The sequence below is a fragment of the Lagenorhynchus albirostris genome, chromosome 2, assembly GCF_949774975.1.
Source record: "Lagenorhynchus albirostris chromosome 2, mLagAlb1.1, whole genome shotgun sequence".
NCBI classification, from domain to species: domain Eukaryota; kingdom Metazoa; phylum Chordata; class Mammalia; order Artiodactyla; family Delphinidae; genus Lagenorhynchus; species Lagenorhynchus albirostris.
The window spans coordinates 163548468-163836825 of NC_083096.1; the positions used below are offsets into that span (position 1 = coordinate 163548468).

The window sequence follows — 288358 nt, forward strand, 5'->3', positions numbered from 1 at the left end:
ACAGAAAATTATATCCAATATCTTATAATAACCTATAATGGGATATAATTTGAAAAAAAAAGAATCACTATGCTGTACATCTGAAACTAACACAGTATTGTAAATCAACTATACTTCAATTTTTTTTTAACTATACTTCAATTTAAAAAAAAAAGAAAGAAATGAAAGGGGCCATTACTGCTGATCCCATGAGCATTAGAAGGATAATAAAGGAATATTATAAATAAATCTGTCCCCACAAATGTGATAATCTACATGAAATGGAACAATTTCTTGAAAAACACAATCTACCAAAACTAACAGAAATAGATAATCAAACAGGCCTATATCTATTAAAGAAACTGAATGTGGGAATTCCCTTGTGGTCCAGCGGTTAGGACTCGGCACTCTCACTGCTGGTGCCCGGGTTGGATCCCTGGTCGGGGAACTAAGATCCCGCAAGCCTCGTGGTGTGGCCAAAAAATAAAATAAAAATAAAACACTTGCTTAAATAAAACAAAAAATGTAGTGATAGAAAAAAATTATTAAGAAATTGAATCAATAATAACTTTTCAAAAAAGGAAGCTTCAGGACCAGATGGTTCACTGGTGAATTACACCAAACATTTAAGAAGAAATTATACCACTTCTCAAAAATAGAAGCAGAGGGAATACTTCCTAACTTATTTTATGAAATCAGCACTGCCCCAATACCAAAACCAGACAAAGATATTACAAGGAAGGAAAACTACAGACCAGTATTCATGAACACGGATACAAATATCCTCAAGAAAATATTAGCAAATAGAATCCAATAATGTATTGAGTTGACCAAAAAGTCCACTCAGGTTTTTCCATAACAACTTACGAAAAACCTGAACGAACTTTTTGGCCAACCCAATATAAAAAGAATTATAGGGCTTCCCTGGTGGCGCAGTGGTTGAGAGTCCGCCTGCCGATGCGGCGGACACGGGTTCGTGCCCTGGTCTGGGAAGATCCCACATGCCGCGGAGCGGCTGGGCCCGTGAGCCACGGCCACTGAGCCTGCATGTCCGGAGCCTGTGCTCCACAACGGGAGAGGCCACAACAGTGAGAGGCCCGCGTAACGCAAAAAAAAAAGAATTATACACCACGACCAGGTGGAATTTATTCTAGCTATGCAAGACTATTTCAACATTCAAAAAATCAATTAATGTAATTCATCACATGAACAGGCTAAAGAAAAAATGACATGAACACATCAATAGATGCAGAAAAAGCATTTAACAAAATCCAATACTCAAGATAAAAAAACTCTCAGCAAACTAGGAATAGAGAGGAACTTCCTCAACTTGATAAAGAAACCTACAAAAGGCCTACAGCTAACATCATCCTTAACGGTGAGAAACTAAATGCTTTCCCCCTAAGATCAGCAACAAGGCAAGGATATCCCCCCTCAGCATTCCTATTCAACATCATACTAGAAGTCCCAGCTAATGCACTAAGAGAAGAATAAAAGGTACACAGATAGGGAAGGAAAAAAATTTTAATGGTCTTTATTTGCAAAAAACATGATCAACTTTGTAGAAAATCTCAAGAATGACAGAAAAACTCCTGAAACTAATAAGCAATTATAGCAAGTTTTCAGGATACAAGATCAATATACAAAAGTCAATTGCTTTCCTGTGTACAGCAATGAAAAATTTGAATTTGAAATTAAAAACAATACCATTTACCTTAGCACCCCCCCAAAATGAAATGAAACTAACAAAATGTGTACTTTCTCAGGTGAAAGAAATCAAAGAACAAAATAAATGGAGAGATATTCCATGCTCCTGGGTAGGAAGGCTCACTACTGTTAAAATGTCTGTTCTTTCCCACTTGAGCCATAGATTCAGCACAATCCCAGAAAGTTATTTGTGGCTATTGTTACCAAACCAGGTTCGTTTTGCCGAACACACAGCAAGCCAAAACGCTGACAAGCCGAGGTTTACCTGCAAGGCAGCCACGCGAGGAGATCGGAGGACAAATCTCCAATCCGCCTCCCCGAAGGTACTTATGAGATAAAGAAATAAAAGCAGGGCACGGGGGGCGTGGGGAAAAGTGATTGGGAAAAGGTGCAGTAATTATCATTCTGCACAGGTGTAACTAGGCTATGGGCCTCAGCAAGTTTGGAGGGTGGAGTTTTCGGCCCTATGATGGCAAAAGGAGCCGCTCACGCATGCCCAGTTAAAGGGTTGGGGAGTCCTATCCAGTCTTAACCAACTCAGCTGGAACTAGAAGCAGCTGACTCCAAGTTCCTAGACAATAACTCAGGCAAACATCTTACTGTGTAGGCTGTGTGCCACTTGGAGGACAGGCACGTCTTAAAACCACCTTGATTAGTGAAGGGAGGTGAAATGGATTAAACCCAGGAACGGCTTCAGTATCAACAAACTGATTTTAAAGTTTACATAGGAAAGCAGAAAACCCCGAGTAGCCAACGCAGTATTGTAGAAGAACAAAGTCAGAGGACTGACACTACCCACCTTCAAGACTTACCATATTCAAGACAGAGTTGTAGTGGCGACAGAATAGACAGAATAGATCAATGGAACATAATGGAGAGCCCGGAAATAGACCCACTGATCCCTGGCAAGGGGGCAAAGGCAATTGCACACAGAAAGGCTAGTCTGTTCAAAACACGGTGCCGGAATACTGGACATCTACATGGAGGAAAATGAATCTAGACACAGATCTTACACTTCTCACAAAAAAAATCAACTCAAAATAGATCTAGACCAAAATGTAAAACACAAAACTGCTACAAGATAACAGAGGAGAAAATCTAGGTGACTTTGGGTTTGGCATTGACTTTTTGGATAAAATGCTGATAGCACAATCCACAAAAGAAAAATTGATCAGCTGTACTTTATTAAAATTAAAAACTTCTCTGTGAAGGGCACTGTTAAAAGAGTGAAAGGCAAAGGCTTCCCTGGTGGCGCAATGGTTGAGAGTCCGCCTGCCGATGCAGGGGACACGGGTTCTTGCTCCAGTCCGGGAAGATCCCACATGCCGCAGAGCGGCTGGGCCCGTGAGCCATGGCCGCTGAGCCTGTGCGTCCGGAGCCTGTGCTCTGCAACGGGAGAGGCCACAACAGTGAGAGGCCCGCGTACCGCCAAAAAAAAAAAAAAAAAAGATTGAAAGGCAAGTGACAGACTGAGAGAAAATATTTGCAAAACACATAGCCAATACAGGACTTAAACCCAAAATAAACAAGGAACTTAAGTCTCAATGATAAAAAAAAAAACAGACAACCCAATTTAAAATAGGCAAAAAATCTGAACAGGCACTTCAACAAAGAAGATATACAGATGGCAAATAAGCAGATGAAAAGATGCTTAATACCATATGTCATCAGAGAATTGCAAATTAAGAAAACAATGAGATATCACTATACAGTTATTATTATAGAATGGCCAAAATCCAAAACCCTGACAGCACCAAATGCTGGCGAGAATGTGAAACAACGGGAATTCATTCATTGGTGGTGGGAATGCAAAATGGTGCAGCCTCTTTGGAAGATGGTTTGGCAGTTTCTTACAAAGCGAAACATACTTTTACCATCCAGCAATCATGCTCCTTGGCACTTATCCGAATGAGCTAAAAAATTATGTCCACACCGGGCTTCCCTGGTAGTGCAGTGGTTGAGAGTCTGCCTGCCAATGCAGGAGACACGGGTTCATGCCCGGGACTGGGAAGATCCCACATGCCGTGGAGTGGCTGGGCCCGTGAGCCATGGCCACTGAGCCTGCGCATCTGGAGGCTGTGCTCCGCAACGGGAGAGGCCACAACAGTGAGAGGCCCACATACCGCAAAAAAAGTAAAATTAAAAAAAAGATAAGGGAGGAGGAGGAGGAGGTGGGGAGGGGGAGGGGGAGGAGGGGGAGGGGAGGGGAGGGGAGGGGGAGGAGGGGGAGGGGAGGGGAGGGGAGGGGGAGGGGGGAGGGGGAGGAGGGGGGAGGGGAGGAGGGGGAGGGGAGGAGGGGGAGGGGAGGAGGGGGAGGGGGAGGAGGGGGAGGGGAGGAGGGGGAGGGGGAGGAGGGGGAGGAGGGGAGGGGAGGAGGAGGAGAGGAGGGGAGGGGAGGAGGAGGGGAGGAGGGGAGGAGGGGAGGAGGGGGAGGGGGAGGAGGGGGGAGGGGAGGAGGAGGGGGAGGAGGGGGAGGGGAGGGGGGAGGGGGAGGAGGGGAGGAGGGGGAGGGGGAGGAGGGGGAGGAGGGGAGGGGGAGGAGGGGGAGGAGGGGGAGGGGGAGGAGGGGGAGGAGGGGAGGGGGAGGAGGGGGAGGAGGGGAGGAGGGGGAGGGGGAGGAGGGGGAGGAGGGGAGGGGGAGGAGGGGGAGGAGGGGAGGGGGAGGAGGGGGAGGAGGGGGGAGGAGGGGGAGGGGAAGGAGGGGGAGGGGAGGGAGGGGAAGGAGAGGGAGGGGGAGGGGAGGGGGAGGGGGAGGCGGGGGGAGGCGGGGGGTGGAGGGGTTGTGGAGGGGGGGTGTGTGGGGGGTGTTGGGTCGGGTGGAGGGGTGTATGGGAACTCTGTAATTTCCACTCAACTTTTCTGTAAACCTATATAGTCTATTAATTTTTCTTTTAAGTAAGAGGGAGTCAACCTAATGTCTCCCGAGTATACAAAATCCCTCAGGTATTTCCCACTCTTCTAGGTCTTTTAGTAATCCCTTCTTGATATTCTGCAATCTATATTCTAAATTAGGGGTCAGCAAATACAGCCTGTGGGTCAAATCTGGCCTACCGCCTATCTATATGGCCCTTGGGCTAAGAATAATTTTTACATTTTTAAATGGCTGAAAAAAATCAAAAGATGTACTTCCTCGGCTGTCCAGTAGTTAAGACTCCATGCTTCCACTGCAGGGTGCATGGGTTCGATCCCTGGTCTGGGATCTAAGATCCCACATGTTGCAAAGCATGGCAAAAAAAGTCAAAAGAATATTTCATGAAAGTTACACAAATTCACATTTTAGGGCCCACTCTTGGCACCCAGACATGATCGCTCATTCGTTTATGAACTGTCTGTGGCAGCAGAGTTGAGTCACTGCAACAAAAATCGAGTCGTTCTCAAATCCTAAAATACTCGCTATGTGGCTCTTTTGGGGGGGGACGTTGAAGAGTTTTTATAGTTTTGTGTGGCTCTTTACAGAAAAAGTTTGCCGACTCCTGTACTAAATGACAAATTTAACCACAGCCGATATAAAATAATGAGGGGAAAGGAAAGAAAAGAAAATTATTTAAAATATAGAAATGGATGCACGACATATCCAAAAAGTAAACACAGGTAGAGGCTGCGGTCCTATTTTATTATAACCAGTCAAAAGGCCTCGGTTGACTTTATTCTTCCCTCCTATGTATGGCATCTATTTTAATGCCATGCATAAGTAATACCTCAGTGAAGCTCATTTTTATTGTTGTTTTTGGTTTTTTTTGTTTTTGTTTTTGTTTTTTGCGGTGCGCGGGCCTCTTACTGTTGTGGCCTCTCCCATTGCGGAGCACAGGCTCCGGATGCGCAGGCTCAGTGGCCATGGCTCACGGGCCCAGCCGCATGTGGGATCTTCCCGGACCGGGGCACGAACCCGTGTCCCCTGCATCGGCAGGCAGACTCTCAACCACTGCGCCACCAGGGAAGCCCGAAGCTGATTTTTAAAAGGAAGTTTCTGCAGGCCACCTGTTATCAAGCTACAAAACAATCATTATGTTCCTAGTGCATGAGGACGCCAGCAGGAGCTGGGGGACCTGCTTGGACGATGGGCGAGCATCCAGGCAATTCAGGACAGCCGGCAGCAGATTCCAACCTGCTGGTGGAGGGGGAATCTAGTTCCCTCAGGTTCGGTGAAAGGAGCACGGCAGTGCCTCCCCAAGATGCTCTAAGATGGGGGACTCCCCCAAAGTAGAAGTGGGAGGCTGGGAGAAGGGCAGTCAAACAACCACAAATTTCTGCTACACATTTTCAAAATGCGGTGTCATGACCTGAGGAGGATTCAAAGATAAACCAGAGGTGAACCAGACACAGGACTTGTCTTCAAGAAGCTTCACAACCTAAGTGTCCATAAACAGATGAATGGATAAAGATGTGGCATATATATACACACACACACACACAATATATATATATACATATATGTACAATGGAATACTACTCAGCCATAAAAAAGAATGAAATTTTGCCATTTGCAAGAACATGGGTGGACTTGGAGGGCATTATGCTAAGTGAAATAAGTCAGACAGAGAAAGACAAATACTGTATGATATCACTTATATGTGGAATCTAAAAAATACAAAAAACTAGTGAATATAACAAAAAAGAAGCAGATTCACAGATAGAGAATAAACTAGTGGCTACCAGTGGGGACAGGGAAGGGGGAGGGGCAAAATGGGAGTAGAGGATTAAGAGGTATAAACTATTATGTATAAAATAAGCTACAAGAATGTATTGAAGAGCACAGAGAATATAGCCAATATTTTATAGTAACTATAAATGAAGTATAACCTTTAAAAATTGTGAATCACTATATTGTACACCTGTAACTTATACATCAACTACAGTTCAATAAAAAAAATTTTTTTAAAAAGCTGCTTAAAGAGTTACAGAAAGCCTCATTTTTAATGCTAAAATCCAAATTTAAATTAATCCAGCTTTGTTGCAGGAGTACCAGCTGTATGAGGCAAAAATCCCAGGACTTGAAATGTAGGACGTTTCATTTCACCTCTAACATGCCAGGCAAATCAAAGCAAAGCAAAGCCACACAAGAAAAAAAAAGAAAAGAAAAAAGAAGCAAAGCACCTGCACCTCTTGGTGTGGACCTGCCGGGAGTGTGCATGTACAGGACTGCCCTTAGCAGCTTTTAATTGTAAGGGCCAAAAACTGTAAACAGCCCAAAAGTCTTTTCAATAGGAAAAATCAACAAGCCATGGCGTGTTTCTGTAACAGAGAACCGCGTGAATGAAAATGAACAAACTACAAACGCAGATGAATTTCAAAAACTAGAAAAGCCAGACACACGAGCACGACTTTAACTCCATGTATACAAACCTCTACAACAGGCCCAACTACACTGTAGCTCTTTTAAAAAAAACTAAACTATAGCATTAGGGGTCAGAAGAGTGTGTACTTTGGGGCGGAGGGAAGAGGGGGCAATTGTAAAGGGCCTTCTGGGGGCATCCCTGGTGGGGATCAGATGGGAGTTTGCTTTAGGAAAGTTTACAGAGCTGGACCTTCAGGTTTTATGCACATCCCTAGAGATGTGTTATATTCACAATGAAAGAGTTTTACCAAAAGGCAAGTGGAGACAATCGGGTCCTATGGGAATCAAAATTCCTAAGATAGAATACTGATCCTTAATTCACACTTTCCAGGAAACCAGAACCTGGGGATATTCCTAAGAAATGCAAATTAGAACAACCAGCAGGTACTGCATCCCATCTGGTATCTATTATGAACCCCAGGGCGGCTGGGCTGTGATTCTGAATGGGCGCAGCCCGGATGTGGGGAATCACCGGGAACTGGGAGTGAACCTGGGATCCCCACTCCAGGGCATTCATCCTGAGGTGACAACTCAAAGAAAAGAGCTCCAAGTGCAAAGGTGTTTATACTGGTGTCATTTATAACAGGAAGACCGGTGGGAAGCATTCAAGCCCAACCACAGGGGACTCACCACACCCAGGGTCCTAAGTCCCCTCTGGGGCCATTCTGCAGCCCCCCAATCGATGAGCAATTCCCTCCCCCAGTCCTGAGTTTACTTCTATGAAAAATCTTACACAGGCTTGGATATCAAATATCATTCAGTGAATCACCTTTATTGGTAAGGCTCGAATTACTTGAAAAGAAATGAACAATTCATGACCACACACATCGGTGGCTGCAATGTGATGCTACCTTTGTCATTTAGCCGCCATTAAAGTTGACTGTGGGGTCTTTCAATGACCTTTTAGTCATCTTAATGTTTTTCCTCAAGCATCTCTTGGCAAGAAATCTGAAAAGTCTCTCAGAGGATCATCAGTGGTTCTTCCAAACCAGAAACTTGTGTCAGAGCCAACAATGTCACCGTCGCCTGGCGAGTGCTCCAGGCAGGGGCATCTTAGCCTGATGGCTGGAGGTGCTGGTGCCCCAGTGAAGAAACTCTGCCGGGACCTGTGACTATCTGAGGACATTTTCTTCTCCTCCTCTTGGCTCTCTCTTCTTTACTAGAATATGATTTGGGACATAAGGCTCCTGGGAGATATCAGTAGGAGACCAAGTGAATGATTTAATGCTGCCTCTGTGCCAGCCACAGGCCAGGCTCAGTGAAGGGGGTTACACATGTCAGGCCACCAGCCCTGTAAGGTCAGTATGTTGTCTGAATTTTACAGATAAGAACATGAGAGATTCTAGGAAGGGTGTGACTCTCACTACCTTCTTGCTGTGTGACCTTGGACAAGTGATTTAACCTCTCTGGGCCATAGTGTCCTCATCTGTAAAATGGAGGTAATAATTCATACCCCTATCTCCCAGCTCAGTGTGGAGGACTCTGAAGTCAGACAGATGTGGCCTGGCGTTGTGCCATATGTTGTGACTGGGGGGCGGGGGGGGTCATTTCACCCCAGAACCTGGAAATAGGAAATAGTGCAGTACCTGCTACACTGTAAGGGATGAGGTCAGTGGCCTCACGCCGGCCTGGTTTAGTGCTCAGTGACTGAGTGGTTCCCTCCACCTCAAGTGCCTTTCCTTCCCCTTCGAAGCTCACCTTACACCAGCTCCTCCATTGGGGCTGCCTCCTCCGGTCCCCACCTCCCTGCTTGGAGCCTTGAGGCTGGGGAGGGAGGTGCGGGCACTGGGGAAGGGCACTGCAGCCAGCTACGTCCTCCTCTCCTCATCTGTAAAATGCGCGGTGAAGCTGCGCTGATGCGGATGCCCCTGGGGCGAGCTGCTCTCTGCACCCCCTGTGCAAGTGAGGTGAAGAGAGGCGGACAGGGCACTTGTAAGGGAGGGAGCGCCCTGGGCCTTCTGTCTCCTCTGCAGTGGGGAAATAGTCACCATAAACGTCAAAGGATGTGCGACCTCTCTGATGAAAAAGCCAACTTCTGCAGGCCTGGGCTGCATGCCCGAGCTAGGGACCCGGCTAGGCAAGCGAGGGGCTGGGCAGGAGCACAGCCAAGCCCCGGGCAAGTAGTCCAGGGCCAGAGTTTGGGCTGAGACCAGGCAGTCCTGGGGTCCTGCCCAGCTCTGTCGGTACCATTTCGTGTCTCCGAGCCGATTGTAGGGCGGGGACGGGCTAGTGATGCCCTCACTGGGCCGTTAGGACATCGCAGAGGCTCCCACGCCGGGTGAGTCTGACTCCACCCTCCGCCCCACGCCCTCACCCGGCTTCGTCCCCAACGGTCCAGCCACGCCCTTTCGTGTCCTCCCCCTCCCCTGACCCCCCCGGGCGGAATCCTTTATGTCGTAGGCAGCCTGCGGTTTGCAGGGAGCTCATCCGTGAGGACCGAAGCCCGGCGACCCCAGGTTCCCGATGAGGGCCCGAGGTGGACACCTGCGCGCCCAGGATCACCGCGTGGGGAGTCAGCGGAGAGGCGGGATTGGGCCCCCACTTCTCTGCTCCACGTGTGGCAGCGCCGGGACCCGCAGGGGTAGCCGTGGCCTGGGTGCAGTGCCGGGACCTCGCCGCCAGGAGGCGCCCACACAGGCCCGCCGCATCCAGGCTTCCCGGAGCAGCCGGTCCAGCGGCTCCCCGGCTCCACTGCGGCGTCTCCTACATGTTTCTCATCTCCCCCCTGCCTCGGGCCTAGGTACCAAGCCTTCCGCACGGCTCGGAGGCAGAGGATCGCCCCCTAGAACTGGAGTCCTGCCTCACTGAGATGGTGGAGGGTGAACTGGGGTGCCTAGACTCATCATTAGGCTGTGTAACCTTGGACATGTCACTCACCCTCTCTGAGCCTGTTACTTTATTTTGACAATTTACAAAGCATTGCATTCGAGATCTCTGGATTCTGGCACTTGACCCCATGTTGCAGACAGAACTGGCACCAGTCCAGGGTTGCAGTGCAGGGGTGGGAGAAACTGGACCATATGATCTGAGAGCCTGAAGAGCCGCTGTCTGCAGGACTGGGGTGACTGATACGTAGATGGACAGACAGAGTCCCCACTGGTCCCTGGCTCTTCTTGGCACAAAGGGTGGGAGGATGGCTGGCTGGGCGTGCTGCCATCCCCAAGGCTCCCCTGACCAAGGGGCCTGCCCTGCAGGAGTCTCGCCTTGAATCCCAGGCTCCAGAGGGGCCAGCCTCTGCTCCCTACCCCCACTACCGGTGGTGTGGAGCCACTGCCTCATCTGTAGTGTGATCTGTCACCAAATGGAGGTGCCACGTCCCTGCTGCTCCTGTGGCAAGAACTCCTAGCTGTCTCCCAATATCCACTTCCCAGCCTCCCTTAGAGCTGAGTGTGGCCATTTGCCCTGGGTCTGGGCTCTGCTCTAAATCACTTCCTTCTCTATCTTCCTTCACTCCTGTCTCTGAAAGAGGTGAGGAGGGCCCCAGGGGACTACGCAGGGATAAAGCAAGGGAACTGGGAGGGGTCAGGGTGGGAGGCGGCCAAAGCAGCTGGCTTCGGAGACTGAGCCATAGGACCTGGGAGGTAGGGGACTGCTGTTTAGAGATCCTTTTTCCCATGGCTGCCACGGGCCTCATCTCCCTCTGTAGGTGGTAAGTTTCCCAACCCTACTCTTGGGTCAGCCTCGAGCTCCACATCATGCCACTGCTCTTCCGTGCTCTCGGAGAAACAATTCAAGGTCCCATACTGACAGTTTGTAAAGTCCTTCCCAGGTAAATACAGGTCAAGCCACTCCTCTGCTTTAAAACCTCCCATGGCTCGCAGTGCCAGGGGCTTGAGCCCTACATCCTGAGTCTTGTGTTTGAGATGCTCTGCAGTCTGGCCCTGACCCCCTTTCATCCCATCCCCCGCTCCCCCTCTAGCGCCTGACCCCCTGTCCACTCCTCCAGGTTGGCTGCATGCTGCCTGGAATATCTTCCCGCTCTGCAGCCTGGAAAACTACCCTGACCCTGAGACCCAGCGGGAATACTCCCTTGTCCAATACTCCCTGCTGCCTGCCCCCCACCCCACATGGAATCAGCTGCTGCTTCCTCAGCTTTTGGTGGATGGTCTGTTTACCCCAACCCCTGAAGCACCTGGATGAGGCCAGGGCTGAGTCCTCTCTGGTCCCCAACAGCCAGCCCAGAGGAGGTGGCTAAAGAGATACAATCGCTAGCCTCAGCTTCACATTTTATAGGTGCAAGAACCAGCTAAAGGCCAGAAAAACCCTAGCATGGGGCTCCATCCTCATTACAGCCCTTTGGAGCTGTTGCTACCATTGTCCCCATTTTGTAGAGGAGGAAACAAGAGCCATAAAGAGGTGAACTGACTTGGCTGCAGTCACAGGGCTAGTGGGAGGTTGTGTAGCATTGTGGTTAAAACCCGGTTCCATCCCCGGCTCTGCCATTGACCAGCTGTGTGACCAGAGGCAAGCCTGGACCTCACTGAACCTGTCTCTGTACGTGTGACATGGGGTGATAGTGGCGCCTCACTCTCGCAGCTGCCTTGCACACTTATGAAGGTAACGGGTATAAAGGGCCTGGTAGCCAGGGGGAGCTCGGCGTGATGGTGACATTCCTGCCGTTATCCCTCTGCCTAGGGGCTCAGGTGGGAGGCTGGCTTCGCTCTGTCCCCAGGAGGGTCTCAGCTCCCTGCCCTCCAAGTGTCACCCAGACTCTTCTCTGGGCTGCAGAGGGCAGTGGAGACGGGGAGCTCATTCTCCCTTAGTGGCCCAGAGACACACAGTGAGAAGCCCAGTTGCCCAGCTGAGAGCTTCCATGGGTTAGAGGAGATGGACTTGGGGTTTGTATCCCAGAATCCTCTGAGGGCCTGAGCCCCAGTGGGACCTGTGACTGTGGGGCTCGAAGCCCAGCTCTGCCATTTACCAGCTGGGTCACCCTGGTCGAGGTACCGCCCCTCTCGGGCCATTGGTTTCCATCCGTGTAAAATGGGGCATCAACACCGGGCTTCTGGATTCTACCTGCCCATCGGTTCTCGCTGAACCGGCACACCAACCCTTCCTGAGAAGGACATGTTACAGAGGCAGGGGCTGTGCAGGAGTGCTGTGATGTGGCCAAGGGCACCCAGCAAAGGACTGAGCAGCATAGTCAAACCCGGGGCCCAGAGCCAGGCTCTCGCCTCTGAGCCCGGGTTCTGAATTCTTACTGAGGTCCTGCTGCAGGGGAGCCACGCTGGCATAGGGCTATGATGGTTTTAGAAACCCCTGGGGCTTGGGCAGGAAATCCAGGGCAGCCCAGCCCTAGCCAGCTTGGCTGTTCCTAAAGTGAAGATGAGAGAAGACGGATTCCCAGGTCCTGCTGATCTATGGCCCCAGGGTGGGGCTGTGACATGCCGAAGGTGACAGCTGCTCCCTCCCTGTAGTGGCTTCTGGAAAGGACATGGAGCCTCAGTTAGGTAGGGACCTCAGGGTCACTGTGTCTGGTTCCCTGCCTTCACAGAGAAGCCTCCGGGCAGCATGCTGACCACCCTGGTCCCTAGGGGACAGCTCGTCCAGGCCCCTCCTGGTTCAGAAGTGAAGGGGTCCAGGTCACACAGAGGCCAGAGCACATTCAGGAAGGGATCAGTGTCCCAATATTGAGACACTGGCTGTCTACACACCTGCACATCCACAGGGCCAAACCACCAGAGGACGTCCCTCCGTGGAGGATCAGGGGGCACTAATCAGTCTGGCTGTGTGTCGGTGTTCAGGTCTCTTTACCTCTCTGAGCCTCATCTGTAAACTGGGCATAACATTGACCTCCCAGAGCCCTCAAGAGAATTAAAAGGGGTTATGACTAGGAAGGGGGACCCTTCTCTCCCTGATCACCCCAAATGACCAGGGAAGGTTTCTACAGCCCCCAAACACTGCCCTGTGGGCCTGATACCCATGGTCAGAGGAGGGAGTGGCTGTTCAGTGGACATCCACTTTGTGCCGGATGCTGACCATGGGTACTCTAAGCTTGAAAACAACACTGGGAGTATCACTCCCTACTCTTTCACAGATGGGAAAAGTCCTCTTTACCTCCTGCTGCCAGAGCCGGGGCTCCAGGCGGTTGTGGGCCAGTTGTGGGCAGGCACTGAGCTGGGCAAAGGGCTCCAAGGGTGAGCAAGACATGCCGAGTCCTGCCCTTCAGAGTTCATGGCCATAGGGAACACAGGCAGGAAACAGACTCAGATCCCAAACACTGAGTTCAGTTCACCTGTGCGCAGTGCTACTGCGGGGGGGCTCGTGTGCGGGGAGGCTGTGTGTGTGTGTGTGTGTGTGTGTGTGTGTGTGTGTGTGTGTGTGTGTGTGTGTGTGTGTGTGTGTGTGTGTGTGTGTGTGTGTGTGTGTGTGTGTGTGTGTGTGTGTGTGTGTGTGTGTGTGTGTGTGTGTGTGTAATGGAAAGCTAGAGGAGGGGCTGGTCTAGAGAAAGCCCAGGGCTGAAGGGTGAGTAGGAGCCAAGGGGATGAGCAGGGGAGTAGGTACTCGTTACAGGAGGCAAGGCAGGTGCCAAGGGCAGAGGCCAGAACACAGAGGATTGGAGGATGGAAAGAAGCTCAGCTACCCAGGAGGCAGGAGTGTGAGAGACACTTGGACAACACTGGGGAGCCACTGAGGGATTGAAGCAGGGAGTGAGTGATGGGTTCAGATTCCGTGTAGAAGGATGCTTGGTGCCTCCCTGTGGAACGGCGAGGAGGGCCTGCAGAGGGACAGGGGCCCTGGGGCGGGAGAAAGCGGCTAATGCGAGATTCCAAGAGCAGGGTCCACCGGACTCGATGGATTAGACAGAACGAGGAGAGGAAGGAGCCTAAGGTGACCCCCGGTGTAGTTGGCCTTAGGGTGGGGGTGGGGCCGTTCACAAAGTGGGGGGAACGGAAGGCGCAGCAATGGGGCTGATCACGGGGCCCAGGGATATGGCTGGTTGCTGGAAGCGCGCCGCGCCTCGTGGCCCAGGATGGAAGAAACCCCAGCACTGGGGAGGGCAGAGCGCTGAGAACGGGGAAAGCCGGGAGGGGCAGGCGGGAGCAGCAAGTGGTAAATGCCAGGGCAGGTGGAGTAGGGGGACAAGGACCGGGAGACCGTCGGGCTTTGGCCTCTAGCGTTGGTGTTTCCCAGGAAGAGCAGTGAGCGGGGAGGGGCAGCGGTGTCGGGTGGGGTGCTGGGGAAATGCTGAGAGGGCGGAGGTGGGGTCAGTGTGTGAGGAGTAGACCAAGTGCAGAGCGAGGAAGGAAGGGGTCTCCAGAAAAGGAAACAGCGGAGGCAAGAAGTGGGAGGAGGCAGAAAGGAAGCCGCTGCCTCAGTGGAGCCCAGGCAACAGCCCGGACGCGAGCTCAGGCCGCAGGAGCCCTGCGTGCCGCGCGGGCGGCAGGAAGGCGACCGCGGCCTCGCTCTCGGACCCGCAGGGATGACGCCCCGGGCGCCGAGGCTCGACCCCACCCACTGTGGCCTCCTCGGGGACCCTGGCATCCTCGCGGTCGGCCCACCGGAGGCCCCGCCCCCAGCGTTGGCCTCGGTCGCTCCGGAGGATGTCCGGTCGCCGGGAGCTGGCAGAGGGGCTCGCGGGGTCGCTGATGCCACCCCTGGTCTCCTCCGCCGAGCCACAGGGCCGGAGCCTGGGTTCGAGGCCCAACTGTGCAGTGTGGCTCCGGGACCTGACTCTGCCACGCGCAGCGGGGTTGGGTGGCCCAGGCCGGCGACTTCCTCGAGTTCCCCCTCCCCGCCCCGGGCGCACAGCAGGGTCTCATTACCGCCCATCCCCCTCCGCTAGCGCCCCGCGTGCCGGGGGGTCTCCGCGGCCGGGGGGAGGGGCGGGTTATAATGAATCCCAGGCCGGAAATTCCTCCCGAGGGGCCCGGCTGGGCTGCGGGAGTGAGGGGGGGCCGGCGCTGAGGCTGGCAATCTGCCCGCACCACCCCTCCTCCTCCTCCTCCGCCCCCCGCATCATGGAAACTGGGCCGCCGGCCGACCCCCCTGGCTCCGCTCCACATTCCTGCCTCTGGGGGCGGGCGGGGCACGAAAGCTGCGCTACCCCCTTCGGGCCGGTCCGCAGGGGGAGCCGCGGACCTCCGAACCCTCCTTATGATTTGGGACGAGCACCGCCTCCCCATTCCAGCTTGGGCAGATCTTCGGGGAGGTTAGGGAGACCGGGAGGACCCGCGACACTCCATTCGATTCAATCAACTCTGAGAACCTGGTTCATCTCTAGTTACCCTCCCCCCCACGTGATTACTCTTCATTAAGCGCTCGTGGGCTTACCCCGGGCTGCGCCCGTATTGTGCGCCCAGCCCTCAACGCCGGATTTTCACCTCTCAGCATCTGGCGAGGCAGACACCATTATGCCCATTTTACAGGTGAAGGCAGTGAGGTTCAGACAGAGGAAGGTTCAGATAGTAGGGTCGGGCGGAGCAGGAACTCCGGCCACCTCCTCCCGGAAGCTCCCCGGACGGCGCTGGGCATCTGTAGGCTCTCAGATGCCCCCAGATTCCTCTCAGATGCCCCCACATTCCTCTCCGGGGCGACTGGAAGGAGGGACTCTGCGAGACGGGGGAGGGCGTGCGGGCTTCGAATCCTGTCTGCTCGCTCAGGCTGTGGGGCTGGGTCTCAGTTTCCGCACGTGGGAAGAGGGCGCCCTCCCAGGCCTTCTGAACGACGTTAGCGGGGGACTCGAGCCCCCGGATCCTCCGAGTCACCCGGGCGCGCACACAGCGCTTACCTGCGAGCCTCAGACTCGAGTCGCTGTCTCCTTCCAGCCGTGGGGCCTGGCCGGGCCCCGGCCAGACTGTCCCTGGGGCTCCAGGAGGGCGGGGCCAGGGCAGCGCTAGGCGGGGCCGGGCCAGGGGGCGGGGCCGGGGGCCGGGATTCCTAGGAGACCGCGGCACTGCCGCGAGCCGCGGCGCGCGGACTCGGACCCGGACCCAGCCGGGTGCGGAGGCGGCAGGTGAGCAAAACTAGGAGCCTGGGGTTCGTCCCCCACTTTCCCGAACTTTTTGTTTAGCCTCTCCCTCCAGATGGGCGCTGAGTGGGGGGTCGGGAGCCCGGTTCCCCCTTTCCCCGGAGTGTGGACGCGCGGGGAGGCGGGACCCCGGAGTGTCCGGGATCCAGCCCCGAGCAACTTCCCGAGACATGGGACCTTCGGACTGTGTCTCCAAGTTTCTGCCTCTCAGGGGTCCCCAGCGTCGACCCACGCCCTCCAGAGTCTCAGGGTCTCTGAGCATGTCCCCATCTCTCTGCAAGCCTCCGCTTCCCTTCCCGCCAGGACCCGCGGTGGCTCAGGGGTGACCTTTCCGGAGCTGGGGCCGGAGCGCCAGCTCTGGCCTGGGGCGGGGTGGTCATTTCTCCAGTTTGGGGCTGGGGAAAGGGCTCCACACTCAGAGACCGGGGTGGGGAACGGGGCTCGCCTCCTCCCAGGACGCTCCCGGGTCTGAGCAGAGAAGTGACCAGCGTTGGGTCCTAGTAGAGCCCCCGTCCTGTGTGGCCTATGACCCTGGCAGGCCCCTCCGCCTCTCCGGGCCGCAGTTTCCCTCTGTGAACACCAGGCTTTGGATGCGGAAGACGCCGGGGCTCTATGCTAGGCCCTGGGCCTTCAGCGCTCCTGTCGGAGGCAGGGATGGGGTGTCCTGCTTTGAGCTTCGGGGATGCGAATGGGGAGTGAGTAGGGTAACAAGGCCTCCTTCCTGGGGCCTCGACTATGGGTTCCAACGTTGCAGCTGTGGAGAAACCAGACTGGGGCAGTGAGGATGAACCACTGGACAGCGAGGTGCTAACCCTCCTCTCCTAAGGCCGGAGCGCCCCAGCCGGGGCACGGTTTCCTCCCACATCCTCCCTTCCGTGGGGGCCACACCACACGCAGCCCCGCGACTCCTGCCCGGCCCGGATTCACTCCTCAGGTCGCAGGCCAGGCCGCACCAGCAGCCGGGAGGGGCTTAAGCCGGGCGGCCCAGACCCTGCGGCAGCCAGAGGTGCAAGGGCGGTGCTGCTCCGGCCGGGACGCGGGCCACTGAGGCCTCGGGCGGTGGAGGCCGGAAAGGAGGCCAGGCGGCTGGAAAGGGGGATGTTTCATCCCGAGGAGCCCGAATTGGAAACGCTGCAACCTGGGGGAACAGCGTTGCCCGGGCTGACAGGAGAGACAGGAGGGGAGCTCACTTGGCAAGGTCCGGCGCCCGGCACCCGCAGCCCCCTGCTTCCTGCCCTGGCGTTAGCCCGGCCGCTGGAGGAGGGGGCGGCCTCTTCTTCGCGGAGTTTAAAGAAATCCTGGGCCAAATCTGCCACTTGTTTTGGTCAGAGCGGTCTTCTCGGAGTCTAGCTCAAGTCTCTCTTGCTGCATGCAGCTTCAGTGCTGACTGAGGAGGTCTGGAAGGAGGAGGCGGGCAGGAAGAGGCTGGAGGCCGCGACACCCACTCCTTCCTTCCCTGCGGTACTTGAAGCGCAGCAGAGGGGAGGTGGGGCCCGCGAGCGACCCCAGCGGACCCGGGCGGCTGAGTGCCCCCTCCCTCCTTTACTACGGTGCAGCCACCTGCGGGGGTGAGCTCGAGCTCGGGCGGCACTTACCCTGGAGACTCCGCTGCCGGGGGCCCCACACCTCCCGAGGCCCGGGACCCGCAAGCTGGCCAAGAGGGCGCAGGCGGCCGGAGCCCCGCAGCCAAGGATGCGCCAAGGAGCAGCCCGCGACCCCCTCCCTGGTCTCCGCCCGCAGGCCCGGCCAACTCTGGCTTCTGCCGCGCGTCCCTGGCTCGGAGCTCCGCTGCGGAAAACCCGAGCGGGGGCGGCTCCCCGCCTCGCAGCCCGGGAAAATCCGGGGGTGGCCGCCAGGGATCTCCAAGCGTCCTGGGCCAGGCAGCCCCATCTTCCCTCCCGGATGTGGGCCCCCGACCTGGCGCTCCGACCGTAGGCCCGTCGGTTCAGTCCCTGCCTCCCACCTTCTCTCCGCAGAGCGCCAAGACGACTGAGAGATGACGGCTGGGAGCCCCGGAGACTGCGGGGAGGTGCGGAGGAGCCCCGAGGGCCGCGTCTCCCGCCTGGGCCGCCGCCTGGGCCGCCGCCGGCGCCCGCGCTCCCCGCCCGAGCCCCTGCGGGTGCGGGCGCGGCTGCGGCTGCGATCGCCGTCGGGGGCGTTCGCGGCGCTGGGGGCGCTCGTGGTCCTGGTGGGCATGGGCATCGCAGTGGCCGGCTACTGGCCGCACCGCGCCGGGGTCCCGGGACCCCGGGCTGCAAACGCCAGCGCGCCCCCCCTGAGCGAGCTGCGGCGCGAGGGTCGGGGCGCCGGCCGGGCCCACGGCCCGCACGAGCGGCTGCGACTCCTTGGGCCCGTGGTCATGGGCGTAGGCCTGTTCGTGTTCATCTGCGCCAACACGCTGCTCTACGAGAACCGAGACTTGGAGACTCGACGGCTTCGTCAGGGGGTGCTGCGGGCTCAGGCGCTCCGACCCCCGGACGGCCCGGGCTGGGACTGCGCTCTCCTCCCCAGCCCCGGCCCCAGGACTCCCCGAGCCATAGGCTGCGTGGAGCCAGAAAGCTGGGACCTGTCCCCGTGTCGGGGTACCTCACCAGTCCCATCAGTGCGGAGTCTGCGTTCAGAGCCTGCTAATCCTCGCTTGGGGTTACCTGCCCTGCTCAACAGTTACCCGCTGAAAGGCCCAGGGCTGCACCCACCCTGGGGTCCACGGACCCAGACTGGCCATGTGATTATCACCGTGCAGCCCTCTGGTTCCTGCATTGAACATTCCAAGTCTCTGGATCTGGGCCTTGGGGAGCTCCTGCTTAGGGCCCCAGCAGCTCGGGACTGTGCTCACCGAAGCTGGCCACGGCTGGACCGCCTTAGTCTGGGGGGTTACGCCAAGTTGGGAGGAGGAGGGGACTTGGGGGCCCGGGTCTGAGGAGCAGGGGACAGCCTGCTATGAGGCTGCAGCATGGACCATGGTACCGGACTAGGATGGGAGTCCCAACGTCTAGTAGATGCTTCAGTCACATCCCAGACTGGGGACGGATGCTCTGGCCCCAGCAGCTGCTAAGGCATCCTGACTTGCATGTCAGCAGAGAAATGCCAGCTGCACAAGGGTTCAAAAAGCCGGAGAGAATGTGTTTTAACGTGGAATCTGGAGACCAGCATGACTCAGCCTTAGGAATTCCTTCAGCCTCCAAAAGTGGCCTTAGCCCTGGACAGGTACCTGAGGGGGCTGGAGGTCCAGGCCAGGGTGATTGGGAGATGTATCTGGTGTCTTGGCAAACCCAAAGTGGTGGGCAAGGACCCTAAGACTTGGAAGGTAGGTTGTGATGTTACAGGCTGGGACAGGCTCCCTCCAAGGTGGCACTAGTGATAGGGTTTGCGCCTCTGGGAAGACGGGCAATGGGGTGGAGCTGAGATGTTCCACCGCCATCTGGGATGGAGACTGAGCCTTTAATTCCTACCACGTCAAGCCCTCCCCCCCTCAGCCATGCAGGGTATATCCCATGAGGGCTACAGTACTGCCAATGCCTTCATACTGAGGGTCCGGCCCCTCCCTTAAAGAGGTCTGAGAAGCCCCCTTTCTCTCCTTTGTCGTGGCCTGTGCCACAAAATTTCCCTCCAGTTGGCAAAAAGCATATGCCAGTTCCCAGAAATCCTTTTATATGTTGAAACTGCATTTTGGTCAATGTGGACACCTTTAGAAAATGGCTTGGATTTGGGTCTTCCTGTCGCACGTTTAATTTTTCCCGAGTTGCCGGTAAGAGAAGAGAACTTTAAAAGTTGATCAATCTTCACAGAGTCCTTTTTTTTTTTTAAGTTTATTGAAAAATGCAATACAAGAAGAAGCAAGACCAAACAGTATCTAAACACTACCACCACTTCTCTAACTACAAAAGGCCAAAACGGCAGACCTAATTATTGCCTATTTAATCTAAGGATTTTGCCAATTTGATTCGGCTGGCATAGTTCCTATTTTGTCAAGAAATGTAAACAACTACTTGATATGATTCATAATTTTTTTTTTTTAATTTACAAAGCTCCTTCATTTTTGTCACCAAAATAAAACATTTGAGAGAGATCTGTAAAACCAACCAGCCTGGGGCTAAGATCCTGGACAGGTATTTCCCACGAGCCTTCCTTGGTGTTGGTCAGGCCATAGCCCTGGCTCCATTTCCCGAGGTGGACTGTTGCTCCCTCACCCTCAGCTGCCCCGCAACACACGGTGGGGGGCTGGGGGCGGGCAGAGGCCCTGACAGGTCCCTGCAGCCAGGCTCTGTGGGCCCTCAGCGGATAAATTCAGGTCCTGCTTTGTGGGTGGGTTGGGTAGGTGGGTGGCAGAGACCTCACGTGGCTTGGAAGAAATCTTTGTTGCTGAAGTGAGATAAAAATAAAATTGCAGTGAGAGTTGTTCCTGTGCTGTGTCTGAGTCACTTTAGGAAAACTGCCAAGTTGTTGACACTGGAAATGAACTCTTCTCCCCTCTTCACCATTTCCACTTGGACAGTCTGTTTTTCTTCACACACACGCACACACACAGTGGCAGAAAGAAAAAAAAAGATCCAAACAATTGCCAAACTCCAAGTTCTGTAACCAGAGAGGGAGGAAAAGGAAAGAGGCTTGGAAGGACACCCCTCGTGTTGGCTTGTCCAAATCATGGCTTCTCAGCGCCAGAAGGGCATTGGAGATCTTCTGGTCCGACTTATAGACAAGGAAGCAGGGTGAAGTGAGTTGGTGACAGATTGAGGGGAAGTTCAGGCCCCTGATTTGTGGTCCTAGGCAGTGAAAGTGGCCACACTGACCTGCATGGCACGGAATACTCAGTGTGCCAGGTTCCTGACATGCATGCTGTGCCCTCTTCCTTTCCCCATCTTCATTCCACAGGTTGCAGCTCTGCAAGCTCCGGCAGCTCTTCCAGCAGGACAGCTGGCCATTGGCAAGTGAGCTCACATCGCATGCCTATATGATGTGAGCTGGATTTCCAACCTCACCACCGCTCTGGGCAACAAAGCTCGGGCTTGGGCACGGCCTGGAAAAGCCCCATCGCTCCAGACCGTATGCCCCAGGCTGTCTGTCCCTGAGACAGGGCACTCTCCTTCCCCCCGAAGCCTGTCACATATCCCACCTGAGCTCTTCCTGTCCCTGCCCAGAGAGAGCTACCTGTTGGTTAATAACAGTCTCAAGTAAGTACTAAGAGAAAAACGCACACTCGTGAAAACAGTTCAAACCAACTGAGTTTGTCTAAACAAAGGTCAGCCAGCAGAGACTCCGGAGACGTGCTGCGGGCTGGGAGCAGAGGCTGTAGACTTCTCTCCTGCTCACCGCCCTGGAGCCCCCAGCCACTGCTGACTGGGACCCACTGTCCACCTCAGGAAGCTCACTTTCTGTCCTAGAATCAGGATTCTAAGAACTTGTAGGTAGATCTGTTTGTGGGAAGCAAGCTGGAAGATCAGAGAGGCCCTACTGAATAAAAATGTCCCCTAATCTTTACCAGGAATAGTGGGATTGGGGACATCAGTCCTCATTTTCAAAATCAAAAACAAAAAATTAAACCCAAACCCACCACAAACATCAAGCCACAAAACCTGACAGACCTCAGATGGCAAGTGGGGATGAGTGGAGCTGGTGTTTGTACCCCTTGTCAAGTGGGGTTTTGTGGGGAGCGTGGCCCCTAAAAGCCAATTCCCACGCTCCAGAAGGGTCTCTGCAGGCAGGGGCCGGTCTGGACCACGATCGCCTCCTCTCTCAGTCACATCCTCTCTCACCCCAGGATTAAAGAGAGAGGCTCAGGGATGTTCTCCTGGAAATACTTCTTAGCAGGATCCAACTGAGGTAAACTCCACCACTCCCCTGTGTGAAGTGCACATTCCCAGAACTAGAAAACCTTTAAAAAAATCTCGTCAACTTTCTTTGTCCAAATCACCACTAAAAATGTGCGGTCAGTGCTTTTGGCCCAAAGTGCCTATTTTTCTGTGAGTTTTGGTCTCTCCTGAGATGGGAGGTGGGGGGAGCACTTAGCAGAGCCACTGCTTCTGATGAGGTAAAAGGGGAGGGAGGGCAGGAAGGTGAAGGCCACGGATATGTTCAAACATTCACAGTATCAGATATATCTGAAGCAACTTCTTATGTCTTTGATCTAAAGAAGCTCCAAAAAGAAAGAACAGGAGAGAGGAAGGAAAACAATACTACATTCTTAGCAGAGGCCTCTGCCTCCCCATACCACCCTCAGCAAAGGGACAGGGACATCTTCCTGGGGTCTCTGGATCAGGGCAGCCGCCCTGCCTGACATTCTGATAAAGTTACATCACTGGCTCTGAGAAAGGGCTGGTTTATGAAGTTTCTTCTGCCATCTAAAGGGTATAAACTAGGGGAGGAGCAGGGAAGCCCCATTAAGCTGGCTTTGTCTCCCAGCACAGCTGACAGAGTCATTGGAGGATTTCCCGAAGAATGCTGGGGACCCTGCCAGTATAAATGGGGAGAGGCTGGGCTGAAGGGGTTACAAACCACCCCATAAAAAAACAAAAGGCTCTTTAAAAACAGTCCAAAGAGTGAAAAGTTGAACAATTTCTGGTATCACAATATAGAAAAATGTATTCAAAAGGATCAGTGATATCTAGAAGACTTTCTTGGTATAAACTCCAAATAGAAAATGAAATTGCTTTTCTGGTGGTTTAGAATCAATCATTTTAAAAGTCTGAAGTCTGACTATTGCAGGTTAGCTTCTTTATCATTCTGCTGGTTTTCTCTGGGACGGGAGATGGGCAGGGAGTCGGGGGAGGGGGGAGGGTAGGACAGTTCCTAGAGGAAAGAAAGAAGCAAAGTTTTAAAATCCCGCAAAGGAGACTGCTACCCAGTCCCGGTGCCAAGTTCTTGTGGCCACAAGTGACAGTCAGGGCCTGAGCGGTTTTACAGGGCCCCGTCCTACCTGGTGATTGATGGCTTCTTCAAGTTATTTGTAAACTACTTGTAGGCATGACTTTACCTGGAACCCTGGCTCCCAAAAAGCAGCTGTCCTGCTTCCAACTCTCTAGTCTGGCCCCAGAGCTTCAGCCCTTTCTTTCCTATCCCCCAAACCCTCATTTCCAGACAGCTAGCACTGCTTTTCTTGGTTTTTTTGTTCTCCTCTGGCCCTCCCAGGTCTAGGCTCAGAGAGACTTGTGACAGCAGAGAGTAGAGCAGTAGGGAGAAGTGGGGGGAGGTGAGGTGGAGAAGCTGGAGGATGCGTGAAGATTCAAAAGGTGGGTGGGATTTACATCCACGCTTGGTGTATCTCTTCCACCCCATCACTGCCAGCACCGCTGAGGGCAGGAGGAGACCTAGCTGCTTTAGTTGGAGCCAGACACTTAATGACCTCCCACATCCTCCTCCTCAGCCTTCCTCTGCCTTCGGTTTATCAAGTCCCAGCGTGGACTCCTCTGGGGGGATGGCTCCACTCCACAAGCACGGCCCATACCTGAGCTCACTCCTCAGAGATCTCGGTTTCCTGATGGACGACCACCTTGGTCACTGACATGTCTGGGTGCTGCTCCTTTGCCTCCTTGATGGCCTGTACGAGGACCTGAGAAAGACAGAAACAACGTCCATCAGGCAGAAAGCAGCCTGGCTGGTGAAAAAGGCAGGGGTCATAGGACACCATTTCTCTGGCAAGTTCAATCTTTCTGTCTGCAGAGCCAGAGCAGCATGTAGGCTTAGCCAAGCTGACGATGGCCGTACCCACCCTATCCTGCTTAGGGAGGCTCCTGGACTGAAAACACAGACACAGGGAAAGCTTAGAGCTGTCTCCAAGGAATCAGGGAGGGCCTTGAGGGCTGACAGCCCGGGTGGCTCTGGGAAGATTCACTCAAGAAAGGGAGTCTGAAGAACAAAGTGAAATCTGTGTTCAGCGTAGGGTAACCGGGAAGCTCAGGACAGGAGAGGAAACTAGCGAAGCGTGCTACAAGAAGGAAGAGATGTCTCTGGCTGAAGTAGAGACAAGAAAGGAAGAAAGAGTGGGAGGGCCCATGACATGCCACATACTGGCCTAAGTACATTACTTATTATGATTTACTTGATCTTTACAACAACTCCATGAATTAAGGCAGTATCCTTAATTTCATATTTTAGACGTGGAAACCGAGGTTCAGTGGTTAAAGTGCTTAACGTTTCACAGCTAGCAAGTAACACAATGGGGATTTTCACTTAAGTCTATCAGACTTTCCTCTTTGCCACACTGTTTTTTAGTTTCAGAGGGAGGTGGAGGGGATGACGACCCTATTTTAGTATCTGGAGGAGTTTTGATCATTTTAGAAAAGCTGAAGGGAGCAGAGGGAAAGTCAAAGAAGAACAATGACACGACTACTCCCCTTGGGCTGCAAGTCGCTGAGCCTCAAGCTCAGAGCACCCCAAGGTGGAAGAGCCCAACACAGACTTTGGGGGATGGTGGCACGGGATTCTCAGTGCCAGGCCTCCATCAAAAAGGACTCTAGCTAGATTTGACCAGCTGACTGTTAACCCTGGCTGTTAAGACTACTTCTAGGAGGGACGGGAAGAAGGGAGATCCCTCTTTTGGTCTCTTGACTCCATGAAAGCCGTTCTTGGCACCGCTACCTCTACAGGCCCCTGCTCATCCTCTCAGCTTGTTTGCTCAACCAGTCTGCTCACGCTTCAAGGCCCAGCCCAAGCCCCCTCTCTGGTTACTCTGGCCTACACCCCTCTCTCTCTGACAGACTGCACCTTCTTAAAGTGCCCACTCCCGATCCAGAGTGCACCACATCTTATCCCTTCCACATGTCCCTCATGTCTCAGAGACTGAAGGACACTGGAGCACCTCTCTGAGCTATCAAGTGTGCTTGTCCTTTTGTCCCAATAACCCTGAAAGAAACCTATGATAATCTTTATTTTACAGAGGGCAAAACCACAGCTCAGAGAAGTAAAATAACTTGCTCAAGGACACACAACCAGTAAGTTGCAGAGTCAGGATTCAACCCAGGTCTGTCTCACTCCAAAGCCAAAACACCTTCCTATGCCATCTAGCACAGATGAAGCACGTGGCAGGGGCTCAGATCACATCAGGCCGCGTAGGTGTGTGCAGGCTGGTAATACAGCAGCATCCCTTGCGCTGGGGCAAACAGACTGCAAGGCCTCCCACTTGGGCTTTTTGCAGCCTTGTTGCTGGGACCCTCAGCCCGGTGTTCTCAGCTGTAAGTCTCAACCCTGCTACCAAGGGAACTGTCAGCACTGCCGCTCAGTCTATTTCTTCTTTTTAAGGCACTCAGCATATCAGCATAAAGGCCACAGAACTATTGCTCCAGCACTCCTGTCAATGATTCCAGAAGCATTTACATGCAGTCTCTTCCACCCCCGCTTCTCTGTAGCTTTACTGTTCTAACCTCACCCAGCAGAGAATTGGGAACATTAATCCTGACCTTATTATTTGCTAATTGCTCGAAGCACACAATTAGCACCTAATTAACATAAAAGCATAGAATTTTAGCACTCAGAGGGCCCAGAAATTAGCTAGATCAACCTACTCTCTTTTAGGAGAGAACAAAAAAAAAATATATGGGAGGTAAAGTGATTTGCCCAGGGTCATACAACAAGTTAGTGATAGATCTAGGACAGAAATTAAGTTCCAGGTCTCCTGAGTTCCAGCCCCATGACACTGTGTCCCTTCTAGCTCGCCCCTCTGAGGGTAGAGACTACATGTTGGTTTGATATCATCTACTGTCTCCAGCACAGGTTTGGGTACATGATATCCCCTGAACAGCAACAGCTCTATTTACTTGGAGCCCACCACATGCCCCACAATGTACATCTGTATCTCACTTGATTCTCACAACCTTGAAGGAAGATGCTATCTTATAGATGAGGAAACAGAGGCCTAGGGAGTTAGGGCTAGAACATGGTAAGAACTAGGATTTGAGTGTAAAGCCCATGTTCTTTGCATTACACTTCCCTGCTTCTCCAATCTACGGCCCCCATCCCACAGGCCTCAGTGATCCGACTCCCTTTGTCCTTCTTCTCGATTAAGAGCTAGCTAAGGAGCCCCCTTGGAGATAGAGCTGTTATCTTTTTTTTTTTTTTTTTTTGGCGGTACGTGGGCCTCTCACTGTTGTGGCCTCTCCCGTTGTGGAGCACAGGCTCCGGACGCGCAGGCTCAGCGGCCATGGCTCACAGGCCCAGCCGCTCTGCGGCATGTGGGATCTTCCCGGACCGGGGCATGAACCCGTGTCCCCTGCATCGGCAGGTGGACACTCAACAACTGCGCCACCAGGGAAGCCCCGTAAGCTGTTATCTTTTGCAAGCCAATTTCGGTGTCCATCAGTGATCCTTCCCCAGAACCTCTCCCATGCCCAGGATCTCAGCATTCCCACCTGATCATGGTCAATATCGGCATCTCCTGTGATCACAATTCGCTTTTCAATCCGGGTCTCTGAAATCCCACCTTTTACAGTCTGAAACAAAAGGGAGGTGACCATATGAGAAAGAAAGAAAGAAAAACCCAAACAGCAAAACAAAACAACAGCAAGAAATTAGTCTGAAAACTATACTCCAAATTTTAATCTGCTGCTGGGTACTGAATAGGATAGCTTTCTCACACACTTGTTCAAAATCTTGGCTGGACCTGCTAAAATGAGCACACGCCTGTTCCCTAGTATTGCTAAAACCTTTAATAAGCTAAACAGAAAGTCATAATTCTCTATTATTTATTTTTACCTTTTTCTTCCTCCCAAACACCAAAGAATTTCTGTGAGTAAACAAAACAGGTGTTCCTGTTCGCTCTTTTCCTATATATTCTGATTGTTTTCAAGAGGCAAACAAATCAGAAGACTATGAACAAAAAATGTCATGAAGCTTGAAATTAGGCTCTTTATTTTAAGACATTTTCATATTACTGATGTCAAAAGACCCTCAAATAATCCCCCCAGGGTAGGTAGGTTTCCCTACTTCACAGATGAGGAAACCATGGTCTAGACATATTAAGTAACTGGCTTCCAGCCATCTGTGTGTTGATGATGGAGCTTGGTCAGCAATCTAGATTTCTTATTTACAAGAAAATGCTTTTTCATCTAGTGCTACCGCCAACATGGATTGTCTCTGATTTTCTGGGAGTAGTCCCAATTTTAGATACTTTGTCCCTCTTGCCCCCATAAACAATATTCTAATAATTTCAATATTTCAGCATCCAAACTACAGTTCCCATGGCCTTGATCCTGGACATGACATAAAAATTCTTCGTGAGACCCTGAGTTCTGATATTTGGCTTGGAAAATATGGTTGCTTAATAATACCAACAACACCTGCCCTTAAACCGACTTTTTTCTTAATAGATCTTTATTGGAGTATAATTGCTTCACAATACTGTGTTAGTTTCTGTTGTACAACAAAGTGAATTAGCCATATGCATACATATATGCCCATATCCCTCCCCCACTCCCTATCCCACCCCTCTAGGTCATCGCAAAGCACCGAGCTGATCTCCCTGTGCTATGCTGCTGCTTTCCACTAGCTAACTAGTTTACATTCGGTAGTGTATATATGTTGATGTTACTCTCACTTCACCCCAGCTTCCCCTCCCCCACCGTGTCCTCAAGCCCATTCTCTATGTCTATGTCTTTATTCCTGCCCTGCCACTAGGTTCATCAGTACCATTTTTTTGTTTTAGATTCCACATATATGTGTTAGCATACAGTATTTGTTTTTCACTTTCTGACTTACTTCACTCTGTATGACAGACTCTAGGTCCATCCACCTCACTACAAATAACTCAGTTTCATTTCGTTTTATGGCTAACATTCCATTGTATATATGTGCCATATCTTCTTTATCCATTCATCTGTCGACGGACATTTAGGTTGGTTCCATGCTCTGGCTATTATAAATAGTGCTTCAGTGAACACTGTGGCACATGTCTCTTTTTGGTTTTTTGGTTTTTTATTTATTTATTTATTTATGGCTGCATTGGGTCTTCATTGCTGCGCACAGGCTTTCTCTAGTTGCAGCGAGTGGGGCTACTCTTCGTTGAGATGCGTGGGCTTCTCATTGCAGTGGCTTCTTTTGCTGTGGAGCACGGGCTCTAGGCACATGGGCTTCAGTAGTTGTGGCACATGGGTTCAGTAATTGTGGCTCAGGGACTCTAAAGCGCAGGCTTGGGCTTAGTTGCTCCGTGACATGTGGGATCTTCCCGGACCAGGGCTCGAACCCATGTCCTCTGCATTGGCAGGCGGATTCTTAACCACTGCGCCACCAGGGAAGTCCCCGTGTCTCTTTTTGAATTATGGTTTTCTCAGGGTATATGCCCAGTAGTGGGATTGATGGATCATAGGGTAGTTCTTTTTTTTAGTTTATTAAGGAACCTCCATACTGTTCTCCATAGTGGTTGTATCAATTTACATTCTGACCAACAGTGGAGGAGGGTTCCCTTTTCACCACACCCGTTCCAGCATTTATTGTTTCTAGATTTTTTGATAATGGCCATTCTGACCAGTGTGAGGTAATACCTCATTGTAGTTTTGATTTGCATTTCTCTAATAGTAAGTGATGTTGAGCATCTTTTCATGTGCCTCTTGGCCATCTGTATGTCTTCTCTGGTGAAATGTCTATTTAGGTCTTCCACCTATTTTTTTAATTGAATTGTTTGGTTTTTTTTGTATTGAGCTCCATGAGCTGGTTGTATATTTTGGAGATTAATCCTTTGTCCATTGTTTCATTTGCAAATATTTTCTCCTATTCTGAGGGTTGTCTTTTCATTTTGTTTATGGTTTCCTTTGCTGTGCAAAAGCTTTTAAGTTTCATTAGGTCCCATTTGTTTATTTTTGTTTTTATTTCCATTTCTCTAGGAGGTGGGTCAAAAAAGATCTTGCTGTGGTTTATGTCAAAGAGTGTTTTTCCTATGTTTTCCTCTGAGTTTTATAGTGTCTGGTCTTACATTTAGGTCTTTAATCCATTTGGAGTTTGTTTGTTTGTTTGTTTTTTGAGTTTATTTTTGTGTATTGTATTAGGGAGTGTTCTAATTTCACTCTTTTACATGTAGCTATCCAGTTTTCCCAGCACCACTTATTGAAGAGACTGTCTTTTCTCTGTTGTATGTTCTTACCTCCTTTGTCAAAGATCCGGTGACCATATGTGCGTGGGTTTATCTCTGGGCTTTCTATCCTACACCATTGATCTATATTTCTGTTTTTGTGCCAGTACCATACTGTCTTGATTACTGTAGCTTTGTAGTTTAGTTTGAAGTTGGGGAGCCTGATTCCTCCAGCTCTGTTTTTCTTTCTCAAGATTGCTTTGGCTATTTGGGGTCTTTGTGTCTCCACACGAACTGTAAAGTTTTTTGTTCTAATTTTGTGAAGAATGCCGTGGTAGTTTGACAGGGATTGCACTGAATCTGTAGATTGCTTTGGGTAGTATAGTCATTTTCACAATATTGATTCTTCCAATCCAAGAACATGGTATATTTCTCCATCTGTTTATGTCATCTTTGATTTCTTTTATCAGTGTTTTATAGTTTTCTGAGTACAAGTCTTTCGCCTCCTTAGGTAGGTTTATTCCTAGGCATTTTATTCATTTTGTTGCGATGGTAAATGGGATTGTTCCTTATTTTCTCCTTCTGATTTTTCCTTGTTAATGTATAGGAATGCGAGACATTTCTGATTTTTTTTTTACATCTTTATTGGAGTATAATTGCTTTACAATGGTGTGTTTCTGCTTTACAACAAAGTGAATCAGTTATACATATACGTATGTTCCCATATCTCTTCCCTCTTGCGTCTCCCTCCCTCCCACCCTCCCTAACCCCTGATTTTTTTTTTTTATGTTCCTGATCTTAGTAGAAATGCTTTCAGTTTTTCACCATTGAGTATGATGTTTGCTGTGGGTTTGTCATATATGGCCTTTATTATGTTGAGGTAGTTTCCCTCTATGCCCATTTTTTGGAGAGTTTCTATCATAAATGGATGTTGAATTTTGTCAAAAGTTTTTTCTGCATCTATTGAGATGATCATATGGTTTTTATTCCTTAATTTGCTAATATGGTGTACCACATTGATGGATTTGCATATACTGAAGAATTCCTGCATCCCTGGGATAAATCCCACTTGATGATGGTGTCTGATCCTTTCAATATGTTGTTGGATTCTGTTTGCTAGTATTTTGTTCAGGATTTTTGCATCTATGTTCATCAGTGATATTGGTCTGTAATTTTTTTTGTGATATCTTTTTCTGGTTTTGGTTTCAGGGTGGTGGTGGCTTCGTAAAATGAATTTGGGAGCATTCCTTCCTCTGCAATATTTTTGGAGAGTTTGAGAAGGATCAGTGTTAGCTCTTCTCTAAATGTTTGATAGAATTCGGCTGTGAAGCCATCTGGTCCTGGACTTTCGTTTGTTGGAGGATTTTTAATTACAGTTTCAATTTCATTACTTGTGATAGGTCTGTTTATATTTTCTAATCCTTCCTGGTTCAGTCTTGGAAAATTGTACCTTTCTAAGAATTTGTCCATTTCTTTGTGGTTGTCAATTTTATTGGCATATAGTTGTTTGTAGTAGTCTCTTATAATCCTTTGTATTTCTGTGGTGTCAGCTATGATTTCTCCTTTTTTCATTTCTTATTTTATTGATTTGCATCCTTTCCCTTTTTTTCTTGGTGAGTCTGGCTAAGGGTTTATCTATTTTGTTTATCTTCTCAAAGAAACAGCTTTCAGTTTTATTGATCCTTCCTACTGTTTTCTTCATTTCTATTTCATTTACTTCTGCTCTGATCTTTATGATTTCTTTCCTTCTACTGACTTTGGGTTTTCTTTGTTCTTCTTTCTCTCATTGATTTAGGTGTAGGGTTAGGTTGTTTATTTGAGATTTTTCTATTTCTTGAGGTGAGACTGAATTGCTATAAACTTCCCTCTTAGAACTGCTTTTGCTGCATCTCATAGGTTTTGGGTCACTGTGTTTTCATTGTCATTTGTTTCTATGTATTTTTTTATTTCTTCTTTGATTTCTTCAGTGATGTCTTGGTTATTTAGTAACACATTTTTTAGCCTCCAAGTATTTGTGGTTTTTACAGGTTTTTTTCCTGTAGTTTATTTCCAATTTCATAGCATTGTGGTCAGAAACGATGCTTGATATGATTTCAATTTTCTTAAATTTTCCAAGGCTTGATTTGTGACCCAATGTGATCTATCCTGGAGAATGTTCCATGTGCACTTGAGAAGAAAGTGTACTCTTCCACTTCTGGGTGGAATGTTCTATAAATATCAATTAAATCTACCTGGTCTATTGTATCATTTAAAGCTTGTGTTTCCTTAGTTATTTTCTGTTTGGATGATATGTCCATTGGTGTAAGTGGGGTGTTAAAGTCCCATACTATTATTGTGTTACTGTCTATTTCCACTTTCCTGGTTGTTAGCATTTGCCTTATGTATTGAGGTGCTCCTATGTTGGGTGCATAAACATTTATAATTGTTATATCATCTTCTTGGATTGATCCCTTGATCATTATGCAGTGTCCTTCCTTATCTCTTTCAACAGTCTTTAAAGTCTATTTTATCTGATACGAGTATTGATACTCCGGCTTTCTTTTGATTTCCATTTGCATGGAATATCTTTTTCCATCCCCTCATTTTCAGTCTGTACGTGTCCCTAGGTCTGAAGTGGGTCTCTTGTAGACAGCATATATATGGGTCTTGTTTCTGTATCCATTCAGTCTGTGTCTTTTGGATGGGGCATTTAATCCATTTACATTTAAGGTTATTATCAATATGTATGTTCCTATTACCATTTTCTCTTTTTTAAAATTTATTTATTTTATATATTTATTTTTGGCTGCGTTGGGTCTTCATTGCTGCGCACAGGCTTTCTCTAATTGTGTCAACAGGCTTCTCATTGTGGTGGCTTCTCTTGTTGCACAGCAATGGGCCCTAGGTGTGTAGCCTTCAGTAGTTGTGGTGTGTGGGCTCAGTAGCTGTGTCTCGAAGGCCCTAGAACACAGGCTCAGTAGTTGTGGTGCACGGGCTTAGTTGCTCTGTGGCATGTGGGATCTTCCCGGACCAGGGCTAGAACCCGTGTTCCCTGCATTGGCAGGTGGATTCTTTACCACTGCACCACCAGGGAAGCCCCCTATTACCATTTTCTTAATTGTTTGGGGTTTGTTTTTGTGGGTCTTTTTCTTCTCTTGTGTTTCCCGCCTAGAGAAGTTTCTTTCGCATTTGTTGTAAAGCTGGTTTGGTGGTGCTGAACTCTCTTAGCTTTTGCTTATCTGAAAAGCTTTTGATTTCTCCCTCGAATCTGAATGAGATACTTGCTGTGTAGAGTAATCTTGGTTGTAGGTTTTTCTCTTTCATCACTTTAAGTATATCCTGCCACTCCCTTCTGGCCTGCAGAGTTTCTGCTGAAAAATCAGCTGATAACCTAATGGGGATTCCTTTGTGGGTTATTTTTGGGTTTTCCCTTGCTGTTTTTAATATTTTTTCTTTGAATTTAATTTTTGTTAGTTTGATTAATATGTGTCTTGGTGTGTTTCTCCTAGGGTTTATCCTGTATGGGACTCTCTGTGCTTCCTGGATTTGGGTGACAATTTCCTTTCCTATGTTAGGGAAGTTTTCCACTATAATCTCTTGAAATATTTTCTCAGACCCTTTCTATTTCTCTTCTTCTTCTGGGACTCCTATAATTCGAATGTTGGTGCATTTGGTGTTGTCCCAGAGGTCTCTGAGACTGTCTTCAATTCTTTTCATTCTTTTTTCTTTATTCTGCTCCTCGGCAGTTATTTCCACCATTCTGTCTTCCAGCTCACTTATTGATTCTTCTGCCTCAGTTATTCTGTTATTGATACCCTCTAGTGTATTTTTCATCGTAGTTATTGTGTTGTTCATCTCCGTTTGTTTTTTCTTTAGTTCTTCTAGATCTTTGCTTAACATTTCTTGTATTTTCTCAATCCGTGCCTCCATTCTATTTCCGACATTCTGGATCATCTTTACTATCATTACTCTGATTTCTTTTTCAGGTAGATTGCCTCTTTTCTTTTCATTTATTTGGTCTTGTAGGTTTTTACCTTGCTTCTTCATCTGTGACATATTTTTTTGCTGTCTCTTTTTTTTGCGGTATGCGGGCCTCTCACTGTTGTGGCCTCTCCCGTTGCGGAGCACAAGCTCCAGACGCGCAGGCTCAGCGGCCACGGCTCACGGGCCCAGCCACTCCACAGCATGCGGGATCCTCCCAGACTGGGGCATGAACCCACGTCCCCTGCATTGGCAGGTGGACTCTCAACCACTGTGCCACCAGGGAAGCCCTGCTGTCTTATTTTTTATTTTCTTTTTTTTATGAGTGGGATTGTGTTCCTGTCTTACTGGTTGTTTGGACTGAGGCTTCCAACACTGGAGTTTGTAGGCTGTTGGGTAGAGCTGGGTCTTGGTGCTGAGGTGAGGACCTCAGGGAGACCTCATTCTGATGAATGTTCCCTGGGGTCTGAGGCTCTCTGTTAGTCCAGTAGTTTGGACTCAGAGCTCCCACCACAGGCACTTCAGCCCGACCCCTGGCTCATGAACCAAGATCCCGCAAGCCCATGCCAGGCGGCAAAAAAAAAAAAAAGGAGAACAATAACAAAGTAAAAAATAAAATTAGACGAGGTAACTAACAGATATGTTAGAAAAAATATAAAAATAAAAATATAGATGAAACAACAACTGGAAGGTAAAACAGAACCATAATAGTAAAAAAGAGGAGAAAAAAAAGTGGAAAAAGGCTTTGGCTGTGGAGGGCGGGCCTAAGCAGGGGCGAGGTTTGGGTGGTGGGCGGGGCCTATGCTTAGGACCTACAGGGCTGGAAAAGGCCCTGGGAAGGAAGGAGGCGTGGTGGGGCCTAGGCTCAACAGAACAGAAGGGGCCCAGTGCCCCCTGCCTCCTGCCTCTGGTCTCAGAGGGCAGTGAACCCCCTTGGCTTCCTGGGCTCGAGTGGGCGGGGCAAACACCCTTTGCTCCTTTCCTGCTCCTCCGGTCCTGGAGGGTCCCTCCCACCTGCCTCTCCTGTTCTCTCCTGGCCTCCCTCCTATGACCCCAGGACCAACCCAGCCCAGAGGGGACCTCTGAGGGTGTAGGACCCGCCCAAGAGCCAGGCAGACTTCCCCGGCCCATTGGGCAGGGGAAACGCTGGGCATGCTCCCCCCTGACCCGAGACCCTGAGGGTCCCTCCAGGCATTGGAACCCTTCCCCCTTCTCAGCCACCCCTCAGGGGCGCTGGTCCTGTCCAGCCTCCACTTCTCCTCCCCACTCAGTCTCCCCACATCCTACCGGTTCGCTTGGGGGTTCTTCCCATCTCCTTGGGCATCAGGGTCCCACACCAGCATTCGGCAGGCACCCTAGTTGTGGGGAGACGCGAAATGTGCGTCTGACTTTTTAAACTGAATTTTTAGGCTGACCTCCACAGTCAGACAGGGGACTCACTGACCAGGGAGACAGACGAATGTGTAAAGAGAACAACCACATGTGACTTTAATGAGACCATGAAGTAGACAGGGATGCTCAGGGTCTCCCTGGGTTTATTGCTGGGGAAAGCAACAGGGCATTTTCACCCTGGACACTGGGAAAAATTTGGCTCAGTAGGGAAGAAGCTGAAAACCCTTGCTTATGGATCAGGGTTCTTGCAGAGAGACAGCAAGCTTGGCATGCCACTGGATTTCAGAAGGAATTTCTAGCTGTCTGTTACCTTGGTAATTTGAGTTGTGGTGGTGCTGCTGGTGGTCTCAGATGTGATGGTCTGAGCTGTCAGCAAGACTCCTGGGTCCAAGTCCCCGTTGCTGTCGTCAGTCTGCAGAAGGAGACACAACTCATCACCATGTCTCTTAGGAAACCTCATGGGCAAATGCTGTAGATGCAGCTTTGCTCTGCAGTTGCACGTTCTAAAGCAAAAACCCAATTCCCTTACAGTGATCTCTTAATTAATAAAATGAATCCCCTGGGAACAAAGCTCCTTCTAAAATAGTTGGACAAGTCCAGTTTCCCCAGCATTGGGTCAGTGACAGGAGTGGATGAGAAAAAGGAGGCAGGAGTGTAACCACAGGTTCAACAAGAGTGACAATAGCTATGCACATGTATACAGCATTTTACAGCTCATAAATGGCTTTCAAAACTTTCTTTTTTGATGCTTACACAAGCCCTATGAATATAAATAGAAAAGGCAGAAACTTATTAGCACTCCCAGGTAAGACTCAGGCTCAGAGAAAGCGAGTGATTTGCCCAAGGACTCAAAACTACTGGTATTGTCCACTGACTCAGAGGGGCATTTAGAGAATTGTGATTATTTTCATAAAGAATTCTGCAGCAAGCAATGTGCTAGGTGACCATCCTTCTCCACCTCTTTATATAAGTCATTTGCATTATAAGCAGAGGCCTCCAACTTTTTTATGAGCAGGGCCACATTTCATTGAGGCAAAACTTTGAGATACTGTGGGGAGGGCAGAAGGAGGAGAAGAGAATTAGAAAAGAGAAGAGTCCCTAGCTGGATTCACTTCCAGCTAGGAGTATGGACAAAACAAAGAGAGGGAACATGATTGTGTAACCTAAGTCTTTCATACACGTCACCCTCATACCAGGCATATTATTGGCTAGTTTACTTTCTTCAGCCCAGACATATTTATCTACCTTAGATTCAGACTCAGCTAACATTTATTGCACTTGTACTATATGCCAAGCACATAATGCAACTATTACCTCAATCACACCTCTCAGTATCTGAAGTAGGTACTATTATTATACTCACTGTATAGTTCAGAAAAGTGAGGTCCAGAGAGGTTAAATAATTTTCCAAAGGGATTTCCCTGGTGGCCCAGTGGTAAAGAATCCACCTTCTAATTCAGGGGATGCGGGTTCAATCCCTGGTCAGGGAACTAAGATCCCACATGCCACAGGGCAACTAAGCCCGTGCGCCACAACTACTGAGCTCATGCATCTCAACTAGAGAGCCCACGTGCAACAAACTACAGAGCCCATGTGCCCTGGAGCCTGCACACCACAACTAGAGAGAAGCCCATGTGCTGCAACAAAAGATCCAGTGTGCCACAACTAAGACCCAATGCAGCCAAAAAAAAAAAAGTAAATAAATTAATTAAATAAAAAGAAACCTTAAAAAAATAATAATTTGCCAAGGTTCTATGCTAATAAGTGCTTGAACTAGGACTGATGGCAAAGACTTCCTGTCTGAAGATTCCGGTTCAGGTCCCAGCTCAGACGTGGCTGGCTATGGAACCTTGGGCAAGTCATTCTGACTTTTCTGAGCTTTAGTTTTCTCATTTTTATAACAGGCTACCCTGTAAGATGTGCTCTGCCTCCACTGTAGCACTGCTGTGAAGATCAAAAGAGATTTTAGAAATAGAAGTACATTATAAGTTGTTATTAAGAATTTGTGTGCCAATATATACACAATGGACTATTACTCAACCATTAAAAAGAATGAAATAATGCCATTTGTAGCAACATGGATGGACGTAGAGATTATCAAGTGAAGCAAGTCAGACAGAGAAAGACAAATACCATATGATATCGCTTATACGTGGAATCTAAAAAAATGATACAAATGAACTTATTTATAAAACAGAAATAGGCTCACAGACATAGAAAACAAACTTATGGTTACCAAAGGGGAAAGGGTTGGGGGGAAGGATAAATTAGGAGTTTGGGATTAAAATATACACACTATTATATATAAAATAACCAACAAGGACTTACTGTAGGGCATAGGGAACTATACTCAATATCTTGTAATAACATATAATGGAAAAGAATCTAAAGAACAGATATATACATGTATGTATAACTGAATCACTTTGCTGTACACTGAAACACAACATTGTAAATCAACTATACGTCAATAACAATTTTTTTAATCCAAAAAAAAAAGAATTTGCGTGCCAAGAGGGCTAAACCTTTTGGAAAAGCTCCTCCTCTACTAAACCTAAGAATCTATTTTTTTCTACCTCCCTCCCACCCCCTTCCTCCTCCTTTTCTGTCTCTGAAGAAGGTGGAAGAGGGAGGAGACATTGTTATGATTTCCAACTTAACACTCTTTCCACATGGGGCCTCTTTTCTTACCAGTGTTTTCTCAAAATGGTACTGTAGCTTTCAGTTGCTTATAAAGTTAACCATCCCTTTATCCTATGACACAGCAGTTCCACTCTTAGGTGTTTACCCAAGATAAGTGAAAACATATGTCCACAGAAAGACTCGCACATGAATGTTTAAAGCAGCTTTACCCATATTTGCCCCCAACTGGAATCAACTCAACTGTCCATCAACAAATCAAAGGATAAACAAATTGCGGTATATGCATACAATGGAATACTACTCAACAATAAAAAGCAGTGAACTATGGATTCATATAACATGGATGAATCTGAAAAACATGTTCAGACACAAAAGGGTATGACTGTATACTTCCATTTATATGAAGTCCAAGAACAGGTAAAACTAAGCTATGATAACAGAAATCAGAGCAGTGGCTGCCTAGAGGGATAGGGATGGACTGGCAAAGGCTATGAAGAAAGTTTCAGGAGTGATGAAAATGTTCTGAACCCAAATGTGTCTTGGTTACACAGGTAGATACATTCGTCAAAACCAATAAAAAATTGAACTCTTGGGCTTCCCTGGTGGCGCAGTGGTTGAGAGTCCACCTGCCGATGCAGGGGACACGGGTTCGTGCCCCGGTCCGGGAGGATCCCACATGCCGCGGAGCGGCTGGGCCTGTGAGCCATGGCCGCTGAGCCTGCGCGTCCGGAGCCTGTGCTCCACAACGGGAGAGGCCACAACAGTGAGAGGCCCGCGTACCGCAAAAAAACAAACAAACAAACAAACAAAAAAACTGAACTCTTAACGTCTGTGCATATCACTGTATGTAAATGTTACCTCAGGTACACATACATGCACATATATGCAAACAGTAAAACCCTATTCTGGCTCCCCACCTCCTCTCGCCATGTCCCAAAATGTAGGAATTATGGATGGATTAAAAAAAGATTCTCAGTCCGCCTGCCGATGCAGCGACACGGGTTCATTCCCCGGTCCGGGAAGATCCCACATGCCGCGGAGTGGCTGGGCCCGTGAGCCATGGCCGCTGAGCCTGCGCGTCCGGAGCCTGTGCTCCGCAACGGGAGAGGCCACAACAGTGAGAGGCCTGCGTACCACAAAAAAAAAAAAAAAAAAAGGTTCTCAGGTTTACTTGTCTGGAAAGATAATAAAAACACAAGCAGAAATAATTATAGTAAATAAACAATAACAATAGCAAATAATTATCTGGTGCTTATTATGTGCCAGGCACTTTTTCTACAAATTATTTACAGCATACTGCAGTGAGCTTTTTCATTTACCAGTTTATCACGTAGATATTCCCAGCAGAAGCTTTTAAAAATAACTGTAAAGCATTACCTTAATGGGATGTACTATAATTTATTTAACCTGCTCCCTATTGAAGGACATTTAGATTGTTTCCATGGTAGTGACAACTTAATTTGAAATGCACATTGTGAAACTCACATTTTATGTACATTAACTCATTTATTCCTCTCAACAACCCTATGAGGTACAACTATTATTAGCCTCATTTTACAAATGAGGAAACTGAGGCACACAGTGATTCAGTAACTTGACTGCACACTAGTAAGTGATGGAGCAGGTTCAAACCCAGGAAATCTAATTCCAAAGTCAATACTTTTCCTCACTATACTCCACTGTCTAGTCAATAAGAAGTAATTTGTATCTTGGCTGACTGTCTTAGATGTATAACAATATAATATCTACCATTTTGGAATAGCCACTATGTGCCAGGCAAATATTATCTTTATCTCAGTGACCTTAAAAAGGTATTTTTCAGAAGAGAAGGCTAAGGCTCAGAGGTTAAGTGACTTGCTGAAGGTCATGAAACTTGCAAGTGTTGGAATGAAGATCCAGGTCTCTCTAACTCCAAAGCCCACATGCTTTATCTTGTACTTCATAATGCCTCTGTATTTCTCTTACATGCTAGGATATTTTAAAATGACTGCTTCCTTTCCCTTTTTTGTAGGGGCTATACTCAAACCAAACATGGGCTTCTGTGGTCAGGATGGCCCTAACAACTTTTTTAATAATTTACTTTGAACGATTAAAAACATTTTTTTTTGATATGCACATGCTACAAAATTTTAAATCTTTAAAATGGAGATCAATGAATTGTTGGTCTCCCTCCCACTCCTAACCACAGCCTGCATCCCAGGCCTCTTCATCCCAGGCCACCACTGGTGGTTTTTTGTTTTTGTTTTTCTAAGTACCCATTCAGAGTTAGTATATTCACATATAAGCCTATTCATACATAGCTGTACATACAACCCTTTTCCCTCCCATAAACAGTAGCATATTATTTATACCATATTGCACTGCATTTTTTCATTTACCGATTTATCACGTAGATTATTCCCATCAGAAGCTTTTTTTAATGGCTGCACAGAATTGCCTTAATTGGATGTACCATAATTTACAAACATGTTCCCTACTGATAGACAGTTAGGTTGTTTCCATGGTAGTGACAACTTAAAGGGTTCCCTCCCATCTGCAAGTACTTCTTTTCTAAACATCCTTGGCTCATTGTGTGCACAATCTTAAAGGAATGTCCCCAGACTTCCTTTGTAGTCCGCTTCACAGCCAAGTCCTTTTCATCCATCAGTGTCTCTCCTGACGCAGCTCTTTCTTCTTGTTTCCTCAGGCTACACCTCAGTTCTTCACAAGTAACCCCCCAGACTTCCCGTAGCCGTATTCCTGTCTCTAGGCAGCCTCTCCTTTAATAGGTGCAGCATACAGCTTTAGGAACCATCTTCCAAAACCATTGCTTTAATTAGGCCACTTTATCACCACTGCCAGAAAACTTGAAGCAATTTCTCATTATTTACCAAACTCAAATTCTACACTCTGGACCACAAGAGAGAGACACGGGAAGTATACTAATGTTAACTGAATGTCTATGAATGCACCAAGCGCTTTACTGACATCATTTCACTCCATCCTCCCTCAAATCTTGCAGTGGTATGTCGTATTATCCCCATTTTACACACAGGAAACAGAGGCTTACAGAGATGAGCGATTTGTTTAAAGTTATCCAGCTAGTACATGGTCGAGCTAGGATACAAATTCTACTTGTCTAATTGCAAAGCAAGTGCTTTTAATTGGCAAGTTACACGGCTTCCTAAAGGTGGATATCATCATCCAGTTTATGGTGATGTGAGGATTAACTGAAAGGATTCATGTGAAAACACCCAGCCAGAGCTCCATGTAGCTGTCTCCTTCCCATTATGCAGGCTTCAGCTAAAATGTCACTTTCTCAGAGGGGATTTTCATGACTATTCTAGCCCCAAAATAGCAACTTTTCATGTTATTCCACATTGTCTAACTCTTGATCCTATTTAATTTCTTTATAGCACTTATCACTGTCTGAAATTCATACATTTATGTGTTTTATTGCCTGTCTCTCCTGACTAGAATGTCAGTTCCAGAGCATAGGGCCTGTGTCCACCCTGTACACTGCTTTGGCCTAACATATAAATGCTCAACAAATACTGGTTGCAGTAATGAATTAACAGCTCAGTTTATAGAAGGAAAATTTTCTCTCAATTTTGGCATCTGTGAATAAGAAAGACAAGAAAAACAACTCAGAGGGCAGGCAGCAGAAGCAAGAAGAACAACAATCCTGCAGCCTGTGGGACAAAAGCCACATTCACAGAAAGATAGACAAGATGAAAAGACAGAGGGCTATGTGCCAGATGAAGGAACAAGATAAAACCCCAGAAGAACAACTAAATGAAGTGGAGATAGGCAACATTCCAGAAAAAGAATTCAGAATAATGATAGTGAAGATGATCCAGGACCTTGGAAAAAGAATGGAGGCAAAGATCGAGAAGATGCAAGAAATGTTTAACAAAGATCTAGAAGAACTAAAGAACAAACAAACAGAGATGAACAATACAATAATTGAAATGAACACTACACTAGAAGGAATCAATAGCAGAATAACTAAGGCAGAAGAATGGATAAGTGACCTGGAAGACAGAATGGTGGAATTCACTGCTGCGGAACAGAATAAAGAAAAAAGAATGAAAAGAAATGAAGACAGCCTAAGAGACCTCTGGGACAACATTAAATGCAACAATATTCGCATTATAGGGGTCCCAGAAGGAGAAGAGAGAGAGAAAGGACCCGAGAAAATGTTTCAAGAGATTATAGTTGAAAACTTCCTTAACATGGGAAAGGAAATAGCTACCCAAGTCCAGGAAGTGCAGAGAGTCCCACACAGGATAAACCCAAGGAGAAACACGCCGAGACACACAGTAATCAAATTGGCAAAAATTAAAGACAAAGAAAAATTATTGAAAGCAGCAAGGGAAAAACGATAAATAACATACAAGTGAACTCCCATAACGTTAACAGCTGATTTCTCAGCAGAAACTCTACAAGCCAGAAGGGAGTGGCATGATATACTTAAAGTGATGAAAGGGAAGAACCTACAACCAAGATTACTTAGCAAGGATCTCATTCAGATTCTATGGAGAAATCAAAACCTTTACACACAAGCAAAAGCTAAGAGAATTCAGCACCACCAAACCAGCTCTACAACAAATGCTAAAGGAACTTCTCTAAGTGGGAAACAAAAGAGAAGAAAAGGATCTACAGAAAAAGCCTCCAAACAATTAAGAAAATGGTAATAGTAACATACATATCGATAATTACCTTAAACATGAATGGATTAAATGCTCCAACCAAAAGACATAGGCTTGCTGAATGGATACAAAAACAAGACCCATATATATACTGTCTACAAGAGACACACTTCAGACCTAGGGACACATACAGACTGTAAGGGGATGGAAAAAGATATTCCATGCAAACGGAAATCAAAAGAAAGCTGGAGTAGCAATACTCATATCAGATAAAATAGACTTTAAAATAAAGAATGTTACAAGAGACAAGGAAGGACACTACATAATGATCAAGGGATCAATCCAAGAAGAAGATATAACAATTATAAATATATATGCACCCAACATAGGAGCACCTCAATACATAAGGCAACCACACACAGTTATAAAAGAGGAAATCGACAGTAACACAATAATACTGGGGGACTTACCTCACTTACACCAATGGACGGATCATCCAAAATGAAAATTAATAAGGAAACACAAGCTTTATATGAAACAATAGACAAGATAGATTTACTTGATATTTATAGGACATTCCATCCAAAAACAGCAGATTACACTTTCTTCTCAAGTGCACACAGAACATTCTCCAGGACAGGTCATATCCTGGGTCACAAATCAAGCCTCAGTAAATTTAAGAAAACTGAAATCATATCAAGCATCTTTTCCAACCACAATGCTATGAGATTAGAAATCAATTACAGGGAAAAAAAACATAAAATCACAAACACATGGAGGCTAAAAAATACGTTACTACATAACCAAGAGATCACTGAAGAAATCAAAGAGGAAATCAAAAAATTCCTAGACAAATGACAAGGAAAACACGATGATCCAAAACCTATGGCATGCAGCAAATGCAGTTCTAAGAAGGAAGTTTATAGCTATACAAGCCTACCTCAAGAAACAAGAAAAATCTCAAATAAACAATCTAATGTTACACCTAAAGGAACTAGAGAAAGAAGAACAAACAAAACCCAAAGTTAGCAGAAGGAAAGAAATCATAAAGAACAGAGCAGAAATAAATGAAATAGAAACAACAGCAAAGATCAGTAAAACTAAAAGCTGCTTCTTTGAGAAGATAAACAAAATTGATAAACCATTAGCCATATTCATCAAGAAAAAGAGGGAGAAGACGCAAAACAATAAAATTAGAAATGAAAAAGGAGAAGTTACAACAGACACCGCAGAAATACAAAGCATCCTAAGAGACTACTACAAGCAACTCTATGCCAATAGAATGGACAACCTGGAAGAAATGGACAAATTCTTAGAAAGGTATAACTTTCCAAGACTGAATCAGGAAGAAACAGAAAATACGAACAGACCAATCACAAGTAATGAAATTGAAACTGTGATTAAAAATCTTCCAACAAACAAAAGTCCAGGACCAGATGGCTTCACAGGTGAATTCTATCAAACATTTAGAGAAGAGCTAACACCCATCCTTCTCAAACTCTTCCAAAACATTGCAGAGGAAGGAAAACTCACAAAAACTCATTCTATGAGGCCACCATCACCCTGATACCAAAACCAGACAAAGATACTAAAAAAAAAGAAAATTATAGACCAATATCACTCATGAATATAGATGCAAAAATCCTCAACAAAATACTAGCAAACAGAATCCAACAACACATTAAAAGGATCATACACGATGATCAAGTGGGATTTATCCCAGGGATGCAAGGATTCTTCAATATACACAAATCAATCAATGTAATACACCATAGTAACAAACTGAAGAATAAAAACCATAAGATCATATCAATAGATGCAGTAAAACCTTTTGACAAAATTCAACACCCATTTAAACTCTCCAGAAAGTGGACATAGGGGGAACCTACTTCAACATAATAAAGGCCATATATGACAAACCCACAGCAAACAGCATTCTCAATGGTGAAAAACTGAAAGCATTTCCTTTAAGATGAGGAACAAGACAAGGATGTCCACTCTCACCACTATTATTCAACATAGTTTTGGAAGTCCTAGCCACGGCAATCAGAGAAGAAAAAGAAATAAAAGGAATACAAATTGGAAAAGAAGAAGTAAAACTGTCATTGTTTGCAGATAAAGAATCTTAAAGATGTCACCAGAAAACTACTAGAGCTAATCAATGAATTTGGTAACGTTGCAGGATACAAAATTAATGCACAGAAATCTAATTAATGCACAGAAATCTCTTGCACTCCTATACAGTAATGTTGAAAAATCTGAAAGAGAAATTAAGGAAACACTCCCATTTACCACTGCAACAAAATGAATAAAATACCTAGGAATAAACCTACCTAGGGAGACAAAAGACCTGTATGCAGAAAACTATAAGACACTGATGAAAGAAATTAAAGATGATATCAATAGATGGAGAGTTATACCATGTTCTTGGATTGGAAGAATTAATATTATAAAAATGACTATACTACCCAAAGCAACCTACAGAGTCAATGCAATCCCTATCAAATTACCAATAGCATTTTTTACAGAACTAGAACAAAAAATCTTAAAATTTGTATGGAGACACAAAAGACCCTGAATAATAGCCCAAGCCGTCTTGAGGGGAAAAAATGGAGCTAGAGGAATCAGACTCCCTGACTTCAGACTATACTACAAAGCTACAGTAATCAAGACAGTACGGTACTGGCACAAAAACAGAAATATAGATCAATGGAACAGGATAGAAAGCCCAGAGATAAACCCACGCATCTATGGACAACTAATCTATGACAAAGGAGGCAAGGATATACAGTGGAGAAAAGACAGGCTTTTCAATAAGTGGTGCTGGGAAAACTGGACAGCTACGTGTAAAAGAATGAAATTAGAATGCTCCCTAACACCATACACAAAAGTAAACTCAAAATGGATTTGAGACCTAAATGTAAGACCGAACACTATAAAACTCTTAGAGGAAAACATAGGAAGAACACTCTTTGACATAAATCACAGCAAGATCTTTTTTGATTCACCTCCTAAAGTAATGGAAATAAAAACAAAAATAAACAAATGGGAACTAATGAAACTTAAAAACTTTTGCACAGCAAAGGAAACCATAAACAAGACAAAAAGACAACCCTCAGAATGGGAGAAAATATTTGCAAATGAATCATTGGACAAAGGATAAATCTCCAAAATATATAAACAGCTCATACAGCTCAAAATTAAAAAAAAAAACAACCCATCCAAAAATGGGCAGAAGACCTCAACAGACATTTCTCCAAAGACATACAGATATCCAAGAAGCACATGAAAAGCTGCTCAACATCACTAATTATTAGAGAAATGCAAATCAAAACTACAATGAGGTATCACCTCACACCAGTTAGAATGGGCATCATCAGAAAATCTACAAACAACAAATGCTGGAGAGGGTGTGGAGAGAAGGGAACCCTCTTGCACTGTTGGTGGGAATGTAAATTAATACAGCCACTATGGAGAACGGTATGGAGGTTCCTTAAAGAACTAAAAATAGAATTACCATATGACCCAGCAATCCCACTACTGGGCATATACCCAGAGAAGACCATAATTCAAAAAGGCACATGCACCCCAATGTTCATTGCAGCACTATTTACAATCGCCAGGTCATGGAAGCAACCTAAATGCCCACTGACAGACGAATGGGTAAAGAAGATGTGGTACATATATACAATGGAATATTACTCAGCAATAAAAAGGAATGAAATTGGGTCATTTGTTGAGACGTGGATGCATCTAGAGACTGTCATACAGAGTGAAATAAGTCAGAAAGAGAAAAACAAATATCGTATATTAATGCATATATGTGGAACCTAGAAAATGGTACAGATGAACTGGTTTGCAGAGCAGAAACTGAGACACAGAAGTAGAGAAAAAAACGTATGGACACCAAGGGGGGAAAGCGGCACGGGGTGGGAGTGGTGGTGTGATGAACTGGGAGATTGGGATTGACATGTATAGACCGATGTGTATAAAATGGATGACTAACAAGAAAAAAAAAAAATATATATATATATATATTAAAAAAAAAAGAAAACTCAACACAAGCAACCCGAGCTCATTCAAATTACTAACAATGAAGGAGAAATATTACTAAAAGTAGGAAGTAAACAAAAATTTTAAGTACTAAATTCTTACATGATTTTAAATTTAATTGTAATAAATTGATTATAATTATTATAGCTGTTTCTTATTTACACTTTCAGGCGTGGTGCTCAAGTTGATTCCATACAGTACTGTATTTTATATAAGCTTTACAACAGAATCATTAAGTAGATACTAACATCATGTGGGTGGAGGTGGGGTGGGGGGGGCATCAGGGCTCACAGACATTCAACCACTTGTTTAAGTTAGCAAATGAAGAAGCTGGGACCTGGGGCTTCCCTGGTGGCACAGTGGTTAAGAATCCACCTGCCAATGCAGGGGACACGGGTTCGAGCCCTGCTCCGGGAAGATCCCACATGCCGCCCTGGTCCGGGAATATCCCACGTGTCGCGGAGCAACTAAGCCTGTGCGGCCACAACTACTGAGCCTGCACTCTAGAGCCCGCGAGCCACAACTACTGAGCCCACGTGCTACAACTACTGAAGCCCACACGCCTAGAGCCCGTGCTCCGCAATGAGAGAGGCCACCGCAATGAGAGGCCCGCCCACCACGGCAAGGAGGGGCCCCTGTTCACCACAACTATAGAGGGCCCGCGCACAGCAATGAAGACCCAACACAGCCAAAAATAAATTAATTAATTAAATACATTTTTAAAAAAGCTGGGACCTGAACTCAGGTTTGTTTGACCCAAAGCCCATGTTATCAACCATTACACTAGTCTGCCTTCCCTAACTGAATTGGGTGGATATAAGCCATCAGATCCAAGATAATGTTGCTTTTGAAAAAGTATTTTGGGACATCTTGAGATCAGTAATCTCTTCTGAAAAGAACTGCCCCAGAAAAGCCTAGCATTATTTGCAGGAAGTGATTAGCAACCCTGTGAAGAAAGGTTATTTATCATGTTTACTGTAGTCTTTGGTTCTGAAACATCAAAGTGTGTCCTACCTGGGCAGCCTCATAAGTGATGGTCTTGGTCTCAGTGTGGACTATAGGGACGTCTTTGGTTGGAATTTCACTTTTCACAGCATTGGCAGTGTCTGAGATGGTGACGGTCTGAGTCTTCACCAGGGGAGGCTGTGAAGCAGTAAAGAAACAGAGTTACCGGAGTCTTCTGAAGGCTGTGGAGAACTAACCTTCTGACATTGAGCTGATCAAAGTGATTGCTCTAATCAAGCAAAGGGCTAGCTCAATCTCTGCCCAAGACTTGGACACTATTCCAAAGTAGCCCTGACAAGGTGTCAAATCATGAAAGATATTAAAGAACAGCATTACGATAATCACTTTCATATGCTTAATGGAAAGCTATGATATCAGACAGTTACGATTGGTGATACGAAACACTTCAGACTGACCTTCAGAATTTGAATATAAAACTACTTGCCAAATAGCACTCACTTTTGTTTGTCCTTGTGACTGTACCATCAAAATTAAGAAAATCAGCCACATTTCCTCCTCTATGTACAAATGGTACAGGAAATAGCAGTGGCTCGGAACACATTACCCTGGAATTCGTTAACTTCTTTCAAATCAATGTCAGACATTCACTTTGGAGTTATTGAAAAGAAACAGTATTTGGAAAACTGGAGAGAAAATAATCAGTTCTACCACCACCTGGTGATTAATCTCAGAATTTCAGAAGAATGAACATGAGCGAAATACCAAAGGTTTCTTGTCCATCAGCTCACCTTCCCCAAGACTATAAATCACCCTAAAACTACCATTTGATTGTGGTAAAGTTAATTACGGCCATCCACCTTAGCATAGGAGATTAGTACCTACAATCATGGAAGCTCCCGTGAGCGGGGTCAGTGGGAGTGGTGGGCTGCGCTATGTGGCTGCAATATACAAAAAATTATTTGGGGCCTGACTCCTTATTTAAAAAGTCAGTTACCCCTTGTAATTAAGAGTATTTGAATTTTTTGGGCTGGGTCTCAGAACACTGAGGGCTCCTCATCACAGAAGTCTCAGAAATTCACCTCTTTACACAGCCCATACTTGAGCAAGGAAAAGAGGAACATACTTACACCAGCTTCATAAAGATAAACAGCTGGAGTTTACCCCCAAGAGTTTTGTTAAGTCAACAGGGGAGAGAGCATTTCTAGCCTTGGTGTTAGTGACTCTGAATAAATTTCTTTGTAGTAATCAAGGACTTCAATTGTATTCTGTGATTTTGAAAAAAAGCCAAGAGGCTACTACCCTCACCACTGCCACCACCACCACCTCCTCCACAGAATAGATTCTGGCCCTCTCCCAAAGTGAGTCATTAGATCTGCACGACTGAATCAGTTACTACCTGGAAACTTCGAATGAGGGTGGGGAACTGGTTACCCACACGAGAGTCAAGAAATGATCCATTTTGCTCTCCAACAGGCTCTCCTGGTATAACATGTTCTTCACTACTCTCTGCTTTTTTTTCAGCAAGTTGCAGCTGAGAGGAAGCTGGTGATATTGAGGACTTTAAGGCACTGGCCTGTTCCTCCACTCCTACACATTCCCCACTTGGACCTCTCGACATTTCCTTAATATCAAGATAGCCAGTTGCCCCCTGCTCCTTCTCTTCCGTCTCCTTGCTGCTTATGGAGAGGGAGCCAAAGTCAAAGTTTTGTGGAGACTCCAACGGGGTAGTCATTTGGCTCTTACTAGGAATTATTGAATGCTTGGGGCCCTCCCATTCAGAGTCAGGGTTGGTAGATGGCCCCTTGGTCATGGCAGCCACCTCCTCTGTGCGAATGCCATTTATATTCTACAAATGAATGAACACATACAAAAGCAAGATTAGGAATTCGTGGGGAATACAGTGAACTCTGAGAATCAACAATGATTTCTAAGAGGCCTCAAAAATATTAATACTGGGCTTCCCTGGCGGTACAGTGGTTGAGAGTCCGCCTGCCGATGCAGGGGACGCGGTTTAATGCCCCGGTCCGGGAAGATCCCGCATGCCGCCGAGCGGCTGGGCCCGTGAGCCATGGCCGCTGAGCCTGCGCGTCCGGAGCCTGTGCTCTGCAACAGGAGAGGCCACAACAGTGAGAGGCCCGCGTACGGCAAAAAAAAAAAAAAAAAAAAAATTAATACTAATATAAACCAAGAATCTTAACTCCTGAGGTGGTCAAAAGGAAGAATTACTGTTCACTAAACATGTCAGCAGCTTAAGTGATTCCAACCTCATTTTGGTCATATTTCTACAACATGGTTAATCTGAGAAACGATTTTGATGTGCCTCACAAGCACTTCATATTACAAGCACTTCGTATTACTATGGTGTTCTCTGTATAACACATATTCCTAAATACCTAACTCATTACTATGCACAGGACACAATGCAATTTATGAGTCAATAAAACATATTCTTGAGGAGTCTGATCAGATTGAAAAATATTCCACATATCTCCAAGCCATATGTATCATCATGCTGGCCCATAATGGAGAAGCTAAAATCTAGACTTTGGTTGGCAGAGATATGGAAATCGAGTACATCCAGCACAGACTTAATCCAATCATCGTCAAAGAATTAACTATAATATCAAAAATAGTGAAACAATTCTTTGTAAACAGAATAAATGCAACTGAGCAGCTGAGAAGTATTTCTCCACAGATGAATGACATATCTCCAACCCCTAAGAGAAATAAATCCTGGAAACACAGAGTTCCCTCCTGGGCTAAATGCCTCACATCACAGGGAAAATAGATCTAAAATAAGAACTTTCAAGAGAATGTGGAGAGAAGATAACATCACAGTAGACCTACTCCTAAAGTTTAAAGAAAGGTGCTGTGGGTGGAAGAAAAGTAGGAATTCACACTATTAGGAAAAGAATAGGAACCATTTGAGAAATGAACAATCTAATAGAAGCCAAATGTCAGGAAAATCTGCATGTGCTCACCAGAGAGCTGTACATAAGCCACTTAGGTCTGAAATTTTGGTAAGATCAATTTACCATATTACATGCTTGCCATAAAGGAACTTAACAGAAAAGGACTCTTTTCAAAAGGTGTTCCTGGAGTAGATGACGTACGCTTGGAGCAGCCTACACATTTTAGTGCTCATATCACACTACACATATTATACTTCGTAAAAAATCGCTGCTGCTCCTTAAGTTGTAAAACAGCCTACATTTTGATGAATATAAACCAGTGGCCAAGAAAGGTAAGAAAAGATGCACTGCACTCAAGAACTCCAGGCCAGCCTTACTTCTAGAAACAGTCAACTCAAGAGCATCTCAAAGTGGTACAAGTTGAACTCACATTAGGCAGGTCTTTCACTGACTGATCATGAATATTACTTAGCACATGAAAAGGTGGAATTGAGAGATGACAAGAGAAACTGTCTCTGTCTGCAGATGTATCAGAGATACATAAACTACTCTTGCTAAGGGTATATGAATTTCCTCATGTTTAAAATGAGAGTAATACTTGGTTTGGCTCACAGGGCTCTGAAGATCAAATACAATAATATATATGAAAGCATGTAAATTCTGTAATTGTCAATTACCATTAGATTCACTTAATTCAATCAACATTACCTGAGCACCTATAATAGGCTAGGGCCTGGAGGACACTAGAATGAGTTTGTTGTTATGTTATTAACACACTGTACTACTTTCTAGGGCACTTATCTCACCATTTCTTTTGAGTCAGACAAGCTGCTATGGAGCTGCCCCAAAATAGACCAGCTGGTAATAAACAAACAGGCTTTCTCAAATTGCTATATGCTAGCGCTAGCGCTGTGAATAGCATATCCCCACCCACTCACATGGAGAGGCACTTCATGGCTTCTCCAAATAATTCTGTCACAAATGAGAAGGCTGATTAATAACCAGGGGAATACCTAAGATAATCAAGTAAGAGCCGATTTTATACCAGTCTGCTCAAGTGATAAGTAGTGGTCTGTCATCAAGAAGGCATTTGTGAATTAGACGTTGCTTAGGCCAGCGCCACCTGGCCCAAAGTTGCCTACTGCTGAGTAAAATTAGATCAATCATGTTTTCCAAGCAGGAACAGACGAGACCAAGGGTAAAAGCTGTAGCCACAGTAATATCAATTCAGCAAATATTTACTGATCACCTAATATGTATTAGTCACTGGAAATGAAAGGAAAACTGATAACAGTTGGGTTGGATTACCACTTAGAACACTCCCACATATGGTCAAATCAGCCGCTCCAGTTGGCTCTGTTGTCCAGATCTCTTGGACAACACAGCCAACTACTTACTGGACACTCTCCCAGGCATATGGAACACAATATGCCCCAAACTAAACTCATCTATTCCACTTTAATATCTCCCTTATCTGTCTACTCTTCTCTATTCCCACACTTACTATCTTCATTCAGGCTCTAATAGTGCCTCACCCCACTTACTACTAATGCCCTAAACAATTTTTCTTCTTTTCTTTCTTCCTTCCTTCTTTCTCACCTCAAACCTTCCCTGAACACATCCTATATTCTGTCATGAAAATATTTATTTCTAAAATGAAACATTGAAAATTCCATTTTTCAGGTTAAAATCCTTCAGTGGTTCTTCATTGCCTTCTGGATAAAGTTCAGGTCCTTTATTAAGACATAGAAAATACTTTAAAATATGACTCCTACCTCTCTCTCCAGCTTCACCTTGCTATAACTTCACGTACATCCTTCTCTCCATTAATTCAAGACAATTTGCAGTTCCTAGAACAGAGCATGCTTTCTTTTGTCCCCGTGCCTTTGTCAATATCGTATTGTTCCTTCTGCCTGCAAGTCCATACTCAGCTCAGGTCAGTTCTTCTAGAAGTTTCCCCCAACTGCCTAAAGTATATTTAGATACCATGCCTCTTTTGTTCCCATTGTACCCTGTCATTATTGGTTTACTCATCTGTCTTTTCCATTAGACTGATAAGAACTTGCTATGTTTCTTAGCTCTGTTAATCTCTCTTGCACAGTTTTTGGCACGTAATAGATGTTCAGTAAAAACTTGTTGAAATTATACCAAATAAATCCAGGAACCCTAAGAACTGCTTTGACTTGTGCTATTCAAAAACTAAAAAGGCTTGGGACTTCCCTGGTGGTGCAGTGGTTAAGAATCAGCCTGCCAATATAGGGGACAGGGGGGTTTGAGCCCTGGTACGGGAAGATCCCACATGCTGCAGAGCAACTAAGCCCGTGCGCCACAACAACTGAGCCTGCGCTCTAGAGTCTGTGAGCCACAACTACTGAGCCCGTGTGCCACAACTACTGAAGCCTGCGTGCCTAGAGCCCATGCTCCGCAACAAGAGAAGACATCGCAATGAGAAGCTCACACACTGCAATGAAGAGTTAGCTCCCGCTCGCTGCAACTAGAGAAAGCCCACATGCGTCAACGAAGACCCAAGGCAGCCAAAAATAAAAAAATTAAGTAATTTAATTAAAAAAAAACCCAGAGATGCTCTTTCAAAAAAAAAAAATTGAAAAGGCTTGTTTACAAAGAACATAAGAAGTGGCCCACTTGACCAGACCAGCATTCTGGTCCAGCATTCTATCTCCTACATCAGTAAAATAAGAGGAAAACTAACATTATTGCATGTTCACTGTGTGACAGTCACTCTAACATGTTTTCTCATTTAATTTTTCACAACCTCACTATGAGGTAGTCACTATCTCTATTTTATAGATGAAGAAACAGAGAGGGTAAGCAAGTCAGACCTAGGAAGTGATGGAACTAGGGTTTAAACTAAGGTCAGTGTTTGATTCAAAAGCCCATTTCTTCCCATGGCAAAAGAAAGTATCTCAAGTAGGCCCAAAGGACATGTCCTATTATGTTCAAAAGAATATACACTAAACCTGACTATTCTTTTGGGAAGCACAAAGTTGTCCAAAGTCCTTAGCAGAGTCTGGTTTTAGTGGCCGATACCATACTTTGAAATATAAGGAGAAGGCTGTAAAGCCAGAAGAAAAGATTGGGTCAAAAAGAAGATCTAAAATCCCCATGACATAAGACACCCACAATTTGGCATCTAACATGAGTGAGGAATTTTAACTGACAGTGCTGTGCCTTTGGCTATGACCATCAGCATGGACCACTGGATTATGTAAGATTCTGCACAGCTGCATATACCAAACTGGCCTGGAAAATTTAAAGGGATCTTCTCAAGGATATGAATAAATATATGACTGCGTCTGCACCACCCACAGTAACAGATAAAATTGAGATCTGATGTGTTGCTTGTCTGGCCTGATGCAGGATCTATAAGAAGGATGCTACAATACAAAGACCAGTTGCCTGTATAAAGTACCACAAGGCTGTCTAGTTGGTTTCAAGAATATGAGAAGGGGGACTTCCCTGGCGGCGTAGTGGTTAAGAATCTGCCTGCCAATTCAGCGGACACGGGTTCGATCCCTGGTCTGGGAAGATCCCACATGCCGTGGAGCAACTAAGCCCGTGCATCACAACTACTGAGCCTGTGCTCTAGAGCCCGTGAACTACAACTACTGAGCCCGTGCGCCACATTCTTATTGTAATGAGAAGCCTGTGCACCGCAACAAAAGAGTAGCCCCCGCTCGCCACAACTAGAGAAAGCCTGTGCTCAGCAACGAAGACCCAAGGCAGCCAAAAATTAATTAATTAGTTAATTATTTAATAAAAGAATATGAGAAGGAAGAATGTTAGACCAATATTTAAGTGAGCAGGAACATTATTTGATTGAAAATTCTCAATTTTACTTAAAACGTCAATGGTTCCTGCTAAGTATGATAATTCAGAAATCAAGAGATTTTTTTTTTCCCCCTAAAGGCTTTCTCTTGAAAATGACTTATTCAAATGGATTATGTCACAGGATCATCAAATCCTGAGTATGTATGTGACTTTGTGAGTTATAAATAACCTCTCCCTTGACTTAGGGATTACAGATATTAAGAGCAGGATATGGGTGTTTTATAGGTATTTTGCTGCTACTCCATTAAATGCAATCCAGAGTCTTTCGTTTTAGGTTATTTTTGAAGGAAGGGATTTATATATTTGAAGAGACTATTGAGAGAAGTACAGTTATGCTGACAAGACTCTCTTATCCTATAAGCAACACAATGAAAATAAATCCTGAAAATCTTTCTAAAATTTTGCTACATAAGCAAGAGCCATATAAGTTTTTTTCTGGAGGGCCTATGTGGTAATTTTCCCCACACACATTTTGTCCTTGTTCCTTGCTTAATGAAGTCCAATTTTACCTTTAGATGGCAATAGGAAAACAATTCCTTTCTCTGTTAAAAAGAAAAAAGAAAAGGAACCTGCTATTGTCTCATTTTAGCTTCCTATACATTAAAATCCTGGGTAGGCAGTTAAGGACCAAATGAAGAACAGCAGCTCTTTCCCTGCCAACCTTGTCATGATTTCAGGGTCATACTTTCATTTCAGGACCATGATTAGATTGTTGGAATAAGGGAAGAAGGCAAAAATGCTAACTTCAAAGACTAAATCCCCCTCTTAATAATATATGCTATGTTTTATTTCTTACCAATTTAAAAACTATATTTTCCAATGTGTGTAATTATATACATGAAAAAGATGTCAAGGTATACTAAAATATCAGTAGGGGTAGGACTGCAAATAATTTGATTTCTTTCTTCGTGTTTTTCTGTATTTCCCAACCTTTTTAAAATGAATATGCATTACCTTTGTAATAAAAATGCTATTAAATAATTTTTCTTATGCAGGCTTTTACACGGGCTTCATAATGAAGTGGTCTGTAAAACCCGAAGAGTCTGGTAAACAATTTATGAAGGAAGTGCTGATAAATCCTTAATATACTCCAAGCCTCTGAAAACAGTTAAAAATAAACCTTAATGGTTTCCTAAATGAAAAAGTAGTTAATGGAAAGAATGATAAGAAATGTCAGTAACTGGTAAGTAGTATAAAAATTCTCTTTTATATGGAGAATATAATATAAAACTGTAGTAATTTAGTGAGTGGATTTTGAAAGTCAAAGTCAAGGATGATGGACAATCTATCTGAGTGGAGAAGAAATAGCTCAAATTTAAGGTGTAGCTTCATTACATTTTGTTTAATGCTTTCTGATTTAGAAATGGCAGGGATATTCTCAGGAATATGACTAAAAATACGGTTGTATCTGTGAGTTGTCACAGAGTTTCTGTGAATTTCTTATTAGACATCTGCTTCTGAAACAGTAAAGACACTTAAGGAAAATTATCACTCTCTTGCCAAAGTCATGATAGCAACTGGGAATATAAAATATTAAAGTGTCCAAGACCTGATTTGAACATTAACTCTAGATTAGTGATATAGACTACAGATAAACACTATCATACTTCACATCAGAATGCTTTATATTCCTTGTGTGTGTGTGGTTTTTTGTTTGTTTGTTTTGGCTGAGTGCCCTACACCTCAGGCTGAGACCTTCTTTTACTGAAATTAAGTATAAAACAGCAGAATGAAATGACCAAATTCCATAAAGAGTTGTTTAATTGCCACCTCAGAAGAGAATCCTCTTTTAGGTGCTTTTGAGATAAATAAAAGAAGGCAGTGATCCATTTTCCAGGGTACTTAGATTTAGCTGAATGAAGGTATTAACAATGATATGTACAGATAGCAGTTACATATATCTGCATAATAAACAGGGCTGTGTGGTGGTTGGGCAATGGTGGAACCCTGGGGAGAAAGCAAACTTTTATCAGAGCTGGTCAGTAAGCTTAATTACAGTGTCTTGTTATTTTTGTGCCTTCTCAGGTATTATAACATTACACTAAACACTGGAATAAGCCAGTCAACAATGTTACTGAGTCCACCATTAGCAGAATTAGACAGCTGACAGGACAATTTTAAAAGAAGGAAGAAAATACAGTGATATCAGTTACAAAGCTAACTTCTAATGAGAGTCTTGGAATCAATATATGTTTAATATTAGGTTTTCAGGAAAACCCTTTTTCTTCATATTCTACTCAGTATTTTCAAAGATCTATTTTTAGAATATCTGTGAAAATTTTATCATCATATATATATGCATGTTTAAACAGACATTATAGACAAATTAATAAATATGGGTTTTCTTACTTGCTGAAATTATACAAGACAAATTTTAAGAGAAGGGCAATTAACATGCTAAGGTGACATTTTATTTTATCAAAATGACTAAATTGAGAAGCAGGAAACACAAATGATGACTGCAAAAGAATTTTCTTAGTTTGGCCAGACCAAAATACAAATTCTCTCACTAAATTACAGAAATATCCTGTCTTAACCCACTTTACCAGTGCCATCTTAAATAGTCTCAAACATTCCCTTCCAAATCAGCAAGAGTTTCACTTTTACATAAATATACTTAGAGGCTCGAGCACAGAAAACCAAAAATACTTTCTTTGATGAAGAACAAATAATTATTAGAATTATAAAATGTCATTTGGTTTGATGACAAGGTGTTTTTGGTTTGTTTGCTTTTGGACACCAATCTAATTTTCCTCAGACCTGGTACTTGAGGTTTGATTTAATTAATGGGAATTTGAACTATTGATCTATTTAAATATCTCCAATAAATACATAAAGGAAACAACTATTTTCTTCTAAAAAATTCAATTCTTTTTATTGAATGATTTTTAAACCAGGAACCAGATTATCCCCAAGGCCAAACAAAAGCCCTGAGACTCTCTGTCTCAACAGTAGGAAAGACCTCATTTCTTACTCCCATCTTCTGGTTCCTACTGACTGAAAGATCCTATTTCAGGTTCTGGGACATTCTGTGAAACAACCTGAGGGATTTAAGGCAAGTTAAGGGCAGTCCAGTATTAATAAACCAGCTCATTAGTGGTTTGGGGATCTTAGAGCACCATTGTTAATACCTAGTTTTATAAGTCATTAGAGCCTCACAAATTCCAACCCTCTCCTTAATTCACTTTCTGTAACTCTCATCACATTTTCACTTGGGGACTAAGCGACTTAGGATATAGCTGTGTCATAACAGAATATCACTGGACTGAAACATGAAAGACCTGGATTTAGCTCCAGTTCTCTCACTTAAAAACTGCTTGTTCTTAAGTAGGTCCCTGAGCCACTCTGAGACTCAATTTTATCACATAAAGCAAGAACACCACTACCGGGGCTTCCCTGGTGGCGCAGTGGTTGAGTCTGCCTGCCAATGCAGAGGACGCGGGTTCGTGCCCCGGTCTGGGAGGATCCCACATGCCGCGGAGCGGCTGGGCCCGTGGGCCATGGCCGCTGAGCCTGCGCGTCCGGAGCCTGTGCTCCGGAAAAAAAAAAAAAAAAAAAAAAAAAAGGAACACCACTACCTACCTGATATGGTTACTGTGAGGGTTAACTGTCAGAGTGTTCAAACTGAGGTGCTAAGCAAATACTAGATATTATTTGTCATTATACTATATTTCTTAAAATATTACTTTTTGCAAAGAAACATGAACCAGAACCAGTCCTTATGGAAGTGTTTCTTGAGTATCCAAATTAGCCAACCCTATGGATTTAACTAAGGCTGGTCTTTCAGCTAAGCACGTTCTGAGCCAGGTTCTCACTATATTTTAGAGGACATCACCAGGTAGAACTTAGAAAAAAACTGTGATAGAAGATAAGAACTAAAATTGATACACTATGAGGATATTTAATTATTTTTGAGCCAAGATTCTCATGAATAACACTGGATAGGCCATTTTTAATAGTTTTGAGAACATTTCTGATTAGTCACAAAATTTACAATCATTTTAAAGCTTAATAGATTTATTGCTGTTTCTAAGCCCAAAGCATATCTTTTTATGCTACGACCCACAGATTCTGCTTCCAGAAATTCCTAAATTTTCTGTAAAAAGAGACTCTGAGATTTAGCATACTATCTCTATAGTCACTTTACCCAATGGAACCCTAAATCCACCACATCTATTAAACTACCATTGGTTTTCACATTCTCTTCATTCTATTTTGCCATTCAATCAAGTAAACTGAGAGTTAGGACTAACCTTGGAAATACTGCTTAACGGTATGATCAACTCTGTAATGTCACCATCATCTTTGCAATGACTCTGTGGCCTATTGAAATGCAAATACTTCAGGGAAGGTTAATACATTAAACTTTTATCAGCGTTCCTGTATGTCAGGAAAAATGGGGGTTTGGGGATTCATTAAGCTTATATAATTAAAAAAAATAAGTTTTGATAAGAAAAAAGGAGTGAGCAGAAGGTGGCAGTGGGATTAAGGGGGAGGGGTGTGCACAGACACACATACACCCACAGAGCACATTACCCTTGCTTTGCAAACCCCGTAAGAAATGCTTTGTACTGCAAATGCCCACAGAACCAGCAGGAATCGAGGTTATCTTGCTAAGCACAGAAGGAAGATACCCAGCAGAAGAGTCCAGCTCCTGGTTCTTAACTAAAGTAAACGATAAATATTACAGTCACTTAAATTATCAAGATGTATTTAAATAATACCCCCAAATGGTCTGCAACATGCAAACTAAAAAATGTAGTAGACTCCAATCCTGATAAGATCAGTTAATTGCGAGTGCTTTGTTTCCACATACTTCTCTCTAACAAAACATGGCAAGTTTATGTCTCAGCAAAGAATGGCTTTAAGTGCCTTGGGAAAAAGCTCTAAAAAGCGAAACACATGTCTTTATACATTTACTATATTATCGATATTTGTAATCTTATTCCTATTTTGAAAAATTAGTAATATCGGTGTTTCCCTTGGTTATAAAATAACGCTAGCCTGGTGATTTTTTTTTTAATTTGTTAAGTTGAAACAAATGCTTTTAAAGGGGCACTTGCAATAAGAGATAAATCAGATGTGGTAATGGCTTCTTTTGTAAAAGCCATGTGTAAACAGCACATAAAGATGACAGGTCAAGCAGCAGCAGCCCATTCTTCAGCCGAAAAAGGAAACAAACGAAGAAAGGAGAACAAAAATTACCAAAAAGAAAAACATCCCCTGGCCTCTCCACCCCCAAAACCTTCATAAATAATAGTTTTGATACACTTTCGGTGGAAAACTCACGTCAACTGGCAGTTTAGAAAAGGACATTAGAATCACAAATGCTCAAGATGGGGATAAACTAACAACAGAGTAACCACGTGGCTAGCAAAAGACGATTTTAAAATTCTATCTTTCCTCTCTAGTGTGTCATTCTTAATCATGCAATACATTTCTCTTCAGCCTAAATTTTCTCTCTTGGCTATATCTTCCCCTACATTTTTTTTTTTTTTTTTTAATAAAGTTGCTATGCTACTGGTCCCTCCCTGGCTAGAAGTACATCCTTATAGTGCTCACTAGCTTCTCCACAAAACTTGAGTCATTTTCATTGTCCATTGCTATTCTCTGGCATATAAAAATTACATCTGGATAAAGGAGCTTACTTAGGAAGACACTGGCCGTTATTAAATTACGGTTGGTAAAATTGCCTATTGTACGAAAATCAAAATCATTCTATAATGCAGCCTTTTACAAATGCCAGCAAATGGAATTTGGCAATGACAATTATCCTTCAAACATAGTTTTCATCATTTCCTAAATAGTGCTGTTATTAGATTATCCCCAGAATAGGTGAATGTAAAAGCAAACAGCTGTAAAATCGGTGCCTGATGCAAAATTTTAACTATTAAATAATAGAAAATTTTGCCTAAACACTGCACTCACCAGCAAGGACTCCACAGATCAAATGAGTGTTCTCAAACCTGAATAGAGCTATAGAAATCAAAGTGATTGAGCATATATGAAAGGTTACACTAAACATGTCTAGGAGACCAGACGTGACCAGTCAAGTTTATTTCATTATACTAAGAAGGGTTGAGTTGAAGAGTTGAAGAGATGGAGATGGAAAGGAAGGGGCTATAACCAGCACAAAAACTCTGATCATTTAGTATGGAACACAATTTAATACACTTGGCAAGATTTCTCAGAAGTCCCAATTCCAAAAATGATTAAAGCCATAAGCACTTAAGGAAAATATTATATCCCAATTTGATATCTAGAAAATAGCACCTTGATTCCACAGAACTATATACAACAGAAAACGATGACTAGATATTAATTAGCAGTGTCTTCTCTTCCCCCAAAATCCTATAATAATGAAATGGTTTTCCATGTTAACATTTTCAATAAATTCCTAAAAGGAATGTGGCTTTGGAGAAACACTACAAAATTTTGTATTACTCAGACATGGCAACAAGGTACATACTTTGTGCTAGTAAACAGACCACTTCAAAATGTGGAGTGTTGGTTTTAAGTAATCACCTGGATGATACAACAGAATCTAGAACTGTGAGAGTAAGATAAGAGACAAGGTTCACCAAGGTGAAGTAAGAGATTAAGCAGTGGACCTTCTGTAAATTCCACATTATAGGAGCAGCTCTCCTCATGCCCACACATCCACACCCACTCCATCCTCACTCTTCAATATGATCAGAGAGGCATTAATAACTACTAATTTGTAGAGTGCTTCCTTTTAAAACAAAACAAAACAAAAAAAGACAAATTCAGCATATTAAAAATGCTTCTAACAGATGTGACAATTTGTGTTGTAGTGACTGGTTAAATGGGTTAGAAAAAAATTATTTTTAAAACTTCGTATAAATAAGTCAAATAGTTCCAAAGCTGGTTTAAAACATTAATATTCTCAGAAGTGAACGCATGTGAATAAGTTATCTCTGTTTTAGGACTGAGCATAAGACAATTACTGGGCCACACAAAAGAGTGAAAATATGGGAAAAACAAGAGAATTTTTCTAGAAAGACTGGCTGACAATACCTCTTGCTGATCTGCTGAAGCAGAGGTTCCTTCCCCCCCTTTTTTGGTAGTGGGTCTGTCTACGTGCAGCATTACTGACTCATTTCCTTAATGATTAGTAGCAACCAGAATCAGATTTGCAATAAGATTTATTCGTAATAATTTTACATATTAACAAAGCAAATAACATGAGAAAAATATCAAAGAAAGTGTTCCAAAAAGAGAAGTTCTTAGCAGATTTCTTTAGGCTTAAGTATCTTGCTCAACTGCTAATGGATAAACAACTTATTCAACCGTGAATCATAGCTAAAGGATCCTAGACCAGGGGGAAAGGAACATAGATTTAGGAATGTGTTAGAAAGCACCTCCCAAAGCTAATTACAGACCAAGGAACCCTCCAGAACACAACCAGTCAACTAGGGAGCAAAGACACCTCTGAAAGCATAGAACTTTATTTTATTCTGACTTCTTGGTAAATACTGCCCAAATCAGCCCTGAAGTAGGGAACTCCTCTCAGAGAAATCTTTATTTTGAAAGAGGAACCCTTCTAAAATGTTTCCCTTAGATGCCCAACCTTAAATTTATACACTATGGTGTACCAAAAATTTAGAGTGAAAATCTTCTTTACCATGTTCATTAGATATCTCTAAAACCCAGCTGAAGAGAAGGTGAATTTGGGAATTGTTTCTTTATTCCTTAGGGGGAGATAGAGGCAGACCCTTAAAAACCAAAAAGAACAAAAGGGTTAGCTGGATTTGTCGCTGAACATGTTAAGAGCACAGTTAACACAGAACAATTTGGAAACTGACAGAGGCAGGCATGTTGTGGTGGTAAAGATATTTTAGATTATTGTTCAGGTGTACCCTGGCTGCCAGATAAATAGGAATGAGTGCCTTGTCTTTTGTTTTCCATTTCTAATCATAAACAAGACCAAAACCACTTCAACACTGAATGAAGATGTTAAGATTTTGACTACAACTTTTCGAAACAGTACAAAGGCAGAAAATCTAACTGATCAGTTCTGTCTCTCTAGACCTATGTCGGGAGTCAGCAGCCTACAGCCAGCAGCCAAATCCAGCCCTTTCTTTGCTTCTGTACGGCTATGAGCTAAGAATGGTTTTACATTTTTAAATGGTTGGGAAAGAAATAGAAAAATATTTAGTGACACATACAAATTATATGAAACTCAGATTTCAGTGTCCACAAATAAAGTTTGACTGGAACATATTCATGTTTCTTTATTTATCGTCAATGCTGCTTTCACTCTACAATGGCAACGTGGAGTACTTTTGACAGAGACTATATGGACTGCAAAGCCTAAAATATTTATTATCTGGTCCTTTACAGAAAAAGTTTGTCAACCCCTGGTCTGACATACAAAACTCTTGATACCACAAGAGTTTGATGTATTTGGTGTTTTTATATCATATAAAACACAAGACAAATGTATCAAACTGCTCTCTGAAATGTATTTTAGATAAACGCAAAATGTCAAATAACAGGTTCTCTTCATGATATCACACTCCCAAGATGTATTTACACATATAAACAAGTACCCTGGTCTCGATAATACATTCTATAGTGAAAATAGTTGATTATTACTGTGGTAAATGGATAAGAGCTTTTAACTGAATCAAATTACAAGACATTAACAAGAGAGACTGACACCTATCATAGACGTATATGTAGATTCTTTGAATAAACCAAGGACCATACTACAGGATTAATAGGAGAGACAGTGGCTTCCAGGCCATATATGGGTTTTTTGGGCTACCTGCACGTACTGATTGGGCACGGGGTGATTACTTTGGCACAAACTTGTGTCCTAATACAAGAGATTCTAAGTGAAAAGTTAGACTTTATCTGTTACCATGTTACTAATTATTTAATTCCATTTAACAAATATTAATTATTCATTATATATCTGAGATACAAAGGTGTCTCTGGCAAACAAAGATAGATAAAACAAGGCTTCACACCTCAGAACCTCACAGTTTTGAGGAGACAGGCAAAACTAAAAGACATGGATTAACATTTCAAATTTTTAATATCACTTTTTCTAGTGGGGCTCTAAGTCAAAACAGAATGTTAAACAGAAAGTAAGGTTCCATCACTGTATCATATCAAAGTGGTATAAATCAAATCATGTGAGGGCTATTATAGAGGATGTAAAGGTTAGCCAGGCTGTCAGAGAAGGCAAGCAAACTTAGAATGCAGGCTCTGGTGGTATGCTGCTTCAGGATATAATGGCAATACAATCTTGTCAACAGATTCTGCGCTACAAGAAGTTTCCAAAGCTACAAAACTATCCCACCCCCTCCCCCCCAACTCCTTTATCTGAAAAACAAACAAAAAACCCCAAGTGCCTGTGTGATCTATGAAGAAGCTAGGATTTCCAGGAATTCCAAAATGTTCTTTTAGAGAGGGCAAGTCATTGGGAAGGGACATAAAACTGAATAAACCATAGGGAAGCAACCAATGGGCAACGGAGCCAGAAAGAAAAAGAGCTGATAAAACAAGAAAAGCTAGAAAAAGAAAGGAAGAAAGCAGAAGGATAACATGCTAGGAGGAAGACTGGGACAGAACTGGATATCAGATGGTAAGTTATCTGAGGGCAAGAACTGTGACTAATTGCAATGTGAGAGTTACTTTTAACTATGGTGAAGACCTTATAATGTGGAGGATAGAAAATTCTTCAGAATGCCTCCATTTAGAACCAAGAAGTGAAAGCTACAGGGAAACAGACTTTGACTTAATACATGAATGATTAATATCTAAAAATTTGGGATGTCGAAAGACATAATGTGCTATATCTTGGGAGATGTTTAATCACAGGCTGGGAGACCACTTGGTCTCTGAATCTCTAAATGATACTGTACAGAAGAATCAAGCATTGGAGGGGAGAGGAGTTGGATTGGGGGCCTATCCAATCCTAAAATTCTGATAATGCTGCTTCTTTGAAACCCATCCCTGCAATACATTGATTGCCCTAGAGGGCAATGAATAAAGAATGGATAGAGTAACCATGTTTTTCCTTTAATTCTTATTCTTTGTGTTTTGTTGAGATAGGATTCTATACATATGGAGACTCTTCTTTAAAGAGACAGAATTAAACTGCATCCTTTATTGATGTGGGGGACCTGAAAAGATAGTTGGGACTCTATGCCTTCCCACCTCCTTTAATCTTTAAGATTAGATTTATTCTGTTATTTACCCCAAACAGGATTTTGACTATGATAAAGGGGAGGGCTACCCTCTAGGATATCAATCACAAAAGATTAGAAAAGCATTCCTAACATAGATGTTTCCTCAACAATCTGTCATCTGTACATTTGGTTAGGCTACTATTAAAGTTATTTAGCTTTCAGCCTTTATTTCTGATCTGTGGGAGTAATAAACTACTCTACTTTCTCTTCTCTTTATTTTTCAAGTTCTAGTATGAAAGGAATTTCGTTTACAACATGAAATACTCCATGAATTTGTAATCGCTGATCACAGCTCCCCCTCTTCCTGTTCCAGCCTAACTTTATATGGCTTTCTTACTTTAACAACAACTTCTTAACCGTTTCAGGTGTCCATTCCTAAGGTCCACACCAACATGTTTCTTTTTGCATCATGTTCTGATGCAGTAAAAAGGAGATCCAAGGGCATGAGGGATAACAGCAGCAGAAGTGAGCCAAGCTTACTGATACTATTCCCAACAGTGTAGAGGAGGCAGACTGAGTTATCCCACAGATAAGAATAAGGAGTTGTCTCCATTTCTACTACCAAAATTACAAGTAACAGGGCTCATTTGAGTGCAGTGAAAAAAAGCAAAACTTCTATGTATAATAGAAACAATATAATAGTCTTCCGCAATGTGATAGAGAATGCTGTAAAAAAGTTTGGGATTTTATAATTTCTATGAAGATGAACAGAAGAGAAGGAAACTTGGTAGAAAAGTTCTATATATCTTTACTATGCTCAATACTCTTGGCAAGAAAAAAGCAACATTGAGAAAGTGTCTCATATTATCTTTGAATTTTCTGTCTTCCTTTTGTAAATACATGATCACTAGGTAAAGCCTAAATATAAATTTTGATTGGTAATGCCTTCAAAAAATAACCAAACCTCTAATGCGTAGGATGTCTTATATGCTTTTCTATAGGAAATATTACAGTAGTGACTTTGGAATGTAGGAAGAAATGAATTGGCTTATATCCACAGAAATTTCAGAGTAAAACTTACAATAATATCTAATAGAAAGAAACGTACTAGGATCTAGGATGGCAACGAAATCTAGTCCACACATAATCACTAGTCTCATGTTAGTCAACAGAGTCAATATCTTCTCCCTTCAAAACTTTTACCAAAGATATAAACAAGTAGTAGAATTGACCCATGCAAACTGAATCTCCTTCATAATCCATGCATTAGCATAAGAATATGGCTAAAAGACAGGTCCAGAATATAGAGGCTGGATTTATCTTCAAGTATGGTCCACTCTAAAATACCATATGGGTAAGATGAATTGCTTAAGAGTACAAGGAATTTTTAACTTTAGTAGTTTTAAGTGTTTGGTCAAATATCAATACAGAGTAGATGGAAATCAACACAGCTATTTAATTGCTTACTTTTATTTTTAAAGATCCAGGAAGTTAATGTGTTTGTTTTTTTAATTTCCAGTCCCCAAAAGATCAAGAATTTAATGACAACCAGAGCTTCTGGTTACTGGAACATGTTACAGATTCATTCTAATGAGGTAGGTTTGTCTCTACCTTACTAGGTGGAAATCTGGGCACCAAGTAGTTAAGTGAACTTCTCAGAGTCACCCTAGAAATGACTAATAGCAAAACCAAGGCAAAACCCCCAGACTTTTTACTGGTCTGTGTTGCTACCTTTAGTCCAAACTGTTTTTCACTCATCAACCTGCTGTTAAGAAGCTGAACCAGGGTAAAACCAACACACAGTTATTTGGATCTGTCTCTGGTACCAAGAATGAAATGAGTTGTGAGAGGGAAACCAAGACTATTTACAGCTTTATGTTATACATATTGGCAGCAGTGAAAAATATTTTTCCTCTGATAACTGTGACGGGCATATCTTTTGAGCCTGCATTGGCCAGCTTATTAGTCCAATACGAAGTACCAGCCCTTCCCCTCTCAACCATTCTCACCCTATTAACAGAAGAAAGGGCCTCTCCTTTGATCATCAGTAAGGACCTCTGAGGGCTCCTGCTGCACTTCAGAAAACCGAAAAGTATTCTTGGCTTACGGTAGACTTTTAATGGACTTGAAATAACTCCAATACAAAGAGAAACAAAACTCAAGGGGACGTTTACAATAATAATTAATAAAATGCTATGTACATGGATGAAAACTGGAACTATAATCTGAAACAGTTACAAAAGTATCAACAAAATCCTAAGATTATTTCCTTTTTAGTTTCTTGAAAAAAAATCAGAAGAATCTAACCAATGCCATAGTTCTGTTATTTCATAAGGAAAGCTCTCATATCTCTATTTCACAGATAAAGGGGAGTACTGAGGTTGATCACTTTCTGTGTTAAAGAATGGTTCTGCAGGGCTTCCCTGGTGGCGCAGTGGTTGGGAGTCCACCTACCGATGCAGGGGACGTGGGTTCAGTGCCCCGGTCCAGGAGGATCCCATGTGCCGCGGAGCGGCTGCGCCCGTGGCCCACGGCCGCTGAGCCTGTGCGTCCGCAGCCTGTGCTCCGCGACGGGAGAGGCCACAGCAGTGAGAGGCCCGCGTACCGCAAAAAACAAAACAAAAACAAACAAACAAAAAGAATGGTTCTGCAATATTTCAGGTTAATTTGAGGTCTCTTTTTTCTTATTATGAGTGCATCAATAAATATGCTTAATTACAAAATATTTCTTATAAACAGACATAGCCTGTTACATGAAAGATATACAAGATTTTAAATTTTAACCTGCTTCTCACTTCTTTCCCATCTTTTTGGATAGCCTATAATAACAGAGTAGCAGTTTTCAGGAAATACCACAGAATTATTTCTACATGTCTCCAGAGAAGATAGAATAATAATAGTGGGTGTGGAAGGACAAAAGATTCTTGGCTTTAGGGTTCTCTTTTTTTGCTCTAAGACACCGTCATCTTAAAAACAAAAAGTCTTGTTTAGAAGTTACATCAGCTGGAAGTGTTGAGAAGTAAAGTGCAATAATCTCAATTTGATAACTCTATGAACTCAGATTTCAAAACAAATATTTGAGACAACATTAACCAAATCATCCATATTGGTACATTCAAGCGCCATAGAAAGCAAGCTACGTGCAAGATTTCATTAATACTGAGGGGAAAAAAAAAACAGGTTAGGTATCCGAGTTGTGTTGTGAAGAGAGAGCACACGCATATTTACTTCAGGTAAGCCTTAAAAATCAACATGCAAACAGAGGACACATACTTGTCACGACAGAACCTTAGCTCACAAGGCCATCAATGAAAAACAATTGATTTCAACACACATGTAAGAATAAACAAGTCCAAAGTCTATCAGAAAAACAAAATATATCGATATCTATTTTAAGCTTATCATAATGGCTAAATATTGCTTCTAGCAATATAATTACTTAACTCATAAAGAAGTAACACAGTATTTTAATTCAGAGAAGGGTATGTTTATGTACAGACCTTAAAGAAATTTGTTATTCCAGGACTTTTAAAGATGGGCAGAGTAGTCTGGAAAATTCAGCCCTGGCTGGAGGCTAAAGGGCACCAGCACCATTTTCCTTAAACCATCAACATTATACTTGAGAAAAATGCATTTAACCTTTGCAGATCTCTTCTATACACCAGGCAGGATAAAGTTGTTTGTCCCTGTACGTCTCAGAAATACACATAAGAAGGCCACAGAAGTCAAAAGCCCTTTTCCACAAAAGGCCTTTGTATATATTGGTTTGATATATCAAGAAAAGGAGTGGTTACAGATTCACAGATTAAAATGTATCATTTTAAGGCTTTTGAAAGGTTAGCAACTTGAATTTTTTTCTTAAACTACAGAGCCCATGCCCCACAAATAGCTATCGAAGATTAGGAAAATATTCCATCAAATGTTTCTACAGGATATCCTGCTTTCTGTGAAACACTGGAGAGGAGTACATAGCAACAGTGAACAATAAGAACATGCAGGATAAAAGAGTTAAAGCTTTTGGGGAAAGTACCAACCTGCCATATGCGTAAATCAGATTTGCCTAAACTTGTTAAACTTTGGTGAGGAAAACTGGCTTGAGCAATGCATTGCTACTCTTTTGCACCCCATGATATATATTCTACAAAGAGTAACATTTTATTGACAGAAAAATGATCACAGGCTCTCCCCTAGGACAGTGAACTATCAAGATCAGAGAGCATCACACAGGAGATAACACAGTAGAAGCGAACAACAAAGTTCAATGGTTTTAGTCTTGACATTTCAGATGAGCACCCTGTTTTCCGATCACAGAAAGACCAACCACCAGACAGCCAATGCAAGAACCACGAGAAAAGACATCACAAAAGGAATACGAGGAGATGAAAAAGTACTAGAGTAGAGGTGGCACTTTTTGAGAAACTTGTGATCCTCAGGGATTGGAATAGAAACCTTGGGAAGAATTTCTTCATTTTCTTGCTGGGGCAAGGCGCTTTCAGTAGATCTCTCTTGCCTCTTAATTTTCTCTTCATCCTGCACTAACAGAGCACGTTCCTGTGTCTGCTTTCACGGTAGAAGATCAAGAAAGACAGAGAAAGATGAACAAAATGACAGATGGAAAATGCTCAAAAATGATACTTGGGGATGTGCAAAGGATTTGGGAAGATCTTTTGGACACTGTATTTTACTTTACTTTGGCAATTATACTGGCAAAGTTTCTATAACACAGTAGGGTACTCAATAGGTAATTGAATGAATGAATGAAGAGTAGAAGTCCTCAAAGTTCAAGGAATCACTGGACTTCCTTAGTTATAGTATTTATTCCTCCTTTAAGGATATTCACACAAATTTTCGGTCATTTTTCATTGCTTTGGTGCTGCCAATTTTCCTTAGATCAATTGGGCAAAGCCAATAATGAAGCATTCTTCTTGCCATCAGAAAAGTTACTTTTACTACAAATAGAATGGCAGAATATAAAATGTTATCCTCATATCTCTTCATATGGACTTAGAAAACTGCAAGAGTTCATTCAGTATGGCAATTAGCTTTTGCTCAAGGGAATAAAAATCCTACCTATACATTTCTAAGACTGCAAAAGAAAAATGAAAGTATAAAAGTTTATATGAGCCTCCAAGGTCTATCAGAAAAAAAAACCCAAAAACCATAAACCAAACTCCCACAAATCTCAACAATTACAAACTCCCTCCCCCCTTCAGAATCATGATTTAAAATAATAATAACGACCATCATGAAGGTTTATACAACACATTAAGCAAATGGTTTTGATACTTTTAAGGAAAATTATTTTTTTCCAATTGTCCAATTGAGAAATTTTTCTCCCCTGGCAATTTCTGTACTCTGCCATCCAGTCAAGACAGATGTTTTCTATGAAAGGAAAAACTTGGCTCTAAGTTCTCTTAGTTGAGCCAGCCTTCTCTGATCTGTTTGGAAGTTCAACACTGGTTCTTTGCACACCCCTAAGTGATACGTATCAGGGAGAAAGTAGCTGGGGGACTGGTCAGCAAAAAAAGGAAAAAAAGGAAAAGAAAGGATGCAAAATTATAATGATTTTTAAAAGAAAATAAGGGGGAGAAGAAAGACAACATAAAAAGAATAGGGTACAATTAAATTCGTTTTTCTCTCCGAATACATATTTATATCTTCATGCAGCTTTTCAACCAGCCATGCGCCGAAATAAGCAAATTGAAAGCTGCAAAATGCAGCAGCGAAAATGTTATGTGTTAGGTCAAAAGGCGGTGAGTGTGAATTTACCAGTATAGCCAAAAGAAAAAAAAAATCACTGAGCAGCTGCTGTTCAGTTCTGGGGGAATTATCTGCTTAGTGCCATGACAAGAGCAAATTCTGATTGAGAAGCACAAGTCATAACAGCAGCATTACCTCTGGCCCACCAACCTTTCTTTCCGAGGGAAGGACAGAGGTTTTCTTCACCTGGTCATACACAAATTATATAAAATTCAGTTGCCTTGCAATGTAACAACAATGCTGTCAAAGGTGGAAGAGGTATCCCCAAAGAACAAAAATATTGTCCTAATTATTAAAGAAAAAGTAAGATATGCCAGGAAGTAGAATTATCCTATATAAAAGGTTATCACAATATAGTTCTTACTTATTGCATTATTCATTTAGAGGGATAGTATCATAACCCTAGAGCTAAAGTACTCCCTATTGATCTAATTTAATTTATAAAAGTCATTTCTTTAAAGTCCACAGAATGAAACAGCCATTCCCAAAACTAGCCCTAAGATGGTTTCTGAAGGGTTTCTATTAAGACACAAAATATTTTCTGGAAATGGAGACTGGTTCAAATTTACCAAACCTCATCCAAGAGGGTACTAAGTTACTTCTCCAAAGTAGCTGAGTATCTTTTATTACTTGCACAGAATCAAAAAGAAAACTTCTAGAAAATATGCAGTTATGGTTTGTAGATAGGGTTAGCCAGGCGTGGCAGCAACAAGTGCTTTATCAGGGAGCCATAGACTTACAGAAAGCAGTCACTGACTCAGTTCAGGGTATATGCTCCAGATTTGGGATACAGAACTAATGTCCACTTAGACCAGAGAGTGGAGGCTGAGAGGACAGTGAATAAGAACAACTGCATCCTATCAACCCTGGTAACTCTCTCTCCCTGCCCATCATTCAGGAATTCTCCAGCCTTCTTGGTGAAGCTGGTTCAACTCTATTTGGAGAACTGTTAGCCAATTTTAATCACATTTTGAAAAATATAAAATGTATCCTTTGTGAACCAACTTTTATTATCTTCTCCAGTTCCAGAAACTAACAGTAAGTTGGATAGTTTACCATGAACTCTGAATATAAAAACAAATTTTAAAAAAATTATTAAGGCATCACTTTACCTTTATTAACTAGAATTGCTATTGTTTTGGGAGGAAACAAGCATATAATTTTAAAATCATTACACTCCCTCACTGAGTCACTGTGACTAGTTATATACATACTTAACCTGTATAGGGTAAAGGTTAAGTAAAGAATTTTTGAATATGTGCTCAAGGTAACTTTTAAGATATTCTCATTACACAGATTCAGGTGTAGGATCTCTAAAATGGGTAATGACAACAATTATAGAAAACGAACAGCCTCTAAAAGGTATCTCTTCCTCTAATTGTGACTATCTTATAAAACAGTGTATTAAAAGCTTGATGTTACTCATAAAGATAAAATAAATCATCAATAGTTCTTCTAAGACTGAAATACAATCATTAATACTTGGTATTCTGCATTCTCTGGCTGAGGTCTCCTTGGTTTATTATATAATTGTGGTCAACCATTCCAGACATTTCTAAGTTGTGCAAACGTTCAAAGTTTTTTAAAAATGCCTATCCCTTTCCAAATTTTGACCTTACTAAATTTAGTAAACTCTCTGGTCCCTGAAGTCACAGTTTGAACATAAAGTTCCACTGGCTTATGGTCAATTTGTAAACATACACTAGGCAGAAGCATGCAGCTGCAGAGACAGTTCTCAGGGCCCAGTCATCGACTGGTAGCTCCAAATGGCCCCCATAATTGGACTGAGTAGTTTATATGACTTAAAACAAGTGTTTGATGATGAATGCTTTAAAGCTGGAATGAATTGGTAAGACACCAAAGCTAAATTTCAGCTCTAAACTTTCAGATACAGATTATCAATATACAAAAGCATTTATCTCACTCATTCTCACAACTGGTCACATGGACAAAGTACTCACTCCTTCTCCTGTAGGGATCTGCCCATTGATGTTAAGTGTTCGAAAGGGAGAGTGAGTGGATAAGCGTTTATCCCATTCACTAGGCTGTGGTTCTGGTACAGATTCCATGAAGTTCTTTTTCAGCTCACTGATGCTGGCATGATGTTTTTTGATCTCTTCTTGACTTTTGTCTAAATCCTATAGTTGAAAGGACAAGATGCAAAACAATAAATATTCAGGGAAAAAAACAACACCAAGGGGAGCCCATCATAGACTATGGGCACTGGTAGAAAATACACCACATCCAGGATAGATGTTGTTAATCCATAAATTACATTCAAATTGTAAATATACAATATGGTATATTTGCTTTTTTTTTTTTAACACAGTGCTTTTCTTGGAAGCAGTGAAGCATCGTAACCCTATAGCTCTTAGCAGTTATATAACCTATAAAGAGTTCATTTTACAACTCTTCTTCCCATTACGACACAGCACTAGATCTCCAACTCCTCATCCCAAGCAGGTAATCCCACAACTCAATTAGCCTCAGCTTGATAGGAACTGATTTAGGCTCAGCTCAGGCAGGATGGAGATAGCAATAATGAAGGAGAAACTGTTAAACGAAGGACATGGTGAAAGATTCAACTCCCATCATGGGTTGCCTTGCCTTGGTGAGTTGCAACTGTACAGTATCCCTCTATTTCTACCTGGAGATAGTTTTGTTTTCTTACCACTAGGTGACTGTTGCTGGGTTTTGGTAAACAGGAATAGCCCTTTCTCGATACAAAAATTTATTACTGAAATTCCTGGCTCAAGCCTCCAGAGCAAGTGGTTACTATCTCTGAATAATTACTCAGGGGTATATAATATAATGGATTTTTTTTTCTTTGTCAATACTATCCACACACACTAAAAGCCTTATGTTTTGCAGCTTCTGACAGCTTCACTTCATCCCTCAGTACCATTCAAACTAGGGACCATCTTCCAGTAACCGTCAATGGATGGGAAGTGATTTAATAAGAACTTGTCAAATACCTTATATGTCTCCCTGACGACTTAAAATAACTAAACTGTTCCAGCAGATGTGACTACTGGACAACTAGGGGGAAACTCTCACAGGCGATATTCCAGGGAGAAATGATCAAAACTAGGCTAATAAAGCTGTAAATAATATGAGAAATAACATTCAAGTTTATGTAACAGGAGGCGTAAACCAACTTTCAAGAGACTTGGCCAGAAATAATCTGGGAAATACAACGTGAAGACAAAAACTCAAATGTTCTTTGTCCAACATATTTCTTCAAAAAAACCCTCAAAAGATCTATGCTTGAAATCAAAACATGTGGGAGCCTGTCACTTGATGACTGCTAAAAATTCTGTGTTTATTATATATCAAGGCAGCTCTGTATCCAAGAAAAGCATAATACTAAATATATCTCCTAATATGCTGTATGAATTTGGGGATTAGACTTTTTTTTTTTGGCTCCGTGGGAAACAGCCTCATTTGGCGTTGAGGGTTGGGGGGAGGAATTCATTTAAATAAAAAATTGTTTTAAAAGTTTTTCCTGGGGCAATATAGGCTGCAATTAAGTAAATTTTTTTCAAAAGCAATGTCAAAGAGAAAACAGTATAGGAAAAAGAATCAGTGAGGCATATGACACAATTTTGATTCTGGAGATATTCATTCAGAAAATTCATTTAATAGTCTATTCTTTTTATTTTTGCAAGACTGAATGATGTTTCTGTGCTTTTAGATCAGTCAGAGAGAAAACTAACCCAAAAAGGGCAATCCTGCAGCTCCCCCATAAGAGTACCTCTGGCCTGCTGGGATGAAATGTGAGTATAGCTCAAGAATATGGGCTTCACCATGGGGAAACAACAGTTTGCACTTTTGTTCTAGCTGAAAGCAAGAAAAGCATGTTTACTAGCTAAAGAAAAGCAGGAACAAGGTCAGTCAAAGACTCAGTAGTAGGCTGAACAACTGAGACCCATCAGGCATGGAAGGCTCTGTGACCTAGCTCCTGACAAAATCAAATCTGCTTGGGCCAAGAACTACACGTATTTGGGAGGGTTAAAGGTGAGAATGGAGAAAAAAAAAAAAATGATTGGGCTTCCCTGGTGGCGCAGTGGTTGAGAGTCCGCCTGCTGATGCAGGGACACGGGTTCGTGCCCCAGTCCGGGAAGATCCCACATGCCGCGGAGCGGCTGGTCTCGTGAGCCATGGCCGCTGAGCCTGCGCGTCCGGAGCCTGTGCTCCGCAACGGGAGAGGCCACAACAGTGAGAGGCCCGCGTACCACAAAAAAAAAAGAAAAAAAAAATGATCAAGAGAGGCTATGATAAAACCATAACTCTCTGGGTTATTAGCCTCTTACTATAAAAGAGTGGTGATTTGTTACTTGTCCTGCCTAGCTTTTGATTGGCTTGGAACCTGAGAAAATAAATGTTCCAATAAAATCAGCAGCTTCTGAGGGAGGTTTCTCCATCCTTCTTAGCTGGCTCTGTTGGAAACCTGTGGGGGCACAGAGTTAAATTAAGATCTCAAAGGGACCTGCTCCAAATAGAATTTGTCACAGAAACTTGCAACAGGTTCTCACTGGGAGATGGAGGAGGAAACAGTAGATCTAAAAATGAACTCGACCTTATTTGTGCCAGAACAAAGCATTAGTGGGGGTGGGGTAGCAGTAGGGGGAGGAGGGAATGCTTAAAAAAATCTGCTAGAGTGACAGATAACGAGAGAACTTCCCTAAGCGGGGGAAAAAAACTTTTACAATACTGGAGAATGATGGTTAGCCAAACTACTTGGGCTGTTTTCAGATTAGACACTTTCTGATGCCTATCATCCTATAATTTTAGCAGCAATCAAACCAAACATTTAATTAAGTAGAAAATATTCTCAAAAGATAGTTAGTAGTTTTAATTTTCAAACACACACTTATTTAGAAATCCCCTCTCATGGCTGTCAATGAAATACTGGGAAAAATGTATCACACACAAGGACTTTGTGAGTCTCAGAAGCCATAACACACCTCATTGAACAAAGGACAAATATATGATTGGTACTGCAGGTTCCAGTTAAGAGGCAGAATTACAGATGGACAAGTCAAGAAATAGGCATGTTTGGAATTGGGAGATGTTACATTGCTGAGTATAAGGAGATCAACTGATATCTGTTATTCTCCCTAATCTCAGAAGTGGAACCATTCAGGTCTAGTTTCAGCTATGCGCTAAAGCAAAGAGATTTGGTTACCAAGTTTGAAATATCCTAGGGTCCAGCCTAAGAAAACTTCATGTTACATGAGGTAAACATATATAAAACACTTGGTATTGTGCCTACCACACAGTACATGATTAATGAAAACTGGCCATAATTTTTATTTTTATCAAAGTATCTTATACCTAGCAGGCGCTCAAAATATATGTATTGACAAAGAATAGATGACGTTAAGTAATTACTGGATGCTATTAGAGTTCTATCTAAAAAAGTTGCTTCAAACATCTACTTTAATAATATTTACCATTACATATGTCCATCTTTCAGGTCTCAGCTTAAGTGTTACCTCTTCATAGACAACTTCCCTGTCCATCTTATTTAGAGCAGGTCCTTTTTATTAGCACAGCATACTATTTCCCCTTCATAGCTTTTATAATAACTTGTAATCATTTTATCAGTATTTGCTTACTTATTTATTGTTTCTCTCTTCCATTTGTCCCTACATTGGATGCTTCCTGAAGGCAAGAACGATTTATCATCTTCCTATATAGTTACATTTCCTTTATACTTGAGTTAAATCTCTGATGTCAGAATTTATACCCATTTCTTTTGGTTCTGTCTTGAGTGGAGTTGTAAGATAATTAGATCATTAGCTTCCAGGTAAGAGTTTCTGAAGTGTAAACATGGCCTGTTTCTGTACAGAATAACTCCAATTTCCTTAATTTTTCCTCATAGAGTTCCTCTAATCTTCTAGTTAGTTTTTTCCTTATCCCGTGTGGAGCCTGACACTAGATAAAGTATACTAATATAGGCTTGGTGAAAATCTGACCGATATTAAATACAATGGGAAAATGACCTTACAATTCCTACAGCACATAGTATGTTGCTATTTCCGAATGGGAAAAAAAAAAAGTGTAATTTAATAGAGTTAGATGGACCCTAACACAAATCCTAGCTTTACTGATTTACCAGCTCTATAACCACAAGGAAATTACTTAATTTCTCTTAGCCTCAATTTTCTCTTTAAAATAAAAATCCCATACCCATAGGCTTGTTTTATAATTAAACTATCTAATATCATACTAACTAGTCATTAAATGCTAGCCTCCCTTCTTTCCTTCCTGTATCTTACTTTTTTTTCCCCCTGATTATTCTTCTGTCATTTTTTTGGTATCCTCAAAAAGTTAAGTCCATTTTGAATTGTGATCATTTCTCCTATTTTTCCACATTCTCCTGATTCAGAAGATGAAAAAATTGTATAAATTTGATGCTTGAAACATACAGGAGTTTATACTCTTGGGCAATTCAAGGAACTTTTAAACAGTGATGTAGTTCTTTCTAAAAGTGGGTATAACAATGGAACCATGGGATGCTGAGGTAGTCCCAATCATATATTTTTTAGATAAGTATGAGAGATGGAAACTAAAGAGTCAGAAGTAGAGATGGTTGCATATCTTCATGTTTACCAACATGCAAAAGCATTTTAAACCTAAAATTCTCTCATGCAATGGCATGCAAAACCAAACGCAGCATAGAAAGAAGAAAGGGAATCAGCAAAGAATGCAGAAGGTTACAGGCAACCAACTGAAATAAGCTTCAAGTTCATACAAACCTCCAACATTAAATTGCTATGTCTGATATAAATGTTTTCACCATCTAGTCTCTCTCTCTTTTTCTGTGAAAATGAAAGAGGGAAAAACAGAAAAGCATAAAAAATTAAAATGTTGTTCTTGCGCGAAAAAACTGCAAATTGGCAAACCAAAAAAATATTAAAAATTAAATGTCCATAGCGCAGCATATGCCAACATGAAATGGTCACAGAACCACAAGGACACACAGAGGACATGATTACCACTAGAAAATGGATGACATTGTTCATGAATGATGGAAGAATGTGACGATGTTATTTAAATAGACAGTGCTCCTGGCTTCATTGGCTTCTTACATAACAAGCTGCTTTACGTTCCTCTGTGAGCTGTTTGAGGGTTATCTTAAAATGCATGACTTTAAGAAGCCTTGACTCTCCGTGTTCCATGGAGTAGGGAAATGCTTTAAGACATTATTTAGCGTTTTGGACATATTTCAAACTTAGTAATACTGCAGGTACGTACGGCTCTAATATCTTCCATAAGAAAGATCTAAGGGCATTTTATACATGGTCAATCAATATTCTATTCAGTAAGAATTGATTCATCCTACTCTATGGTTGGGAAGAATGAGACACAGAACAGCCAAACCCATAATTATTAGCAATACTGGGAGTTGCTGCTATGATGGTTTCCATAATAAATATGCATAAAATACTGTCAACGATTCCAAGCATATGGTACCACTGTGAAATATTTCTTATAAAGTTTAAATATAAAGGATAGATTTGGCCTTCACTAATTATTTCATTCTGTTTAAAAAGATATTTTCCTACTGGAAAGTTTATTTTAATGAAATTTTTCAATATATAGTATAGGATTATAATTTCTTTGGTATACATATGTGTGTATGTATATGCATATATATACATAACATGTGTATATGTATACCTGCTATTAGAAAGTAATTTCGGATTAAGAGAAATCAATGAAAAGAATGGATCACTGTCTTTTTAATGCACTTTGAAAGTCAGCATGGGTGATGGTAAAGTGATTTTGTGAAAGTGAAAAATGGCTAACCTTCCTCATTCTTATCAGATCTTCATTTTTTTCTGCAAGCTTCTGTTTTGCCATTATTAAAAAAAGAAAGAAAAATGATAAAATATTGGCTCATTGAAGTTTTTTTGAACCTTCAACTTATAATTTTTTTTTAAGGAGTAGGGAGTGGGAGGGAAGAAAAAATTGGGGAGGGAGGGAAAAGGAATAAGTGGCCTATTGGCACAAACCTGTATTTGGTCACCATTTGAGGTGGGTACTGTGACCTCGATGTGGGTTTTTTCCACCTACATTTAAGAAATAAAGTGGTAAAAACATTTCAGGTTAGTAGGTTTCTATGAATAGCGTCATTTCCAAATCAGCTGCATCTTTAGGCTGCTTGTGAAATAAGCTGATACGTAATCATCATGATGCAGTCTTACGGGGGTATTACAGGCAAGGACACTGCTCTCAAGAACAATCTGTTAGTTCACCATCACATTCTCAAAGCTAAAGAGATAATATGGACAACCAAAGGATCAAAAAAGAAAATTAAGGTAATTATTCTATTCATGAAGAGAACATATTTATATTTATTGATTAAAAAGTACTTATTAAAAATAATAATTTAGACTTTAAAAAGTCATATGTTTTTGTTTTGCTTTTTAAAAATGATGTAGAAGTATCTTAAATAACATAAAAACAAATTTACAAATGAAGATACCAATGTATGACATACATGACAGAAACAAAAAGAACATCTTTACAGTTTAGAGCACACATAAAATAAACCACATATGACACCAAGCAGGTAAATACAAAAAATTTTGTTAGTTGATCAATATATTTAAGGAGGCAAGTTTAACCCTTGAGTTTATTAGACAACAACACATCAAAATAAACTCAATCCAAATTGTTACTGATGCATGCAATTACTTCCAAGGCTGATTTATAAATAAGCACACACAGGGCTCAGCTGCAACATTCAACACACTGTAATCTCCTCTCCAGGGAGTTGGAGCCCATGTGTTCGGTGGATGGAAAAGATTCATCCTTAAGAACAGGAAGAGAATAACTAAGGCCTCCTGCCTGGCTTTGAAATACCTTTAGCAGCAGTCATTTTATATACTCAAAATGGAGTAAGCATAAATTTAAAAACCAAGAGTGATCAATGCCTAAAGCACTGGATATATCAAAATGAGAAAAATGTTTTTATTAAGCGTCACATCAATCACCCTGTATCATTACGTTCTTTACAGAACCTCATTAATCTGTGGTTTTGATGTACTCTTTCTTTCTTTTTTTCTTTCTCTGGCCACTGTGCAGCTTGCGGGATCCTAGGTCCCCAACCAGGGATCAAACCTGGGCCCTCAGCAGTGAAAGCACATAGTCATAACCACTGGACCTCCAGGGAATTCCCTTGACACATTCTTTTTAATCACACTTGGGAGCATTACCTCAGAATATAATGTCATTGTGCTGTTTTCTCCAGGACTGAATGTAAAGAACATAAGATGATACCAACCTTTGTGACACTGTCAAATCATAAGCACATCTGGCTACAGTCCTTTTAACTACTGGGGTAATTAAGAATTTGGGTTATTTCTACTCTGAATCTCAGTAGAAATAACTGGGATTATTCTGGGATTATTGCTGTGTTGCCATTAACAAGTTATTTCACCTGAGTTTTAAGTCTTTTATTGATAAAATGGAGATAATATCTTCATAGAGTTGTGAATGCTTAGCAAATGGAAGTTTTCAATTATTTTGTAAAGCTTAAATTACTTGTTTCAATGAATGATGACTTCTTGCTTTGGGTCCTTAGCAATCCAACAGCAAGAAATTGAGAGCCTCTACTTCAATCTAAGAATGGAGACCAAGTAGCAACAGTAGTTCTATTTATGCTCCTACAGAGAATATCAATGGAGATAAAGATGTACATGAGGAAAGGTACTATCTCCACACCTGCAAAGTAGGTCTTGTCAAATGACTCAAGATGCCAAAAAGCTATCTCTATCTGGCACCAACTTAGTGTTAGGCAATGAGATTTCCACAATTACAAGGCTACTTTATTACTACTGCTGCTTTATATAGTAAATACAGCTTCAGGCAAATTCCATAATTATTTTCTAACTGCTACAAATAAAATCAACTCAGAGTCACCCTTAACTCCGTCACTACTATTACAGTAACAGAAGGTTATCAGAGGTGGCTTTCAGTCTGATCTCAATACAAGTATCTCAAAATTTATTTATATAGAATTAACTGGCAAGAAGACCCCCAACTGGCACTTAAATGGTGAGCATATAACAGGAAGTGATCTCTCCACTCTGCTGAGGTCCCAAGAGCAAAGGGAACCTATTCTTGAAGATACTTATGTCTGTCAGACAGGCAAAAGAACAAATAAGTTAGCAGAAAGCCAAAAGAATCTTAGCCACCAAAAAGATTTCCTTGCCAATTCCAGTAATCTAACACTTTTCAGTTAGTATCACAAATGGAAGGACAGTCAGAAGTGCCAGGTGAGCTACCCTAACATTAAAAACTGAAGTAGTCTAACATTAAAAAGGCATTGTTGATACTGAACCTGGTGGTCAATGTCATGCACATTTGGCTAGATACAAAAATGCAAACACCTACCATTCACTCTGGATTCAAGTTGGTCTCAAAGAACCATAAAAACTATATGTCATATTGAATAGTTTTGTTTTTTTTTTAATACAATCAAAACAGAGCCAGATTGGCCACTGCTCTATAGGTAAACTAGATATTGAACTGGCTCCAAAAGAACAGGATTAATCCATCTGCCAAGGGGAGAGCACTTACCAAGGTCTTATATGGTTTTAAATTCCTTAACAGACATATAAAAATGTAATTTTTCTTATAAAGACTGCTTCTATTAATTCCTGTTATCAACAGTGAGACTCATATTTACTTCAATAAATCTGAACTGACAGCTCAACTCCATCACTGTTTAAATGTATTTTAAAAAGCTTATCAACATATAAAAGATCAGTCCAGATACTGTTACTCCTGGGAAATCTACTAATTAAATTGGTGATTTTTCAACAAAGTTCCGTGACTGTGGGTACAATCAACTCAGAACTGTAAACAACCCAGTAGCATAACCTCCCCTACATAATGGATCTTCCCCTTTTTGTAAAGTTTCTTAAGATCTGAACAACCATATAGATGTGCTTTATATAATATCTGGATATTCTTTGGGTATGTTACACATATATCCATTTTAGGAAATCAAATTATATTTTACTCATACTAGCAGAGCTTACTCTTAAAAAGGAATGTGGAAATTCCTTCTGGATGAGTAAAAATTATTTTTAAAAACAGATGATCACAGTTCTGGTGTGTTTTACAGACTCATTTTTTAAGATTTAAGTTGGGTAAAGCTGTGGGTCACCAGAAAACTGGGATAGCTTACAAGTACTTCATGACATAATTCTATGAAAATATTTTACAGGTTAATGGGAGATATCTTCTTTCCGAAAGAGTGAGGAAGAAATAACTTTGTTAGGATCCGACAAAAAACAGTGCTTTGAGAATCTTCCTGGTCAAGGAGTCAACACCTCTAAACCAAAAAGTGAATTAGCTAGACATCTGGGCTTATGACATACCTTCCACACTTCTGTGAGCTCTGGCTCAGGTTGCTCAGGTGGGACTTCTTCCTTTTTCACTTCAACCTGCACTGTTTCCTTCGGTGTTTTAGAAACCACTGCTTTTTTAACAGGTGCACCTGGGACGCTGCCTTCTGCGGCCTGACTCTGAGCAATGGCCGGTGCAGAGGTGGGCCGAGGACTTCGGTCTGCTGAATCAACGGCTGCTGCTATGTGAAAAACGCACAAGTGAAGGATAAGTGAAGGCAAGAGTCACTGTACTACTTCACAGCCACCAGGTGAAATAATTGTGACTCCAGGACACATACGAGTGGTACAGTGTCCAGTGGGCTATCATACAGAAGGTAAAAAATAAATTATTAGTGCTCTGGCAGGTAACTGATGGCAATAATGGCAATAAGAAAGCTAAAATTACCCTAACAGAAAAGCTAAAATGTCCTGACGATAATGTTCCATAAAGGGTGGGACAGGAGGCGGGAGGGGGGTGGACGTGGACACAGAAATATATGAAAAAAAAAAATGGAAAACTCATTTTATTAAAAAGTTGGCAAGATTGTTTAACCTTGTAATCTATTAGTTTCAAGAACCTGCAAGGTAGTCTATGAAGGAAAAAATGGGTTAATTAAGTCTGATTTCTTCTATGAAGGCCTTTTGAAATAAAGATCCATTTATTTTTAGGTGATTTCAGGAACCTAAAAATATATTCTAGGAAAAAGGATTAAGTCTGATTTCTTCTGCTAAGCCTCCTCAGAATGATTACAAAATAGCTTGATAAAGGAATCTTCTTATAAGACATGTACATATTTTGATGCTTCTTTAAGCTTAAGGGCAAATCTTTGAATCAGACACTTTCCTTTTTAATTGTTTGATTAAAAAATAAAATTCAATCCATTCAGCCACTCTATGTCCTTTGGTTGGGGCATTTAATCCATTTGCAGAACACTCTCTGACATAAATTGCAACAAGATCTTTTTTGATCCACCTCCTAGAGTAATGAAAATAAAAACAAAAATAAACAAATGGGACGTAATGAAACTTAAAAGCTTTTGCACAGCAAAGGAAACTATAAACAAAATGAAAAGACAACCCACAGAATGCGAGAAAATATTTGCAAACAAAGTGACTGACAAGGGATTAATTTCTAAAATATATAAAAGTTCATGCAGCTCAATATAAAAAAAACCCCAAACAACCCCGGCTTCCCTGGTGGCGCAGTGGTTGAGAGTCCACCTTCCGAGGCAGGGGACGCGGGTTCATGCCCCGGTCCGGGAAGATCCCACATGCCGCGGAGCGGCTGGGCCCGTGAGCCATGGCCGCTGAGCCTGCGCGTCCGGAGCCTGTGCTCCGCAACGGGAGAGGCCACAACAGTGAGAGGCCCGTGTACCACAAAACAAACAAACAAACAAAAAAAAAACTACAATGAGGTATTACCTCACACTGGTCAGAACGGCCATCATCAAAAAAATCTACAGGGCTTTCCTGGTGGCGCAGTGGTTGAGAGTCCGCCTGCCGATGCAGGAGACGCGGGTTTGTGCCCCGGTCCGGGAAGATCCCACATACCGCGGAGCAGCTGGGCCCGTGAGCCATGGCCGCTGAGCCCGCGCATCTGGAGCCTGTGCTCCGCAAGGGGAGAAGTCACAACAGTGAGAGGCCCGCGTACCGCAAAAAAAAAAAAAAAAAAAAAAACTACAAACAATAAATGCTGGAGAGGGTGTAGAGAAAAGGGAAACCTCCTACACTGTTGGTGGCAATGTAAATTGGTATAGCCACTAACATACAGAACAATATGGAGGTTCCTTAAAAAACTAAAAATAGAGCTAACATATGATCCAACAATCCCACTCCTGGGCATATATCTGGAGAAAACCATAATTTGAAAAGACACATGCACCCCAATGTTCACTGCAGCACTATTTACAATAGCCAGGACATGGAGGCAACCTAAGTGTCCATTGACGGATGAACAGATAAAGAAGATGTGGTACATATATACAGTGGAATGTTACTCGGCCATAAAAAAGAACAAAATAATGCCATTTGCAGCAACATCAATGGACCTAGTGATTGTGGTACTGAGTGAAGTCAAACAGAGAAAGACAAATATCATAGGATATAACTTATATGTGGAATCTAAAAAAATGGTACAAATGAACTTATTTACAAAACAGAAATCGAGTCACAAATGTAGAAAACAAATTTATGGTTACCAAGGAGGAAAGGGGCGGGGAGGGATAAATTGGGAGATTAGGATTGGCATATACACACTACTACATATAAAACAGGTAACTAATAAGAACCTACTGTATAGCACAGGGAACTTTACTCAATACTCTATAATGACCTATATGGGAAAAGAATCTAAAAAAGAGTGGATATATGATTATGTATAATTGATTCACTTTGCTACATAGCAGAAACTAACACAACATTGTAATCAACTATACTCCAAAAATATTAATTAAAAAAATGAAATAAAATTCAAAATCTTTGGCCTTTAGTCCTTAAAAAAACCAAAACAACCCTTTGAGTTCTACCCTACCCTCTTCCAGAGTCTTATCAATTTGCATTACTGTTCCTATTCTCTAATATATTTAGGGCAGCAGTTCTAAACCAGGGGTGATTTTGACACCGCAGAGAACATCTGGCAATATCTGGAGACATTTTTGTTTGTCACAACTGAGGAGTGAAGTAGGAGGGGTTACTGGCTCTAGTGTGTACAGGACAAGGTTGCTAGGTTAAGAAACCCTGATTTAGGGCAAAGACTGTATATAGACTATACAGACTGTTTTAGAGGGAATATACAATATAAGCTTATGACAAAAGCTTTATCTTTTCACAGAGTTAAGAGTTGTTTTGGTTTGGATTACTGGGCATCTAAGTTTCAGATCACTCACTTAAAAACAATCACTCATACCCTTTTTATGATTTTTATCTCCTTTCAGGAATTAAAAGAAAACATCCACATACTTCGTAGTAAGACCTCACTTACCTGGCAAAGTCTAGGTATGTAGTGTGTTTCCACATGATTTAATATTTCTGATAACAGATCATTATCCTTCATGTGCTGAGACTTTTAAATTTTAATTATCTTACATGGAAATCTTTATGATTTTTATTACACACTTTCCTGCCTTTTTTTTTAAACATCTTTATTGGAGTATAATTGCTTTACAATGGTGTGTTAGTTTCTGCTTTATAACAAAATGAGTCAGTTATAGATATACATATATCCCCATATCTCTTCCCTCTTGCGTCTCCCTCCCTCCCACCCTCCCTATCCCACCCCTCTAGGTGGTCACAAAGCACCGAGCTGATCTACCTGTGCTATGCGGCTGCTTCCCACCAGCTATCTATTTTACGTTTGGCAGTGTATATATGTCCATGCCACTCTCTCACTTTGTCCCAGCTTACCCTTCCCCCTCCCTCCCCGTATCCTCAAGTCCATTCTCTAGTAGGTCTGCGTCTTTATTCCTGTCTTGCCCCTAGGTTCTTCATGACCATTTTTTTTTTTTTTAGATTCCATATATATGTGTTAGCTTACGGTATTTGTTTTTCTCTTTCTGACTGACTTCACTCTGTATGACAGACTCTAGGTCCATCCACCTCACTACAAATAACTCAATTTCATTTCTTTTTATGGCCGAGTAATATTCTATTGTATACATGTGCCACATCTTCTTTATCCATTCATCTGTCAATGGACACTTAGGTTGCTTCCATGTCCTGGCTATTGTAAACAGAGCTGCAATGAACATTGTAGTACATGACTCTTTTTGAATTATGGTTTTCTCAGGGTATATGCCCAGTAGTGGGATTGCTGGGTCGTTTGGTAGTTCTATATTTAGTTTTTTAAGGAACCTCCATACTGTTCTCCATAGTGGCTTATCAATTTACATTCCCACCAACAGTGCAAGAGGGTTCCCTTTTCTCCACACCCTCTCCAGCATTTATTGTTTCTAGATTTTTTGATGATGCCCATTCTGACTGGTGTGAGATGATATCTCATTGTAGTTTTGATTTGCATTTCTCTAATGATTAATGATGTTGAGCATTCTTTAATGTGTTTGTTGGCAATGTGTATATCTTCTTTGGAGAAATGTCTATTTAGGTCTTCTGCCCATTTTTGGATTGGGTTGTTTGTTTTTTTGATACTGAGCTGCATGAGCTGCTTGTAAATTTTAGAGATTAATCCTTTGTCAGTTGCTTCATTTGTAAATATTTTCTCCCATTCTGAGGGTTGTCTTTTTGTCTTGTTTATGGTTTCCTTTGCTGTGCAAAAGCTTTTTTTTTTTTTTTTTTTTTTTTTTGCGGTACGCGGGCCTCTCACTGCTGGGCCTCTCCCGTTGCGGAGCACAGGCTCCGGTCGCACAGGCCCAGCAGCCATGGCTCACGGGCCCAGCCACTAAGCGGCATGTGGGATCTTCCCAGACCGGGGCACGAACCCGTGTCCCCTGCATCGGCAGGCGGACTCTCAACCACTGCGCCACCAGGGAAGCCCTGTGCAAAAGCTTTTAAGTTTCATTACGTCCCATTTGTTTATTTTTGTTTTTATTTCCATTTCTCTGGCAGGTGGGTCAAAAAGGATCTTGCTGTGATTTATGTCATAGAGGGTTCTGCCTATGTTTTCCTCTAAGAGTTTTATAGTGTCTGCCCTTACATTTAGGTCTTTAATCCATTTTGAGTTTATTTCTGTGTATGGTGTTAGGGAACATTCTAATTTCATTCTTTTACATGTAGCTGTCCGGTTTTTCCAGCACCACTTATTGAAGAGGCTGTCTTTTCTCCACTGTATATTCTTGCCTCCTTTATCAAAGAAAAGGTGACCATATGTGCGTGGCTTTATCTCTGGCCTTTCTATCCTGTTCCATTGATCTATATTTCTGTTTTTGTGCCAGTACCATACTGTCTTGATTACTGTAGCTTTGTACTATAGTCTGAAGTCAGGGAGCCTGATTCCTCCAGCTCCATTTTTCTTTCTCAAGATTGCTTTGGCTATTCTGGGTCTTTTGTCTTTCCATACAAATTGTGAAATTTTTTGTTCTAGTTCTGTGAAAAATGCCAGTGGTAGTTTGATAAGGATTGCACTGAATCTGTAGATTGCTTTGGGTAGTATAGTCATTTTCAAAATGTTGATTCTTTTCCTGCCTTCTTAAACTGAGTATTCTGAACTTAACTTTTCCTGATAAATTTAGATGTATAAGCAGTAAAGATTAGGTCATACAAAGGAATTCCATGAATCAGAACAGATTAAAAATTGAAATTCACAACTACTTCATATATACAGCACCAAGAAAAAAATGCTTGACGTTCTGTAATGATGTCCAATGAAAGAAATAACTCCTCAGAGGATACACAGGAAAAGCAACAGAAACACAAGGATCTACTTTATCTTTCCTTTTTTTTCTTTTTTAAAATATTTTATTGAAGTATAGGTGATTTACAATGTTGTGTTAATTTCTGCTGTATAGCAAAGTGATTCAGCCATATATATATTCTTTTTCATATTATTTTCCATTATAGTTTATCACAGGATATTGAATATAGTTCCCTATGCTATACAGTAGGACTTTGTTGTTTATCCATCCTATATATACTAGACTGTATCTGCTAATCCCAAACTCCCGATCCTTCTGCCCCCCATCCCCCTCGAGGATCTACCTTATCTTTCAATGAACACTCTGTAGCCTCTTGCAAGTCCCTGCTACTCATGAGTGCTCTAAGCCAGTCAGTGCAAGAATGGCAGATGGCAGACCAAATCTAACAACACAGGGGAATGTGACAAAATATTTTGCTCACAGTTGTGTTAAAGTATCATTATACATGTGTATTCACACCTCCTCTCAAAGAATTAATTCGTTTCTGCCTGGCATCAGAGAAACATAGCCCATGCTTTCACCATGTGTTATTTTGCCACTTGCATTTGGTTTTAATCCAGTACTAATACTGCAGAGCCAAATAATTTAAGTCTTCAGCATTTCTAGCCCTGGAAATCTGTACTATATGTGGGAAAGTAGGTATAGGTGTAGAAACCGGCAGTTAGAAACAGAGGCAGAAAGTTGCATCATTTGTAAAATGTGGAAGATATGAACTCTACAGGATGGTTGGTGTACTCAGTGGATATAAAATCACTTTATAAATCCTACATATAATAACTTTTAATGTCATACCTAAGCCTTTGTATTTTTTTATGGGTTAATATTATTTCAAGAGTATGTTGGGCAAAAACTAATAATGCACATATTGAAATGCAGTTCAAGTGAAACATATCACCTAGGAGCTATGGAGAGAGGCAAATTTCTTTCCTTTTCTCCATAAGAAGGCTATAAAAACTATGGATCACCCCAGAGAATCATGGTAGTTGACTGGTTCTTGTCTTTTTAAACAGCTCTATTGAGCCATAAAACACACCCATTTAGACTATATAATTCAATGCTTTTTAGTATATTCAGTGTTGGAGGTAATGGTTACTTTTTAAGATGTTTTGGTTTTTCAGTTTTATGAATTCATTTGTTAACTATTAAAAGATTTTGATACATAGATAGAGAACACTTAACTTTAAAAATTCAATTATTTCCCATTATTGAAGGTCTAGGCAAGGAAGAATGCTGGTTGTGATCATCTTGTGGACCAATTAACTCCAGTATTATGTTGCTTTTATCTGACAACAACAGAAACTTAGTTATTTATTAGAGCAGAGAAGTGTAAAACTCAAAACCATCACATTGTGTAAAAGGAGTCTTAAATTCTAGTTCTAGCTCTGTTACTTACTAGCACAATTTCTGCTAGTACGGTATAGGTACAATGGGTATGCAGTGGATCAGTGATCCCATTATCAGAGGGCCCACATGAATCATCTACGGATCTTGAAAAACAAACAAAAAACCCAGCTGATGCTCAGTTCCACCAAAGACAGATGTGGTATCTAAGAGTGAGGCCTAGGTATTTGTTTTGTTTTAAAGCTCCAAAGATGATATGGATGTATTCCCCTGGCAAGAATCACTGCAACCACTACTCACTGGACGGATGAACAGCTTGGTTGTGTGATCCTAGGAAGTTATATAACTTTTCTTGTGCCCCGGTTTCCTCATGAGTAAAACAAGAATTCCTAAATGTTTCTTGTCTGCTAGGTTGTTGGTACCAAAGAGGAATATATGGAAATGGTTTGAAAAGCAAAAAGTGCAACAAAAATATAAACTGAAAAATCCTTGCCATCATTATTAGCTTATCCTTGTGACTTCCCCCGCTTATCGTAGGAACTAGGATTGGAACCAGTTTTAGTTCTTCAGCTGGTGAAGCAGATGCTTTAAGCACCAGATAGAAAAGAGAAAGGGAATGTTCATTAAAATGAGGCCCCTGATAAAGCATTTCTTATTAAAGTTTCCCTAATACACCACCTCTACCTTAGAGGACTATATTCATTAAAAAAAAAATAAAAGAGGGAGAACTAATAGGGGGAAGTCTCTCTTTTAAGAAGAATGGAAAAGGATCTAGGAAAAGGAGGGAAAAACAGCTTCCATAGAAATGTTTCCAGTTCTTATACTGAGAAGAGAGCACACAGAGAAAAAAAAAAAAGACACTTAAAAACAGAACTACAAAAGATTTGTCCTACTCAGTTTATATGCAACTCAGATGATTAAAAGATAATATATGTAAAATGTTTAGAACAGTGTCTGGAACATACTAAGTGCTCAATGAATACTGACTAGTGACATCTTTCATTCTCCTTCTTCTACAAAAAAAGAAGTCATCATGGTGAAGAATAAAAAAACGCAGCACTGGGAGAACAGTTCTAGATTCTACTTCTAGCTCTGTCACTGACTAACTATGTGACCTTAGGCAAATCACTTGAATTCTAAGGTCAGGTTGTTAAGAAATAAGAAACATCAATGGGGGTCTTCCCCGGTGGTGCAGTGGTTGAGAGTCTGCCTGCCAACGCAGGGGCACGGGTTCGTGTCCCGGTCCGGGAAGATCCCACATGCCGCGGAGCGGCTGGGCCCGTGAGTCATGGCCGCTGAGCCTGCGCGTCCGGAGCCTGTGCTCCACAACGGGAGAGGCCACAACAGTGAGAGGCCCGCGTACCACAAAAAAAAAAAAAAAAAAAAAAAATCAATGGGTATCCTTTTAAGAAATTAGAAAAAGAACAGTTCAATAAAAGGAAAAGGAAAATAATAAAGATACTAGCTGGCATAAATTAAATTAAAAATATATAAGAAGAGGGCTTCCCTGGTGGCGCAGTGGTTGAGAGTCTGCCTGCTGATGCAGGGGACACGGGTTTGTGCCCCGGTCCGGGAGGATCCCACGTGCCGCGGAGCGGCTGGGCCCCTGAGCCATGGCCGCTGAGCCTGCGCGTCCGGAGCCTGTGCTCTGCAATGGGAGAGGCCGCGACAGTGAGAGGTCCGCGTACCGCAAAATAAAAAAAAAAATTATATATATATATATATATATATATATGAAGAAAACAAAACCAAAAGTTGGTTCTTTGGAAAGAGTAATAAAATTAATAGATCTGTAGCAAGACTCTTAAAAAGAAAAGGGGGGGCAGTAGGTTCACAAATTACCAATATCAGGAACATAAAAGTACTAGAGATCTTATAGATATTAAAAAGATACACAATTTTATGGCAATAAATTTGAAATTTTAGATGGAATGGACATTTCCTAGAAAAACACAATTACCAAGAACTAGAACATCTTAATAGTCCTTTCTAATAAAGGCGTTGACTCTGTAAGTAAAGAACCCTCTCACAAAGGGATCTTTAGAATCAACTGGCTTTATAGGTGAATTCTTCCAAACATTAAGGAAGAAATAATACCAATCTTACATAAAACTCTTCCAGAGAACAGAAAAAGAGGGAATCCTTCTCAAATTTATTTAATGAGGCCAGCATAAACTTGATATTAAAACCTGACAACATTACAAGAAAGGAAAATTACAGGCCTTTCTCTCTCATGAAAATCATTGCAAAGAGCCTAAAATGACATAAGAAAAGTATATTATGATCAAATTGAGTCTACTTCATGAATGCCAAGAAGGCTTAACAATGGAAAGTCAATCAACGTAATCCACCACGTAACATAAGAAAGGAGAAAAATAGGACTTCCCTGGTGGCACAGTGGTTAAGAATCCGCCTGCCAATGCAGGGGCCACAGGTTCGAGCCGTGGTCCGGGAAGATCCCACATGCCACGGAGCAACTAAGCCCATGCGCCACAACTATTGAGCCTGCACTCTAGAGCCCGCAAGCCACAACGTGAGCCCACGTGTCAAAACTACTGAAGCCCGCGTGCCTAGAGCCCATGCTCTGCAACAAGACAAGCAACCACAATGAGAAGCCCACGCACCGCAACAAAGAGTAGCTCCTGCTTGCGGCAACTAGAGAAAGCCTGCGTGAAGCAACAAAGACCCAACACGGCCAAAAATAAATTGTTAAATATTTTTTCAAAAAAGGAGAAAATCATATTATATCCACCAATGAAGTGAAAACACTTGGTAAAAGTCACCATTCATTCATGATAAAAACTCTTAGATATTTCCTTATCTGATAAGAGGTAGCTACATAAAACCCAAAGCAAACATCACATTTAATGATGAAATACTGATGCTTTCTCCCTAAGACTGGGAGTGAGACAAGAATATATAAAGAACCCCTACACATTAATAAGACAGACAACTCAATAAAAATATGAGCAAAAGATCCGAATAGGCACTTCAGAAATAATTATATGCAAATAGCCTATAAACTATGGAAAGGTACTCAGCTTCATTAGTCATCAGGATTTGAGTGAAGATTTTTTTTTTAAGTACTTTTCTTCCGAGCAGAGAAATTAAACAGAGGGACAAGAGTTGTAACAGGAAATTCTAATGCACTTAAAATATCACATAGGAAGTGTGGAACATAAAAATTGTGCTCACATTCAACTAAATAAGAAAAATAATCATCTTATTTTCAAAATTTATTTGTTAAGCACTTACAATGCAGCAAGTACTGTGGTAATTATCAAGACCAACACCACTTAAGATCATGCATCTTTAAAAAGTTTTCAAACTGTAGAGATAGGAAGAAGGCATCATGGAATAAATCAAGGAAAAAGGGATTGATCTGGATATCAGAAAATGTGAATTCTGTCTTAAATTTGCAGTACAAAACCAGGTTAACTTTGGACAAATTACTTTTTTAAGCTTCACACTCTACTTCTATAAAATAAGATGGCTGGAATAAATAATTTCAAAATTCTTTTTCTGAGAGGGCAGACAGCAGAAGCAAGAAGAACTACAATCCTGCAGCCTGTGGGACAAAAACCACATTCACAGAAAGATAGACAAGATGAAAAGGCAGAGGGCTATGTGCCAGATGAAGGAACAAGATAAAACCCCAGAGAAACAACTAAATGAAGTGGAGATAGGCAACATTCCAGAAAAAGAATTCAGAAGAATGATAGTGAACATGATCCAGGACCTTGGAAAAAGAATGGAGGCAAAGATCGAGAAGATGCAAGAAATGTTTAACAAAGACCTAGAAGAATTAAAGAACAAACAGAGATGAACAATACAATAACTGAAAAGAACACTACACTAGAAGGAATCAATAGCAGAATAACTGAGGCAGAAGAACACATAAATGACCTGGAAGAAAGAATGGTGGAATTCACTGCTGCGGAACAGAATAAAGAAAAGAGAATGAAAAGAAATGAAGACAGTCTAAGAGACCTCTGGGACAACATTAAATGCAACAATATTCACATTATAGGGGTCCCAGAAGGAGAAGAGAGAGAAAGTACCAGAAAATATTTCAAGAGATTATAGTTGAAAACGTCCCTAACTTGGGAAAGGAAATAGCCACCCAAGTCCAGGAAGTGCAGAGAGTCCCATACAGGATAAACCCAAGGAGAAACACACCGAGACACACAGTAATCAAATTGGCAAATATTAAAGACAAAGAAAAATTATTAAAAGCAGCAGGGGAAAAATGACAAATAGCATACACAGGAACTCCCATAAGATTAACAGCTGATTTCTCAACAGAAACTCTACAAGCCAGAAGGGAGTGGCATGATATACTTAAAGTGATGAAAGGGAAGAACCTACAACCAAGATTACTCTACCTGGCAAGGATCTCATTCAGATTCGATGGAGAAATCAAATGCTTTACAGACAAGCAAAAGCTAAGAGAATTCAGCACCACCAAACCAGCTCTACAACAAATGCTAAAGGAACTTCTCTAAGTGGGAAACACGAGAGAAGAAAAGGACCTACAAAAACAAACCCAAAACAATTAAGAAAATGGTCATAGGAACATACATATCGATAATTACCTTAAACATGAATGGATTAAATGCTCCAACCAAAAGACACAGGCTTGCTGAATGGATACAAACACAAGACCCATATATATGCTGTCTATAAGAGACCCACTTCAGACCTAGGGACACATTCAGACTGAAAGTGAGGGGATGGATAAAGATATTCCATGCAAATGGAAATCAAAAGAAAGCTGGAGTAGCAATACTCATATCAGATAAAATAGACTTTAAAATAAAGAATGTTACAAGAGACAAGGAAGCACACTACATAATGATCAGGAGATCAATCCAAGAAGAAGATATAACAATTATAAATATATATGCACCCAACATAGGAGCACCTCAATACAAAAGGCAACTGCTAACAGCTATAAAAGAGGAAATCGACAGTAACACAATAATAGTGGGGGACTTAAACACCTCACTTACACCAATAGACAGATCATCCAAAATGAAAATCAATAGGGAAACAGAAGCTTTAAATGATACAATAGACTAGATAGATTTAATTGATATTTATAGGACATTCCATCCAAAAACAGATTACACTTTCTTCTCAGGTGTGCACGGAACATTCTCCAGGATAGACCATATCTTGGGTCACAAATCAAGCCTCAGTAAATTTAAGAAAATTGAAATCATATCAAGCATCTTTTCTGACCAAATGCTGTGAGATTAGAAATGAATTACTGGGAAAAAAACGTAAATAACACAAACACATTGAGGCTAAACAATACTTTGCTAAATAACCAAGAGATCACTGAAGAAATCAAAGAGGAAATCAAAAAATTCCTAGAGACAAATGACAATGAAAACACGACGATCCAAAACCTCTGGGATGCAGCAAAAGCAGTTCTAAGAAGGAAGTTTATAGCTATACAAGCCTACCTCAAGAAACAAGAAAAATCTCAAATAAATAAATCTAACCTTACACCTGAAGGAACAAATGAAATAGAAACAAAGAAAACAATAGCAAAGATCAATAAAACTAAAAGCTGCTTCTTTCAGAAGATAAACAAAATTGATAAACCATTAGCCAGACTCATCAAGAAAAAGAGGGAGAGGACTCAAATCAATAAAATCAGAAGTGAAAAAGGAGAAGTTACAACAGACACCGCAGAAATACAAAGCATCCTAAGAGACTACTACAAGCAACTCTATGCCAATAAAATGGACAACCTGGAAGAAATGGACAAATTCTTAGAGAGGCATAACCTTCCCAGACTGAACCAGAAAGAAATAGAAAATATGAACAGACCAATCACAAGTAATGAAATTGAAACTGTGATTAAAAATCTTCCAACAAACAAAAGTCCAGGACCAGATAGCTTCACAGGTGAATTCTATCAAACATTTAGAGAAGAGCTAACACCCATCCTTCTCAGACTCTTCCAAAAAATTGTGGAGGAACACTCCCAAACTCATTCTATGAGGCCACCATCACCCTAATACCAAAACCAAAGATACTACAAAAAAAGAAAATTACAGACCAATATCACTGATGAATATAAATGCAAAAATCCTCAACAAAATACTAGCAAACAGAATCCAACAACACATTAAAAGGATCACACACCATGATCAAGTGGGATTTATCTCAGGGATGCAAGGATTCTATATGCAAATCAATCAATGTGATACACCATAGTAACAAATTGAAAAATAAAAACCATATGGTCATCTCAATAGATGCAGAAAAAGCTTTGGACAAAATTCCACACCCATTTACAATAAAAAACTCTCCAGAAAGTGGGCATAAAGGGAACCTACCTCAACATAAAAAAGGCCATATACAACAAACCCACAGCAAATATCATTCTCAATGGTGAAAAACTGAAAGCATTTCCTTTAAGATCAGGAACAAGACAAGGATGTCCACTATCACCACTATTATTCAACATAGTTTTGGAGGTCCTAGCCACGGCAATCAGAGAAGAAAGAGAAATAAAAGGAATACAAATTGGAAGAGAAGTAAAACTGTCACTGTTTGCAGATGATATGATACTATACATAGAGAATCCTAAAGATGCTAGCAGAAAACTACTAGAGCTAATCAATGAATTTGGTAAAGTTGCAGGATACAAAATTAATGCACAGAAATCTCTTGCATTCCTATACACTAATGTTGAAAAATCTGAAAGAGAAATTAAGGAAACACTCCCATTTACCATTGCAACGAAATGAATAAAATACCTAGGAATAAACCTACCTAGGGAGACAAAAAGACCTGTATGCAGAAAACTATAAGACACTGATGAAAGAAATTAAAGATGATACCAACAGATGGAGAGATATACCACGTTCTTGGATTGGAAGAATCAATATTGTGAAAATGACTATACTACCCAAAGCACCCTACAGATTCAATGCAATCCCTATCAAATTACCAATAGCATTTTTTATGGAACTAGAACAAAAAATCTTAAAATTTGTATGGAGACACAAAAGACCCCAAATAGCCCAAGCAGTCTTGAGGGGAAAAAACGAAGCTGGAGGAATCAGACTCCCTCACTTCACACTATACTATAAAGCTACAGTAATCAAGACAATACGGTACTGGCATAAAAACAGAAACACAGATCAATGGAATAGGATAGAAAGCCCAGAGATAAACCCATGCACCTATGGTCAACTAATCTATGACAAAGGAGGCAAGGCTATACAGTGGAGAAAAGACAGTCTCTTCAATAAGTGGTGCTGGGAAAACTGGACAGCTACATGTAAAAGAATGAAATTAGAACACTCCCTAACACCATACACAAAGAGAAACTCAAAATGGATTAATTAGAGACCTAAATGTAAGACCGGGCACTATAAAATTCTTAGAGGAAAACATAGGAAGAACACTCTCTGACATAAATCACAGCAAGGTCGTTTTTGATCCACCTCCTAGAGTAATGGAAATAAAAACAAAAATAAACAAATGGGACATAATGAAACTTAAAAGCTTTTGCACAGCAAAGGAAACCATAAACAAGACGAAAAGACAGCCCTCAGAACAGGAGAAAATATTTGCAAACGAATCAACGGACAAAGGATTAATCTCAAAAATATATAAACAGCTCATGCAGCTCAATATTAAAAAAACAAACAACCCAATCCAAAAATGTGCAGAAGACCTAAATAGACATTTCTCCAAAGAAGACATACAGATGGCCAAGAAGCACATGAAAAGCTGCTCAACATCTCTAATTATTAGAGAAATACAAATCAAAACTACAGTGAGGTATCACCTCACACCAGTTAGAATGGGCATCATCAGAAAATCTACAAACAACAAATGCTGGAGAGAGTGTGGAGAAAAGGGAACCCTCTTGCACTGTTGGTGGGAATGTAAATTGATACAGCCACTATGGAGGTTCCTTAAAGAACTAAAAATAGAATTACCATATGATCCAGAAATCCCACTACTGGGCATATACCCAGAGAAAACCATAATTCAAAAAGACACATGCACCCCACTGTTCATTGCAGCACTATTTACAATTGCCAGGTCATGGAAGCAACCTAAATTCCCATTGACAGACGAATGGATAAAGAAGATGTGGTAGGGGCTTCCCTGGTGGCGCAGTGGTTGAGAGTCCACCTGCCGATGCAAGGGACATGGGTTTGTGCTCCAGTCTGGGAGGATCCCACATGCCGCGGAGCGGCTGGGCCTGTGAGCCATGGCCGCTGGGCCTGCGCTCCACAACGGGAGAGGCCACAACAGTGAGAGGACCGCGTACCGCAAAAAAAAAAAAAAAAAAAGATGTGGTACATATATACAATGGAATATTACTCAGCCACAAAAAGGAATGAAATTGGGTCATTTGTAGAGACATGGATGGATCTAGAGACTGTCATACAGAGTGAAGTAAGTCAGAAGGAGAAAAACAAATATCGTATATTAATGCATATATGTAGAACCTAGAAAAATGGTACAGATGAACCGGTTTGCAGGGCAGAAATAGAGACACAGATGTAGAGAACAAACGTATGGACACCAAGGGGGGAAAGGTGCGGGGGGGTGGGGGTCGTGGTGGGATGAATTCAGCAATTGGGATTGACATGTGTACACCGATGTGTATAAAATTGATGACTAATAAGGACCTACTGTATAAAAAAATTAAATTAAATTAAAAAAAAAATGTGACACAGACACTAAGTAAGCAAATGCTGTTGGGAAAATGGCGCCAATAGACTAGCTCCACGAAGGGTTGCCACAAACCTTAAAAAAAGAAAAAAACAAAAACTTTTTCTAAGCTCCCAAAACTCTGTGATACTAACGGTAAAGCCACCAAAGCTCTGACTGTCTTCCTTTAGAATTGTTTTACATGCTTTAGTTTTGGAAACTCAAACATTGCTACAACATTTGAAGACAAATTTTTGGAGATTTCCCGCCAGGAACACAGTGTATAATTTAATATAACTGGCCAATATTAGTCAATTAGACAGAGACATCAAGGTTTTTTAAAATCTTGAATTGAGGGCTTCCCTGGTGGCGCAGTGGTTGAGAGTCCGCCTGCCGATGCAGGGGACACGGGTTCGTGCCCCGGTCCGGGAAGATCCCACATGCCGCGGAGCGGCTGGGCCCGTGAGCCATGGCCGCTGAGCTTGTGCGTCCGGAGCCTGTGCTCCACAGCGGGAGAGGCCACAACAGTGAGAGGCCTGCATACCGCAAAAAAAAAAAAAAAAAAAAAAAAAAAAATCTTGAATTGAACTGTGAGGTTTCTACAGCTAGAAAAATAGAGACAGTCAACATGTTATTTCTACAAGTAACAGAAGCATCTTTATAAGTAAAGCTTTCCTCAGCCATAAAAAGAAACGAAATTGAGTTATTTGTAGTGAGGTGGATGGACCTAGAGTCTGTCATACAGAGTGAAGTAAGTCAGAAAGAGAAAAACAAATACCGTATGCTAACACATACATATGGTATCTAAAAAAGAAAAAACAGTTCTGAAGAACATAGGGGTAGGACAGGAATAAAGACAGAGACGTAAAGAATGGACTTGAGGACACGGGGAGGGGGAAGGGTAAGCTGGGATGAAGTGAGAGAGTAGCAGGGACACATATACACTACCAAACGTAAAATAGATAGCTAGTGGGAAGCAGCCGCATAGCACAGGTAGATCAGCTCGGTGCTGTGTGACCACCTAGAGGTGTGCATTAGGGAGGGTGGGGGGGAGACGCAAGAGGGAGGAGATATGGGGATATATGTATATGTACAGCTGATTCACTTTGTTATACAGCAGAAACTAACACACCATTGTGAAGCAGTTATACTCCAATAAAGATGTTAGAAAATAAATAAATAATTTCTAATTTGTTCAAAGTACCAAAGCTCACTAACCCTTGAATTGTTGGTTATTTTTGCTATTAGAAAGAAAAGCTACATCAGGCATAGTATCTATATAACAATGAAATTTCATTTAGTGGAAGAAGCCATATGGTATCAGACAGACGTGAGTTTTTGTTCAAGCTTTGGAACTTACTAGCTGTGAGATCTTGAACAGATTGCTTAAACTTTCCAGCCTTAGTTTTCTCACTGAAAAATGGGGATAAAATAATAAGAATAATAACTCCCCAAAACAAAGATAAACTGGAGGTAGGGTGATTTACCGGACAAGAAAGCGATGCCTGAGGTTGTTATATGAATATGGCAGATATGAGGATTGAGTGATCATACCTCAAACTTAACATGTCCAAAAGAGAAGTCTTGATTTCCTACATCCCCAAACTCTGCTCCTCTCTCAGACTTTCCCATTGTAGTAAATGATCAAGCCTAGGAATAAACCTTGATTTTCTTTTCCTTACCATCTCCAACACTTAATTTACCAGTAATTCTGTCAGCGCTACTTCTGTATTGTATCCCTGACCAGTTTTCACTGTCTTTAACGCCAATACTCAAGTCCAAGGTGTTGTCATCTCTCACTCAGATCCTGCAACAGACTTCACCAAGCTTCTCCTTTACTACCCCTGTAGTGGAGTAGATCTTTGTACTAGCCATGTGTGACTATTTAGGTTTAGTTAAAATTGAGTTCCTCAGTTTCACAGTCACATTTCAAGTTCATATGGCCACATATGGCTACTGGCTACCAAACTGGACATCACAAAATAGAAAATTTTCATCAGCATGGAAAGTTCTATGGGACAGCACTGATCTAGACACATGCCAAACTCACATCTACCTACAGGTCTTTGTACTTGATACTCCCTTTTCAAGAATGTTTATCCCCCCAAATTCGGGGATGGCTGGCTCCTTCTCATAATTCAGGTTTCAGTTCAAATGAAGCTCCTCAGAGGAACCTTTTAAATTTAGAGTGGACCACTCAATTTGAAACAGCTCCCCAATCTCCCCATCCACAGACACTCTCCATCCCATTAGTGTTTTATTTTCTTTATAGCACTTATCACTACCTGAACTTGTTTCATTTTATTTCTGTTTCTACCCATAGAATGTAAGCCCCATGAGGGCAGAACCATGTCTGTATGTTCACAGCTGTATCCCCAATAACTAGAACAATACCTGACACACAGAAGTTTAAAATAGTTGAACAAATCAGTAAATAAGTATGGATCTGGCAGAACATGGATTTTGGAGTTAAACCAACCTATACTCCAATCCACCAGCTATCATATCTTAAGAAAAGTTATTTAATCTCTGAGCTTAATTCCTAGTGTTGTGATGAAGAGTAAATAAACAAAGCCTACAATCTGCCTTGTAGAGAAACATCAGAAAGAAAGAAGCATGACTCGTGGTACGGAAGCACAAAAGTTCTACTGCTTAGGTGATTTCTTTTCCAAGTGTGGCTGACCCATTCCTGATCCCTTTAAAGTGAGCTAGGTATTTCTGATACATGCTCCCATAATGCAACAAACCAGAATACGGCAGCATAGTTCTGGATGATACAAAACAAAATAATAATGCTGCGGCTAGAATATTAACAATATTTTAATGACAGCTAATATTTTGGGGTCACATTAAGTGCCAGCCATTGTGCCAAGCATATCATCTCATTTATTTTCTCATGAAAATTCTTTGAGGTAATATTATATTATCATCATACCCATTTTATGAATGAGAAAACTGAGACACTGAGTAAGTAACTCACCCAAGAAGATAGATCATAAATGCAGTGGTTGAGATTGGAACCAGGTCCGACTCCAGAACCGAAGCCTGTAACTACTGTAACATGCACCTTGCTTTTACAATAGATAGTATAGAGCTGCAATCAGCAATACTCTATTTTGGTTACTGCCTTCTGAACTTCTATTTATTTGCCACCTCTTTCTAGCTGCATAAAGAACTGAATATGGCTTGGGAATCCCCTGGTGATCCAGTGGTTAGGACTCGGTGCTTTCACTGCTGGCGCCCGGGTTCAATCCCCGGTAGGGGAACTAAGATCCTGCAAGCCACGTGGCAGGGCCAAAAAAAAAAAGAACTGATTGTGGCTTTTTACGTCATTTCAGTAATGCTAATGCTCTCAAATCCTTGAGACTAAACTTAGAAAAACTGAAACAGATCTTCTGTCAGTATATACAATTATGAAACTTATTTATTTCCTCCCTCTTTTATTTAAACAAAATTTGGACACTCCAGTAATAGGATTGTTTTTTTGGTCTATAATTGACACATGACAAATGATCTAAACTTTTTCAGTGATTGCGCTAGTGACGCAGACCCCTTCCCTCTTTTCTACTTGAAAAATAACTATTTAAAAATGTTCAAGAGGGGTTTAGTTCAGTATACTACATTAGGTGTCACCCTGTGGTAGAGATTCTGAATTCTAATTCCAATTCTAGTGGTGTTCAATCCACCACTTCCCAGCAGTGGGACCTTGATCTAGTTACTACTCTCTCTGAACCTCTGTTCTCCTTTTCTTAAGATGATTCCACTAAATTCGACAATTAGCGAGATCCATTTCGTTTTATCACTGAGACTCTTTAATTTGATTCTCTTATAGATAACTGCACTTAGTTTGAATGTACCCGACCACATCTGATAACCATTCTTCCTTTATCTCTCTCTAAAGAGTTAGGATAACAAGAAATCATTAATATTCAATACAAACCTCCATCAAGGCTTCGGGATGCCCGTTTGCTTGCTGTACGCTCAAAGTGTGGGGCAGGCCTGTCAATCAGAGCACTAGCTTGCCTGGTCTGAGCCTGAGTTCGGCCACTGTATCGAAATTTGGATCCCAGGGCAAGAAATTTGCTTTTAGGAATGGTGTCTGTAGATGTCAGTCTGGGGGGAAAAACATGATAATCATATATTATATACATCATCTCACTCTAATGAGGTTGTGAGATTAAAGACAAAATCAAGTATTAAAAAGTTTCACAATTCTCACAGCTTCCTTATAGTTACTAAGACAAATTTCCAATCAAGCAATCATTATTTTAATTCTGTCATTTCTCAAAACAATATGTATAATTTATTTGTGGCTTATATTAATGATATAATTTTATATCTCTATAGGTAGGGTCTTATGGTTTTCAAAATGCTTTTATAGCACTGTACTATTTTCACTATACCCCTGTAATATTTTCATCATTTTATAGATAAAAGAAACTGAACCTCAAAGAAGGTTACTTGCTTAAGGTCATAGCTGTTAAGAAGTTGGGCAGTCATAGAATTCAAGCCCAGAGCTCTTTTCCCCTCTCCTAGAATAATAATTTTGTCAAATGCACTCCAAACTCAATGCCTGGTATTCAATGCCTATTAAATCCTATTTAATAGGATATTTGGTGTATTTTCAACTCAGTTAGGAACCCCATCCTTTCTAAGCAGTACCCTGTGCTCTCTTTTGTCATGGCATTTACTACACTGAATTGAAACAATCTGTTTATGTGCTGGTCTCCACTATGAGACTGTGAGCTCTCTTTGGGTAAAGAATAAAGACTATGACTTATTCATTTTGTGTTTTCACTTCGGGCATAGTGCCTGGCATGAATCTGGCATTCAATAAATATTTGCTGAATAAATGCATAAATTGCTACATCAAATACTACCAAAAAGAGAGTATTTTTTTCTCTTTGGGGTAGTTTAATTCAGCAAATGCTTTCTTTTATGTAATGAAGAATTACATGTTAATATATCCTCTTATTTTGATGCAATGGATTTAAATATGCTATCCTACAAGTAAATGCATTGGCTGCAGCTGAAACCTATATATAGATATTAAACATTCAAAATAACTCTTTTTTTGGGGGGAGGGAAAAATTAGGAGTTTGAGATTAACATATACATACTGCTGTATATAAAACAGATAACAACAAAGACCTATTATATAGTACAGGGAACTATACTCAATATTTTGTAATCACTTATAAGGGAAAAGAATCTGAAAATATATATATGTATAACTGAATCACTTTGGTGTACACCTGAAACAAACACAACATTGTAAATCAACTATACTTCAATTAAAAGAAAAGGGAAAAAACCCTCTTTTTACTCTTCCTCACCCTCTTTTAAAACTCTATTTTCTTGGTTTTAAAGAAGATGATGAAAACATAAAGAAATATCTTAATGCCAATAATTAAGATTCTTTAATCAAATATAAGGTGTAGCCTCATGTTTTATTTGAAATGAGAACTGAAATGTTATTTTCCCTGACTTGTCTTTCTGTCCAGTGTTCTTTAGTGCTAAGTATGATATGAAATTACAAATAGAAGAAAAAGTTATCGTGGTTCTCTCTCTTGAGAGCCCTTCATAAAGAGTCAAGTTTATTTATGAACAACATGGCATGAAGTCTAGGATTTGCTTCAAAATAATCTGAGAAGTAGTAGGAAGGAGTGAGTGGGGATATAGATAAAGCAAGATTGACCTTGGGGTGATAATTGTTGAAGGTGGAGTTTGGGACCAGAGGAGTTCATTATACTATTCTCTTCATTGTGCTATACATGCAATTTTCTATAATAAAGATATTTTCTTAAAAAGGCAAACTGACAACTAGCTGGCTCTCCTTTCAACAGAAGTAATTATTTGTCTGCTAGATTTTATGTTCCATCAGGACAGGGGCTAGAACTATCTAGTGATATATTCCCAATGCCTAGTACAGTGCCTATACAAAGGGTAAGCACACAGAAAATGCTTGGTAAATGAACACAAGGGGTTAATTATATGTCCTCTTGAAAAGCAAAGGAGATGAAACTTTCTTCTGTCTTCTATCTGATACAACTGTGCTGCAAAGATAGTTCTCTGTGCTCCCTTTCTGGGGTTGATTAGAACCAAAATAACCATCAGCTTCACGTCTTTAACCTTCCAGTATAAGAGCCCCACAGAAGGTAGTTAAGCACTCCTTAGAGAAATTCCATGTGGAGCTAAGTCAGGGTACCTCTTCCTGACAGGACTGGTTTTAGCTCCAGTTAGGGCAATCACAGAGCCTCTAGTAAACACAGGTTCCTATTTCTCATTTCCCTCATCCTTCTACCATACACAGAAAGGTGCTCTGGGAATGTTAAGACAGTGTTTTTCAACCCAAAGGAGAACTAGACTCATTTTATCTTGCTTAAGATGATCTCACCTGAGCTAAATAAAAGACGGCCAGCCATGCAAAGAAGGAAATTTCAATAGCAGGTTTAAAATAGAAGCATGCATAAATAATTTATCCTTGAAAAATACTTAAGTGAGGACAATACCTGAAAAACGTGTGATGCTCTACACAGACTTTCCATAATTTCTTAGCTGCTCGGTAACTGGGAAGTTTGAATCCGATGGTACTTTCATACTGTTCTTGCTATAAATACACAAGCAAACATGGAACATAAAGTATTATTCAACTACAGTGATACAGGACCAGAGAAATATGGTGCTGCAGAAGAGATCATTGTGAATAAAAAGAAAGTTACTAGTCTAAGGACATAAAATATCATTTGAAATTTTTTCCTACTTACCAAAAGAAATTTACTCACTGAGAGTGGTTTTTTCCACAGCAAGGAAGCCAGGGAATGCATCTTATATCATTTACACATGTTATTTTGTTCAGAAACACACACACACACATATACACTGTATATTATTCTGAGACACAATTAAGTCACATTTTGATTGTCCAGACAATTGTCCAACAATAGTTACTGTCTGCATTTAGGATACTAGACTACTCAATAATCAGGGAATAGGATAGCAGATGATTCCTCCAATCAACTAATATTATTATGCAATCGTTTTTAGTAATAGGAACTAAAGATTGTGGCTCAAACCAGATTATTGAATTATTAAATGCCTTTTTTTTTCTTTGATTGATCATTAGTTTATCTAGATACTTCTTCGACTGAAGTAAACCACATCCTGCCAGGGCTACTGGAAACACTGTCCTGCTAGTCTCTTGCCTCTTTTTTTCTGCCTTAAGCATACTTTATAAGATGGAAAGGACACTGACATTTACTTCTAGTGCCTATTATTGCCAATAACACTATGATCAGACAGTATCATCTGTATTTTTATACATGAAGAAACTGAGGTCAGAGAAGTCACCTGCTTAGTCTCACAGCTATTAAGTGGCAGAACCAGAATTTCATGGTTGCCACTACACCACGCTACTTCTGAATCATCTGTTATAGTCACAATACTATACTCACTTCTCAAAATCCTATATACACTTCTATACTATATACACTTCTCAAAATCCTACTGTTGTACTTTATTGCTTTCTTAAGTAAGAATTTTGCATTTTTAGTATATATTATATATAATATATATAACTATATATATTATATAGTTAACATTTAAAGAAACCAAAGACTTCCCATTATCATATATATATATATATATATTTTTTTTTTTTCTTTTCTGCCTTCCCACATTAAATTGTAAGACTGTTGAGGAATGGACTTGAGGACACAGGGAAGGGGAAGGGGAAGCTGGGACGAGGTGAGAGAGTGGCATGGACTTATATATACTACCAAATGGAAAATAGCTAGTGGGAAGCAGCCACATAGTACAGGGAGATAGGCTCAGTGCTTTGTGACCATGTAGAGGGGTGGGATAGGGAGGGTGGGAGGGAGGGAGACACAAGAGGGAGGAGATATGGGGATATATGTATATGTGTATAGCTGATTCATTTTGTTATAAAGCAGAAACTAACACACCATTGTAAAGCAATTATACTCCAATAAGGATGTTAAAAAAAAAAAAGATTGTTGAGGGATGGACTTTTCTATTGATATTTACTGTTCCTAGCCCCTAGAATAGTGTCTCACACAAAGAAAGCCATCAATAAATATTTATTGACTGAATGACTCTTGGATTTGAAATTCTTTGACTTTTGCTAGGCACAGGTAAATAACTATGGTATAAATAAATGCTTCAATGATAATCCTTATCCTAAATTTTAAGGCTGCACATTCAGTATTTCCATGTTCAAATAATGAGCCATTTTTCACCAGCAGATGGTGATATATGCACAAAAAAGCCTCTTTCCATTAGTGCGATGCTTTCCTGTTCAGAGCTTTTATCTCTGTCATCTCATTTGATCTTCAAATCAACCTTGACAGAGCAGGTATTATCCCCCTTGAATGGTAAGGAACACTTTAGATTTATCCAGGGTCTTTTACTTAGTAGGTGGCAGAGTAGGCACTAGAACTTTTTTTTAAATTTAGTTCCTACTTGAACAATTTTCTGCTATACCATGATGGCTCTTTAATATAAAAGTTAAATTTGGCCAGCATTAGTATATTCTGAAAATTGATCACCAACTAGTAACTGAGTTATCTGGTACAAAGTTGAACATCCAACTCTACTAAAAATCTAGAACTTGACCCTAGGACACATTCCCAGTAACTACTAGAACCTACATATACAAATAATTATATAAGGTAAGGGACTGGTGGTATAAAACATAAGTAATTTAACCCCACAGTTTAAAAGTCTCATGCTACTTAATTTAAAAATATTTTCCATCAAGATTTTACCTGGAGTAAACAAGGAACAAGTTTATTATCCAAATTTCACTTTTGGCCATGGTACATTTACCTACATGAAGAGAACTGTCCAGAAAACAAATAGGAAGGAAGAGAAGAAGCATCACGGGACTGATTAGGAAACAAAACATCAACACCTAAATAGTTAGCTAGAGAGAGACCTCATAGATGACATAACAAGGAAAACAGGAATGAAGAGATGTTTTAGATATGGTCTGTGTTTGATTCAGGAGGAAAGGGAAACATGAATTCTGTACCTCTCCAGGGCGAATCTTAATGAAAAAGCTGCTACGTTTGTAAGAAATCTTCAGCACTTTGGGCCAAGGAAAGCGGTTAATTCTCAGCTTATCTTTGTAAACCAGAAGGCCACTAGAGCAGACACCTAGGATGATATCCACTCCCTCCAAGTCCTGAGGAAAAAAAGCGTTAGCGTTTCAGTCTTGAGCAAAGTGCTCAACATAGTCGACTATTATTAGACAATCTGAAGATATTAACAACCAAATACAGTTACAAAGAATACAATGAAAAATAAAGTTTAACCTAACAACCATAACCCATGGGACTATTTGGTCTATGTAAAAATGTTGTTACTATACTACATTTAAAAATCAATGTTATTACCTACCACAAATATCTTTAAAATGTCCAAATCAGACTCAGTAATTCTATTTCTATAATCTATTCTAAGGAAATAATTCAAATCACAGAAAAAGTTTTACACATGATAATGTTCAGAATGTTATAAGAGTGAAAAACTGGATATAACCTAAGTATCCAAGCATTAGGGTTAAATTATTGTTCATCCATACAGTGAAGTACAATGTGGCCATTAAAACAGTTAAATAGAATTTGGGAGATAAATGGGAAAATAATTATGTTGTAACATTAAGCAAAATAAAGCAGGATAAAATTACATACATAATTTGATTCCAACAATATAAAAAATATACATAGAAGAAAGATGAATACACCAAAATGTTAATAATGGCATTCTTTAGGTGGTACAATTATGAACAATTTTTCATTTCAGTTTTCTATACTTTCCAATTACAATAAACATGTATTATCTTTTAAAAAGTATTCAAATATGAAAAAACTAACACATGTATGTAAGAAATTCAAACAATACAGAAATGTGTAAAATTTTAAAAAAATCTACCCTCCTCCTCCCACACTCTTTAACAGTAACCAGTACTGATTTGATAATTTCCAGGATTATCCTATTTTCTAGGCACATACAATTATGTATGGATTATATATATATATATATACACATATATTATTAATATATCACCTTTATAATGAGGAAAACAACTAGAAAAAATTAAAATTCAGTGCTTGAGGGTGGAAACTGTATCTAAATCATTGCTATTATCACTCCAAATTCTGTTATTGACAACATGCTCAGTAAGTGTTTACACTGAGTTTGTTACCTGCCCACATTATTAATCATAACTTATTACGGCAAATATTAGTAAATTCTTTGCTTCAGATTTATAAAAATCTTGATTCATGTAGGTTGATAAATTAGGAAATTTCAGGGTATTTTAGTAACAACATACACTAAGCTTAAACCTTCAACCATTACTATCAATTATTTCGTTCATTATTAGTGACTGAGGGAACATCTGCTTTTCTTTTTTCCAAGAAACATGGACATACACACATCTTACCCACTGAAGGAATAGACTGCTATGAGGAGTAATACAGCCACCATCACCACCCCTCAAAGCCACTGTGAAATGTCACTCGGCTTGCACCTCATCTACCTTCACAACACTCCTCTCATAAAACTGAGCCTCTGCAGCCTCCAGAAAGGCTTCCCTCGGACTTCCCTGGTGGCGCAGTGGTTAAGAATCTGCCTGCCAATGCAGGGGACACGGGTTCGAGCCCTGGTCAGGGAAGATCCCACATGCCGCGGAGCAACTAAGCCCGTGCGCCACAACTACTGAGCCTGCGCTCTAGAGCCCGTGAGCCACAACTACTGAGCCTGGGTGCCACAACTACTGAAGCCCGCATGCCTAGAGCCCGTGCTCCACAGCAAGAGAAGCCACTGCAATGAGAAGCCCGCGCACCACAACGAAGTATAGCCCCTGCTCGCCACAACTAGAGAAAGCCTACGTGCAGCAACGAAGACCCAACACAGGCAATAAATAAGTAAATGAATAAAAAAATTTTTAAAAAGGCTTCCCTTAATAATTCAAAAAGAGACACTAATTTATTTTCACCATGCCTGTCTGTATATGAAAATCCTAGGGCAGGCATTTTGGTCTCCCAGTTCTGAAGTACTCAAACCTATCATTATCATAGTCAGCAAATAATTACTATGGTAGCTGCATGTCGTATACATTTATGTTTAAGTCAGCAGACCACCAGGACTTCCTGGAGGCCAGGGCATAGGGCTATGTATACTACCAAATATACATGCACAACTATAATTCTTGTTTTTCTATGATAAAGTGGTCATCCCTCCAAAAACCATGATAAGTATAGGAGTTGACTCTATTCCTTATAAACTCAGTATGAGAGAACTCAGATTTTTATAATTACTGATGTTAAGTATAGTAAGTTTTTTTTTAAGTATAGTAAGTTATAACTATTATCCTCAGGTCAAAAAGGAACAGTAAGTTACCAATAAAGCCATATTTGCATGCCTCTTTATTAAAGAAAAAATATTAATTAAATATATAATATTAATCATCTATGTCTGTAATTCAAGGAAAATAAATTTCACCTGAGTTAATCTCTACAGATAACCATTTATTTAGATAAGTAATAAAAGACCTGAGTTATATGCTTCTAGACTGCTCCTTTTCCCAAAATGAGTATAAAGAAACTTATTAGTGCCTACGTGTGTTATGTACAAGCACAATAGAGAGAAGAAATTATATTCAGCTTCAATTCGATGACTACATAACAAAATTTCCCAGAAGATGTCCCCTTAAGTTTTTAAAGGCTGTGGATACAACTACATCTCTCTTTTAACTATATGTTTTGGAGAAACAATTTGCTTTACAACATTTGCTGTAGAAATATGCTGCCTGACTCCTCATGTAATCCTGATAATTACTGAATTGACACCAGCCTCCAGCAGAAATTGAGAAGCAAAACCTAACAATTTCAGTTCTGGATCTGATCTGATCTTCCTACCAGCTACTTTTGAGATTCACAGAAGTTAGAGTACCCAGCCCAAAACAATCCAGAGCAACATCCTAAGAAAACTCACTAACATGCAATGAAATTTTATTAGTTACTAGAATGTAAATAAGGAAGAAACCTCAGATACAGATATTCAGGTTGGGAGAAACCTGAAAGGTCATTTTAGTCCAATCACCCACCAAATGTTTGAATGTCCTTTTCTAAATTCCTACCAAGTGATTATTCTGCCTAACCTGGAATATCTCTAGTGACAGACGACTCAATCCCTTCTGAGGCAGCCCATCCCATCTTTGAAATAGCTCTGTGAGACAATTTGTCCAACTGGACTGAAAAGTATTTCCCTGCAGTTTTCATTTTACTGGCTCTAGTGTTGTATCTTGGAGCCATAGTAAAATCTTTACTTCACAAGTTAATCCTTGAAATCCATGAAGACTGACATTATATCTTTCCTAAACTTTCCCTTCTGTGGGTTAAGTATCCCTATTCCTTTGCCTGTTTCTCACTGGACATGGTTTTGATTCCCCATCACGCATCCTAGTTAAATTTCTCTAAATGAACCTCAGGTCATCCCTTGAGCCCTTTCTTTCTCTCACAAACTCCTCAACCTCCCCAGACATTTCAGTAGCTGAAGATGAGAGAAGTCAAGCGACATCCCTTAAGTATTCATTGTGTTAGGTTGTATCAGGTAGAACTAGGATGAAAGCTCAAGTTTCCAAATCCCTAACCCAGTGGTTCTCAAATGAGCCACTGTGGTGCCTCTCCTGTGCATTAGAATCACCTGGAGAGCTTGTTAAAACAGACTGCTGGGCTCCACCCACATAGTTTCTGATTCAGTGAGACTGGGATGGGACCTGACATGAGCATTTCTAACAAGTTCCTAGACGATGCTAAACGCTGGTTCAGAGACCACACTTTGAGAACCACTACCTTATGCCAATGATTCTCAGATTCAAACATGAAGGAGGATCATTTGGGATATTCATTAAATCTGGAGACTTAGCCTCTCCTCCAAAGTAATTCAGTAAATCTGGGAGAAGCTCAGGAATCTGCATATTTAATAAACACCCCGGGTGATTCTGATGTAGGTGATGTTGTCTGTGAAACATGCCTCACTGCCACTCTATTTTCAAGTGTATCTGCATTTTAGGAAATTATCATTTCTTTTGCTCTCGGTGCTATATCTTTTGATCCTTATGGTTGCTTAGGTGTGAAACTTTGCTCTGATGGTGGAATCGTAAAAGGGCAATTCAACTGATACACTTAATACACTTCACTGGTTCAACTGATAGACTTAAAATTCCAACAAGAATTACTATCTCCTCTGAACGTTTTGTAATGCCCCAGATAAAGGTTGGTAAGAAATAGTATATGACACAGGTCTGATACATGCATATTAATAAAGGCCAAAGTTACCATTACCTTTGCTCTATGAAGGTCAACACCATACATAGACAACTTTTTGGCATTCTCAAGAAATTCCAGGTCAGCCTGAGCTGGAGTCATGGACCTTTGATAGAAGAAAAACAAAAAGACTTTCAGTGTCACAGTGTCAACATTTACAATAATAACATTTGTATATTACTTGTACTTAAACATATAAACATATACATACCAATATGTATGTAGATATATTTCATAGTCCTAAAAGTAGACTATTATGTATGGAAAAGGACTCTTATCACTACCTGTGTCTAAATAATTGAAATATGCCTTGGAAAAAGAGACCTTGGAGAAACCAAAAGTCACCAAAAGCTATCAGAAAAAAAAAGTTAAAAAATAAAACCTTCTAAATTTCTTTAAAGCTACCTCATCCACCATCAGTTCTGCCCCTCCCTCTCCTTAGGCCTTTTCTCCAACACATGTAAACTCCTCCCACTAATTTATCTTGCCAAGGAGGTGACCAAATTAAATCCTCTGAGGGCACGGTACAACTTACAATATCCTCTTAGCTGCCCTTTTTCTCTCCCTACCCCTGAATTGAGTTAATATGGAAATTAAACAGGAGGGCAGCTGAAGTTGCTTAACTGGGGATTCTTAATGGGGGCAGGCTTGATGAAAAGAAAATTTCTGGTAACAGATGGTGTCCTGCCCACTGACCTAAACAAAATAAATTGGTTAATAGAGGCATGTAGATAATGGGGCTGTTTTCTCTGTTATTAAGATGTCTTCATTACTAGGCATATAATGAATTAAATTTGTTTGAAAACAATCAGCCTCACTGTCTAAACACTCACTGTGACAGTCTTTCCTTCTCCTTTATAACTTTCTTCTCTTTTGAAAAGTGCTCATGAGCTGTTATGTTGAGCTTTGAAGAAAAAAATATTACTCCTAGTGCTGTGCAATTCAAACCAATCAAACAGAAATTCATAGTAACAATAAAGCAGCCATACCCCCAAAGAAAAACCATGTAAATGCCTATTTCCCATAAGACTGCCAGCCTCCAGCTATAAAAAGCAGCAGTGACCTATTCATTTAACAAGAGAAAGTCTCTTCCAAACCCATCTGTCTTTATCCTCATTAAAAAGAACAAAGGGAACACCCCCATAAAAAAAAAATCTCAGGAAAGAAACTGCAGGTTTGTTAATGACGCAGCATCTCAGAATAAAAACTTCCTTCCACAAGCGCTAAACCATCATACCTGAATGCTCTTTATTAATGACTCTGAAATTGAACACAAAAAAGGAGAATGGGAAAATAAACACATACGCAAGTCTGTATATTCAAGTCATTAAAAACATCTCAGGAAATTTTTGTAGTTTTTTTTTTCCTCATATAAATTATATACTTTTCTAGTTAAGGTTACTCCCATTTTATGGGTTTTTGGTTTTTTTGTCTTTGTTGTTGTTAGTGTTAGTATTATTGATGGCTTGAATTTTAGGATTTGAAGCTGGAATGGAGCTTGAAGATTATAGAGTCCAACACTTTCACTTTGCTGACGAAGAAACAAGCATGGAGGGATTACATGGTCATAGGCAAGTTATGACTCAGTTTAAGGTAGCAGGCTTTAGCCAGGACCCAAGTCACATCACTGCAGCTGGAATCCTAGCTCCTGCACTTAAGAGTGGTGACCTCAATCTCCTAACCATAAAGTAAGAAGCATAATAATACCTACTTCTTGAGACTAGTATAGGCAATGATTTTTTAAATGTTTGATGAATGAATGAATGTGACTAGTAGGATAAAATGAGATAATGCTTGTGAAACTGCTTTGTAAAGTATAAATGTTTATTATTATTGCACCCTTAGGTTTCTGGTACAGTGGTACATCATAAGCAACTCATAAAAGAGAAATAATTTTTTTTTTTTTGCAGTACGCGGGCCTCTCACTGCTGTGGCCTCTCCCGTTGTGGAGCACAGGCTCCTGACGCGCAGGCTCAGCGGCCATGGCTCACGGGCCCAGCCGCTCCGCGGCATGTGGGATCCTCCCGGACAGGGGCACGAACCTGAGTCCCCTGCATCGGCAGGCGAACTCTCAACCACTGCGCCACCAGGGAAGCCCTACAAATTTTATTTAATGTGTGGCTTAGAAGATAGCTAGATTTTCCTACCTGCTTCTGTATTCAATCTGTTGCAATATTTTGTATGGTTGTAATATATGAAGAAACCTGATCTCACACAGATATGTAGTTGGAAAAGGAAGAATTGATTAAAAATATTCTTCTTTGATACTACACCAAAACTTAACAATGGTTGTTTCCTAAAGGTTAGTTGCAGTGTGAAATCTGAAAACATATCAGTGAACTTTTTGTACCATATTACATTAAAATCCATTGGTCTATCTTGCATTTTGAATGGGTCTTTTATACAGATGCATGATTTTGTAACATCATGCATTTCATATCTGAAAAATACTGGTTGGCTGAGTAATGCAAGTTTTCCAAATGTTGACACATTTCATTGTATGATATTAAAAGAAAAGAATCACATTCATTAAAATAATCACCAACTTCATCAGAAAAGTCGTTTAAGTATTTGGAACCTGTCAAGATCATGATGGCAAATACAAATTTTCCAAAATGCTAATTTTCATTTGAAAGCTTGAATTTTGTCATTAGCAACAAATACTATCAGTCATTTACCAATCCTTAAAGGACTGGCTCATTTCACTTTTGAGGAAATGTATGCCAAATAACCAAGTCTGAATAATCAGTCACTTTTTCAAGTAAAAATGGAGTTGCATTAAAAAACTGGCTAATGCAGCTGAGAACTCAAAACAATTACACACGTGCTTTTCTTCAAGACGAGTACCTCAGTATGCAGCAGAAGTGCTTTCTGTGTACTTCCCATTAAATCACACAGAATATTAAACAGGATGTATTTCAGATTTAATAAAATCAATACTCTTTACTGCTTCACCATGAAAATTTTTAATTGAATTGGCAGGTTTAAAAATATTTTATTTTACTTTTTAATTTTTAACTGCAAGTTAAAAAGTAAAAGCGTGGGACTTCCCTGGTGGCACAGTGGTTAAGAATCTGCCTGACAATGCAGGGGACATGGGTTTGCGGCCTGGTCCGGGAAGAGCCCACATGCCGCGAAGCAACTAATCCCGTGCGCCACAACTACTGAGCCTGTGCTCTAGAGCTTGCGAGCCACAACTACTGAGCCCGTATGCTGCAACTACCGAAGCCCTCATGCCTAGAAGCCCGTGCTGTGCAACAAGAGAAGCCACCGCAATGAGAAGCCCACACACAGTAACGAAGAGTAACCCCCACTCACCACAACTAGAGAAACCCGTGTGCAGCAATGAAGACCCAATGCAGCCAAAAATAAGAAAAATAAATAAAGCCAATTTTTAAAAAGGGCTACAATGGAAATTTTAAATAAATAAATAAAAATAAAAGTGAATGTTGGTGAAGCATATAATGACTAGTAGTACAGTCTGGTGCCATTGCTTTGATTTGTGCTCCACCATTTCAACACAGTGAAATGGCCAAATAATATCTTAGTATTATTATGAAAATAATTTTGACCTCATGGACCCCTTAACAGAATCTTGGAGACTGGGCTTCCCTGGTGGCGCAGTAGTTAAGAATCCACCTGTCAATTCAGGGGACACGGGTTCGAGCCCTGGTCCGGGCAGATCCCACATGCCGCAGAGCAACTAAGTCCGTGTGCCACAACTACTGAGCCTGCACTCTAGAGCCCGCGAGCCACAAATACTGAGCCCACGCGCCACAACTACTGAAGCTCGCATGCCTAGAGCCCATGCTCCACAACAAGAGAAGCCAACACAAAAAGCTCGCGCACCTCAACGAAGAGTAGCTCCCGCTCGCCACAACTAGAGAAAGCCCATGCACAGCAACGAAGACCCAATGCAGCCAAAAATAAATAAATACACGGAAAAAAAAAAAGAATCTTGGAGACTGCCAGCAGTCTGTAAAACAACACCATATGAAAAGAGCTGGCCTGGGACTCCCCTGGTGGTACAGTGGTTAAGAATCTGCCTGCCAATGCAGGGAACACGGGTTCGAGCCCTGGTCCAGGAAGATCCCACATGCCACAGAGCAACTAAGCCCGTGCGCCACAACCACTGAGCCTGCGCTCTAGAGCCCGGGAGCCACAACTACTGAAGCCCATGCGCCTAGAGCCCAAGCTCCGCAAAAAGAGAAGCCACTGCAATGAGAAGCCCGTGCAGCAACGAAGAGTAGCCCCCGCTCGCAGCAACTAGAGAAAGCCGGCGTGCAGTATCGAAGACCCAACACAGCCAAAAATAAATAAATTTATAAAAAAAAAAAAGAAAAGAGCTGGCCTAATTCAAAGGGTGATTATAAAGGTTAAATATGATATTATACATAAAGTGCCTAGCATAGTATCTGGCACATAATAACAGACACACAATAATTAGCTGCTTATAATGTTATGATGATTATGTAACAATGCTAAAAAAGGAGAATCAAGCATTGCATGAGATTTAGACTATAAAGTCCTCCCAAACCGGAAATTCTCTTATGATCAAATAACCATTAAAAGAATCATCAGATATTAAAGAATTAGTGTTAATTTTATTAGGTGTGATAGTTGTATTGTGTTCTTAAAGTCTGTATCCTGGTAGATACTTAAGTTTTTATGGGTGAAATGATATGACTTGCTTTAAACTACTGTCGGGGAAAAATATGGAGGGGAATAAATGACTGAAGAAAGCTACAGGGGTAATAACTGTTGAAGCTGAGTGATAGATAAACTGAGGCTCCTTGAAAAAAAAAAAAAAGGGCTTCCCTGGTGGCGCAGTGGTTGAGAGTCCTCCTGCTGATGCAGGAGACACGGGTTTGTGCTCTGGTCCGGGAAGATCCCACATGCTGCGGAGCGGCTGGGCCCGTGAGCCATGACCGCTGAGCCTGTGCTCCGCAACAGGAGAGGCCACAATAGTGAGAGGCCCGCGTACCGCAAAAAAAAAAAAAAAAGAAAAAGTCAGAGACAGAAGTTAGGTATCAATCATAATCTGATACCACTATTTTCTGCTGTTTTGCTCCACAGCAGCAGTAGAATATTTTCTTTCACCATTTTATTGATTGCTCAAAGATTACACTACCAATAAAAATTATTTTTAAATTATTAGAAAAAAACATTTCCCTACAATCCTGACATTTTAACAAATCAAATTATTTTAATTGATTGCTTCTTTCTACTACTTGCTTTTGTATATATATGTATGTAATTATATATTTTATGTATATATATATATATTTCTAGAATCATAATCAGAATATAAATAAGTATATTAAAAACATATTTAAGGACAATACAACATGCTTAAGTTACAATCATCAACTAGTTGAAAGTGATATATTAGTGGTCTTAGATATCAGAGCATTGTAATGTATACGCTCATACTTGAAAAGCAAACCTCAGCAGTTCTCTGTAGAAACAATGTGACCTCAGGAGAGTAAGGTGATAGTTATAAGACTATTGCTATGTAGGTTGTAGACTTTAAAGTCCTCATTATGGTTCTTATGACTGTGGGACCGGAACCTACAGGGGGAATAAGGCAACCAGAATTGGGGCACCTTGAGTTCAAACTCTCTCATTTAAGGCATCTCAATCCATGCAATCCTATTGGAACCACTCTAAGGAAAATAAGATGGCTCAACGGCCAAACAGAATACTTGTTCCTACCATGAAAAGCCTACTAAGACCACTCTGGACTTCTCAGCAGTATGACCCTTTGGGGCATCCTAGCCTAACTCATGCTAACATAATTCAGGGTACCAACTCAAGGCCAGGATCAGTCTCCTTAATATGCTAAGGCAGCTTGTAAAATTTAGCTGTAACAAGTCACTCAAATAACAATGGGATGTTTGGTAGCAAGAAACACAAATTTTTCTGGGACTTTAATATTAGCTAACATTTATTGAATTTTTACTATGTAAGACATTGTATTAACTTTTTACACATATTACCTTTTTTAATCCTATGGCTCACCCTATTTCCTCTGAGGTAATGATCTCTATCAGACATATAAGGAAACTGAGGCTCAGAGAGATTAAGTGAATTACCCAAGGTCACAGGCCAGGACCAAGCAGAGCCAAGAATTCAACCCAGCTCAGTCTGAACTTGTTCCTGATCACTGTGTTATACCTCCCAACATTAACAAATTATTTCCATGAAAAAAAAAATTAGTGAATTCAATAAAGACTTTTAAAAAGACCTTCAGGGGTTTCATGGGCCCTCTGAAGTCTATCCATGTACATAGACCCCAAGTTAAGAACCTCTGCTCTAAAGATCTCAAGGCATCTAATACAGCATAATACATTTATGTATCTGGAAATCTGGAAAAAAAAAAAGGTAAGGCAATAATAATAATAGCTACCATTTATTGAGCACCTACTATGTGCCAGATACTGTGCTTAGTGCTTTACATATATTGCCTCATGTAGTTTTCATCCAACAATGCAACACCTATTACTCTGATGAGAAAACTGAGGTTCAGAGGGTTTAAATGACTTGCCCAAAGAATTGGGAGGGAACTGAGCTCAAGCTGACTCTTTCTATGGCACCAGTTCCCACTGAGGCAAACACTGAATCAATCCCAGGTCAAGGGTTTAAACTTACTGTCAAAGTAAACACAGAACAAATCCTGGAGACATATTTACCTGTATGACTTATGCAGTTCCATGACCTTCTCTTCAAGTTCCTTGGTCTGATTTGGGGCCAGTTTAAAATCACTAACATAATCTGCACCATGGAGTTCTGGGTCATAGTCTCCCAGCTCAGACTGGATGGTATAAGAACCTAATAATGCTAAGGTTGCAAATGAACAGGGCAGTCGTCCTGCAACTATGTCCTGCCGAAGTTGAAGACATAAATAATACCTACAGCCAAAGAGAAAAGATGTTACCATGTCAGCAACGAAAACAATAACAAAATACAGAGAGAGAAAAAGGAAGAAAACGGGAGAGAGAGGTAGGGAGGGAGAAAGAAAAAGAATGATTAAGTAAATATGAGATAATATTAATAATTGTTCAGTTAGGTAGAGGATATATGGTTGTTCATTGTACTATTTCAATGTCAGATAGTAATAAAGGCTGCTTGGCCCCCAAATTGGGTCCTTTCTTTTCTATCACGTTGCTTTGCCAAATGCGTAGATACTGCCCTTCATATACAAAGATGACATTACTGATACATTTTCACTAGGATATGAACGTTCTTTGGTATGTTTTTCCTCCAAGATGGGCTTAAATTGCATGCAGCCTTCCACACACTATCATCTTGTAAGACCGATTCCACCTGTATGCTAAACTATAGGGAATTCAGATGAGGGTTGAAACAGTTAAGTCCAACAAACTGAGTGACCCTACATATGTCAGACACACCATATGGTATTCACACCCATGGCCATGACCTCCTTAGCCCTTGTTCTGACTGGGTTAACCAGTTCAGACTCTTTTACCAAACAGGAAAGCTGGGAGGTATGATTAAATTGAAAACTCCTATATTGATTAGAATCATATCTTTGACTTGACCATAATTAGATGCTGAACAACATATGCACCAGCAATCATTTTTGCTATCTATGATTAGTCACTACATACATCTTTTTTAAAAAGTCAGAGCAATGCCAATCAAATCATAAGAATCTTAAACTCTTCTAAAATGTAGGTAATTAGTACAGATTTTTAGGGATTTGTTTTGTTGTATATATAATAAACCTTAATGAAGAAAGATGAATAATTAGCAACTCTAAGAGACAAATATTACCTGTGAAAAAGCAATAACCAAGACAATTTTTTCAGGCAGAGATATTGCATCTCAACTTCAAGAATGTACTAAGGATAACTGGACAAAGAATAATTTTTTCAAATGGCACAGACATTTCACAGTACTTAACAAGCAGACCTTTAATAGTCTTATGCTATTCTTATTTGAGAGAGATGAAAACTGAAGCCTAGAGAGTGTATATTTGTCTGAAATCAGATAGTTGACAGCAAAATCAGAATTAGAAAGCAGTTTCTCAACAACCAACAATTCAATTGAACAAACATTTGCCAAATACCTACTACGTATAAGGCTCTATGCAAGATGCTATGGATATACATATGTAGAGTAGTATTCTTTACTATATACTGTTTTTCCTTTTTGCTTTTTTGCTAATATTCAGTATTTATATAGAATCCAATAAAGGCCACTTTCTTAAAAAGGAATCAGTAAGCTATTTTTAAACAGTACAAGATTTATTTCATAAATTAAGTGGGCTCAAAAATTACTGAGGGGGCTTCCCTGGTGGCGCAGTGGTTGAGAGTCCGCCTGCCAGTGCAGGGGACACGGGTTCGTGCCCCGGTCCGGGAAGATCCCACATGCCGCGGAAAGGCTAGGCCCGTGAGCCGTGGCCGCTGAGCCTGCGCGTCCGGAGCCCGTGCTCCGCAACGGGAGAGGCCACAACAGTGAGAGGCCCGCGTACCGCAAAAAAAAAAAAAAAAAAAAAATTACTGAGGAATGTTCAGTTCACGTACCTAATTATACAATTTAAAAGGGGAATAGGAAGAAAAAAATAGTAACACTGAGACTTTAGTTTTTTTGATCCCTTAAGAAACAGCATGGTGTGAGAGGAGTATTTAAAACAAACAAAAAAACGGCAGAGCTGTTTTGCCACTGTATTTGTCTCTTGTCCTTTGGAGGGTAGTATGGTTTATAGGTTCCCTGTCCACAGCATGGCACAATACCCATGATAAGCAAGGTTAATTCCCTACCAATTTTCTCCAGGCGAGTCACAGATATTTGAGGCTTTTAGGATCACTTATTTGCAAGCCTGCCTTGAAGTGACCAGAAACTTCTTATCTTAGGTTTAATAGCTCATCATTTTTCTTCAATTCTGAATGGAGAAATTCCCAGAGCTTATGATAATGAGATTACTTATTACATATTTAACTATTAATAAATTATTTACCTTGTTATATCTTCTGTTAACTGTGCTGGGTCAGGTGGATAAAACTTTACATTAAATGTGAAATTCCAAGGGACACCTGTAAAAATAAACACAAAAGAATTTTATGCTTATGCCTAAGTTTCTGGTTGTTAGAAATACCTAAAAATATTCAAAAAAATTTTTTTTTCTTTAAGTGTCCTAATACTTTCATGCTTTGTGGGTGAAATATTATTTTTATTTAAAAAAGAAAAAGAAGAAAGTTGTTTAGACACCATCTAAGAGTATCTCATTTTTTTTACCCGACTTAATAGTTTTGTTTATAAAACATTATAAGCAAAATAACATAAAGGAAACCATCCTATAGGTAAACATGTTTGTAGCAATGGTTTTCAAAATGTGATCTATATACCACTCTGGGTCCTCAGAGGTCATTCAAAGTGATCCATGGATGTTTTCTTTTGGTGTTGGCATTATTTATTTGTGACATCTCTCAACATTATCTCAAATAAACAAAAGCATTCTTCCCATTAATATGGGTGAGAATATGGGTGAGATTAGGAGATTACTTTAGAAATAAGAAGGAAGAGGCAATATAGGTGGCTCTTAGAAACTATAGCTCTAATGAAAATATTTTAGGTATGAAAACTACAAGAATTTAATCCTAAGACTCATACAAGTGTTTCATATTTTTTATCTACAATGAAAACCAGAGATTGTGAGTAAAAGTTAAGTGGAGAATGCATTTCAATTCTTCCAGCTAAGTGCTACCCCTTCAAGGTTTTTCTAACATGACTGTTAGTTTCCCAAAGAGTAGGGCCTGGTCTCAGTTATAAATAAGTTATGATTGGGCTTCCCTGGTGGCGCAGTGGTTGAGAGTCCGCCTGCTGATACAGGGGACACAGGTTCGTGCCCCGGTCCGGGAAGATGCCACATGCCGCGGAGCAGCTAGGCCTGTGAGCCGTGACCACTGAGCCTGCGCGTCCGGAGCCTGTGCTCCGCAACGGGAGAGACCGCAACAGTGAGAGGCCCGCATACCGCAAAAAAAATAATAATAATAAAAATAAAGAAATAAGTATGATTGGTTATGATGCTAAGAGATACATTTTGTTCAGTACTTATTGCATACCAGATACTAAGCTAGCCCTCTTACATACAGGTAGGTGCTACTATTAGTTCATTTTATTTATGAAGAAACAGAGGCTTAAGAAAATACATAGCTAGTGAATCCAGGGTTCTATTACCCCAAATCCCATGCTTTTAACCATTGGACTCTACTACCCTATAACAAACATCTGTGTTTCAAACATTGTTCTGTTTTGCATTCACAGCATTTCATCTCCAAATATCATTTTTATTGCTATTGGCTGCCAATGACCATATGCAAATTAAAATTTGAAATAGTTTAAATGTCTTAAAGAATATGCAGTTTTAAGCATGCTAAAATATTTAATACAGGAGTCCCTTGGAAATGGTTGATATTTTCCTTCAAAATTTGAACTAAAAGGCAAATTCCAGACAATAAAACAAACTTGTCTCAAATCTACTCAATCCTAATGTTTACCATTAACTCACTTCTAATGTTTCACATCCCAGAAACTTTAAATGGAACTTAGGAAACCAACCCCATAATTGTTTCTCATAAAAAGGGTAAGGGTATGGGGAGGCAATATTTACAGTTCAAATACTGTAAAATACCATCTGTTGTTATGATTATGATATGTTAATAATCTAATCATTGTTAACTTATAATTCCCATATAGACATTAAAAAAAGATGACTTCTATGCTACCTATAAAAAATGTATTGGCTAGAGGGCTTCCCTGGTGGCACAGTGGTTAAGAATCCACCTGCCAGTGCAGGGGACACAGGTTCGAGCCCTGGTCCAGTAAGATCCCACATGCCGCGGAGCAACAAAGCCCGTGTGCGCCACAACTACTGAGCCTGTGCTCTAGAGCCCATGAGCCACAACTACTGAAGCCCACGCGCCTAGAGCCCATGCTCTGCAACAAGAGAAGCCACCGCAATGAGAAGCCCGCACACCACAACGAAGAGTAGCCCCTGCTCGCTGCAACTAGAGAAAGCCCACATGCAGCATGAAGACCCAACATAGCTATAAGTAAATAAATTTATTTTTAAAAATGTACTGGCTAGAGTAAATCAATATGGGAAACAAGACAGCTAAAAGAATGTTCAATAAATGTGAATTCAGCATTTAAGAACTTTAAACACAAATTCAGTTATTTCATAACATATATAAATGGCAATTTTTTAATAGTATAGGAAGACTAGCATTAAAGAAAGCAAATCAACAACAGTTTACAAAGTGTGATTTTTTTTTTCTCTCTGAGCTAACTGATATAAAAAACTTGATAACACCCACGATTGGTGGGGAAAATAAGCACTTTCTTCTATTGCTGATGTGAGTGTAAACTGGTACAACACTATGGAGAACAATTGAGAATATCTATCAAAACATAAAATGTATATACTCTTTCACCTAGCAATTCCACTTTCATAAATGTATCTAAACATACACTTAAACGTGGTCAAATGATACAGGTATAAGATATTGTTTGTAATAGCAAATGTCTGGAAACAACCTAAATGTATTTATTTAGCAAGAAAAGATACACTGCCACTATATACTGTTAAGTGAAAAAACAAAAATCAAGGCAAAGAACAGCGCATATAGAAAGCAACTGTGAAAGTTGGGGGTAGAAAAAAGTGGCTATTGTGAATGGCGCTGCTACGATGCAACTTACTATTAAATGGTTCAGAAAAAAGGTTTTGTGTGTGTCAGTGTGTGTGTGTGTGTGTGTGTGTGGATAAAGAGAAAAGATAAAATAGTAAAATATTAACATCTGAGGAATCTGGGTGAAGGGTACCCAGGAATTCTTTGTACCATTATTTCAACTTTTAAGTCTGAAATTGTGTCCAAACATTTTTAAAATTAATAATTGAAAAAAACTTCCTGCCTTCTGGGTACACAGGAAAACAGGAACTATCTCATACACTATTGGTGGGGATGTAAACTATTACAATCAATTTAAAGGAGAGCAATTTGGCTATATCTGGTAAAACTAAAAATAAACATACTCTATAATCTAGCAATTCCACTTTAAGTCTAAATCAGTGGGGTGTTTTTTTTTTTAGTTAATTAATTTATTTTTGGCTGCATTGGGTCTTTGTTGCTGTGCGCAGGCTTTCTCTAGTTGCAGCAAGCGGGGGCTTCTCTTGTTGCAGAGCACAGGCTCTAGGCGCCCGGGCTTCGGTAGTTGTGGCACTCGGACTCAGTAGTTGTGGCTCACAGGCTGTAGAGCTGTGGCACACAGGCTTAGCTGCTCCACGGCATGTGGAATATTCCTGGATCAGGGCTCGAACCTGTGTCCCCTGCATTGGCAGGCGGATTCTTAACCACTGCACCATCAGGGAAGTCCTGGTAGGGTTTTTAAACTGTGGATCATGATCCATTGTGAAATCAGTTTAATGGGTCAAAATCAGCATTTTAAAAATGAAACAGAATACAAGAGAAAAAGGTCAGAGGAGGAATTCCCTGGCAGTCCAGTGGTTAGGACTTGGCACTTTCACTGCCAGGGCCCGGCTTCAGTCCCTGGTGGGGAAACTAGGATCCCACAAGCCGCACAGTGCAGCCAAAAAGAAAAGAAAAAGAAAAAAAGAAAAGAAAAAACTCAGAGGGTATCACTGTGAAATTTTCTTTTCAACTGAGATGAATTCCAAAATCATGTTTATAAGAAAAGGTAGTCACGAATGATTAACTGTTATATAATTCAATTTATATGATGCTCAAAAAGGTAAAACAATATTTTTAGGTATACATTCATACATTAGGTAATTTTTTAAAAACATTAAAAAGTACAATGGAATCATTAACACAAAATTCAGGGCAGTGGTGACTTCTGCAGGGGAAGGAGAGGAGGATACATTTAGAAGGGGCATATCCTGGGCTATAGAATTTCTTAAACACAGTTTGTGTTATTTTATGTATCAGTATTTTTCAGAAGGTATAAGGATTTCTTGCTTTTGCTCTGTACTATTCCAGAAGGAGGTGGAAGTTGCTAGCCTGACTCAGCAGGGGAGCTCTCTCTCATTCAGAACCAAGGAAGTTAAACAAAGCTAAATATTAAGCTGGGAGAAGGGAGAGAGACTGATAAACCATAGAAGGTTCAAATGGATTGTTAGGTCCGAGGGAAATTTCAAAAATACAGGCGAAGCAATACTATCTATTGTATATGGGTATGGATATATGAAGGAAAAATATAAAAACATGGACTGACTCACCTCAAATTCATGAAAATAGATTTCTACGGATAGGGAGAGAAGGGGATGGGACTAGGAGATAAACCTTACCTGTACTGTTCTATTTTAAATGTAAAAGTTAACATATGTTAATTCTGGGTGATGGGTACATGGGTATTTGTTATATTAGCCTCCATTCTTTTCTATATTTTTTGAAATATGGAAAAAATCTTGCTGGTGAATATCTATTACAAATTTAAACATTCATACTTTTTTATTCTACTTCTAGCAATTTACTACAGATACATCTAAGTGCACATATACATATATATTCAATACATGCTCGCTCTCTCTCTCTCTCTCTCTCTCTCTCTCTCTCTCTCTCTCTATATATATATATATACAGTGCTACAACTTTATAATCATTAAAAAAAAATTTTAACAAATGAAATAAATTGATATATATTAATATAAAGAGTATACAAATTATGTTAAAGATTGCATATGTATATTAAATACATACAGAACATACATATTTATATTAAATATATTTATAAAGTATATTATATATAAAATATAATGTATGCATTAAATACATATTTATATTAAAATGTATGTCTATATACACTCAGAACACCTCTGGACAGAACACAAGAAATTAGTTAAAGGACAGGGGAAGAAGGAAGATTGACCTTGTATTACATTCATCTGTATCTTTTAATTTCATACCTCATATTTATATCACCTATTTTAAAAATTTTAAAACTACATATGATATAATATACAGAAAATACAATATATAACAATGTATAACATAATTGTATTATTGAAAAGCAAAATTTATATATGCCTAGAAAAAAATCTTACAGATCATACCAGTTTAACAGTGATTACATCTGGAGGATAGGCTTTACAGGCTTTTTACTTGCTTCATGATATACTTTCATAATGCTTAAATTTTTCAAATGGGTATATATTACTTGTTTGATGAAAACTTTTTTTTTTAAACTCAAGGGCTTTTTTAAAAAATAAAATTATTTATTTATTTTTAATTTTGGCTCTGTGGGTCTTCGTTGCTGTGCGCAGGCTTTCTCTAGTTGTGCCGCACAGGCTTCTCATTGCAGAGGCTTCTCGTTGCGGAGCATGGGCTCTAGGTGTGCGGGCTTTATAGTTGCGGCACACGGGCTCAGCAGTTGTGGCTCGTGGACTCTAGAGTGCAGGCTCAGTAGTTATGGCGCACGGGTTTAGTTGCTCCATAGCATGTGGGATCTTCCCGGACCAGGGCTCGAACCCGTGTCCCCTGCATTGGCAGGTGGCTTCTTAACCACTGCACCACCAGGGAAGCCCGTGAAAACTATTTTTAAAAAACCCAAAATCTTTGCAATAGATAAATGTCAACCTTCTCTTTGGCTCAATGAAATATTTACATTTTGATGTTAAAGTTTGTGTTACAGACACGGTTTTTCTTTCCCATGTTGAAGGAAGAGGTTTTATTATTTTGTAAATTTTTTTTTAAACGACAAACACTTAGGTTATTTTTCTTAGCGAGAGTTTTTTTTTCTCAATAGCCTGGAAGATAATCTACTAGATAGTCTTCTCCACTCATCATAAACTCTGTTTTAACTTTTCTTCCTAAAGAGTCTTCTTGTACAATCATTTATTCCTGAGTAATATTGAATATTAAAAGTATCTTCATTGAAAGGGGCTTGGAATCATGTTTTTTGTTGTCATGTCTCAAATATTCTGAATTACAGACACGGTTTTTCTTTCCCATGTTGAAGGAAGAGGTTTTATTATTTTGTAAATTTTTTTTTAAACGACAAACACTTAGGTTATTTTTCTTAGCGAGAGTTTTTTTTTCTCAATAGCCTGGAAGATAATCTACTAGATAGTCTTCTCCACTCATCATAAACTCTGTTTTAACTTTTCTTCCTAAAGAGTCTTCTTGTACAATCATTTATTCCTGAGTAATATTGAATATTAAAAGTATCTTCATTGAAAGGGGCTTGGAATCATGTTTTTTGTTGTCATGTCTCAAATATTCTGAATACTTTTTACTCTGATTTGCAATTTAAAACAAGATTTTATAGGCAGAGAGCAAATATGGAGAGTTGTCAGGCCAAAGTAGTATTTTGTTTCTCTATCTTAAGAAATATAAATAAATAGGGTCTAAAAGAAAACATTTCACCATAACAAAAGTGTTTTCTTTTAAGAAACAAATGAAAAACAAAACTTCTTTTCAGGTGATACAGTTAAAACTTACTAATCATGATGAATAACATCTACTGCAGTTCCTACAAGTTTCCTCAAAAATAAACTAAACTAAAAGGACATCTAGTCATAACTGGGGGGGGTGGGGTGGGGGGGTGGGTAAAGTCTCTACCCTTTAGCCCATTGGGCCTGAGGCTACAAAATACTAATCTAGACTTTTATCAACCTAAAAAAATCTATCCCAGGACACCAGTCTGAGCAGGGTGTTCAGCAGTAATATATGCCAGAGGGCTTGGAGCTAAGAGAAAGCCACAATGACAGAAAGGTCACTGGCAAGGAATTTCTTCTATTCTTTTTTTTCCTTCCACAGTTCCTTACATACTTCAATTTGGAAGAAGATGGTTGAAAAGGGACAAAAAAGAACTATAGAGAAGAAAACATGGAGAAGGTTAGAACTCAATAGTCCAGAACAATTTAAATGGAACAGGATCAGGCAGCAAACTCCCAATCGTAAGCTACTACAGTTTCAATCACTACCATTGTGAGAACTGACTCCCATATCCTTTTCTCTTCTATTCTTTGTTTGTTTCCACCTTCTGTTTCTCTCAATCATTCCTATCTTCCCCCACTTTGCCTAGCTGTAAAAAAAAATCATCAAGATCTGACCTACATCTCAATAGTGTCTACCTCTGCTGTATCTTTCTATTATGGAATCTCTACCTTCCAAAGGAAGGCTTTATCTTAATTTCAAAGCCATCTACCATAGTCAGAATTCTAAAGTGACTCACAGCCAGAAAAAGGTTGGAAATCCTCTGACCTACTAAAAAAAAGAAAGAGCTAGAAAAAGGGCTATATTCACTTACCACGAACCTGCTTTTTTATTTCTTTGGCAGAATCCAGCCATGTCTGTAAAAAGAAGAAAAGGCATTCACACAGAGCTCCAAAATACATAAACCACAGAGTACCAGAAGCAGGATTACTGACCATCTCCAATAGTGTCTCCAGGTCAACCTACATTTCCAATATTTTTTGCATTAGTTTCACATAGCACAGTAATTTTGAACAGAGAAACAGGGAGCCAGACAGCTGGGCTTGAATCCTAGCTCTACTACTTCCTAGGTGAGTGACTTTAAGCATCTTTGTACTTCAGTTTCCTCATCTATTAGAGGAAATAAAATGAGATATTAGCAGTAGGGCCTATCTCAGGGTTACTGTGAAGATTAAAAGGTAATATATGTAAAGCTTCAGCAAACAAGGAATGCTAAATAAGCACTTGCTATTTTTATTATTCTGTAAAGACAAATAGAGATCTATAACCAGGATTATTGATCTATAACATAGATCTTATTTTTCCCTCCAACTCTGACCTCCAGTCTCATTCAAGTTTTCTGTGTCAGCACAGCATCTGGTAGATGGTTCATGCTCAGTTAATGTTTACTGAATGAATAACTATTTTGTTTTTCCTGACTACTCTTGCCCACACTAATTTCTCCCTTCACCATTCTCCAACCCCACTTAAAATTTGCACACCACAAGGGCAAGGTTCCTCAACCCATAGCGGACCATGCAAAACTAATGGCACTTAAAAAGAGCCTCACCATTAACATCTTTCATAGGCTCCTAGAGAAATGTTTAAAGACAGAAATTTCTAAATTGAATTGTCTAAAAGATTTTTATTGACATAAGACATATACAGAAAAGTACATAAAACATACGTATAGATCAATAAATTATCAAAGTGAACATATAAGTATAACATTACCAGCACCTCAGGAGCCCCTTTCATGCCTGCTCCCAATCCCCCCACCCCATTCCCCCTTCCAAAATGTTTAAAATTGAATTTTAGTCGTATTTAGAAAAGAAGAGTAAGGGGGGATTACTCCTCACCCTGTACCAACAAGGGCAAAGTTCAAGATGACCATCCCATTTGCCCTACCCAAGGAGTGGGCCTGAACACCACAATCTTACATTTGATTATATATTACACTAACCATTATATAAACATAGTCACCACAACAGATAATAAGCAAAGAGTGAGGACGAGTTTCCTTTTCTCTCCCCTGCCCCTGCAATTAACACAGATGATTAAGAAATGTATGTTTTTTAAAATATCACTTAATATAAAATTATTCTAAAGTATAAAAACTAAGTACATACTTGCTTAAGTCCTGTCAGAAAGGGCCGGGGGTAACCTGGGTGTTTCTCCTTCCTCTCTCATTAAGACTAAAGAACTTTAAGTTGTTTTAGGTCCAAAGGCAAAAGAGGACTTTAAAAGCGCCAACTGATAAGTTTTGTGGAACCTCTGAGAACCTTGCAATCCAGAACTCTTAACAAAGACTACTTTCTATCACTGTGGAATGAACACTTCCCCTACAGAGTGAGGTGACTCCATATTTTCCCTATTTTTAAGAGAAACCTCCCAAAGTAGCCTGAAGCTGCCAAGTTTCTTACAGGGATTGCATGAGCCATTCTATGACTCTAAGGCTAGAATTCCCACCAATCTGACATAGAGGGGGCAAATCCAGATTTGTGCCAATCACATGGGACTCCAAGGTATAAGGTACCTTATAGAACAAAGTATTATTTCTTCAGTATCTAGACCTCTGAATCAAAGTCAAAATCAAAAAGTGTGTACAAGACAATAAAAAATCAGTGTGCATAACAATAGGTACTTTATGCTCAATTTAAATTATTCAATTCAGAGCATTTTATTTAGCCAACAAGTATTTAGGAATGCCTCCACGTGCTAGGCACCAAAGTTACAAAAAAGGATTTAAAAATAGTGCTTGTAGGGGCTTCCCTGGTGGCGCAGTGGTTGAGAGTCGCCTGCCGATGCAGGGGACACGGGTTCGTGCCCCGGTCCAGGACGATCCCACATGCTGCGGAGCGGCTGGGCCCGTGAGCCATGGTTGCTGAGCCTGCGCGTCCGGAGCCTGTGCTCCGCAACGGGAGAGGCCACAACAGTGAGAGGCCCGCGTACTGCACAAAAAAAAATAAAAATAGTGCTTGTCCTCAAGGAGCTGTCAGTCTAAAGGAAGAGCTGAGTAGTGAACAATTTGTCTTTTCTTAGAGGCAGTTAGGAAATGTTTCTCAAAAGAATGTTTTTGGGGAAAAAAAAGGTAAAAAAAAAAAAAGAATGGGAGATCTAATTTAGGGTTGAAGAACAAATAAGAGTTAGCCAGGCAAAAAAAGAAGTGGAAGTAATTAGAAAGGCACAGGGTATATAAAGAGAACATGATACATCTGAGTTGCTGAATGTAGTTCAGCAAAGCTGGAGCACAGAAGTGAAGAGGAGAGATGTAAAATGAAAAAGAACAGTAAGGGCCAGATCATAGAGGCCACAGTATTCCATGCTAAGAAACTTGGACTTCATCAAGTTACAGGCAAGGAAGAATCACTGAAGGATTTAAAATAAGAGTGACACAAATTTGAGGTAGACAGGGAGACCAAATAAGAAGCTGTTGTTGAGAATGATAATAGTCAGGATTTGTGACTGAGTAAATAGGGTGGGCTGATGATGAGAGGTGTAAAGTATAGTAGTAAACAAAAGTTCCTAAGTTGCTGGCTTGGGCAACTGGGTAGATGTGGTACTATTCACTGAAACAGAAAATGTAGGAAAAGGAATAAATTTTCATGAAGAAGAAAACAATAGCAAAAAACTGAAAACAACCCAAATGTCCATCAACAATAGAATAAATAAATTATGGTATATTTATATAGATACACATTCAAGGTGTCTTTGGAAATCCAAGCAGAATATTTCAGTAGATAGCTGGATAAGCAGGTCTGGCACTCAGAAGAGTGATTTTAACCAGAGATATAAATTTGGGCACTTCCCCCATATAGGTGGCAAATGAAGCCATGAAAGTAGATAAAAATAATCCAGGGAGCATATAATAGAGTTAAAAGAAAGAAACTAAAGATAAACCTTGGGGAACATTTACAGTTAAGGGATGAAGAGAGGATAAAGAGCTGAGAAGTAAACTGAGAAGAAGTGACCAAGTGGTAGGAGGAAAACAGGAGAGACTGGTATCACAGAATCCAAAGGAATAGAACATTTCAAGGATGGATAGGCAAGCTCGTCAATGCTGCAAAATGGACAAGGAACATGAAGATGAAAAACTGTCAGATTTATCTTGGCAAGGGCAGTTCAGCAGAGTGGTAAGAGCAGAAATCAAAATGCAGTGAGTTATACCAAGTGCTGGTGAGAATGTGGCACAGCTGCAACCCTTAGTGCTGGTGGGAGTGTGAACTGGTAGCACCACTTTGGAAAACTGATAGTATCTACTAAAGCTGATCATATATGTGTCATCCACAACCCAGCAATTCCACTTCTGGGAATCCAACAGAAATGAATATGACAAGATATGCACTAAAAGACATGTATGAGAATGTTCCCAGGAGCAGCATTCATAAAAGTCACAAACTGTAAACAAGCCAAATGTCCATCAACAGTAGAATGCATAAATAAAGTGTGGTATAGTCAAACAATGAACTATTATACAGCAGCAAGAATGGATGAACTACTGCTACTCGCCACAACATGGATGATACTCAAAAACATGATATTAAACAAAACAAAAGAAGCCAGACCTAAGAGCACATACTGTATGGTTTCGCTTATGTAAAGTTTAAAAACAGGCAAAACTAATTGATGGTGATAGATGTTAGGAAGACATCTGTTACTTTTGACAGGGCCTGAGGTAGGAGTACTGATTGTTGGAGGCTGGCGGTAGTGACTGGAAGGGGAAACACAGTCGGATTCTGGAATCCTCCAGAAAAAAATCCTTGATTCATTCATAAATAACTTATTCCAAGCAGGAATAAAATCTAGGAAGCAACTATTGGGTTGGCCAAAAGGTTCATTTTGTTTTTTCCGTTAAGATGGCTCTGGTAGCACTTAGTTGTCTTCAACTTCATTTGAAACAATTTTGTTAGATTATATGTGACAGCTGTCGTATCAACATGCATTTAAAAAAAGACTTATCAAAATTGGTGAATTTTTGTATGACATTTTAATATTGAAAATGGAAGGAAAAAAAGCAACATTTTCAGCATATTATGCTTTATTATTTCAAGAGAGGTAAAAATGCAACTGAAATGCAAAAAAAGATTTGTGCAGTGTATGGAGAAGGTTCTGTGACTGACCGAATGTGTCAAAAGTAGTTTCATGCTAGAGATTTCTTGCTGGACGATGCTCCATGGGCTGGTAGACCAGTTGAAGTTGATAGCGAACAAATCGAGACATTAACTGAGAACAATCAACGTTATACCACGAGGGAGACAGCTGACATACTCAAAATATTCAAATCAAGCACTGAAAATCATTTGCACCAACTTGGTTATGTTAATCACTTTGATGTGGGTTCCACATAAGTTAAGCAAAAAAAACCCCTCTTGACCGTATTTCCACACGCAATTCTCTACTTAAATGTAATGAAAACGTTCTGTTTTTAAAACAAATTGTGATGGGCGATGAAAAGTGGACACTGTACAATAATATGGAAAGGAAGAGATCGTGGAGCAAGTGAAATGAACCACCAACAACCACACCAAAGGCTGGTCTTCACCCAAAGAAGGGGATGTTGTGTATATGGCGGGATTGGAAGGGAGTTCTCTATTAGGAGCTCCTTCCGGAAAACCAAACAATTAATTCCAACAAGTACTGCTCCCAATTAGACCAACTGAAAGCAGCACTCGACAAAAAGCATCCAGAATTAGTCAACAGAAAATGCATAATCTTCCATCAGGATAATGCAAGACCGCATGTTTCTTTGATGACCAGGCAAAAACTGTTACAGCTTGGCTGGGAAGTTCTGATTCATCCACCATATTCACCAGACATTGCACCTTCGGATTTCCATTTATTTAGGTCTTTACAAAATTCTCTTAGTGGAAAAAATTTCAATTCCCTGGAAGACTATAAAAGGCACCTGGAACAGTTCCTTGTTCAAAAAGATAAAAAGTTTTGGGGGCCTTCCCTGGGGACTTTCCTGGTGGCACAGTGGTTGAGAATTCGCCTGCCAATACAGGGGACAGGGGTTCGAGCCCTGGTCCAGGAAGATCCCATATGCTGTGGAGCAGCTAAGCCTGTGAGCCACAACTACTGAGCCTGTGCTCTAGAGCCTGCGAGCTACAACTACTGAGCCCATGTGCTGCAACTACTGAAGCCCGCACACCTAGAGCCTGTGCTCTGCAACAAGAGAAGCCACCACAATGAGAGGCCTGTGCACCACAACAAAGAGCAGCCCCCGCTCTCAGCAGCTAGAGAAAACCTGCGTGCAGCAGCGAAGACCCAATGCAGCCAAAAAATTAAATAAATGAATAAATAAATTTTTTTAAAAAGATGCATCACTGTGAATCTCAGAACACTAAAGAAAGAGAGAAAAAGAAGAGAAGGAGGGAGGGAGGGAGGGTGGGAGGGAGGGAGGGAGGGAGGAAGGGAAGGAAGGAGAGTAAAAGATTCTACTAGCCTAATTCTACACAGAGCAAGAGAGAGGGGAGATCATACAAAGCATCACAAATCAGAATGGCTTTGACCTTCTCAATAGCCAACATTAAAAGCTAGAAGACAATGGAGTAATGCCTTCAAAATTATGAAGGCAAATCATTTCAAGCCTAAAATTCTATACCCAACCAAACTAACAGCCAAATACTACAGTACAATAAACACATTTTCAAACATGTAATGTCTCAAAAAGATTACATCCCATATGTAATTTCTCAGAAGGAGTGCTCTATCAAATACCAGGAAATGCTAAGATAAAGGGGAAACAAGAGAAACATCACAGGAGAGATGTACAACAAATCCCCAGGATAATGGTGATGGGAAATACCTGGGTCAACTATATACAAGACAGAGAGAGCAACTCATCCAGACTGGAGAAGTATGACTCAAAGAGATAGCATATTGAAGAAGGACTGTCACCATCACAATGGCTTTTGCTACTATATTGTCCCTTTAACCTGACAATGCTAAGGAAGTCTTCTCCAAACTCATTTTTGTACAGGATTTACTTGGGCCATGTGCAAATGAAGTTCCTGCTTTCCCTTCTATGTTCTACTTGTTCTACCTGAATCAGCTAAAGACCTTCATTTTAACCCAAAGGAAAACTCTGCTTTGACCTATTTCCGAGAGCTGGAAGTTAGCCATGATGAATTTAGAAGCAGAAAATATAGAACAGCCCATTACCCCAACCATATCCTATAAGAACCTGGCCCATCAGACCTGCCAGATGCCCCAAATATGATAAGCCCTATGTTTCCCAGGATTCACTTGTCCACTGACTTCCTCAGAAGGGGTCCTTATAAACAATCAGAGAAGTTGAAACTAGATTATGATTCAGAGACATCAACTTTTTTTCCCAGAAATATTTTATCTAAGGGGGACAATAAAGCCCTTTTTAACACAGCCAGATTTGTTGTTTGCTGTACAATCAAATTCAGCTTTTATATTGGGCACTTTTAACATCACTTTATACAGAAATATATCAATGAATATAAATAAAGCAATTTAATATTTTCTCATTAACAAATAAATAGGATAGTGAAAACTACTATAAGGAAATAAAATTTGCTGATACGATAGAGTATGGATGACACCAACAATAGCAAAAAGTTTTCAAAGCAACTGGAAGGTTTTTACCAATGTGAGCACTCGAAGCTCAACTGCAAGATGAAAGAATTTCCTCCACTGAATGCCTTTAGATGAGCCAGCTCCCAGCAATTTAAGTATACTTGGTTCATAGAAAAATTATAACAGTTACATTAAACAAGTAGGTACTGGTACTCAGTGACTTCATTTATATGCCAAATTCAAGTATTCTCAAATATTCTAACATAAACCTGAGTGGGGTACACACACACAATATAAAAACATTCGATTTTATCTCACTGAGCTTGTATAACATAAAATACTTTTCAGAGTATTTTCCTCGATTCATGGGAGGACTTTCTAACTCACAGCTGCAGAAAGTTTTTCACTGTAGTATTAGAGGTGTTGTTTTGTTTTTTAATTACCTTCAATCTTTCCTTACTACGTACACTGTATCTCGGAGAGGCAGGAATAAATACATTCTTAACAACAGTAAAAGAATTAAAACAATTTTGGGGGGTCAGTTTCTTATATTACAAGCAGTCTTCTCACCTTAGAGGTTGCATTATCCCAAATGGCTAGACTAAAGTAGTCTTCTTCCAAAAGATTGAGGTGTTCACATACTCGTTTAAGTAAATCTTGTCCCTTAGCATGTTTCTGCAAAGATACACATACTTTAGTTGAGGTTTCCTCTTATTCCTGCATTTATCACGAAATAACATAAAATGTCACTTTCCAATTTTCTCTTTTATCCTTGGTTACTAACACTTTCAGATGGCTGCACAGTGCAAGTAGAACAAAGTGAGTAACAAAAATCCTGTTTCTTAATTTGTCAGTTTAAATATGCAACACATTTATAGTTGCTTGGAAATGCTGCTACAATTCAAAGCAAAATTCCATCAAGCATCCCCCACCTCCATCCTAAACATTACATTCTTTATTTTTGGTGTATTTCCTGAAGCCTGCTATGGGTCGCTGTCAGTCAGCATGAGCACCTGACTTAACTGAATCAGCTGTCAACACTGACAATTAACAGTGGCTATGGAAATCATTAGACTCTCTATCATTCCCAGACCAAATGTCCCAAGACAATGAGCTATGTCTCAAATCCCTGCAATCTCTTTCAGAAAAATGCATAAAGTATAAGATCTTAGATACCCTCCAGACATTACCCGTTGCAGTGGTTCTTACAGTTGTGCTACAAATCATTTCTTAATGTTTCTCTACCCAGAAAATCAAACCATTACCAATTTGGGGGACTTGTATTCCTGTTTATAGGGAGGAAATGCCATAACTTAGGGACCGAGATTTAGAGTGAAAAAGTTCCTGCTTTTTCATTTACTAGCTAAACAACCTGAGTCAATTTCTGAACATTAGCTTTCTCATCTGTAAAGTGATAAGAAAATGTATACCTGTCCTACCTAACTACTGGAATTGTTGATAAAAATTAAACATGCTGGACTTCCCTGGTGGCACAGTGGTTAAGAATCCACCTGCCAATGCAGGGGACACGGGTTCGAGCCCCAGTCCGGGAAGATCCCACATGCTGTGGAGCAACTAAGCCTGTGAGCCACGACTACTAAGCCTGCACCCCACGACTACTGAAGCCCGCGCGCCTAGAGCCCGTGCTCCGCAACAAGAGAAGGTGCAGCAATGAGAAGCCTGCGCACTGCAACGAATATAGCCCCCGCTCGCTGCAGCTAGAGAAAGCCCGCACGCAGCAATGAAGACCCAATGCAGCCAAAAATAAATAAATAAATTTATTTTTTAAAAAATAATAATAAAAACATTTTTAAATAATAAAAAAAATTAAACTTGCTAATGTCTTCTGAGAAATACATTTTTTAAAACTTCCAAGGGCTTCCCTGGTGGCGCAGTGGTTGAGAGTCTGCCTGCCGATGCATGGGACACGGGTTCGTGCTCCGGTCCGGGAAGATCCCACATGCTGCGGAGCGGCTGGGCCCATGAGCCGTGGCCGCTGAGCCTGCGCGTCTGGAGCCTGTGCTCCGCAGCAGGAGAGGCCACGACAGTGAGAGGCCCGCGTACCGCCAAAAAAAAAAAAAAAAAAAAAACTTACAAAAAATTAGAAATCATTTTTTGGCACATATACATGACATGTCCTTCGAGAGACATGTCTGAGCTGAGCTATTTTTAATGACTATTAGTAATTCACATAGATGTTAACTCATTTTTAGACTTATCCCATCTACATTGTATCATTTTCTTCATTTTCTCCCTTCTATGTTTTCACTCTACATGACAGAGATGATTAGGGAATTCTTCACATACAGGTCCCTACTCCCTTATTTATAATTCCAAAATTCAGAAGTTCTAAAAAGTAAAAGGTTGGGCTTATTTTGTTTTTGTTCAAAGCTCATCTGAAGGCAAATTCTGACCTGAACTGTTATGGGCTATATTTTATCTTTATTTATCCAACTTAGAGTGAATCTTCATATATTTTACCATAGAAATAATGTGTTTGATAATGTACCTACTGCTACACACTCTGCTGGGAATATTATGAAATTTGCAGAATATGTACTTGTTGCTTTTCTAAAACCCAAAATATTCTGAATTCTAAAACCCAAAATATTCTGAATTCTGAAACACATTTGCCCCCAAATGTTTCAGATATAAGGGACCCATATCTAGATTTTGGTCTGAATGGGAAGAATGAGTGTGGAATAGCTTTCCCCATCTCTATAGACTAGCTAGTGGTGAGAAGCAGCAAGAGCAGACCCTAGGTCTTCTCCAGTTACCAGGTGTAGTAACTATTTTAAAAATGCAACAGTGGGGCTTCCCTGGTGGCGCAGTGGTTGAGAGTCCGCCTGCCGATGCAGGGGACACGGGTTCGTGCCGCGGTCCGGGAAGATCCCACATGCCGCAGAGCGGCCGGAGTCTGTGCTCCGCAACGGGAGAAGCCACAACAGTGAGAGGCCCGCGTACCGCAAAAAAAAAAAAAAAAAAAAAAAAAAAAAAGCAACAGTGTATTTTTCTTGATTTCTATTTCAAAACTTGGAGAGAGAATTCCTATTAATAAACACAGCATAATATTTTAGACTACTTATTTCTGTTTTGATATATTTGCATATAAATAATTCAATTTCAAAATAATTTCTTACACACCTAAGATACAAGCATATGTGAATTATATGTTTTATCAAAAGGCTATTATTAGTAATAATTACAATTGCTTTTTATCAAGCATATCGTAATTGGCAATTACTGCTCTAGTTAAAAAAATAGCTGATAGGGCTTCTCTGGTGGCGCAGCGGTTGAGAGTCCGCCTGCCGATGCAGGGGATGCAGGTTCGTGCCCCGGTCTGGGAGGATCCCACATGCCGCGGAGCGGCTGGGCCCGTGGGCCATGGCGGCTGAGGCTGCACGTCCGCAACGGGAGAGGCCACAGCAGTGAGAGGCCTGCGTACCGCAAAAAAAAAAAAAAAAAAAAAAAAAAAAAAGCTGATAGATTTTTAAGGACTTTTAACTTGTCTTGAAGAAGCAAAAGAATAACTGAAACAACTCTGACATTTTTATTCAATCTTGATTCAATTATTTATTCTTTCTGGAAATAATAGAGAATTTTAATAAATGGGATTACTTAATTTAAGTTTTTTACATACTATCTCATGGAGCTAAAGAAATACATTAAATAAAGCTCATTAAGGTTTAGATCTGGGAGAGCAGAAATGAACAGATAGTAAATTTTTTTTTTTTGATAAATACAATTATGGGTACTGCTAGACCTAGAAATTGAGGCTATCCTGAGAAATCTAGTCATGGAAGATCACTCTATAAACAACAAACCAATTTTTTTCTTAAAATTATTTTGGATTATAAAAGTAACACATGCTTAATTCACAAGATTTGGCAGATATAGAAAAAGTTGGAGAAGAAAATAAGACTCACTCATAACCCTTCCACACCTCCACCTCCAGAAAATCACTATTAACATTTCAGTCCATAGAAATATTCATTATACTGGGTCTTAGGCCACGGCACCACTTACCCAACCCTACATGAAACAATTTGTAAGCGTTCTAACCACTTGAGATTGAAATGCGCTCACCTCCACAACACATTCATAAACTGTGTCATCCAACAAAGAAACCTTGCAATGCATGTTTCTGTGTCTTCTGATCGATTTCTGGGAAGCTTTTAATTCTCTTCCTGCTACTGATTCAGGACTTTCTTCTTTTACTTCTGTTTTAGAGCAGTCTTCAAGTCCTCCTCCTTCCTCAGTCTGAAAATCGGGATCTTCTCTGTGTTCTTCCTGAGCAGGCTACACACCCATGACATCACCAAGTCAGTAACAAAGACATTTCACAAAACATGCCGTATACACTTCTGCCTATAATATTGCTACCAATAAAAGCACTAACTGAAGAAGAAAAACTGTTAAAACAAATACAAGTGATATTAAGATTATTTTTCTGTAAAAGATATTATGATCTCCCAAAAGATCCACAGACTCTGCTATTCTCAAAACTTTATGATAGAAGGTAAAATCCCATCTTTCAAATCAATAAATGAAGGTTTCAGGTAAACCAGAGGACAGCAATCTGTTGCTCTCAGCACTATATTTTCTCCCTGACTATACCATTGCCTATTATTAAAACCTATTAAAACTTAAACATCTTTGCCCCATGCTCCTCAATTTTAGCAAGGTAGCCTTATGAATTGCAAATGAGTTGTGATTTTTCATGCAGTCTAAATTTTATGAATGGGGAATTCCCTGGTGGCCCGGTGGTTAAGACTCCACGCTCTCACTGCCAAGGGCCCAGGTTCAGTCCCTGGTGGGGGAACTAAGATCCCACAGGCCTCGAGGCGCGGCCCAAAAACAAAAAAACAAAAAAAACCCATAAATTTTTTTGAATGGTTAAGAGGGGTTCTTGGGACCTTTTCAGAGCATAAGGCAACATATGTATAGTAGGCTAACAACTGTAAATACCAATTAACTCATTTTTACCAGGTATCAACCATGATAAATGCAAAGAAGATTCAAAGAAGCAAGAGACAGATTGAAATCTGGATGTCCTAGGGCAATCATTAAGTCATCCCAAAGTAATACAGGTAAGTGAGACAACATTTTGGCATACACTTACTCACTTTCGTCACAATAAAATTGCTGAAAGGTTCTTAACTAAACCTCACTAATTCTTTTCTTTCAAAAGAATACGTAGTTGGGGCTTCCCTGGTGGTGCAGTGGTTGAGAGTCCGCCTGCCGATGCAGGGGACACAGGTTCGTGCCCCGGTCCGGGAAGATCCCACATCCCACATGCCGCAGAGCGGCTGGGCCCGTGAGCCATGGCCGCTGGGCCTGCGCGTCTGGAGCCTGTGCTCCGCAACGGGAGAGGCCACAACAGTGAGCGGCCTGCATACCGCAAAAAAAAAAAAAAAAACCAAAAAAACAGAGTAAAATAAGCTTCTGCTTTCATAGTATGAATGACAAAAGTAAACACGTAGTACAGATTTCAAAAACACTTTAGAGTTTTTTATTTTCAAAGGTTAAAGAAAAGAAAACCTTCATTATGATGCTGGTAAAAAGATAGTACTACTTTACAAGCATTGATTAAATATCAAGTATTCAAAAGAAATATAGGGGGCTTCCCTGGTGGCACAGTGGTTGAGAGGCCGCCTGCCGATGCAGGGGACACGGGTTCGTGCCCCGGTCCGGGAAGATCCCACGTGCCGCGGAGCGGCTGGGCCCGTAAGCCATGGCCGCTGCGCCTGCGCGTCCGGAGCCTGTGCTCCGCAACGGGACAGGCCGTGACTGTGAGAGGCCAGGCCCGCGTACCGCAAAAAAAAACCCATAGTTGACATTTAGGAAAAAGGATTTAATTATTTGGCCCCTGCTCCTCCTGCATTAGATATTGGAGGTGTCTACAAGTCTCCTTCCCCTCCTTCATGACCCTCTTAAATGTTACCTCTTCATTAAGGCCTTCACTGGCTATCCTACCTGGCCTATCCCCACTCTACTAGTATTCTTCATGTTAGTACCCTGTTTATTGCCTTCATAACATTTATTACAATACATAATTAATTTGTATTTACTACTTTTTTTGTCTTTTCCATTAGACTATAAAGTTATCAAGAGTAGGGATCATGTTTGTTCAATAATAATATTTAATAATAATAATGAAAATAATAACAAACATTCATATAGAAATTACAATGGGTCATTTACTGTTCTAAAAGCATTACTTACATGAACTCATTTAACCCTATGGGGAGGGTACTATTATTATCCCCCCTTGACAAATAAGAAACTGAGGCCAGAGAAGTTAATTTGCCTAGGATCATACAGTCAGTAAGTCACATACCACTTTGACTCCAGAATTCATGATCTTAAACCTCTTTGCCATATTATAGTTTTTATTTACCAATGTATGTCCAGCTTAGGGCCTGGCACACACAGCAGGTTTTCAGTAAATTTGTTGAGTAAATAAATAAGTATTAAAAAATGACACATGGCTTCCAAAAAATCCAAGGTACCCTAGATGAAGGTTGGTGCAGTCCTACAATGCAAACTCGCTTTTTAAAAATCCGGTATAGAAAAGGACCACTCAAATGAAATTCTACTATGAAATCAATGAATGGGATTTTAGTTAAATCTAAAATTAACTTTGCCATCCGTTTCAACTTCAGTACAAATGTTATGATCTTTAGACAAAACAGACTAGCCCTGATTCAAATGCTAATTAAGACAAGATATGGATTTTTCCATACATAAAGCAAAGGAGAAAAAAAGCAATTAAGAACCTCTTGAAAGTACCAGACTTCCTGAAAGATAATGTAATTTAACTCTTTTGGTACTCCTAAAATTAAATTAAATTAATGACATTAAGATATGTAGCTTCTCTGCCTTTACTGTTCATGTTTATTGACTAAGTAATAATAACTAACATTTATTGAGTGCTTATAATATGTCAGGCAATGTCTTAAGAGCTTTACACGTTTATCTCTTTTAATCCTCATAATGGCCAAATAAGGTGAACATTATTATCCTCATTGTACAGAGGAGAAAACTGATAAAGCAAAAGTGTCACTTCTCTACACCTGAACCCTCTAGTCTGATTCCATAGCCTCCATTCTTAACTATTATACTATAAATAAAATTTTGTTTTCAACCTTGTTTCACTATAGCAAGTACACAATAACAACTTTATCCTAAACTTTACTCTTAGCACTTTTGATGTATAAGTAATCATTCTAGAAATACATATTTTTTTAAGTCTAACGAAACTGTATAGCCTAAACCTGAGACCTATAATAGAAACATATAGGACTTACATTTTTTACAATGCAGGTAATGCCCACATGCTTCAGAAAAAAGACTTTGAAAATAACTCTTAATTTGTAGTTCAGTAGGCCTGAAAATAAATGGGATTCCTAGAAAATAGTTTGAGTTACAGTACTAATATTTTCTCATGATTTTTGGACAGATGACCACATTCACAACTCATATTTAGTTTACACTGTGACACAATTAAGGCTCCACCCAACTACTATATATTACAAAGGTGATATAAAGAGCTAACTTTCCTCATCTATATCCTACACTCTGTGGGAATATGACCTAGTTGGAGAAAATGACAAAGATAAGGCAGACACGGTTCAAACTTATCACACACCTCTGGGTGGTCTGAATCTATCTCATGACTTTTATAAAGACTTCCATAAAAGGACCATGTTTGCTGATAAATTACCCCATTTCTAATAATTCCACCAAAATAAACTCTAAACCACTTCACTTTCTTCCCCCCCCCACCCCGCCTCATTAAAAATTCTGGACTTTTTGCATTATAATAGCAAAATGTAAACTCGTTTGATACATTTCTTTTCTTTCATTTTCTTTTCTTTGATTTATGCCGTGTAAGTATCTTTCTAAAAATCAAGTTACCACTGACTACATGAATTTCTTTAGAGCAGAAACTCTGAAGCATCATGTTACTTATCACTGACAACTGGCTAGTAAGAAATAAAACCAAATGTTCTTAAATGAAAAGTAAAGTGTATAACCTCCCTTCCCCTCCCACACATTCGCACACCCTTACCTGTGTTTCTGCACTGCTTAATGAATGAAGATCCAAGGATGGGTCTGTTTTGAGCTCAGGCTCAGGAGCTGCAATCGGGGCCTTTAAAATGATCTCTTCGTCAAGACTGGCTCCAAATTCTATCTCTTTATGACCTTCACCTTTCTCTTTCGCTGACTCTACTTCTTTGCCTTCCTCCTCAGAGACCTGAGATTTAGGCCTTTTGAGAAATGAGGAGAACAGCCGTGACAGGCCCCTGTTTTCTGATGTCCGCTCCTTGTTCTTAGTCAAATCCTCATGTGTTGGAGTGTCTCCATTGGATGTTTTCAGCTTCTGCTCACACTGATTATCTCCCTCGGCTGCTGCTTGAGGAGCCTCTTCCAGCTGAGTTTCCTGTTGACCCGAGTTTGTGGCTCCCTCACCCTCTTCCTTCTGTTGTTGCTGCTGTGGATTTTCAGCCTCAGCCACTAAACTCTTCTCTGTTGTCATGACGTTGCTATTAAAAAGAAGATGGAAAAGGGGAGCTCTTAGAAGCAAAACACATTACTGAAGGCAAAACCCTCACTTGGATCAAGTGTGCAAGAATTAATATTTTTAGGTATTTAATCAGCAACAGACAGTACTCCAGTCCATTAAACATAAGACTTTCCATTAAAGCACAAAAATATCTTACCTATACATCCTGGATAAATTATTAATGCCTTGACTTGCTAAAGTTATGACATAGAGAAATTAGCTTAAAATAGTACCCTCTGAAGCCATCTTAGTGAAATGTATCATATTTTAAATTCAAAGCTCAGAACTGGACATAGCAAATACATTTTTATCCTTCCTTAAAAAAAGCATGTTATTTATACACTGTCCTTTGAGGGTATCAGTCTTCAGGTGCTAGATTTGCAGGAATTATATGCAAAATTCTCTACACCCCAAGAGATAATGGGATTAAAAGGTTCCCCAACTCTTTATTATTCTATTTCTTTATATTTCTCAGAATGCATAGACTTCATATTAAGAACAGAAATGTAGAATTCTGTTCATTTGTTATCAGACTTGACAACAGCAATGAGAAGTATACAGTTAAAATAATCACAAAAGAATTCCTTAGGTTTTCGTGTTACAACAGTAAATTACAGCCTCTTGCAGAAGAATACAACTTTAAGTTCTTTAAGACCTTTCTTCCTTCTGACAAATATGATTTTGAATGCTCATTATTTTTAAGAGTAGCAGTGAACTATTACAACAGAGGAAACCAGAGAAATAATAGAGAAAAAGAAACAAAATAGAGAAGAAAAATTTAGAAAGCAAATGTTGATTCAAGTATAAGAGAGGAGAAGGCAGGCTGTAGACCTCACATATTTCAAACTTGTTGGTTTCTAGCCTCCTGATCTCAAAAATCCCAGTATTATTAGTTAAGCCACATAATAATGGCAAAGAGCAATGTCACACCTAGTTTACTAAAGGATAACCAACACACAAGGGAACTTTTGAGCAATTTGACTACTGATGGCCTTACACTTTGATTCACTGCTATACCTAAAAGTACTCCACTCAAAAAGCAGCATTTACATTGTCTCTGCTTCTGCTCCATACTATTTAGATGAAGTAATTTCATTTGGATGTTAACAATCCGAATTAATGAACCATATTTAGCTCATTCCCTCCTCAGGCCCTTTACACTTGCTGTTCTCTCAGCCTATGATGTTCTTCTCCTAGATATTTGAAAGATGGCCCTCTCCTCATTACTACTTCTGCTCAGATGTCACCTCTTTAGAAAGCCCTCCCATACACACCCTATCTAAAATAATGGCCCTTACTCCTCCAGATGGCCTCACAGCACCTACTGTACTTATTATTATTTACGAATATGTTAACTTTTTTGTTTACTGGTTTATTGTCTTCCATTCCCCCAGCTAAAATGTAAGTTCCATGAGGACAGAATGGTCCCTGGCACATTATAGATATTAATAGAAGTCTGTTGAATAAATTAATTTCAATTGAATATACCTGACAAATAAACACTGCAAAGGTGTTCTCTAAATTATTCGAGTAAATTTACTTCAAATGCATAGGTCCTATGCTAGGTGCCTGGGATACAACAGTAAACAAAACAAAACAAATAAGGTCTCTGTCATCATGGAGTTTATATTCTTGATTCAACTTTAACCAGTATAATGAAAGAAAATTTAAGAGAACTGTTATTTACAATATGAGTGAAATCTAAATAATTATGTGTAAATGGAACAAAACAGTGAAAACAACGGAAGGAAGTTAATGGTACTGAGAGCTATTTCCGTGTCAGGCCCCGGGTAAGGGATATTATCTACATTATTTAAATTAAGCCTTTCAACAACCCTGAAAGGGAAAGAGGAATTGCTTAACCTCATAGTTGAGGAAACTGAAACTCAGAAAGTAATTGGCCCAAGGTCACACTGCTAGTAGGTGACAAACCACTATAAGTGGTATTGAAATAAATAAAGGTATATTAATAAAAGGAAAAGCCTTTATGTGAGCTCTTACTGCTGATCTACTTAAATTATTTTATTTTGAGCATTAAAAATATTTTAAGCAATAAAAATATTTACAAAAGCATATTTTCTAGTCTCATCTATTAAGTCATCAAAATTATTCTGCGCTAATAAAATATACAATTCAGTCTTTATAACATCACTTAAACATTTACCAACCAATACACATTCTGAATTTGCTACCCTTGAGTGAGGTACACTTGTACTTAAAAGAAATAAGCTTGTTTTCAATTCCTCCTTATATTAGGAGTAGGCAATTGATTTTTCCAAAATTCTTTTTCTTTAATCTCTAAGTAATCAAACTTGACCCAGAAAGAAAACTTGGATATCAAACCACCAGCTATTCTAAAAGAGTAATGATTTGATTTGAGAGCACCAATTTACTTCATACTTCCTTTGCAAAAATAAACAGAGGACAGGCTGAGAACTGAGCACTATTTTCCATGGATTTCGGATATGACTTTATTATTCACCTTCCTGAAAAGACACAGAAACCATTTCTATATTAAAATTTTCCTATACAACAGACTTTACAACAAGGTCTCATAAAGATCCATTAAAAAATTACAAATCATTTGGGAACATGTTAGCAGATATGAAAATCACTCAAACCTTACTTCTAACAATCTTGTACTTGTACCTTTCAGTAAATAAAGAGTATTTTTCTTGTGTTTTCAATATTTTCTTATCATTGAAAAAAGAAAAAAGATCGTCTAAGGATATTCCTATAATTGCTTTCACATGAAAGGGTGTCATCTCTAAGAAAGTAGCTGAATGAGTACTCAGTTGTTTAAAAAATACACACACACAGATGGTAACAATCTGTATGCTTGTTAAATTTTAATGTGCATCGAATCACCCAGTAATCTTGTTAAAATATAGATTCTTATTCTGCAGGTCTGGAATGGGGCCCGAGACTCTGCATTTCTAACAAGCTCCCAGATGTTGCCACTGCTGCCGGCCCACTGACCACACTTTGAGTAGCAAGGCAGAGAAAATCATTATTTCTTTGGAAACATACTCAAAATGCCTGAGAAACAAAGATGGCAAAAAGCTACTTTCAGAAAGTGGAATATGAACAGTGAGAAATACTTGACACACAAATGCTCAACAAATGCTTGCTGAATTAATGAATGAAGCATGGGCTTCCCTGGTGGCTCAGTGGTTAAGAATCCGTCTGTCAATTCAGGGGACACGGGTTTGAGCCCTGGTCTGGGAAGATCCCACATGCTGTGGAGCAACTAAGCCCATGGGTCACAACTACTGAGCCTGAGCTCTAGAGCCCAAGAGCCACAACTACTGAGCCTGCGTGCCACACCTACTGAGGCCTGTGCACCTAGATCCCATGCTCCGCAACAAGAGAAGCCACTGCAGTCAGAAGCCCACGCACTGCAACAAAGCGTAGCCCCCGCTCACCACAACTAGAGAAAGCCCGCACACAGCAACAAAGACCCAACACAGCCAAAAGTTTTAATAACAATAATAAATAAAATAAATTTTTTAAAAATGAACGAAGCAAAGAATGCAACATATTGTTAAATGTGGAAGCTGACGATTAACTTTTTTTAGAACTCGTTTGGTGCTTAATCAAAAGTTAATTGAAATTTTTAACCACAGATCTGTGGCAATTTCAAGTTGTCTATGCAGCAGTGACACTTGCCTAGAGTCAGTTTCTGTGTATCTCTATTGATATGCTCTCTTTGCCACATTTAGGAGGGAATGATCCAGTCATATGAATTAAGAATTAAAGAATAACATCTATCAGTGCAAAACCAATACATTTTGCCACATAACTGGACATATGTAAAAAACAAGCTGAATACAAGTGAAAAAGAGATGAGAACACAATATAAGGAACAAGCAGAAGGGCAAACAAATTCTCCCAGAACATATAGAAACCAACCTCAGGTAATATAAATGCAAGAAAACAACCAGGAAATAAGACAATGCAGATTCAGCAGAGATGCTACAATTCAGTCTATGCAAGGAAAAACAGATAAAAATGAATTATTAAGGGCAGTTTTCACGTATGTTCTTTCCAGCCATGCACACATGGGTAGCAATGCATTTAGTAAGAGTCACAAGAGCAAAAGGAGGTAGGGTGGATGGGGGATATAAAAAAATGAAACTGATAAATCAGGCAAGTATCCCCAGTTAACTCTGAGACTGATCAGAAATAAACAAAAAATAAATAGCAAAAAGAAAAAAATCCTATGGGCCATTTACTAAAAGCTCAAATAAACTCATCCTGACAAATCTGTTACACATGCAGCCAAGTTATCCACCTTACAAAAGATAGGATGGGTAACCAGAAAAAAAGGCACAAAGAAGTCAAGCAGCAAAGACAGGATAAATGCTCTACAAACAGGCCCTTCCTTTGTAAATGAGACTATTTTTCATTCTGGATCCAAAATCCAAAAGGAGGTATCTATTTACTTAATGTCAGAAAGAGGTCTTCTGATTTAAAAAAAAAAAAATCAGCACAGCCATGAACACAAAGTGATGAGTTCCCATTCCATCTCAATTCTAATCCTCCAAACCCTAGGAATTATACCCCATCTGGTATCAAAGATACACTTGTTTTAACAGTGTACATCTGTTGACTTCAGGCAAATCAGAGCTTTAAAAACCTGATACTGAGCAGATTGCAAGGGCCAGATGATATCTTTCAACTTTTTTGTATCTCTTTCTAACATTACTATGGTCAGTTATCCACTAATGTTTAAGTGGAAAACTTGGTAAAAAAAACAAAACAAAACACTACGGGCTTCCCTGGTGGCGCTGTGGTTGAGAGTCCGCCTGCCGATACAGGGGACATGGGTTCGTGCCCCGGTCTGGGAAGATCCCACATGCCGCGGAGCGGCTGGGCCCGTGAGCCATGGCCGCTGAGCCTGTGCGTCCGGAGCCTGTGCTCCGCAACGGGAGAGGCCACAACAGTGAGAGGCCCGCATACCGCAAAAAAAAAAAACAAAATAAAACAAAATAAAAAACACTACAGTTTGGCACCACTAAGAAAATTTCCCTTACAATCACCACTTAGGGATAAAATTTAATAATTTAATTTTGGGTAATACTCCTCAAATTAGCTCACTGAACATCTATCAGTGTTTACTGGGTGCTAATCATGTATAAGGTTTTGGCTCAGCTATTTGAGAGGGACCCAAAAAGGATAATATACAATTCTTAAGGAGATAAGACATATATACAAATTACTAAAACACAAGCCAGTACCTGGTGCTTAATCAGACAGGGCCTCATGAGTGGAACCAGTTAAGCACTAGAGAAGTACAAAGTAAGTACTTTCAACTAGAGTGATCACAAAAGGCCATGTGGAAAGGTCGCTTTTTAAGTTATGCTTTGAAGGATGAGTATAAGATGTCAATACAAAACAACCTAAAGTGTAAAGGACAAATGAAATTCCAGATAAGGGACTGAACTGGCATTAGTACAATACTGTAGCTATTCAAGAATTAGCAAGTAGTCCAGACTGGGTGATATAGGGCTACAAAAGGGAAGTAGAAGGAAATAAGGTTAGATTAGTTGCCATTTAAAATTAATTCTAACTGAAATAATAATAATAGTAGCTACTTTTATTAAGTACCTACTAAACACCATACATTATTCTACACACTTTACCATGTTATCTTAGAACCATTCTATAAGGCAGGTGTTTTCATTTCCCAGATAAATATCAATAAACACGTTCTGGGAGGTTAAAATTTTTGCCTCAGATCATAGAAGTAAGCCCATGTTTTAATGAAACTATTAATATACTACAAGCTGGTGATTCTATTGTAAATTCCCAGTATAGTGTCTGTCTTTCCAAATCTTGGTATTTCTACCCCACTGTTCTATGCTAAAGAAAACCCTATCTGGAACCCTCCTACACTGTTGGTGGGAATGTAAATTGGTGCAGCCACTATGGAAAACAGTATAGATGTTCCTTAAAAAACTAAAAATAGAGCTACCATATGATCCAGCAATTCCACTCCTGGGCATCTATCCAGAAAAGACAGAAACTCTAATTTGAAAAGATACATGTACCCTAATGTTCATAGCAGCACTATTTACAATAGCCAAGACATGGAAACAACACAAGTGCCCATCAAGAGACAATTGGTTTAAGAAGATGTGGTATAAATATACAATGGACTATTACTCAGCCATTAAAAGAATGAAATATTGCAGCAACATGGATGGCCCTAGAGAATATCATACTAAGGGAAGTAAGTCAGACAGAGAAAGACAAATATTATATCACTTATATGTGGAATCTAAAAAATAATACAAATAAGCCTATATACAAAACAGAAACAGACCCACGGACAAAGAAAACAAACTTATGGTTACCAAAGGGGTAAAAGGGAAGTGAGAGAGGGATAAATTAGGAGTACTGGATTAACAGATACAAATTACTATACAAAAAAATAGATAAGCAAGAAGGATTTACTGTATAACACAGGGAACTATATTCAATATCTTTTAATAACCTATAATGGAAAATAAGCTGAAGAAAAAAAATATATATATATATAACTGAATCACTTTGCTGTACACCTGAAACTAACACAATATTGTAAATTAACTACACTTCAAAAAGGAGGAGGTGGAGGGGGAGAGGAAACTCCTATCTGTTAAGAATTTATGGACAGGCTTTCAATCTGGCCAAGACCACCTCTATTCCCACCAATTTCAAGTCCCCAATTCATGTACATATTTCTCTTCCCATGGAGTGTATGTGAAGATGGAATGGGGAGACAGGGAAAGACAGGCAAAGAAAACAGATTATGAAAGGACTTGAATATCATGCTAAATAATCAGACTTTATCCTGAAGGCAGTGGAGAACCACTGAAGGTTTTTAAACAGGGAAGTGGGTAAACAAAGTGAAGGCAGGACAGACTAGAAGCAGAGAGAAACTCAACAAATGACTGGGTAAATTCAGGTTATCAGTGAATAAATTCACAATGGGAATCCCTAGGGAAGCTGAAACCAATACTGGGCAGAGAAACTTGAAAAGCCTTGCAACCAAGGTTTAAGAGCTACTGTTGCCCTTAGTTTCTCTAGCTTATTCTCATTAGCATGTTTCTCAATAACACAGTCAATTTCATGTCTGAGCCCAAAGGTATTTTTATAACATACTTCCTTGACCCACTCTGATAAATGGCTTAGTAAAAGAGGTCTAGCAATAGAACCAAAGTAGAAAAGAGAAGGGAAGAGAGACGGATACCTCACAGGCATCTCAATACATGTCCAAAATTAAACTCTTGATTCTCTTTTTCCTATCCCATTAACTGGCATAATCATACCATCTAGTAGCTCTAACCAGAAACCTGTCATCCTTGGCTCAGCCTTCTCCATTTCGCTTCCCAATCAAATCCATCTGTTAATCCTATAACCTCCAAAATAGAATTAGAATCAGTCTACTTTTCACCTTCTATACCACTACCATGTTTGTGCAAGCCTCTTTCACTTCTCCTTGTATGCTCTCAACACCCTCACCTTGTTCCACTTTGCTCCTAGCCTCTATCCTATAGTCATACTAGCCAAGTGCTCTCCTGGCTTAAGTCATTTGTGCATGCCATTTCCTTGGACTGGAATACACCCCCACCCCCTGCAATAAGGCTGGTTTCTTCTTATACCTCAAGATTCAGCTTGAATAATTCCTCCTCAAAACAACCTTCCTTGACTGCCCTAATATCTACATAAGTCTCCCCATAAGTCCCTTCCCCAGTTCTCTACCCAGTACCTATTTATTTCCTTCACAGTACTTCTCTCAATGTATATGAACATACTTGTTGTTTACCTGTCAGTGTCTGTCTTCCCCAATCCACCACCTCCAACCACACTGCAACATCCATGACAGAAGGACTGTTTTCCCTTCCATGGTATACCTAGTACTTAGAACTGAACTTGTGCTGCTACCTAGCACAGAACCTAGTATCTAGCACAGAACACTGTAGATATTCAATAAATATTTGTTCAGTAAATGGATAAATATAAGGAAAAAGAATAACTTAGGTTTAACCATATCAATTATACATATACAGGATGGATGTTATTCAATTTGACAACAGTTCATAAGAAAAGAATGTTAAGGTCTTGAGTGAACATACTCCAACAGAGATAAAATTCTAAAACAGCTAACAATCTTTAGCTGCATTTCTAGACTTATAGTGACCAAAGCACTCATTTGACTCTTCAACATGTATTTTCTGAGAATGTTACAGTGTTCTAGGCAATATGGTAAGCAGTAGGGCTACAACAGTGAGAAAGACAAACATAGTCCCTGACCTCCTGGGCTACACTCTCCATCCAGAAGATCATGGAAAGTAACAACCGCTCAGTTCTCATTAGTTATATTACATTTTAAATCTTACATTCAGCTCTGGGCAGTTTATTTTAAAGCAGCGGTCCCCAACCTTTTTGGCACCAGGGGCCAGTTTCGTGGAAGACAATTTTTCCAGACAAGGCGGGGGTGGGGTGGTGGGGGGGGTGGAGGGCGGGAGGATATGGTTCAGGCGGTAATGCGAGTGATGGGGAGCGATGGGGAGCGGCAGATGAAGCTTCCCTCTCTTGCCCACCACTCACCTCCTGCTGTGCAGCCCGGTTCCTAACAGGACGGGGACTGCAATCGGTCCACAGCCTGGCGGTTTGGGGACCCCTGTTTTAAAGAAACCAGAATCTGTCCAAAGAAGAGATATAACATAATGATGGAATTTGAAACCATGTCATAAGGTAAATAATTGAAAGGTATTAGGATGCTTAACCTAGAAAAAGAGAACAGAGAACAGGGAAGTGATTGTTGCCCTCACAAATTTCAAGAGCTGCCACATTCTATGTGATTCCTAAGAGCAAAACTCAGATTAGTCAGTGGAAATTACAAAGACAGAGTTTTCTCAAAATAAAAGGAAGAAATTCCTAATAATTCGAGATATCTAATAATTGAATGATCTTCTTGGGAATGGCGAGTTTATTATCACTGGAAATATTCAGTCAGAAGCTGAATGACCATTTGTCATGGATGCCAGAGAAAGGGTTCTTCCATTAAGTGGGTCCTTGCATTAAGTGACCTCTAAGGTTCCATGCAATGCTAAGATTTTACAGATAGGAAGGAAGGTAAGGAAGAAAATAAAAGGGACGTTAGAATAGTGATGCAATTGGGTTATTTTTTAAAAGCCTGTAGTATAAAGTCAGTTACCATTTGGGTTAGGAGAATAAGAGGGAAAAAAAGGATAAAAGGCCATTTTACTTCTCTAATCAGAAAACAGAATCCAGTAACATTCCTTCAGACAGAAAGAAACAAGTGTTCAAGTATTGAAGTCTCAGAAAATTAACTAGAAAATAGTTTGTTTCCCAGTAAAATCAATCTCCTCAAAATGCAGGAAAGTGTCTTTCCATCGTAACTCAATTTAAGTATGCTAATTAGCACTTCTAGAAAAACAGGATAACCATCTATGTAAAATATACAAATGGTAGTTTAAAATATACAAAAGAGCTTCTTTGTGATTCTCCCTTCATCCTCCCAAAATGTTTTGGACCTTAAACTACTCCTTATGTGGACTATTAAAGAATACTTGCCATACTGAGTGAATCAGGAATGTCACTCAGCATGAACATGCTGTTTTCAACAACTTGATTTTTAATTTAAGTCATTTCCATGGTGACTAACACGATTGAATCAACTCATTCAAAGATATTTTTAAATAAACAAACTCTTACTCATCTCCTTCTAAGAAGACCAAAATACTGTATGCTCTCTACTTCTCTACAGAATTCAAGCTTGGACTTAGACGATGTCTAGACATACTCTGAAAGTATACCACCTGGGCCCTCCCAGAAGAATGCACTATCCCCGTGATTAATAGGCATCACTGAGGAAGATGTGAGACCAAAACATTCATTTCCCACAGAACTGAGTTTTACTCTCTTTAATTGTCAAAATGTGTTAGTTTAGCCATTCTGAATAGAAACCTTTATTAAATGGATAATGTGCTTCCTTGATTCATTTAAAAAACCTATAGAACATATTAAACCTTTATTGACTTAGTCATCATTATGAATCTCAATTACTATGCAGCGCTAATGTCCTCAAGGGCTATTTTAAAGTCTATAAGGATGGTGAGCTCTGCCACATGGATTCCTGAGTACTGCAGGGGTTGTGTGTGTGTGTGTGTGTGTGTGTGGTGTGTGTGTATCTGCCTTTAATAGTTTTCCTGTTTGTTCATCTGCAGAATTAGCTTATATTTCTTGCTGATGTCAAGATGGTCTGCCAATGAGTAGCTTCCAACATCTCCTTTTCTAATCTGCTGTTTGTTAATCTACCATTGACTAGGAAGACAAATTGCCAAGTGTGTTAAAATTGTGTCTAAAATAAAAGAAGTGCAAAGAAAGAGTAAGACTAATGCTTCACGTTATTCACTGGAATAATTTAACACGTGGATTTTGTGAAATCTATTTTAGCCCTTCAAATATAAGCCACTTCCAGGTTCCCATTACATTGTAACTAGTTGAGACTGTTAGATAAGTGACCTTCAGATAAATCACACCAATATAATGACCATTCTCTTTCTTTACAAGTAGAGATCAAAAGTTTTAATGCTGTTATTCACATAAAGTGTTGTATTCATATAAACTCTTTTGGAAAACCAAAAACAAAGTAACAGTTTAGTCTGAATATGTAACAGAAAAGGAGGAGAACTATTTAACAGCATCAAAAATCTCAAGGTAAATACAAATAAAACCTGAAAATTTCTAGCTACCCAGGGAGTTTAGCTAAGCCTATGGAACTTTTCTTACACTCTTGTTTCTATTTTATTATCTTAGAGCCAATTTTATTTTATTATCTTAGAGCCAATTCAATCTAACAATACTTACTAATTTTAAACTCAAGAAATTCCCTAAGATTTATTATACTAGTAAATTTCACTTTAACCAGAAAACTATGGTATAATAATTAACATCCGATTAGAGTATAAATATGAATAGAAATTAACATTGGATCATGGGTTGCATTAGCAGACATTGTGAAGACTGGAAAATAGGCTGTGGTTGTCTCCCACTATTGTTAAATGTGAAAAATATACTACAGACTACCAGAAGATAAAATGCTTTCTCACAGTGTTTGGCACAGAAACAAGATTCAGTTAATGATGGACTATTTCAAATAACCTACTATTTGCTAAAAGCATTCAATAAAATTATTGACTATGCTTGATGACATTTTTGTCTCTCAAAAAGGATGTGTCCTATTATTGTGTACTTAATTCTAAGCAATAAAGAATAATTTATTGGTGACATGAATGTATCAGGAAACTTGGCAGAAAATAATAATTTCACAAAGTTGGTGGGGGTTTTTTGGGGGGTTGTTTTTTGGCCACCCAATGCAGGCGGCTTGTGGGATCCTAGTTCCCCAATCAGGGATGGAACCTCGGCCCCTTGCAGTGAAACTGCGGAGTCCTAACCACTGGACTGCCAGGGAATTCCCCACAAAGTTTTTATACTGAGAAAAGAGGTAGGTCCTAGTCAAATATGTAAGCTTATAATAAACAAATTTTTTAAACACTTAAACAAAAGTAAGGCATGATTGCATGGTCAAGGATTCTACAAGCATATAGAACTTGTAAGGATAAGGTAATTCTAGAAAGTGAAGTTCATTCGTTACATTTCACATATATATATCAAGTGCCAGATTCTTTTCTAGGCTCTGGGGATATGGCAGTGAAATTTTCTCTACACAATCAGAAATTTTTAGAAAACATGAGGAAAGTATTAAAGACACAGTCATGAACAGCAGGGAGATTATAGGAATATATAATGAAATTTTTAAAATAGCATTCCTGGGCTTCCCTGGTGGCGCAGTGGTTGAGAGTCCGCCTGCCAATGCAGGGGACACGGGTTCGTGTCCCGGTCTGGGAAGATCCCACATGCCGCGGAGCGGCTGGGCCCGTGAGCCATGGCCGCTGAGCCTGCGCGTCCGGAGCCTGTGCTCCGCAACGGGAGAGGCCACAACAGTGAGAGGCCCGCGTACCGCAAAAAAAAAAAAAGAGTATATTACTAATATTAAAAAAAAAAACATATTCTAAAATTACAGTGTTTTCCAGAAATCTCTGGGAATATGCAAGCCACTTGGGGACAAATACCAGGAGGAATAGTAAGTACCTCTGGCTCTTTGCTCTGACCCTTGGAAAGAAAGTGTAGGTACATGACTCTTTTTGAATTATGGTTTTCTCAGGGTATATGCCCGGAGTGGGATTGCCGGGTCATATGGTAGTTCTATTTTTAGTTTTTTAAGGAACCTCCATACTGTTCTCCATAGTGGCTGTACCAATTTATATTCGCACCAACAGTGCAAGAGGGTTCCCTTTTCTCTACACCCTCTCCAGCATTTATTGTTTGTAGATTTTTTGATGATGGCCATTCTGTAGAAACCATAACTTTAGATAATCCACCAAAAGAAGTGAGGATTTTTTTTTTCAGGAGGATAATGAGACTGAGGGGAGAAACTATATAGTTATCTAAATATAAAGGCAAGAGTAAGATGAAGGGATAAAATGTGGTATATATATGCAATGGAGTATTATTCAGCCTTAAAAAAGAATGAAATTCTGATATATACTAGTATGACATGGATGAACCCTGAAAACATTATTCTAAGTAAAATAAGGCAGACACAAAAGGATGACTATTATATGATTCCACTTATATTAGGTACCTATAGTAGTCAAATTCATGGAGAGAACAAGTAGAATAGTGGTTACCAGGGGCTGGGGGAAGGGAGGAATAGAAAAGTTATTGTTTAATGGGTAGAGTTTCCATTTGGGATAAAGAAGCTCAGGAAATGGACAGTGGTAATGGCTGCGCAACATCAATATACTTAATGACACTGAACTGTACACTTAAAAATGGTTAAGATGGTAAATTTTATGTTATGTATATTTTACCACAATTTTAAAAAAGGAGAAGAGTACGTTTTCTCTGACTTTTCAAGTCCTTGCTAAGTATCCCTCTTGTGTACCCTTGTGGTTTAATATTTTCATATATATTACACTGTGCTATATTATAATTGCTTGCTTAAAATGTTTTACAAAGGCAGCAACTATATCTGTCTTGCTAATCTTTACATCCTTTGCGTTTATCACGATTGATACTCAAGTAATTTTTGAATAAATAAAAGCACTTTCTAGATACTTCAGGGGATACAAAAACGAATAAGACATAGTTCATTCATGCCTTCAAGAAGTTTACGATCCAACAGAGGAATATATTTTTTATTTTCTGACTGATAACCCAGTGTTAAAATGGCTATCCCTTCATTTTAGTTAGTTTGGTATCACTATTAAAATCATGTAAATCTACAACTGAAAAATACCTTACTTATCAACTATCTTTCATTGAAATATGAGGTCACTAAGGTTCAAAAAAGATAAGCAAAGTCATTTACGTAAGGTCACTCAGCTAATAGTGACTTTAATAACAAACAACTTAATAACTATTAACTCGGCTAATAACTAAGCCTGGGAGGTAGGAACATAGGCATTAAAACCTTCAGGCCGATGTTACTTCCGTCATAAGGCCTAATCCCTATGAACTAAATCAGAGTTCCTCTGGAGCTGGGGATAACAATGCACATGATCTTAGCTACAATGACCTCAAGCTAACACCGAATATCCTGAAAGATGCTTTTAATTCAAACACCATGGTCTACCCAAATGGAATGGGAAATCCCAGCCACCGTCCCCAAAACCCTCCAGTGACATTTCATATCATTCAGGAAAAAAAGCCAGAATCTTTCCCAACACCTCCCCTGCTCCAGCCACACCAGTCTTCCCACTGTTCCTTAAACATGCTGGCACACTCTGCCTGCGCCTGTTTTGTTTTTGCTGTTCCCTCTGCCTGGAAAGCTGCTTCCCAGGTAGCCACCAGGCTTGCTTCCTTTGGGTCTTTACTCAAATACCACTTTCTCAGTGAGGCTCTACTCGACCACCCTACCTAAAACTGGAGCCCCCACGGCACTTGACTTTTCCTTTTTCTACTTTAGTTTTCTCTGTAGTAATTACTATTCCTTAAGGACATACTATATAGTTTTTACTAATTTGCTTTTTGGCCATCTACCCCACTACAATATAAACTCCACTGGAGCAAAGAATCTGGCCTGTTTCGTTCATTGCTGCATCCCTGGCACCTAGAATGCTGCGCCAATAAATATCAGTTGAAGAAATAAATGAGCAAATGAAAGAAACATTGATATGCTTAAAGGCCAGAAACGACTTTCCTCATGATAAAAGACGTACACACATCATTTGGTGAAGGATAAAGAAATTAACAGACTCCAGACACACTCAAGAAGAATACAAAAGGCTTATTTACATATACTTATTTATTTTTGTCTGCACTGGGTCTTCATTGCTGCGCGCAGGCTTTCTCTAGTTGCGGCGAGGGGGGGCTACTCTTTGTTGCGGTGCGCAGGCTTCTCATTGCGGTGGCTTCTCTTGTTGCGGAGCACGGGTTCTAGGCCGTGGGCTTCAGTAGTTGCAGCATGCAGGCTCTAGAGCACAGGCTCAGCATGTGGGATCTTCCCAGACCAGGGATTGAACCCGTGTCCCCTTTATTGGCAGGCGGACTCTTTTCTTTTTTTTTAAGCTTTCTTTTTTTTTTTTTTTTAATCTTTATTGGAGTATAATTGCTTTACAATGTTGTGTTAGTTTCTGGTGTACAACAAAGTGAATCAGCTATAAGTATACATATATCCCCATATCCCCTGCCTCTTGAGCCTCCCTCCCACCCCTCTAGGTGGTCACAAAGCACAGAGCTGATCTCCCTGTGCTATGTGGCTGCTTCCCACTAGCCATCCATTTTACATTTGGTATTGTATATATGTCAGTGCTACTTTCTCACTTCGTCCCAGGTCCCCGCCCCGCCATGTCCTCAAGTGCGTTCTCTATGTCTGCGTCTTTGCTCCTGTGACAGGCGGATTCTTAACCACCGTGCCACCAGGGAAGGCCCTGTATTACTCTTCTAAAGTTTCTTTTACTTACAAATACTATTTTAAAGAAAAACATTTGCTCACAGGAAAATGTTTTTGTAATTTAATTACAAAACAATCAGCCAAATTACTGTGTTGCTGGGACTTCCCTGGTGGCGCAGTGGTTAAAAATCCACCTGCCAATTCAGGGGACAGGGGTTCGAACCCTGGTCCAGGAAGATCCCACATGCCGCAGAGCAACAAAGCCCGTGCGCCACAACTACTGAGCCTGTGCTCTAGAGTCCACGAGCCACAACTACTGAAGCCCGCGCGCCTAGAGCCCGTGCTCCTCAACAAGAGAAGCCACTGCAATGAGAAGCCCGCGAACCGCAACGAAGAGCAGCCCCCGCTTGAAACTAGAGAAAGCCCCCACAGCAACGAAGACCAAATGTAGCCAATAAATAAATAACTAAATTTATTTATTTTTTAAAAAAGAATAACTAACTTTAAAAAAAAATTACTGTGTTGCCTAGCAGCAAAAGGAAATTAATATGCCAAAACCTTGAAAATGCTCGTTTATTCCAAATATTTTCTTGTGTAGTCCAGATAGTCTCTAACAAAGGTAACACTCTAAGGACATCAGAGTGATGGGGATCAATGGTAAATGGCAATGACCTCAGATTCCCTAAGGGTATGTAGTTCTGGGTCAGCTCCCAGGAGTCTGAGTCCAGAGAGAAGCAGACCTAGCCATTCCTACCTAACCTCTAGGTCATTCTTCATTCATACGTGTTCTAAAAAAACTGAGGTTGTGTGTCAGCGCTGCCAAGAGGATCATGAACCAAATTAGATATCCAGAAACACTGTTAACTCACTCTATATCTACATCTGATTCATTCATCTTCTTCCCTTTGATACAGTCTCTGGACTAAGACCTATTCTTTTAAGTAATATTACCCTATAAAAAACCCTACCAGGAAATCACTTTCCAAAAAATTCTTTAAAAAGTAAAAGTAATTATAAAGTGCTTCTCTGTATTATTTATATGAAAAATTTTAAACAGTATTATAAAATTCTCATTGGAGGCCAATGAGATTTACAATATCGAAAACAGGGTTTTTTCCCAGAATTAAGTAACTAATATTCTAGGAACCATGCTGAAAACCTAGATGTGCCTCCTATCCTTAAAGAGTCCACAATCTATTTTAAAAAGACAGGCAAGAATAAGCACTCATGTATTTAGTAACATATGCAGAAAGTAAGCAGAGCAGATAAAAGTCCTTTAAACCAGCTATCAGGAAAGTCCTTTTGGAGACACCCTGTGCCAAGTCTTAAAGGATGAGTAGTAGCAGGTAAAGAAAGGAGGAAAAAAGCACAATCACCTGGATGAGCACCGAGAGAGCATGAACAACTGAATGGACAACAATAAGCAGTTTCCTACGAGCATAAAATATAGGATGACAGAAGATAATACAGTAGTCCCCCCTTATCCTCAGGGATACATTCCAAGAGCCCAGATGGATGCCTGAAACTGTAGATAGTACCAAAACCTATATATATATATATATATATATATATATACACTATGTTTTTTCCTGTACATACCTACCTATGATAAAGACTAATATATAAATTAGGCACTGTAAGAGATGAACAACAATAACTAATAATAGACAATTATAAAATAAAAGTTATGTGAGGGCTTCCCTGGTGGCACAGTGGTTGAGAGTCCGCCTGCCGATGCAGTGGACATGGGTTCGTGCCCCGGTCCGGGAAGATCCCACATGCCGTGGAGTGGCTAGGCCCGTGAGCCGTGGCCGCTGAGCCTGAACGTCTGGAGCCTGTGCTCCGCAACGGGAGAGGCCACGACAGCGAGAGGCCCGCGTGCCGCAAAAAAAGAAAAAAAAAAAAAGTTATGTGAATGTGATCTCTCTCTCTCTCAAAATATCTTATTGCAGGTATTTTCCCACTGCAGTTGACCGCAAGTAACTGAAACCGCAGAAAGCAAATGGTGGATAAGGGGAGACTACCATAGAGGATGAGACAGGCTTGCAACTAGGTAGGGATAGATTAGGGAAGACCTTCCTTTACAACTTCAAAAATTTATACCTTACTCTCCGTAACACAGAGAGCCATTAAAAAATTTTAAACATGGAAGTACCACAGTAAAAACTGCTTTAAGAGAATTTTCTTTGGTGAATGAGTACAGAAGATAGGAGGAAACAGAAACAAAGAGACTAGTAGGAAACTCTCATAACAGCCTTGATGAAAGATCATTATAGCCTGAGACAAGATTGTTGAGACAGAAAAGGTAAATGGATTCTAAAACTACTGGGAAAGACAGTTTGACAGAGTGGGTTACAACCAGCTTAGGGTCAGAAAAACTACTCACTGGCAATATGACCTTTGGCAAATTAACTTATCTAAGCCTCAGTTTCTCCATATGTAAAATCTTCCCTACTTCATAGTGTTCTGCAAGGATTAAATGAGAAAATGTAAATCACTTAGTACAGTAATTGCTCTTGGTAAATACTAACTTTATGGTAGCAATTATTTTTCATAAAGTAATGTGACCAGGCCTTGGTGACTGAATGTAAGTCATGAGAGAAAGGAAATCAGGGTTGACGCACAGGTTTTTACCAAAGCAATAGATGGAAAAAGTACAAATTTAAAAGAAGAAATACGTTTAAATTGAAAGATGGTTATTCTGTGTTTAGACGTGTTAAGGAGTCTACAGGACAACCAAAATAGTCTAAAGCCGCTAAAGTCATTCTGAGTTTTCAAAAACAATCTTGAGTGTAAACACAACAAATGTACGTACTTAACCTTGGATATGTAACTGATCTAACCAGGATTATAATGAAGCATCAGAGAATGTTAAACCTCAATCAGAACTCATAAATCATCTAGTTGAGTGATTCTTAATCTTTTTGTTGTTATGAGAATCTGATGAAAGCTATAGACCTTCTCCTCAGAAATCTTCAAAAACAAAACTTCCAGGCTTCCCTGGTGGTGCAGTGGTTGAGAGTCCGCCTGCCAATGCAGGGGACACGGGTTCGTGCCCCGGTCTGAGAAGATCCCACATGCCGCGGAGCGGCTAGGCCCGTGAGCCATGGCCGTTGAGCCTGTGCGTCCGGAGCCTGTGCTCCACAATGGGAGAGGCCACAACAGTGAGAGGCCCGCGTACCACAAAAAATATATATATATATACTGCTTCAGAATTCAGTATATTTTAATACAGTCTACAGGAACAGATTAAGCAGATAGCAAAATAACATAAAAACATTTAATACCGAATAAAAAGAGATAGGGTTTCAAAAGATTATCAATTCTAGTTACTGACAAACATAGCATAATATTTGTATTTGGAGTTCAACAATGACAGGCTAGTGGAACAGTATGGGCCTAACTCTCTCAGGACCAGTCAATATACTTTATTATGTATCAGTAACATGTCATTCTTTCCTGTTCATGAGAATACAAAATAGAAACATGACTTGCCTTTAGCTGATGACTTATGTCAAATAAAAACCTGGATTTTTAAATATCTTGGTATTATTAACAGAGAGAAAAGCTGAACAGAAGTTAATGGCGTGCAAAAGTAAATAGTCATTTCTCTTATAACACATTTCTGGTAGTATCTTAGAATTTTTTAAATATGTGATTCCTATACGTTTAGTGATAGAATAACTGCCCCAAGAATAATATCAGGATATCCACATGCAAAAGAATGGATCTGGACCCCTATCTCACACCATACACAAAAATTAACTCAAAATGCATCAAATCCTAATATAGAAACCAAAACTATAAAACTCTTAGAAGAAAACTTGGTGTAAATATTCACGACCTTGGATTGGGCAAGGGTTTCTTAGATATGACACCTAAAGCACAAGTAACCAAGGAGAAAATAAATTAGACTTCCTCAAAAGTTTTACTTTTGTGCTTCCAAGGACAACATCAAGAAAGTGAAAAGACAACCCACATAATGGGAGAAAATATTTACAAATATATATCTAATAAGGGTCTAGTCTCCAGAATATATAAAGAACTCTTACAATCAACAATGAAAAGAAAAATAAACCAATTTTAACATGGGCAAAGGATTTGAATGGACAAGTCTCCAAAGAAGATATACAAATGGCCAACAAGTACATGAAAAGATGCTCAACGTCACCAGTCATTAAGGAAATGCAACTCAAAACCACAATGAAATACCACTTCATACCTACTAGGTGGCTATTATAAAAATAATAAAATAAATAAGTAAACAGAAAACAACAAGTGTTGTTGAGGATGTAGAGAAACTGGTGCCCTCATACTTTGCTGGTAGGAATGTAAAATGGTGCAGCCACTGTGGAAAACAGTGTGGAAGTTCCTCAAAAAGTTAAGCACAGTTACCATGACTCAGTGCTTCTAGGTACATACCCAAGAGAACTGAAAACACGTTCACACAAAAACTTGTACATGAATGTTCACAGCAGCATTACTCATAATAGCCAAAAAGTAGAAGCAATCCAAATGTCCATCAACTGAGGAATGGATAAACAAAACGTTGTATGTATATATCTATACAGTGGAATATTATTTAACAGTACAAAGAAATGAAGTACTGATACATGCTACCACATGGGTGAACCTTGAAAACATTATGCTAAGTGAAAGAAGCCAGACACAAAGGCAACACATTATATGATTTATACAGAGGTGGAACCAGTCTGCTCTCCTCACAAAAGAAGAGCAAATTGATGAGAGTTTCCTCTAAAGATTTAAAAGCACTCTCAAGATATACTGAACTCCTAGATCTGGATCTGGATCTGGATCTGGATCTGGATCTGGATCTGGATCTGGAAAGGGAGACTCGAACTTGAGTATTTAGTAGTTTACACTAGTATAAAGTTGAATTTTTTATTTTTCCTTCATGAAAATATGTCATGACGTAAACATTAATATATATATTCTTGAGAAGTGTATTACACATTAACACACACATGGAAGGACACAACTTTAGCAGTCAACAGTGTTACGTCACTTCATCCTATGAAGCAGATAGAACACATATTATCCCCATTTTATCTAAAAAGATAATCTCAGAGGAGTAACATGACCTATTCAAGATCCTAGGATGGTAGAGCTGGGACTATAAACCAGGTGCTCTGATTCCTAGCCTGGTTTAAATTCATTAAATCAGTGTTCTCTAGCTTTAGTGTGCTGCTATCTCCTTCATTCAACAAGCCTGTCACTCAACCAATTTAACACGTTGTTTACGGGAAAAGAAAACTAATCTCCAAATTATGGTTTTATTAATTATTTATTAAGGTATAACCTATTTATAAACCAGGATACTCTGTAAATACAGAAAATACTTCAAGCACATTTAATACCTTATTCACCTAAGGTCTTCATCTTAAAACCTCAGACACCATAGGAGTTAAAACAAATAGCACTAAACCCACACACATATGGCCACCTTATCTTTGATAAAGGAGACAAGAGTATACAATGGAGGAAAGACTGCCTCTTCAATAAGTGGTGCTGGGAAAACTGGACAGCTACATGTAAAAGAATGAAATTAGAACACTCCCTAACACCATACACAAAAATAAACTCAAAATGGATTAAAGACCTAAATGTAAGGCCAGACACTATAAAACTCTTAGAGGAAAACATAGGAAGAACACTCTATGACATAAATCACAGCAAGATCCTTTTTGACCCACCTGCTAGAGAAATGGAAATAAAAACAAAAACAAACAAATAGGACCTAATGAAACTTAAAAGCTTTTGCACAGCAAAGGAAACCATAAACAAGACAAAAAGACAACCCTCAGAATGGGAGAAAATATTTGCAAATGAAGCAACTGACAAAGGATTAATCCCCAAAATACACAAGCAGCTCATGCAGCTCAATATCAGAAAAACAAACAACCCAATCCAAAAATGGGCAGAAGACCTAAATAGACATTTCTCAAAGAAGATATACAGATTGCCAACAAACACATGAAAAGATGCTCAACGTCACTAATCATTAGAGAAATGCAAATCAAAACTACAATGAGGTATCACCTCACACCAGTCAGAACGGCCATCATCAAAACATCTACAAACAGTAAATGCTGGAGAGGGTGTGGAGAAAAGGGAACCCTCTTGCACTGTTGGTGGAATGTAAATTGATACAGACACTACGGAGAACAATATGGAGGTTCCTTAACAAATTAAAAATAGAACTACCATATGACCCAGCAATCCCACTACTGAGCATATACCCTGAGAAAACCATAATTCAAAAACAGTCATGTACCACAATGTTCATTGCAGCTCTATTTACAATAGCCAGGACATGGAAGCAACCTAAGTGTCCATCGACAGATGAATGGATAAAGAAGATGTGGCGCATATATACAATGGAATATTACTCAGCCATAAAAAGAAACGAAATTGAGTTATTTGTAGTGAGGTAGATGGACCTAGAGTCGGTCATACAGAGCAAAGTCAGTCAGAAAGAGAAAAACAAATACCGTATGCTAACACATATATATAGAATCTAAAAAAAAAAAAAAAAAGGTTCTGATGAACCTAGCGGCAGGACAGGAATAAAGACACAGATGTAGAGAATGGACTTGAGGACATGAGGAGGGGGAAGGGTAAGCTGGGATGAAGTGAGAGAGTAACATTGACATATATACACTACCAAATGTAATAGCTAGCTAGTGGGAAGCAGCTGCATAGCACAGGGAGATCAGCTTGGTGCTATGCGACCATCTAGAGGAGTGGGAGGGAGACGCAAAAGGGAGAGGATATGGGGATAGACGTACGCATATAGCTGATTCACTTTGTTATACAGCAGAAACTAACGCAACATTGTAAAGCAATTATACTCCAATAAAGATATTAAAGGAGGGCTTCCCTAGTGGCGCAGTGGTTAAGAATCCGCCTGCCAATGCAGGGGACTCGGGTTCGAGCCCTGCTCCGGGAAGATCCCACATGTTGCAGAGCAGCTAAGCCCGTGGGCCACAACTACTGAGCCTGCGCTCTAGAGCCAGTGAACCACAACTACTGAACCCACGTGCCACAACTACTGAAGCCCACGCGCCTAGAGCCCATGCTCTGCAACAAGAGAAGCCACCGCAGTAAGAAGCCCGTGCGCCGCAACAAAGAGTAGCCCCCACTTGCCACAACTTGAGAAATCCTGCTCACAGCAACAAAACACCCAACTCAGCCAAAAATAAATAGATAAATAAATAAAGTTTAAAGAAAATTTTTAAAAAGATGTTAAAGGAAAAAAGAAAATAAATAAATAAAAAATAAACAGTACTCTATCATATAGGAAAGCCTCTCTTGGCCCTTATTCAGAGTCCATTACCTTCCTTTTCAGCCTAATTCTAATAAGCTTATTTGTCTAATTAAAGGTAGAAGTTATGATTCTACTAGATGTACATACTGAAAGTAAATAACAGTGTATAACGAGGAAGGAGACACACAGAAAATTCAAAGGTATAGCAATCCTGACCATTTGTAGGGGTAATAAATCCTACACAGCTCAAAGTCTTTATTATTGTTCATAATAATCCACAGTCGCCAATAAAAGGATGACTCAGTTCCATATACAGCTGTCCCTCAGTATCTGCGGGGGATGGGTATCCCATGGATACCAAAATCCACAGGTGCTCAAGTCCCTTATATGAAAGAACAGTCAATCCTCCCTATGTGCAGGTTCCATATTTGAGAATATGGAGGGCCATCTGTACTTTCTTCAAGAAGGCAGGGAAGAATGTAGCTCTGTTTTCTCAAACTCAAAACCTTGGATTCTTCTATTCCCCTTTTTGTTCTCAATTAGTTAAATCCAATCAGTTGACAAATCCTATTGATTCTATCTCCACAACTATTTGTTTCCATTTTTACTGTCCTGGCTCTAATTCACTCAAGAATATGACAAATAGCCCGCCACTATTTCCAGCCCCTCTTGCTACAAAAGTTCGTCTTCCTAAAAGAAAGATTTAATCATGCCATTCTTTTATTCACTTATTTCATTAAGTTGAAAGATCAAACTTTTAAAGGCTCCATGGTTGCTACACTATAAAACCCAAACTCCTTTCCCACAGCACCTCAGCCTGCCTGTGATTTGCCCTCACCCTACTAGAGTGACTAGAATACTAGTCTCTTTTCCCACAGGTCCCACCTGCAACTACTTGCTATTTCCTAAAAGAACCTGCCCTTCCCTGCTTCTGTCTCTGTAATACCCTATACCTGCATCTCCACCTACTGAAATTCTAATCCTCCTTCAAGGTCCAGCCCAAATGCCATGTTTTCCATCAAAATTTCTCTAATCTGTCCAGTCATAATCAATCCCTTCACCTAAATGCCTTTATTTACTTAAGATACATTGGACATTTTTTCATAAATATCCAGCTCATTATTTTTAATAGCTTCACAGTATTCCACTGTATACATGTCACAGGTTTTACTCAAAGGTGACATACATTTTTTTAAAGCATTAGTTTTTTTAATATGAAGAAAATAAAAATAATCCTGTATTCCCACTGACTGGATAATACCTGTTGACTTTAAAAATAAATAAATAAAAGCAATACATGCTCATGGTTAGAAAACAGCACAGAAAGGTATTTGCTAGAATTATAATGGTAACTTCCACTATGTAAAAGGTTAAGGTAATCAAACTAGAGGAGTATGAAGAGGGTATGAAGAATTGAAGGAACAGCACAGGTTCATTAACTGTAAGTGTTCACTGAAACTGATTCTTTTTTCCCCATAGTGAAACGGGCTATTTTTAAAGACTCATTCTTAAAACCAATGGCCTGTTATAAAAATGTTCCTGTTATGTTTCTGTCAGGCAGATTGAACATTCCTTTCTCCTTTTTCTTTTTTTAATTTTGACAGTCTCTCCATATAGGAGAGGGAAAATGGATTATCCAGAAGCAATCAGTCATTAGCAAAATCAATGTGCATACCCAGAAGATGTCTAGAAACTATTTCAAATGTTCTCTAACTTCCCCTGCATAGCATCCCTCGTGAAAAAGGCTTTTACCACATAGTGTGGTTCTATCCTGCCAAAACCTGATCTGACAGACCTAAGCTGTAACTGCAGGATACACTGCCCACACCAACTCAAGCTTTAATGCAAAAGTCTCCTAATAGGGCTGACTTATTCCAGATTCAACCACACTCCTATCCATTCTTCACACTACAAACAATCTAATCTTTCTTTTTTTTTTTTTTTTGGTGGTACGCGGGCCTCTCACTGCTGTAGCCCCTCCCATCGCGGAGCACAGGCTCCGGACGCGCAGGCTCAGCGGCCATGGCTCACGGGCCTCGCCGCTCCGCGGCATGCGGGATCCTCCCGGACCGGGGCACGAACCCGCGTCCCCTGCATCGGCAGGCGGACTCCCAACCACTGCGCTACCAGGGAAGCCCAATCTAATCCTTCTTAAGCAATGTTTTCTTCATGTCTTGCCTATAGAATTCTCACTGCTATTTCAAGGCCAAACTCAAGTTGCAGCTCTTCCAGGAAATCTTCCCTAAACTCTAGCCCTCAGTAATCTCTCTTCCTCTTTTTGGAATTTAGAGAGCTCGTTTATATCACATTATCCAGCATTTCATTAAATTCTGCTTTGTCCTCTATTATTTCATGTATATAACTAGACTGCAAACTCCATGATGGCAGAGTTTATATCCTAAATGTCTGTATATCCCACAGTACCTAATCAGAGGAACTGCACAGTAGGTGCTCAATATTTTTTGATGATTCTTACTGTGAATTACCTTATAGTAATATAAATATTAAACCTTTACACATAATTCTCTAATTGTGGAATTCCTAAAGTTTATTTGTGGTTATGTGTTGTATAAAGGCAATATTAGTAATTCTGATTGCAACCCAACACAAAGATTAATCTGTCAAGCAACTTTTAAGAGACAAATAGATCAATCTGTGACAGTTCTATAGTTTCCAGAAAAAGTCCTTGTTCTTAGATCTGCTGAATGAGCCAGCAGTTATTTACTTTCAATTCCTCAAAACTAATTTTTCCATACAGCTGTGTTTACTCACACCATGGCTCATTTATGCAAGAGGTGTAAAACAGCAAAGCCCAGATCTCTCCCTCTTTTCTCTTTATATTTTCCCTCGCCTTTGTTATTTGCCTTTCTGCAGCTTGCTAGTCAAAGCTGTAATTAGTACCCCACAGGGATCTATATTTTTCTAATAAAGAACAGCCTACAGCACAATGACATGTATACACACACAGCCATGTGTGTTCCTAACAAATGAGAAATATTTTGCACGTGCAAGTCTTCAATAGCTAAATTGGAGCACTTTACACAGCAGCTGCAACTGACTCACAACACTTAAGGCAGATTGATTCATCCCTTTCTCTTACTCCATACACATCTAATTTCAAGGAGTGAGACAATCTATTTGAGACTAAGTAAAATTATGAATATAGGTCCTAAAGCAATCCTTAGTAAACTACATTTGTCAAGGAAATTTCTTCTCAAGTTACTACAAAAGTTGTAGTGTTTGTTACATAACAGTTTACAGTAATTTTTCTATAAAGTCATCGTTTTCAGTCAAACTGATTAACTGGTGCTTCTTAAGACAGTTAAGCAGACAATATATATATGCAGGATCTCTGGATCCTGTTCTACATTCCCATTCCCATCCAGTCTCCTCTGACTCCCACCCAGTATCACTTTTTACTCAATCTCCACAGCTTGTCACTAACCTTGTCAAGTTCCCACCCATACCCATGCAGAAAATGGAGGAGAACCAAGTACAAGAATAAATCATCAGACTGTAAAGAAAGAACAACTCACTCCTTAAACACTTAATTTACAAGTATAAGTAGGAAGAAAAGATTTGCCCCTTCTTCACTATGGCAATAGGAAGGAGAATTCCTTCATTCTTGTACAAATACCCATTGTAACTGTGCCTGCATTAGCAAGTGTTATTACTAGTAACAATAATAACCAACTTACTTCATTGAAAGTAAAGGCCCCAAGGGCCCTCGGAGGTTTTGGAGTTTATAACGAGGAGTTCAAAAAGCCATATGCACCACTATTGACTGTAGACTAAATAATGGCTCCAATATATACTACTGTTTTTCAAATGTATATAGATACTGCTATGATTAATAAACTCAAACTATACTTAAAAGATTTACTAATTTGTAAAGTTTTGTCATGTATTTTTGTTAATCAAGAATTACTAAAATTATGGCTAGTATCACATGAAGATCCTCTAAAATGTTTCACCTAAAAGGAGTCTACATAATTAATGGTTATTAATTGAGGTTGAAAATTAAGGTTGAAAATAAGGGTTAAAAATCTTAAGATTGGAAATCACTTCACGAGGCTCTTCCCTGGTGGCACAGTGGTTAAGAATCCGCCTGCCAATGCAGGGGACAGGGGTTCGAGCCCTGGCCCGGGAGGATCCCACATGCCGCGAGGCAACTAAGCCCATGCACCACAACTACTGAGCCTGCACTCTAGAACCCACGAGCCACAACTACTGAGCCTGCGTGCTGCAACTACTGAAGCCCGTGCGCCTAGAGCCCGTGCTCCACAACAAGAGAAGTCACCGCAATGAGAAGCCCATGCACCGCAGGTAAGAGTAGCCCCCACTCGCCACAACTAGAGAAAGCCCGAGTGCAGCAACGAAGACCCAACACAGCCAAAAAATAAATTAAAAAAAAGAAAAAAATCACTTCATGAGGCTGGGCTCCTTGAATTGGAGGTAATAACTCATTTTTGTTGCCAGTGACACATAGGAGTTATTTAATAAATGCGCTTTCGAACTAAATTGAACATGGCCTTAAACATGGGGACTCTGAATCACACTTCTGCATGTTTTTTCAAGTTGGTGAAAGATTTTTAAGCTCTAAAAGCAGGAGATCTGTGAAGTGTAAAATAGAAATATTAGTATATTGTATGAAATTAGAGCCTTTCCTTAGAAAATGTTACTCAAGAACTAAAAATATCTTAACACACTAACCAGCATGTCTAATCTGTAAGAGTCTACTGCAAATGTGATTGAAATGACATCACTCACCACTGGCGCGCGCACACACACACACACACACACTGGTTAATGGAAAGTTCAGAATCTAATGCTTTTTAAAGTGTACTTATCTTTAAAGAAATACCAAACTATTACAGATAAAATTACATGTCTTGGATTTACTTCATAATTAACACAGGGGGAAGAACAGCAGGTGGATGATAGAGATGAAACAAAATTGGCCATGAGTTGGTAACTGTCAAAGCTGGGTGATGAGTACCTGGGGTTCATTATACTACACTGTTAATTATTCTATTATATATGTATACTGTTAACTATTCTATTATATATGTTTCAAATTACCCAAAAATTTTATAAGTTTTTAACTAAATGAAGTTAAAAGAGACTGGCAAAGCTGTGACAGTAACATTTGTTCCAAGTATTGATATTACCTGAAATACTGAAATCAGGAAAAGACTCAAAATAAGTATATTTAGGACTTTTAGAGCTTAAAAACACAAATCTAAATACTGTACTTTGCAATTTAAGGAAAGAAATGGCTAATGTACATAGCTCAGCCTTCCTAAGTCTTTGTAATTCTCTAAGAAAACAATGATATGACCAGTATTTTCCCATGCTAGTGTCTAGGTCCATACAGATAATTATGTAGATGACCTCAGCTGCCCACAGCGTTATTAAGTGGCTATAGTGTGTATACATATGCTCCTTCTTCCCTTGAGCCACTCTAACAACTTCTTCCTAAATGGGGTGATAGAGAAACCACAGCTGAGATCCTGCATGAAATCTGTCACATTGTTTCCAGGAAAAGGCAAGTTATATCTTTATCTTCATCCTAATTTATACAAGAAATATATTAAAAAGAAAAAATGGGCAAAAGAAGAAAAAAACTTCTAGAGAGCAGCCATTATCTGTAAATACTTCCTTCTGAAATGTACATAACACACATAATTGATAACCTAACACCAACATTATGGATATAGTAGGTTTAAATATACTATTGAAGAAATGGTGGTTATCTTTCTGTGAAGGGATGTTTTCCTTTCCCCTTTCTTGTATTTTCCAGATTTATCATGATGAGCATGTATCACTTTGATAACTGGAAAAAAAAAAGTGTCCCTATAGCCAGGAACAGAAGAAAATTTCTATTACCACATTATGTAGTAGATTATAAGTCCCATTACACAATTCAATTTGGCCCAGTTTAATACAGGCTACAATTTTGTTTTTCTTCTAGTCCTACCCTTGCTCATATCCCCGATATGAACTGGACATCTTTTTCTTTGTTCTCCTCATGAGTAAGGAGACAAAGTCATCTCTGTTTTTCCACAGGTTGACTTCAAAGGGTAGGTAACATTAATCTTCATATCATTTCCAAGTTTGAAGTCTCCCGATTTCAAGAAATATTCAGAAACTAGTGTCTTTTTATCTAGACCACTTCTGTCTGCCTGGGCCATATAGCTATCCTCTCATTTCAAGTCTTTTCTAACTGATTTGTTTCTGCTCTATTATTGTACTCCTTTCAGTCTCTTGCCTCAATTCCTCCAAATAACTCAAACCACTTCATTTTTTGGTATCTTTTTTGCTTAATACCTGCTCTACTTCTAAGCACTAATACACTGAGACAATGTAAAAATAAATTAAAATTTCTTGAGTCAACCTAATGTTCAACCTGATGTCAGGTTCAACCTGATTACTAATTAGATGTATAGAAGTAGGTTTTTATAAACACATTTTCTCAATAATTAAAAGCAACATCTATAATACCATCCTTAGTAAATGGAAGAGGGCTGTATTTCTTCACTTGGCCTTGATACACATGTGCAAAAACCGCTAGGTGCCTACCCTAGATGTCTCTCTCTTTTTCTTATTAACAAAATCCCCATACAATTAAAGGCAGAATGTGCCCAACTAAAAGGCTACATTTCCCAGCTCTCCTTACAGATAGAGGCAGCCAGTAGGATATAAATGGAAGTCATTGCCCTTTGGCCTTCTACCCTTCTCCCCATTGCCTTCTTGCCTAGAACACAGATGGCTGGCTAGGGTATAAGTAATCATCTAATGACCTTCAGAATAGAAGCCATATGTTAAGGCTGGTAGAGCATAAATTTAGAAGACTAGGTCCCTCACTTCATGGGTCCAAGAAAGTTTTTTTTTTTTTTAATATACACATAGGTTTTACTCTCTAAAATAGATTCATGACTTAAACATTCACACTAAAAAAGCATCCCGTTATACCATATCTAAAACCTGATTATGGACACTTACCATAGAAAGGCAAAACAATTTTTCATTTAAGAGTCTGGCTCTAAATCAGACAAACGTGAGTCTGAACCTGTTCAGCCAACTTGCTACCTATGTGGCTTCTTGGACACATAACATCTCTAAGCCACTGTTTCTTTATTAAACTGTTGATAGTCATGCATTATTCTGACTATTAAATACTAGTTCTTAGTACCATACCTGGCATTATCTTGTAAGGCTGAACATGTATGCTCTATGACCCAGCAGTTCTAAGCATCTACCCTAGAGAAACTTTGAGGTGCTCATACAGCTACATATCCAACACACACACGAATACAAGCGGATATGTAGAAGAATGTTCACTGCAGCATTGCAATGTCTACCATCAGGAAAATGAACACATTGACTGTGCGGTAGTTACACAATGGAATATTATACCGTGGTAAAAGTGAATCAACTACAACCACATGCAGTGACATAAGTGAATTTCTTAGAAACAATGTAGAGTGAAAAAAGCAAATAGCAGAAGAATTCAAAATACACCATTTACATAAAGCTCAAAACAAGCAAAACTAATGTTATATTTTTAAGGATATATATAGTAAAATTATTCTTTTTAATTAATGTAAAATACAAAATGCATAGCAGCAGTTATCTCTGAGGAGAAGGCAGGGGAATCCATGGGGAGAGAAATAGTACTGGTAATGTTCTAGCTCTTAAGTTGGATATTAGGTTCACAGGCATTCCTTTTATTATTATACTTCCTAAATTACATTTTATGTTCCATATATTCTTTTAATGTATCAAATGTCACATGATAAGCACATAAAAATAGTGTGAAAGGATACTAAGTGCTGATTTAAATCATTAAAAAAAGACATCCCATTCTTGCTCCACTCAAATAGCTGCTGTTTCAGAGTTTCAATAACTAATTTTCACCACTTAGCACAAGTAAATATAGTACTGTCCTTCCCAGCTTTCCAAGAACTGTTGATTTGCTTTGCTTTCTCTCAAAAGTACGTGTCAAATTTCTCTCGAAGAAACAAAATTTCCACATTATCTGAGACATACAAAATACAATTTCTACAGTATGAATAGTATAAAAGCTAAGATGTGACAATCTCCACAAGTATGTTTTGTAAGGAATCAGGAATGTTTAAAGAGAACATGAAAAAAACACATTTGTAATTATTAAATGACTTCAACTTGTAGCAAACCAAAATGCCTTCTAGTCAGTATACTAAAACAATTTAAACAATTTAGTTAACCAGAATAAATACGAAATATCCTAAAATTAAAAATTAAGATCTCCAACCTATTCTGTGGAATATAAAATTAACTGTATTTTTAATGGCATCTAAACACGGGAAGAGTCCCTAGTTGTATCTTACAAAAAGAAAGCCATTCATCCTCCAGGGATTAAGAGGCCTATTTAAGACTCATAATTAAGCAAAGAATTTAAAGTTACACTCATCCATTAATTTGGCCTCCCCTTTTGCACATATCCGCAGCTGCTCTGTGCCCACTCCTGAATAATCATGCATCCTCCCTTGTCTCACTTTTTGTTGTTCCATCTCTCTCTGCATATTCTCTCCATACCCAGGATCTTTCCTTTCAGCCATGATGTAGGCTTCTCCACCTCTCACCTTTTGTGTGGGTTTACTTTACTGCACATTAAAAACATAAAACAGGGCTTCCCTGGTGGCGCAGTGGTTAAGAATCTGCCTGCCAATGCAGGGGACACAGGTTCGAGTCCTGGTCCAGGAAGATCCCACATGCCGCGGAGCAACTAAGCCCGCGTGCCACAACTACTGAGCCTGCGCTCTGGAGCCCGCGAGCCACAACTACTGAACCACGTGCCACAGCTGCTGAAGCCCACGCACCTGGAGCCTGTACTCCGCAACAAGAGAAGCCACCACAATGAGAAGCCTGTGCACCACAACGAAGAGTGGCCCCACTTGCCGCAACTAGAGAAAGCCCGCATGCGGAAATGAAGACCCAACGCAGCCATAAATAAATTTATTTAAAAAAAACATAAAACATCTGAAGTATTCACTAACACTCAGTTTGCCCTTATAAATGTCTTTAATATGTCAAGAGCACAATTGAGGCCAGTGAACCCTTGGAGAGCCCTTTGAGATTTGAACCAGCTAGCCATCTTCTTCATTACTTGATTTTTATTGATCAAAGTTATATGCTGGATACCGGGGAGAGGCAGGAGTACAGGCAGGAAACAAAACACAGTTGCTACCATAATGAAATGAAAAGTGGAGTCACTACTGCAAGTGGAAGTCTAATCAGGTATTATTCAAGCTGCAATTACTCATAGATTACACAAATCCCCAAATTTCAACCAGTGGAAATCAACAGACCAACATAAAAAGTGGGTTCTAAAATATCAAATATCCAAAATTTTCACAACATGCCCAGTTACACGAAATTGCTTATTGTCCACATTTTTACAAGTTCCAATCCAACTGTCTATGGATAGATAAGATAGAAGAGAGATTCCTATTCTGAATAAGAAGTTGAAATAGATAAACTTCAAGGTCTAAATTTCAATCATAAAAATATTATTTCTATTAGTAAAAAAGCAGCAAACATTTAGTAAAAATGTTTACTAAACATTATCAAAAACCCAAATCAGTGTCAGCACCATTTTTTTTTTGCTGTGTTGGGTCTTCTTTTCTGTGCGAGGGCTTTCTCTAGTTGTGGCAAGCGGGGGCCACTCTTCATTGTGGTGTGCAGGCCTCTCACTATCGCGGCCTCTCTTGTTGCGGAGCACAGGCTCCAGACGCGCAGGCTCAGTAGTTGTGGCTCACAGGCCTAGCTGCTCTGCGGGATATGGGATCCTCCCAGACCAGGGCTCAAACCCGTGTCCCCTGCATTAGCAGGCAGATTCTTAACCACTGCGCCACCAGGGAAGCCCGTTAGCACCATTTTTATTCTTACATTCATTCACAATATCTATTTGAGAAACAGAAACTCAACTTCTTTAAAGACAGATTGTCCATACATCATACCATGTCCATTCCTCTGTCACAGTTGGGTCATTCTGACTGAGTCACAGGTATCAATATAATGGCAGTCTGAGGCCATCTTGCAAAACAAGATTATATTTATCAGCTCTACCACAACATCTCTGGCAAATCGTGACTAATTTTAGATGCCAATCTAATTCAGCCAACCCAACAAGATGTGTATCATTGAAAGCAAATTTATTTTCTAATTTTGCTACCAAATCTATTAAGGAACACTACTAAAACAGACAATAATTAATATGGGTAACATTCAGCTGTTAACAGATAGTATTCTTTTTTTTTTTTTTTTTTTTGTGCGGTACGCGGGCCTCTCACTGTTGTGGCCTCTCCCGTTGCGGAGCACAGGCTCCGGAGGTGCAGGCTCAGCGGCCATGGCTCACGGGCCCAGCCGCTCCGCAGCATGTGGGATCTTCCCGGACCGGGGCACAAAACCGCGTCCCTTGCATCGGCAGGCGGACTCTAAACCACTGCGCCGCCAGGGAAGCCCCAGATAGTATTCTTTTTTTTTTTTAAAAAAAAAAAAAGAAGGTTTTTGGGGTTTTTTTTGGCTGCACACAGGCTTTCTCTAGTTGCAGCGAGCAGGGGCTACTCTTCGTTGCGGTCTGCGTTCTTCTCATTGTGGTGGCTTCATCTTGTTGCAGAGCACAGGCTCTAGGCACTTCAGTAGTTGTGGCACACGGGCTCAGTAGTTGTGGCTCACGGGCTCTAGAGCACAGGCTTAGTAGTTGTGGTGCATGGACTTAAATGCTCCACGGCATGTGGGATCTTCCCAGACCAGGGCTCAAACCCCTGTCCCCTGCAATGTCAGGCGGATTCTTAACCACTGCGCCACCAGGGAAGCCCAACAGATAGCATTCTAATGATAACCTCATAATGCACATCAATACAATAACTATAGCTTTTTTTTTTTTTTTTGTGGTACGCGGGCCTCTCACTGTTGTGACCTCTCCGGTTGCGGAGCACAGGCTCCGGACGCGCAGGCTCAGCGGCCATGGCTCACGGGCCTAGCCACTCCGCGGCATGTGGGATCTTCCCAGACCAGGGCACGAATCCGTGTCCCCTGCATCGGCAGGCAGACTCTCAAGTGCTGCACCACCAGGGAAGCCCTATAGCTCATTTTTTAACTTAAAGAAAATAAAAGAAAAACAGAACATTAAATACCTATACCTGATACATTCTACTGGTCCACAACACCTTTCTTCCGTTAGAGTTATGAAACTCCCCTTTTTCCTTTAGAGTGCTGCTATGTTACAATGTAAAAGATACCTTCTTCCATCTATTCTCACAATATTTTGGGTTGGAGAAATAGCTCCTTTAAAAACCATCAGTTTAAAAACTGCCTACAAGTAGTCATTATCATAAACAAACATTAACTAAACTCATATTATGTAACAGGTACACCCTTAAAGATGTATACACCATCTTTATCAATATGAAGAAAAAGAAGGAGGAGAGGGAGAGGGGAAAAAGGAGGGGGAGGGAGAAGGAGAAAAAAAGAAGGAGAAGACGACTTATGTCCCAGATGCAGTTCTCCTCAGGAACACATATTATACAAAGAATTGTCTCCATGTGATTATCACCTGATAACTAACCAAGTAACAATAGGGACTGCATGGACATAAAAGCCATTTACAGCACAATCAGAGACAATTTAGTCCATATCATCACTACTAAGAACTATTTTTATTGCCCCAAAATTTATAGATTTATAAATAGAATTATATTCTGGTTCTACAAATTCATTTTGAAATCTTGATTTTCTACCTTAGAATCAAGTGAATTGTTATCTTCAAAAGCTTTTACCAAGCTAACATCAGACTTTCTTTGTTTGTTCCATTGACCAGGGTTGAAAGCTACACTCATAGCATGTAAGTAGGGAAGGAATTTTTCTTTTTTCTTCCAATAAACTGAGTCTCCTATTATTATTCTTATTATAATTTAAAGAACAAAGTAAGACTTCCCAATGAAATCAGTATGAGAGGGGTTGGGGGGATGAAATCCAAAAAGCTCCATATTACCTCAACAAGTGAAAATATAAAAGGCCAGAGAGAAATACCATCAATATGTTTATAGTGTTACCAAGGTTTGATAAGATTATGGGTAATTTTTAGTTTTGTATAGTGCCCAAATTTTCTAAAACTCCACAGTTATTACTTTTAAAATTTAGAAAGATAATGCATTTTAAGTCATTTATTTCTATGGATCTTTGAAGAAAACTATCTCTGCTGATAAATTAATACCACGGCTTAAAAATAAATGAATAAGCAAGCTATTGATACTTCAGGTCCCAGAAGATAAGTAATTAGCTGAAATGTAAAGGTAATTAGATAAAATGTACGGTTATTTACCAAGGAGTGACAGTGCTGTTAACTTTATTTTTGCATAAACATATTGATTTCCCTGATACAAACTATAGTAACAATAAACAGAAGTATATAACTTTAAAAAAACATTACCATGGCTTAGGTAACTTTTGACAAGTATCTCTTATAACTCAGTACAGACTCATTAAAAAACAGGTTTTCCTCCAAAGAACACTCATCTAATAAAACCTGCCTATAACCACCTTCAACTCATTCTTCCTCATCATTTGTCTCCACAATAAAAGTTATTATAATCTGGTATTCTATCAAATACTATGAAATATTTCTAAAAGCCAAAATCACCATCTAGTGATTTTCTTATGTGCTTTTCATATCCCATACCCCTGGGTAATGGGTAATTCATTAAGACCTTCAGATATGGAAAGTCCCCAGTAAGAAAAGTAAATGTCATGCTTTCATTTTCTTATCAAGCAACACATTGAATATCCAAATACATATTTCTTGGCATATCACATGTCAGACAGTTGTAAACATTTTCTTTTAGTTACACAACATACAACCAATTGCTGGATATTTTGGTTTCCCTACTTAGGACTAGAATAACTCATCTCATAATTAAACATAATTGGAACCAGACTAGAACAGTTTCCCCAACAAACTTGACTCCCAAAAAGAACGCTAATCTTTGAACCAACCAAACATAACATCAAAACTGGTTATTTCAATTATTTCACAAGAAATATTTTGCTCTCTGATTTCAGGTGATATATTTTAATGTTAGTTACCTAAGTTTCATCAGGGCATTTCCAAGAATTATTCTGAAAGTAATGTCCAAAACAGGAAAGAACAGTTTAAATTCAAGATTTAAGCTCTCCACCCAATTTAACATTTCTTTAAGAACTATGGTAGTTTGGCTACAAAGATAGCCACAAACTCTTCCTATCAAGTATTAGAGTCACAATATAAGGCCCAGTCTTCCCAGCTAGCCTCCAGATGATGAACCACCCCAGTTGAGGCATCAGACATGAACCTAAGGCCATCTTGTATCCTCTAGCTCCAGCCCAGCCACTGGTAGTTACACCACATGAAGTAGAGACAAGCTGCCCTAGCCCATAGCACATGGAACAGAAATGAACCATTTTCACAAAGCCCTGCCCAAAACCCTTGTCCAGAGAATCATGAACAATAAAAGTTATTATTTGAACTCACTAAAATTTGAGGTGATTAACATGTAGCAATAGATAACCTGATACTAGGCCTTCTGAATTAAAAATATAAGAAAAAATCAAGGATTAAAAGCACTTACAGGGCTTCCCTGGTGGTGCAGTGATTAAGAATCCGCCTGCCAATGCAGGGGACATGGGTTCGAGCCCTGGTGCAGGAAGATCCCACATGCCGCGGAGCAACTAAGTCTGTGTGCTACGACTGCTGAGCCTGTGCTCTAGAATCCGCGAGCCACAACTACTGAGCCCGCGTGCTGCAACTACTGAAGCCTGCGCGCCTAGAGCCTGTGCTCTGCAACAAGAGAAGCCACCACAGTGAGAAGCCCGCGCACCACAATGAAGAGTAGCCCCCACTCGCTGCAACTAGAGAAAGCCCATGCACAGCAACGAAGACCCAATGCAGCCAAAAAATTTTTTTTTAATTTTTTTATTTGAAAAGATAAGCAAAATTGATAAGCCTTTGGCTAGGCTGACAAAGTAAAAAAGAGAGAAAACTCAAATTACAGAAATCAGGAGTGAAAGAGGGGACACTGCCACCAACTTTACAGGGGGGGAAGGGTTATATGGGAACACTATAAACAAGTGAACAACTCTATGCCAACAAATCAGATAATCTAGATAAAATGGAATATTCCTGAAAACAAACTACCAAGAAATAGAAAATCTGAATAGATCTATAATAAGAGATTAAGTTAATATTCAAAAACCTTCCCACCAAAGAAGTTCACATGCCTTCACCTGTGAGTTCTACCAAATGTTTAAAAAATAATTGACACCAATCCTTCACAAACTCTTCCCAAAAAAATCTAAGAGAAGGATCATTTCCTAACTTATTCTATGAGTCCAGTATTACTGATACCAAAACCAGACAGATTTCACAAGAAAAAAAAAAACTACAGGATCATATCCCTTATAAATATAGACACAAAAATCCTCAACAAAACACTAGCAAACCAAATCTGGTAACATATAAAAAGGATTATACACCATTACAAAGTGAAATTTATCCCAGGAATGTAAGGTTGGATCAGCCTTGCAAGTCAATCAATGTAATACACCATATCAATAAAATAAAAGACAAATTCTTCATGATCATCTCAATAGATGCAGAAAAAGCATCTGAAAAAACCCAACACCCTTCCATAACAAGAAAAAAAAAAAACAAAACACTCAACAGACAAGAAATAGATAGAAACTTCCTCAATCTGATGAAGAGTATGAAAAACCTCCAGCTAACATCAATACATCCCATACATAGGGAGAAAGCTTTCTCCCTAATAGCCCTGAGGATGTCTGCTCTTACCACTTCTATTCAACACTGTACTGAAGGTTCTAGCCAGGGTAATTAAGCAAGAAAAAGAAATAAAAAACATATAAAAAATAGTAAAAAAAATCAATTATATTTCTATACATTAGCAATAAACAATCCAAAAATGAAATTAGGAAAACAATTCCATTTATAATAGCATCAAAATGAATAAAATACTTAGGAATGAATTTAACCCAAAAAAAAATAATAATAATGACTTGTACAAAAAACTACAACATATCAATGAAAAAATTAAAGACCTATTGGGTTGGCCAAAAAGTTCATTCAGGTTTTTCCATAACATCTTATGGAATAACAGTATAGCATCCCATGTTCATGGATTGGAAGAATTAATAGTGTTAAGATGGCGATATTCTCCAAATTGATCTACAAATTCAACGCAGTCACTATCAAAATGCCAACTGCCTTTTTCTGTAGAAATGATCCTAAAGTTCATATGGAAATGCAAGGAATAACCAGAACAGCCAGAACAATCTTGAAAAATAAGACCATAGTTGGAGGACTCACACTTATTGATTTCAAAGCTTACTACAAAGCTATAGTAATCAAAACACTGTGGTACTGGCATAAGGATAGACATGTAGATCAATGGAACAGAATTGAGAGTCCAAAAACAAAACCATACATTTACGCCCAGCGGGTTTTCAACAGGGTGCCAAGACAATTCAATGCAGGCAACAAATGCATTTCTGGGACAACTGGATAGACACATGCAAAAGATGAATTTGGACCCTTGCCTCAGACCCTATAAAAAATTAACTCAAGATGGATCAAATATATGAATGTAAGAGCTAAAACTATAAAACTCTTAGAAGAAAATGTAAGTGTAAATATTTATAGTCTTGTATTAGGCAATGATTTCTTAGATAGGACATCAAAAGCATGAGCAACCAAAAAATTTTGAGAAACTGGACTTCATCAAAATTTAAAATGTTTGTGCTTCCAAGGACATCATCAAGAAAGAGAAACGATAACCCCAGAAGGGGAGAAAATACTTGCAAATCATATATTTGATGAGAGTTTAGTCTTAAGAATATATAAAGAACTCTTACAGCTCAACAATAAAAAGACAAATAACTCAATTTAAAAATAGTCAAAGGAGGGGCTTCCCTGCTGGCGCAGTGGTTAAGAATCCACCTGCCAGTGCAGGGGACATGGGTTCGAGCCCTGGTCTGGGCATATCCCACATGCCGTGGAGCAACTAAGCCCATGCACCACAATTACTGAGCCTGCGCTCTAGAGCCCGCGAGCCACAACTGCTGAGCCCACATGCCACAACTACTGAAGCCCACGTACCTAGAGCCCATGCTCCACAACAAGAGAAGCCACCGCAATGAGAAGCCTGCGCACCACAAGGAAGAGCAGCCCCCATTCACCACAACTAGAGAAAGCCCACGCACAGCAACAAAGACCCAATGCAACCAAAAATAAATAAATAATTAATTAATTAACATTTAAAAAAAATAGTCAAAGGACTTGAGTAGACATTTCACCAGAGAGGATATGCAGATATTCAATAAGCACATAGAATATTCAACATCATTAGTCATGAGGGAACTGCAACTCAAAACCACAATAAGATACCATTTCACACTCACTAGAATAGCTTTAATGTTTTTTTTAACAAAAGGAAAAATAACAAGTGTTGGTGAAGATGCTGAGAAGTCAGTAACCTCATACAGTGCTGGTAGAAATATAAAATGGTACAGCCACTATGGAAAACAGTGTGGCAATTCCTCAAAAAGTTAAACACAGAATTATCATATGACCCAGCAATTCCATTCCTAGGTATATACACAAGAGAACTGAAAACAGATATTCAAACAAAAACTTGTACATCAACGTTCATAGCAGCATTATTCATAATAGTCCAAAAGTACAAACAATACAGTATCCATCAACTAATGAATGGATAAACAAAATGTGGTACACCCATATGGTGGAATATTATTCATCAATAAAAAGAGTAAAAATAAAAGAGATGCTGACACACGCTACCACATGGGTGAACTTTGAAAACATTATGCTAAGTAAAAGAAGCCTAACACAAATGGCCACATATTATAGGATTCCATTTACATGAAATGTCCATAATATGCAAATCTACAGAAGTATAGTGGTTGCCAAAGTCCACGGGGAGGGAGAAACAGGGAGTGACTGCTAGTGTGTAAGTGGTTTCTTATTAGGGTAATGAAAATGTTCTGGAATTAAATAATAATGATGGTAAATATATGAAAACCCACTGAATTGCACATATTTAAATGGTAAATTTTATGGTATATAAATTATATCTCAAATTTTTTAAAAGGGATATTGGGGGAGTATTTGCATATGAGGAAAAGAATACTGTACAAAGTGAGATAAAGCCAAGGACCAAATTCTGTCTCTGCCATGAATTGGTCAAGTCACTCACTCCAGATTTAGGGGCCAGATCTCCTTATCTCTAAATGAGAAGATGGGCCAAATGATTTCTGGAGTCTCTTCTGTATTTGATTTCTAATTTTGACTATTAATTACCAAGTACAATAAACATGCAAGTCTAATAATTCAAAAACCCAAAACACACAAAGATAGAATAAGGAAAGTGTGAATTACACTTGGAATGTTAGAGAAGAAAGGGCCAAGGTCAGAACAGCACAAGAAGGAAATGAGAGATAAACCCTTAAACAAATGAGAAAAGTAAATTAGGTGAGGCCAAGAAAGCTAAGCTAAAGATAGTGTTTGATCAGATCAGCAGTAGAGAGCTATAATAACTCTTAAGGAGATAAATCACCTACTCAATGGAAGTTCTATTTAAGGAAGATAAATATGGCAGGATGAACTGGAAAGGAAAAAGACCAAGTGCAAGAAGATCAACTAGGTAGTTAATGCACAGGTCTTGGTTTCTAATACCATTCTCCAATAAAAGGAACAGGGTTCCCTAGAGAAATAACTGATTCCAGGACTGGGACAGTAATTATACAAAATAAGCATGGAACATCCTGTAGTGCCAGAAAGTAAGAAAGTGTTAAAACACACACACACACACACACACACACACACACACACGTACACTGATGAGGGTATGTCTAAGGAACCTAGAGGCCAATTAAAAGAGCTCCCAATGGCCAAAGCTGGAACAATTTGAACAACAAAATAAAGTAGCGTTGAATTATAATCTAAAATATATATAAATACCCATAAATAAATGGTTGAATAAATAATGGAGAACAGATAAATCCCTGGTGCAGAATTCCAAATAATTGAGGTAGATACTTTGCCCCCAAGGAAATGGAGCATAATGCTCCACTCCTTAAGTGAGTGCTGTGCATAGTGACTTCCTTTCAAAGAGTACAGTATGGAAAGGACGGGGGAAAAAGAGAAATTTTACGGTGGAGAAAGATGACAAAGTACCTCAAGTCAAGAGCAAGGTCAGTATCAACAGTGATAAATCATATTGATAGTATGTACCCTTGTTAGGATATAATGAGAATAGCACTTTACCTTTGTGGTTTCCTCCCAAAACCCTGTTATCCAAATCATGGGAAAAACATCTAACAAATCCCATTTGAGGTACATTCTATAAAATAGCTGACCAGTAATCCTCAGAACAGTCAAAACCATCAAAAATAAGGAAAGTTGGAAAAACAGCCACAACCAAGAGAAGCCTAAGGAGACACTGCTCCTAAAGGTAATGTGTATCTTGGATGAGATCCTAGAACAGAAAGATGGACATTAGAAAAAACTGAGGAAATCTGAACGTATAAAGTATGGACTTGGGAATTCCCTGGCGGTCCAGTGGTTAGGACTCTGTGTTCTCGCTGCCAAGGGCCCGGGTTCAATCCCTGTTCGGGGAACTAAGATCCCACAAGCTTCGCAGCACAGCCAAAAATAAAAAATAAATAAAAATTTGCTTAAAAAAAGAGTATGAACTTTAATAATAATGTATCAATATGGTTAAATAATTTTAACATATGTACCATACTAACATAAGATATTAATACTAGGGGAAACTGGGTGTGGGGTATACAGGAACACTCTGTACAATCTTCGCAGTAATCTTATGAATCTAAAACTGTTCCAAAATAAGAACTTCCCTGGTGGCGCAGTGGTTAAGAATCCGCCTGCCAATGCAGGGGCCACAGGTTTGATCCCTGGTCCAGGAAGATCCCACATGCTTCGGAGCAACTAAGTCTGTGCACCACAACTACTGAGCCTGCGCTCTAGAGCCTGTGAGCCACAACTACTGAAGCCCACGCGCCTAGAGCCCATGGTCCGCAACAAGAGAAGCCACCACAATGAGAAGCCCGTGCACCACAACGAAGAGTAGCCCCCACTCGCGGCAACTAGAGAAAGCCTACGCGCCGCAACGAAGACCCAACACAGCCAAAATATAAATAAATAAAATTTAAAATAAAATAAAACTGTTCCAAGATAAAAGTTTACATATAAAAAAAAGGTTAACACAATTTAGCCTTGGTCTGAGTTAGTGCTTTGTCAGCAAGAATGCAAATGAAAGGACAAATCCAAGACATATTAAAATGAAAGACATAAGAAAACTTGATGACAAAGAGAATATGATGGGTGAAGGATATAAAGAAGGAAAATAATAAACCACGCTTTCAAGTCTGTGGAAGGGAAAATTACTGTTGCTAGTATAAAAAAACAACAACAAAAAAACAATGAAAACATCCTACATTTAACCTGTACTGGTCAATGGCAGCACCATTTACTTCCTCATTCATCCATTCACACAGTATGGCAGGCAGTAAACTGGTCACTAAGTATTTGAAAATCAGTAACACAGATCTGGTTCTTGCCTTCAGAGTCTTATAGTCTAGCAGGGAAGGTAGAAATTAAACAAGAAATTACAATGGTACTGAGTATTACAGAGAAGTGCAGAACACTAAGGTTATGTTACAAGCAAACCTAATCATAAGCCCTGTCCTACAAACAAAAAACCTGAGTGTCAGCCTTGCTTCACACAGTCAATGCATCTTCAAATGAAACCTAACCTAACTCCTAAATATCTCTTAACTTATCTTATCCCTTCCACTGTCACTGTCTAGGTTCAGGCCCCAGTAATCTTTGTTCTGGTTTAACATAGCAGCCTTTTATTTCTTCTTCCTGCCTCCAGTTTCAGTCCTCTCGCATTCATCCTCCACAGAGCCACCAGAATAATCTTTCAATAATATAATCAGCTCATGGCTCACCATATGCTTCAGAACAAAGTTTAAATCCCTTAATAATGGCATCCATGATTCTTCATGATCTGATTTCTCACTACATCTCTCTCCACATGATGTACTCTAAGGCAGAAAATTACTCAAAGTTCTCCTAACTTGTTTCTCCTTTTTGTGCCTTTGCATTTACAGTTCCCTCTATCTGAAAAACTCTTCACACACACTCCTTTCCAATTGGACTGGCTAATTCTCATGTGTCCTTCAAGAATTTACTCAGAGTCACTTCTTGGAAGCCTTTCCCTCGGCTACTCCCTTGTCCCTAGTAGAATTTTCTTTTCTTCCTTGGTTTTCCTTCTCTGTAATCCCATAATATCCTGTGCATATCTCCTTACAGAGCTATTCCCACTTTTACTGGTAGTTTCTTTGAGGGTAGGAAGTGTGCCTTGTTCATCTCTGAAATCCTGATTTCTAGTACAGTGACTAGCAAAGAATAAAATACTGGATAGATGAATGGTGAAGAGAGGTGATGACATAAAATACCCAAAAGGAGTTATCCATAGACAGTGAAAAGACAGAAATGGAATATGGGTGTCAAGATTGGAAAATGTAGATCTTAGAGTCAACTGCTTCAGGTAGTAATAGAATTTCTAAGAATAGATAAAATCTTAGAAAAATAGAAGATGAAATACAGAGAAAAAGGCAAAGAGTTTCTCAATGTGTAAAGGGTTACTTTTCATACACTAAAGTAAAACCAGTCTATCTTGGTCACAATTTTCACATAGAAAATTGTCTCTGATGAGAATCAACAACCTATCATTTGTTATACCTGCTTTTCTAGATAATTTAAAATAAAGTAGAAGAGATATCTAAATGAGAAATCATTTGGTTATTTTAAAGTTTAGCGGGACTTCCCTGGTGGCACAGTGGTTAAGAATCCGCCTGCCAATACAGGGGACATGGGTTGGAGCCCTGGTCCGGGAAGACCCCACAAGCCGCGGAGCAACTAAGCCTGTGCACCACAACTACTAAGCCTGTGCTCTAGACCCCACGAGCCACAACTACTGAGCCCGCATGCCACAACTAACAAAGCCCTCGCACCTAGAGCCCATGCTCAGCAACAAGAGAAGTCACCGCAGTGAGAAGCTCGCACACCGCGACGAAGAGTAACCCCCACTCGCTGCAACTAGAGAAAGCCTGTGCACAACAATAAAGACCCAACGCGGCCAAAAATAAAGTAAATAAAATTTAAAGAAAAAAGATCTCCTATCACAGATCTTGTGTACTATCATAACCAGGTACAGTAAACCAAGTATGGATCAAATTTCAGTAGAATTTTATTTAGAACTTTTATTTGTAAAACTATATTCAGCCAGAGAGAAAGATAACAGGTAAAAAAAGGTGATGAAACAGAAAAGAACATTTCATGGATATGTGGTATAATCTATATAAAAACAGATTCATTTGCAATGACATTATTTAAGCAAGATGGGATACAGCTAAACAGTAAGAACATAATCAAAAATAATTCATGGGGGCTTCCCTGGTGGCGAAGTGGTTAAGAATCCACCTGCCAATGCAGGGGACACGGGCTCAAACCCTGGTCTGGGAAGATCCCACATGCCGCGGAGCAACTAAGCCCGTGCGCCACAACTACTGAGCCTGTGCTCTAGAGCCCATGAGCCACAACTACTGAAGCCCACGTGCCTAGAGCCCGTGCTCCACAAGAGAAGCCACCGCAATGAGAAGCCCGTGCACCGCAAGGAAGAGTAGCCCCCGCCTGCCACAACTAGAGAAAGCCCGTGCACAGCAACGAAGACCCAACACAGCCAAAAATAAATAAATAATTTTAAAAAATAATAATAATTCATGGACTTCCCTAGTGGGGCAGTGGTTAAGAATCTGCCTGCCAATGCAGGGGACATGGGTTCGAGCCCTGGTCTGGGAAGATCCCACATGCCGTGGAGCAACTGTGCCCGTGCACAACAACTACTGAGCCTGCGCTCCGAAGCCCACGAGCCACAACTACTGAGCCTGCGTGCCGCAACTACGGAAGCCCGTGTGCCTAGAGCCAGTGCTCTGCAACAAGAGAGGCCACCGCAATGAGAAGTCCGAGCACCACACGAAGAGTAGCCCCCACTTGCCACAATTAGAGAAAAGCCAACGCGCAATAACAAAGACCCAACGCAGCCAAATAAATAAATAATTCAGTAAGCTGTTGGTAACTAACAGTGAAGATGGCTGACAGAAAACAGAAGACCATGCAATCAAAGAGGAAAAACATGATTAAAACCAGCCAATGACAGTTCCTCAAAATGTTAACACAGAGTTACCATGTGACCTGGCAATTCCACTCCTATGTACATACTCAGGAAAAATGAAAACATATGTTCACACAAAAACTTGTGCGTGAATGTTCACAGCAGCATTATTCATAATAGTCAAAAAGTGGGCTTCCCTGGCGGCACGGTGGTTGAGAGTCCGCCTGCCGATGCAGGGGACATGGGTTCGTGCCCCGGTCCGGGAAGATCCCACATGCCGCGGAGTGGCTGGGCCCGTGAGCCATGGCCACTGAGCCTGCGCGTCCAGAGCCTGTGCTCCGCAACGGGAGAGGCCACAACAGTGAGAGGCCCGCGTACCGCAAAAAACAAAAACATAATAGTCAGAAAGTGAAAGCAACCCAAATGTCCATCAGCTGATGAATGGATAAATAAAATGTAGTATAGCCATATAATGGAATCTTACTCAGCAACAAAAAGGTATGAGCTATTGATACACCACCACATGGACAAACCCTGAAAATGCTAATTGAAAGATGCCAATCACAAAAGGCCACATATTGAATGATTCCATTTATATGAAATATCCAGAACAGGCAAATCTATAGAGACACGAAGTATTGATAGTTAGTGGTTGCCTAGTGCTGGGATTGCAGGGTGGGGAATGGGGATTGACTGCTATTGGGTACGGGGGTTCTTTTTGGGGGGACAAAAATATTCTAAAATTAGGTTGAGATGATGCCTGCACATACTAGAACACACTGAATTGTATACTTTAAATGAGAAAATTGTTAATTAATTATATCTCAATAAAGCTGTCAAAAAAAAAAAGCCAAGGTCAGAATATGTATAAATCAGAGAAGATGGATTTTAAAGAAATGTCATTTAAAATAATAATTATTATTTCCTATTCATTAACTGTCCACTGTGTGCTGGCACTACATTAAACATATCACATATTATTTCTAGTCTTTTCAGCAGTTCTAAAAGGTAGTAATGTCATGTCAAACGTTACACAAATTTAACAAACAAAGAAACTGAGACACAAGGAGGATAAGTAACTTGCCCAAATACATACAGCTAAACAGTATCAGAGCCAGGATTCTAAACCAGGTCTGTGACTCCAAAGGTCTTTGACTCTATTATACTTTTTCTATCTTAAAACAAGCCAGGAACCTTGTAGCAATAGCCAAGTTCTAGATCCCCTTCTGGAATTAATAGTCTGTGATACAAAGGACACTTCTTTTAGCATTTAAACTTAGACTGCTCAGCACCAGGTGTTCCATCTTGATCACACCGAGTGATGTTTATCACCACTGTCCTCAGCCCAGCTTTGGACCTGATTAAGGACTAGGATCTCTTCAAGCAAAACTCTGAGATAAAATTCAACAAGTTTAAAGGACAGCTCCTTAGGTATCAAATGGGGTTAAGAATCAAAAAATGGGGAGGGAATATTTATTGAGAGCTATTTTGTGCCAAATTACTGAGTTATAATCAGAGATTATATAATCTGGGGTAAATGGTTAAAAGGAAGCCTCCCCCTCCCACCTCTACCCCCAAACCCCTCTGTTTGTTTTTTTCTGTGAATGCTAATCAGATATGCTATGAGTAACGGTGGTTTCCCTTAAAGGTTGTATAGACCTGGTGTTGATCACAAGCAAGAAGTGGCTCCTCTCTCAAATATAACCAAAGGCTGGCAAAACAGAGAACCTCTTTTTTTTCTTGGCCTTCTCCTCTGGGTTTAGGGCAATCTGTACATGCTGTAGGCACTCCCAGGTACAAGCGTTAATGGAAATGGCTTCTGCCACTGGAAGGCAGACATGTGTGTTGCAATTAAGAGGGGAGCCATCCCAAAAGAAGACCACCAATTAAAGAGGAGTTTTATCTTGTGAGCCAGATTATATAGAAGCATCCTAGTAACTCTCAGCTTATTTCCCTTTTGTATCTCCTAGCCTTTAGTAAAGTACTAAATGTTCCAGCCTGGTCTCAGCTGTGTACTAAAGGAGTATTAAGAGAAGACTCACCTCTGGGACAGAAAATTAAAGGAAGGCAACACTCCCTGAGGTCAACAAGGGATTCCCCCAGGGAAAGGTGAATCTTTGGGAACAAAAGTCCTTGCTGGGAGTTCCAATTATCCTACTCCATGTGCAGAATCTCCTCCTAAAGCCAACTCTGGAGGATCCTGGCTTTTACTTATTAAGATAGAAAGCAGTTTCTTCCTGCCAAAAACAACCTTACTGTAAACCCAGGTCTATCTGATTCCAAAATCCATACCGTTACTCACTGCTACATCACACTGCCTCCAAATACTATTAATAGAAAACTGTTCAGCAAAAGTATGGGAGAGAATCATTTAAGAGAAGGAGTAGGAAGGAAGAAAGGGAGGGAGGGATGGAAAGGGAAGGAGAAGGAGAAGGGGAAGAGGGAGGGATTTCTCCAAATCAATAAAAACAACTCATGGATTGAATGTCAAAGATGGAAATATTTAAATTTAATATATGCACTTAGTTAGCATATACGAAGAGCAGTACCTGCTATATAGTTAACATTTCATATGTGTTCATCCCTTTCCTCAGAAACAAAGACAAGAGTCAAGTAGAAAAATGCTGTCTTAAGTTTTGGCTTCTGAAGTTCAAGTGTAATGATACAGATACCCAAAAATAACAAAAAGCTCTACATTTCCTTATTGAGAAAGTATTCCCCAGGTAAAAAGAACCCAGAATGGGGGTGACTATGAAGTCACACATCAGTTCTCTGTTTCAAACAAAAAAAGGAACACACTATCTCACTTCTCCAACATGTTTCAACACAGAATTATATGCAAATTCACAAATTCATTCAACTGCAAAATCATTTGCTTTTTTATTTACTCTATGACAATAAGGTATAGTATCTTTTTGTATCTGCTAAAATGTTAGGAAGAGTCAAGGCACTTCAGATTTCAGGTGGCTTATGTACAAATTCCCCTGCAAAAATACCCTCCCAACGAACAGCAGCCAAACCCCTTCCTGTTTTTCAACCTTGTATGTTTACTTTCACATCTGCCGAAAAAGATAAAAGCAACAATTGGGACATCAACCACATGATCGTGTCCTACCAACCCGGAAATGAAGCTCTGAAGCCAGAGCTGCTGTGAAACAGGTCTTTAGAATACTGACACACAGGCTTAAAAATGTTACAGTGTAAGTCTGAATCAAATCCAAAGGCAGACAAAACCATATACATTTCTATACAGCTATATTTATTTATACATAATAATAATATAGAAACACAGATGCCCAATTTAAGTAGAAAAAAGGTATGGGTCAAGATATAAAAATTCTTCTCCCTAACCAAAGATTATTTGTCCCCATTTTCACGAGGTCATATTTTATCATAGGTAAAAGGGAACTAACATTTGCTGATTATCTGTAGATGGTGGGCACACTGCAAGGTTTGTTTTTGCTTGTTATTACTATGTATTCTGTGTAATGTGGGTATCATCCTGATTTTATAGAAAACTGAGGCATAGAAAAGTACTTTCACAAGATCACAATCATTAAGAAATCATTATCTCTGACAGAAGGCCTGCATCTCTCCTTCCTAACATGTTCATGGTTGTACTAAGTAAAGGTGTAGCAGTAAAGAATTCGGCTTTGAGGCCAATTTTCACTTGCTAGTTGTACAACTTTGGACAAGTTACTTAATTTTTAACCTGCTATTTAAAATGTAAAATGGGATGACTCACACCTACTTCACAGGGTTGTGGTGAGGCTTAAATGTAAAAATAATGGCTAACATTTATCTGGTGTCAGACACTGTTCTAAATACCTTGCATATATTAACTCATTTTTCATTATAACAACCTTAAAAGCTAAGTATTTTTTATCATCCACATGTTACACAATGAGTAAATTGAGGTACAGAAGTAATTTGCCCAAGGTCACCACCAACTAAAGAGTGACATAACGAGAATTTAAAACCAGGCATTCTAGCCCTGGAGCTCACACTCTTCAACACCTATGTCATCCCTACAAAGCACACAGCCCAGACTGTGGCTCATAATAAGTCATCAATAAACAGTAGCATGACTATTTTCCCAGGTATATAATACCACCCAGTAAATTGTGGCTGAAATGTGTTAAACCAATTAGAAGAGCCAGAATTTTAACCCAGGTCATACTCTGTGCTCTTCCTATAACTATATGCCCTTCCAACACAGCGCCTCTATTCCTAAGTTTTTGGTGCATGCCCAGTGATTTCTAATACTAGATCACTAAACTTCCTTAGGACAGGGGTCATGTCTTCTACATTTTTGTGACCACATATACGCACAAGGTCCTGCTCATTGTGGATAATCAATTAGTATGTATTAATTAAATGATCATGCCATACCTCTGCTAAAATCCTCTCAAGAATTCCCATCTCAGAAAAAAAATGCAAAGTCTGTAGCATAGCCAACAAGGCACCACGTGAACTGCTCCTCCCGCCTGTAACCTCTCTGAACTCAACTCTTAACATTTCCCCGTAGATCATCTTGACCCTGCAATGCTGGCTTACTCAATGTTTCTCAAACACACCAAACACGCTTAACCTTTGCACATGTTGTTCCGCCTGGAATGCTCTTCTCCAGATACCATTCAGGACTCTGCTCAAAAGTCACCTTACCAGAGAGGTTGTTTCTGACCACTCTACTGAAAATATCCACCCCACTTCCCTCACTCTTTGTCCCCTTATCCTGCTTTCCCTGATCCTCACTAAAATCTTATATATTTTATCCCTGATTTGTATACTTTATTATTTGTCCTCTCCCACTAAAATTTAAACTCCACAAGAACAGACATTTCTAATCTACTTTTTTCACTGTTATGTCCCAAAGCACTTAGGACAGGACCTGGTGAATAGTAGATGATCAATAAATATTTATTAAATTAATAAATGGTAGGTGTATTAGTTGTCTATTGTCATACAACAAATTACCTCCAAAACTTGGTGGCTTACAACAACAAACATTTATTATCTCAGTTTCTGTGGGTCAAGAATTCAAGCATGGCTTAGCTCGGTGCCTTTAGCTCAAGGTCTCTCATGAAGTTGCAGTCAAGTTGTCAAGCAAGTTTACACTCCTCTCAAAGCTCAACTCTGCCTGAAAAATCTGCTTCCAAGCTCACTTTCATAGTAGTTACTAACAGACTTGGTTTCTCACCACGTGGGCCTCTCCATAGACTGCCTGAATGTTCCTAGGTTATAGCAGCTGGTTATCCAAGTGACAGGAAGACGGCCAGAGAGTACCCAAGATGAGAGTGCCCAAGACAGAAACCACAGCCTTTTGTAACCCAATCTTGGAAGTGATATCCCACCACTTGTGCTGTATTCTATTCATTAGAAGTTAAGTCACTGGTGGACCTCCCTGGTGGCACAGTGGTTAAGAATCCGCCTGCCAATGCAGGGGACACGGTTCAAATCCCTGGTCCGGGAAGATCCCACATGCCGCGGAGCAACTAGGCCCACGCACCACAACTACTGAGCCTGCGCTCTAGAGCCCGCGAGCCACAACTACTGAGCCCACGTGCCACAACTACTGAAGCCCGCGAGCCTAGAACCCGTGCTCCGCAACAAGAGAAGCCACCGCAGTGAGAAGCCTGCGCACCGCAACGAAGAGTAACGCCCACTCGCCGCAACTAGAGAAAGCCTGCGCGTGGCAACGAAGACCCAAGGCAGCCAAAAATAAATAAATAAATAAATTTATTAAAAAAAAAAAAAGAAGTCACTGGGTCCAGGGCACACTCAAAGGGAAGGGATTACACAAAGGCATGAAAACCATGAGGCAGGAATCACTGGAGTCATCTTAAAGGCTGCCTACCACAGTACACATAATAAAAATCTAAAAACAAAACAAAAACAAAATATTATCTAATAATATTAGATAATATTATTAGATAATGCCCTTTGGAAACCTGATATATTCTTTAAGATATTTATTTAAATATGATGCTCTGATCATTATGCAATCATTCACCCCAATGCTAGTCTTTTCAATCTTATGAAACACCAAAGGGAGTACATTAACTATTAAACATTTCCTGCTAACCAGTGTTCACTAACAGTCATATTAGAGATAATACAACTAGCAAAGAGAAGTCAACACAAATAGCATCTGAAGAAAAGAAATTATTGGATGAATCTTTCTGAGTAGATGACATCGATCTTTTTAAAATATAGACTGGATATTCGTTGTTATTATGTAAATATTGTTAATTTTCTTATGTATGATAATGGTATTGTGACTAACGTAGAATAATCTCTTTATTCTTAGGAGATACTGAAGTATTTTAGGAGTAGATTGTCATGATATCTGCAACTTACTTTCCAAGAAAATATGATACACACACACAGAGGCAATGAGAAGCAGTCAGAATTATAACCAGGTTTTAATCTTAATTATCCTGGAATTCACATTCTCACTACAATTCTACATGTCTATGTTACATATCTAGCTACTGTACTAAGCAATATCTGTGTTTGGGAGGATGGGGAGGACAATGAAAGACACGATATTGACCCTCTGCCCTCCAGAAGCTGACAACCTTATTGGGAAACACCAGTTTCATGTGCAATATAAAGCAACACGTGACAAATTTGGTATGAAACAAATAAATGCTGCAAGAGTTCAGATGAGGATTCCAATAAACCTTCAGAGAATAAAATATCTCTGAAACATCTTTCTTCCAACAGTTCTCTTATTCTTGGCATCCTTTCCCTTAACTATTTCTCCTTTACTTTATCTACTCGGCAACAACTGACTGATTATTTCCTACTAACAAAATTATCTGGAAACAATCTAAACATAAAGCACATGTTTTGCCTATTTGGAACACAGGATATGATTTTTTAAATAAAATACTATTCACATTTTCACTGGGAAAAAAAACCCACTAAATATATACTATGTGGGTTTTCTTGCCTTCAAAATCAATTGTGTTATTTCAAGTGTTGAGGATGCCAGAAAGCTTGAAGATTTAAAAATAACCTCACAAAGAGCTCATTTCCAACACCAGATGGAAAGAAATTACTCTAAAGACACATGTGTGGGAGGACATATATACAACATCATATGACACCACGCAAACGGCTTATATAATTATATAATACCATCAAGATTCGCAGAACATTGCAGGTAGTAAGTTAGCAACAGTGTCGATTTTCTGAATCATTAAAAATGATAAAAGGGGAAGAAAGTGCAAGTGGGTGGCAGCAGTAAAAAAAAGAGCCTTCACTTTAAACTGTCTTCCATGTGTCCCTACTGCATGATGAAATGGCTGGCAGGTAAAATTTGAGGGCTTAAATCCTTGAAGCTCTTGACAGGTCTGCCTGTGTCCATATGGTCAAAACCAGTAGTGTAAATGAATTTCAAAAATCTGTACCAAGTGTATTATCAAGGTGAAACACTTTTCACTTGAATATATTCAAGTGAATATTTATTCACTTGAATAAATCTGTACCAAGTGTATTATCAAGGTGAAACACTTTTCACTTGAATATATTATCAAGGTGAAACACTTTTCACTTTATATTCACTTGAATATAAAAGGTGAAACACTTTTCACTTGAAACACTTTTCACTTGAATATAATACACTGTACCAAGTGTATTATCAAGGTGAAACACTTTTCACTTTTCACTTGAATATATGTAGAATTTCAAACTGGTTAATTGAAATACATGCCTGGGCTTCCCTGGTGGCACAGTGGTTGGGAGTCCGCCTGCCAATGTAGGGGACACAGGTTTGATCCCTGGTCCAGGAAGATCCCACATGCCACGGAGTAAATAAGCCCGTGTGCCACAACAGCTGAGCCTGCACTCTGGAGCCCATGAGCCACAACTGCTGAGCCCGCACGCCACAGCTGCTGGGGCCCGCGTGCCTAGAGCCTGTGGTCCGCAATAAGAGAGGCCGCGGCGGTGAGAGGTCCACGCATTGCAACAAAGAGTAGCTCCCACTCGCCACAACTAGGGAGGGCCCGCGTGCAGCAACGAAAGCCCGGCACAGCCAAAAATAAATAAATAAAATAAATAAATTTGAAAAAAATAAAAAAATTTTTTAAAGAAGTCTTTAAAAAAAAACATGCTTGACATATAAATTAAAATAGCATTTCTTTATAAGATGATGTACTCAAAGACATACTGTTAAGATCCCATTGTGTTAAAATGATTCTAATAGGGTTACTGAATTTATGCAAGCATTAACTAATAGTTAAATAGCAATCACAACTGAACCTTGGCATACTACTACATATTCATAAGTTACCAAAAGTATACATTTCTGTTACACTTGTTGTGGGTCACAGGCTGAAACTTAACCCATTCAAAATAATCCCATGCTTTAATGTTGTTAAATCACAGAGTTGCTCACTCAGTAACGTTATAATGGTTTAATGCTATCAAAATATAATATTAAAGTGTCTGAGTGAATATTAACATAGAAAGTAACTAAACCTCAGTCTATGTTGGGTCCAGTGTTACAATTCAGCCATATAAAGGGCCTACCAAAAAGTTTATCTGGATTTTTATAGAGGATGGTAGACACAAGGAGCAGGCAGATCACATTTATAAATCACAATTAACTACAGGAGTATATATTATACCCTATTTTATTTTATCTTATTATTTCCACCTATTTCCAAAAAGAAACTGATGTATTCCTGTCCCTATTAATAGATAATATTATTAGATAATACAGTTGACCCCAAAAAAATAAATAAATATTAGGAAAAAAAATAAAATCTTCGTGGAGGGAAAGGATGATTAGGAGAAAATGTCTAAAAAAGTCTTCTGGGGACTTCCCTGGCAGTCCATTGGTGAGGACTCCAGGCTTCCACCGCACAGTTGACCCTTGAATAACAGGGGTTTGAACTGCGCAGGTTCACCTATACACAGATTTTTTTCAATAGTAAACACTACCGTACTACACCATCCAAGGTTGGTTGAATCCTCAGAGGCAGAACCACATACATGGAAGAACCACATATATGAAGGGCCAACTATAAGTTACACAAGTTCAACTGCACGGAAGGTCAGCACCCCTAACCCCTGCATTAAGGGTTAACTATAATCTAGAATTAGCCCATGCACCTAGAGCCCGTGGCTCTGCAATAAAAGAAGCCACCGCAATGAGAAGCCCGTGCACCACAACGAAGAGTAGCCCCCGCTCGCTGCAACTAGAGAAGGCCCGCGCGCAGCAACGAAGACCCAATGCAGCCAAAAGATAAATTACTTAAATAAATTTATTTTTAAAATAAATAAATAAATACTAATCTAAGCCAGTGTGTACACCAGAGTATTTGTTACACCACATTTTACTGAGCACACCATGAACCCACTCATAAAAAGGACACAAAGTAAGCTACCAGTGGCATACCAACAAACTTAAATAAACAACAAAAACTGACATATATATTTGGAATCTGGCTCTTTTCTGACTAAAAGCTATTACAAATGCAATGAATCAACTACCTTCCAATAATTCTAGATACTCTGCATAAATAAGACCTGTAACTGATCAATTCAAAGGCCTCTCTTAATAGTTTTTAAAAGTTTAATCTTTGGGGCCTTTATTCACAGAAAAAAAGCAAAGTTGTTCATAAGAAAAAAGATGTTAGAATTATTATTGTTTAGCTCACAAATAAAATAAGGTGATTCTATGCTCAAGCAGTTGGGGAAAAATAAGTCCTTTAGAGGTAGCAATGAATCTGCATTTGAATATACATGTGACCAATCACGAATCTGATGAGACTCTTGGAAAAGTACACTGGCAGCACCTGCACTGACCTGCTTCTTAGATAACAAGGAAACAGACTGATCTAAATATACACTCCTATTGATTTCAGAACCACATTTAGCCCCTGATAGCCACTGATATTCTAAAGTTATAAAATCAGATCACCAATATTAAATTAGATTTGGACATTCAGAAAACAATATAAGCAAGCCCTATAACTCACATCACAAATCACAGACTGCACATTTTAAATCACAATCTACTGATAAGCATACCAAAGTACCTGCAGAGAATTCAAGAATCCTGTGACTTTTAGGCAACGCTTCTGACAAGTTTAACTCTGAAGCCTTCTTAGGAGCAGGAGGAAGGAAACCAAATAGCACTGTAAGCACACTATCTCCCATAAAATGAATCTGTTTAAAATTAAGACCATAAACTAAGGAATAAAATGGAAGGCTGGCTTTGTAGTTTCCAAAAATTTTAAACTCAAGCTGCATACAAGAAAACATCACACTGGTGAATTTTAAATGTGAGGCACAAACCTGACAAAAGAGAATAACAGGGCTTCCCTGGTGGCGCAGTGGTTGAGAGTCCGCCTGCCGATGCAGGGGACACGGGTTCGTGCCCCGGTCCGGGAAGATCCCACATGCCGCGGAGCGGCTAGGCCCGTGAGCCATGGCCTCTGGGCCTGCGTGTCCGGAGCCTGTGCTCCGCAACGGGAAAGGCCGCAACAGTGAGAGGCCCGCGTACCGCAAAAAAAAAAAAAGAGAGAGAGAATAACAGGAAAAATACATAGGTCATATCTCAACAAAATGACACAACCATTTTTTTTCAGAGGAGACAGAAATATTTTAAAATCATTTGTTAATTTAGATATTAGCTTAGAAATGTTTCTTAAGAGAAAAAGAAAGGATACAAGTACTTTTAAAATGAAAAGAGAAAGATTTGTGTACTATTCTCTTACTATTATATAAAGTATCACATCACGTTATTTTATATATTATATTGAGGATGAGCCTACTTTAAAACATAGGCTTGGGGGTTCCCTGGTGGTCCAGTAGTTAAGCCGCTGAGCTTCCAATGCAGGGGTCACCGGTTCAATCCCTGGTCAGGGAACTAAGATCCCACATGCCTTGAGGCGCGGCCAAAAAATAAAATTAAATAAAACATAGGCTTGTTTACCATATCTAATACTTGGATACAATAAATATGATTTGAGTGTTTAACCAACATTAAGGACACGCTGACCCTTAGACCACCAAGAAAGAGATGTAGAAAGCAAGCAGAAATCCACCTAAAATGTAAAACTTTCTTCTATTAGTTTAGTCTATTTGTTGACAGCCAGAGTTTCCAAGTGTTAAACCTGTCAACTGGTAGAGTTCTTAGCTCTGAGTAGAATGGAAGCCTAAGCGGTTTTCTTAATCTACCATCAGCCATCATCTACCACTAAGGGCTACACACATTGATGGGGCACTTAGGACCTAAATCCTTTTAACAAACACCAGTTAAAATTCAACTGGCTGGGGCTTCCCTGGTGGCGCAGTGGTTGAGAGTCCGCCTGCCGATGCAGGGGATGTGGGTTCGTGCCCCAGTCCGGGAAGATCCCACATGCCACGGAGCGGCTGGGCCCGTGAGCCATGGCCGCTGAGCCTGCGCGTCCGGATCCTGTGCTCCGCAACGGGAGAGGCCACAACAGTGAGAGGCCCGCATACCGCAAAAAAAAAAAAAAAAAAAAAAATTCAACTGGCTGGCCATATTAATGAAGCTGAAAGAAAACTCAGAACAAAACGAAAAATTCCATCAAGTTCCTTTCACATAGGGAAATTTTCCCCACACTTCAAATTACTAATATGGGACATTTTTAAGAGAACTCAAAACTATCAGAAGGAATATATATGACAAGCGTAGATGGAACCTAATGGCCAAAGGTACAGAGATAGGAAAGCATGGGTTATTACTGAGCAGTTCTTTTTGGTTGGAAAATACAAGTAATAAAGAGAATAAAGGTAGAAAGGTAGATTGGGACCACATTGTGCAAGGACTTATCTAAAAGATATTTGGTTATAAAACACTGGTATAAATGTTGGAAGAATTTCGGTGAGGCCTAAAGATCAAAATCATTTATTTGTAAGCCTGAATTCAATTATACAAGGGAAAAAAGTGTAGTTTTGTTACTAGAAGAAAGAGGAATCAGAAGGTTAGCATGCTGCTGCAGGTAAGTTCACTTCTAATAGTGGCCAAGATATACCGCACTTCGGTTTCCCCAGGAATATGAATAACACCTATCTTTACCTTAACTATAACCTTCCTGTAGAAGGCAGTCTGAATTAGCACCTTGATACCAAGGCGATCTGATGTTCAGGCATTATATCAACTTTTTTTAATCTGTCATTTATTGAGTGCTTACTGTGTGCCATATATTCTGCTATGTACTCCATATGGATTATATTAATAACACCCCAAGAAACTATTTTATAAAACCAAAATTGGTCGGCTGGCAAAGAACTTATTATGTTTCCAACTTACAGAAAAGGAAAATGAAGAGTACATCAAGTTTGCACAAAAAGTAAGAGTTAATGCTACACAAAATTGAGATGATAAGAATTATATAAAGATATTTATAATATATATAGCATGTATATAAATATATTTGATTTAAACGGTAAAAAATACTGCCAAGACTGAGATATAGAAAACAATAATGAGCAACAGCACTGGGTACAGTATATATCCTCAAGAGGGTATAAATTCACTATAATAATATCCAAGACAGAGACATAACCATTTCTTGCAACCTTCCCTAAAAACAGAAAGAACAGAATAGCAGCTGTGAAATCACCCAGACTACTAAAAAAAGCTCGGCATCTCTTAAAAAAAAAAACTAACTCCTAATCAGCAATACATGCCAAAAAACGACAAGTCTCCACAGACTAGGCATTTATGGTTGGGTACAGTTAGAGAAACAACAGGATGACAGTCGCTATCATGTGGCCAGAAACCTATCCGTCAGCAATTTGTTTCACGTGAGATCACTTTCTCTCTCAAGAGAATGCCCGTTTCTGGGAAGAAAAAACCTCTTTTGGCAACCCCCCACCAGGACTAACAGCCTGGGGATGCATCTCGGAGGGCGAGTCTAGATCCAGCCTCTCCACAGGTAAAGGCAGCCCAGCAAGCAGGAGGAAATACGTCCAAGCCGACAGATGCGCGAACTGAAAAAGGAGGTCACGACGCTGAGAGAATCGATTTAACCCTTTGGTCCCTGGGACCCGGGAAGACTCAGCGGGAGAGCATAGAGCCCTCGGGTTTGGGGAATTTTTCTTAATGATGTGGGTGTCTATGGCGGGAAGGCCTTAAAGTCCTTGCAGGGCTCCCTCCACCCCTCACATTGTGCCTGACTTCTCCAGACCGCCCAGCTACCTCTTCACCGAGAAACCTCTCTGCGGCTGCACCCCACACCTTCGCCGCCCGAAACCTGCAACTCGCCCCCATCTGGTTTCCTTCCTGGGCTCCTGCCCACTGTACAATGACTGACAGACCAGACGGTACCGATTTCCCCTCGTCAAAAATGCACCCTGAGCCTAACTTTTAAACGCTCCCCCAGCGCCACCCCCGCCTCTTTCCCCTCAGGCCGGCCGCGTCCCCGGCTCCAGCCCCTCGGCCACCGGCGTGCCGAGGGCGTGCGGAGGCCGTGGAGCGCGCGCCCCCGGCCCGGGCCTGTGGGGGGCTGGAGACAAAGAGGCTTCGGCGCCGCCGCGGCCTCCAGGACCGTCCCCTCGGGGACAGCTCCGAGCCCCCCACCCCAGCTCCGCTCGCGCGCCGCCGCCACCTAGCCTCACCGCTGGCTCCGGGGCCCGGGCTCCCGTGCCCGCCTCTGCAGCCGCCAGACGAACAATGGCAGAAGGAGGCGCCGGCGTCCGAGGCTCGGCCCTCTGCGGCTCGCTGGCCCGCGGGCTGCTGGCGGGCGGACTGACTGACTAACCCACCGGCGGAGGGAGGGAGCGAGCGAGTGAGGGAGCGAGCAGGCGGCCCCGGCGCGCGCCCTCCCGCCTTCACTCAGCAAAGCGAGGCCCGCCCGGCCCTTAGCCAGCCCGCCCCGCGCGCCCTCCCCCTCTATTCGCCACAACATTGTAGTAAATTTCTATTGGGTGGCGCCGCAGGGAAGTAGTGGGCCGGGCCCGCGGCCCGCCAGCCCATTGGCTGAGGCCAAGTTCTGGCTCCTCTCATTTCCCCCCCTCCCCTAGGCCGGTAAGTAGCAGGGAGGGGAAGGAAAAAGAGGGGAAAAGGCTAGGGGGCTGGCCGCGTGTGCGCAGGCGCAGGTCGAACCCGCTCTAGAGTCCGTGCTTTCCCGGCCCCTGAGGTACCCACGTGGGGAACGTAGCCAGTGCCCTGGACGAAGAGTGACGCCCTTTCTCACCCCACCCACCCCAAGGAGGGCCAGGTAAGGGTCTGAGATTTGGAAGTTGCTCCCAAGCTACCCACGCTGTCCCCCAAATGGACCTAGTGACCTTGGGTAAGTCATTCAGCTTTTCTGGGCCTCAGTTTCCCCATCTACTAACTTGACGTCTCTAGGCGCCATTCCAACACTGACATTCGATGAGACTTCACCTCTCCGGGCAGCTGTGTAAGGCCTGAAATGGATGCTGAGTGTTGTGGCCACGCCAAGATTTCAGCTGTCTTCTGCATTTTCGGGTCTCCTAATTCTGCCCTGGCTGCCTCAAAATCATGAAAACTTAGCTTCGGAAGTCTGGTCTCCAGCTGAACTTAGGGTTGCTCTGACAATTGCCTGATGTGCTGTTAGTTCCTTTCTTTAGTTTCAGAGGCCCCTTGGACCTTCACACTCCCTGCCAGGCTGGTGTCTGAACAGGCGAGCAGAAAGAAGGCTCTGTTTTAAGCATGGTCCCTATAAGGTAAGATAATTCTGGTATTCCCATTTTCCAGATGAAGAAACCCAAGCAGAGAGGCTTAGACCTGCCACGATAAGAAGCCAGGCAATCTGACATCGGAGCCTGTATATGACAGCTAGACGATCTCCTCGTATCTAATCACAGCCCCCTCACAACTCAGCTCAGCCTCTAGAAACAGACAACCTGAGTTCAATTCTGTCTCCCTAATTGTTTGCCCTACTCTGTGCTTGTTTCCGACCCATAAAAGGGGATAATAACAATTCCTACCTCATAAGAGTTATTGTAAAAATTAAATGAGTTAAAATAGGTAAAGGGCTGGGACTTCCCTAGTGGCGCAGTGGTTAAGAATCTGCCTGGGGCTTCCCTGGTGGCACAGTGGTTGAGAGTCCGCCTGCCGATGCAGGGGACACGGGTTTGTGCCCCGGTCCGGGAAGATCCCACATGCCGCGGAGCGGCTGGGCCCGTGAGCCATGGCCGCTGAGACTGCGCGTCCAGAGCCTGTGCTCCGCAACGGGAGAGGCCACAACAGTGAGAGGCCCGCCTACCGCAAAAAAAAGAATCTGCCTGGCAATGCAGGGGACACGGGTTCGAGCCCTGGTCCAGGAAGATTCCCACATGCCGTGGAGCAACTAAGCCCGTGTGCCACAACTACTGAGCCCATGAGCCACAACTACTGAGCCCATGAGCCACAACTACTGAAGCCTGCATACCTAGAGCCCGTGCTCCGCAACAAGAGAAGCCACCGCAATGAGAAACCCGCACACCACAATGAAGAGCAGCCCCCGTGCGCCACAACTAGAGAAAAGCCCACAGCAGCAACGAAGACCCAATGCAGCCAAAAATTAATTAATTAATTAAAAATATATATATATATGTAAAGGGCTTAGAACAGTGCCTAGCTCACAGTAAGATCTACCTAAGCGTTAATTACTACTGCTATCTGGAGACTAAAATATGGACTGAGAGGTGTGGGGCTCGCTGACATCATAATATATTTGGTAAGCACTCAATTGTCTGCACCGAGCTGAGCACATTACGTGGTTATCTGTTTGAAACATCATAAGAGACCCTTGAGGACCGCCTGACTACCCTATCTAAGACAGCCTCCACTTACACACCCTTGCCCTGCTTTAATTTTGTTTCATGGCACTTCTACCTGACTTTCTACTACATATTTACTTATTCGTCCCTCTCAATAAATTGCTGCAGTTTAGACTCACTAGACTGCAAGCTCCAGGAGGGCAGGGACTTTGTCCTCTTGCTCATCTCCCAAAACAGTGCACACTCAATAAGTATTTGCTGAACGAGTGAATGAGTTATCCGCATGTTATATATAAGGAAGCTGAGGCTTAGTTAGGTCAGGTGACTTGGCCCAGGTCATTCTGTGTACTAGGGGTGAAGCATGTGTTCTTGAATATTCTGGTCCCCTGCCTCAGGTCCTCAGGTTCGGGAGCTCTAGCTCTACCACCTCTGTGCCTCAGAGGCTTCCTTCACCTATCAGACCTGGAAATCTGGTGCCATGAAGGATAAATCCTGAAGATCAATCACAAGACAGCTCCCCACTACCATCTCTGTGTTATCCAGCAAATAGACTCATGAAAACCAAGATTCTCTATGCCATGAAGTGCTAGGCAGTGACACACTGTACTTAAAGAGCCTTCATTGGAGTGTGTAGTATTTAATAATCATCACCCTGAAAAAAAAAGTAGGGATCTTAGGCTAGCAGAAAACAGCCAGACGTAAGGCAGATGTAAACCACTCAAATGCAGAGTGCCGTGCAACACCACACCAGAACTGTTGACACAGGCTTTAGAATCTTAAAGGTTTCAAATCCAGTCCTGGCTTTTCATTCTTAGCCTGGAGATGAAAGGGCTTTGTAAACTGTAAAGTACTCTCCACACATGAGGGACTTTTGTTATTAGTTAGGTACACACCATCACCTGTTAGGCTAAGTGCCAGATGCTTGAGTGTAGCAGGGCCCAACACATAGTAGGGGGTGAGAGGAAAAGTAATGCCCAACCCAAAGGCAGAGAAACTGCCCTTACTCCTGTGCCCATCTGCCCTCTCAGAAGAGGCCTCTACAAACCAGACATCCGGTCCCAGCTCACCCTGCAGAGACTGCCATTGAGTACAGGGTAAAGGTCCCAAGCACCTTCTCTGAAGCTAATTTCCTAGGAAGAAACTCAGCTCCCTCCCTGCCTGCTGCTCCATGCTCACATCAGGGTGAGGGCTGTGCCATGCATGCTCCAAGCCCCAGGATGGGGTCTCTAGGGGCCATCTCTATCCCGCCTGCCAGCTGAGCCCACCTCTGCCTCCCCCACCACCCCTCCTTTTCCTTCCTAGGGAATACAGGCCCTGCAAGCTGCCTCTCAGACCCTGCAGCGGTCAAGGGCACTAAGGGAAAAAAAGAAAAAAGACAACATGAAAGGGTCCTAATCCTTCCCCATTGCAAACTGAGCTCCAGCAAAAAGCAAACACCAGCTGCACAGAAGAGGGTGAAATTAGATGGTGAAATTAGGTGGTGACTAGGGGGGAAGGCCAGGGAGACTAGATGGGGCCTCCAATGACCTGGAAAAGATGAGATTGGAAGAAAGCGGGGGTGGGGTGGGGGAACAGTTGGAGTCTGAACCATTCCCAAATCTGGGACGTGGGCAGATTAGGGACACAGCTGGTCTGAAGCCCCAGTGGTAGGACTCATGGAAAACATTTGTCGGTTGTAGGGAGTGGCAAGAGATGAAGAGGGCTTTGAAAACCTGGGCCCACCAGCAAAGTGTTCTGAACAGTCACTACTGAATAAAAACCAATCCTGGTACCAAAAGTACATGAAGAGTAGAGCTTTCCGGGCTTCCCTGGTGGTGCAGTGGTTGAAAGTCCGCCTGCCGATGCAGGGGACACGGGTTCGTGCCCTGGTCCGGGAGGATCCCACATGCCGCAGAGCAGCTAGGTCCGTGAGCCATGGCTGCTGGGCCTGCGCGTCCAGAACCTGTGCTCCGCAACGGGAGAGGCCACAACAGTGAGAGGCCCGCGTACGGCAAAAAAAAAAAGAGTAGAGCTTTCTATCCGGCCCATGGTAATAAAATTGCAGTCATTTTATACCTTTTAAACACAAATGATAAATCAAACAAGCTATAACAAGGTGGAAAAATTGCTGTTTATACAGTGGTATAGCTTTCTAGGGGATTATTTTCAGTAGTAGTGCTTGCATTGTTCACAGAAAATATAGTTAAGAAAAAAAATTTTAATCAGCGTAAAGCCATCAATCAGAAATAACTACCATCAACATTTTGGTGGGAGATTTCCCTTCTAGTACCTCTCCTGACAGATATACTTTTTTTTTTTTTTTTGCGGTATGCGGGCCTCTCGCTGTTGTGGCCTATCCCATTGCGGAGCACAGGCTCCGGACGCACAGGCTCAGCAGCCATGGCTCACGGGCCCAGCCGCTCCATGGCATATGGGATCTTCCCGGACCGGGGCACGAACCCACGTCCCCTGCATCAGCAGGCAGACTCTCAACCACTGCGCCACCAGGGAAGCCCCCAGATGTACATTTTTGTTTATATATATTAAGTCATATGAAATTGCTGATTTTATAGGTTAAAATGGTCAAGTATCAGCAATTGCATATGATTCAGCCTAATGCTTTTTTAAATTTTAGATCATATTGTTTCAGAACCAACTTTTTTCTCCTAACAATATATTATGACACCCACAGTGCCCTCAAGTGGATGTACCATAATTTAATTAAACCTAAATGTTATTAGACATTTAGGTTATTTCCCATTTTTCTCTCTTTTTATTTCTTTTTTCTTTTTCTTTCCCTTTTTTTCCCCATTTTTCTCTCTTATATACTTGACAAATATCTTTTTATCTAAATCATACCCATGATTATTTTTTAGAACACACTGACTGCAGCATATATTTTTTAATTATAACCTACACAGCTGCCTGTGCTGGTCATTTTTTGAGATAAAAGCAAAAGAAATCAGCAAATGCAATGAAAGACAATACCATGAATGAATACTCTTTCACATTTGAAAACACAAGAGCATGTTTTGACGTCTTTGATAGAATGCACTTTGCTTACAAAAATTGCATTAAGCTCTGTTTTAAAGAGTTCCCTGTGCACAGTAAAAGCAAGAACAGCTAAGTATGATTAAAATCCATATATTGGCGTTGGCAAGTTACGTCCTTTCTGCTGTGAAGACACTCCAAGAAACAAGGGACAGAAGGGAAGGAAGTCAAAATTGTAAAATAGGACCCAGTGGACCGTTTAGTAAGGTATTCCTTTAGGCCTCTAGATTCACAAAATGTTAGAACTGGATAGGCCCTTAGAGATCACCAAGCCCAAGCTGATTTTAAACATACTGGGAAATGGGTCCAGAAACTGGAAGAGACTTGCCTGAGGTCACATAGCACAGGGGCGGCAGAGCCCAAACTTGAACCCAAGTTTTCTGACCCCTACTCCAGATTCTGTTCACTGCCTTCTTCTAAGTGCAGCTACATTTCTCGTCCAAAGCTGGAGGCCAAGCTAAATTGTACAGCCACATAACCTAGGACTGTCTGAGCCGGAAGGGACCTTAGAGATAATTTATTATTAAAAATAATGACCAGGCTTCCCTGGTGGCGCAGTGGTTGAGAGTCCGCCTGCCGATGCAGTGGACGCGGGTGCGTGTCCCGGTCCGCGTGGATCCCGCATGCCGCGGAGCGGCTGGGCCCGTGAGCCATGGCTGCTGGGCCTGCGCGTCCGCAGCCTGTGCTCCGCAACGGGAGAGGCCGCAACGGTGAGAGGCCCGCGTACCACAAAAAAATAAAAAATTTTAAAAAAATTAAAAAAAATAATGACCACTACATTTATTAGATATTTACTATGTGCCAGTCACGTACTGAGTACTTTATATGCATTAATGCACTTAGCCGCATAGCAACCCTGCAAAGTGTTATTAGCCTCAATTGCAGTTGAAGAAACTACAGTCTAGAGACATTAGGTGATTTGCCCAATGTCACACAGTTTAAACGAAGTCCATCTGCTGCCACTGTCCTCTGCTCCACACTGCTTTCATATCACTCTCAGGAAAGCACTTTGGAAATGAGATGAAGGAGCAACGTCAACATCTGTCCCAAGACCCCAGGGAAAGGCTGTTGTGGCTGCTTCTGATTGGAGCCCTGGGCCATTCAAGGAGGGACCCAAGAATCTGACCTCCCATGACCCTCCCCAACCCCCTTCTCTCACCAGCTGGGGTATGCCTAATGTCCCTGATCCAGCCAAGCCTCCAGCTCACTCAAGCTTAACCCACTAATTCTCTATCCCTCAGGCAGGCAACCCTCTAGGCCCAGAGGGTTTCCCAAGAAACATGGGAACAGGCTCAGTGCCACCAGCTAGCTGAGCCCCTTCTAAACCTGCTAAAGTCAGCCTGGCCCAACCCTCCCCTGGGAGAGGGCAGAGGAGGAGCTATGGGGAAGCAGGAGGAGACTGGGTACCCAGAAATGGCCAGGTTTGACTTGCCCTAAGATCCTCCAAAACTGCTGTGGCAGGACAGTTCCTGAGCTGTCTGTCTAGCATTTAGCTAGTCTCCATTTCTAAGCCTTCCAGTGACTGGGAGTTTTTCCACGGGGAAAAAAGAGAGAAATGACTACAAATAAGTCCAGCCTCAGCTCTGCAATAAGTTCACTGTGTGACTGTGGGCAAGTCACTTACCCTCTCTCTTAGCTCGGTCTGCCTTAACAAAATGCCATAGACTGGGTGGCTTAAGCAACAGAAACTTATATTCTCACAGTTCTGGACGCTGGAAGTCCAAGATCAGGGTGACACCCTGGTCAGATTCTGGTAAGAGCTCTCTTCCTGGCTTGCAGACAGCCACCTCTTCTCATGTCCTCACATGGCAAAGAGAGGGGGAGCTCGCTGGTATCCCTTCTCATAAGGACACTAATCCCATCATGAGGGCCCCTCCCTCGTGACCTCATCTAATCCTGATCACCTCCCAAAGGTCCCATCTCCAAATACCATCACATTGGGATTAAGGCTTCAATGTGAATTTTGGGCAGGACGCAAATTTTCATCCATTACACCCTCTCTGGGCTCCCATTTCCACACCAATCAAATAGAGGTACCCACCTAGGATATCACCCAGGGTAGCAAGAAGGATCAATTATGTGGGAGGTGCAAAGGGTTCTTCAGATTACAAGCCCACACCTGTGCTAAGTATGATTTTTATTGTTTATTTTTATTCTGCTATCAACCAAGCAGAAAAAAAATCCTCAATCCCAAGGCAAAAGACTCCCTGGAACTGAGGACATGCTGGTCCCCCCTTTCTTCATCCAGCAGACATTACTGAGCACCTCCTGTGCGTAGGCACTGGGTATCACAGGATGAATGAGATGAGGCCAGTAGCACCAAGAACAAACACCCTCATCATCGTCCCATATTTGGGTGATGGCAAGAAGAGATAAAAGGATTGGGGGCTTTAAGGTAAGCAGACCGAGGTTCAAATCAAAGCTCCACCGCTGAGATGCTATGTGAGTTCAGGCGAGTTACTACTCCTCTCTTCCTTATCTATAAAATGGGGATGACATCTGCAAGCCATTGTACCAAGTACTCTTTATGCAACACGTCACTGAACCTTTACAACAGCCCCTTGAACACAGTATGACTCTAATTCCCATTGTACAGATGAGGAAACAGAATCTCAGAGAAGTGAAAAACTTACCCAAGATCACCCAGCTAGTAAGAGTCAGAGTTAGGATTCAAACCCACATCTGCCTGGCTTTATTGCTAGTACCGTCTTACAGTTTACAGATGGCCTGCATTCCTGTAATGGTCATTATAATAATACCAGCGTGAAGAGCACTCTCTATGTGCCTAGATCCTTTACCTGCGTTCCCTTATTTAGTTGTCACAACAACCCTATGGAGTGGGTATTATTTTAACCCCATTCTTTAGCTTTGGGAACTGAAGTCAGAGAGGTGAAGCAATTTGCCCAATGTCACACAGCTAAGAAGGGGTATAGTGGGGAAACCAAGTGTGTCTGACTCCAGAGCCCTATCCTTGCCCACTACACTAACCTGCCTCTCTTCCCTGGTGAAGCCAAGCGGGTGTCTATCTCTTTATCTCTGTTTGACAAATGAGAAAGCTGAGGCCCAGCAAAAGGTACTGATGTGCCTATGGGGACCCAACAACTCAGCAGCTAAGCAGGGACTTGAACCCAGGCTCCTGAGTCTTAAACATAGGGTTATTTCCTCCACCCATAATACCTGAATCCTGGGCACCAGAAAATGGCCCTGTGAGCTGGACCTTTGGGAACTATACCTCCCCCAGAGGCATGGGGACCCCCCTCTAAACCAGGCTAGGCATGGAGAACCAAGCATGTGCAGGAGAAGAAAGTCTGCAGAATACTGCCTGGGGAAGACAGCGATTGAGCTGGTATGCAGGTGCCCCTAGCTTTGGGCACCTCTGTCTTTGTCTTCCTAAGCCATGGACCCATAGCTGGGAAGGGAATAGTTATAGAGGAAGCCACTCCAGGCCTGGGCCCCTGCTGGCTAGCACAGCTCTTTGCTGTGATTTCTGCTGAAAAACAAAAAGCTCAATCCTCTGGGCCTAAGTGCTAATTACCAATAATGACATAATAACCATGTAGGCCCAACAGCCAAAGAGTCCCAACTAGAAATTCTGCATAGCTCAGACTCAGGAACAAAAGATTTGGGCACTCCAGCTGAAATGATGCCCTGGCAGAAAATGTCAGAAGATAAAGGGCTTCAGGGTTGACACAACCAAGGTATTATCTGGCAGATGGAGATGATGACCACTCATACAATTATTTATTGAGAATCTATTGTGTGTGTGTGTGTGTGTGTGTGTGTGTGTGTGTGTGTGTGTGTGTGCTCAGAATAGTGCTACACCCAGAGAGGAGAGGCTTCATTTATTCACTAATTCACTCCACAAATATTTACTGAGCACCTACTATGAACCACACACTCTTCTAGGTACAAGGGATATAACATTGAACAAGACAGACAAATATTACCATCGTCACTGAGCTTACATTCCAGTGGGGGGAGTCAAACAATGAGCAAGTATTCTATAAAATATTGTATGTCAAAAAGTGATAAGTGCTGTGGAGAAAAATAAGCCAGGAGGGAGGATAGGGAGTGTTGGTGTTGTAGTGCCACACTGTTAAATAGAGTAGTCAGGAAAGGCCTTACTGAGCAGGTGACATGTAAACAAAAAAAATTAAGGAGATGAGAGAACAAGTCGTGAAAGGATCTGGGGGTAGAGTGTTCCAGGTCGAAGGACCAGCAAGTGCAAAGGCCCTGGGGTGGAAGTGTGGTTGGTGGATTCAAGGACTTGCTGCCTGAGATCATACCTCTCTAGTCATTAACAGAGCTGGGAGAGAAAAGGCATCAGACAGACTGATCACCCACTGTGTACCTGAACTCTCTTGCATCTGAGGACAATTCTGGAGGTAAGGATTATGCTCACTTTTCTCACCACTTTACAGTTGAGGGAATGAGACCCACAGAAGAGAAGTAATGATCCCACATCACACATCTAGAATAGGCAGGTCTGCTTGCCTCCAGCTTTCTCCAGCCTCCCTGCTCCTCTTCTCTATGCCCTGTCTGTGCAAATCCTAAATACGTATGTGTTGAGTGAATGAATGAACAGATGAATCCTGCACGTTCTCAAGCCCTGCCTTCTCCGTGAACTGCTTCCTAACTGGCCTTGGCTGGTTTCTTCTTCCCTCTGCTAATCTAAGAATAACAACAACAAAAATTCCAGTGTGCCCGCTATGGATGGAGGGCTCTACCTGAATTAGCTAATTTAGCCCTTAAGTACCTATGAGAAGGTGCTAATATTTTTCCCGTTTTGTAACTGAGAAAACTAAAGCTCACTGAGGTAAAACAACTTGCTAGAGGTCCCACGGCTGGTCAGTGATGAAACTGCGACTCAAACTGAGCTCTGTTGGCCCTTCTTTTAATCCTGTCATGTTAGGAGAAACCTCTGACATCAATCCATCCCCTTCCTTTTAGAAAACAGAAAACAGAGGCTCAGAGAGGTCAGGAATAGCTGGGTGAGGGCCGCAGCCCTCCAGCCCCCAGTCTGGTGGTCCTTCTACTCTTCCACATTTGGGGCTGTGGACCAGGTTTGCCCTTCTAGGCCTATTCCACGGCCTCTGCAAAAGTCTTAGTGTCGTCTTAGCTGCCTGAGGGCAGTTCCAGGGAACTCAGAGTCCACCTCTGTCCCCTCAGCCCTCAACTGTCTCCACAGTAAAATCAGCTGAGGCCTGGGTAACGCAAGACCCTTCTGACTCTGCTTTTCAAAGTACTGGCAGCGGCATTTGATCAGAGGAGGCTGCGGAAGGGAAACTCTGTCCTCATGTGGCTCCTGGAAGAGAGACCATGCAGGCTTGGTGCCAGGAGGGCAGAGATGGGCAAGGGGCAGAGGCCAAAATCAGGCCAAGAGGTGAGGATAGAGTGTTCTAGCCAACTAGGAAGGGGGAGGTGGGGGAGAGGGGGCAAAAGATGCTGAGCCTCTGGCTTTAAAACCAGTTTATTGGGTGTCATCAGTTCAACAAGAAACTGTATCGAATACTCCAGGTTCCTAGACTGGGAAGAGGTAGGGCAGAAGAAGGTTCTCAGAGGCAGCAGTTATAACAGCAGTCACAGTTGCTACCTACCACTGAGGCCTCAGAGCGCTGAACCCTGCACTAAGTGCTTTATCTACATTATGGCCAATCCTCACAGGAAAATCAGCCCCATTCTACAGCAGAGGAAACTGAGGCTCAGGGAGGTGAAATGATAGCCAACGTCAAAACCATTCACAGGATAGTACAAAAAGGGTCCGGAGACCTAGGTTCCTGCTGCATGACCTTCCGCCATCAGCCACCTGCTCTGATCTGAGGTTCCTGCATCTGTGCCAAAAGGGACTTGGTCACCAGCCTTTGCTGTAAAATCCAAGAGGCTCAGGGATCCAGTTCTGCCCAGACTGTGGGGCCTCCCACAGATACGGGACATCACTCTGCTGCTGGCCTTGGCCTCTAGCCCAGGAGGGGCCTCTAGGGTGGGGAGTTGGGGAGAGCCCTGCCCTCAAGGCTGAGCGTCCTTGGGCCTGAGGCCAAGGGGGGGCAAGGGGTAGGAGGGAGCAAGCCCGGCAGTGGGCCAGGACTCCTCTGGAGATTGGGCTTGTTTCTTAATCCTTTCCTTCCTTTGTTGGCCAGCGCTCACTGTCAGGAGAGGCAGGGGAAGCAGTGGGTGGGACCAGAGAGACAGAGGAGTCCAAAGCATGATGATGTAAGTAGAGCTGCTTTTGATGGGTGCACATTACATTCAGACACTGTACAAGGCCATTTGTGGGGATTACCTCATTGAAGCCTCCACCCTTCCCTGTGAGGAAGGCTGCTGTCCCCATTTTACTGAGGTGGAAACTGAGGTTCAGAGAGGGCAAATGACCGAAGGCCACACAACGTATAAGTGGCAGAGCCAGCAGGGAACCCAGGTTGTTAACTCCTGAGAGAGGCAGCCACTGGGTGTGGCTAGAGTGGGGGTAAGAAGGGACAAGGAGGGAAGGAGGGGGGATGGGAGAGGAGGAGGGTGGAAAGGGCCCTGGCAGTCTCTATGAGGGGATCAGGCAGTTATGAAAATGCAGGAAGGAGAGAGTAGCAAGCGATCATCTCCAAAGTGACCATCTCCAAAGCCCTGCGTGATCTAGGTCTGCTTCCCTGTCCATCCTCACCTCCCATCACCACCTACCTCTCCCTTTTTGCTCCGGCCATACCAAACTACGTACTTAGGACCCAAGCACATTGTGTAGGTTCAAGCCCTCACACACGCTCTTGCCTATGCCTAGAAATCTGTTCCCTCCACTGCCCACCTAGAGAGCTGTTATTCATCCTTCAAGTCCCAGCTTAGCTATCTCTTCCCCTGAGGCCTAGAGTTAGGCACCTGCTGGGCTGGGCTTGCTCTGAAGTGCTTCATGCTTCCTGAAGGGTAAGAACCCCTCTGAGTCATCTTTGTGCCCCCAGAACCTAGTACACAGTCCATGCTCAACAGATGTGTGGTGTCTATACTTGTATTTTATCACTGAACCTTTGAGGAAGACAGAACAGGTTTTCTTGTCCTCTCTCTCAAGGCGCGGACAACAGGGCAAGAGAGGGAGTGACGTCCAGGGGCCACACAGACATTCAGTGACACTGGCAGGGCTAGAACCCAAGGCTTGTCTGCACCTCACAGCCCCTGTCCAGCCTCCACCCCAAAGAGCTCTCTTCCCTGCTAGACCTACCAGGTTCACCACAAGGGACCCCCAAGGCAGAAGTAGGGGGCATGGGCCCTAGGGAAACTGAGGCAGAAGGTGGCAAGGCACAGACAAGTGGCTTTTACCCCCTGACCCGGCTGTGTCCCTCAGCCAGAGACCCCAGCAGGCCCCATCACCCCCAGACCTAAGACCTCACTCTCACCCCTTCCCCCTCCTGCCCTCTGCAGTTTAGCTCGCCCTGCTGGCTCTGCCTCCTGGACAGAGCTCACAACCCCCCGCTGCTCCCCATTCTGCGGCTCAGTCCCAGGCCCCATGCCTCAGCATCACTCACCTGGAGAGTTGCCCCTGCCCCTTCCCTCCTGTCTGTCCTCCGCACAAGGTGATCCTTCCGAAATACAAGCCTGGCCACGCCATTCCCCTGCTTCATACCCCATGGTCCCCCATGGCCTCTGGGCCAAGTCCCCTAACTCCCCTGAGCCTGTCTCTCCAGCCGCATCCCCCCAAGTGCAGGTCACGGCTCAGTACCTTGGCAAAGCAGTTTCTTCCGCTAGGAATGCCCTTTCTCCTGGCCTTTGCCTGAGGAGATGTTCACAGTTCACACCTTAGTGCTTCAATCAAAGGTGGAGTTGGTAGTTTCTGTGTCCTCCTCCCCAACCAGACTGAGCTCCCAGGCGAGGAGGCAGTTGGGGGCAGAGGTGACACAGATTCACCTCTGTGCCCCATGCCCAGCACAGGGCCTGGCACAGAGTGGGTATGAATGAAAGCAGATGGCTAGGAAAGGGAGGTACATTCCTACTTCCAAGAGGCCTCCTCCCTCCCTATATGCAGATGACTTTCAGAACCTGTTAGATTGGTTACTACCTGCCTGTCCCCAGCGGGTTCCTCCCAGGCCTGGTCTCCACTGTCTCAAGAGGGATATCTTTGTAATCCCAAAATAATACTCATAATTATAACTATAATAACAATAATTACTATCATTGAGTACTCACCATGTGCCTTACGTGCATTATCTAATCCTCATAAGAACTCTTAAGAGGTAGGTAGTTTCTTTTTCTATCCCCATTTTACAGATAAGCAAACTAAGTCTCTACGAGGTTAAATGTCTTGCCCAAGGTCACACAACTAGTAAGCGATAGATGCAGGATTCAAAGCCAGGTCAGTCTGACTCTCAACAACTACACTGGCAGGCCTTCTCCTGCTTTCTGTTCTCTCCTTTCTTGAAAACTCTTGGAGCACCAGGCTGGGTGGGGGTACTGTGCATGTCTGTGTGTGTGTGTGCGCACGTGCGTGTGCGTGCGTATGTGTGTGCGCCACGTGTGTGTGTGTGCGCGCGTGCACATATGTGAGTGTGTGTGTGTGTGTGTGTGTGTGTATCTATATATTCAGCAAACAGCCCAGCAGCCCCCACCAGTACTGTGCTGGGCAATGGAGATGGACAGAGAAGACCCAGACCCAGCCTCTGCCTCCTTCGGGGAAGTAAGAGGGTATCACACTAATAATTGCGGCCTTAGGGTGAGCAGATTTGGGTCTGAGCCCCAGCTCCACCCCTAAATAACTATGTGACTCTGGGTAACTCACTTGATTTACTCTGCACCAATTCCCTCATCCATAAAGTTGAGGCCATAATGCCTACCTCATAGGGTCACTGGGAGGACTAGATGAGATAATGTGTCTAAAATAACATATAACAACCAGCCCAGCATATGAAAAATATCCAATAAGTGGCAATAGTACATATGATGACTAGAGAGGCTCAGGATCCCTCGGCCAAGGTGGGATGCAATTCTCCAGGGCCCTCCCTGGAGCCTCCTCAGCCAGGGCCAAATAGTAATAGTGATGATGATTCCTACTCCACCCATTCGCTCACTGAATAATCCTTCAAGGGAAGTAAGCTTTATTAACCCTATTTTACAGGTGAGGTAACTGAGGCCCAGAGAAGGTGGTTTACTGAACCAAGTCACACAGCAAAAAATGGCAGAGCTGGGACCTCCACTCAGCTACTTCCACACTGGGCAGAAGCCAGCCCTTATCCCTGGGCCCTGGCCAGCCTGCTGGGGAGTCTGGGGTTCCTGACTCCTAGAGTCTAGTTCCACCCAGGTGGGAAGTTAAAAGTAGGAGAAAGGAGGGCTTCCCTGGTGGCGCAGTGGTTGAGAGTCCGCCTGCCGATGCAGGGGACACGGGTTCGTGCCCCGGTCCGGGAGGATCCCGCATGCCGCGGAGCGGCTGGGCCCGTGAGCCATGGCCGCTGAGCCTGCGCATCCAGAGCCTGTGCTCCGCAGCGGGAGAGGCCACAGCAGTGAGAGGCCCGTGTACCACAAAAAAAAAAAAAAAAGTAGGAGAAAGGAGCCAAGAAGAGGAACACTTTACTTAGTCCTCTCCCAGAATGAGCCCAGGCCTGGGAGAAAACCAACAGCTACCAAGCAGGGCCCTGTGCCCCGCATTTCTCACTGGCTCCTTCCCACGCCCGTGTGAGGCAAGTGCTATGATATGCATGTCGCAGATGAGGTCTCCAAGACTCAGAGAGGTTAGTGACTTATCCAAGATCACACAGCTAGGAAAGTGGCAGTCCTAGGAGGCAGAGTCCCTCCTCATCCCTCCCTCCTTCAGCCCCAGACCTCCCCAGCCGACCCACCCTTCTGATGAAATCCAGAGGCTCTGCCACTCCTTCCCCGGGCCTAAGCGGAGGCCCTGAGTCTCGTTGCCTAGGCCCCTCTCTCTGCTGACTGATGCCTCCTTGGTACTTGATCCCACACTCAGTTCAGAGGACCCAGAGCTCACTTAACAGAGACCTGGCCCCCAAGGAATGCACAATCTTGGGAGCAAAGAGGGGACTCATGCTCACTGAGCCCCTATAAGGCTGGGCACTTCATATGCATTAGCCATTTAATCCAATACACAGCACAATGACGGGTGCACAGTGATGCTGATTTAATATTTTCTTTCGTTCAGAAATATTCATTGCGTACCTACTGTGAGCCACTCTATCCTTGGTGCTGGGATACGGCAGTGCACAGGTGAACAAACATCCCGGCCCTCGTGGGGCTTACGAGAATAAAAGAATAAACATACTTGTGTCAGGTAGGTGTTAATATTCCCACTTTACAGATGCAAAACGGAGATGCAAAGAGCCGCCCATCAGTGGCTAAAACCAGATGCAAAAATCACTGCATCAATGTGTCAGGAGTCTGGAAAGAAGTCAGCTGGTTGTGATAGGATCCTAACTTCAGAGTTAGGATCTTCCCTCAGCTCTTCCTCCCCCACCCTGGGCCTCCCTTTACACCTCCCAGTGGCCTCAGAGCCACAGGACGCGCATTAGAATAAAGCCCATGTGGCAGTTACTTAGCCAAACCAGTACTCACCCAGAAGCAGCCATGGGGTCACGCAGCCATTGGGGGAGAAGCCGTGGAGTCATCGCCGCAGTGGCACATGGAAGCAAAGGACAGCAGTGAGATACAAGCACAGCCAACGAACAAGTCTTTGGGGCCCCTCTTTGGCCTGAGCCTGGGCCCGGGGGAAACCCTGCCCTTCCCTCTGCCTCCGGGGCTCTTTGGGGCAGATACCGTCTTAGTCAGCAGTCTGATAATCTGATAATCTACCCTGAGCTCATCGGGTCTCCATGGGCCCAGCCCACTGGAGGCAGCAGGATCCCTGCGGACAAACATTAGCTGAGTACCTACTGTGTGCCAGGTGTTGGTCCCTGCCCTCATGGAACCTACAGTCAGTGAGGAAGCAATCTTATAAATAATAACTGAATTACAACTGTGATGAGTGCTTCAAGGAGGAGACTTGAGAACTTGGGGTCATACCCTGGCTCTACCATGTACTAGCTTGGTGACCTTGGGCCTATTTCTTGACTTCTCTGTGTCTCAGATTTTCATCTGTAAAATGCAGAAAGTATTAGTACCCACCTCCAGGGTTGTTGTGAAGATTAAGTAAGTTAATATATGTAAAACATTTTGAACAATGCTTGGCACACAGTAACACAGCAAACTTCATAAATGTTAGCTACTGTTATCACAGGGAGCTGTAAGCATGGGTTTCAGAGAGATCTGGTGTGGGTCAGGCCACCAACTACCTGAGAAGGTAGAGACTAAAGGAGACAATGAGAGGTGAAGCTCTGAGCCCAGTGCCTGGTGTATGGTAACAAATTACTCAATAAATAGTGGTGACATTCTTAGGGTTGCTCTCCAGTGCATCACCCCAGGGTGAAGCATCTCAGCAGCGTTGCTGTCAGAAATGCTCCCTCCCCACAAACACACACCCAGAAGTGCAGCTTTGGACTGAAAAATAACCAGCACCCACATTCTCACCTGATTCCACAAATGCCGCATCTACTTTGACCTTCACAATGACCCCGGAAGTGGACAAAGGCAAAATTATTACTATTCCCATTTTACAGATGAGGACAGTGAGGTGAAGAGACTCCTCTCTGTGTGTTCTTGGCCGCTCACTTCACGTCTCCAAGACTAGTTAAGTGGTCAAGCCAGGATTCCAACTGGCATCTGCCTGGATGTTGTTCTCCAGGTCTTCCCATCCATTTTGCCCTTCAGTCTCTGCCATACTAGCTGTCCAGCCCCAGACAAGCCTTTGAACCTCTCCAACCTCAGTCCCTTCATCTAAAATAGTTGCTGTCAAACAGCCAGCCCAGGATCCAAGCTGTTCCTGACCCAGATTTTCCCTCCGCAGGCTCAGCCACTTCTACCCAACCCCTCCTCTAACCCTTGACCCCATCACCAACCTCAGCCACTCACCCACAGGCCAAGGAATGTCTGTACTCAACTACTCTAAACCCATGCTTTACAGACGGAGAAACTGAGGTCCAAATTGGCCACATACCCAGGGTTGCCTTTCAGTGCCCAGCTCTTGCACTGAGCATAGGCAGGTGGGGCTGGCCCTCTGGAGAAACTCCCTGTGAGGCCCTGACCCCCAAGTTGCTCCTTCTGCTTCTTTCCCCCCTTACTGGAACCAGTGGGCACCCACAGAGCCTGTCCCCCACCTCCCCAGCCTGAACATCCCAGAGCTCTGAGCTTACCCAGCAGGGGTCAGGCAGGTTCTGCAGGTAAGGGCTAAGCAATGTGGGCACCTCAGTACCTACGGGTGGAGTCTCCCCCTTTTAGCCGAGTCTAGGCTTTGGAGGCAGACAGACCTGGCTTAGAATCCTAGCCCAGCCACTTCCTAGCTGTGTGACTTTGGTCAAGTCAATTCACTCCCTGAACTCCTGTGAAATAGGGATAATACCTATTCCCTCACGAGGATGTAAGAATTATGAGGAATACGTAATGTTGCATATTAAAGGCTTGGCACAGAGCGCCATGCACTCTGTAAGTGCTCGAGCCGCTGCAGTTCCAACTGTGATTCGAGAACACAGGCCAAGAACAGGATTTGGGGGCCCATCACACTCAAACTTGCCCTTGCCCCATTCTCTCCCCCTCCCCTCACGTGGGGTGAGGGTAGTCCCAAACCAGGTCCCGGAGGCTGTAGTAACAGGCGCCGGAAGATCCTTAGAGACTCTAGGCTCATCTGGCCTTCTCATTTCCCAGAAAGAGAAACTGAGACCCAGGGAGAAAAGTGACTGCCCGCAGACTATCAGGGAGTGGGATCCTGCCCCATTAATATAAATCTTAGGCCCCGGGGAAATTCTGAATGCCCCATCCCCCGGGGACTATCATAAAGGTCCACTCTGCAAATCCCCAACAAATCTCAGGCCACCATGACCTCTATGGTGAGTCTTTCATGGGTATCCTATTCAGCTCTTTGGCCAGCTGACCCATATATGTCACACAGTAGGTGCTCAGGAAAGGCTTAGGGAATAACCACATGAAATTACTCTTTGGTTCCACAGCTCTGCTCAGGCTCCCCCTCCAGAGGTCTCTTCTTGCATCTCCCTTCCTCACTTCCACCACAGCCCGCTTCTGTCTCAGGTCCTATCAGCTGTACCCAACTCCAGCCAGCAGAGCTCTGCGCCTCCAGAGGCCTGTACTGTATCAGCATCTTCCCAGCCAGGCTGGGAGGTTCCTGCCCAGCAGAGTCAGCCAGGCTCCCTGCCAGGGTCCACTCTGCAAAGGGGGTGCTGGCCTTGCCCTGCTAGGGGCCCCACCCCCACTGGCCTAGGGAGTGGGGCAGCCTGGGAGCTTCTATTGGCACCTGGGGCCTTCAGGAGGGAGGCCAGCCTGGTCTAGGCAGTTCAGGGATGGGCTGAGCAGGAAACACATGCGTGTCACCCACACACCCAGGCACTCCTCCTGCATCCCACATTGCTAGGAACTGGCAGGCTCTGCCTGTCTCTCCTATATACCCAGAGGAAACCTCAGGGCTTCCTCACTCTATTCCCTTCTTAAAACACCCCTGTTGGCCTGTTCCCGGAACAGTTACCATTCTGGTCACCGCACATGCTTTGCCTCATTTGATTCTGCTAATGCCTGTAAGATCTGGATTATTGACTAAGGAGGAACCTGGGGCTCAGAGAGGTGAAGTGATTCATGCAAGGTCACATAGCAAGGAAGTGGCAGGACCAGGATTCAAACCCAGTTCTGCTGCATGTAAAGCCTACAGGGTACCAGAAGTCCCCTCCTGTCCCTCCTCTCTGCTCCCTACAGCTTCTGGATGCCCTTCTTCCCAAAACTTCCACCCCCTCTGCAAAGTCTCTCCTCCCCCATTCCTAGTCAGAATTAACAATTACCACCTCATAGCTGCTATTAACACCTTGTTTACATGCACCCGACGACAGCAGCCAGTATGGGAGTTATTTCTGAGGTGTCTGTCTCTCTGACACTCAGGAGGGACCTGAAAGCAGGGAGTGATCCCAGTAAGTGCTCCTTAGACCTGAGAGTCTGTCACTTCTATCTCCACCCTCCCCGCCCCCCATGCAAAAGTCCTCTGGCCTCCTCCTGTTGATCGCCTGCCCACCCGAGTCCCCAGGCCTGTAACTGGGGTGAAGTTGGGAGCATGCAGTAACATCAGGGGCTCTGTGCCAGTGCTCTGGCCCCTCCCCGGCCCCACCCTCTTCCCTTCAGTAGCTGAGCAGCTAGCCTGACCTGACACCAGGCAGTTCTCACAGGGACTCCCAGCTTCCCTAAGCCCAAGCCCAGGTCAGGCTCTCCCCAAGCCTCCTCCTGGAGAAAATGACTCCAGAAGCAGAGAGGGGTCTGCCTTCAGCCCTAATCCGGGAACTTAAGGGTGTCACATTCAGCCACTCCCTCCCAGAAGAAGCTGTGGGCCTCGGAGTAACCTCCCCCAGTCCCACGGGGTAGTCCTCCCCTCCCGCCTTCTGGGGCAAGCTAGGGCTGAGGTCGATCTGGACAAGTCCCGGCCCTCAATTTGTTGGAGGGGAGAAGTCCTATCCTACCCCCAAAGAGGTGGGGTCTCTCTTTGGGGGTAGGATAGGAAAGTGTAGGCGAGGGCAGAAAACTCTCGGAGAAAGACAGAGGACAGGGACAGGGAGAGACTGGGCCACACAGAGGAGATAAGAGACACAGGGAACCGCGGGCAAGCAGGAACCAGAGCACGACAGAGAGACCCGGCCGACTGGAGACAGAGAGAAGTCTCCTAGACCAAGCCTAGAAGGGAGCGTGTGCGTCCAGGGCGGCGACCGGAGAGCCACCCTGGCGGGCAGAGCGTGCGCCCCAGCTCACGGGTCCCTCAGTCCGGAAACTCAAAGTCAGTTACGTAAGGGCCGGAGGGGCCCTGGGCCCGGGTGCCCCCTCCCGCGCTGCACGCCGCCCGCCCGCCCGCTCCGCCGGCGCTGCAGCTGGCCCGGCAGGAGCACTCGGGGCCCGACAGGGCGGGGTTGGGGGGGAGGGCTGGGCTGCAGCACTCCTTAGAGACACGCCCGCCGGCACCTAACCCGGGACCCCCGACCCAGACAAGCCCGGGACCGGCTGGGACCGCCAGCGCCAAGAGTCCATCTCCGGACGCGAGCTCTCGTACCCGCTTCCCGTCGCCCCTGCCCCTCCCCACACTCCGAACTTCGAGACGCCCAGGCCCCTCTGGACCCCCAGTTCGGAACTTGGAACCCGGGACCCCTAGAGCCCCCGATCCCGACCCCTAGCACCAGATCTCTCCCCACCCGCGGGACGGCCCGGGCCCTAGGGAGTGGGTCCATCCGTCTCTCACCCCGTCCCTCCCGGGGTCGGCCCCAGGCGGTCCGGGCTCACCTGGGCCGGATGGGGCGGAGACCTGGCTGGGCCGGGCCGGGCCGCGTTCTCGCCCTCCGCCACTCTCGCCCTTTAAGAGGTTCCTGCCACTTTGCCCCGCCGGGGGCCTCCACCTGCACTGACAGGGCAACTCCGGCTTGAGGCCCCGCCCCCGACCCGGGGCGCCTTCTGATTGGTGCAGGCAACTGCCAGTCAGCGGGGCGGCGTGGGGGAAAGAGCCAGGCACTGTGAGCGTCGCAACCGGGAAGGGGCGGGGGCTGCAGGTGCGGCCTGACCGGACGCCTAGCTCTGGGCGGCAGGGTGCTGACCCTTTGGGTCTGGGGAGGATCGGGCAGAGAGCTGCTGGATTGGCTGGTGTGGTGTCTGACGTCATATGGCGAAAGTATGGTGCAATTTGCCACGTGGTGCTACCCTTAAGGCTGGAAGGGAGATAGGGAGTTGGTCCTAAGGGACCTAGGAAAGTGACCCTGGCGAGGACCCCTTGGTGGCCTGTCCCACCTGTGTGACCTCCAGCGAGTCGCTTCTCTGAATCTGAATTTCCTCAACTATAAATCTTACAATGTTTTCCTGAGAATTAGCGATATATGTTAAGTGTCAAGGGCAGGTCTGTCACACAGTTGGTGGCGTTCAGTAAATGTGGGTTCTCCCTTCATCCCCATCTTGCCACTCTTCTCAGAGACTTTCCCCCTCCTGATTGTCCATCCCATCAGCGCTGGAAGGGGCTTACATAGTCACTGGTCCAAGTCCCCTCCCCTCTTTACCTCATTTCAGACCTGTTCTCACATACTTCCAATGACAGGAAGCTCACCACCTACCAGTCAGGCCGCCTTCATTTTAAAAACGTCCTGAGACTTCAAAAGCTCTGCCTAAAATGAAGGCCAGCTCTGCCCTTTAGGAGTCCTGCCCACAGAGAACAAACCTAATCCCTCTTCCCTGTTGAATCAAAGAATAATAAAATCATAGGATATTTCAGGTTGGAGAGCCATGGAGAGCTAATCACTTCTGGGGGCAAATGGAGCATACTGAAGCTCACTGAGGACTAGTGACTTCCTATGACTTCAGTGGTCTTCCTATTAGATGGACTCTGGAATCAGACTGCCTTAGTCTCAGAACCCAACACTGCTACTTACAAGCTGTGTTGTTAAATGAAATAATCCATGTAAAGTACAAAGAACAGTGCCAGTCTCAGGGTAAGCATCCAAAAAGTGTCAGCCTTTATTATGATTATTGATGTTAACGTTATATCAAAGTTATAAATTCATGGTTTGCTCCCCCAAATTCACTGAAGCCTCCTCTGAGCCAAGTCTTGTTTTAGTTTTCAGGGCCCTGGTCCCCGCCTTCAAGAGGCTCACAGTCTAGCAGAGAAGGGTCTGAACCCCTAGATCTAGGGGATGCTTTCTGATAAAGGTGCACAGGCTCCAATGCACCACAGAATCTCTAGTTCCTTTAACCAGAAATCTGGACACTTGAGACCCTTTCAGTCCTTCGCCCAGGGGACCCCACAGGGAAAGCTGACACACACACAGGTTCCCAAGCCTACTGAGGCACCTTTCACTCGTCCACATTCTCACCTGCCCACCAGGTGATATTGCCCAGTGTTACGAGTTTGGGATTTGGAGGCAATCGAGCCTAGGCTCTTCATCTTACCAGCTTCGTACCTCTGGGCAAATCACTTTCCCTCCGGATTAATAAGAGCCCCAACTTCATATAGAACTGTTTCGAAAATTAAATGAGAGTATGTGAAAATACATAAGCAAATACCCGGTAATGGATCCAATGTTAGTTTTTAATTGCTCCCACATGTGTTCATTCACCTGGGAGAAAGCAGGCTGTGAATGCCTAGATTTAGCCTCGGCAAAAGGGGTTTCCTCCCCCTACACCCCCCTCTTCTCCGCTCCTCAATCGAAGGAGCCGGGCGAGGAGAATCCCGCAGCGGCCCGGACTAGGCTATTCTAAGTAGCTGCCGCAGGCCCCGCCCCCTCCCGGATTGGGGCTGGCACTTGGCTCCTCCTCTGCTAGGCAGGAGCTGCTTGGGGGTGACTCAGCAACGCCAGCGCCTGCCCTGGCCTGATAACTGTGTGGGCCTGGGAATGCGTGTGTGGTGGGGGAGGCCTCTGTGTTTCCGAGTTCGTGCGCGGGACGTCTACGTGGGAGTGTGCTTGTGATCTTGACCTTGTGTGTGTCTCTCATCTCTGTGTATTGGGGGCGGGGTGCATTTATGGGTGTGACAGTGTGCCCTTGTTGGTGAGTTTGCACAGAGGGTGTGACTCTGTGTTTGTCTCTCTCTGTGTCATATAAACTGGGCCCCCACCGCCACCCCGGCCCCACCTCCCACCAGGCCCTGGGGCCCTAGAGAAGTCTGCCCTGCCCAGGGCCCTCTCTGCCTAGACAGCCTGGGTTTCTTGCTGAGGTGACTTGTGCACTTGTGTGGGGGGTGGGATGGCTGGGTGCTGTCACTGCCTGGACTCCTGGCCCCCTGCCCCACTGCCCCTGCCTGTGAAGTCTCCACCTCCCTCCCCTGACTCAGGGAGTAACTTGTTCCCTGAGATGATCCCTGTGGGGGAGGCCTCCAGAGGAGGCGATCACTATTATTTTATGTGCATTCTCTCATTTGATCCCATTGAATCCTTACAGCCAAAAGTGTTCTAAAGAGGGTCTGAGAGCAGAAGCGACAGCCAAGGTCACACAGCTCATAATAGAAGGCATGAAGGTTACAGGTGGGGGGCAGATCTCTTCCCCAGACTGAGCACCGAGTTTGCCTGGGGCCTGTGGGGGACTGATAAGCTTGGGGGAAGGAACCTGTTTGTGTCTCCCCCTCCTCCTGCGTTGCCTGGGCCTCCAGCCAACTCCCTATCCTGCCAGAGCCTGGGCTCTGCCATCAGCCCTGATTGGGTTTTGAGTTGGATGATAATGAGGCCAGGGTATGGGGCAGGGCCAATATGGGAGCGTCTGTTCCTTCAACAAAACTTAATTGAACACATTATTCAGAACTGACCAGTACCCAGTCTAACTGGGGAAGGGTGTCACAAGACCAGGCCACAAGGAATGATGGAGACAGAGTGGAAAGCTCAGGCCTGAGGCAGGGGATGTGGCTGGAATCTGCTGCAGGTTTGAATCCTGACTCCACCATTCACAGGGTGGGTGTATGACCTGGCCAGTCATATTTCTCTCCTAGCCTGTCTCCTCAACAGTCAAATGAGATAACGGCACTCATCCTGCCATTACCTCACTTTCCTGACTCCAGGACATCATGACTCTAGGGTATTAGACGGGATTGCCATTTGTAAACTGAAAGTTGCTCTCCATACATAATGGATGTTCCTGTTGTGATTCACGGCCTCCTGTGATGAAGGCCCTAAAGCAACTGTATACCCAGAGCCCAGAAAAGAAAAAGGATCCCATCTGAGGGATTAGGGAAGATTGCCTGGAAAAGGTGACCTTCCAGCTAGACTTTTAAGGATGAATTTTCTATATGGAAATGGAAGAGGGCATTCCAGGGGGAGGGACAGCCTGCACAAAGGCCTGGAAGTCGAATAGTGAAGGTGTACTTTGGGAACAGAAAATGGTCTGGTATATTTGGAGCACAGAGTGAATTGTGCGACCACATAGTGGAAGGCCTTGAATGCCAGGTTAAGACCAGGGCAGGTGGGACTTTCTTGGTGGTCCAGTGGCTAAGACTTTGCGCTCCCAATGCAGGGGGCCTGGGTTCGATCCCTGGTCGGTGAACTAAGATCCTGCATGCCACAACTAAGACCTGGCGCAGCCAAATAAATAAATAAATATTTGTTTTAATAAAAGAGCAGGGCAGGTGGTGGGGGAGAGGGCAGATACTGACATTTGGGGATCAGCCAGGGAGGCTTTGAGGTAGAGACAGCCATGTGCTGGCTGGGGTGTGGCAGTCACTTGGGGGACATCTGAGGTGAAGAGAGAGAAAACTGGTGAGAAGTGGTTCAAGGAACCCTCCCCAGGAGGATCCATTTGAAGCCTGGGGAAGATCCCCAGGATGACATCAAGGTGGGCAAGACGCTGCAGAGCCCCCTCCAAGGGACAGATGGGGATTGGTAGGGATGGAGAAAAAGCCGAGTCAGATGCCCCAGTCCAGGGAGGGATGCATGTGTGGGCACAGAGGGTGCCCACCAATAAACACCGAAGGTCTCTGAAGGCCCTGCTGCCCAGCTTTGCTAGTGTGGGGAGGGGGCCAATCCCGCCAGGAGAACCCCTTGCCAGGGAAGGTGTCATCTCCAGAAGCCCCTATGCAAACAGCAGTGGTTGCCAATGATTGGCTTTTTATATATCTGCCAGGTACTTCACTAACCTGTTCCCATGAGATCCCCCTATTTTATCCGGGTGAGGTGAAGTGACTGCTTGCGATCACACAGCCAGTGGCAAGGCCAGGACTTGAAGGCAGCACTCCCCGTTTCCTGAGAGGGCAGGAAAGAGCTGATGGAGGTGTTTGGTGGGAAGGCTAAGATTCTGGCTGTTTGGGGCCAGGAATCTGGAAGGCGCAGGCTTCATGGAGAAGGAAAGATGGTGTCTGCCGCCACCTTGCGGTCATAGAGCCTCTGGGGTGGCGTAGAGCTCAGCCGCCCAGGCTGCCAAAGGGGACCAGCGCCAGGGGCTGAACCTGTCGTAGGGGGGCTGCTTTGGGCGCATGGGGGTCAGCTCTGAGGCAGGTGGTTGTGGTGTTCCTCTCAGTGCCTTTGAGAGGATTAAAAGAGATCATCTTTACTCCTGTAAAGACCCTTCACAGCCTTTACTCTATCTTTACAGTTGGGTAAACTCAGGACTCAGTGGGCAGGTCTAGGATTCTGGGGCCTAAAGATTATTTGGAGCCCTCTCTAAAAACAAATGTAAAGTTAAGAATAAAAAATGGAGAACTATATTCAATATCTTATGATAAACCAAAATAGAAAAGAATATTTTAAAAAAGAATATATTAATATATATCAAGATATGTATAACTGAATCACTTTGCTGTATAGCAGAAATTAACACAACATTGTAAATCAACTACACTTCAATTAAAAAATTGATTAGAAAAAATATATATCATGCAAAACAACACCAAAAAAAGAATAAAAAATACCTGTAGCCACTCAAGGTCAGAGGACACAAGTGGGAAGGAGGGAAAGTCAGAGTGGAAAGATGCAGTGGTCTCAACCAATTGAAGTTCATGTAATTCTTTTTTTTGAATTTTATTTTATTTATTTTTTTTATAAAGCAGGTTCTTATTAGTTATCCATTTTATGCATATTAGTGTATACATGTCAATCCCAATCTCCCAATTCATCACACCACCACCACCACCACCACCACCCGCGGCTTTCCCCCCTTGGTGTCTATACGTTTGCTCTCCACATCTGTGTCTCAATTTCTGCCCTGCAAGCCAGTTCATCTGTACCATTTTTCTAGGTTCCACATATATGCGTTACTATACAAGATTTGTTTTTCTCTTTCTGACTTACTTCACTCTGTATGACAGTCTCTAGACTAATCCACGTCTCTACAAATAACCCAATTTTGTTCCTTTTGATGGCTGAGTAATATTCCATTGTATATATGTACCACATCTTCTTTACCCATTCGTCTGTCGATGGGCATTTAGGTTGCTTCCATGACCTGGCGATTGTAAATAGTGCTGCAATGAACAGTGGGGTGCATGTGTCTTTTTGAATTATGGTCTTCTCAGGGTATATGCCCAGTACTGGTATTGCTGGGTCATATGGTAATTCTATTTTTAGTTCTTTAAGGAACCTCCATAGTGGCTATATCAATTTACATTCCCACCAACAGTGCAAGAGGGTTCTCTTTTCTCCACACCCTCTCCAGCATTTATTGTTTGTAGATCTTCTGATGGTGCCCATTCTAACTGGTGTGAGGTGATACCTCATTGTAGTTTTGATTTGCATTTCTCTAATAATTAGTGATGTTGAGCAGCTTTTCATGTGCTTCTTGGCCATCTGTATGTCTTTGGAGAAATGTTTATTTAGGTCTTCTTCTGTTTTGGGATTGGGTTGTTTGTTTTTTTAATATTGAGCTGCATGAGCTGTTTATATATTTTGGAGATTAATCCTTTGTCCTTTGATTCATTTGCAAATATTTTCTCCCATTCTGAGGGTTGTCTTTTCGTCTTGTTTGTAGTTTCCTTTGCTGTGCAAAAGATTTTAAGTTTCAATAGGTCCTATTTGTTTATTTTTGTTTTTATTTCCATTACTCTAGGAGGTGGGTCAAAGAAGATCTGGCTGTGATTTATGTCATAGAGTGTTCTTCCTATGTTTTCCTCTAGGAGTTTTATAGTGCCAGGTCTTACATTTAGGTCTCTAATCCATTTTGAGTTTATTTTTGTGTATGGTGTTAGGGAGTGTTCTAATTTCATTCTTTTACATGTAGCTGTCCAGTTTTCCCAGCACCACTTATTGAAGAGACTGTCTTTTCTCCATTGTATATCCTTGCCTCCTTTGTCATAGATTAGTTAACCATAGGTGCATGGGTTTATCTCTGGGCTTTCTATCCTGTTCCACTGATCTATATTTCTGTTCTTGTGCCAGTACCATATTGTCTTGATTATTGTAGCTTTGTAGTATAGTCTGAAGTCAGGGAGTCTGACTCCTCCAGCTCCAATTTTTTCCCTCAATATTGCTTTGGCTCTTCGGGGTCTTTTATGTCTCCATACAAATTTTACAATTTTTTGTTCTAGTTCTGTAAAAAAAATGCCACTGGTAATTTGATGGGGATTGCATTGAATCTGTAGATTGCTTTGGGTAGTATAGTCATTTTCACAATATTGATTCTTCCAATCCAAGAACATGGTATATCTCTCCATCTGTTTTGTATCATCTTTAATTACTTTCATCAGTGTCTCATAGTTTTCTGCATACAGGTCTTTTGTCTCCTTAGGTAGGTTTATTCCTAGGTATTTTATTCTTTTGTTACAATGGTAAGTGGGAGTGTTTCCTTAATTTCTCTTTCAGATTTTTCATCATTAGTGTATAGGATTGCAAGAGATTTCTTTGCATTAATTTTGCATTCTGCAACTTTACCAAATTCATTGATTAGCTCTAGTAGTTTTCTGGTGGCATCTTTAGGATTCTCTATGTATAGTATCATGTCATCTGCAAACAGTGACAGTTTGACTTCTTCTTTTCCAATTTGTATTCCTTTTATTTCTTTTTCTTCTCTGATTGCCGTGGGTAGGACTTTCAAAACTATGTTGAATAATAGTGGTGAGAGTGGACATCCTTGTCTTGTTCCTGATCTTAGAGGAAATACTTTCAGTTTTTCACCATTGGGAATGATGTTTGCTGTGGGTTTGTCGTATATGGCCTTTATTATGTTGAGGTAGGTTCCCTCTATGCCCATTTTCTGGAGAGTTTTTATCATAAATGGGTGTGGAATTTTGTCAAAAGCTTTTTCGGCATCTATTGAGATGATCATATGGTTTTTATTCTTCAACTTGTTAATATGGTGTATCACATTGATTGATTTGCATATATCGAAGAATCCTTGCATCCCTGGGATAAATCCCACTTGATCATGGGGGTGTTGATCACTTGACATCCTTTTAATGTGTTGTTGGATTCTGTTTGCTAGTATTTGGTTGAGGACTTTTGCATCTATACTCATCAGTGATATTGGTCTGTAATTTTCTTTCTTTGTAGTATCTTTGTCTGGTTTTGGTATCAGGGTGATGGTGGCCTCATAGAATAAGTTTGGGAGTGTTCCTTCCTCTGCAATATTTTGGAAGAGCTTGAGAAGGATGGGTGTTAGCGCTTCTCTAAATGTTTGATATAATTCAGCTGTGAAGCCATCTGGTCCTGGACTTTTGTTTGTTGGAAGATTTTTAATCACAGTTTCAATTTCATTACTTGTGATTGGTCTGTTCATATTTTCTATTTCTTCCTGGTTCAGTCTGGGAAGGCTATAACTTTCTAAGAATTTGTCCATTTCTTCCAGGTTGTCCATTTTATTGGCATAGAATTGCTTGTAGTAGTTTCTTAGGATGCTTTGTATTTCTGCAGTGTCTGTTGTAACTTCTCCTTTTTCATTTCTAATTTTATTGATTTGAGTCCTCTCCCTCTTTTTCTTGATGAGTCTGGCTAATGGCTTATCAATTTTGTTTACCTTCTCAAAGAACCAGCTTTTAGTTTTATTGATCTTTGCTATTGTTTTCTTTGTTTCTATTTCATTTCTTTCTGCTCTGATCTTTATGATTTCTTTCCTTCTACTAACTTTGGGTTTTGCTTGTTCTTATTTCTCTAGTTCCTTTAGGTGTAAGGTTAGATTGTTCATTTGAGATTTTTCTTGTTTCTTGAGGTAGGCTTGTATTGCTATAAACTTCCCTCTTAGAACTGCTTTTGCTGCATCCCATAGGTTTTGGATTGTTGTGTTTTCATTTTCATTTGTCTCTAGGTATTTTCTTATTTCCTCTTTGAGTTCTTCATTGATCTCTTGGTTATTTAGTAATGTATTGTTTAGCCTCCATGTGCTTGTGTTTTTTATGTTTTTTTCCCTGTAATTGATTTCTAATCTCATAGAAATCAATTACAGGGAAATTTTTGTGGTCAGAAAAGATGCTTGACATGATTTCAATTTTCTTAAATTTACTGAGGCTTGATTTGTGACCCAAGATGTGATCTATCCTGGAGAATGTTCCATACGCACTTGAGAAGAAAGTGTAATCTGCTGTTTTTGGATGGAATGTCCTATAAATATCAATTAAATCTATCTGGTCTATTGTGTCATTTAAAGCTTCTGTTTCCTTATTAATTTTCTGTCTGGATGATCTGTCCATTGGTGTAAGTGAGGTGTTAAAATCCCCCACTATTATTGTGTTACTGTCGATTTCCTCTTTTATAGCTTTTAGCAGTTGCCTTTTGTATTGATGTGCTCCTATGTTGGGTGCATATAAATTTATAATTGTTATATCTTCTTCTTGGATTGATCCCTTGATCATTATGTCATGTCCTTCCTTGTCTCTTGTAACATTCTTTATTTTAAAGTCTATTTTATGTGATATGAGTATTGCTACTCCAGCTTTCTTTTCTTTTTTTTTTTAAATTAATTCATTTATTTATTTATATTTTTGGCTGTGTTGGGTCTTTGTTTCTGTGCGAGGGCTTTCTCTAGTTGTGGCGAGCGGGCGCCACTCTTCATCACTGTGCACAGGCCTCTCACTGTCGTGGCCTCTCTTGTTGCGGAGCACAGGCTCCAGACACACAGGCTCAGTAGTTGTGGCTCACGGGCCCAGTCGCTCCGTGGCATGTGGGATCTTCCCAGACCAGGGCTCGAACCCGTGTCCCCTGCATTGGCAGGCAGATTCTCAACCTCTGCGCCACCAGGGAAGCCCTCCAGCTTTCTTTTGATTTCCATTTGCAATGAATATCTTTTTCCCTCCCCTCACTTCCAGTCTGAATGTGTCCCTAGATTGGAAGTGGGTCTCTTGTAGTCAGCATATATATGGGTCTTGTTTTTCTATCCATTCAGCAAGCCTGTGTCTTTTGGTTGGAGCATTTAATCCATTCACGTTTAAGGTAATCATTGATATGTATGTTCCTATTACCATTTTCTTAATTGTTTGGGGTTTGTTTTTGTAGGTCCTTTTCTTCTCTTGTGTTTCCCACTTAGGGAAGATCCTTTAGCATTTGTTGTAGAGCTGGTTTGGTGGTACTGAATTATCTTAGCTTTTGCTTGTGTGTAAAGCATTTGATTTCTCCATCGAATCTGAATGAGATCCTTGCTGGGTAATATTGGTTGTAGGTTCTTCCCTTTCATCACTTTAAGTATATCATGCCACTCCCTTCTGGCTTGTAGAGTTTCTGCTGAGAAATCAGCTGTTAACCTTATGGGAATTCCCTTGTATGTTATTTGTCATTTTTCCCTTGCTGCTTTCAATAATTTTTCTTGGCCTTTAATTTTTGCCAATTTGATTACTATGTGTCTCAGCATGTTTCTCCTTGGGTTTATCCTGTATGGGACTCTGCGTTTCCTGGACTTAGGTGGCTATTTCCTATCCCATGTTAGGGAAGTTTTTGTCTATAATCTCTTCAAATATTTTCTCGGGTCCTTTCTCTCTCTCTTCTCCTTCTGGGACCCCTATAAAGCCAATGTTGTTGCGTTTAATGTTGTCCCAGAGGTCTCTTATGCTGTCTTCATTTCTTTTCATTCTTTTTTCTTTATTCTGTTCCGCAGCAGTGAATTCCACCATTCTGTCTTCCAGGTCACTTATCTGTTCTTCTGCCTCTATTATTCTGCTATTGATTCCTTCTAGAGTAGTTTTCATTTCAATTACTGTATTGTTCATCTCTGTTTGTTTGTTCTTTAATTCTTCTAGGTCTTAGTTAAACATTTCTTGCATCTTCTCGATCTTTGCCTCCATTCTTTATCCGAGGTCCTGGATCATCTTCACTATCATTATTCTGAATTCTTTTTCTGGAAGGTTGACTATCTCCACTTCATTTAGTTGTTTTTCTGGGGTTTTATCTTATTCCTTCGTCTGGTACATAGCCCTCTGCCTTTTCATCTTGTCTATCTTTCTGTGAATGTGGTTTTTGTTCCACAGCCTGCAGGACTGTAGTTCTTCTTGCTTCTGCTGTCTGCCCTCTTGTGGATGAGGCTATCTGAAGTTCATGGATTTTACTTTTGCCAATTTTACGGACACATATGACCTTGTGAACACAAGGCCATGGTCCTTCCTAGGGCCTATGCAAGTGTGAGGCCTTGACTGACAAATAAACCCCGTGGTGAGTCCACCCCTAGGCCTGGTAAGGTCAAGTATGAAATGCCCATGGGAGATTTGGGAATTCTGGAGGCAGAGCAGGATCTGGGTTCATGTCTCCCAGCCAATCCCCTCCACTACCAACCCCACTCCCATGCCTCACAGGCAGGCTTTCACCCAGATCTTCCAGAGCTTCCTACCTGTAACTAAGCCCATACTCAATGTACCTTCTGTGTGGCCACCTACTAACAGTTAGGTTGCTCCAGCCAGGGCTGCTCAGGGATCCTCTGTTCCATCAGTTGAATCCTCCTTTGCTTTCCAGGCTTGAAGCTCCAAGCCCATAAGCCCCAGGAAGCCTTCTCTGCCTGCCCTTGCCTCCCCAGACAGTGCCAGCACTGTGCTTGGCACCAAGGCCTTTGGTCAGTACAGAGTTGTTGTCTGAGTCCCTGCAGTGCTGTCAGTCGGATATCACCCATGTGTGGTCAGTCTAGATGGACACATCCTAAGCCCCTCCTCTTACAGCCAGGCTGGGGCATGGAGGGTGGGAGACAGAGAGAGAGAGGACTCAGACCCAGAGACAACACCTCTGACATATGGGTCACTACCGTAACAGGGGGCTTACATTGTTTTGCAGGAATTTGGAATCAGCTCCTGTCCAGTGCAAGCTGGCTAAGACTGGTTGGGGCCGCTGACCCTAAAACTGGGCCTGCACAGGTGTCTGATGAATGACCTTCTGACATCAGAGGGCCAAAAACTCCACCTCAGATCATGCTAAGCACCTCCGTTGTTGAACATGCATCCTATAAAGAAGCCACGTCACTCAGATACACCTGTGCAGAACCCTGATTACCTCACCCTTTCCCTACCGCCGACCACCTTTCCACACACGTAAGACCCTGCTTCTTTATCCCCCACCCCTTGCCTTTGAGGAGGCAGATCTGAGATTTGTTCTCTTGTCTCCTCACTTGGCTGCCTCGTGAATAAACCCTTTCTCTGCTGCAAACTTCGGCATCTCAGTGTCTGGCTTGCCATGTGTCAGGCAGACGAACCTGGATCGGTAACACTAGGTCTGCCTGACTCAAGGTGTCAGGCTGTCTTTGCTCAACCTCAGTACTGGACCGTCCAGGCGGAACCACCCCTTCCCACCCCTGACCCACATCTCCTTCCGCTCTCATTCTGGATTCTCCAGCCACTCAGTACAACCAGGATGGTGAAGAGAAGCTCAGAGGGGTCCCAGGGGCCCATGGGAGTGGAATAGCAAGGAAGGGGCCCTTTTGGAGCCCCACACTGTACAAGGGGAAAGACTGGACTTTCATCTGTTTATTCACTGCTTATCCTCAGTTTGAGCACAGATCCTGCCACACTGTGCACAGTAAATATTAGTTGAATGAATGAATTTGAGGCAGCAGCTCAGGGTAGGGGAACCTTCTTGGGTGGGGAAATCATCCCTCCAGGTTGACCTCATCCACCTCTGGGTGCTTCTCCTGGTCCTCTGGGGGTGGGGATCTGGGCTGGGTTTCCTACCGTTCTTTTTTTTCATATAAATTTATTTATATATTTATTTTTGGCTGCATTTGGTCTTCGTTGCTGCGCACGGGCTTTCTCTAGTTGCGGCGAGCAGGGGCTACTCTTCCTTGTGGTGCGCAGCTTCTCACTGCGGTGGCTTCTCGTTGTGGAGCACGGGCTTTAGGCGCGCGGGCTTCAGTAGTTGTGGCTCGCGGGCACTAGAGTGCAGGCTCAGTAGTTGTGGCGCACAGGCTTAGTTGCTCCGCTGCATTGGCAGGTGGATTCTTAACCACTGCGCCACCAGGGAAGCCCCGTACAGTTCTTAGTAAATATTTTCATCTTTGCTGTGTCTTCCTTCTCTTTCTCTCTGGAGCAACATCCTGACTATCAGAGGAAGCTGCTGTGTGAGTTTGGCAAGTCACTTCCCCTCTCTGAGCCTCCAGCTCCTCATTTGTTAAAAATACTCACTTTCAGACTTCCCTGGTGGCGCGGTGGTTAAGAATCTGCCTGCCAATGCAGGGGACACAGGTTCGAGCCCTGGTCCGGGAAGATCCCACATGCAGCAGAGCAACTAAGCCCATGTGCCACAACTACTGAGCCTGTGCTCTAGAGCCCGTGAGCCACAACTACTGAGCCCACGTGTCACAACTACTGAAGCTCGTGCGTCTAGAGCCCGTGCTCTGTAACAAGAGAAGCCACCGCAATGAGAAGCCCACATACTGCAACGAAGAGTAGCCCCCACTCACTGCAACTAGAGAAAGCCTGTGTGCAGCAACGATGACCCAATGCAGCCAAAAATAATAAATAAATTAATTTAAAAAGATTTTTTAACTCACTTTCAAGGTTTTAACTTATTCAATTGAAATATTTATTATGACTTTTCATGTGCCAGGCACTGCATAAGGCCCATAGATTTAAAGACTAAAGGCGGTAATAGCTTTAAAGGACAGCAGTGCCTGACATATAAAGAGTGGTGTCAGTTATAGTTCTCCATGCTCACCCAGTATCTCCCAACAGAATGCCTCCCTCGTTTAGGACCCTCTTTCAGAAACCAGTTCCAGTCCACAATTTCCAGGGATGAGGAGAAGTCTGGGCCGGTGGATGAGCTGTGGACAGCAGAACAGGAGAAAGGAAGAGGAACCAAATAAGGGTGCTAATGTCAGGCGTGGCCAGTAGATGGCAGCAGCGTCCGTAAAATGAGCTTGTCCTCCTGCAGCCTCTCCTAAATTTCTCCCAGACCAGGCTGCATTCATACAGTGAACACATTAGTGTGAACAAGTGTGTGTCCTGGTGGGAGGTGTGTGTACAAAGAAGTGCGTGTGCATGTGTATGTCAACCATACGTGTACAGGTGCCAGGAGTGAGTCTGGGTGAGAGAACAGAACGTACCCAGCAGTGTGGAGGAGTGTGGTGGGAGAAGGTTCGTGCACCCAGTCAGGTATGTGTACGTGTTGCCTCCGGGTCAGTGTAGGTCTATTTGCATGTGGCTGTGTGGTGTGTATGGACTCCCCCCGAACCCCCAGAGCAGCCTCTTAACCTTTTGGGTCCTGGAGCCCTGGGCACCCAATGAATCCCGTGGCAAAGCACATACTTGACACAGAGTGCATACCCTATTTCAGAGGGTTCTGGAATCACTGTGAACCCCCTGGGGGTTCCCCTGGGTAAGGGATTACATCCAAATGTTAATAGAATGGAGAACTATGGATGACGTTTTGCCCCTTCTTTTCAAGCTTATTCTCAGTTTCTATAATGAGCATTTTATAGTGACCATAAACATCACTGAAGAAAAAAACCCCTGTGTTCCCTTCCACCAGTCTTTCCTTCCCTCTCCTCCCAACCCCTTAGGAAGCAGCTGGGTTCCCCTATGTCTGGACGAGCTGTAGGGCCCAGCAGCTTGCTGAGAGAGGGCAGGTCTTGCTCAGCATGGGGGTGCTCTGATAGCAGCTGCGGGATACGCAGGCAGGGCCAAGGGTCAGCACAGTGCAGTCAGAGAAGGCTTCCCGGAGGCAGTGGAAGCGGCACTGACTTGGAAGTGTGAAGAAGCTGGCACCTGACAGAAGTCTGCCCATTCCGCCCCATTTCTCTGAGAACCGCCTGCCCTTGGGCTGGGCCTCAGCAGTCCCCTTCCGGTAGAGGGTCCCCCTCTCTCTCCAAGGGATTTTGAGGTGGCAGGCAGGAAAGATTGAACTTAGACTCCTAGCATCCTCTATTGGGAAGGAGCACGAGAGGTCATCTGGATTTTTCAGGCAACTGGAAGCTACTGAAGGTTAAAAGCAGAGTGTGTTTCCCCATTAATAATAAGGTGCCCTCGTTACATGCACAGCTGTTGTCTTGCTGGGTCCTCAAGAGAATCCTGGCAAGTTAGTTACAGTAATCGTTATCCTATTTTACAAAAGAGGAAAGTGATGCCCAGAGTGGTCCTGCAGATGCGCTTTTCCTCAGGGCAACTCCAGAGGTGAATTAAAAAAATCTCGACGGTGCACATACTCACATAAACGCCTAATGCTCTGGCCCGTGCTTCCCTCTCCCCACTCCCCTCCTCTCCCTCCCCTCCCCGCCTCACCTTCAGAGCTGTTCTTCCCAGTCTCAGTGGGAGTTGGCTCTGGGCAGAGCTGCAGAGCCTCTGGGAGGTCTGGACTTGAGCAGCTCCCTGAGTAGAGTGAGGCCAAGCAGTCAAGGCCCTCCCTACCCCCCCCCCCCCCCGCAGCCCGGTAGCCCTGCCTCCACCGCTGCTCACACAGTCTGCAGCTGGGGGTGGGGTGAGATCCCAGTCTGGGTCAGGGCACCCACCTGAGTTGGAGCTTTTCACCTTGACACAGCAGGGCCCAGGTGGGCAGCCCAGGGCTGGGGCTCGAAAGGGAGGTTGCCCCAGAGGGGAAGAGGGGCTCTGTGCCCTGGTGCTCTCTTAAGGACCTGGTCACACATGGTGGGGAGGCACATCCTGGGCAGGAAGTTCCCGTTACAGAGTTATTGAGTAACCAACCATCAGGGCGAGGAGACTTGGGGCTTCTATGACCAAAGGCAGGGTCACGGTAGGGCAGGTGGGAGGAGGGTGGAAGCGGGGAGGAAGGTTAGTGGGAGCCCCAAGAGGCGTGTGGGCAGGGCTCTGGAGGACAAGGGCCTTAGATTAGGGGGTGGGCCACAGCGAAGAAGGAGGAGCCAGTCTGGAGGGGCGGGGGTGGGAGACGCTCTAGGAAGTGTCTACAGCTGCCTGGTGTGTCTATCTCTCCCGTCAGGTGAGGTTCTTAAGGGCATTGTAGCATCTCCCTCTGAGACAGGTCCTGAGGGTAGGGCTACCCTCTCCACTCAGTGTGAGCAGGCAGGTCTATGTCACCCCCCAGACTGGGACCCCTCAGGAGCGGACCACAGAGGGTGAGCAAAAGAAACAGCCAGAGGGCTGCTCTGGTGGCGCAGTGGTGGAGAGGCCGCCTGCCGATGCAGGGGACACGGGTTCGTGCCCCGGTCCGGGAAGATCCCACATGCCGCGGAGCGGCTGGGCCCGTGAGCCATGGCCGCTGAGCCTGCGCGTCCGGAGCCTGTGCTCCGCAACGGGAGAGGCCGCAACAGTGAGAGGCCCGCGTACCGCAAAAAAAAAAAAAAAAAAGAAACAGCCAGAGATGTGGACACTGAGAATAGGGCTCACTTTATTGGGAAAACAGAAGGTTGGGTCCTTGGTCCCAAAATGGGACCTGGGAGACGCAAAAGCCAGGTGTTTAAGTCAAGTTCATTTTGACATGCCTGCCTCCGTCACCCCCAAAGGGGGGCAGCTCCAATTACAAACACCAGACCCCCAGGGGATCTCTGGTTTTTCCCAGTCTCTGGGCAAATGCCCAGGGGATTTTACCAATAGATGTCTGCTTCTGGGATAAAGGAACATGAGGGAAATGTCTCTTTCTCTCCCAGGATGGCAGCACACTCAGAACCCATCAATTCCTGCCTCTGCCCCTCCATTGTGCAGAGGCCCAGAGAGGGACAGAGCCCTGCCCGGGGGCACACAGTCAGCAAGTGGAGGATGGAGAGTCAAACCCACATGCCCTGTCTCCTGGCTTGGGACTCATTCCAAGAGGAGATTCTAGAAGATGAGCCCCATTAGATGGATGTCACCTGCACCAACACCTGCCAAGGGACCATCCCCATGACTCAAACATGCAAGCCAAAAGGCCCAGGCCAGTGCCACCCGGGGACCTCTCTTCCCTCCCAGGTTGTGCCCCAATCTCAGGTCCCTGGGCGGGCAGCCCCGGTGAGGACAAAAGGGGACAGCTATGTAGAAGGTACTTGGAGAGAAAACATCCTCTTGAAATGTGCTTCTCCGATGCATGCTGTCCCCGCTTCTGAAACTCAAGGAGATGGTTAAAAAGTAAAGTTCTTTGCTCCTGACCCACCTACAGCACTTAAGAGACGGGGGTCGGAGCAGGTATAAGGTGTCACGTTAGATGCCATTAAAAAGCTCCATTTGTTGAGCACTTACTATGCACCAGGCATAGTGTTACCAAGCCAGGCCCCTCTGCCTGACACTCCTTCACCCACTCCATAGAATAATTGCCCCGTGCCAGTTGCAGTGTCAGTTGCCGAGAACACTTGTGTGACCCAAACAGACAGGTCCTTCGCTCATAGCCTCTTTGTAAATCTTCACAACTTCTTACCAGATAAGCGCTGTCTGTCATCCACGATGGAGGAAATGGGCTCAAAGAGTGAAGCGACTTTCCCAAAGTCACACAGCAAAGACATGGCAGGCAGTCAAAAAAAATCACAGAACAAGCAGGTCTTCCAAGGCAGGGAGAAACTGGAAGGGAGAGCGACCTGCCAAAGTCACAGCAGTTTCTTGGCTGGCTGGCCTGTGCCCCTGCTGCCAAGGTGATGAGGCACGGAGCCTGGCAGGAGGATGCTCAGTTCACACCTGTCAGCCGGACACAAGGGTCTCCCTAGTACCACCAGTGTAATCACAGAGTGTCCTCTTGGGAGCCAGGAGGAGGAAAGCCGAGGAAGTGCACTCGACAGACCCAAAACAGCATCCTAGCTGGCCCAGCCATGGACAAGCCGTGTAGCCTTGGGCAAGTCATTCCCTTCTCTGAGCCTCAGTTTCCTCATCTGTAAAATAGGGGTAATAATGCCTACTTCACAGTCATGCTGTGAAGATGAAATGTGACCCCATGTAAAGTGCCTAGAACCATGAAGGGCCCTGCTTGCTGTATTACCTGTTATGCTTACACTGGCCTCGCACTGAGATCTGTGCCTGGGAAGAGCTGCGCACAGGTGGGGCTCATGAAGGTGGTGCTCATGGAGCCAGAACCGGAGCGACCCCCAAGCCTAGCGCTCCACTCCGTCAGGAAGGCACCTCACCAGCCCCTCTCTGGCCCCCATTTTGAATTTCCAAGCTGCCCACCACCAGAGCCACACAGCCTGCTATTCTAGCCCCTGCTAGAGAGTCCTGACCCTCTCCTGTCACTCCCCCCAACACCCAGCACTGTGTGCTCAGTGCCCAGAAATGACATAAAGGAAGACATGATGATGAGAATATAAACGATAAGAGAAAGGAGTGTGTGTGTGTGTGCGGGTGAGTGTGAATGCTGGTGCCAGGATCCAGGGGGATCACTTCCTAGGTGTTTTGGAGCCTCCAAGCTGGCTCCCAGCCTGGATCTGCAGTAGCTGCCAGGCGGGAAGGCACGCCGAGGCCAGGCTAAGGATCTGCTGCTGATGACAGAGGGGCTGGTCTTTGGGTGGAGGCCCAGCAGGGGCCCAGCCTGGACTGTTGTTCCTTGAAGTCCTCTCAGGACATAGTGACCCCTCTCCATCTTGGGGAACGTTTCAAGTTCCAAGCCAAACAAACCTCCTTAGACAGAAGCTTCTGGCACCCCCATTATTATTACAGGATAACCCTGTATTGGGGGCCTACTATGTGCCAGGCAACATCTCTATCCTTCAGAGAGAGTGCTTGGAAGTGAAGGGACTTGCCTAAGATCACACTGCTAGCAAGTGGCCAATAATCTGGCAAAATCAGGACACTTACTAGAAACTGAGCATCATATTAGAGACTGACTCATTCCCTCGTCTTAAATCTAGGAGGAAACAGAAGCTCAGAGAGGGCAAATCCCTTGCTGAGGTCACGCAGCCAGCCAGTTAGCATCACGGCCGAGATTTGAATCCATTGTTGGGGCTTCCCAGGCCATGCAGAAGACTGAACTTGAGGGCTCTGGTTTACTCCCATCACCCTCCTGCCCTCCCCACCCAACCTCTCTTACATTACACTTGACATTATCCATCACTCTCTCCCCCTGGGAACGCCCTCCTCCGGTTTCCATGGCAGCACATTCTCCCCCATCCTCCTCCTGCTTCTCTGGCAGCTTCTCACTCTCCATGGTGGCTCCTGAGCCTAAGATGCAGGGGGATCCCAAGTCTGGGTCCCCCATCTCTTCTCTTCCTCACTACCTCTGAAAGCTCATCTCCTTTTCCGTCTAGGTCTCTAGCTCTGACCTTACACTGCAGCTCCACTTTTAAGTAATGACGGCTACTTACCACGTGCTAAGAACTTATGTGCTGGGCCCTATACATACATTAATTCATTAAATCCTCACAACAATCCCATGAAGGAAGTCCATTCTACGGATGAGGAAACTGAGGCACAGAGAGGGAAAGCCAAGGTCTGACTCCAGCCTTAATTAACCACTACTTCTATTACAAGAAGAGATATGAAATTGTAGGACATTTTGAAACCAGAGGCAAAAACTTTCCTCCCACCTCTTGAAAAGAGAGGAGCGGAAATTTTGGAGGAAACCAGACCTACTCCACCGCTTTGAGAGTTCTGTGATGATCCGGAACTACACTGTCAACTTGGAGCTTTAACATGCAGCATGCACGATACACTTTGAAACATGAAGATTCGGAGGGCTTCAGGAGGAGCAAAAGTGCATGGAAAATCGCCCCTTTCCCTCAGATTTTTCCATTTAAGTCTTAAGTCTTCAAAAACCTCATCCCAGGATGCCAGCTACTAAGGCTCTTGGACCCCGTTGTTCCACTGACTTGAGTTCTGCCACCACCAACGCACGGGCTCCGTGACTTAGGGGTAAGTAGCACCACCAACGAACGGGCTCTGTGACTTAGGGGTAAGTGGCTTGACCTCTCTGAGCCTGACTTCTTGTCTAAAATAAGGGCAATGCTGGGGCTTCCCTGGTGGCACAGTGGTTAAGAATCCGCCTGCCAATGCAGGGGACATGGGTTCAAGCCCTGGTCCGGGAAGATCCCACATGCCGCGGAGCAACTAAGCCCGTGTGCCACAACTACCGAGCCTGCGCTGTAGAGCCCACGAGCCACAACTACTGAGCCCACGCACCGCCTCTACTGAAGCCCGCACGCTCCAGAGCCCGTGCTCCACAACAAGAGAAACCACCACAATGAGAAGCCCGCACACCGAAACGAAGAGTAGCCCCCGCTCGCCGCAACTAGAGAAAGCCTGCGCGCAACAACGAAGACCCAACGCAGCCAAAAATAATAAATAAAAATGAAATAAAATAAAATAAGGGCAATACACTTGCCCCACTGGGCTGTCATGAAGATCAGAGGGATAATGTGCATCAAGTACGTGGCATGGGGCCTGGCACACAGAAGCGTTCGGCTAAGCCCCACACTCTGGCTACACACAGCTTCTTGGGTTTGCCAAGCACTTGAACATTTCCAGCTTTTGCACACGCTGTTCTCTCTTCTCGGTGGTCAACTCCTAGTCATCCTTGAAGGCCCTCTGACCCTTTCCACCTCTTCCAGAATTCCTACAAATATAGGTTTCAGTAAAAAGCTGGGAAAGGCACTTCCCTGTGACCCCCCGCCCTCCCTGTCACGGAACGCATCACACTGAGATGCAAAGATCTGTTTATGCTCTTGCTGAGCATGGGCTTGAACTTTCTGAGGGCAGGGCCGTATCTGACTCATTTCCGGGTCCCAGTGCCCACTGTGCACAGGAAGTAGTCAGCCCCTGATGACTCCAAGACAAATTTATATATAAGAAGTGGTAAAAAACAAACAAACAACAACAACAAAAAACAGGCAGATCTGTCACAGCCACAGGAAATGGCAGTGAGTGGATCCAGAGCAGCCTCGAGACAGGCCTGTCCTAGGAGGGGTTGAAGGGGACACAGTCTTTACACGGAGAAGAAACAGCCCTGGCTCCAATATCACCTCCTTCAGGAGTCTTCCCCCGTTCCTAAATTGTCCCCTTCCTATGACATCTCCACAAGGCACTAGCAGGAGGGGTCCCAAGTGATAACAAGTGTCCAGGAGTGTGTCCCCTGCCTTGCTGACACCCCGCCATTCAGACACAGAGATCTCTATAGTCCAAGGATCCATTTGGATGGTGAAGGTGGTCTAGGTGGGTTGGGACCCCAGGCCTTGGTAGCTTATCAGCCTGGATCTAAGTACTGGGCATGGTCCCACATCTTCCAGGGTCCTAGTAGAGCCATTTCCTGAGGGAAGAAAATTCCCAGGTCTGAGGCTTCCTGAGAAGGGGACTATGCTTTGCCCACTAAGGGCATCCCTACCCCTAATGTGTCCAAAGCCCACCTTGGTGCCTAAGTGCCAAAGCCCCTGAATGCTAGCTCAGCCCCTGCTAGAGTGACAGCCTCCCAGACAGCAGAAAGGCTTTTGTTCCAAGGAAATGACTGTCAAAGGGAGAAGAGGTATATCGTTTCTTTTTTTTTTTTTTTTTTCTGTTTGAGACAAAGACGTCAATTTCTTTCCATCTGTCCCAAAAAGGGAAGAAAATTAAATTTGTTTTTACAAAGATGTCAGCACACTGCTTCAGTGGGGATTCAGCGGTGTGTGATAGAGACAGTGCTGGGGAGAGAGGGGAGAGAGGTGGGGAGGTGGGGAGATGAAGCATGGGGAAGGCACAGGGAACAGGCCAGACCCTGATGCTGGGGGGAAGCAAAGACCTGGCAGTGGCTGAATAAAATGCCAAACAAACAAAGAGAAAAACTTCTATGCCTAGCTCTGGTGGACCTCGCCCTTCGCAGCTTGAAGGGGGCAGCTCGAGCAGGTGGGGGGCCTGGGGACGCACACTGATGCTGGCACTGCAGTTATAAAAATCTTCTTCCCCCCAGTTCCTTCAAAGTCAGGTCCCGGGGAGGGGATGTGGTTCCAGTTCACTGGACATGTCGGGTGCAGCCAGATGTTGGGAGGAGGGGGAGAGGATTTCCCGGAGGTTCTTATCAAGGCGCCAGAGACTGAGAGAAGGAAAATTCCACCCTGGTGCTTCAGATGCCCCCACCCAGTCCCAGGTGCCACCTACATGCACGGAGCTCTAACTAGTGTGGAGCTCTGTCCTCCAGCACCTGGGCCACAGAAGCCAGGGCCGTGGGGATCCCCAAAGCATCTGCCCTCCAGCTTGAGGACCTAACCTCAAAGCAGAAGCCCCCTCTCTCTGCCACCACCACCAGCCCTTGGCACAGAGGCCGACTGGCAGCTCTGGTTTTGGATCCGCAGGCCCTCCCTACTCCTTCCTGTTGGGACCCTACCCCATCTGAGGCTACCCTATCCTGCAGCCTCTGTCCCTGCTCCACTGTCTCAGCCCAAGCCCCACAGGGACACAGTGCTGGAGACACTACTTCGATGCGGGGCATCTCTGCCCACTCCAGGGAAACGACTGTCAAGGAGAGAAAAGGTAGAGTGTTTCTATTTTATTTTCTCTTTGTTTATAAAGATGCCAAGTTGGACCTGGAGCTCGGCAAGCCCCGCCTCTTTCTGGAACTCGGGGTTGGTACTCTACCGCAAATTGAGGCCCCATGCCCTGCACACAGGCCCTATCTCGTGGCCCGATCTGGAGCTGTAGACGCAGCCTCGCTGTCCTGTCCTTCGACTCACCCCCAGAAGGGGCCCCTCCCCACCACAGAGAGGCCCAATCTTGAAGCTCAATTCCACCGTCCTCACCACTTCCCCTCCTTGGTCCTGGGCCCGGTCTCAGGCCAGACCCCAATTCCTGCAAGCCCAGCTGCAATTAGAACCCGTGGCTGTCTCGAGGTTGAGGCCCCGCCCCCCGCGCGGGGGCCCCGTTTAGCCGCCCAATCCTAGAGCAACAGGTCCCACTCCCCTAGGCTCGCTAGCTTCCCCAGCCCAGCCCAAAGCCTTTGACCTTGAGCTCAGCCTAGAGGCACCGCCCCACCATTCTTCCCCCCCTGCCCCCACCCCGCCTTCCCCAGACCAGAGGTCCACCCCACTGCAGGGGCCCCATCTCCAGACCAGCGGCCCCCTTCCGCCCCACTCCGCGTCGTGGCCCCCGCCCCATTAGAACTCGGCATGACCGCCGGGGTCACTCCGGAGGGGTGCGCGGCGGGCCGGCCCGGCGGGGTCAGGCGGCGGCACCACCGCCGGGACCGTCGGACAGGGTGCAGGCGGTGACCCGATCGCGGGCCGTAGCTTCGCGGGCGCGGCCGAAGCTGCCGGGTTCCGGGCGGCCGCAGGGCGTGCGGCAGAGCTGGCGGAAGCAGCGCTTGAAGTTCTCGTCAAGGAAGGCGTAGAGCACGGGGTTGAGGCTGCTGTTGGCGTAACCGAGCGCGATGCACAGGTGCAGCGCGGCCACCACGAGCGGGTCGCGGCGGTCGATGTCCACCAGCGTCCAGACGATGACAAAGATGTGGATGGGGGCCCAGCACACCACGAAGGCGCCCACCACCACCAGCACCATGCGTGTGATGCGCCGCAGACTGCGGTCCTTCTCCTTGGAGCCAGAGAGCAGGCGCACGCTGCGCAGGCGCAGCAGCATGAGGCCGTAGCAGACGGTGATGACGAGGATGGGCACAACGAAGGCGAAGAGGAACACGCAGATCTTGGTCACCGTGTCCCAGTACCAGCTGGGGCTGGGGAACTGGAGCATGCACACCACTGCCCCATCTGGGCCGGGGAAACAAGGAAAGACAGTGGGTGAGGGGCTCGTGGGCCTAAGGACCTTGTCTCCCTGCTCACCCACCCTTCTCAGCTTAGTCAAGCCCCACTGCCTCCTCCTGGCCTTTTCTCAAGGTGATTCTTCTACCCGGAATGTCCTCCATCACTTCTGCACTTGGTGAACTCCTACTCATCCTTCAAGACCTCAGCAGGATTGGCCCTAACCTAGGAGGTCTGCTTTCTATATTCTCTCCCAGTCCCTTTATCAGCCTCTATGTACATGGGCAGCAGTGATATAATGATAATGATATAATTTAGCCCAAGCCCACTAAATGACGGTCATTATGATAACTGAAAATACCCCACACATTTCCAAAGTAGCTCCAATGGGGAAAATATTGCTAGGATTGACTTAGAGAGCATGAGTTAAGAGCAGGACTCAGGGCGCCCTGGTGGCGCAGTGGTTGGGAGTCCGCCTGCCGATGCAGGGGACACGGGTTCGTGCCCCGGTCCGGGAGGATCCCGCATGCCGCAGAGCGGCTGGGCCCACGCGTCCGGAACCTGTGCTCCGCGACGGGAGAGGCCGCAGCAGTGAGAGGCCCGCGTACCACAAAAAAAAAAAAAAAGAGCAGGACTCAAGCCCTGCTGTGTGATGTGGCCTTGGGCAAATTATTGAACCTCTATCAGAGCTCCCATAAAGTGGGACTAACAACGGTACCTAAACTCATAGGGTTGTTGTGAGGATTAAATGGGCCATGGCATGGAAAGCATTTAGCGCAGCGGGGTTCAAGCACTTGGTGCACTCACAGGGCCGAGGAGCAGAAATGTATGGGAGTCCGGGGGTCAGAACTAGGGCCAAGGAGGCAGATGTCAGCTTAATGTCAAGAACTTTCTGACTGCCACCACTTGTCCCAAGATAAGAGGGGCACCTAGGATGGAAGGAGCTCCCTGTTCCAGGAGTGTGGCCTTGGGCTGGATGAGCACCTCAGGGGATGTTATGGGGTTCAGATACAGGGCTGAGGCTGGCCCAGGGGACTTCCAGGACCTCTTGGGATTCTGGAATCTGAGGACCCACCCAGTGGACTTGGAGCCTGAGAGATGTAAGAAAAGGGCTGGGATCCACAGACAGAGTGGGTCCACAGGACATCAGGCTGGCAGGACCCCCACCAATGACTGAACCCAAGGGCTTCATTGTACAGATGGCAGAAGTAGGCCCAGAGAAGAACAGCACTTGTCCAAGGTCACACAGCAAGTGGCTTACAGAACTGAGTGCCAGTGACACACGCTGGGGGAGTGTATGTGTGTGTGTAAAAGAGTGTGTGTGTGGGGGGGTTGGGGATGAGGGGGCCCATCTGGCCTGGCCCCAGAAGGGCTGCAGTTAATGGCCTGTAAACTGAAGGCTGACAGTGAGGAATGGGGCCCAGCTGGTGAGTCAAGTCTAATCACACAGAGACTATATAAGGCACCAGGAGCTCTACCCTTGTGAGAGTGGAAGGTGGCCAAGAAACCTCCCACCAAGCCTGTTCCCTCTCCTACCACAACACAAACCTTCACCCCAGCAGCCAAAAGGAGCGACAGATATGGGGGCAGAAACCTTGGGTTCTAGGCCGATTCTACCAAATGTCTGGCTATGTGACCCTAAGTAAACCACCTGACCTCTCTGATTGTTTTCTTTCGGTCCTATGGAAGTAGGAGTCCCTGCCTTGTCTATCTCACAGGCTTAATCATTCTGATAGCTGCTACTTATTGGGCCTTGACAATGAGCCAGGCCTTGTCCTAAGTCTTTTACACGTATAACCTCATTTAATCTTTTCAACACTCCATGATAGAGTGTGGCTCAGCTAGGTTAGCGACCAGTGTCTTTGGCCCCCTGCTAAACTACTTTTCCCACTTACATCAAGTAGGGGTCATGTGCCCAGCCATCACTAGGAAGTGATGCGCTCTGACATTTAAAAGTGGTTGTGCTTTCTCACCACTCCCATATTCATCTGCTGGCCAGATGCCAGCACACTGCATCCAAAACCATCACTTGGAGCCTGGATCCCTGAATGACTGTGTGGAATAGAGCCCCTCCTCCGCTTACTCACATTGGATTGTGATGTGAGTGAGAAACTTCTACTGTGTTAAGCCTTGGAGCTTTGGAGATTGTTACAGCAGCCATCCTGACTGATACAGGTGGTTACTGTACGAATTACCATTTTACTCTGAGAAAATGCACCTGTCATTCTGTGCAGGCCATTCTCTAGGCCTTGCTTTGGTCATCTGGGTCAACGGGGTGGAAGGGAATTTGGGATGGGATTGCAGATCTTGTGGCCTGCACTGCTCACCGGTCAGTGACACCCTCTCCCCACCGGCTATCCATCCATCTCCCTAAAGGTCAGTCATCCACACATCTAGCCATCTGTAATCCCATTTATAAACTTCCTTTGGCCAGCTACCCGTATGACCACCTCACAACAGTCCACCATTCACGTCCCCATTGGTTGCCTATTCACAGTCCCACTGGCCAGCCATCCACACTTTCATTGATCAGCAATCCATATTTCCATTGGTGAGCCACTTACACCCACCCTGGTAAGTGGCCTGCAAACCCACGGAGGCCCGTGAGCTGCCTCCTGTGGTCAGTGACCTGTACCAAGGCTCCCTCCCTCACTCACCCCGGGGGCGGGTCACGGCCATGACCATGATGGGTACACCAACAACCGAGGCCAGGACCCAGATGCAGATGTTGATCAGCTTGGCCTTGGCAGGTGTACGTAAGTCCAGGGCCTTGACAGGGTGGCAGACGGCGATATAGCGGTCGACACTCATCATGGTGAGCGTGAAGATGCTGGTGAACATGTTGTAGTAGTCAATGGAGAGCACAGCCTTGCAGAGCAGTTCCCCAAAGGGCCACGTCTCCATCAGGTACTTGGCACTCTGGAAGGGCAGTGTGCTGGTGGCCAGTGCGTCTGCCAAGGCCAGGTTGAAGATGTAGATGTTGGTGGCCGTCTTCATCTTAGTGTACCTTAAAAGGAAGTGCATTTGTAATTTTTCCATTTCACAGATTTCAGTTTCACATGAAACTCAGGGAGGGGAAATGACTTGCCAAAGATCACACAAAAGGTCAGGGGCAGAAGTGGGACTAGAACCCTGAACTATCTGATTCAGCATCGCTCCTTTCCACTATAACAGATGCAAAAGGAGTTCTCTGGCTGGGGGTAACTTTGGCAGGAGGTATTGGAGGAAAAACCCTTATCTTCCCAGGGGTTCTAAGCAATATGGTTAAAGATAAAGCTGGGCTCCAGAGGAAAACAGGTCTAGGTCCTAATTCTGCCTCTACTGTTTATTAGCTGAGTGACTCTAGACTAGTAACTTGAATTCTCTAAGCCTCAGTGTCCATAACTGTAAAAAAGGGGTGATACTTTTACCAACCTCATAGGGTTGTTATAAAATTTAATGAGATGATACAGCATTTAGCACTGAGCTCAAAGCATGGTAAGTGCTCGGTATGTGGTAGCTGTTATTATTCTTCATATATAAGAGTGAAGCTGGGGGCTAGACCAGAGTGACCTGACCCTCTGGCCTCTGCCACTGATCTGGCCTTTTGGGAATATGACTAGCCAGCTCCAAGGAAGCCGGGGCAAACTGGCTGGGGCCTTACACTGCCTGGATATTCTCCGTGGTAGACCAGGGCTCCCAGTCTATGGTCCCATCCAGACCATCTTATCCCCAGGTAGCTGGACTCACCCAGCTGTGGGGAAGGGGAGCAGGTGACAGAGTCACACATCTGACCCAGGGTGTGAGCCCAAGGGTCCAAGCCCGATGTCTGCAACAAGCTGGGCACCCAGAGTTCTGCAACGTCCCTCCATGCTCTACGCTGCCGCCCAGCTGCCTGCACTACAGCTGACCCCTTGTCGGGCCAACATTTATAGTCAAAACGCCTCTGTACCAGGGCCTGGGCTGGGCACCGGATAGCCTGCAGGAGGCTAAATACACTGCAGTAGACCATTCCCATGCAGTGTGATCATCACGGAAACACATGCACACTGAGGCAGGGGTAAGGATGCCTTTCATGCGCCTGGAATGATCTGAGAAACCCAGGGAAGGGTTGCATGAGGAACTCCTCAAATTTCAGAGCAGGAAGAGCCCTGAGAGATTGATGGGAAGTGGTTTTGCTACCATGTGGTCCAAGGACTCCCAAAGGAATTACCGGAAGAGCCTGTGAGAAGTGCAAATTCTTGGACCCCACCCCAGACCTTCTCAATATTTTTTTTTGGAGGGGGGGCCATGCGCGGCATGTGGGATCTTTGCTCCCCGACCAGGGATCGAACCCATGCCCCCTGCATTGGAAGCGCAGAGTGTTAACCACTGGACCACCAGGGAAGTCCCTTTCTCAATCTTAATCTCTGGAATTCAGGCCTGGGAATCTTCATCTTTAACAAGACACCACACACACACACACACACACACACGATTCTCACGGAGTTTAGTTTGAGAAACAATATGTAGCCTAAAGCCCACACGGGGGAGAGATGGGAAACTGACCCAAGGTCACAGAGCGACAGCGGCAGAACCAAGGTGAGAACTTGGACCTCCCGGCTCCCAGACAGTGCTCTCTCCACCCTCCACCAAGGGTGGAAGCACGCTGTGTGCCTCTGCTCCTCCGGGCCAGAATCCCCCTGACACCATGCCAAGCCCGGGGCACCCAGGATGAGCACACCCAGTGTGTTCTGAATGACTGAACAAACTCATATCAGCTAAGGCTGGTCCTTATGAAGTAACTGATCTTTTTGGTTAAAAAAAAAAATTGACTCCTTCATGGTCCTTCAGGGCCAGCACCTGTCCCACTCCCTCCCAAAATAACTATCTGCCCTGGGCTGGAGAAGCAAAAAGTTTTGCTCGGAGACAGCAGAACTGCAAGTCTCGGGAGGTCCGCCTTCAGCGGGTGCAGGAACAGCTGTGTGGGAGGCCGCCTCAATCCCGCAGCTGACTTGTCTAATTTCACTTCTTTTGCGCAGAACAATCAGAGGCTGTTCTTTGCCTGCTATTTTGATTTGGAAAGGATCCTTCAATTCCCAGAGGGGGCTGGGACGCTGGGAAGTGGGTGATGAAGCTGCTGTAGCTGGTCCGGGCAGGGCTGAGGCACAGCTGACTCTGGCAGGCGGGGCCCCAGCGGAGGGAGAGGGAGGCCTCTCGTCACAGGCCCCCCCACCACTCCCACGGCTCACCGGCTGTCAAGCCCCGTCCTCTTCACCTCCTCAGACAAATCCTGCCACTCTCTGGCTCTCAGCCCCATAGGGGCCCCCCAAAGTTCCTCCACATTCCACAAACTGGCCCTGACCACCTCTTGGGTCTCAGCTCCCAGAACCTTCCCCCTGATGCACGTGCCCCCCACCCCCCATCCCGGCCTCTCTGCTGTTCCCATCCCACCTCAGGGCCTCCAGACTGCTGCTCGCTCAGCCTGGAACCCTCATCCTCCAAATTTTGCCTGGCTTGTTCCTTCGCGTAATTCAGGACTCTATTCAAATATCTCCTCCTCAGAGAAGCTGCCCTGCCCTCTCTATCTTAAGTGCCCTCTCTTCCCTCTCTTTACGCTGCTTCATTCTTTACAGCATGAACCACCACCCTGAAGGCAGGGCACTTTGCCCATCTCGTTCGCTGCTGTATCGTCAGGCCTACTAATGGCACCTGGCCAATAGCAGGCTCTCAGTAGACATTTGTGGTACAGATGTCTTAGTCCAAGCCTCCTCAGTTCTCACGGGAACCATCACAGCAGGCTCCCTGCCCCACACTTCATCCTCCACATGAAAAGGTAGATTTTCGCAGGCAGATTCGACTCTACCGCTTACAATCCTTCCATGGCTCCCCACTGCCATCTGGATAAAAACCAAGCTCCTCACACTGGCATTCCATCTGGGTAGCCTCCTTTCCCACTGTGCCTGCCCACCACATCCAGCCACATCTGTGGTTCCCTGAGATGCTCGTTCATTCTAGCAAGCCCTCCCTCCTAAGAGACAGCCACTGTGATGGTTTGGCAGGAATCCTTCCAAACCGCATAGGTGTGGTTTCTGCCAATGTAATACAATTACCTAGTGTTACAGTACTATAATGGAAACACTTGCCCCTCTGCCCTACCCCATCCTCGCTTCTCTGTCCTGCTCACCAGAGGCAACCGCTTTTAATGTTTTAAATTATTTTTCTAGTGATTATCTCCAGAATTCTAAATAATATGCTTAAATGTCTATTTCTTGATGTATCTATTTCAGACAGTATCTGTTGAAGTTTGTATTCGGTTAAGCCAGGCTATGCAGCAGTAACAGACAATCCCAAAATCTCAGTGGCTTAACACACAAAAAAGCTTTAGTTCTTACCCTTGCAGAATCCATTCAGTGTCTCCAGCACAACCATATTCCATGAGGCATTTCCAGCCTGCTTCAACCTTGTGGCTCTGCTATCTTAACCCAAGGCCTCCTTGGTCACCACAGAGGGAGAAGTGACAGCCACAGGGTCATCTAAGCTTCATTCTAGCTGCAAGACAGTACTTTCACCTGAAGCTGACTGACCAGAATTAGTCATATGGCCCCACCCAATTGCAAGGGGCTGAGAAGTAGTCTTTCATGTGCCCAGAAGGAGGGAGAACCAAATATTAGTGAACACTACTAAGATCCTCCACAACTCTCTAAATATGGTAGATGAGGATTAACTCTCTTACACTACACAACTTCCTCTCTCCATCCTCCCAATATAGTTCTACCACAATTTTAAAATTTTTAGCTAAATTGATATTCAAGGTTTACTTTTTTTCAGGGTTTATATTCTTTTCTTTTCTTTTAAGCTTTTTTTAATTTTTATTTTAGGCTGTGTTGGGTCTTCGTTGCTGTGTGCAGGCTTTCTCTAGTTGCGGCCGGGGGGGGGCTGCTCTTCATTGCGGTGCACAGGCTTCTCATTGTGGTGGCTTCTCTTGTTGCGGAGCACGGGCTCTAGGCGTGCGGGCTTCAGTAGTTGTGGCTCACGGGCTCAGTAGTTGTGGTTCGCGGGCTCTAGAGTGCAGGCTCAGTAGTTGTGGCGCACAGGCTTAGTTGCTCTGCAGCATGTGGGATCTTCCCCGACCAGGGCTTGAACCCATGTCCCCTGCATTGACAGGCGGATTCTTAACCACTGAGCCGCCAGGGAAGCCCCACAGGGTTTATATTCTTATGACTTTGTAGATACTGTCCACTGAGCCAAATGGTATACTATAGTTACACTTATTTTCTAGTACTGATTTTTGTTTTTCCTGGAGTTAATAATTGCTTCTTTTTTTCATTTGCTTAGTTCTGGGTACATATTGATAAATCTCTTCAAACACTCCAGCAGATCCATAAAATGCCTTTTCCATGCAGTCACATAATCTATCAGTTCCTTTTGTTTTTCTAGTGAATCCACTTCCTGGAGCTTCCCTCCTCCCCTTTCAATCTGGGACTGGTTACTTTCTAGACAAGCTGCACACCTGTTTCCTGGGTTACAAGTCTTCTTATCTTGGTTTATGCCCTTATTTTAGTGGAGCATATCCTCTAGTCACTTCCTAAGAAAGGGCACGCAGGAAGTAAAAATTTTACACCCTTGCATGTCTGAAAATGTCTTTCTTCTATCCTCACTTCTGATTTCATTCATTCTACATAAAAGAGTAGATTGGAAATCATTTTCCCTCAGAAAATTGAAGGCATGGCTCCCTCATCTTCTAGTTTATAGTGTTGTCACTGAAGTATCTGAAATGATTCTGATTCCTGATGTTTTGCATGCAATCTGTCCTCCCCACCCCTGAAATTTTTAGGACCTTCTTTTTATTCCCAGTATTCTGACATTTGTGATGATGTGCCTTAGGATGGCTCTTTTTCATTTTTATTAGGTCTTCTCAGTCTCAGGTTTATGCCCTTCAGTATACAATGTCCTCTCATCATTTCTTTGATCACTTCCTCCCCTCTGCTTTCTCTGGAATCCCTGGACAAACTGGTAGTCAGATATCGGGTCCCCTGGATTGATCATCTAATTTTCTTATCTTTTTTATTTTCCATCTTTTTGGTACCTCTTCTGGGAAATTTCCTTTTCATTACCTCTCAACCTTTCTACTGACTTTTTAAAACTTTGTTTTGTCTCTCATGCTTTATTTTCCCAGTGCACTTTCTTCTCTTATTGTTCCTTTTTATATAGCATCTTATTTCTAATATCTTCTCTACTCTCTCTGAGGATACTAATAATTTTTGTTTTGTATTTTCTTCTGCTCTCTGCATTGTCTATCTGCTTCGAACATTTTTCTTTATTTGTCTGCTTTGGCTTCCCTCTTTTATCCTGGAGACTTCCTTCAAATATCCGGTGATGTGTGACTAAAGGTTGGTCTTTGAGTGAAGCACTAATTAACTAATTGATAGCTCTTGGGGTGGGGGGCTGTCAACTGGTGTGCTTCATTCTACGGGGATTGAATGAAGATCTGGCTTTTACACTAGGAGTATTTAAATATCAGTGTCTGTAGGTCTCTTCTTTGGGGCCTTCAGAAGAGAATCCTCCCATTTCCTGCCTGGGGAGCACACTTCTGGATGTCAGGATTCTGGTAGCAGAGCTGGAGAAGGGGTCTGAGAAACCTCCATTTTTTCCTTTGGTATCTCACTCTGACCCTTTCTGTGTCTACTGGTCCCAAGTTCAGTTCCTCCAGGTTAACTTCTCCAAGGAAAAAACCCTGGCCTCCTGCAGAGTGGAGGGGTGGCCACCTGGCTATGCAGGGAACAAGGGATGGGGGACTAAGGGTCTCACTGCTCTCTCTATAGGTAATCAATTCCCTGCCCCTGTTTTCAGCCCCACATCTCACCCCTTCTTAGCCTGTTCCTCCTCTTTGAATTGCTTTTCATCATCCAAATATGTGTTGCCATACCTTAAAGAACATAAACTGAGACACAAGAGATGAAGTGATTTTGCCCAAGGTCACATGGCCATTAAGTGGCAGAGCTGGTATTTAACTCAGGAAGTCTAGTGCCAACACCTGGTAATGACTTTGCTATTCTGCCCCTCCATGATTTTTACCTTCCTTCCTCCTCCACTTCCTTTGTCCCCCATATTTCAAAAAGTCAAGGAATGTGAGCTTATTATAAGCTGAGGTTTGTTCACTCATCCAACAGGTATTAATCGAGCAGCTGGTATGTGCCAGGCACTGAGTAACGGATATAGGAGTAAAGATGGCAGTCTGACGTCTTGAAATTTATGGTCTCAGGGAGGGGGCAGACACTGAACAAATTGCTGCACTGTTTAGGCAGGGGAGTGATGTGATTTGATTTATGTGTGTTTCTCAAAAGATCATTGTGACTCTACTGTGTGGAGGCTAGTTGTAGGGCAGAGCAAGAATGGGTGAGAGAATGAGTTTCCTAGGAAGATAAATTATTTATTTCCCCACATCTCAAAATCCTACTGTTGGTCTCTAATTCCCTTTTTCTTTTTCCTATTTCAAAAAGTTGTAGATGTGACATTGGATCCTTATATTATACCATACTTAAAAATTAACTCAAAATGGATATAAGACCTAAATGTAAGAGCTAAAACAATAAAACTCTTAGAAGAAAATATAGAGGGAAAGTTTCATGACACTGGATTTGGCAGTGACTTCTGGGATATGATACCAAAAGCACAGGCAACAAAAGAAAAAATAGATAAACTGGACTACATCAAAAGTCAAAGCTCTTGGGGCTTCCCTGGTGGTGCAGTGGTTAAGAATCCACCTGCCAAGGCAGGGGACATGGGTTCGAGCCCTGGTCCAGGAAGATCCCACATGCCACAGAGCAACTAAGCCCGTGCACCACAACTACTGAGCCTGCACTCTACAGCCTGCGAGCCACAACTACTGAGCCCGCATGCCACGACTACTGAAGTCCATGCACCTAGAGCCCATGCTCCGCAACAAGAAAAGCCACTGCAATGAGAAGCCTGCGCACCTCAACGAAGAGTAGCCCCCACTCGCTGCAACCAGAGAAAAGCCACGCGCAGCAACGAAGACCCAACGCAGCCAAAAACTAAAATAAAATAAAATAATTAAATAAATAAATTTATTAAAATAAAAAAGTCAAAGCTCTTACGCATCAAAGGACACTATCAACAGAGTGAAAAGGCCATCCACAGAATGGGAGAAAATATTTGCAAATCACATATCTGATAAGGAGTTAATATCCAGAATATATAAAGAACTCCTACAACTCAACAATAAAAAAGCAAACAACTAGATTTGAAATATGGGTAAAGGACTTGAACAGACATTTCTCTAAAGATATTCAAATGACCAATAAGCACAATGAAAAGATACTCAACATCGGGCTTCCCTGGTGGCACAGTGGTTAAGAATCCACCTGCCAATGCAGGGGACACGGGTTCAAGCCCTGGTCTGGGAAGTTCTCACATGCCGCGGAGCAACGAAGCCCGTGCGGCACAACTACTGAGCCTGCGCTCTAGAGCCCGCGAGCCACAACTATGGAAGCCCGCGTGCCTAGAGGCCATGCTCCGCAACAAGAGAAGCCACCACAATGAGAAGCCTGCGCCCTGCAACGAAGAGTAGCCCCCACTCGCCACAACTAGAGAAAGCCTGCGCGCAGCAATGAAGACCCACCACAGCCAAAAATAAATAAATAAATTAAATTAATTTTAAAAAATCATATTAAAAAGCTATAAAAAAAGATACTCAACATCATTAATCATTAAAGAAACGCAAATCAAAACCACAATGAGATACCACTTAGAATGGCTACTATTAAAAAAAAAACAGAAAATAACAATTGTTGACGAGGATGTGAAGAAATTAGAACCCTTGTGCACTGTTGGGGGAATGTAAAATGGTGCAGCCACTGTGAAAAATAGCACGGCAATTCCTCAAAAAATTGAAAATAGAATTGCTATATGGTCCAGCAATTCCACTTCCAGGTATATATCCAAAAGAATTAAAAGTAGGGTCTTGAAGAGATATCTGTACACCCATGTTCAAAGTAGCATCATTCACGATAACCAAAAGGTACCCATTGACGAATGAATGGATAAACAAAATGTGGTCTATACATGCAATGGAACATTATTCAGCCTTAAAAAGGAAGGAAATTCTGACACACGCTACAACATAGATGAGCCTTAAGGACACTGGGCCAAGTGAAATAAGCCACCCACAAAAAGACAAAAACCTCTATGATTCCACTCATGTGAGGTACTTAGTCAGTCATAGCAGCAGAAAGTAGAATGGTGGTTGCCCGGGGCTGGGGGAAAAGAGAAATGGGGAGTCATTATTTGATGGGTACAGAGCCTCAGTTTGAGAAGATGAAAAAAAAGTTCTGGAGATGGATGGTGGGGATGGCTGCACAGCAATGTGGATGCACTTAACGTCAGTGAACCGTACACTTCAAAACGGTTAAAATGGTAAAGTTTATGTTATGTGTATTGTACCACTATCAAAAAAGAAGCTGTGGCTATAATCAAGTGCTCGCACTGTGTCTGCTGTCTAAGCTAGAGCGTTTGGTGAGGGAGTCCTTTAGAGCCATTGGGATCTTAGCTCAACATACTTAGCTGTGTGATCTTGAATATATCACTTCACCTCTCTGAAGCTGTTTCCCTCCTTGGTAATTTCAGTGTACTCAGGCTTTTTAAGGGCCAACACATGTGAAAGTGTCTAGCTTACTAGCCAGCACACAAACAAGAATTAGCAGCCCTTTTGCGTTTATTTCCCCTGACAATTTTTGCTTTTTTTTCTCATAGAATTCAATCCTCCATGGATTGGACCTAACCTTGGGGGTGAACTCTACTGTCTCTGCAATGCCTTGGGAAGCTCTTTGGTTTTCTTCTAGATCAAAATCCCCTTTAAGCTCATCTTGAATTCCATAGCTGCTGGGGAATTTGCTCCCAACCATCCTTCTCAGACCCCACGGAGGCTACCCTTATATGAAGCACCATGTTGGTTTCAGAGCCCTAGATCCAGTCCGTCATCTGTCCAACAGGCCCCCCTGTCAGGGAAGAACACAGCCACCTCTATCCATTTTCCTTCAATTTGATGGCGACTGGGTATGTTCTCTGACTGACGTACAACCCGGGACACATTAAATCCACACACGCTCCTGGGTCTCTGGAGAGCTGGGCTTCTCAACCGACAAGGAAGCTCCTAGTAAGAACTTCCTCCCCCAGGCAAAGCCAGGGCAGCGTGCTGACATCTTAATGCCCGGTGTCCAGAAGAAGGCTGAAACAGTCTCTCCTTTCTAACAGTCCCTGTTAGACCAGGGACTGGTCTAACAGCTTTGGGCGGGTCATTTGTTTTCTTTAAGCAATATTCTCTGTCTTTTCTTTCATGTACCAGGCACTATGCCAAAAGCAGTGAATGCATGATTTCATTTCATCGTCACTGCAACCCTGAGTGTTAAGACCATGCATGGAACGTCCCCATTCTACAGAGGAGCTAAGTTAGACGGCTCATACAAAGACACACGGCTAGGATGGCAGCATTCAAACTCAGACCTGGTTTCCAGAGCCCACACTTACAACCACTCGAATCTGTACGTCACTGTTCACTGTCCCCCCGCCACCCTGCGCTAGCTTATCACACGTTGGCCATGGGGAGGGGGCCAGTCTGGAGGCCGGGACCAAAGGGAGGGAACCGGTCCAGAGGTGGGCTGCCTCCAGAGCCTTTGCCTGTTTTCACACATTCCTCAACTCCGCGAGGGTTTGGAGAAAATCTGCTCACAGCCCAGGCAGGGTCAGGGAGAGACAGACTTATAAACAACAGAACAGTGTCACAGGCACCGTGACAGGGCTCAGTGGGGCAAGGAGGAGAGGTCAATTCAGAACAAAACGTACACCTCTGGTCACAAGGGGGTGGCAACCAGTATTGTGGTACAACAACTACGTGCCAGGTCTTTCTCAGGCATGATTTTATGTACTTCTTACACCTGTGTTTTGTTTTTTTAATGGATAATAAACAGTTGTTGGACATTGACTCTTTGCCAGGCACTGGGAAAGCATTTTACATCATTTAATCTTCCTAGCACCCCTACAGGGTAGACAGTATTTATCATTCCCGATTTATAGAGAGCAGTAAAGGAACTTGTCCACGGTTGCAGTCAGAGGCTGAGCAGAGATTCAAACCCCGTGCTCTTCCCCGAGACCCTGGTGCCTTCCTCTGGACTTCAGTTTCAGCTTCTCCCCTGAGGACCCAAATTGTGCGCCCCTCACGTATTCTCTCTTTTTGGTTTTTTTTGTTTTGTTTTTTTTTTTTTTTTTGCAGTACGCAGGCCTCACTGTTGTGGCCTCTCCCGTTGCGGAGCACAGGCTCCGGACGCGCAGGCTCAGCGGCCATGGCTCACGGGCCCAGCCGCTCCGCGGCACGTGGGAACCGGGGCACGAACCCGTGTCCCCTGCATCGGCAGGTGGACTCTCAACCACTGCGCCACCAGGGAAGCCCACGTATTCTCTTTGACAAGGAAAACATAAGGTACCGAAGGCGTGGCATTGTCTTGGTCACCACTATGTGCCTGGGACTTCCAGCAGCGCCCAGCTCAGAGCAGGCGCTCAAAACCCATCTGTTAGGGAGTTCCCTGGCGGTCCAGTGGTTAGGACTCGGCACTTTCACTGCTGGGGCCCAGGTTCAATCCCTGGTTGGGGAACTAAGATCCTACAGGCGCAGCCAAAAAACCAAAAAAACGGAAAACAAAAAAAACACATCTGTTGAGTAAATGAACATCGACATGTCTGTCCTCCACACTAGACTGGGACGTCCTGCAGGCAGGAACCGTGTCCCCTTCATGCTGTGCAAAGGGGACATAGTGGTTACTGGAGGACTCCCTGTGGGACAGAGAGTCAGGAGCCCTGATTCTTGGAAGTAACCAGCCACAGACCCAAGAGCTTTGGGACAAATTAGGACAGCTCTTCCTCCCGCCTCCCCCCTCTCTCCCTTCCTCCCCTCCTCCCTTCTATCCTTAACCTGGACCAACCCAGGTCCCCTGAAGGACACCTGGGCCTGACCCTGTCTGCCCTGAATCTGCAGTGACTCAGCTCTGCCACTGCAAAGGGAAATGTTGTCAGATCATTTACCCAAAGCAGCTAATTTGTTTTTAACTAAACTGAGGGGTATTTTTTTTTTCCCTTAGGCACAAGAGCTCATGGGAGTCAAAGCCAGGGCAAGAGACCTAAAAACAATAACAGCAACAGCAACAAGCTAAGAGCACCAACCCTCTGTCTGACCGACCTTATGGCACCTTAGGAACCAAATCAAACAAAATGCTTGAGCCTGGATCAAAACTCATTTGGTCCCAAACAGCGTGGACTCTGGAGCATTTAGAGTTAATTTTATTCCCCAAAGCTTTGTGAGATCTCAGAAATAACATCTGCTCCCTATAAAAGGTCCAAACAATACAGAATCACTTCATAAAGAAAATTTAAAAACCAACATCAATAGTACAGACTATCATTAACAGACAACAGGCAAACACACAGGCCCTGTTTTATATAAATGGGATCTGGTTCTAACATTATTAAATAACCTGTTTCTTTCTTCTCAAAAATATGCTGTGACCATCTTTCTATATCCACAGATACAAATTAATATAATTTTTGGTGACCGATTGTTATTCTAGTCTAGAGGTCAACAGGCTTTTTCTGTAAAGAGCCAGAGCGTAAATATTTTAGGCTTGGGAGGCCGAAATACTTGGTAGGCCTGGATGCATATTCTTCTGTTTCTTGCTTTTGTTCTTTTTTTTTTTTTTACAAGCCTTTAAAAGTGTAAAAACCATCTTTACCCAAGGACCATACAAAAACAGACTACAGGCTAGAGCTAGTCTCACTTATAGACATTAAAGCTCCTGAATAGTTACTTAATAAATCCCCCTTTAAAAGACATGTAGGTTGTCTCTGCCTTTTTGTTATTATAAATAATAGTGTGATAAACATCTTTGTGCGCACAGATATCTGATGGTTTCCTTGGGGAAAATTCCTAGAATCTCAGAGATAGAAGGAAACTTCACAGGGAGGGCATTCCCTCTGTGGCACTCCAGACAAAGGGCTACGCAGCTTCTGCTTGAGTATATCCAGAGATGGGGAACTCACCACCTGTAGGCACAGTCCATCCTATTGTTGGGACCACTCACAGGATAACAAGTTCTTTGTTTTATTTGAGCTGAAAACTGCCTCCTTCTCACCTGGCACCATTTTTCCTGGTTCTGCTCACAGAATCACAGAATCTAAACCTAACCCTTCTCCCTTCCACGTCTTGGAAAATAAAGATATTAACAGTACACAGGGGCTTCCCTGGTGGCACAGTGGTTGAGAATCCGCCTGCCATTGCAGGGGACACGGGTTCGATCCCTGGTCCGGGAAGATCCCACATGCCACGGAGCAGCTAAACCCGTGCGCCACAACTACCTAGCCTGCGCTCTAGAGCCTGTGAGCCACAACTACTGAGCCCACATGCCGCAACTACTGAAGTCCACGCTCCTAGAGCCCGTGCTCCACAACGAGAGAAGCCACCGCAATGAGAAGCCCGTGCACTGCAACGAAGACCCAATGCAGCCAAAAATAAATAAATAAAATAAATAAATTCATTAAAAAAAAAAAACTATACACACTTCACCCAGCTATGATGAGACCTGAGTTAGTACAAGTGCTCAGTATGTGTTAGGGGTTCTGGCCAGTTGGTGAGCTGCCTTCTCACGCCGTGTAGCCATTCCTTGGAGCCCTCATCTCGGTTGGGCCTCACGCATTCAAGAGTGTGATTATCTGAGTAAAGATGATACCACGGGACTTCCCTGGTGGCGAAGTGGTTAAGAATCCGCCTGCCAATGCAGGGGACACAGGTTCGAGCCCTGGTCCGGGAAGATCCCACATGCTGTGGAGCAACTAAGCCCGGGCACCACAACTACTGAGTCCACGTGCCACAACTACTGAAGCCCATGCGCCACAACTGCCGAAGCCCACGCGCCTAGAGCCTGTGCTCCGCAACAAGAGAAGCCACTGCAGTGAGAAGCCGTGCACCTTAATGAAGAGCAGCCCCCACTCGCCACAACTAGAGAAAGCCTGTGCACAACAACAAAAACCCAACACAGCCAAAAATTAAATAAATAAATTTATTAAAAAAACCAAAACAGATGATACCACCATCTAGGTTAAGGGAGGGCCCAAGATGATGCAGGTAAATCACATCACGGGCACTCAGGCCAGGCCTTGTCCCATCTCTCTAGGCAAGTAAGGAAGGCCAAATCCATTTTCTGTGGGATCTATAACCTCAAAGTCATTAATGTAGACACATGTCACAATAGGAAGGGTGGCCTCTGTGGACAAGTTTTCAGGTTTCCGCCCCATGGCTGGCTGTATTCACCATACCCAGATGTGGCATGGGGTGGGGGGTGGGGGGCGGGGAGGGTTCTTTTTTTTTTCTTTTTTTTACTTGTTTTTCTTTTCTTTTTCTTTTTTTCAGATGTGGTTTGTGTGTATTTATTACCTCACTGACATCACTGCTGGTGGAACACCAGCTTAAGCCACACCCCCGTCACTCATGGTCCCCAGACTGGCCTCCTTAGCTCACAACTTTGTTCCTCTCCTACATTTTTTTTTATTTGCACCAAGCGGCAAGCAGGATCTTAGTTCTCTGACCAGGGATCAAACTGGCACCCCCTGCAGTGGAAGCACAGAGTATTAACCACTGGACCACCAGGGAAGTATCCCTCTCTTTTCTGCTTCTAAGCCGTTCCAGAAATTCCCCGCTCCCTGCACCTCCAGCAGATACTGTCACCACCAAGACTTTAATAACTGTAGTGGGTTGAATGGTGGCCCCTAAAAGACAAGTCCACGTCCCAACCCCCAGAACCTGTGAACATGGTCTTATTTGGGAAAAGGATCTTTACATATGTAATTAAGTTAAGGATCTCGAGACCACCCTGGATTATATGGGTGGGCCCTAACTCTAATGACAAGTGTCTTTGTAAGAGACACACAGCACACAGGGAGAAGAGACGGCCATGTGAAGATGGAAGCAGAGATTAGAGATAAGAGCGATGCAGTCACAAGCCAAGGACTGCTGGCGCCACCAGAAGCTGAAGAGGAAAGGAAGGATTTGCCCCAAGGGCCTTCAGAGGGAGTGCAGCCCTGAATACACTATTTGGACTTCTGGCCTCCAGAACTGTAAGAGGGTAAACTTCTGTTGTCTTAAGCCATTAAGTCCCGCTAATGTGTTACAGCAGCTCTAGGAAACTGATACAGTAAAAGCACAGCCAAGGAGAAGCATGGACTTTGGCACCAGACACACCTAGATTTAAGCCCCAGCTCTACCTCTCACTGTATGACCTTGGGTGAGTTCTAACTTCTCTGAGCCTCAGTATGCTCCTCTGTGAAGTGGGTATAAGCATCCTACTGCTTGAGGGTGTGGTGAGTGTGGAATGAGTTCATGCCTACGATGTCCCTAGCACACTGCCTGGCACACTCATATCATAGTGGCTTCTCTTCTTGTCCAGATGAGGAAAATGGGCCCAGAATGACACCTGATGAGCTGCCCTGCAGTCCCAGGCTCCTGACTCCTTTCCTGGCCCTTGGTAACCTACTACCATTGGGGTGGGACACAGAGTCCTGTGCTGGAACTTCAATACTAGAAGAGGCTCTGATCTAACACTGAGTTCCAACCTCCTCTCCCACTTTACAGATAGGGAAACTGAGGCCTGGAGAAGGAAAGACAATTGTGCAATGTTACACAGGGTATCAGTTTCCCTGACTTCTGAGAGCCCAAGGTCTTTCTACTTCTCCAAGCTGCCCTCCCAGGAGCTAAGTCTCAGATGAGGATTCAAGGTGGCTGAGGCCAAAAAGAAACAGGGGCTCCTATCCAAGGCTTCAGAGTTCCTGACAAGGCCCTGGCCTACATTCTATGTCCCTGTGTCCAGTGATTAACCAATGTAGGGTGGGTCCATGGATGGAACTGTTCCCATTACTGTCATCATCTTTGCCACCATCTCCATCACAGCAGCTACACTGACTCAGTGCTTACACAGGCCTGATGTATTCTATTGTGTCCTACCATGACATTTACGTAGATTATCTCATTCAATCACTCCAACAACCTTCTGAAATTGCTACTATTATCATCTTCATACAGAGGAGGAAAGTGAGCCTTGGAGAGCGTACTGGGTTGAACAGTCGCCCTCAAAATTCATGTCTACTTAGAACCTCAGAATGTGACCTTATTTGGAATTAGGGTCTTTGCGGATATAATTCATTAAGATGTGGCCATACTAGACTAGGGTGGGCCCTAAATCCAATATGATGCAGAGACACACACAGAGGGACATGGCCATGTGAAAACAGAGGCAAAAATTGGAATGATACAGCTGCAAGTTCAAGGGATACCAAGGATTGCCGGCAACCACCAGAAGCTTGGCGAGGAAGGATTCTTCCCCAGAGCCTTCAGAGGGAGATGGCCCTGTTGATTTCTGACTTCTTCAGCCTCCTGAACTATAAAGAAAACATTTCTGTTGTTTTAAACCACCTAGTTTATGGTAATTTGTTATGACAGCCCTAGGAAACTGATACAGAGGGGTTAATCATCTTGCCAGCCATGGCCTAAAACACAAAAGCAATGTCTGTTAAAATTGCTCCACTCCACAGCTCTCCCAACATAACAACTTTTTTCATCAGGAATACAGATTGTTGGCACTGAAAGGAAAGATGGCTGATTTACTGAGCATTTACTATGCGCCAGCTGCCCTGCTAAGGGCCATATGGGTGTTCACTATCCCACTGAATCTACACAACCATCACAGGAGGTAAGCATTATTCTCCCCATTTTACAGGTGAGCAATGTTGAGGCTCAGAGGGATGAAGTAACTTACCCAAAGTCCCGCAGCTGGGAGTGGCAGGGCCTAGGTTAGGCCTGGGTTGACTCCAGAACCCAGAGTCCTGACTTCTACCCCATCTTCTCCCTGTCTGTCAAGTTCAACCCCTTTGTTTTACAAATGAGGAAACCAAGGCAGAGCTACAGCAGGGATCCCAAAGGCTCTGCCCACGCGAGGGGATAAGCAGTTTAAATAAAACTGGGTCCAGCTGGGGCCCCCTCTATGTGTACACAAAGGGTGGCTGCTCTTCTGGCTGGCAAAACAAGCAGGGCTGGGCGGCAAGCGCTGGGAGCTACAACCCTGCCCACCATTCCACGGGAGTGGCGAGAGGCCAGAAACGAATTAGCCACCTCAGTTTTGGCAAACCTTGAGGAAGGAAAGTGCTTAATTATAACGAGGCCCAGCGAGTGTGTCACCAAGAGAAGATTAAGGACTGGAACATGGCTATACAGAGCTCCTGAGCCGCACATGCGCGGGGAGGCCGACCAGGGCGCGCTCAGCAATAAACAGGGCAGACACTTTGTTCGGTTCAGTTCAGGAACCACAACATGCTCATGGGATGCAGGGAAGAGAAGTTCTTCTCCATCACCCTGGCTCTGCTTCCGGCATAAGGATGGCTGGACCAGGGCGTGGGGCAGCCAGACACAACAGAAGCCCTGGAAAAGCAGATTTCCTTAAGTGTGGCATGTCGGCCCATGGGTCTCTGGAAATAGGACATGTCCCTCCTACAAACATGCACTGACATGCTGCATGAGTGTCAGACCCTAGGCTGGGGTTCCAGCTACAAACAAAGGATGCTCGCGCCACCCCACACCCCCTCATTCGGGGAGAGAGAGAGAGAGAAATGAGTGATCAGCGGTTTGAAAAGTGTATGGTCTCTGATGGGGGACACATAGGACACTGTGGGAACACAGAGGAGGCATCAAAGAAGGCTCCCTGGAGGAAAGACTTACTAAGCCGAACAGTAAGGGGTTTCTCTAGAGGAAACAGAGGCCTGAGGTTCCTACATGTCTGCTTTCCCTCTTGTAGTTGGGGGATTTCTATTATAGATCCCAAGAACCCCACAGAGGGAATTTCATTAACAAAGTGCCAACTAGATATTTAAGAAACACTCAGTGATGCCTCCTTAGAGTCAGGGATTGGGCTAGGAAACAGGAAAGAAGATGAAGGGGATACAGTTCCTGCCCTCCAGGAACCACCAGTCTAAAATGGAAGTCAAACACAGGAACAAGCAATTACACTACAACTAGAAAACACCCATTTCAAGACCATCAATGTTTGTGTGCATCTCCCCTCTTCCTATATGACAGGCACTGGATGAAAGTACTTGATTTACATCATTGCACTTAATCCTCACAACAAATGACGGTAGTAAGCACTATCACTGCATTTGGCAGACAAGGGGACTCTGAGGCTCAGAGAGGCAGATAAACTTGCCCAAGGTCACACAGCCTATAGGTTGTAGGACCAGGACACAAGCCCAGGTCTGTCTGACCCTGTGATGGTAATTCATTTTATGTGTCAAAGTGGCTGGGCTATAGTACCCAGTTATTTAATCAAACACTAACCGAGGTGTTGCTGTGAAGGGATGTTGTAGATGTCATTAACATCTGCAATCAGTTGACTTGAAGGAGATTATCCATGATAATGAGGGTCTGCCTTAAGAGCAAAACTGAGGTTTCCCAGAAGAAGAAGAAATTCCTCCTGCCTGAGAGTTGCCAGCCTGCCAGCCCACCCTACAAATTTCAGACTTGCCCAGCCAGACCCCACAATCGCATCAGCCAATTCCTCAAAATATATCTTACTGGTCTTTTTTCTTTTCTGGTAGGACCTTGACGGATACAGACCCGAAAGCCATGCTCTAGGCTAAGGATGGCGCCAGGAAGCCGCACCATCTCCTCACCCGGAAAAGGACAATGACAACTGCCACCACGCTGGGTTGTTTCAGGGGTCCAGTGTGATGAGAGGCAGCGTGATCCAATGGAGAGGGCCGGCCCTGCAATCACTTACTAACCTTGGGGTCCTTGGGCAAAAGTCTTATATCCCTGAGCCTCAGCTTCTTCATCTGAGGTAGGCAGATGGTTCCTACCTCACAGAAGTGTCGTGAAGACTAAGTGAGATTTTGCATGGACGGTCTCCTGTATGGAGCATGGTAATAGGGCCAAAACAGATGCTTGGGACTTCCCTGGTGGCGCAGTGGTTAAGAATCCGCCTGCCAGTGCAGGGGACACAGGTTCGATCCCTGGTTCGGGAAGATCCCACATGCCACGGAGCAACTAAGCCCGTGCACCACAACTACTGAGCCTGTGCTCTAGAGCCTGCGAGCCACAGCTACGGAGCCCACGTGCCACAACTACTGAAGCCCAACATATTGTATGATTTCATTTATAGTAAATGTCCAGATTTGGCAAATCTACAGAGACAGAAAGTAGATTGGTGGTTACCCAGGTCTGGGGCAGGGCGTGGTAAGGGAGTGACTATTTGTGGTTATGGGGTTTCTTTTTGAGGTGATGAAAATGTACTAAAATTGGTTGTGATGATGGTTACACAACTCTGTTGCTATGCTTTAAATGGGTGAATTGTATGGTATGTGAATTATATCTCAATAAAACTTTTACATTTAAAAAAGGTAAAAAAAATAATGAAACCTACTGAAGCCCATGTGCCTAGAGCCCGTGCTCCGCAATAAGAGAAGTCACCGCAATGAGAAGCCCTCACACCGCAACGAAGAGTAGCCCCCGCTCTCCTCAACTAGAGAAAGCCCGTACAGCAACGAAGACCCAATGCAGCCAAAAATAAATACATAAATAAATAAATGTATTAAAAAAAAGAAAAAAACGCACGCTCATTTTTGCCACAGTTGTAATGGGTGAATTCTTAATTACTTTGAGTACTTACCATTGCCAAGTAAATGTTCCAATCCCATAATTCCATGTAAAAAATTGCCCTCAAGTTTTGCATTCTTAGTGGCCTCATATGGATGCTACAGTTTGCCTAATCTGTACCCTCCCACCCCACCCCACGCCTCACCCACCAGGGCCACTCCTTGAGGACAATGGGCAAGGCAGGCCCCATGCAGACCGCTTCACACACATTCTCTCCTTTGACTCACACCCACCGGGAAAAGTGGGTATCAATACATTCCCATTTCGTTCACAGAAGAAACCTATAGCCCAAAGAGAAGAGGTGCTTGTCCAGAAGCGCAGGGTGGACAGAACCACGGTCTAAAGTCATGTGTTCTGAAAAGCCCAGGCTTCCCACCTCTAGGCCTTTGGCCATGCTGGGCATCACTTATACTTCCTTCTGCCTGACACACAATAGAGTTTCACCTTTGTTTTATTAATTAATAATTCAGTATTTTATTTTATTTATTTTTTTATTTTTTGCAGTACGCGGTCCTCTCACTGTTGTGGCCTCTCCCGCTGCAGAGCACAGGCTCAGCGGCCATGGCTCACGGGCCCAGCTGCTCCGCGGCATGTGGGATCTTCCTGGACCGGGGCACGAACCCGTGTCCTCTGCCTCGGCAGGCGGACTCTCAACCACTGCGCCACCAGGGAAGCCCAATAATTCAGTATTTTAATAACGATAAATCAGTCCTGCTCCATGGCCTCTCCCAATCCCTGCATGTGTGACAAAGTCATTTTTCCACATTTGGGATCAGAGGGTATCATGAGTTTGACCTTCTTCACGGACGTTCCTTCTTGGACACTGCATGAGTGGGCTCCGGGAATCAAGGAACCTCAGTTCAAGGCTGATTCTGCCATTTACCCAAGGCTGATTCTGCCCTCAGCAAGTGAATTATCACCTCTGAGCCTCAGTGGTCTCATCTGTCAAATGGAGAGAAACATGGTACCAAGCTCAAAGAATTGGGAGAATTAAATGAGATCATTTACGTGAGGCGCTCAGCACAGAGCTGCCCACCTTGTCAGCCCTCAAGAAAGGTCAGCAGTGCTATTTTTGGTGTTAAGTTTGACAAGTCAATATGCCATTCTTTGCTGTTGACCTCTCTCGTACCTGGGATGACCACGCCTGAGCCTGTGGAGGAAGCGTCTTGTGGCCACCTGCCCCTCCCAGCAGGACAGCCCTCTGACCACGTGTGGGCTCTGCTCCCTCTTCACTGGGAGGAATGGAAAATCACTAGATGTGGGGCATTTCCTAGCACTTCAGGAAGATGAGTTTTTGTAACCAAGGGAAACAAATTACCTCCATCTGTCCTGCAGGGGCATCTGGCCTGGCCGGCAGAAGCAGTTTCTTTCCCTTGGCTTAATCCTTGCCCCTGTTCCCAAGTCCTAGGCAACCAGCCAAAAGGCATCATTATCACCAACAATTTCCTGTTATGGGCCAGGCCCTGTGCTAAGGCCATACATCACCTCCCTTAACTTTTGCCCTCACTGTTCCCCCTGCTAAAACACTTCCTCCTAGCAACTGACCTCTGCTCAATTGTCTCCTCCTCCCCAACCTCCCCATCTACATCTGCAGCCCCGCCACTCTGTCACCATGCCTGTTTCAGTTGACTTCATTGCCTATAGGCCTTACATCTATTTCTTTATTGTCTATCTTTTCCCCACTAGAATGTCAGCTCCATGAGGACAGGGACTGTATCTTGATCATTGTTGCATACCTAGCACCTAGAACTCTGCCTGATACTTAGGAAGAGTTGCTGAATGTATGTTTACCTGCAATGTAGGTGTTTTTCTATCATCCCTATTTCACAGATAAGAAAACAGGCTCTGTGAGGTGAGCCTAAGGGTGGAAAGCCAGCAAGAAGCAGACCTGGATTGGAATCAAATCTCTGAAGGATATGGCTGCTTCACTAGATGCTGGCCTTGCCCCAGGGAACTTGGGTTCGTTGGGCCTCTTAGGTGTTGTCAGTGGCCCCCAAGCTGGACTGCCTTGTGTAGGAAATAACGTCTCATGATCCCAGCTACTCCTATTCCCAGCCACCCTTTGGCTCTCCCTTAGCCCAGGTAATCCCAAGCATGGAAACAGATGCAAGAGAAGGCAAGGGGTTAGGAAAGGCAAGTTCCAGTCCTGCCTTGGCCACTGACTCAAAAGACACAGAATTTCTCCAGGCCTCAGTTTACTCATTTGTAAATCAGAGGGGCTAAACTTGATATACAAGATGGCAGAGGTCAGGGCAATGGTTAAAAGTGCGAGCTCTACTATTTACAATAGCCAGCCAAGACACAGAAACAACCTAAACGTCCATCGACAGATGAATGGATAAAGAAGACACGGTACATAAATACAATGGAATACTACTCAGCCATAAAAAAGAATGAAATAATGCCACTTGCAGAAACATGGGTGCAACTAGAGATTATCATACTAAGTGAAGTAAATCAGAGAGAGAAAGATAAATACTATATGATATCACTTATATGTAGAATCTAAAATATGACACAGGGCTCCCCTGGTGGCGCAGTGGTTGAGAGTCCGCCTGCAGATGCAGGGGACACGGGTTCATGCCCCGGTCCGGGAAGATCCCACATGCCGCGGAGTGGCTGGGCCCATGAGCCATGGCCACTGAGCCTGCGTGTCCGGAGCCTGTGCTCCACAAGGGGAGAGGTCACAACAGTGAGAGGCCCACGTACCGCAAAAAAAAAACAAAAATAAAATATGACACAAATGAACCCATCTATGAAACAGACTCACATGATACTATACATAAAAAATCCTGAAGATGCCACCAGAAAACTACTAGAGCTAATCAATGAATTTGGTAAAGTTGCAGGATATAAAATTAATGCACAGAAATCTCTTGCATTCCTATACACTAACAATGAAAGAACAGAAAGAGAAATTAAAGAAACAATCCCATTCACCACTGCAACAAAAAGAATAAAATATCTAGGAATAAATCTACCTAAGGAGGTAGAAGACCTGTACTCAGAAAACTATAAGACACTGATAAGGGCTTCCCTGGTGGTGCAGTGGTTGAGAGTCCGCCTGCCGATGCAGGGGACATGGGTTCGTGCCCCAGTCCAGGAAGATCCCACATGCCGCAGAGCGGGTGGGCCCGTAAGCCATGGCCACTGAGCCTGCACATCTGGAGCCTGTGCTCCACAATGGGAGAGGCCACAACAGTGAGAGGCCCGCGTACGGCAAAAAAAAAAAAAAAAAAAAAAGACACTGATAAAAGAAATCAAAGATGACACAAACAGATGGAGAGATATACCATGTTCATGGATTGGAAGAATCAATATTGTGAAAATAACTATATTACCCAAAGCAATCTACAGATTTAATACACTCCCTATCAAATTACCATGGCATTTTTTACAAAACTAGAACAAAAAATCTTAAAATTTGTATGGAGACACAAAAGACCCCAAATAGCCAAAGCAATCTTGAGGGAAAAAAAACGGAGCTGGAGGAATCAGACTCCCTAACTTCAGACTATACTACAAAGCTACAGTAATCAAGACAGTATGGTACTGGCACAAAAACAGAAATATAGATCAATGGAACAGGATAGAAATCCCAGAAACAACCTAAACATCCATCGACAAATGAATAGATCATGCACCTATGGTCAACCAATCTATGACAAAGGAGGCAAGTATATACAATGGAGAAAAGAGTCTCTTCAATAACTGGCACTGAGAAAACTGGACAGCTACATGTAAAAGAATGAAATTAGAACAGTCCCTAACACAATACACAAAAATAAACTCAAAATGGATTAAAGACCTAAATGTAAGACCAAACACTATAAAACACTTAGAGGAAAACATAGGAAGAGGACTCTTTGACATAAACCACAGCAAGATCTTTTTTGATCCACCTCCTAGAGTAATGGAAATAAAAACAAAAATAAACAAATGGGACCTAAGGAAACTTAAAAGCTTTTACACAGCAAAGGAAACCATAAACAAGATGAAAAGACAACCCTCAGAATGGGAGAAAATATCTGCAAATGAATCAAAGGACAAAGGATTAATCTCCAAAATATATAAACAGCTCATGCAGCTCAATATTAAAAAAAACAAAACAACCTAATCAAAAAATGGGCAGAAGACCTAAATAGACATTTCTCCAAAGAAGACATACAGATGGCCAAGAAGCACATGAAAAGCTGCTCAACATCACTAATTATTAGAGAAATGCAAATCAAAACTACAATGAGGTATCACCTCACATCAGTTAGAATGGGCATCATCAGAAGATCTACAAACAATAAATGCTGGAGAGGGTGTGGAGAAAAGGGAACCCTCTTGCACTGTTGGTGGGAATGTAAATTGATATAGCCACTATGGAGAACAGTATGGAGGTTCCTTAAAAAACTAAAACTAGAATTACCATATGACCCAGCAATCCCACTACTGGGCATATACCCAGAGAAAACCATAATTCAAAAAGACACATGCACCCCAAAGTTCACTGCAGCACTGTTTACAATCGCCAGGTCATGGAAGCAACCTAAATGCCCATCGACATACGAATGGATAAAGAAGATGTGGTGCAGTATATACAATGGAATATTACTCAGCCACAAAAAGGAACAAAATTGGGTCATTTGTTGAGACGTGGATGCATCTAGAAACTGTCATACAGAGTGAAGTAAGTCAGAAAGAGAAAAACAAATATCGTATATTAATGCATACATGTGGAATCTAGAAAAATGGTACAGATGAACCAGTTTACAAGGGAGAAATAGAGATACACAGATATAAAGAACAAACATATGGATACCAAGGGAGGAAAGTGGGGGTGGGGGTGGGGGGGTGGGATGAACTGGGAGATTGGGATTGACATGTATACACTGATGTGTATAAAATAGAGAACTAATAAGAACATGCTGTATAGCACAGGGAACTCCACTTTGCTGTACAGTAGAAACTAACACAACATTGTAAAACAACTATACCACCCCCCCGCCAAAAAAAAAGAACAGACTCACAGACATAAAGAACAGACTTGTGGTTGCCAAGGAGGAGGGGGGTGGGGGAGGGATGGATTGGGAGTTTGGGATTAGCAGATGCAAACTATTATATATAGAATGGATAAACAACAAGGTCCTACTGTATAGTACTGGGAACTACATTCAATATCCTGAGATAAACCATAATGGAAAAGAATATTAAAAAGAATGTATATATATGTATAACTGAATCACTTTGCTGGACAGCAGAAATTAACACAACATTTTAAATCGACTATACGTCAATTAAAAAAAAAAAAGTGCAGGCTCTGCGATCAGAACAACCTGACTTCAGTCTGACTCCAGGACTTTGAGCATATTATATCAAACATTCTCTGAGCCTCGAGTTTCCTCATCTAGAAAATGGGGGCAACTGCACTCACCTAATAGAGGTCTGTGAGGATTAAATAGGATAATATACATACATCTCTAAGCAGAGTGCCTGGCACAAAATAAATGTACAATAAAGAGAATAATCATCCGTGATTCAAAATTCTACGCCCTAGTGAAAAGGCTACTTCGGCAGGGGAGGGGAGTGAGGCCATTTCTACCTCTCCCTGTGTCATGTTTATTGAATGGGACTCTTTGACCTCACAGGACTCTGAAGTTTGAGTCCCTTCCACTTATCAAGAAAGACTTGGGAAGCTACAGAAGAAAAAATTCTTGCTGCACACACCCACCCCGGCCAGAGACAAAGCTGCTGATTTCTGCAGCTGAACTGGGAGCTCTAAATCAATAGAACACAACGCAGACACCCCACCCCACCCGACGCCGCCCAGATGGTACTGGGGCCTCTGCAGCCTGCAAGATGATAAATTGCTAATTTAAGCTGGGCTTTCTGCTCTACGCCACGATTATCCCTCTTCCTGTGCATGTTATGGTGTCTGGGTAGCCAATTAGATTTCGAGGTCCCAGGACTCCGAGGTTAATGAAATCATGCCTTGCCCTTGCACAGCCCCCGTCCTCTAAAGTTCAGGCGTCATCTGCCAGGAAGGGGAGAAGGGAAATCTGAGATCACAGAATCTGAGAAGCATTCTTCCTCCAGTCTCAGCTGTGGGAAAAGGAGCCTGAAATTACGTATGTCTACCTTTTCTCCACCCAAATCTCCATCGCCAAACCTCCACACAGTGGTTTGCCAGTGCCCTCTTGCATAGCTTCAGGGACAGGAAACTCCCTATATTACACAGCAGTCCATACCTTCCTGAAGAGCTCTGACTGTTAGAAACTTTCTTCTAGAAATAATATGAGATGTGCACAAACATATGGGTTCAAGAACGTTCACAGACACATTACTTAGACTGGCATGATATGAGAAACGATGTAAGTCCCCCCATATAGAAGACATTCATACAACGCAGCCGTCAAAAATCATGTCTTCAAAGAATGTTTGATAACATGAGAATACACTCATAATGGTACGTGAAAAGGCAGCTTACAAAATACTATATATGATGTGATCATTATTTCAATGTAGTATGATATAGATGTCATTAAAACACACACACACACACACACACACACAAACAAACAAACACAGAGCGAGAGACACAGAAAGACATGGGAAAGAAATACACCAAAACGACAAAGCTTTTCTCTTTATGGTAGGATTATGGGTAATGTTTGTCGCTGCCTAATCATCTCAGTATTTTCTGAAATAACTACAGTGTTACTTGTGGTGATTTATGACACTGTGTTTACTGTAAAAAAAAAAATGTCTGGTATTGAGCTGACAAAGTTTCCCTGTAGCATCCACCCAATAATTCTAGTTCCTCTGGGGCTCGATAAATGTCGATCAAATGAGTGAGAAGCAAGTCTCACTCCTCTTCTAAACAGACATAATAATAGAAAATGTTTATAGAATATTTACCAAGTTCCTGGCTCTGTGCTGAAGTCCTTCACATGAACTTCATGAACTTCTCATGAACTTCTCATAACCACCCTATGAGGGTCTATTGCTACTCCCATTTCACAGATGAGAAAACTGAGGCTCAGAGAGGTTATGCGTGTATCTCCCAAGCTCACTCTCTTAGTAAATGTGATCTCAGGTCAGTCTGGCTATGACGTCCAGACTCCCAAGTGCTGTCACCCCACACAGAGGCCTCAGAGGTTTGCAGACAGCAATCTGCCCTCCTCCCCAGCCCTGGTCCTCCCTCCTCTAACTAGACAGCCCCAGCTCTCGCCTCCATTCCCCATGTGTCCCATGGATGGCAGTGGCAGAGTGGACGTGGAGGGGTTGGGGAGTCAGAAAGACCTGGGTGTGCCTCCTTCTGGCTGTGAGAGGCTCCCTCGGAGCCTTCCCGCGCTCATCTCTCATACCCTCGCAGGCCTGTCATGCAGCTTGGAGGAGCCTCTGGCACGTGGCAGGAGCGCGGGAATGACTCCTCTGGATTCTCCCCGGTGTGTCTGTGCGTCACACATGTTCCCCAGGGAATGAACCCAAGACCTGGGAAGCTAGGCCCTGGGGCAGGGCCAGGAGGCTCGGGGACACCATCCAGGGCTGCTGCCCTCCCCACTCGCCTCGCCAGAGCTCATCTGGCCCAGCCTCCTGCCTTCTGCAGGTCCCACAGCGCTCCGGCTTAGAAAGGAACAACCAAGGCCAGGGTTTCTGGGGCCTGTCCCAGGTCACCCAGCTCTCTTCCATCACCCTGAGCTGACCCCTTCCAATCCACCCCAAGCCCACCCACAGCAAATTAATCTTCTTGAACTCCATTCTGCACAGACTGCTCCAAAGTCCTCTTCCCCATGGCCTGTGACCAAAAGCTCCTTCATTTCCCAGCGCGGCTGCCTTACCATGGGCCCCAAGAACCTGTCTAGCACAACTCGAGCCACAGCACGGCCTCTGGCCCCTAACACAGCCACGCTGGGCCGGACTCCAGGCCCCTCCTCCGCCCTCCCTCCCCACCCCCCCTCACCGGAATGACTCCCTCCAATTCCCTGGGGCTGGTCCATGGAGTTCCTCTAATATTTGCACCCTCCCCCAGGAATTCTGGAAGGTCGGTGGGTGCATCACTGGCCCCAGGGCCTGGCCGCAGCTCAACACACAGCAGGCACTGCTGACAACCACGGTGAGGAGGACGCCTGTCTGCAAGGCCTTCCCTGCTTTGGTCCTTATGGCCTCTGCAGCCTCACAGCCAGCCCAGCCCCTGGCTCTCTCCATTCTGCCACGGTGAACCTCCCTGGCCTCTGCAGCTCTGCCATGCGATCATCTGCTGAAGCTTTCTTTGCTTGTGCTGTTCCCTCTGCCTGGAATGTTCTACCCCCCTCTCCGTGGAGCCAACTACTGCTCCCCCTTCACGACTCAGCACAGACACCTGCTCTGGCTGGGTCAGGTGCCCCCCTGGCCTCCCTCAGCTCCAGGAAGCTGCAATTGTCCCTGGAGCTGTAACTAACTAGGGGGTCCTGGGGGTACATCAGAGGCCAGAGGCCATGCTGAAGCTTAAGCTGAGAGTCTGGTCAGTGGGAGCTGAGGTTGGACGGGCCTGCCACGGGTCAGCATCAGCAAAGGCTTGTTGAATGAGTAAACATGCAGACGATGCAGGAAACAGGAAAGGACCCAAGGTGGAAAGTGTAGACAGTCAGGTCTCATAGCCACCAGCTCTGCCTGCCTGGAGCAGCTGCAGGGGTGCCTGTTAATCTCGGCATTTGACACATACTGAAGGCCTACTATGTGCCAGGTGCTGTGCTATGACCTTCACATTCATGATCTCACTTAATGCTCCCAATAATGTATCCTGATCACCCCAAATTTGCAAATGCAGAAATGGGGCTCAGGGGAGTTAAGCTGTTTGCCCAAAGCCACAACACTGGGACATGGTCGAGCGGGGATGGAGACCAGCATGACCTGACCCCCAGCCATGAACCTTCACCACTGCACTGTGTCACCTCACTGGGATCTCTCCTGGCCCAGGAGCCCTGCATCCGCAGACCCCAATCAGGACAAGAGAGGGGAGGGAGACAAGAAGGCAAGGGCTTCACGCTGCGTCCCCAAGAGCAGGACGGGGACTCAGAGCTCTCACCCTGAGCACTTGTCCCAGCAACCCCTGGCACCTCGGTAGTAGACAGAGGGGACACCCAGAACCCTTACTCACCTGTCACGGCCCTGCCCCACACTAGGCTGCCAGGCCCAACCTCCCCTCCCTGCTCTGTGCCGCAGTCACCTGGGACGGGAGGGAACGCACGACGCTCTACCAACGTCATCTTGTCATCTTTAAGATGAAGGTGCCTCTGAGGCAGGTGCTACGATCCACATTTTATAAATAGAGAAACTGCGGTGCAGAGTGGCCATCCACCCTGCTAAGGATCTTAGCAGGTGGCAGAGCTGACATTTGATACAAGAGTCAGAAGAGACGCCGGCCCAGGAAGAGCTCAAGGGGCAGAGAAACGCATAGTCTGAAACAGTCATGAAGAGGCAGGCCGGGCTGGTAAGAGGCAGGGAGGCCCGGCGGGGCTGATGGGGGTGGTGAGAGACACAGCAAGGTGCAAACCTGCCGAAATCAGGGTCAGGGAGAGGTGGAGGCCGGGGACAGGGCAGGCGGACAAGAGACCAGGTGGAGAAGCATTGACTCCAATCTCCTACTGGATTCAGGACAGGCAAACTGGGAAGCCCTGAGGCATGTAGAGGGAAGATGGGGTCACCCATCAGAGATGTGGGGGTCCTTAAGCCCTTCACACTCCACCCTGCCTAGAGGGCCGCCAATGGGGACTCTGAGATGCCAGCCCTGCTCAGGGTACGACTGCACCCAGGAGGAGGGGTTGTTGGGTGTCTGCTCTAAAGACCCAACAAGTCAGCACCCCGGCTGAGCTCACCCTGCAGGGGTAGGGAGTGTCTGCCTGGGGACACACATCCCCAGAACTCCTGCTCACACTTCATGGAACGCTCAGGCACCACAGGCTGTTCGCTCAGAGTGCAATTTCCAGAGGCCCCTCTCATGTACCCAGAAGGATGAGTGGGCTTCTCAGGCGGGTCCGTGGATCAAGGAGAGGGTCAGAGTCGCGGGGGGGAGGAGGGAACGGAGAGTGCTTTGTGTCTGGGATTCTGAGATACCCGTGCTCTGTTTTTTCAGCCCCTCTTCCATGTCAGGCTTCCCGTCACAGGCTCTTCCCTCACCTTTTTACTTAGTTACCCCCTCCTCATCCTTCAGCTCCTCGGAGGCCTTTCCTGAACTTCCAGACCAGGTGAGACCCTCCCCACTTCGGGGGCTCCCACAGCTCCCTCATACTCTTCCACGGCCCTCACCATGGCTACAAACTTAAATCCATTGGCTGGCTGGCTGATGAATGTCTATTTCTCCCAGACCTGAGCTCCATGAGGGCAGGGACAGGGGATTTTCTTCCCCACCATCATCTCAGCATCTAGCAGAGCGCATCCATAGGATATATCTTGAATGAGTTAATTCTTTTCATTCCTTCACATAGAGACCCTCCCTGTTCTCAAAGGGCTTAAAAGGCTCAGACACAACGTGTTATTTAATCCTCGCCACAAGCCCAGATGCATTGCTGTTACTTCCACTTTACGGGTGAAGAAATGAACTTCCGAAAGGTGAAGTCACTAGTCCAAATACACAGCAAGTAAGTGGCTTTGAATCAGGATTTGCCCATTGATGCCCGTTGATCTGACTTCAGAGCGCCAGCTCTGCCACTACATCTCCCTGCTTTTCTGCCTCAACGGTCCTCTGGATCTTCCTTTGCAAACCTTCCCCTGCTCCCCAGATAGGTTCAGCTCAGGACTGACAGGCAGAATTCATTCATTCAATCACTCATTCATTCAACCAGTCAACTGAGTAACTTATTGGTGGGGCTGAGCTCTGCATGGGGTGTCAGGGAACCACAGATACACCAGAGGCTTTTCTCCATCCTGGCTCCCCTCCCTGCACTGCTCTTGGGACTTTTCCAGCAGAAGCCAAGCCCCAGGCAGCTGCCCCGTCCCTAGCCTCCCTTTCAGTGGGGAAGGACTAAGTGCAGGGGCCCGTCATTCCCCTCCCCAAGGACGGCAGCCTAAAATACGTGTGCTGAATAATGTGTAGGCTCATCGTCCTTTTGTCTCCATCATTCTCTGAGAATCCTAGGACAAGAGGAGGAACAGGATCCTGCGCCCGCCTTCCATGCAATTCTTTGCCCCCTATCCCAGGCAGCTCTGGAAAAAGTTCTGGACAAGACCAGGGTTCTACTCTGGGTCTGGAGCCAGCTGTGGGACCTCAGGGGGACAGGCCACCTTGCCTCCCTCTGAACTGCAGATTCCTCACCCGTAGAATGGAGGTGACAATGAAGGGGATGCCAATGCCTATCCCACAGGGTTGTAGGTGAGGATTAAATCAGTCGGGCCCAGAGATACAGTGATCACATAGATGGTTGGCCCAGGAAATGTCTTAGCAACACAGGGACCTGAGGGGCCAGCTCTGCTGCTTCCAAGATGCATTTGACAATGTGATTTTGGGAAGCTTGGTTGGAGTACCCTAGCAGGCAGAGCCCAGGGCCTGCCCTGAGTGGACCCTCAGAAGTGAGAGGCCCTCCCCTGGCTCAGTGGTAGTGCGGGAGTTGTGCTCATCAGCCCACCAGCCAGAGGCCCCAGGAAAGAGACCGGAGATGGAACCGAACACACTGACACTCAGCTTTCCCCAGATCAGAGCACTTAGAGCCCCCCTAGAGAGCGCAAGTGCCAGGAACCTGGGACTCCCTGAATCAGAGCTACTCCCAGGCCCACCTTAGGACAAGCGCCCCCTCACTCTCCTCTGTTGTAGGCACTGGATTCTGAAGAATCTGGAAAATTACTCATCCGCATCGTACACACAGCTTCCACTTATTGGGTCCAGGCACCACGCCAGCTGCATTATATATGCCGCTCAGTGACACCTCACAAAAACCCTGTCGAGGAAGCTTCTATTATTCCCCCATTCTATAGATGAAGAAACTGAGGCTCAAAGAGACTAAGTGTTTTACCCAAGTCACAGAGCCAGTTCGTGGCTGGGATTAACACTCAGGTTGACCCAAGTCTACATGCCACACTACTTCCGAAGGTAAAGAGGGGAGCATCCCCGACAAAAATGCAAAGCAAAGATCAATCCTGCCTGTGCTTGGGGGAATTTTCCCACTGTGGCTGGCGATGAGTCACTGAAAGCACAGGACGTTCTTGTGCCCTCCACTCTTCCTGGGGGAGCAAAGTTTCCCCTGGAGTCATCTACGCCAAAGCTCCCTCAATACCCACACACCAACGCAACTCTCCTGTATGCTGCACCCTGCCTGGCAGAGACCCCAGACTCTGGAATTCATACTCCCAACTGAGGAGGTTGGGTCTCTATCCCTCAGACAGGGAAGCCGAGGCAGATGGGGCAGATGGTGGGGCAGGGGGAATGGGCCCCCAATGTGATAGGCATCAGCGACTGCACCAAGACCACAGTTCACATCTCCCACCTCAGAATCCACAATCTGCCCTGTGCCTTCTGCCCGGCTTGGTGACACCAGAGCCCAGAGATGTTCAGGGTTGTACTCTTGGTCAACCACCGTGGATGACCCATTTCCAACTAACAGTAAATATCCGGGCATCTTTGTTGTTATAAGGATGGGAGTTTCCTTTCAATTCTTTTTGCCAGTGTCTGCACTGACAGAGCTGGGTCAGGAAGGCTCCTTTTGGACAAGCCAATGATGTTTTAGACTCTCTGAGAAGGTCCCCGCACTGAACATAGATACCAAGAAGCGAACTTCACTTCCTCAGATGAAAGTACAAACTCCACTCCAGCCCAAACAAATCACTTTTGTCTTTTCCATAAAACAAAAGACTGTTAGAGGAGAGGAGGAGAAGGTGAGAGGGAGCATTTGTGAGGAGGATCTGAGGTCTCTCTGAATCACGTCCAGAGCCATGGACTAGAGGGCCACTGGGGAAGGAAGCAGAGAGCGACTAGCTGGCCCACTGTACCCAGGAACCATGGCTACCCCTTAACAAACGCACACACAGGTGCACAAACACAAGTGTCCAAAGCCACTCTGGATGCTCTCCTCCTCCGAGGGTTTCAGGGGTCTGACAAGAAACAAGTCACACTGTCACGTGCTCCTACAGAGAGAATCACAAGCTGACAGTGTGAGACAAGCACACACACCAACACTGGGACCCCAGCAGAAGATCCCCGAGTGTGACTTGGTAAGTGCCACCTCCGCATGATGCGGTCACACAAGCGCTCCTGTGCCCTCACCTGTGCAGTCAGCTCACACACTGCCGTCTCCCCAGAGGCCCATGGCACTTCCGGCATCTCTGCCCACCCCTACCAGGTTTTTGGAGGTCCAAACACACATCTGTACTGTCACAAACAAAATCACGCACTCACAAACTGTGACAGACACACAACTGTCGCCAAACTGTCCCACATAGATTGATAGAGAAATAGGAGATGCCAACAGATGATTAAATGTTATTAGTTAAACGCGGGAGCGCACACACGCACGCGCACGCGCGCGCGCGCCAGCGTCCCCCTCGAGATGGAAGTCGTCTTTCCGCTGAGCCCCGGGCGCCTCCTTCAGGAAGTGCAGAGGCCCCGGGAGTGCGGGGTCTGAGGTCAGGGTCCCAGGTCCGTAGTCCCCACCCCACCCCGGGGCATAGCCCGACGCACCAGCCCGCAGCGCACTCACCGGACGATGCCGAACATGACGAGCACGTTGCCCAGCAGCCCCACGGCGCACACTGCCGAGTAGAGCGCGGTGATGGCGATAGCCAGGGCGAGGGACGAGGCGCTCCGTGCTGCCGGCGGCCCCGACGCATTGGCGCCCGCGCTGGGGAAGGCGTCCGACGCGTTGGCGAGGAGCAAGGACCGCAGCTCGGCGTCGGGGGAGGGGGCCGGTTCCATGGCGGCCAGGCGGCCGGCCCCGCGTCTCTGCCCGCCGTGCGCCCTGGGCGCAGAGACCCGGTGCGAGCGGCGCGCCAAGGGACGAGGCCGCGGCCCCGACGCCGCCGGCTGCTGCGCCCCGACAGCCCGGCTATCTCCGCGCCCCCTCCGCCCGCCTCGCCGCCCGCACCGGCCCGGCCCCCAGCTCCCGCCCGCTCTCCGAGCCCAGACCGCTCTGAGCCAGGAGCCGCTGCGGGCTCCTCGGACGCGCCCGCCGCGCGCACCACGTGGCCCGGAGGCGGCAGCCAGTCTGCGCCCGCTACGGGGGCCGGGCATTGCACCACCAACTTGGAGTGGAGCCAGGGAAGCTACCCACTCTCTCCCTAGGGATGTTCTGCCGGCTCGGTTGCGCCCCCACCCCAGCCGGGACTCACTTCTGCATCCTCTGCCGCTTGGGGATTGGAAGGACCTTTATATGAATTCCACCTCCCACTCCTGCACTAACAGAGTGACCTTGAGCAAGTCACTTAACCTCTCTCAACTTCATTTTTCTCTTCTGAAAAATGAGGATAATCGCACCACCTCCTTCAGAGGGTTGTTGGGGAAATTAGTAAGATGATGCGGGTAAAGAACTTAGCTCAGTGCCGGGTACACAGTAAATGCTCCGTAAATAACCATTACTATCCATGGCTTTCTTTTACTCCATTCATTTGCTCAACAGATCTTTTCTGGGTGCCGAATATAAGAACCAGGTACTACTGGGGAGCCACTAGTGCAGAAAACCAGATGCGACCCCTGCCTCCTTACAGCCCAGTGGAGGAGACAGACATCAATCCCAGGACCAGACTGATGAAGATACAGTTACACACGGAGAAAAAGTGAAAGAAAGCAAGGAATTCCTGTGGCAGGACCTACAAAACCCAGGGGTCAGGACAGCTTCCCTGAGGAAATGACACCTAAGGTAAGATGTGAAGTGTGAGGAGGGACTGACTTAGGGAAAAACTAGGGAAGAGCATGTCAGACAAAGAAGCCACATGTGCAAAGACCCTGTGGTCAGAGGGATTTAAAGGCCAGGAAGAGGAGAAGGCAGAAAGGGAGTGTGGGGAGAAGGGGATGAGGTGGTGGGCAGGGTCTCAAAGACCACCTTACAGATCACTCTGGCTGCTGTAGGTGCAGATGGAAGGGGGCTATTTCTGACACCTTCTCCCTAACCTGACCAGCCCAGACCCAGAGCCATCCTCCTTATTGGGACTCCTGTCCTTCCCAGAACATTCTCCCTACTGTTCCAGCACTGTGCTGAGCCCTTTATCCATGCAGCAACACTTTGGCATAGATTCTATTATTAGTGTCCCCAGTTTACAGACGAGAAGACTAGACTAAATTATCCCACATGGTAATTATTTCTATCCAAGTTTGTTTTCTCCTTCAGAAGACCAGACCTGATTGATCCCTGGACCCAGTGGAAGGCTGGGGTCATAGTGAGTGCTCAGGAAATACTTGTTGGATGAATAAAAGTCCCAAGGGGAATGGAATGGGACAATATTGGGGCTCCTGGGCTCTGGGGTGACACTCTTGGCCCTGTGACTGGCTGGGCAAGGACCCCTCATTCACATCACTCTCTGGCTTGAGTCATCTGTCTATGTGCAAGGCCCTTACCCTTTCCCAGAGAGAACCAAGACAGAATTCCCAAGTTCACCCTCTGTCCATTCTCTGTGCCCCTCCCAGCTGCTGTCCAAGCCCCTCTACAAGCTACAGCAGACTCCCCACCCCAAGGCTGTCCCACCCAATCATCTAAGGACTCGTCAGACTGGTGATTTTTGCTCTGTGGTCACATATGCTGCCAGAACTCTCTCCCTTGTCCCAAAGGGGCTGCTATCCACAGAGACTCTTCTGGTGCCAGGGGAGAGACATTGAGACAGGAAGAAGGAGGGCTATTTTACTAGAGTCCTGGCCCCCTCCCAACCCCTCCAACAAGCCAAAGTTTTTCCAACTTCAGGACATTTGCGTATTCTATTTCTTCCACTTGGAAGGCTCGGCCATTTCCTCAGGCTAAGTGCTATTCATCCTTCAAGTTTCAGCTTAAATATCACTTCCTCCATGAAAGCTTCACTGACTGCCCCCCCACACACACACACACACATGCAGGTAGACCAGGTGTCCTTGTTACTCTCATAGCGTCCCGTACCTCTTCCTTACAGAATTTCCCACATATTTATCTGGGCAATCATTGGATTTGTGTGTATTACGTCTACAATAGGTCTTGTGCACTTCCGTACCTCCACCTTAGTGCTTGATGCGTGGTTGACTAGAAAGCTCAGTTCCAACTTTGGTGAGCTGCCATTCTGATGAGGGAGACACAGCATTTATAGCTTCATATAGGACCTAGGAATTCTTTTAAGCAACTGAAACCCTTTGCATCAACTCTGCAGTCACATCTTATTTGGAACTGAAGTGCAGATCTTCCTCAATTACAATGGGGTTACGTCCCAATAAACCTAACGTCAGTTGAAAATATCATGGTAAATCAAAAATGCATTTAATACACCCAACCTAACGAACATCATAGCTTAGCCTACCTTAAACATGCTCAGGACACTTCCATTAGCCCACAGTCAGGCAAAACCATCTAACATCAAGCCTGTTTTATAAGCAAGTGTTGACTATCTCATATAATTTATTGGATACTGTACTGAAAACCAGCATGGTTGTGTGGGTGCGGGATGTTGTAACTGGTTATTTGCTGTTGGGATTGCCTGTCTGACTGGGAGCTGCGGCTCGCTGCCGCTGCCCAGCGTCACAGGAGAGAACCATACCGCATATCACAAGCCTGGAAAGGATCAAAATTCAAAGTATGGTTTCTACTGAATGTGTATCAGCTTTGCACTATTGTAAAGTCAAAAGATCATAAATCGAACCACCGTAAATCGGAGACCATCTATACTAGTTCCCCGCTCCACCCCCCACCCTTGGCTTCTGGCTGTCACCAAGCGAGTCTGCCCTCACCCCTTTGGCGTTGCATTTGGGGCCCTCCCCAGTCTGGTCCTAACCAGAGTTTATTGCCGCCCTCTTCTGACTCCACCCCTAACCCCACCCTAATCGCATACCCCAGCCATACTGGGCTGAAGAGAATGTTTTTTCATTGTATTCCACGATGTTTTTGAATCCCTCCTGGGTAAGGAAATGCTATGGTGGAAAGCCATAGCTATGGTGGAGGCAAATGACAGAAAAAGTTTCCCTTAACTTCTCTGAGCCTTAGTTTTATCATCCATAAAGTAGAGAAGGGCAGGATTTGGGTGAGGATCTGGTGAAACGACAGATGCTCTTCCAACTGAGAAAGGGCTGCATGAGCATGAGTTACGAAACCAGGAGCATGAGTAAGACCATTGCTCTCTTAAAGGAGCTCGCAGTCAAGAAGCTGTGACAGATATGTAAATGACCAAGTAAAGAGCGACATCATTGCTAAGAAAGCACACGTGCTGTCATGGGCTGTGCCTTTTCAGAGTTTGCTTGCCGAGAGGCAGCAGTCTGCAGCCTGGAAGAACCCGACTCTGCTGGTACCCTGAGACGTCCAGCCTCCAGAACTGTGAGAAATAAGTCTGTTGTTGCTAAGCCACTCAGTTATGGAACTTTGTTACAGCAGCCCCAAGTGACTAAGGAGCTGAATTCCTCCCCCACCCAGGACATTGGAAGGACACATGGGAACTTGAAAGGCATCTAAAGGGGTTTCCCCAATGGCCTCCCAAAATGAATACTTTGAAGAGATCAACCCTTACCCAAATGTGAGTGTTCTAGTCTATTTATCTGTTGTTTTTGTTTGTTTTTTTTGCAGTACGCAGGCCTCTCACTGCTGTGGCCTCTCCCGTTGCGGAGCACAGGCTCTGGACGCGCAGGCTCAGCGGCCGTGGCTCACGGGCCCAGCCGCTCCGTGGCATGTGGGATCCTTCTGGACCGGGGCACGAACCCGTGTCCCCTGCATCAGCAGGCGGACTCTCAACCACTGCACCACCAGGGAAGCCCCTAGTCTATTTATCTTTAAAAGACAGTCTCATTTCTGTGGTCACAACTCATAAATAATCCTGTTGGCTACCATTTAGAGAGAACTTGCTGTGTGCCACGCACGGGGCCAAGTGTTCTGTGGCTTATCTCATTTAATTCTCGGCAGCTCTAGAGGTGTGAGGTCTTTCTACTGTTATTCCGTTTTGCAGAGGTTAGGTTACGTGCCTACGCCACAGCAGGGATGCCAAGCCAGGTCTGTGTGACCCGCCCAAAAGCCACTCCAGACAACCACACTACTGCCTCTCAGAGCAGAGCCTAGAAAGTCATCACCCCAAAACACACCAGAACCCATGGCTGCTGTCTCTGTTCAGCAGTTTCCCCGTTGTGGAGGGTGATGAGTCACGTGAACTCAGGAGATTCTTGAGTCCGTCCCTGCTCTTGGTGGAGCAGAGAAGATGCAGCCCTCCATGCCTGGGCTGCCAAACGCTTCCATTTTCCTCGACCCCATCCTTGACTTCAGATTAGAACAAAAACAAAAATGGATGGGGAATCCTGGGCCAACCCAGGGCATCAGAAGGCGTCAGTGGTAGAGAAACAGAAATTTTCTGAAGGAGTCGGAGCAGAAAGGAACTCCCCGGGGAAGCTATTAACAATTTAGTACGTGGGACTGTGGCACCCACCTGCCAAAGAGACACCGCCTGATGGAAATAGTGTGGCTGCCTCTAAGTGAGTGAGTGAGCGAGCAGCTCCCCTGGGTTGCCTTTAGTCTGGCTCCATCTGCAAGCCCCAGGAGGAGGAAGGACCTTAGCAAGAACCATAAAATAATAACCACTTGCATTTGCAAAGTACTTTTGACTTTCCGGAGCACTTCGAAATTGATGACTTCATATTATCTTGACACCATCTGGATAATGGGAAGGTCAGGTTTCATTATGTTCATTTTATAGCTAGGATGACAGATAGCTAGAGAGCCTGGATGAGATGATTTCATAGCAAGCCAGCGAAGGAAATAGCGTTGGGACCTTCCGTCTAGTTGCCCAAATCAGAAGCCTGAGGGTCACTCTTGACCCCTCTCTCTTCCCTCCTCCAAACCCCCACCTCTAGGTAATCACCAAGTCCTGTGCAATCTTCCTAATAACCCGTGAATCCTGCCATTGTTCTTTGTTTTTACTACTGTCTGCCTAGTCTATGCATCATCATTTCTTGCTGAAATTATTGAAATAGACTCTGAAATTGAGCCCTTGCTTCCAGGCTCGCTGACTGCAAGCAGAAACGTGGCTGCAGGATTCTTCACACGTGCGCCTCTCTCTGCCTTGCTAGCCTCTTGTACCACCTTCCCCTTCACACGCTATGTTCCAGCCAAAATAAACTCCTTATGGTTCTCCAGATAACCTGCTTCTCTCACATCTGAGTTCATCTAAGTAGTTAAGAGTGGGGCTTTGGCATCAGACTGGTTGGACTGAAAATCCCAGCTCAGCAACTCACTAGTTGCACGTCCTTGGGCAAGTTCCTTAACTTCTTCTGAAAGTTTCATGCAGTGGGAACGGCAAAAGCACCTGCTTCGTGGAACCTGGCATGTAGGCAGTGCTCAGTATGTTAGCTATCACTGTGGTGATGGCGTCTCTGCCTGGAATACTCTACTGCAGGCTCCCAAGCCCCTTTGTCACCAAACCTGCTCCTACACCCCCGCCCCGTCTCAACTGAGATGTTGCTTTCTTCCCTCCTCCCTCAGATTAATTTCTATCACATATCGTCCGCTCTCTTGGGGCTCATCTTCCTCCCAGAAGCATAGTCAGGTCCTGAGTTCCTAGAAAACTATTCCACCCGGATGTTGCCGGGAGGCCTGGGTCTGTCAGGAAGAGGAGGGAATGGAGCTGGAGAGAGAGGGTGACCAAGGCAGGAGACAGTTTGATTCTTTGAGAAGGGAAGGACAGAGGAGGTCGTAGGTTCCTTGAGTGAAGATTTTAATGGTTAGTGAGAGCCTGGAAGTTTTCTTTTTCTTTTTCTTTTTGGCTGCGCTGCGGCTTCGTGGGGATCTTAGTTCCCCAGCCAGGGATTGAACTCAGGCCCCTGGCAGTGGAAGTGCGGAGTCCTAACCACTGGACCACCAGGGAATTCCCATGGGCCTGGAAATTTTGCAATAAGTTCAGGGTCAAGAGAGCAGAGATAGAGTCTCTTGCTTCCGAAGGGACCCCTGGGGCTTGGACAAAAGTACCTCAGAAGGAACCTGAATGGACCAAATGCCAAAGGCTTTGCCCCATGTTTCCTAGATCAGGCAAACCTCAGGCAGAAGGACTAGATGACCCCCTGGCCTGCCCTCCAGTGACTGACACTGGATTTTCCCACAACCCTAGTGGATGGGGGCAGAGGTAGAGTTCATTTTTTTTAGTTGTTTTTTTTGCATCTGAGTGTCATGGAAGAAATGCATATGCCTGTTAGAGGAACCATCATGAGGCCCAGACCAGGCATCAACAAAAGACAGATGAAAATTACCCTCTTCAGAAGAAGAAAGGTGACCTGGAGAAACTGAAGCTGCAAACTCTCCCTCCTCCTCCTTGTGCCTGGGATTAACCCCCTGTCCAGACACTGTCAAGTCTGCCCGCGAGCCACGTCCTCCCTTTATTTCCTGCAACCGTAACCTGATCAGGAGGTAGGGGTATTCCCTTGATCTGGGGTAAGGGAGCCCTTTCCCTGCCTCAGGGGATGAACTGGCCTAAATGAATCATGGTAATCTGTGGTAGATTGCAAAACGGTCACAATGCTTCATTACTCTCTGCATCTGTGCAGCTCTCCCCATCAAGCAATGGAATCTATTTCACCACCCGTGTACCCGGCCCAGCTTGTGACTTGCTTTGCCCATAAGAATACGATGGAAATGACAGTGTACCGGTCCAGAGTCCAGGCCACAGGAGGCCTTGCCCTCTTCCACCCAATATCGTGGAACCCTATCACTGCCATGGAAACAAGCTTGGGCTAACCTGCTGGATGAGACGCCTAGTCACGCCATCGCCCCAGTTGGCAACCAGCCAACAGCAGACATGTGAGGAAGTCAGGCCGTCCTAGACCAGGCAACTCCCAGCCGACCCAACAGCTGACCACAGGCACAGGAGGAAGCCCAGCCAAGATCAGCCAGGCCTGGCTCAGATCAGCAGAACGATTCAGTGATCCACAGACTCATGGCAATAATGAATGCTTATTTCCGGTCCCGAGGTTTTGGTGTGATCTGTTAAGCAGGAGTCATCACGATACATAACTTCCTACATCAGTGATTGGTCTGGGGACGGATATGTAACCAATGAGATGTATAGAGAAGTCTGCTTGACATCATTTTTTCCAGAATAAAAAGTAAAGCCGCATCAGAAGAAAACTGTTTGCCCAAACCCCCTGGGATGCTGGTATGATGCCTGGAGCTATAGCAGCCATCCTGCAATTACAAATCAATAAGCATAAAAATGAAAAACCAGTAGGTGAGGTTGTCAGTAGAAAGACAGAATAAGCCTGGGTATTCGGTGATGTTGTTGAACTCTAAGTGTCCCGGCTCTGGACTTCAAGACCTTTTGTTTAAGCCACTCCTAGTCATGGTTTTTTGGTTACTTGTAGCTTAAAGCATTCCTAAAGGAGGTACCAGTGTGTGGGTAACATCCAAGAAGAATGACACAAGAATAAGTAGACATGGTTTATTGGCATGACTACAACTTTGGAGACTGGGAGGTGGGACTCTCTAAGAGTATGGGTTTGAAAACTGGGTTGGCCACATGCTAGTTATGTGATTCTGGATAAGTTTCTCAACTTCACAAAGCCTCACTTTCCTCATCTATTAAGAGGAAATGATAATAATACATATTTTATAGGATTATGAAGGAGATAAATGAGGTAATACAAACACAGAGCTTGTTGCAGTGCCTGACACATTCAATAAGCTCTTTTTTAAAATTTATTTTATTTTATTTATTTATTTTTGGCTGCATTGGGTCTTAGTTGCTGTGCATGGGCTTTCTCTAGTTTCAGTGAGCGGGGTCTACTCTTCGTTGCAGTGCACGGGTTTCTCACTGCAGTGGCTTCTCTTGTTGTGGAGCGCGGGCTCTAGTACTGAAGCCTGGAGCTCAGGCTTCAGTAGTTGTGGCACGCAGGCTTCAGTAGTTGTGGCTCGTGGACCCTAGAGCACAGGCTCAGTAGTTGTGGCATGTGGGCTTAGTTGTTCCGCAGCATGTGGGATCTTCCCAGACCAGGGATTGAACCCGTGTGCCCTGCGATGGCAGGCGGATTCTTAACCACTGTGCCACCAGGGATGTCCTCAATAAGCTCTTGTCTTAGCTAGTACTATTCTTACAATAATCATGCCTAATATTAATAACAAGAACCCATGTTTGTATCAAACTTCCTTTCTCAATCTTGTGAGGCAAAGTGGTCCCAGATTTAGATGGATCCGTCCCTGGCATTTAGCCAGTGTTGGGTAAGTGTGCTGGGGCCTGCCTGGAGTTCATGCCCAAGTGTCAAATTGCAGGATGTGTTTGTTTAGAGTGGGGGGTGATGAGGGGAGGGATTAGAAGGGACTTGAGGGACTTCCCTGGTGGTCCAGTGGTTAAGACTCCACGCTCCCAGTGCAAGGGGTACCACCCCTGGTTGGGGAGCTGAGATCCTGCGTGCCTCTCGGCCAAAACACCAAAACATAAACAGAAGCAATATTGTAACAAATTCAATAAAGACTTTAAAAATGGTCCACGTCAAAAACCAATCTTTAAAAGAAAAGGGGGGTGGGGCTTGAAAGATGAGTGAGTGGCAGCAGGGAAGGAACAGTGGCTGGGAGGAGAGTACGGGACAGGCTCAGACCTCCGCAGCTCAGTGCCAACTACCTCTGCGTGAATAGAGGCCTCGGTGCTACAGGCAGAAGGCGAGGGGCCTCGGAGGCCCGGGGCCCCAGCAGCCCAGCCCAGCAAGCATTGCACAGTGGGGAGAAGGGCCTTCCGCGGACTTACCCTCAAGGACAGTGCACACTACCTCCCCGCCTGCCTCCACAGGATGGTGGAAGTGAACGTGCTCCATCTGTCTCCTGTTTTTTTCTATCAGGCTGTCATTTTCCTTCTACAAAAAGTAGTTCTTCCCTTTCCTGTCTCTACTTTTTCTTCTCCGCTCATTCCCTTCAGTTCCCCTTCCCACCACTCACCTCCCCCTGCCCCGAATTTGGATTCCCATTCCCTCCACTGGATCCCTAATGCCACCCACTCCCATCTCTCCTCCTTGTCTAAGCTCAGTAATTACTCTCCAGTAGCACTGACGTTGCGCTTCTCTCATCTCCACACTCCACACTTGACGGTATTAGAAATTGCTTTCGGTTGACCTCCTCAGATGGGTATTCCCCACCGGCAAGTCCCTGGCCTCCTTCTTCCCCTTTCCACCCATCCCTGTCCTCCCCTCAAAGCCTGGGCAGGACTCTGAACCAGAGGAGGACACTGGGGGACTAGACCAAGTGCCGACAGTCTCAGCCCTTGTGGAGAGATCCTGCCTTCAGGGGCATCTCTCCCCCTCCTGCAAAGGGCCCTGGGGCTCAGGGTGCTGGCCTCCCAGGGCCATTCTGGCGGTGAGGCAGGGTGGTGTGGTGAACAAACACAACGTTAGGAGCCCTGGGACTAGCATTCTGTCACCAGATGTACAGAACTGTAGGACTGGGGAAAAAAAAACTTAGGCATCGTCTCATCCAACCCTCCCTTCGTTTACAGAAAAAGATGCTGAGGTCCAGGGGCTTCCCTGGTGGCACAGTGGTTGAGAGCCTGCCTGCCGATGCAGGGGACACGGGTTCAAGCCCTGGTCTGGGAAGATCCCACATGCTGCGGAGCGACTGCGCCCGTGAGCCACAACTACTGAGCCTGCGCGTCTGGAGCCTGTGCTCCGCAACAAGAGAGGCTGCAATAGTGAGAGGCCCGCGCACCGCGATGAAGAGTGGCCCCCACTCGCTGCAACTAGAGAAAGTCCTCGCACAGAAATGAAGACCCAACACAGAAATTAATTAATT

The 288358-nt window shown here is 43.2% G+C and overlaps 3 protein-coding genes across 12 annotated transcripts; 1 reads left to right on the forward strand and 2 right to left on the reverse strand.

Annotated features, from left to right (window-relative positions):
- Nucleotides 1-15310: 15310 nt before the first annotated feature.
- TMEM200B (transmembrane protein 200B) lies at nt 15311-20390 on the forward strand. Of its 2 annotated transcripts, none has more exons than XM_060140820.1 (2): nt 15311-15390; nt 17969-20390. In XM_060140820.1, exon 2 carries the CDS (start codon nt 17989-17991, stop codon nt 18910-18912), a length of 924 nt encoding a protein of 307 aa, XP_059996803.1. In that variant the 5' UTR covers nt 15311-15390; nt 17969-17988; the 3' UTR covers nt 18913-20390. The 2 variants fall into 2 exon arrangements, with proteins under 2 accessions (XP_059996803.1, XP_059996802.1); XM_060140819.1 differs by lacking the exon at nt 15311-15390 and adding an exon at nt 15893-15977.
- EPB41 (erythrocyte membrane protein band 4.1) lies at nt 19986-215942 on the reverse strand. 9 transcript variants are annotated; one of them, XM_060140810.1, is made up of 23 exons: nt 214910-215619; nt 140560-141034; nt 136572-136784; nt 133056-133160; nt 125773-125815; nt 118463-118538; nt 116172-116390; nt 109498-109585; nt 105177-105329; nt 102637-102734; nt 100065-100237; nt 80715-80923; nt 77337-77393; nt 77131-77172; nt 76077-76139; nt 71274-71450; nt 69448-69498; nt 68002-68109; nt 46677-46805; nt 34646-34747; nt 26333-26413; nt 23434-23538; nt 19986-22778 (listed from the first exon to the last, which is right to left on the reverse strand). In XM_060140810.1, exons 1-22 carry the CDS (start codon nt 214960-214962, stop codon nt 23440-23442), a joined length of 2814 nt encoding a protein of 937 aa, XP_059996793.1. In that variant the 5' UTR covers nt 214963-215619; the 3' UTR covers nt 19986-22778; nt 23434-23439. The 9 variants fall into 9 exon arrangements, with proteins under 9 accessions (XP_059996793.1, XP_059996794.1, XP_059996795.1 ...); XM_060140811.1 differs by lacking the exon at nt 69448-69498; XM_060140812.1 differs by lacking the exons at nt 68002-68109; nt 69448-69498 and having other exon boundaries at nt 214910-215616.
- A 26310-nt stretch (nt 215943-242252) lies between these two features.
- OPRD1 (opioid receptor delta 1) lies at nt 242253-278373 on the reverse strand. Its single transcript, XM_060142732.1, has 3 exons — nt 278159-278373; nt 245443-245792; nt 242253-242794 (listed from the first exon to the last, which is right to left on the reverse strand). The coding sequence occupies exons 1-3, from the start codon at nt 278371-278373 to the stop codon at nt 242253-242255; spliced, it is 1107 nt and encodes a 368-aa protein (XP_059998715.1).
- Nucleotides 278374-288358: the final 9985 nt, after the last annotated feature.

Bases quoted from the DNA above. Each gene is read 5' to 3' on its own strand.
- OPRD1 (XM_060142732.1), bottom strand. From the start codon at position 278,373: ATGGAACCGGCCCCCTCCCCCGACGCCGAGCTGCGGTCCTTGCTCCTC. The intron at 245,793-278,158 runs GTGAGTGCGCTG...CTTCCTTTTAAG, and splicing joins GTCATGTTCGGCATCGTCCG to GTACACTAAGATGAAGACGG. The intron at 242,795-245,442 runs GTGAGTGAGGGA...TCCCCGGCCCAG, and splicing joins GGCCGTGACCCGCCCCCGGG to ATGGGGCAGTGGTGTGCATG.
- TMEM200B (XM_060140820.1), top strand. From the start codon at position 17,989: ATGACGGCTGGGAGCCCCGGAGACTGCGGGGAGGTGCGGAGGAGCCCC.
- EPB41 (XM_060140810.1), bottom strand. From the start codon at position 214,962: ATGACTCCACGGCTTCTCCCCCAATGGCTGCGTGACCCCATGGCTGCT. The intron at 116,391-118,462 runs GTAAATAATTTA...CTTTGGCTGTAG, and splicing joins TTAACAGAAGATATAACAAG to GTATTATTTATGTCTTCAAC. The intron at 69,499-71,273 runs GTGAGTACTTTG...GTGTATGACCAG, and splicing joins AGATCCCTACAGGAGAAGGA to GTGAAGAAAACCTCTGTCCT.